The 257,338-nt window shown below is 46.7% G+C and overlaps 10 protein-coding genes and 2 long non-coding RNA genes across 26 annotated transcripts; 7 read left to right on the forward strand and 5 right to left on the reverse strand.

The window, feature by feature from the left end:
• Positions 1-824: 824 nt before the first annotated feature.
• Positions 825-56,160, reverse strand: MSI1 (musashi RNA binding protein 1). Of its 5 annotated transcripts, none has more exons than XM_081892507.1 (15): positions 55,914-56,160; positions 54,821-54,861; positions 54,189-54,270; positions 53,988-54,072; positions 32,466-32,507; positions 29,649-29,741; positions 12,188-12,236; positions 10,186-10,268; positions 9,252-9,369; positions 8,340-8,420; positions 7,160-7,216; positions 4,357-4,425; positions 4,060-4,232; positions 2,746-2,811; positions 825-1,572 (listed from the first exon to the last, which is right to left on the reverse strand). In XM_081892507.1, exons 1-14 carry the CDS (start codon positions 55,955-55,957, stop codon positions 2,770-2,772), a joined length of 1,059 nt encoding a protein of 352 aa, XP_081748633.1. In that variant the 5' UTR covers positions 55,958-56,160; the 3' UTR covers positions 825-1,572; positions 2,746-2,769. The 5 variants fall into 5 exon arrangements, with proteins under 5 accessions (XP_081748633.1, XP_081748632.1, XP_081748634.1 ...); XM_081892506.1 differs by lacking the exon at positions 55,914-56,160 and adding an exon at positions 55,406-55,599; XM_081892508.1 differs by lacking the exon at positions 55,914-56,160 and adding an exon at positions 55,406-55,598 and having other exon boundaries at positions 4,060-4,214.
• Positions 56,161-69,859: 13,699 nt separating this feature from the next.
• On the forward strand, positions 69,860-79,564 carry LOC309359166. The gene is made up of 3 exons (XR_014163755.1): positions 69,860-69,991; positions 73,435-73,603; positions 79,481-79,564. It is a non-coding gene; the product is annotated as an uncharacterized lncRNA (long non-coding RNA).
• A 15,404-nt stretch (positions 79,565-94,968) lies between these two features.
• On the forward strand, positions 94,969-99,333 carry COX6A1 (cytochrome c oxidase subunit 6A1). Its single transcript, XM_081891275.1, has 3 exons — positions 94,969-95,161; positions 97,283-97,422; positions 99,074-99,333. The coding sequence occupies exons 1-3, from the start codon at positions 95,035-95,037 to the stop codon at positions 99,158-99,160; spliced, it is 354 nt and encodes a 117-aa protein (XP_081747401.1). The 5' UTR covers positions 94,969-95,034; the 3' UTR covers positions 99,161-99,333.
• On the forward strand, positions 96,132-97,127 carry LOC309358345. The gene is made up of 2 exons (XR_014163462.1): positions 96,132-96,831; positions 96,866-97,127. It is a non-coding gene; the product is annotated as an uncharacterized lncRNA (long non-coding RNA).
• A 1,574-nt stretch (positions 99,334-100,907) lies between the features above and the next one.
• Positions 100,908-105,224, reverse strand: TRIAP1 (TP53 regulated inhibitor of apoptosis 1; the record flags this gene model as incomplete). The annotated part of the gene is made up of 2 exons (XM_081892625.1): positions 100,908-101,733; positions 105,069-105,224. 2 exons carry the CDS (start codon positions 105,222-105,224, stop codon positions 101,650-101,652), a joined length of 240 nt encoding a protein of 79 aa, XP_081748751.1. The 3' UTR covers positions 100,908-101,649.
• GATC (glutamyl-tRNA amidotransferase subunit C) lies at positions 105,201-110,105 on the forward strand. Its single transcript, XM_081892609.1, has 4 exons — positions 105,201-105,451; positions 106,688-106,857; positions 107,241-107,344; positions 108,091-110,105. Exons 1-4 carry the CDS (start codon positions 105,344-105,346, stop codon positions 108,147-108,149), a joined length of 441 nt encoding a protein of 146 aa, XP_081748735.1. The 5' UTR covers positions 105,201-105,343; the 3' UTR covers positions 108,150-110,105.
• A 1,917-nt stretch (positions 110,106-112,022) lies between these two features.
• SRSF9 (serine and arginine rich splicing factor 9) lies at positions 112,023-119,571 on the reverse strand. Its single transcript, XM_081892554.1, has 4 exons — positions 118,998-119,571; positions 115,392-115,561; positions 113,676-113,848; positions 112,023-112,547 (listed from the first exon to the last, which is right to left on the reverse strand). The coding sequence occupies exons 1-4, from the start codon at positions 119,243-119,245 to the stop codon at positions 112,404-112,406; spliced, it is 735 nt and encodes a 244-aa protein (XP_081748680.1). The 5' UTR covers positions 119,246-119,571; the 3' UTR covers positions 112,023-112,403.
• A 5,099-nt stretch (positions 119,572-124,670) lies between these two features.
• DYNLL1 (dynein light chain LC8-type 1) lies at positions 124,671-130,574 on the forward strand. The gene is made up of 3 exons (XM_081892621.1): positions 124,671-124,874; positions 127,435-127,572; positions 130,161-130,574. The coding sequence occupies exons 2-3, from the start codon at positions 127,441-127,443 to the stop codon at positions 130,296-130,298; spliced, it is 270 nt and encodes an 89-aa protein (XP_081748747.1). The 5' UTR covers positions 124,671-124,874; positions 127,435-127,440; the 3' UTR covers positions 130,299-130,574.
• Positions 130,575-132,550: 1,976 nt separating this feature from the next.
• COQ5 (coenzyme Q5, methyltransferase) lies at positions 132,551-140,862 on the reverse strand. Its single transcript, XM_081892527.1, has 7 exons — positions 140,660-140,862; positions 139,397-139,546; positions 136,767-136,991; positions 135,638-135,744; positions 134,167-134,255; positions 133,301-133,412; positions 132,551-133,137 (listed from the first exon to the last, which is right to left on the reverse strand). Exons 1-7 carry the CDS (start codon positions 140,829-140,831, stop codon positions 133,036-133,038), a joined length of 957 nt encoding a protein of 318 aa, XP_081748653.1. The 5' UTR covers positions 140,832-140,862; the 3' UTR covers positions 132,551-133,035.
• Positions 140,863-142,094: 1,232 nt separating this feature from the next.
• RNF10 (ring finger protein 10) lies at positions 142,095-158,544 on the forward strand. The gene is made up of 17 exons (XM_081892297.1): positions 142,095-142,742; positions 146,178-146,383; positions 147,450-147,646; positions 148,924-149,014; positions 149,173-149,357; positions 149,443-149,579; positions 150,734-150,894; positions 151,595-151,732; positions 151,964-152,219; positions 153,348-153,481; positions 153,981-154,098; positions 154,579-154,680; positions 155,047-155,184; positions 155,504-155,604; positions 156,048-156,108; positions 156,518-156,679; positions 157,479-158,544. The coding sequence occupies exons 1-17, from the start codon at positions 142,562-142,564 to the stop codon at positions 157,550-157,552; spliced, it is 2,442 nt and encodes an 813-aa protein (XP_081748423.1). The 5' UTR covers positions 142,095-142,561; the 3' UTR covers positions 157,553-158,544.
• A 1,349-nt stretch (positions 158,545-159,893) lies between these two features.
• Positions 159,894-166,465, reverse strand: POP5 (POP5 homolog, ribonuclease P/MRP subunit). Of its 2 annotated transcripts, none has more exons than XM_081892600.1 (5): positions 166,309-166,465; positions 165,010-165,152; positions 163,922-164,071; positions 160,819-160,902; positions 159,894-160,135 (listed from the first exon to the last, which is right to left on the reverse strand). In XM_081892600.1, exons 1-5 carry the CDS (start codon positions 166,326-166,328, stop codon positions 160,032-160,034), a joined length of 501 nt encoding a protein of 166 aa, XP_081748726.1. In that variant the 5' UTR covers positions 166,329-166,465; the 3' UTR covers positions 159,894-160,031. The 2 variants fall into 2 exon arrangements, with proteins under 2 accessions (XP_081748726.1, XP_081748725.1); XM_081892599.1 differs by having other exon boundaries at positions 159,894-160,138.
• A 1,644-nt stretch (positions 166,466-168,109) lies between these two features.
• Positions 168,110-242,384, forward strand: CABP1 (calcium binding protein 1). 10 transcript variants are annotated; one of them, XM_081892482.1, is made up of 8 exons: positions 168,110-168,584; positions 195,226-195,347; positions 229,815-229,991; positions 233,111-233,141; positions 236,390-236,533; positions 237,695-237,804; positions 238,916-239,063; positions 241,798-242,384. In XM_081892482.1, the coding sequence occupies exons 3-8, from the start codon at positions 229,899-229,901 to the stop codon at positions 241,821-241,823; spliced, it is 552 nt and encodes a 183-aa protein (XP_081748608.1). In that variant the 5' UTR covers positions 168,110-168,584; positions 195,226-195,347; positions 229,815-229,898; the 3' UTR covers positions 241,824-242,384. The 10 variants fall into 10 exon arrangements, with proteins under 10 accessions (XP_081748608.1, XP_081748609.1, XP_081748605.1 ...); XM_081892479.1 differs by lacking the exons at positions 168,110-168,584; positions 195,226-195,347 and adding exons at positions 201,680-201,771; positions 223,692-223,810; XM_081892480.1 differs by lacking the exons at positions 168,110-168,584; positions 195,226-195,347 and adding exons at positions 202,977-203,029; positions 223,692-223,810.
• The last annotated feature ends 14,954 nt before the right edge of the window (positions 242,385-257,338 follow it).

Below are 257,338 nucleotides of genomic sequence, written 5' to 3' on the forward strand. Positions count from 1 at the left end.
GGGGGGGGCCAACAGATGCCCTCGACACCCCCGCCCTCCCGGCAAGCTATTGCCCACCCTCTTGGCAGGAAGCAGTAAATATTGGGAGAGTTACATCCACCCAAAGCGTCAACAGAGACCAGCAGTGGTGGCTGAAGAAGCCCTTTTCTAAAGCGGGCGCTGGCACCGTCACTGGGGGGGGGGCACGACGCCCGCATGCTGAGCCTGGCGCAAGCCACTCAGCAACACAGCAGCCCCCCCTCCGCACCAGATGATGCAAGTAGCTCTCACCCAACTCTTTCCAAACCCGCCCTCCCCCCGTCCCCCCCAACACCCCCAAGCGCCCTCCTCCTCCTCCTGCTCCCTACCCAACCAGACTCCCAGAGGTCTTAAAATCTTATACAGTAAAAGGTATAAAAAAGGGGGAGGGAAAAGAGGTTCGTCACGGTCCAACTGGAGAGAGTATTGCTCACGTTTTCGGCATCAAGAGGCCCAGAATGAGAAGAGGAAAAAGAAAGGAAGCTTAATAAACCCAGAGTTTGCTTGGTGCACAACAAGGCCGAAGACCGCCCTGCAATATTTACATATGATACAGGAAAGATCGAAGGGAAGGGGGCGGAGAACAAAATAACAATAATAAAAACCCACAGAAACCTAAAATCTAGGGGAGGGGAAAGGAGGGGAGGGGGGAATTCAGTCATCAGGAATAGTGTTTTCTTCTTCTTCTTAGTCCACTTAGCAAAATATACAGTTCATTATTCGTTCCATAGCAATTGCCTTCTGCTAATTCGGCACGTTTCTCAAAGCCTCACCTCGATAGAAAGAAAAGGTTTCTTTTTTTACACACAAAAAAAGAGAGAGATCGAGAGAAAGAGAATCTGCCCGATGCATCTCCCTGCTCTCTGCCTACCCTTCGGAACTGCCTTCACTTGACATCGCAATGCGTCCTTTCCAATATAACCTTTTGCTTTCTCATGACCGAGTCCTGTCCCTTCCTCCTGCCCTGCCCGCCCCCCCAAATATATATTTATATAATATATATCTAAAAACAAAACAAAACAAAAAGATTTCAAAGCCAAATAAAAATATTCCTCAATAAAAGCTACCCCCTACTCACAATCACAAAAAATAAAATAAAATCCAAATTCATAAAACGGTTCTTCTGAGAGGCTCTGCAAAAGAGCAAAAAGAACCACAACAACGAAAAAACAATGACAATGAGAGGACTGACTTCACACCTCCTCTGTCCTCCTTCCCCAGCACCCCTCTCTCCCTCCCCTCCCCCCCCCAAAAAGATTAAAAAATAAAAGCTAACAAGCTAACAAAATAAATAAAAGAAGAATTGTCGGGGTGGAGGGTTTGGGGAGAAGTGTAAACGGTCAGCGGTTATTAGTAAGAAGAGGAGACAAGATCTCCTTGCGTTCAAATCCAGTGCTCAAGATCTGGTCAATGGAGAGATCAGGGCAGGCCGGGAGAAGCCCAGAAAACAGCCCGAGTGTGCAGTTTTATTTACTAAAAATGAAATCTTGGCTCATCCCTCAAGTGTTGCCGGATCCTCCAGGTCGCTTGTCCTTGGTTTGCTCACTGGGGAATCTGCAAGAACAAAGGGTGTGGGGAGATGGAAATTATGGAATGATCATGCAAGGTTAGCCTCCCCAGAATTTTGCATTCACAGCTGTCTCAAGAGTGTGTAGGCACACCTTCTTGTAGAATCGTACAAGGGTAAAAAGGTAAAGGTAAAGGATCCCTGGACAGTTAAATCCAATCAAAGGCGACTCTGAGGTTGCGGCGCTCATCTCGCTTTCAGGCCAAGGGAGCTGGTGTTTGTCCACAGACAGCTTTCCAGGTCATGTGGCCAGCATGACTAAACCGCATCTGGCGCAACGGGACACTGTGACGTAAGCCAGAGTGCACGGAAACGCCATTTACCTTCCCGCCACAGGAGTACCTATTTATCTACTTGCACTGGTGTGCTTTCAAACTGCTAGGTTGGCAGCAGCTGGGACAGAGCAACGAGAGCTCACTCTGTTGCGGGGATTTGAACCGCCAATCTTCCGGTTGGCAAGCCCAAGAGACTCAGTGGTTTAGACCACAGCGCCACTCGCGTAGAGCTGAAAGGCACTCCCAAAGCTAATCTGGTCCAACCCCCTGCAATGCAGGAATCACAGCTAAAGAATTGATGCCCAACATAATAGTAGACTCCACAATGGGAACATCCCACAAGAGACAAATGGATGGACTTTTTCTCATGCACCCAAGCAACTGTGTCAAGAAAATGGGCGTGCCTTTCCCCTCATGTAGAAAAGAGGAAACAGGCTCTGAACATAAGAAGAGTCTGCCAATGGCTCATGCAGTCCAACCTCCTGTTTTCATAGTGGCCAACCAGATGGCTGTGAGAGCCCCACAAGGAGGACACAAGTGCTAAAGCATCTCTCTCTCACACACACAGTAGTTTCCAGCAACTGGGATTCAGGAGCATTGCTGCCTCAAACTACGGAGGCAGAGCACAGCCATCACAGCTATTAGCTGCTGAAAGCATGAATTTGCCCAATCCTCTGTTAAAGCCAGAAGATGCAGAGAACCATCCCAGGTCTTACCACTTGACTTCGAAGCACAGATAGGTATCTATGGGAGGAGGCATCCCCTCTAATATCTTGGACTATGGCCACTTCACCCTACACTTCAACTAAGAGTTCTAAAACTGTCTTCAAGGACAGACCTATGAACAGCACACTGTGGAAGCCAAGTCCCCATCGGCCATCTTACCTCCTCCTTCCTTGGTCCTCAGCTTCAGTGGTAACCATTAGTAAACGCTGTTGCAATCAAAGGTCCCTTCAAAACAATGACATGACATTGATTGGACATTATCTGCAGAGCTTTAAACACTCACAATGTACCATATTTTGTGGGTGGGTGTGGGTGTGTACTATATCAGGTTAACCTGCAAGATGTGCTGTCTTGACTGCTTCAATCTGCAGAACTGGAACTGTTAGAGGTGCCACAAAATTCTCGTTCCACATTTGTAAGTAATGGAACTTTCAGTGTGCCAGCACTTTGGAACTCCCTGCCTATTGACATCCAGCAGGCAGGTGCCTCATTTTGTACTCTTTTTGGTGCTTGCTAAAAATGTTTTTGCTAAGGAAAGGCCTATCCAGATACATAGAATGTTGATGAAAATTTTAATCTGGGGCTGTTGTTTTTTAAATTAAAAAATGATTTATTTTTATTGTACACACATAATTCATAACACGACTGACAAAAAATGGCTCCTTAAGGGGGTAAAATACTGAAAAAAAAAAAGAGTTCTTTTTTGTAAACCGCCTTGAGTGTGGTTTTTTCAGGGTTTTTTGTTTTGCAATCATGCAGCATATAAATTTTATAAATACATCAAATGACCCAACTGAGTTATCTGGTGCTGCAGAATTGAAGCGCAGAGCACTCTAGCCTTTGTCATCAGAAAGCGCCACTGGCAGGGCTGCACATACTGCCTCCTAAGAAGATAATCATAGCAATGGGGAGACCAACTTGGCCCCATCCACCGGCCAGTGAAAAAGCAGCTGTTCTAACGCTTGCTTTCCTCTTCCCTCTGCATTCCTATTTCCTTACATGCTGTACCTATTAAATTGCGAGCCTGGAAGGCAGGGACAGTCTCATAATTTAATATATGCACAGTGCTTTTTTAAAAAAGAATGCTACATGCTTTAGCAGTATTCAATAATTATGATTGTTACAGAAGCATATATGACTTTAGGCAAAGCTAAAGAAGTCCCGACATTTCTTTAAAAAACAAACATAAATGAATGTTATGCTACTAAGTCACTAGCCTGCCTTTCCTGTCTGGCAGTGGCTCTGTTGGGTCTTGCTTAGCCCTTCACATCCTTTAATTCAGCCATCCCCAAACTGGTGCCCTCCAGATATTCTGGACTACAGCTACAACAGGAGCTTCAGTCCAAAATGGCTGTGTTGGCTGGAGCTGATGGGAGTTGTAGTCCAAAAATCCATAGGGCACCAGGCTGGGGGAGGCTGCTTTTTAGAGAGCTCCGTGCTCCACCCCATGGGACCCTCCTGCTGATCACTCACCCCTAGGCTGTGGCCAAAGCCAGTGCTCGGGGCGGGACTTGCTGCGCTGATGTAGCTGCTGACTCCTGAATCCTGATTGGCTGCTCCGTAAAGCTCCGCCATTGGCCCGGGGCTGGTGGTGCCCAGGAATCCACCGGTGCGGCTCGGGGTGGACCCTACAGGAGGAAGCAGGACTAGCCAGTGAAGATGCCAAAATGAAGGCCCCCATGTCCCCCCGCCCCACCCCTCACCCAGAACAAATAGAGAGCTTCCCCAAAGCCAGCAAGGTGGCCACCCCCCAGGGAGCACGGCAGTTACCTGTCCCTCGCACTACAGCCGCCGCCGCTGCCGCTGCCGCCATGGGTCCATACGCAGTGAGAGGGATGGCTGGAAGGAAAGGGAGAGACATCAGAGCAGGCCTGGGCTTCCCCGCAGGGGTGGTGAAGGCGTGGGTGGCTGATGAATCTGAAGAACACCCAGTGCCCATGAGCCAGGGATGGGGGAGGCGGTGACCCTCGCCTGCTGATGGGAGTTGGAGTCACTGGTATTCCCTGCTCTCTGAGAAGTAGAATTTCCTTCCATTCAGGGAATAATGCCTCTTCTTAGATCTCAGGGATGGTGGAGGACAAGCTGCCTTCTGCTGGCTTCAGAAGCTTTCATAGGTTTCCTCCCACTTCACTGTTTAATTACATCAGAGATAGTCAACATGGTGCAATGTTGGTCAAGGGATGATGGGAGTTGTAGTCCATTGGGTCATATTGGCTGGGGCTGGCAAGAGGCAGAGTTCCAACCACGCTGGCTCTCCCTGCACCAGGCAGACAGCAGTTCCAAGGTCCCAGCCACAGCATATATTTAAAGAACTCTAAGCAGGCATGGCTTCCCCCAAAGAATTCTGGGAGCTGTGGTTCGTTAAGGGTGCTGAGAGTGGTTAGGAGTAGTGTTTTCCCAGGAGCTACTCAGGGGCAGGCAGTACCGGCACTTCTTTTGTTGTAATTTTAAAAATGTGGCACTTACTGTAACAGCTTCGTGGCTTCTATTTTTCTAGGGAAAAAGCACTGGTCAGTAGACCCCCCAGCCCCCTCACAGAGCTGCCGTTCCCAGAGTTCCCTGGGAAAAGGGATTGATTGTTAAACCACTTAGGGGGTAGCGGCTCTGGGAGGGGAATGGGTGTGGTCTTCTAACCACTCTCAGCACTCTTAACGAACCATGGCTCCCAGAATTCTTTGCAGGAGGGAGGCCATGGTATCATAGCTCTTTATGGTGTGGATGTGACCTTGAACTGTGGTCTACCTGGGATAGCCAGCGTGGTTGGATTCAGCATCCTGTCAGCTCCAGACTGTGGCCGTCGTCTGAAGGCACAGGAGGCCACCAACTTGACGAAGCTAAGTAGGTCTGGCTCAGGTCAGGCTGGACTGTACGGATGACCACCTGAGAACCACACAGACACCACCTCGGGGAGGGTTCCACAATGGAATAAAGCTTTTTGATACCCACGTTAAGAAAATAAAATAGGTCAGAAGCAGCAAGATTTTAAGCCCGGGGAAAGGCTTTATTATTATTATTATTATTATTATTATTATTATTATTATTATTATTACAGTGGTACCTCTGGTTGGGAACGGGATCCGTTCCGGAGCCCGGTTCGCAACATGAGCAGAACGCAACCCATGTCTGTGTGCGTCACAATTCGCCGCTTCTGCACATGTGCGTGACGCCATTTTGAGCGTCTGCGCATGTGCGAGTGCCGAAACCCGGAATTAACCCTTTCCGGTACTTCTGGGTCGCCGCGGGACACAACCTGAAAAGACGTAACCTGAAGCGAACGTAACAAGAGGTATGACTGTATTATTATTATTACCTATGGTATCCAAATGCCTGTGCTGCAGGGTCTTTGGGTGCTTATAACAAGTTACCTTGGAAAGCTGTGGCCTGAAGCAGGCTAAGGTCTCCCCCACCCCTGAAGCTCCAAACCTCAGAAGAAAGAGAGGGAAGTGTGGCGAGTGAGGGGATGTTACGGAGGATGAGACGGGCCTGTCAGTCCATTAGCTCAGGAAGAGAGAGGAACAGCAGAGCGCTGCCCGGGCAGGAGACACACGTGGCAGCTTCTACAAAGCTTTGGGGAAATGGCAGCGGGGGGCAGGGGGTGCGCCCTGAAATGCAAGTGCGAGGCCAGGCCAAAGGGCGGAAGGGCCATGGGAAGGAAGCGGCGGGAGGCATTAGACTCAGAGAGGAGGAAGAGGAGGGAGAGGAGGAGGAGGAGGGTGGGGAGAAGGTGCCCTCTGCTCCCTTGTGAACAGTGGGTGCAGGGGAGGAGCACCCCAAAAAAAATCCACCCCATTCCATCTCCAGAAAAATAGGGGGAAACAGTGCTGTGCCGTTCCAGCATTGGCATGGCTGTTTTCTCAGCGGGGCAAAGAGTAAGGAACAATGCAGCAGAATCAGCTGGAAGGGACCCGAGGGTCATCTAGTCCAACCCCCTGCAATGCAGGAAGTGTAGCTAAGTAGTTCACAGTTCTAGGAGGAGGAACCAGAATTTGGAGCAGAACAGGGATTTCCAAACTGCCCACGAACATGTGAAGTTGCCTTGGTAGAAGACAGAGGAAGGGGAAATTCCGGGCCTACAGCTCCCTTTGGCCATGCTGACTGCTGGGGTTGATGGGAGTCAGAGTCCTCAGCCAACACAGGGAGGGCTGAAGGCCCCCACACTTGGTAAAAGGCGACCCCTTTTCTCCTCGGTCCACGCAGACCAGCAACATTCATTCTGACCAGCGGTGTCTCTCTTATGCTTTGCAGAGTGAGGCTTGGTGAAAAAGCGCCGAGAGAAAGAGCAAAAGGGTTGTGTGGGTGGGTGCCTTATCGGTGGTGTTAAATGGCTGAGCCCTTCAAGTAAGGATGTAACATCAAACGCATTTCCCTGAACGTGGAGCTGTTGCAGAACAACGCAAGAGCCTGAATTTTCACGCAGATGGAAAAGGAAACAAGGGTCATTACCAACCTCCCGCCCGGCCGCTCCCCCAAAACAAGCTGCAAGGCGGTAACTGGGCTGGAGCCACCCAAATCTCTGTGCCCCCACCCCACCCTTCCAGCTTTTTGCAAGGTTTAGGAAATCAGTGGGACTGACCTGTCAGCTCAGGGAGGACTGGGGCACTCGGGAGGGGGGTCCTCTCTACCCGGAATTCTAAAAACGAAAGGCAAGACAACTTAGGAAATGCGGTCAGTTCCGTCCCCGAAAGAGAGGATCCAGCAAACAGAGCGGAAGGGGTGGGGGAGAGAAGAGGCGCAACAGCAGAAAGCACAAATATTCTGGGTGAGGCCAATCCTCAGAGTTGCTGCCTGGACTTGATAGAGTAGGGAGCAGGTGAGAAAAGACCCATCGCTGCTTTAAAAACTGGCACCAGATGCCCTGGCTCAGTATGACCGCCTAAACAAAGGATTTTCCCTCTATGCAAACAGCAGCAGTGACCTGCCTCGCAGGCTTCTTGTGATCCGCCCCCCCAAACTGAAGTAACAAATTATTTTTCATTCCTTTAGGTTTGGAGCCCATTAGATTTTTGATTGAGAGTCTCAATTAATATCCAGCTTTTAGATGGTGCGGTTGAGGGCTCTGTGTTCCAGTTTTCAGGAAGGCGGCAACTCTGGGAGGGGGTTTGAGGCAGGTGTTGAGGATCAGAAGCGGGGAGGGAAGGAGGGGCTTAGAAAAACAGATTAAGAGAGAGAGAGAGAGAGGCTTGCAAGCTGCCCTTTCTAGGACTAACAAGTTTCCAGGGAGAAGGGGACCAAGGAGGGAACCACAACATCAGCGTCCTGCTCCTATTAAAACCTCAAAGGTTTCTCTCACTTCCTTCTTGAGTAGAGACAATTGACAAAAGTTTAGAGAAGTGGCGGCGAATCCCCTTTTCAGCCCAAGGGCCACATTCCCAGCTGGGCAACCTGCCGGGGGGGGGGGGTGGCCACATGTTGCTGGTGGGTGGGGCCAGAGGCAAAAGTGGGCGAGGCAACAAGTGTGAATTTTATCTTTGTGCCGTAGGCTAGTTTCTACACACACTCGCATGGATCCCCTCTATCTCCATCCAGACGAGAATGAAGCCTTATCAGAGTCTCAAGGACTAGGGAGAGGGTGTGTGGCTAGGGTAGAGTTCCAAGGGCTGAAGGTCCTCATGGGCTGCAACAGGACTCTGGGACTGTGGTCTGTCATCCATCCTCCACCACCCGCCGGGATTGTAGGGATGAATTTTGGGGTCACTGGGGAGCCCACCCTTAGCCCAAAGGCACAACAACTGAGAAAAGGGAGAGAGACGTACCAGGGAACTGGTAAGTGTAGCCAGGCGCAATGCCCGTGTAACTTCGGCTGGTGTAGGTGGCAGCCTGAAAACCTGGGTAACCTGTTCTCAGAGACAAAAGCATTGAGAAAAGTTAGATTATTTCACAGCAAGGCACACACACACACCAGATTCACCCTCCGGAATCCCTCATTCATGAGAGGCAACAGAAGGGATCTTCTAAATGTCCAAATCTCGCTCTCCTCAATCTTTTTATGGGAGACAATATTCACTTACAGTTCAAACCTTTAGTAAGTTGTCCTCTACTAGCAGCCAGGCTCACAATAATGAGACACTGGAAGAACTTAAGTGACTGCTTCTCTGACAAGTCGGCACAACATAATTATGGCAAAACAGCACTTGTGAAAAAATTAAGACAAGAAGAACAGAATATTTTGGCACATGTTTACTTAGTCCAGTCATTAAAGGATCCTGTGCTGTGTTCGAAACACCTTCAAGTGGAGCGAATCTCCGTGCTGCACCTCTGCATGATTTAAGTGCTCTGGCAGCACCTCACCTCCTTTAAACAGGAAACAGTGTGTGCAGTTCTGACTTTTGCACCATGCAGAAGGAATGCTCTTCATGTGCAAGAGCAATGTGTGTGTCAAATTTTAATCTGTAGGAGAAGGTGTACCTCCTTCATGGGGAAACTCTGCTCTAGCACTGGAATTATCGGCAGTGGGCCCATTCTGCCAGAAGAGGGCAGTGTAGGATGACAAATGCCCGCCCGCCCAAATGTATTACCCCCATCACAAGACCTCTGACATCAGAGAGCTGATCCTTACACAGCTCGGCACAGGTCTTAACACAGGCTGTCTGCTGCAGAGCAATAAGGGCAGAGAGAAAGAGTAAGGGGGCGCAGGCAGTTGAAGAGAGCTCCTTTGCCGTCCTTACCCAACATGCCAATCCCGAGCATGAAGGCGTCCATTCCGTAAGGCATCACCCGGGACCGCCCTCTTGCAGAGCCAGTGGGGGACATCACTTCCTTTGGCTGAGCTTTTTTACATTCCACCTGGCATGGGACACAGAAAGGAGACAGCTTGTTTGGCAGCCCCCCTAACCATGTAGGATATGTCAGCTTGCAGAGCAAGCCCTCACTTCACAACCCCGGTGTCAGATTTGCAAGCAGAAGAGCTTTCTTCAAGCCCAGCCCTGTAAAAATTGCTGCATCCCCCCTCCCTTCCATAACCATGCCCGCAAAACCATTCCCCAACTTTGTGGCCGATTTGAATTGCCGTCCAAAACTTTTAAAGGGCAAAGACGGCTCCATTATTTTCTTTTTATGTCTCCTTTCTAAGCCACAAAAGGCTGGTTTCCCATCACGACAACTTTAAAAAAAGTTTGCCCTAAACTAGTTTAGATCCAACAGTTCTTTGCACGCAGCATTTCCTGCTTGGATTCTTCCTGCTCATTTCCACCTCGTCCCCTATTAAATGTGGAACCCCATTGCCACTTCCTCCTCCTCCTTCCTCCTTACAAGGCTCCTGTGGCTCTTCAAAAGTGGTGCAACTGACAGAAACACAATGGGTGGAGTGTTCCCCTTCATTGCATCCCCATATTTGGGTGGTGGGGGCTGCACCTGTTGAATTACCACCTGTCATGCAACTTTTAAAGGCATGTAAATCCTGCCAGAATAAAATAATAAAAAACTCAGCAACTCCAATCTAGTCAAGATTTCCCAGTGCATGTATAGTTGACAACACTAGGAATCACTGGCCACATAGATCACAGACAGGTGGCTGTGCTGTGCAATAGGAAGGGAGACCCATCTAACACTTCGTATACACACACATTGCAGAATCCACAACCCAAACTGCCTCCTCCTAACCATTTTGTTGTTGATCTCATGGAAGTGGATCTCGCAGACTTTCTCCACAATGTCTTCACTTTCGAATGTGACAAATCCAAAACCTGAAAGAGAAATAAAGCAGTTGTGGCCTGGTCGAGATGCTGCAGAATCACATTCTATGGCAGAATGAAGGCCAGGCCAGGATCCTACCCTGCTCAGGTCCTGTCAGAATGTCAAGACACAAACACAACATACAAAGAAACCTGCTGGATCAGGCCAGTAGCCCATCCAGTCCAATTCTCACGGTGGCCACCCAGATGCCTTAATGGGGAAGCTCTCTAGCAGGACTCAAGAGCACTCTCAACCACCTGCTGTTTCCAGCGGCTGGTATTCAGGAGTACTACTACTGCTTTGGACTTGGGCTATAACTCCCATCAGCTGTCAGGAACTGATGGGAGGTGTATTCTAAAGCCTCTGGAGGGCACCAGGTTTTCAAAAGCTACCCCACCAGATTTCACCACATGTGTGAATGCAAGGCAGGCAGGTTGGGGGGAAAGGAATTAATTTGCTTCCTGTGCAAAACATAGCTTTCAACCTTGCCACATGCAGAAAGCCAAAGTATTTCTACAGGTAGGCTTAATGTTGTCACTTGACTGAGGAACTGCGGGGCAATGGGGGACTTGCTTAAGTCTGCACTTGGGTCTCCATAAGCAGTTTGATCTGCTGAAGCCAGCAGGCAAAAAAAGCCTTTACAGCACTAAGAGGGAAGGACCACATCGCACGGTAACGTGTTTAAAAAGTCACAGGCACTGGAAGTGACTGGGAAGTTGGCAACCCCTTCAGGTAGGGTGAATATGAGGCAGTGTGTGTGTGTGTGTGTGTGTGTGTGTGTGCACATGTGTTTTTAAATAAACAAGCAACTCCCCTTTATCTCTCTGCTGAGGCAGCGTGAAAACACCAACAAAAACTTATTATTTTAAATCATTTTGTAGCGGAGTCCCACATCAGGGAAAGCAAGCAGCATTCTAGACCAGTGGTTCCCAATGGGGGCAGTGGATTACCCAGAGGAGTGCCAAGCAGGCAAGAGGGTGGCATGGGATGTAAATGACCATCGGACTTTGAAAACTTAGTATCACTGGCTCAAGTCCACCCATTTTCCTGAATTCATTAAACTAAATGGTTTTTATTGTATTCTGAATAAATGTGCAATCAACTGTTTCTGTTTTGAATTTCATTGTGCTGTTATATTCCTTAGTGAGTTGTGCAAACAGTTATTCTGAACAACGCTCTTTGCAGGGTAAGGGAAGGGGCAATGGAGATGAGTTTATGGAACCAAGAGGCTGGTTGGTTGAAACAGTTTGGGAACAAAATGTGAAAGATGAAAGCAGGGATGGCCTATTCTTGATTCCCAAAGGAGTCAGGCATCTAGGGGCTGCGGGGCGGGCTGGGTAACATCAGTCGTCTTCAACCCAGAGGACGAGCCTTGCCTTGGACAGCACAACACCCACCCACCACCACGCAGGAGAGTGGTGGTCTGCCAGCAGCCTGCAGAAGGCTCCCCGCTCTGTAACCAAACTCCCCAAGGGAGGCTCTGGGAAAAGGTGACCTAGGAGTGGGAGCAGCCGCCGCCGCAGCCCCAACCCCCCCGTGCTGCGGCAAAGGAGGAGAGGCAGCCTCCTGGCTTTCGTGTCAGCTTCCCCGGGGGCTCAAATTACTCAGGACAAGGTAAGACACACAGACAGATGGAGCCACGTAGGTGACCAGGGAGGGGAAGGGGAAGAGGCTGCCCCCGCCGGCAAAGAGTTACACGGCACAGGAAGCAGGCAGACAAAAAGCCCTCTGTGCTGAGAGGGGACGCGTCGGGTAAAAGGACACGGCTGACGAAGGAAAGTGGATCTGGAAGGAAGAGGCTGGAGGGAAGGGGGTGGGAAGGAGCTGCAAGCAGGGTGGGGCAGGGCAGGAGGGCGGAGGCAGTCGCAAGTGGTGCCTGGGTTCCCATCAAACACCCCAGAGCATGGCTCCTCAAAATACAGGGCCTCACCTCGGTGCCTGTTCGTGGTCTTGTCAAACATGAGCATTGCGTCGTCCACCTGCAAGAGAGAAAGATTGGGTGGGGGGGGAGTGGAATTGAGTTTGGGCTCGGAAGGGAACAGTTTCCAGCCTTAATCCCCCAAAGCCTTAGGTCTTCTCTGCCTATCGTCAGGCAAAGCAAGGTAGCTGGATCCAGGTACAGTCATACGTCCTGTTACGTTTGCTTCTTGTTACGTTCTTTCAGGTTACATCCCGTGGCGACCCGGAAGTACCGGAAAGGGTTACTTCCGGGTTTCGCCACTCGCGCTGCGCACCTCCGCAGATACGGTGCTTCAGGTTGCGCTCTTTTCATGTTGCGAACAGGCCTCCGGAACAGATCCCGTTCACAACCAGAGGTACCACTGTATCTAGGTTTGGGGTGCTACGAAAGGGCAGCCAAGTGCCAAAGCTGTTTCACTGTCTCTTTAAAGGGAGAGAGGCACCTGTAGGATTCCCACCACAAGTGCCCAGGTGTCTTGAGATGGGTCCTGGGACAGCCTGTGCTGCCCATGCCTTTCGCCCCCATCCTGCCCGAATCTTAGGCAGACCAGCCCCTTTGCTGGGCACTTCTGGATATTGACATTGGTCACCCAAATCCCAAAGAAGTGGAACTGCCCTAAATGGCCATCAATCATTCAACAAACAAACAAATAAAACCATAGTAACCTAGAAAGCTCCTTTAGGCAGAAATCAGACCATTTGTCTGTCTAGTTCAGTATTGTTTACATACACTGGCAGCAGTTCTCCAGGGGTTCAGGCAGTGATTGAAATTAGCCAGGTGCCAGACGCATTTTGCACCTGGCTATTGACCACTTGCAACCAAGGGAAGATGCCTGGGCACCAGGATGATGCCTGACATCTCCACCATCTGGAGGTGCATGCCTGGGAGATCATTGGATCTGGACTGTTTTCACATCCTCAGACCCCATCCTGTAGAATTCTATCAATTATATTTTATCTGCACAGTCGGAACGAGTTTCTGGAACCAAAATGCTTCTTCTGTGCAGCCTGAGCAGGAGCAGACACCATTAAGAACAAGAGGTTGGAATAGGCCAATATATACGTAGACTGTCCCTGGATCAAGCGACTTTTCTTCTTTAAGTTTTCAAAGCTCTTAACCTAGCTCAAGATTGTCATCTGAACGAGCCAGATGTTTAACCAAGAATCAATCACTGTCAGTTCATCATTTGAAAAATAAGACATTAGAGCAGTCTTGCCCCCAGAATGGCAACTGGACATTCTGTTTTGGCAACCGTAGCTGTGGTTTAAGAAGCCATTTGGCGCCTAGCATATATATTTGAGTTTCCAATACTGGTTTTCGGAAGGGATGTCTCTCCTGGCCCTACCTAGAGATTAAACTTGAGACCTTCTGCATGCAAATCGGATGCTCTGCCACTGAGCCTATAGACTGCTAACATTATGACTGCATCCAGAAAAATCCTCCAGGCCAGAGACTCTGGTTATACACGGATGATGGTTTATCAAGTGCTAACATGCCACTTGGAAATGTAATCACTTAGTAAGCTGCTCATCTGTAATGCCATTCCAAAGAGGCAAGGAGAATTCTAACACAATTTGGATTAAAAATCCAGGAAAGCAAGTGGTTCCCTACTTGGCTGGAGAGGATGGAAGCCCAGCATGTCTATGCTGTTACAAGTACACTGTAGTAAGCAGACTGTAGAGGATCTTTTCGTCAGGTAACAAAGAAACCAGAGCTATGAGTTAGGGTGGCCTCAGTTCAGAGCTCAAGCAGAGGTGGCCTCCAGATGTTGTTGGATTCCAACTCCCATCAGCCACAACAACCAAAGGTCAAGGATGATGGCAGTTGTAGTCCAGGCAGTTGTAGTCCAGTCCATGATCACACCACTAACTTAGACAAGTAACTGTCCCCCTCAGACTCTACATCAATGTGAGATGTGAGGATTATTCCCAAATGACGCCTATGGAAGACGCTTCTGTTGAATAAGGCTTTCTCCCAGATGTGATCCAGCCATTTATGGAATATTAATTGCACACGTGTATAAATGGTTTTATTGTATTATTTAAAATTTGTAGAGGTGGCCACTGAGCTACAGGGCTAAATTCAAGATGTTAATATCAGCATATAAAAACCTTAAAGAGTGCATTCCCCAGTACCAACCATCTCAGATCCTACTGCCAGCAGGCAAGGCCTTACTGGTGGTTGGCGCTGACCCATGACGGGGCCTTTTCTATGGTGGCTCCCCAATTGTGGAATGCCCTCCCAGTGTGGTGACCCTTTCTCCTTCATTATCATCTTTAACTGTTTTCAGAATGCTTAAACAAATTATTATGCATGCCACCCTGGGCTCCTTTGGGAGGAAAGACACAATATCAATTGAATAACTGAATTGCTTTTAGATGGATTTAATTGCAATTGTTTCTAGAGTGTAAGGAAGGGTGAGAGACACAGTAAATTCAATAAATAATAACAAATAATTGTTTTGTAACTTTTTTCCTTCTATTTTTATTTTGTACCTCAATTGTTCATACATTCATTATTATTAATAATGCCACCCCAAACCCCTAAGATATTTGCTTCCTGCATTTTTTACTGACCATTTCTATCACACATTCAAGGCAGGTATCTACACAGCCAGGAAGGTTCTGCAGTGTGAGAAAAGGGAAAATATACATATTCCCCTTGTCTTTCTTCCTGAAACAGCCCTGTACAGCACAGGGGAGGATGAGGTTTGCTTGTTTGTTTGTTTTTAAAAAAATATGTATTATTAACCTCACAGCACACATCTCTCACCACCCTAATCCCTCCCACCCCTCCCCAATCCAGGATGCTTACTATAATCTGTTAGGATCTTGAGAAGGCTAATTCCTTCTTCCAACCCTTCCCCCCCCCACTTCCGCTTATTCCCTCCCACCCAAGCTGACACTTGCAAGTAACCCTTACATTCCATTTATTTCCTGAAAGCTCACAGGTTCTTGCTGGGCCATTTTGGGTGGTTGTCATTTGCTTTTTAAATCTCTCTTTAAAAAAAAAAAAAAATTAAAGCCGATATCCCTTCTGCAAGCCAAAGCAGCCCTCTACATTTATGTAGAAACCATTGACCTTATTTTAAGCAGAAACATAGGACCTTTTAATAAGTCAGGTCATCCATCCATTCTAGCTCAATATTCTCTACACTGGCCAGCAGTGGCATGGCAGGTTTTCAGGTCTCTCCTAGCCCTTACCTGGAGATGCTGGGAATCGAAACCAGGACGTTCTGCATGAAAAGCAGGTGCTCTACTGCTGGAAGTTACCTTATACCGAGTCAGACCATTGGTCTATCTAGCCCAGTGTTGTCTACAGCAGGAGTAGCCTATGTGGTGACCTCCAGATGTTCTGGCCAAGCTGGCTGGGACTAATGGGAGTTATAGTACAACCACATCTGGAGACCACCACAGCTGGCTACCCCTGGTCTACACCGACCAGCAGTGGCTCTCCAGGGTTTCAAGTCAGGGACATTTCCCAGCCCTACCTGGAGGTCCAATTGAAGTTATCTGGAAATGGATAGCCCAGTTCTGTTTCCAAACTGACATGCACTGACCCACTCAAGTTTGCTATCCAAGCAAGTAACTATTAATGAATTATCCCTCGGCAATAATCACCATATCTGCCCTATTTTCAGAGTGTTCGGTGGCCAAACGGTCCACATGCTTCTTCTGAAATGTGCCATGATTCTGCAAAAGAGCAGGTCTGTCGCGGAGGCGAAAGCCTGGAATCAGGAACCAAGGCACCAGAGTGTGGCAGTTGTATAGTCGGCACCCTTGGGCCTATTCCTGAAAACTAGCTTGCTGGCCCCTTCAGTTGGCCTGAGACCAGAAGCCTGACTCCATCCCTGTGGGAGGAGGCTAAGGAAGTTGAGGAGGGTCTCGCTGGGATTGCTAACTGTGCCCCGCTTCCTTGTCTACCTTGTGTCACAGGAGGACACAGAAACTGCCCTTCCATAACGTCAGCAGGCCAGGATGAAGGAGGTGGGGGGGTGGAGAGAGGGAGAAGGTGCTCACAATGGGCTTTCTGTGTTCAGGGTCAGGGCCGCTGTCAATTGGCAAGCCTGGCAGTCAACGTTGCAAGGGTTTCAAGATTGACGTGCGCTGGGCAAAGAAAGCAGGGCAAGAGAGAAAAGGAGATTATCCACTTTACCAGCGGGCGTCTCGAGTAGAAGCGTCTGGCAGAGGGATAGAGCACAGGGCACTTGCTGTTCCGGCCTGATTAACCCCGAGGTAGCAGGCATGAACATGTGCTGAGGACAGGGGCAAAACCCTCCCGGTTCCAGTGCCACCGGGGCATTCTGCCAAGGCTGGGGGGGCCCTCTCCAGAAGAGTTCAAGGTGGCATACCGGGCTCTCCCTCCATGCCCCCAATATTTTGTCCTCACAACAACCCTGTGAGGTAGGTCAGCCAGAAAGTGTGTGGGTGGCCCAGGGTCACCCAGTGAACTTCATAGCTGAGTGGGAGGATATGAACCCTGGTCTAGCCAGACACTCTAACCACTACACAACACTGTGCACATTTAGTCACCCAACAGCTTTGTGGTCTCAGTCCTGTTCTGGAGGAAGAGGTTCTCCTTCACATATGGTGGTATCATCATCATCATCATCATCATCATCACTATCACCTATTTGATTTCCTGGGGACTCATTAAAATTCTTCTTTGCTCAGGTGGCAAAATGACACCCTAAAAGAACAAGCCCAAGACAAGAGGCAAGAACACTGTAGAAAGGAAACTCTGCCTTTGAAAAAGGCATCCTCCTTAGGACCAAACTAAAAAACCACTGTCTTCCTGTATTAAAAAACATGATCTGGAGGCTGGGAAGACCACATAAAACAGCAGAGAAGGAACAATTCAACCCCTAAAGGAGAAAGACTCTGCAGAACCAAAGGACCCTGAATTAAGGACATAAAATTTGTTAGTTCTTGATAATGATGAGAAAAGGGCCCTGTGTTCCAGTGCAAAGGCTGAGGAACTGAACCGCCACAGAAATACACTTCTCTGGTTTTTTATTCACAGGAAGGCTAGTTTTAAGAAAACCCCAAATCTTCCACAAAGTGGTCAGCGAGCACACTAAGCCCCGGAGAAATGGAGGCAGGCTTCAAGGTTGCATAAGAACATAAAACCTAAGAAGAGCCCTGCTGGATCCAGCATCCTGTTCTCACTGGGGCCAACCAGATGCCCATTACGGGGAAAACACACAAGCAGGACCCAGGCACAAGAGCACTCTCCCTTCCCGTGGCTTCCAGCAACTGGTATTCAGAAGCATTGCTCTCTCAGACTGTGGAGCACAACCATCACAGCTAGAAGGCATCAATGGCCCTCTCCTCTACTGCATCAAAGAAGCCTGGGATGAAAAGCCAGGAGGGAAGAAGATGGTGGACAGGAGCATCCCTGGGAACGGCCAGCTAGCCAGCCGGTCTCCCCCTCTCCCCCCCCCTCGAGCTCTCCAAGCACGTCCCCATTGACGAGGGAGGCCTTCCCTGACACCGGGTGGGCATTCAATTTCACAGGCGGAAAATGTGTGTCCTCAATAGGCTCCGGTGTCCATGGAAACCCAGGGCAGGGGAGAGGCGGGATTATGGCGGAGCCGCCAAGTTCAGGCGGGCAAGCGCTAAGTGTGAGTGGCAGCCCCCGGCGGGCGGCTATTGTAGCGGCTGCCCGTTGGGTGCCTCTTTGGGCAGATCCCTCTGCTGGGGGGGGGGAGACCCCCCGCTGCTCCCCTGGGCCCCTTTCTCCAGTGCCCTTTTCTTCTCTGGAGGGAGGCCGCCGCCACCGCAGTGGCTGGCTTTGCCAACGCCCCGGAACAAAAGAGGCTGGCTGGGGATGGCTTCTCTTGGGGCCTGGTTGCTGTGGCAACCCTGGTCCCTCCAATCCGAGCTGCTGGATCAGATTAGCGCCAGCTCTAATGCTCTCTCTTTCTCTCTCCCAGGGAAAAAAAAGCGCTTCTCAACAGCCACACAAAAGGCATCCCTGCTGGGGACAGACCCTCCTCATGGAGGAGATGGTCCTTGTGGGCCTCCTGAGGGAGAGCCAGGGCCATTCGTTCCCTCCTCCTCCTCCAGGCACACAATAGCCTCCTACGAGGGAGGCCCTGTCAGCCCTCGCACACACTGTGCAAAGCTCTCGGCTCAGTCACAAGTCCGTTCCACCAGACTACGGGTCAGCGCCACAGCTTAGGAACACAGGAAGCTTAGGAACTGTTGACCCATCTAGCACAATACTTTCTACACTGGCCAGCAGCAGATCTTTAGGCTGGAGTCTATCCCAGCCCTGCTTTAGATTGAACCTTCTGCATTCACAGCAGATGCCCTACCCCTGAGCTCCATCCCTCCCCAAGTTGCCTTATACTGAAGTGGACCGTCAGTCCACCCAGCTCCTTACTGTCCACGCTGACTGGCAGCAGCAGCAGCTTCCCAGAGTTTCAAACAAAGAACCAGTTTTGCAGTACAGTGGTACCTCGGGTTACATATGCTTCAGGTTCAGAACTTTGCTTCAGGATGAGAACATGCGGCGTGGCCACAGTGGGAGGCCCCATTAGCTAAAGTGGTGCACCTGGTTAAGATCAGTTTCAGGTGAACGGACCTCCAGAACGAATTAAGTTCTTAGACCGAGGTACCACTGTAGTCTAGTTATAGAGAAGTGACCATCATGGTGATCTAGGCTCTCTTCTTCTGGACATTCAAAGTCCCCCCTTTTGGACTACGGCTCCCAGCAACTGGGACTGATTGGAGTTGTAGTCCAAGAGCAGCTGGGAGGGACCAGCTTGGGGGAAGGCTGAGCCGCAGAGCACAGTGTAGTGATTAGATGCTTTAACATCCACGAGCCAGTGGCAGGAGGATGTTTACTAGCTGTGTCTCGTCTCTCCCAAATAAAATCCACCCCGCCACTCCTTGCCGTAGGCGTCGCAAGCCAGCCAAAAGCTTTTCTGGAAGAAAGCGCCGCTGAGGAGTGCAGGCAGAGAGCATATTCAGAAAGAGAGGCCTTCGCTTATAGAGACAGAGGGTATAAATAGCAGAACGCCCCCTCAGCCTCACTTCCGTTCCACCTTCACATCCTATCTGGAGGTGGAACTCTGAGTCAGGTGGGGGGGAGAGGAAGTGCACTGCATTTTATTTTTAGAACGTGTGTGTGTGTGTGTGTGTGTGTGGGAGGGAGGGAGGGAGGGATCTCTAATCTAGTGCAGAGGCCTAGTGCCCACTGAGGCGGATGAAACCTGCATCCGAGCCGGGCCACTTCAAAACAAGAGGGGACATAAACGATGGAATGATCCTTTGCAGAAAACGCAGACTGCACTCATTGAGGTAGCATGTCAGTGAAAGGACTATGATAGCCTTCTGCACGGAGGAGCTTTCCAAACGGAGGCGCATGCCATGGTGCAAAGCCCCAGCTGCAAGATTTATTTATCACAGAGAAAACTAGGCCAGAATCACTTATCTTGCGGGGAGGAGGAAACCTCCTTTCACGGCTACTATGTTTTGTTTTTTATTTGCATCCAATGGAGTTGAACGTTTAAAATTCAGGATAGAAGGAAGAACAGGACGGCTTCATGCCGCTATGGAACTCAGTCCCACAGGAGGCAGTTATGGCCACCAACCTAGATGGCTTTAAAAAAGGATTAGACAAACTCATGGTGGAGAGGGCTATTGATGGCTACAGCGGTACCTCGGGTTACATACGCTTCATGTTACATACTCCGCTAACCCAGAAATATTACCTCGGGTTAAGAACTTTGCATCAGGATGAGAACAGAAATTGTGCTCCGGCGGCGCAGCAGCAGCAGCAGCAGGAGGCCCCATTAGCTAAAGTGCTGCTTCAGGTTAAGAACGGACCTCCGGAATGAATTAAGTACTTAACCTGAGGTACCACTGTACTAGTCATGACACCTCCACAGCTGGAGGCTTGTGAATACCAATTGCTAGAAACCGAAGGAGAGGGAGAGTGCTCTTGTTGCTCAATTCCTGTTTGCAGGTTTCCCAATGGAGCATCTGGCTTGCCACTGTGACGCTGGACCAGACGAGCCATTGGCCTGATCTAGCAGGTTATCCGTATGTTCTTATGTACCTGTCATCCCCAAGCTGGTGCCCCCTCCAGCTGTTTTGGACTGCAGCTTCTATCAGCCCCAGCCCAAATGGCCATACGATGCTGAGGCTGATGGGAGCTGTAGTCCAATGGAAGGACAGCAGATTTACATGTTCAAGCCTGGAGGGTGGAGGCATCGCAGGAGAGCCGAACAGACCCAGAAGCATGCAGGGATCTAGGTGCAGGGGTGTGGCACTTCAATGTGAGGAAGTATCTCATGGGGCAAGGTAAGTAGCAGCAGGCGTGAACGATAATTTCCTTGCAACCAAGTCTCTCACCTAGTTATAGCTGCAGGCTCAACACACCACCCAGAGGGAGCGACCCCACCTCTTAATCCCTGGAGGACAGGTGTTCACAAACAACAGGCAAGGAAGGAAAACTTTGCCTCAGCTGTGCCACTGCAGACTTAGTATAGACTGTATGGGTGAAATAGATATACCTGCGGAGGTATACGGAATCTATTTAATGTATAGATTTAGCATAGCTGAGAAAGACATTTACTTCCTTGCCTGTTTGTGCAGATCAGGGATAGGGAACATGTGGCCCTCCAGATGTTTTTTGGACTACAGTTCCCATCAACCCCAGCCTCAATGGCCCAATATTCAGGGATGACAGGAGTTGTGATCCAAAAAACATCTGGAAGACCACAAGTTTCCCCACTATACAGAACCAGTTTACCTGTGAGCTCACCTTACTCCATATACGTCTACTCAACTACTCCAATCTGCAGGTTTGGCAGGTATAGGTGCTATATAACACCTGTTCTGCATTTGTAAAAACTTAGTATTATACTATGGCAACACCTACACTTTCTAACTCCCTGCCTATTAACATCAGGCTGTATTCTTCTCAGTGTTTACTAAGAATATTTTGTTTAGGGAAGCCTATTTGCACATGCATAATAATGTTGATATTATTATGTCAACATTTATTTATGTTTATTAAAAGCTTTAATCAGCTTTTTAGCTTATTGTTGATTTTAATTTTTTTAATGTTTTAAATAGTTGTTTTTAACTGTGTTTTTTTAAAACCCCAAATAATTTCATTGTTTTATTCTTTTTGTAAACCGCTTTGCGGTTTTCTTTTGTTTTACAATCAAGCAATATATAAATTTATATGCATGCACACACACACACACACACACACACACACACAGCCTTCCCTATCCTGATGCTCTCTGTATATTTAGGACTACAACTCCCATCAGCCCCCAGCCCACACTGCCAATGGTTAGGGAGCATGAGAGCTTTAGCCTAAAATATCTGGAGACGATGAGGTTAGGAATATATTATAGAAAACTAGAAGGAGAAGGGTTCTAACCCTTGAAAGTTCTCTATGCGCAAAAAGTATTTATGTTTGGAGGGAATATTCAGTTATAGAAGTGAATGCTTCCCTGCCATTAGAAATGGTCCCATCTAGAGGCAGGCATTTATAGATGTAAAATTGCAGTCAGTTCTTGTACTGCAAACCACTGCTGACCAAGAACCAAGCCGTCCTTTTCCAGTTTCCAGAGTGTGTGGCTGAGTGGGATTATTAAAAACCCAGCAAAACTGGAGGCGAGAAGGAAGGTGCATCACCCTCTGTGAATTTTCTCTCCTTTCCAGAGTTTCAGCAAAATCTGTCAATACTTCTATGAGATAACTGAGCAGCGTTTTCTTCCAGGGAGGAGGGAAAGCAGGCAAATAAAGACCCTTCTGTAAACCTGACCTTAAAACAAAGGCCAATGACTTTTCCCTTGTGAGCTGGTTGTCAGGGAGAGTGTCCTTAAAAATGCCAAAAAGAGAAACATCTGCTTTAGGATGGCTGAGCAGCCTGCAAGGCGGCATCCAATTCACCATGTCAACCATGCTCTCTCATATTAAGGGTGGGAGAGAGAAAGACACATCAAAATCCAGCCCAACCAATCAGATTTCAGTTGGCAACTGGATCGCAACTGGATCTGTGCTGTTGACCAGGTGAAGAGGGGGGAAAGCCAAGATTCTCACAGTCTTTATACCTGGACCAGCCAATCCAGGTGGGTCATACTGCCGGCCAATCACAGGAGCTGGTGGTGCACTTGACTACTTCCTTTCATGGCTGCGGGGGACCCTTCAGTCCTGCATGCCTACATACCTTCCAAAGTACTTAAGCCCCATCCCAGACACCTGACAACCCACATAAGCTGCTGCAATTTGATGCTCCCTGGAAGGAAAGCTGGTGGTCCCTCTCTCTCCAGTTAAGTTTCTGCTGACTAGCACAGAATTTGTCTCCTTCTCCCCCATACCCACCCAGACTTCTCTATTTTTTTCCCTGATGCACATGCTGGATTTTACATGTGCTTAGGAACTGGAGGGGTCAGGGCAGAGTGAGGTGTGTGTGTTTAAATTCCCTTGCAGTGACTTGGCTCACTTACTCGAGTAATCTGAAGCCGTTCATTAGTTGGCACCTTTCTCCAGCATGCCCGCTTCTTAGTCCCAGTCACATGTGGATTTTGTAGGCCGATGACAGGTCGTTGTCAGAAACTGGCTCCCGGGGTTTGCTGCTTTGATCGGTCTCACCGGAGCTCTGGACAGTCCACTATATATATATTTAGTTTGACTGCTCTACCCTGATTTTCCCTCAAGGAGCTCAGAGCAGCTTGCTTATAGCTCCTAGCCAAGCAGCTTAGAGGGCCGGCCTGCTCATCTTCAGCAGCAGAATTGGAAGGCAGGCCCTGGGACCATCCTCTGAGCCATCTGCCCGCCCCCCCCCCCAAACAGAAGGAAGCAGAGTTGGAGCAAGGTTTACAGGCTAAGCAGTGGATTGCTCTCCTGCAAGAACTGCCAGGAGCTGACACTTCTTATTCACGGAAATAGAGATGGAAAGATCTGTCAATCTCGGTTCCCTCAGTCTCTTATTCTTCTTCATCTTCATTTCAGCTCTCCACATTTTGCAGCAATTTGCTCCTTTCTTCCTTTCTTTTAAATTCATCAGTATTTTAGTGTGCATTTCTTCTAACAAACACCTTTATAATGCAGTTTTGACTATTGTACACATTTTTGCAAGATTTCCCTAATGCAATGCATTTCTGTATGTTATTTTCACTAACTCCTTCATCTTTATGCACACCTTCCCCTATATATGCATTCTTTATAAAAGCTCTTTGGTTGCAAAACTGCTTCACAAAATTCAGGTAAGTGTTGGTTTCCAAGGGAAGTTGTGCTTTGCATACTGCAAATTTGGAAGATTTGGCTTCAATTGCAAACTGCTTCAAATTTCTCCTCTTATACAGGAGATGGAGGATTTGGAGTGACTCATCCCCAAATAAAGGACTGGGCAGAGCCTCAATTTATCCAATTTGTTCCTCTAGTTTTAAGGGGAGAAACTGCGACTGAGCCAGCCCTTAGCTTCTTGGCCTAGGGGTCCTTCCAGGCATCCTTTTTTCTTGTGCATCCATTACGATCTGAGCTCATAATGGTATCAGGGTGGTTCTAAGTAATTCTGGTTTCAATGCTCTAATCTTTACTATTTAGCCAACAGCCATCAATCCACTTTCAATACTCTTTGCACCTGCAGACCTCCAGGGAGGTCGTACTGCTTGCTTTACAATCAGTGGATGTCCTGCAACTTCCTGCTGAAATCACGCAACTTTTTAATATTGCGAATGTTCTAGGGTTGTTGCTTTTTTGTTGTTGTTCAGTTCCACTATAGAGCACACACACAGCCAGACAGCAATAACGCTGGGGATGCATCACAGGTCAGCTGATAAAGCAGAACGATGTGTGATCAGTCCTGCATAAATCCACCTCTAATGCACTGTTATTGTGTCAATGGAATGTTGTAGAATTACACCCACTAAAAAATAAACACTGGTCTGGAGGGGTCTTCTATCCTGGTCTTTGGACTTGAGATGTATATTTTCAGGATCCACCTTATTTTCATGACTGCATTTCTTTTTATAGGTACAAGTTTTAAAAACTGTTTTTTAAGCTGTCTTTTAAATTGTTGGCACGTGTCCTGGGACCTTAAGAGCTAAGAATGGGTAATAAATTAAAATAATCATTGTGGAGTGATATAACTTCAAGGTTTCATGTGGGGTTTCCATTGCACTTGATTGGCTGTGGTAGATTGCCAATTTGCTACCAGGCCAAGTTCAAGGTGTTAGTATATAAAGCCCTTAACATCTTGGGACCAGTTTACCTGTGAGATCTCATTACCCCAAATATGCTCACACAACCGCTTCGATTTGCGGAACTGGCACTGCTACACGTGCCACGTAATACCCATTCCGCATTTGTAAGAAATAAGTATTGTAGTGTGGCAGCACCAACACTGTGGAACTCCCTGCCTATTGACATCAGACAGGCACCTTCACTGTACAGTACTGCTAGAAACATTTTTATTTATAGATAAGCCTACCCAGTCATGTAGAATGCTGGTGTATGTTTAAATCTTGTTTTTTCTTAATTGCCGATTTTATCTTTTGAATGTTTTAAAGAGTTGTTTTTACTGAGTTTTATTGTTTTACTCTCTTTGCAGACCACTTTGAGGTTTTTTAAACAGTCTAGAGGTGTATGAATTTCATGAAATAAATAAATACATACTTGGGTCTCAGAGGCTGGACGAGGCCACATACCTTTGTGCCACCTTAGCAGGGTCTAACCTGATACCAAATCAGCATGAACCAGAAGTTTGGGCAAGGGATGGGCTTCTGATTCCAGCTCTCCGCTAAACCCTGACCCACCTGTTCCATGTGTTCATACATTACTTAGGCCAAGAAAGAGATCCATGCAGAAAAGTCCTGTAGAATCCTTTCACTACCAAGCTGCTGCTGGCAGAGGCAAATTCTGAAATCAATTTGCTGCAGGGGAGATATATACACACGGCCACTTCTCCCCCCCCCCCCAAAAAAAGAACCTGTTTTCAAGTTCTACATTCATTGTCTAAGCATATGATTTGGAGGTGGATATGAAAATGGAGTGTCGCTAACACACATGTGCTACCGCGGTCATCTACACTATGCGACCTTCAAAGCTACGTACAAAAAATTAAAACACAACAACAGTGGGAAAGAAAAAGGTAAAAAAGAAAAAAAATCACTATAAACAGCTGAAATGTATTATTATTATTATTATTGTTTTTCCTACATCTAAGTCTAACTATACAGATAATGATAAAACTATCTATAAAAGTCTTTGGGCAAGACTAGGCGAGCAACAGAGACAAAAAGGGTGAAGCTGGTTTTGTGATTCTTTGAGCCAGAAGACGGGGGGGGGGGAGTGAAAGGAAGGGGGGGGACTACACATTTGTATATCTGTACCTTTGATCTATGCTGGGACACGAAGGTGCCCCCTTCACTGCCAACTACTGATCAAAGAGCATCCATGGCCACATAAGGGAGGGCTCTGTGGAAGCAACGTCATAGAAGAGAGCTTAGGATCCACACAGGGTGCAGAGTCATGTGCAACAGCGGCTGGCTGGCTGGCTGGCTCTCCTGGCCAGGAGGGAAGGCCGACAGCAGCTGCCAAGTATCAAATGCCATCCAAACGCCGGAGCCGCCTGCCCCAGGAAGTAATTTTGTAAGGAGTTCAGCAGGATGTGTAGCAGGGGCAAAGGAAGGAAAGCAAAAGGGCTGTGGGCTCTCTCTCAAACCCACAGTGGGGAAGATTCGTCTCCTGCACAGACAACTACGCTGTAATTCCTGCACCTTTGGGTACCCCTTCCAACTCTACTTTTCTGTGGTTACAGATTCTTGAAATGGGGCAGCAGTTGGGCAAACAGCAAGATCCCGGGCAAAGGTGTGGTTCCGCTCCTCCTGGATCATGCCAATTTGAGTATTATTAATTCCCGCCCTTCACACCCTGGGGCCCCAGGGCAGGTTACAGCATTGAAACACAATATTCAAAAACAATTTCGAACAGGTTACGATCATAAACATAAGGTGGGTCTTAAAAACATGCACCCCAAAGTGTCAAAAGCCAGGATGAAGAGGTCTGACTTCAGCATTCCCCAGAAGGTGCTCTGTGGGGAAGGAGTTTCACAGCTTAGGGGCCACCACAAGAAGGCCCTGGTCCAAGCCACCACCATTACCCCGAGCATCTGAGGGCAAAGGAACTACCAAGATGACCCCCTCTGCTGATCTCAGCACCCAAGAGGGCCTGTGGGGAACAAGGCGGTCTCTCTCACCATGAGCCTCTCCCTCCCCAAGAGATAAGGCATCACCCCCAGTTAAGAACGTTAGAAAGAGCCCGGAAGCTGGATCAGAACAATGGCCCACCTAGTTCAGCATCCTGTTCTCCCAGTGGCCAACCAGATACAACAAATCAACAAATCAGTAAAAGTTTAAAATAAAAAAATGGGGGTCCTGAGAAAGAGAACAGACAGTGGTATTTAATCTCTGCTAGAATCTTTCTTTTTTAAAAAAAATAAATCCTGAAGAACTTTTAAAAAACTTGCTCAGAAGGAAGTTCCACAGATTGAACGGTATTCACTTCCAAGGAGGCACCCCACCCCATAGCCTGTGAGTGGGGTTGGACAGACAATGGTGGGGATTTCACAAACCTCACAAAATTGCCATCGGTTGTGTGATTCCTGCATTGGGGCCCCTCCAACTGCACAATTATATGATTTTTTCCTTAAAACCCTTCGAAGGTTCCCACTTAGCTCTTCTGCATTCAGCTAAGAATCACCAGGCAGCAGTTAGCAAGCATTCACAAGCTTGGGTCTATCCCCCACCCCCAAAAGACCCTGGTGGGTATAGAAAGGCACATGGTTACTTGCTAGAATTAGCCCATCTGAGCCCTTTTAAAGTGCCCCCCCCATAATCCTTCACACTGGGACAAGCTATTAAGAGACCATAACAGGCAAACAGATATGCCAAATGTTTGTGGGGCTGCCCTTGAAGACTGTACAGAAGAGAGTACCTGAAAACACATCCGCTTTGGGCAGCTAACTGGGACCAGCTGTTAGGACCACATCACTATGCCAGTGTTGACAGAGCTCACCATCTGGTTTCGAGCAGAATTCAGAGTGTTGGCAGATCGCCTTTAAAGCACTACATACCACTTGGGACTTGTGCCACAAGGACAACCTGCTCATGGACTCAGGTCGTTTTTGGAGGCCCATTACTGGAGCCAACCCACTCTCTGAATAGAGGAGCGTGACTAATGGTGGGCCAGAGCTCTGTGACAGAGCATCTGCCTTGCACACAGAAGGTCCCGGGTTCAATCCCCAGCGTCTCCAGGTATAGTCTGCCTGAAACCCTGGAAAGACGCTGCCAGTCAGTGCAGACAATACTGAGCTAGCTGGACCAATGACCTAACTCAGTATAAGATAGCTTCCTATGTTCCTCCTGTGTTCCTATGACACCCTGCCTGGGCAACTATCTCTCGAGGGAGGCTCACTCACAGCATACCAGACAAAGACCTTTCTACTTTTCCAACCATTTTTTGTTTCAGCACTGTATTTTTGACCTGCTCTTTCCACCACTTCTTATTACAGTCGTACCTTGGAAGTCGAACAGAATCTGTTCTGGAAGTCTGTTTGACTTCCAAAATGTTCAGAAACCAAGGCGCGGCTTCCTGCAGCCAATCAGAACCCGCAGAACCCACGTCGGATGTTCAGGTTCCAAAGAACGTTCGCAAACTGGAACACTCACTTCCGGGTTTGCGGCATTCAGGAGCCAAAACGTTTGACTCGCAAGGCGTTCGACTTCCGAGGTACGAGTGTATTTTGATGACTATATTGTTTTTATACCAGTCTTCCCCAACCAGGTGCCCTTCAGATCATCAGTCAGCATGGCACATAACGCTAACAGTTGGTGGGAGTTGCCAAATCCAAAGTATCTGGTGGGTACCAGGTTGAGGGATAAGGCTGAGCCACGCTCTGGAAGTTATGTTTATAAAATGTTTATAGGTTTATAAAATAAAAAAGTAAAATAGGATGGCTATGCACTAACAAAAAAAGTTCACACAGCATCAGTGTTCTGGGCTCAGATTCAGCTCCTAACAACCAAAAGCAGGCAATTGGGCTAGTTGCTGAAGACTAAAAACTAAAAAAAAAAAAAAAAAGGCACCAAGAATTGGGGAGCAACTTAGATGAAACTGAAATCTGGATAAGGTGGCATCACAGGTCCCTGAAAGAAAAGGGGGCAGGAGACGCTCAGAAAGGGAAGATGGCCACCACAGGTATCAGACTATGGTGGTAGTGTGGGAGGCGAACAGGTCTGATCCCTGGAACTTAATTCACCGGGGGATCTGTGCAAGCTCACGGAAGAGCTTCTTGGATGATTGAGCCCCGCACTGGGGTCTCTTAATTAACAGCCTTTCAGCGCCAGGTTAAAAACTTACAACTTCTCTCAGGCACTGGGAGGATTATCGTGACTTTGCTCCCTAGTGATGGAATGATTCTGGTGCTGTTCGGCTGGATTACTGTACGGCTTTTCTTGAATGCATTGTTCTTTTTTTCTGATGTCATGTCATGCTTTATGCTTTTAACATTTTCTGAGTTGTTTGGAGAATTCTTATGTGTCCAGTAACCAATAAGCTGAATTTATTATCATCATCAAGTAACAGGGAGGGCCATTTTCCATTTCAGGCACCAAAATGACTTAATTGTTTGGGGAAGGGAAAAGAGAGAGAGAGAGAGAGAGAGAGAGAGAGAGAGAGAGAGAGAGAGAGAGAGAGACTATTTGAAGAGTGTGGATGGGGTTCAGTCAACTATAAGGCTTAGGAGTGGATGACTCTTAGGGTCAGAACTTCAAACTTAGTTGAGGATCACGTGGTTTGGGGCTCTAATGAAAATACAAATCACCTAGAACTATGAACTGGCCATGCCACTAGTCCTCAGCCTCATCTGAGAATTTGGGTTGGAGAGGGAGCATGGACTTGTTGGGTTACTTGGCAAAACACCTTTAAAATAAACCTCCCGTGAAGCTGGAATCGCCAACTTTACAAGCAGTCCTTGTAGCTCTGCCTTTAGCAGCTCTGGTGATTAGCAGGAAGTGGTACCACTGATCACCTGCTGATTTCTGCACTTTAGACTGGTCTTAAAGGCAGAAGAACAGGCCAGGCAGCTTTTTCCCAGGTCAGCTGACAGAACACCAAGCTATCTGTGGATGTCTTAGCAAGGAAAACATTGAATTTCCTAATCCTTTCCTTCAGCAAACCCCAAAAGGTGTAATATTGGTTTTATACAATCACAGCTTCCCTGCAAAGTATCCTGGGAATTGCAAGTTTGGCAAGAGTACTGAAAATTCTGCTTCCTAACACCTCCCTGCCTCCACTGACTGAACTACATTTCCCAGATTGCTAACCAGGTTATGGCTGCAGTTTAGATATACCCAGAGGAGGGGTGCAGTTGGCTGCTTAACTGGACCCAAAGCACTTACCTTCCCAAATTGTTCAAAATACTGTTTCACATCCTCCACGGTGGTGTTCACGGAGAGGCCGCCCACAAATATCTTCTTGGTCCGTGTCACCATCTAGAAGACAGAAGGACAAGAAGGCAGCAGGACAGCAAAAAGGGCCACTCCTTCAAAACTACAAAAACTTCATTTCACTTTGCCAGCTAAAGAAAATATGCTATCACCATCCCGTGATTTATGTGCAGGTTTAAAGGAAGATATTTCCATGTGCCACTATCCCATGCATATTAAGAATCCTGCTTCCTGAGAAAAGAACATCACCAAATATTGTTTTCCCCTTAAAAAACACACCAAGAAGCCAAGTTCCAGTCCTTAAGGTTCCGATGGTTTGCTGCCTTGTGCAATTATAAGTGCTGGACGTGATGAACAACCTTTACAGCAGTTACAGGTGGTGCTTTGGTGACCTCTGCTTAGCTCTTTGCCCCTCCCAATAATTAAATTATGCAGAATAACTTAGCTTTAGTTAAGATTTCTGCATTGCAGGAAGCTGTGCAGCCTAGAAACTTAATCTGCATAACTTATACAATTTGCAGAATTCAGCTTCGCTTCATCCAGAATTTTCACTGTGACACTTCCTGCATGAAATTTGGTCTGCTTGCAAACTACTTATTCCCCTGCCGCTTTGCTTCTTTTGCCTACCCATTAAATTCTTTTTTCAACAGCTTTTAAACAGGGTGTTTTTGAACAGCTCATCCCATTCACTTCAGCAGGACCTGCATAGGAGAACTGCTGGACTGTGGCGCTGTGTGTGTGTGTGTTTTCTCTCTTCCACCTGAGACTCGCAACAAAGCCCTGCATCTGATGCAGGAGTGCTGGTAAGTCACCGCAAGAGAGACAGGCAGACACACATACACACACCCCAAGCATGGCTGGCAGAACATTCACTCTGAGATGCTCAGAAAGGGCAAGTGCATTTGTGGAAAGAGACTTCTCTGTACATCTTCCTGGTCCCTTCAAGCCCTGCAGAACTCCCTGATCTCAGAAGGGGCCCGGGATGCTCTTTTCAAATAGGCTCTCTCTTCACACTGCTGCCCTCCCCCCCCACCCCGGGATGGCTGTGTCCCCGCTCTGCAAGAAACACATGCTCCTAATTACCCCAAGGAGTGCACAGAGCTAATCCGCAGCAATTCCAAGCCTTAGAGAACAGCCCGCCCAAACAGCAAAGCGCCTTCTGTCACCAAAACTGCTTAATGGAATTAACCCAATTCCAACCATGTGCTCGTGGTGCTGGTTACTTGGGATACCTGAGCGCTCGCTGCCCTGATCCCCGCTTTGCTGGCTGGCACACATCACGTTCCCTCTCCTTGGGTTCCCCCATCCACCCAACCCTCTTCATTTGCGGATCAAGCCCAAGGGCAAAGGGCAGAAAAGGTGCCTTTATTTTACTTCCTACATTTCTGTGGCCACTCAACGGCGTATGTTGTCTGGGTAGCTCACAAGCTTTAAATGCAATATTTTAACATTTTGATTAAAAGCAGTTAAGAGCAGCATGAAAACTGGGAGAGACTTGGGTAGAAGAGGAGATGTCAGCAGGTAAAGCGTCTGCAGCAAGGGAAAGAAAAGTGAGAACCCAACAAAATAAAACTCAAGCTAACTGCATATTCTTTCCTCGTTTCGCTCCTGCCTCAGTTCTCCCTCCCCTCCCCCAATGTCAAATTTTAGATGATTAGTCCCCTGGAGCAAGGACTTGTCCCTTTGAACTTTCGCAAACCACCGTGCAAGCCAATGTATTGCTAAATGAGGCTCGCTCTCTGGAGGGCCACAGGTTCCTGAACTCATTCAGGTCAGCCCAGTATATGAAACACAGGTTGCTGTACGGGGCTGTCTTACACCCCACACCCCTGCTGAAGCCACCGTTTTGCATCCAAATGGTTAAATCAAGGGGTCGGCAAGGTTTACCTTGCCTGGGCTGGTTCACTCCAGTGGAGATCCCTCTGTGGGCTGGATCGTGCATTCTCATGCACATGCACCCATGATTTTTGGCGTCTGCGCATGCACAGATGCAATTTTTGGCACTGCAGAAGCGAGTCCCCGCACTGCACTGTGTTGGTTTAGTGCAGCGCGCAGGGACTCGCCAAGTGGGCGGCTCGGGGGCCAGTTAAATGACCCCCGTGGGCCACTTGTGGCCCATGGGCCTTAGGTTGTCAAACCCTGGATCAAACTTTTGGTTTCCAGTAAAAAGTAAAATATAGACCATTCAAGCTTGTAGCGGGTCACAGTTCAAGCAGTTGCCTCTAAGCTTCTCTTTGGGTCACTTATAAAACTGTTTCCTTCCATCAGGAGCCAAGGACAAAGGTCTTACTTAAGAAGAGGGCAGCCAGGCTTCTAGTGCATGCAAGTCGACATCTTAACCCCAAAAAGAAGCAAGACCAACACAAACTGGAGCCACGGGGAGGTTTAGAAAAACGAAGTGTGGACACTCAAAAGAAAGCCACATTTGACAGAGGGAAACACTGCAAGGTAGACTCAGGTGAGGAGTCCAGCTTTGAAAGGTGCTTCTTGAGCAGTTTCCTTCACTGTTCCATCATCAGGGAACACCACCGGTGGTTGAAACAACAGGCATAAACCCGATAACCAGCAGGCGCTAAAAATGTTGAGGTTTCGGCTGCAAGGAGCTGGAAAGGTCCAGGGCTCATCTGTATATCAACCCAAGAGGAAAAGCTCCAGCACCCAGCATCTGCCTGGTGGCCAAGGAAGCGGTTCCAAAGTTTGATGACCCCAAAGCACCTGTATGATTCGTTGGGGGGAGGTCACTCTCAAAAGTTGTAAACAAGTACCTACCTTGGGCTGTGCTCTGCGGGGAAATGCAACCTTTGGGTCAATCTGAAAGACAAGGAGAGGCAGGTAAAAAAAAATAAAACTACACAAAACTTTCCTTTAAGAAATAATAGAGCACACACATGTGGAGGCAACATCTCTTGGCACAATGGAAGCTTTCTAGTGTGGTAGGAGATCTTACGGGAGAATAGAACAAAGCAACAAGAAACATGTCAATCCAAAGGGCATTTTTGGGATGCCACACTCCTTGTGCACAAGCTACTACAGTGAAATTATGTTGAGCTAGCCAAAGACAGGATTTTGCAAGGTTCCCATTCAAATTGTTGGGGCTATCAGCTGAACCATTCCTGGAGATGGTACCCATTTTCCTATTCAGTTTTTACATTTTATTTCATTTTTTCACTTTTAATCTGCATATTGCCTTTCTATATTGCTATACACAAGCTGGTTGACAGCAACAAAACATACAACAAAGAACACACAGCTTATAATAATCTGATTCAACACAAAAAGTCATAATAAATCATAACTTTAAAATGGAATGACTTATATCAAATAAAGTAATATTCAATAATCTATTAGCATGTAACAGCACAGAGTAAAATTAACTCTGGAAACATCAGCAAATGATAATTAAACAGAAATTCACTCTTAACAATTATGAAAAATAATTGATCAATAAAATAACTGCAAGGCACAATTCATAAAATGCCACAATACATACAAAACCATGTAAAAGGAACAAATTGAGAAACAAACACAACCCAAGAAAAGAGACCGTGCATGTACTTTCGTAAACTAAGAAAATCTTTAATAAAAATTATTTTTTTAAAAGAAACAAAGACACACAACTTATAAAACTCCACACCCCCAGCTGCGTATAGAGAAGGCAGGAGGAAGAAAAACATTGCTGTCAATCACTTCATCCTTGTTTTATTCTTCAAAATTTGACTCGGTGAAAATTTATAAATACCAGTTGCTGGAAACCACAGTTGCTTTCTGGGTTCACTTTGGGGCACCTGGGTGGTCACTGTGAGAAGAGAAACTAGATGGGCCATTGGCCTGATCCACTAGGCTCAACCTATGGTCCCATCATCCGCACAACAAGCATGTCCAGACCTGCAATACAGCTGGAAGGCATCAGGCTAGGGAAGGCTGCTCATTTACAAGGATGGGAAATCTTTGTCCCTCCACGTGCTGTGGGACTCCTCCTCCCATTAACTCTGACCAGCACAATTAGTGGTCAGGGATGCTGGGAGCAATAGTCCAGAAACAGCTGGCAGGCCACAGTTTCGCCATCCCTGTTCCACAAGACGAAGGCTATCTTGACTGCTTGAGCAAAGGCACATCTACGCTAGAAATCCAAATCTGTTTCGAAACAGTTAAGCCTCTATGACTCCACATAATTAAAGCCTGCTGGATCAGGCCAACAGCCTGTTCTCACAATGGCCAACCAGATGCCCCAAAGGGAAACCTGCAAGCAGGATTCAAGCACAAGAGTATTCTCCCCTCCTGTGATTTCCAGCTACTGGCATTCAGAAGCATTATTGCCTCTGACCGTGGAGGCAGAGCACAGCCATCTTGGCTAGTAACCATTGATGACCCATGAATTGCTCTTATCCTCTTTTAAAGACATCCAAGTTGGTGGCCATTGCTGGCTCCTGTGGAAGCGAGTTCCATAGTTTCACTATGTGCTACATGAAGAAGCCCTTTCTTTTATCTGCCCTGTATCTTCCAACATGTAGCTTCCTCCACCACCCAAAGATCCCAGGGGAATCTATTTATTAAGTATATTTTTAGCACTCCGTTCATCACATAATCTCAGGGGGGAGTAACAACATCATCAATTCTGGAGAATTAAGAGCAGGCAACAGAGAAAGACCATAGCGCTAAAATTTCAATGTTAAAAATACACATACAGCCTCCCGCCGGTTCCAAAATTGCAGCTAACATCCTACAGATACCCAGGCAAGCAGATAGGTCTTTCAACTAAACTGGGTTTTCCCAGACCCCTGAGTTCATTGACTCCTTGATGAGCTTACAAAGTTACCATCAACTCCAGCCCAGATTCTTAGGGGTGTAAACAAAATAAAACAAGAAATATCAATGTTTACATCAATATTTACAAATCATAGATCACTATCATACTAGGAATAATGAAAAGTAAAAAAATAGGGAAGTAAAGCAAGTAAAAATAATAACAATATCACTCTGACAGTGCCCACACCCCTTATTTCAGAAGCTCTTAATTCCTAATTAAAATTTTCCAAACAAAACCTTATAGGCCCTTGTTGACCCGTAGGTCTTTATCCACCCCCTGTACAATCCCATCGACCCCAGGGGGTCGATATTGACTATTACAGGATAGCCAAACTAAACTGAAGATTCTGAAAGGTTTTAGAGGCATTAATGGAAAATAACAGGAGCCAAGAGGGTTCTTGTGCTTGGGTCCTTCTTGCAGGCATCTGGTTGGTTATTATGGGAACAGGATGCTAGACTAGAAGGGGGATTGGCCCAATCCAGCAGGATCTTCTGATGTTCTTATTCTTGCTAACAGCACCATAGTCCTTCATTGGAGAATGACACAGCGCATAGCTCAGCTATGGAATTCACTCCCACAAGAGAGAAAGTGATGGACACTGATTCGGATGCTTTAAAAAGAGGATTAGACAATACAGGTCTTGTTCAGGGACAACCTGCTCACCTCACTCCTTGGGCATCTCTTCTGATGATCCATTCCATTTAGCTGCATACCTTAGGAATCTGCATGTTGTTGAATGTTGAAGAGCCTTTATTCTGGTCAGATTTAATGTTTTTCTACCCCAAATACCTTGGGGCAGGTATGCGGGGCATCCCTCTTTCCTTAAGAATAGGGCCTCTGTAAGAACCAGGAGGCATAGAACATGTCCTTCTGTTCTGTAACTTTGCTAGTTTACAACCTGCCTCGCTGTCCATCAATCACCCTGCCTGAACTGAAAGAACTGGTCTCAGAGGGGGTGTTGCAGACTCCCAGACTGCTGGTTTGGGGGGCACATCAACATCCATGCCAAGGCGACAGGCTCTGGGGTAGTTCAGGACTTCATGGCTGCCATGACGACCATGGGGCTGTGCCAACCTGCCACCAGCCCAACACACATGGCAGGCCACACTCTGGACCTTGTTTTCTCAACTGGGCAGGAAGAGGGTGATCTGAAAGTAGGGGATATTGACACTAGTCACTTGTCATGGTCAGATCACTTCCTGCTGAGATTTAGGTTTTCAGTATCAGGTCAGGGACTTTATTTGGATGGTCCATCCTTTGAGGTTGATGGATCCAATGGATTTCCAGATGGCTCTAGGGTATTTCTGGCAGATGTGATTGGTGCTCTGGCCAATCTCTGGAAGATCCAAGTGGCTTGGGCCAATGACCCTCTCCCACTTCATGGAGCCTGCTTGGTTCCTTAGTATATTCCAGAGCTTACGGCGAGGAAACAAAGCTGGGAGATGACTTGAATGCAAATGGAGGAAAACTCCAGTCGAAGGTAAGCCAACACTGGTGAAAGCTCTTCGAGCCAGAAAAGAAGGCATACATTGCTGTGTCCTTTGCATTCTCACTGTCCTGTCCAGCAGAGCTTTTGCAGGTAGTGTGGGGCCTTTGACATTCCGGCTCATAGAAGGTGGCAGAACCAATGGTAGCTCACTGAGTTTGTTTGCAGAGCATTTTGAAGATAAATTTGTTTGCATCCTCCAAGGATCATGACTCCACTGTTACAGCAAATGAATCTTGAGGAGTCTAGAGCACTGTCTAGTCCTGTTATGCTAGATGACTTTCAGTTAGTAGGGCTCAAGGATGTGGACATGGTGCTTGTAATCAGTCAGGGCAACCACTTGCACTCTGGACCCTTGCCCCACTTGACTGATAAAAACTAGAAGGGAAGACGACTCTAACTCAGACAGAGACAGTTGTTCCAGAAGGATGGGAGCTTGTCTGATCTTGATGGGGTTAAACTTCCTCTGAAGGAGTAGCAGACGCAGCTTAGGGGTACTTTTGGATCGGTTGTCCACACTAAGAGAGCCAGTGTGGTGTGGTGGTTAAGAGCGGTAGTCTCGTAATCTGGGGAACCGGGTTCGCGTCTCCGCTCCTCCACCTGCAGCTGCTGGGTGACCTTGGGCCAGTCGCACTTCTCTGAAGTCTCTCAGCCCCACTCACCTCACAGAGTGTTTGTTGTGGGGGAGGAAGGGAAAGGAGAATGTTAGCCGCTTTGAGACTCCTTAAAAGGGAGTGAAAGGCGGGATATCAAATCCAAACTCTTCTTCTTCTTCTTCTAAGTTCAGCATCACTTCCTTCCAATCGCGGAACTGTTAGCCAATCATGATAAGAACTGCTGTTTAAGAATTGGTGCCCAAGTTTGCTTATTTTTTCCTCTCTTCCCTCTGTGTCCCTTTCCCTTCGGGTGTTGTGCCTTGTAGACTGTAAGCCGGCGAGCAAGAACTGTCTTGTTTTTAATTGATTGTATGTGAGCCACTCTGGGAGCCTTTTTGGCTAAAGAGCAGGGTAAAAATGGTTTAAACAAACAAACAAACAAACAAACAGAGGCTGGTGCTTGTAAACAACAGGTTCAGCTCAGTGTGAAGCTGGAACCATCCTGCGGGTTCCTTCACTCCCTTCGGACCACCAGTTCGGCAAACTCCAAAGGATTAAAGGGAGGGAGGACTGTCTGGCTGTAGACGTCCTGCTTCCCACTCCCCCTCATTTATTTTCCTGTCTCTTTTTCATTCGCTTATGGTGCAGAATTCAGGCCCCTCAGAGCCATTCCAAATTGCTGCAAAGTCTTGCCATGCTCCCCCTCCCAAATTTTGTTCTGATTTGCATCACGGGGCACAGATAGGAGCTGGATTTTCCAAGTTCACTCTCACTGGTAGTTTAAGGTAGTCAAAGTGGTGCCCTCCAGGTGTTGCTGGACTGCAATTCCCATCATCCTTAGCCACTGCCCATGCTTGCTGCTGGGGCTGCTGGGAGTCCAAAACATCTGGATGGCATCAAACATCTGGTGAAGGCTGCCATGCATCCTTGTCTGTGAGGAAGTGCTACAGACATCAGTGGTGCTTATGCTGCAATAGTGTTTTAACTGATTACAGAGTAATCCTATATCAGGAAGGAGAAGCTGTGCATCAGAAATACTACCTTCCCTAGTGTTGTGGGGTTTCCTGGAAAATTTTAAAAACTTGCCAGAATCAGAAACTGTTCCGTTTTGGCATATTCACTGGGCTTAATCAAACTCAGAAAGTATGCCGCATTAATTTATCCACCATATAAAAGTATCGTATTCTTCAAAAAAAACTTTTCAAAGAACCATAAGTATTTGAACAGGGCTATTTGATTAGGGGAGAGAGAAAAAACACTTGATATGCCACACTAGCAGATGCTGGATGAAGGGCTATAAGATCTGGTGGAATACAAGGCCTGCTGCCACCATGACAGATGCACCAATGGGACTGCCCAGGAATGCCAGCAGGACATTCCACAGGTGCAGACCTTCTACCAAAGATCCACCTGGGGGGTGCCTAAAATAGTGTGGAGTCATGGATATAACAGGGGGACGCAGGTGGCGCTGTGGATTAAACCACAGAGCCTAGGACTGGCAGTTCGAATCCCCGTGACGGGGTGGGCTCCCGTTGCTGGGTCCTAGCTCCTGCCAACCTAGCAGTTCGAAAGCACGTCAAAAGTGCAAGTAGATAAATAGGTACCGCTCCGGCAGGAAGGTAAACGGCATTTCCATGTGCTGCTCTGGTTCGCCAGAAGTGGCTTAGTCATGCTGGCCACATGATGCAGAAGCTGTACGCCGGCTCCCTCGGCCAATAAAGCGAGATGAGCACCACAAGTCGGTCCCCACTGGAACTAATGGTCAGGGGTCCCTTTACCTTTACCATGGATATGATGGGACATCAAATTTATGCTGTAGCTGATGCTACACCAACCTGGCACCCTCCAGATGTTTTGGACTAGAACTCTCATCAGACCCCGCTAGCATGTTCTCCAAAACATCTGGAGGGCACCAGGTTGATGAAGGCTGCTACACCATACCCTCAACATCATCATAGGGTATCTTTACAAGAAACCAGGACATGGCACAAGTAGAGGCTTACCGAGGCTGCCTTGCACCCTTGGCAAGGAGCTGTATCAGTCCCAGCCCCCCCCCCACCTCCATCACTTGTGACCAGATTCCTCTACCAAGGCACCCAGAGGAGGCTGTGTGCCTTCCCGGCCACCCAGAACAGCCGAGGAGCAGCCCAGGGAGCACATGGGCAGGCTCCTAGGCACTCTTGAGCCAGAATGGAGAGGCATAATTTTTTTCACACACTCCTGGGCCTGAGCCATTAGCAGGTCCAACCTAACCAACCCCTAGGTACACCCCTGAATGCAAGACATATATTTCCCACTGGCTTAAGGAGAGGGGATAAGAATAGCCACCCCCACAATGATGTAAGGACCCTGACCCAGGGATGACCCTGCCCACATCTCCGAATGCACAATAGGCTATGATGCAATTCAAGACCCAATTGCAATACAGCATTCATAGCACCAATATATAAAAAGCCCACAAAGAGTGATGTCCTGTATGCTCTTGCTCTCTCCCTCGTGTCACACACAGAGCACACAAGGAGGAACTCTGGTGATGGACACCAGAGGAAAGAGAACACTTAGCACCAAGCCACCTGGCTCCAGACCAGGAATTGAGCACATTGCAAGTGCTTCTCTCCCTACAACACTTGCTGGGTAACTCCAGGCGTAAGACACTCATCAGGAACTCCAGTATTAAAGCTGGGGGTGCCAGGACAGAGCACCCAGCCCCACTGTTTAGTAAGGGAAGGGGGCAGCCACATTGCAAAGTCTGGCAGCACTCCCACTTTGTACCATAGTCTCCACGATCACACTCCAAAAAAACCACCTTTGCCATATGAGAGTGTTGTGACTTGCTCCAAGACTCTTCCCCCTGCCATGACAGGCAGACAGTGTATACCTTACCCACAGGGCAGGTATCCCACATATGCAAGTGAACTCTCAGTCGGCAAAGACCACACAGTTTGCTACAACCATTGCTACTCCCGGTTGGACTTTTGCGCGTGCACTTTTCACAGAACTGTAGTACTGGAAGGGATTGCCAGGGTCATTCTAGTCCAACCCCCTGCAAAGCAGGAGTCGCAGCTAAAGAATCCCTGACAGATGGCCATCCAGCCTGTTTAAAAACCTCCAACAAAGGAGAGTCCACTACCTTCCAAGGGTATCCTTTGCACTGTGAAACAGCTCTGGCCATCAGAAAGTTCTTCCTAATGTTTAATTGGAATCTTTGTCATTTGAATCTATCATTTCGGGTCCTACCCTCTGGAGCAGCAGAAAACAAACTTGCTCCATTTTCCACGTGACAGCCCTTGAGATATTTTAAGATGGCTATTATATCACCCCATTGCCTTCTTCAGGCTAAGCATACCCGGTTCCCTCAACCATTCCTCATAAGGCTTGGTTTCCAAACCCTTGATCGTCTTTGTCACCGTCCTCTGCACGTGTTCCAGCTTTCAGTATCTTAAACTGTGGTACCCAAGACTCCACGTGGGGTCTGACCAAGGAAGAATTCTTTTGCCCACGAAAATCACAGCCTCAAACCAGGGAATAGAAGAGGCAGCCAGAACAGTGGCTATCACTCATATCTGTTCACACACCTGCCCGTCTTATTGCAATCTTGTTCGGCGTTTCCGTGTGCTGCTCTGGTTTGCCAGAAGTGGCTTAGTCATACTGGCCACATGACCTGTATGCCGGCTCCCTCGGCCAATAAAGCGAGATGAGTGCCGCAACCCCAGAGTCGGTCACAACTGGACCTAACGATCAGGGGTCCCTTTACCTTTTTTTAAAGGCACCTTTTACACCAATTCCTAATGTCGCTGTGGCCATAAATTTCAACAGGTCTGAGTATGACTAACTCTGGATATCACCCAGACTTGGCATGTAAAGGCAGGGATGTGTAAACATCTTCAGCCAGAGGGCCGCATTCCTCAGCTGGCAACCTTCCAAGGGCCACATGCCAACAAAGGCACAGCAACAGATGCGACGCTGAAAGTACCTGCTACCAACAGTGCCCAACTAGTCAGAGTTGAAAGATCTGCAGTGGCTTCTCACCCATATTCAAGGTTCTTGTACTAGTGTACAAACCCCCTGAGCAGCTTTGGATACACCTTAAGGGAGGGGTTTTCAACCAGTGTGCCATGGCACCTTGAATGATGGTCAGGGGAGCCACGGACAACACTGGCCTCTGTTCCTCTTTCCTTCCCTCCCTCCTCTGATGTCCTCTTGTGTCTCTGCCTCCCAAAGACTTGTGTGGCTGTTTGTGCAACAGCCCTGGCTACAAGCTCCCCAGGCAAATGGTACCTCTGGGGCTGGTCAGGGTGTGCTGGTTGCCAGGAGCTGAGGCGGCTTTAGGGTAAGCAAGCAAGCAAGCAAGCAAGCAGGCAGGTGAGGGATCCCAGCCAGCCAATCCTCCAGCCCTTGCTGCTGGGAATGACAGACAAATCCCAGGCCCCTGTGGGGCAGCGTGAGAAGGCACCTCTCTTTGGGGTGGGGTGGGGCAGCTCAGAGACCAGGGGCAGCAGCAGCGGCTGCCCAGAGGACTCCCAAGAAGAAGGGAGGGGAGGGGAGAGGAGAGGAGAGGAGAGGAGAGGAGAGGAGAGGAGAGGAGAGGAGAGGAGAGGGAAAGATCACCACCTGAAACCAGGGAGAATCCCTGTCGGTCAAGGTAGACAATGCTGAGTTAGAGGACCAGTAGTCAGACTTGGAATAAAGCAGCTTTATTCTAAAACCTTTATTTTCAGGGGCAAGACCATAAGTTAGCGGTAGAGCATCTGCTTTACCAGCAGAAGGTCTCAGATGAGATCTCTGGCAGCATCTCCAGGTGAGGCTGGAAACAGTCCCATCTGAAACACTGGATAGCCTCTGCTAATCAGTGTCATATTGAGCTACATGGACCAGCTGCAATAGGCAGCTTCCTATGTTTCCTTCTACTATGAATATTGCTCTAACGTCCTACTTCCTATTTTAAATTTTGTAGGTTTTGTACGCAAATAGCTGCCTCTGGATGTTCACAGGTAGGGAAGCAGCCTTGCCCTGCGTCTTCATCCCTATCATCAGGTCCATCAGAGCTGCAGTGCTCCTGTCGACAGGGGATTGGTCCATTTAGCTACTGTGGCCAGGAGCCGTTAAATTACGCCTATCCCCCACGGATTTGCCTAATCCTTTGTTTAAAACCAGCATCCAGGCGTACCGCCAAAAACACATAGCTTGGCAAGGAGACCCCATCAGTCAATTGTGTGCGGAGGGGAAGAAGTAGGTTGCTCTGTGCCCCTTTCCTCAATAAGTTTTCACAAGTGGCCAGCTACTGTGAGAGGAGAAACGGAGTCGCCTTCCACTCGCCACACCACTGAGTTTAGACACCTTTTCCCCACCCCAAAATTATCATTTCCCTGCCCCTAAACTAAAGAACTCCACACTTGCTGCCCTCGAAGTGTTTTGCGTTCATTACAGTTCCCATCAACCGCAGCCTACAGGCCATATGCTGCTGAGGGTGATGGAAGTTGTAGCCCAAAACACCTGGAGGCTGCCAGGTTGGCAAAAGGCTGCTGCACCACCTCTCCTTGTACAGAAGACGCTCCAATGCTCTTCAATCATTTCTGTGTTTCACCAGGGCCACCTCTGCTCCCGATCATCCCTGAACGCTTATAATCACACAAGCACGCCCTTGTTCAGGGAGGGCTGGCAGGGAGGGAGAATAGGTAGGAGACAAGATTCTAAAACACATAACAAACAAAAACACACTCAATCCCTTTGCATTGTGGCGTTAGCGAAAGCCCACAGTGAGTTTCCAAGGCCTCGCGGGACAGCAGGAGGCTGATGGAAGATACCAAGCACAAACAATTGTCCCCTGTCTTGTTCAGTTCCCAGCCAGAGACATTCAGCTCCTGCCAAGAAGATACTCCCCTATTTCAACAAAAGTTAACCCAGGGCTTCCTTTTCCCAGCACAATTTACTAGGCAGAAAAGAGAGCCTGCTTGCTGTAAGCTGGGTGAGGCCGGCTGTTATTCAAATTATGCAGCTAGACTGTCTGGCTAGCAAGTGTTGGAGGAAAACTGAGGCTGGAAGGGTTTTTCTTCTCCTTTTTTTTAAAAAAAAAGGGGGCTAGAGAAGGTGTAACTAGAAGTGAGCAAATTATTTAAGAAGTGGGAACGATACAGGGTGCGTTTGGAGTCAGAACCCGTAAAAACAGAAGCAAAGAATATAAAGAACCCCAAGAGAGAAAAGAGGAAGGTTGTGTTTGATGCTCCCGAGAAGCAAACAGCATTTTTTTTGTAAAAACTGTACAGGAAACGGCTGTCAGGTTGGACAGCCTGCTGCAGCCTGGCAAAGCGTTACTCAACTCTTTCGCGCCTGATCATTTATCATATTATCTTACAGAGCTCATGTATCACCTGCATTGGTTACCTTATTTGATCCTGGGTTCAACTTAAAAGCACCAATATTCAGCTACAATATTCATCCCCACTAGGGCATGATGTTCACTATGTGTGACCTTGCAGAGGGGGTAGTTGATGCCTCTCAGCCTAGCCTACCCCACAGGGTTGTTGTGGGAATTAAATGAGGAGTGGGGGAACAATGTATACTGGCCTGTGCTCCATGGAGAAAAAAGTGGGGTGTAAACACAATAAAATAAAAAAGTAAATTCAAACGCCCTTGGGCCTATCCAGACATCCTTTTCACTGGACGCTCCTGACGACACCTGCTCATGAGTTATTAGGTTATTTACCATACTTGCATCCCACCTTCTTCTCCAAGGAGCTCAAGGTGGTGTACATAGCTATCCTCACAACAACCCTGTGAAGTGGGCACAGGCTGGGAGTGGGTGACTGGCCCCCAAGGTCACACCCTGTGAGCTTCACGGCTGCGTGGGAATTTGAACCCTGGTCTCTTCCAATTCCTAGTCCAACACTCTTAACCACACAACGGCACGGGAAAATTTATACACAATCCCACATTTGACACTGTTTGTGTCTGCAAAAGCTTCTGTTTTGTTTCCAGTTGGTGCATCTCCTGTTAAAGGCCCATAGAAGATGTAGTCCCAAGAAACATCTGGGAGGCTAAAGGTTTTACACACAGCTGCAAGATCACCTTACACACACATCCATATGCCTAGTCAACTGGCTTTAATCTGCGGAACTGGTACTGTTAACAGGTCACATAATATTCTGTTTTTAAACTATCAAGCAGTATATAATTTTTTATGAAACAAGTATGTTTCATAAACACAGGGATTCTAATTAGCTGACCCTGCTAACAACTGTTCACAAAACTTGCCCTCCATGAATCTGTCTGGCTCAAGGACTGCCAGCACAGTTCCCTCCTGTCATGAGTCCGCTGCAAAAGATGCCTTGGAGAGGGCAGTCGGATGCGGAAGACGAATGGGGAGAGACTGGGGATCTGGATGACTCACTGTGAGGCTCCTAGCAAACTTGTGGAGGATAGATAGGGACCTCAGTCGGTGACTGACCCTGAGGAGGAGCCCAGTGGGCTGAGAGAGAGTTTGGGCCCAAGCTGGTTGACGGAAGACCCTTCTTCCTCCAAGACGCTAGATATCCCAAGCCCAAAACAACCTGCAATGAAGACATCCCTGGTGCTGCCTCTTGTCATTGAACAGCCCCTCCCACCTGGAGAGGCAACTTAAAGATCAATGCAAAGCCAGTCCTGATGTCACTCCCATTTCCAAGGATATGCTGGAGTCAGCACCAGTGAGAAGATGCCTTGCAAAGCCAACCTGCTCATAGGAGTGCCCATTTGTTTGCCCAGACCCGGGACTTGGGATGTTTGCTGTGCATACAGTATTAGAAATTCAGATATACAGTGGCACCTCGGGTTAAGTACTTAATCAGTTCTGGAGGTCCGTTCTTAACCTGAAACTGTTCTTAACCTGAAGCATCACTTTAGCTAATGGGGCCTCCCGCTACTGCCACGCCGCCACTGCGTGATTTCTGTTCTCATCCTGAAGCAAAGTTCTTAACCCGAGGTACTATTTCTGGGTTAGCCGAGTCTGTAACCTGAACCTACGTAACCCGAAGTACCACTGTATAAGCTAGGAATCAAATGGCTCCTTAAGCCAGGTTACAGTCGCCAAAACAGAATGCCTAGCTGCAATTTTGGGGCCAGATGGCTCAAAAGTCGTACTTTTCAATATGACTTTTTAGTTCCTGAAATTCATTCTGATTGTGCAGATAAAATGTAATAGATAGAATTCTACAGGATATATTGCTGTCATATGAAAACAGGCAAGATCCAAGGATCCCCAGGCACGCACCACCAGATGGTGGAGACATCGGGTGACATCCTGGCGCCTGGGCATCTCCACTTGGTTGCAAGTGGCCAAGAGCCAGGTGCAAAATGTGCCTGGAGTCTGGTGAATTTCAAACGCTGCTGTGCAGATAGCCTTTTGAAGCCCCATGCCTCTGATGTACCTGGTGTACCTGTTGAACCTGACTTTTCGCATTAAAGCCTTTGGCAGAAACAGTGCTGAGAGTTCCTAGTCTTCATCCCGCGGTGAGAGCCAACACTTCCAGACATTGTTGGACTACAGTTACTCCCGCAAGCCCCAGTCAGGATGGCCAAAGGTCAGGAATAATGGGAGGTTTAGAGCCAGCAACATCTGGAGGGGGAACCATATTGGCTACTACTGGCTCAGCTCTTTCTCAGGGTCACCTGATCCGATTGCAGCAAAGTCTAGAAATTTAAGTTGGGCATTTAGTTGCAAACAGATTATGAAAAGTGAAGGCCAGATTTAAAACATAATCAGGTTAAGCACCAAGTTGGTAGCCACAGGCAACAAGGAATTGCATGCAGGTGAGTGAATGATGTCCTGTGCAGATGTGTGGGCAGGCCAGCATAGAAACCAATGAGGTTCAGGACGGGGGGAGTGGAGCCCCTCCTCCACAAGCCCAGCCTGGTTACTGTTTTTTTGCAGGCTAGTAACTTTCATAACTTATTTGCAAGGCTGGCCAAACTTCCCTCCCTCTCCTTCCTTTCTCCAAAAAATACCTCCATGCAAACCAGGGCCGAGGGAGAAGTTATTCACCTCCCAGCTAAGAGCAACCCTAATCATCGTCATAATTGCTGTTAATATGTATGCAGCAGCGTTCCAGCATGCCTGGAGTTCTTTTGGACACATTATCTCAGGCGGCCTTACAACCAACCCCATAAACCTCCTATGACAGGCCAGCCAGTGCATTGCTTTAGCTGGGAACTGAAAGCAGAGGCTGGCTGCCCACAGTTCCTGAAATAAATGCATTGAAGCAGCTCAACCCAGCCAAGTGGACACTCAGCAGAGACCCACAGGGCAGGAGGAAGGCACTTCTGCCCTCTCCCCTTGCATCTGACGGGGCACCCAAAACTGTGCATAAAAAGGGGAGATGTGAGCCAGGAAGCCACTGGTGCGAGTCATGCCTCCACCACTAGGTGGCATCAGAGAGGAATGACATCACACCCAAGCGTCCTTCAGCCTGGTGCAGTGGTTAAGAGTGCCGGTCTAGGACCTGGGAGACCAGGGTTCAAATCCACTTGCCATGTGAAGCTCACTGGGTGACCTTGGGCCAATCACAGCCTTTCAGCCTAACCTACCTCACAGGGTTGTTATGGCGACTCAAATGACATGGGGGAGAATAGTTTATGCCACCTTGACCTCCTTGGAGAAAAAGATGGGATACAAATGTAATAATAAAAATAAAGCTACTAATATTTGGGGGGTGGGGTTCCTGCTTGCAGGAAAGGACTGGAGGGCAGGATGAGGTCCTTAACTCTTCGTCCTCTGACCAATCCTCCCTGCAAAACACCCCACAGTACGCATTTTTGGTCTGGCTTTTCCCTCGGGGTGGGGGATAAGACTCTCCAACCTGACAAGGCTATTGTAAGGGCAACTGAGTGAAGCACTCTCAATACCCCCAGAACCCTATATGTATGCACGGTTTTTAAAAAGGCACTTTATTGAACCAATACCCTTTGCTCTCACTCCTAATCATGAGGACTAGTGACCTTACAGGCGGGAGCCAAGGGCACAATCCGCTTCCTCGCAATCCTACTACCGCTCCAAACACTGTGTAATTACCGTTAAAGCCCGTGTAACCACATTTAACTTGCTGGAATCATCCTCTGAGGTTATCTATTGCCAAAGTGATACCGTAGCCAAGCGGAGCCACAGAAGACACGTCGGCAGGACCTGTGGTGCCAGCTATGCTGCAAATTGCTTCACCCTGAATCCAAAATGCCCCACTTTCCTCCTGCCCCCTCAGCAATGGTTATCTTCCAGCCTAGCAAAGGTACCTATTAAGACTTAGCATTTGCGTAAACAAACCTCAGCGTGCTTCTAGTTGCTTACAAATAAAGGCCATTGAGGAAACACTGCACTTAAGTTTCTTCCACCTCAGAATCACTCCAGGCTCCTAGGGAGCAGGGGGAAATGCAGAGGCCAGCAGCCATCAGGGCTGGTTCACACAGGCTCATTCATCACTTCACAGCCACACTGAAAACTGAATGGGCTTGCTGAATGGTGAAACCGCACTTGGAATACTGTGTACAGTTGCGGCTCCCTCAACTCCAAAATGAGATTATAGAGTTGGACAAAGTTCAGAAAGTAGCAAGAAAAATCGATCAAGGGGATAGAGTCACACACACACACACACCATTGAGGAAAGGTTGCAGGGTTTGGGACTTTTTAGTTTAGAGAAAGAGGGGACATGATTTAAGTTTACAATATGATACATGGCACAAAGAAAAGGTTTTTCTCCCTCTCTCATAACCTCAGAACTTATGGACAACCAATGAAGCTGGACGTTGGAAGACTCGGGACAAGGAAAAAACCAAAGGACTTCCTCATGCATAGTGGAACTATGGAACTCCCTCCCACAGGAGTCAGTGGTGGCCACCAACCTAGATGGCTTTATAAGAGGATTGGACAAATGGATAAAGCTATCAACGGCTACTAGCCATGATGGCTGTAATCTGCCTTCACAGTCAGAGGCAGCAATGCTTCCGAATACCCGTTGCTGGAAACTGCTGGAGGGGAGACGGCTCTTGTGCTTGAATCCTGCTTGCAGGTTTCCCATAAGCACCTGGTTGGCCACTGTGAGAACAGGATGCTGGACCAGATGAGCCACTGGCCTGATCCAGCAGCCTCTTCTTACGTTCTTATGAGCCAGAACAGATTCATCACCAGAGAGGAACGCCTACTTCGCCTACTTGAGTTCAATTCTGCCTTTCAACAGGATCCCATTTGTACATGGGAAGCTGCCAACAAGTCAACTGGAGAGTAATCAAGTCACATGGGAAGCGTATGTGGACCTCAGGAGACACCTCCCAGACTAGGATCTCCAAAGTGGTCAATGGGACTGTGCAGTGGGTGATTAAAGACCCAGGGGTCAAAAGGGGGTCAGCAAGGGTCTAGCGGTGAAAAATAAGTTCACAGGGTATAGTGCAAAAAAGTTAATCAGGAACTATGAGCCTCAGAAATCAAGGGCATGTGCATGTACAGAGTGCACTCCCTTGCCAACGAGAAACCTCTATGATTAATAAGATGATTACACAATACAACACTACCGTCAGACCATGCTGCTAAAAAAAACCTGTATTGCTATTTCTTGACGTTATTTCACTTCCATTTCTAATAATATGGGTTGGGGGATAAGCAGTGTTCGAAACTAGCCAAGCGCCAGGTACGTTTTGCGACTGGCTCGCGTCCAACTGTGATCAAATGGCAATCTCTGGGCGCCAGGTTGGCCACTGACATCTCCATCTGGTTGGCCCCTCCAGCTTTCATAAGTAGGTAACCAGAATAGCTTATTTATTGCCTTTATATCCCACCTTTTTCTCCAAGGACTACATGGTTCACCCTCCCTCCTCAATTAATCCCTACAATGGCCCTGTGAGGTAGGTTAAGATGCTATGACTGGACCAAAGTCACACTGTGAGCTTCATGACTACACCACACTAGCTCCCTAGAGTACTTCTGCTATGGGGCAGCTATATAAATTAAGTAGGTAAATAAATATGGGGAAAGCCAAATGTCACTTAGAGAAGGATCTGAAATATTTTCCTTGAAGCTTGAGTTTGTTTTATTTGATGTTTTAATGTGTCGTAAACTGCTGTAAGATTTTTTACTTTAAAATACAAAGCGTTACAGAAATTAAAATAATAATAATAATAATGATAAATGCCACTGCAAAAAAGGTGACTAGACATTCCATTGTGGCTATTGCAACCTAGGTTTAAGATGCCATTTGCCAGATAGCTTCTATATCTCAGTTTCTAACACTGGGACAAGGACAGCTTAATAAGCTCATGAAAGCGGTTAATGAACTCAGATGTTTAGATCTGGACCAGGGTTTCCCAAAGAGGGTTCAGAACTTGGTAGAAAAACCCAGGGCACTTCCAGTTTAAAAAGGAGCAGGTAGGAGGTAAATGGGAATAGCTCTGGCTGAGACCCTAGAAAGCCACTATCAAGTCACAGAAGACCAGCCTTGGCCAACCTGATGCCCTTGGGATACAGGAAGTGGCCTTATACCAAGTCAGACCATTTGGGGTCCGTGTACCTCAGTTCTGTCTACACTGGCTGGCAGGGGCTCTCCAGGGCTTCAGGCAGGGTTCTCTCCCAGCTCTACCTGGAGGTGTTGAGGGTTGAATCTGGGACCTTCTGTGTGCAAAACAAATGCTCCACTGCTGAGCTACATCCCTACTCCAATGTTTCCTAAATACCAGGATTAGGATGGGTTAGATAACACAATATACACTTAACAAATAAATAGCACTGGAAACTTGCACCAACCTAAGACTGTGCACATGTTTTGAACAATGTTTTCAAACAGACTTTTTATTTTAAAAAGGAGGGGAGTTTGATTGCTCTTATCTTTGTCTAATATCAGAAAAAGTGCTTTGTTGGTTGTTTTTTTTAAAAAAGAGGAAGGAAGGAGCAGAGCTGTACTTGCGATAAAACAAGGCAAGGTGGCAGTTTCAGGGCACCATTAAAGTATGGGAGAGCCCATGTGGCCTAGTGGTTAAGAGTATTGGACTAGGACCTGGGAGACAAGGGTTTAAATCCCCACTCAGCTATGAAGCTCGCTGGGTGACCTTGGGGCAGTCACATTCTCTCAGCCCATCCTACCTCACAGGGTCGCTGTGGGAATTAAATGAGGAGGGGAAAGAGCCATGTACAACACTTTAGCTCTTTGGAGAAAAAGGTGGGATATAAATGCAAAATTAAATAAATACTGTGAAATTATTCTGCACACGCCTTGTTAGGAAAGATTTGATGGGGGGGGGGGAATCTGTGCTCTCCTGCAACTCCCATTCATTCCAATGGGGTGTGAGCAGGAGAATGTCCCAGAAGATGTTAAGTGTGTGTGTGTGTGTGTGTGTGTGTGTGTGTGTGTGTGTGTGTGTAATGCCATTTAGATTTTCCATCTCAGGACCTGAAACACTGGCTGACCCAGGTGGGGTGGAAGGGCAGAGAAAGAGGATAGATAGCTTAGAAGGGTTTGAGCTCCAAACAAAAGAGGGTGAGTATTTTTTTAAAAAGAGGGCTATCCTCTACTGAAATTGCTCCCCACAATTCCCGCCCTCCTCCCCTTCAACCCAGCAAAGCAGACGCATCAGGAGATTTCAATAGCCGGCCAACCCCCCCCCCAATCCGTACAGCATGAGACCCCTTCTGTTCTCTCCCTCGGCTCACTTAACCCCTCCCCCCAACCGCTCCACCTCGAAGGGGAGGCCCCACAGCAAGGTTGTAAGAGACAAGAGGGAGAGGGAGAGACAGAGCACACTGTTCGGAGGAGGCAGAGAAAAGAATAGGGATCAGCGACCACAGCTTTCATCTCACTTTGTATCCCCAGGAAACTGTTCCCAAGGATTAGGCCAGCCGCCATGGATATTCATTCATCACTCACTCCTTTCTTTCAGGGGTGGGGTGACCTTGCTGCTCCCACAGAGATCCAGGATGGGCTTAGCTGATTAGGCACCATAGCAAAGTTCAGAGGCAGGCTTTTCCTCAACCGAGTGCCCTCCAGCTGTTTTGGAATACAAATCCCATCAGCCCCAACCAGTCAGCTAAGGCTGATGGGAGTTGTAGTTCCAAACAGCTGGAGGGCACCCAGTGGGAGGCTGGTTTAGAGGGAGAGGAGATGGCCTGCCCCCCCTCCCAGAAATACCCTACTCTGCATACATACCCCAATAGGACTAGCTTTATTACAACCCAATCCTACAGCAACCTCAGTGATTTAGGTGAGGATTACTTCCAAGTAGTAGACCATCATATCCTCTTCCCAAACTAACAGAGACTTTTGAAAGACTAACCTATTTAGCACAGCACAACTTGCGTGGCCCGCTTCATTGTATCAAGTCTTTTTAACGGGTTAAAAAGAAAGAAAAAATAATGAAAACTTGTGCCGAACTTTCAGGATGAACTTTCGTTACACTTTTAAGGAACACAGGGCACATGCATTCGGGAGACAGAGGAGATTCCTGGACATGGTAAAGGGAAGGATCCCCAGAAGAAAGGAGGGCAGTGATCAACTTTCCTGCAACTCCCCCAGGCAGCCTCAAGGAAAGGTCTCCCTTTGGAATGCCTTCTGTTCACCTTGGATACTGAACTCTACCAGAAATTGGATTAAAACGGCACGCACTGTGACATTAGCCGCTGGCAAAGTTCTCTTTCGTAAGCCCCTCGCCCCAAAATGAAGGGGGACTGAATAGGTTCCCCTTTGTTTCTGTGGGTTTTGAGCAGAATTGTTCCTTTAAAAGTCATGCCCTGCAAGGGGGGGGGGGACGTTGTTTCCTCTAGGCAGAGTTCTAACCTTGAGCCCCATATCTCAGATTTCAACCACAGGAAAAATGACTTAAAAGTATCCTCAAGAAAAGACTCCCAGCCACTGCAATCCAACACCAAAATGTGTATCCACATTCACAAACACCACCACCCCCCGCCCTGAAAAACTAAGAGTGGAAAACCAACGGTTTTGGGTTCAAGCCCGACACTGGACAAAAGACGCATGCAATGCAGGGGGTTGGACTAGATGATGCTAGGGGTCCCCTTTTAACTCTACATTTCTATGATGCTATACTAAGATGCACTACAGGTCTCACAAACTGTTCAAAAGAGCACTCAACCCAGTTCTGGGTGACAACGGTTCAAATCAAAGATAAAGAACTACGCAACTTTTAGAAGTATTCCGAAGGCAGCCCGTATCAGGAAGTTTTCAGTGCTTGCCATTTTATTATGTTTTTATATGTGCTAGAAGCTGCCCAGAGTGGCTGGGGAAACCAGCCAGATGGGTAGGATATAAATAGTAATAAAATTATTATTATTATTATTATTATTATTATTATTATTATTATTATTATTATTAACCAACTTGAACAAAGACCTTTAGCTGAGCAAGCATTTTAAGTCCCTATCTAGGCCCCCACAATTGGGGGGGGGGAATCCAACTATTTGGGGTCCAGCCATTTTAAGGCCTATAGGTAGAAAACCCAATCTGAACATCCAAATTTGGAAAGTAGGGAGGGAATTTGATTTGGGTATTCTCATTTGGATTGTCCACCTCAGGGCCCCAAATCTACTTGGGCTAAGACACTAGTTGGATCCGGACTCAGCTCTCTGTTATTAGACAACCAAAGAGCCACCATATGTTGGGAATAGGAATGGAACAGCTGCGCTGGCTGTTGATCACTTCTATAGCCCACCCCCCTCCCCGCCTTCCTTCCTAGTTCTTTGCTTCCAGACCTGCTACTTTCCTCTGCACACACCCCAGGGCAAGTCTTCTTGCTTGCTGAACATGCAAATAGGCTTGAGGGGAGGGTGGCAATTGGTGAAATATGTCAGAAAGTCATTTATGTAGTTCCTAGGAGGAGGGGATTTGCCAAGGGGGTAGGGTGACTCCCAGGTGAAAGGTTGCAGATTCCCCAAACATACTCTTCCCACCTCAGTTTTCTGGTGGTACCGCTCCCAACCAAACGGCAAAGGGCAAGAGATAACTTTTAAACATTTAGGTAAATTAAGTGTACAAGATCCCCAATTTCACAAGAGAGAGAGAGAGAAGTCTCCAAAACACCTGTTGGTCATCAAAAAGACCCCCACTTTAAAACAGATACTTATCAAAGTTCACCACTGAACTTTGGGACTTGGCAATCACGGAGAAACTAACGTGCCTCCTTAAGCTGCTCAGAAACACGAAGGCAACAGACTAATGCTCAACAACTTTGGAATGACTTTATTTCTTACGTTAAATCAGGAAAATGGTGAGAGACAAGTCCCAGCCCAGACAGACACAGATGCACATGAAAGGTTCATTCTGATTTGTAACAGGAGTTAGGAGATGCTACTTTTAAAAATAGTCCCCAAGGTGACCTAAATGTTAGAGAAACGCAAAAGAGATATATACTCTAGAAATCCTTCTCCTCACCTGCACCTGGGATTTGAAATTATCATGCATCGCTATATATAGCTATGCTGTTTAGATGTATTCATTGCTGCATATGTTATTTTGGAAAATTACTGGTTTCTTATAATAAAAAAAGCCTTCACTACTGCAAAGAACATTGTGTAGTAAAGCCATGTCTCCATTTGAGACCCAGAACATGAGCCCCAGGGCCACATCCATTGAATGTTTGAAAACTGTGTCTCTGACCATACGCAGAGTGACTCTCCCTCTTGAACAGACACACTGTCGATCTTCTTCCAATACCCAGAATTAATGGGGAGGGAGCCCTGAGACATCATAGCTGGCATTCCACACAACCTCGGACCAAAAGAGCTTAATTTTATTTTTATTTTGCAAGTGAGAAGGGGATCTGCCAGTCAACCGCTCAGGCCCCAGATATTGGGGGAAGAAGATCCAGCTTGAAAGGGTTAGGCCAAGGTGGAAAATCCAAGATCCAAATAAAATAGCCCCTCTCAAAAAAACAAAAACAAAAAAACCCAGTCACTTTCTGATGCCTAACCAAGATCCAAACGAATAGGCCTAATCTGCAGGGAGAAATCAAGCATCCTTCAGGATATCTCAGGTTCAGCAAAAGCTCCAGCAGCACCCCATGGGCCAAGCCAGACAAAAGGCCTAGGGTCTGCCCTCACCCCACCACTGAAGCACTGGACTTTCCTCCAAAATATCCAACCAGCATCACACAGGCATTCAGCCTGCCCCAGTACAATACTTTTCAATTCATTACCTCCCTAGAACTGTTCTGCAAAGAGAACTTTGCTGAGTTAAAAAGTTTTGAAAAACACAACCTCTAAGCCAAGAAACACATCAGGTCCTTGCACAAATTAGAGAAGTCATTGGTTTCACTGCCTGCTTCAAAACCCAATAGCCAGACAGGATCAATATAGCTCTAATCAATAGTTGATAAGTCGCTGGCTATTGCACACACACACACACACACACACACACAGAGCGCTCTGGAGATGGGAGAAGGAGACTCACCGTCTTGGAGTCCAGTTCGTGTCTAGATTGGGCCAGTACCTTGTCCACACCAGCTTGGTCCATGAAAGTGACAAACCCGAATCCTCTGGACCAGGGAGAGGAGGTGGGAAGGAGAAAGAGACCGAAAGGAAGTTGGTTAGAAAGAATGGATCTGGTACAGGAGGGATCACGGGTGGGGGGGGCGAGGTGGGGGCATCTCACCTGGATCGCTTTGTCAGTGGGTCCCTCATGACCAGGCACTCTTTCACCTCGCCAAACTGGCTAAAATACTCCCGCAAGCCTTCTGCAAAGCACAAGAGAAGGACACAAATGGGTCCCCTAGGCAGGTGGCGGCACTGTGGGGGGGGTGTCCCCGGGTGATGCCTCTTTCCTCCCCACCCCAAAGCTTACAGAAAAGAGGGAGGGGGCTATTCGACCTCTGCTGGCAAAGAGTGGGGTAGATCCTACAACACTTGGAGGTGGAGAGAGAGAAGAGGGAGAGGGGCATGCTCGAGGGGAAGCTTCCTCCCCCCAACAGAGAAGGAGAGAGGGAGTGGGGGGATCCCTTGCAAACGAGTCCGAACAGCGCCCCTTACCCAAAGCTATTCACAAAGACCCACATGGGAGAAGCCCGCTCCCCCCCACCCCCGCCATGAAAAGGCGCATCTAAGTTCTGTACATCGCAGAGAAGATTTGGGGAGGGGCAGGAGTTGGGAAAGTTTGGGTTGCAGGTGCGGCTCGGCCAGAACCGAACCCAGAAGACCCCCTGCCCCCGGCCCAGTAACTCCCTCTCTACCCCCCCCATCCGCCCCAATACTCCCCACGCCGGGCCGCTACCGCCGCCTTGCTCTCACCTTGCGTGGTTTGCCAGCTCAATCCCCCGATGAACATTTTGCTAACGAGAGAGGGAAGAAAACACAAAAAGAGAGAGAGAGACACGGGGTTTTAAATCAGCACGCGAGAGCAAGAAGACGGCCATAAAAGTTAAGCGTTTCGTATTCGGAGGGAAAGCCCCCCGATCAAGGGAGGCGCGGGCGCATGGGGAGAGGACGGGAGGCTGCCTGGGGGACCCCCGGAACTCCTCCGTCCATGGCGGGCGGCGAGCGTGGCGTTGGGGAAAGGGGGGGGCGTGTGTGCGCCGCCTCCAGAGCGCTCGGGATGGTGGATCGGGGCGGCGGCAGCGGCGCCAGGGCGCCCCGGGGATGCGGCGGGCGCGAGTGGGCTGCCCGGCTCGGCGGAGGCGTGGATGGAGGAGGCGAGCGCGCGGGGGAATCGGCCATGTTGGCGGCTCCCCGCAGCCAGGCAGAGGAGAGAGCCTGCCCCGGCCGCCGCCGCCGCCGCCAGCAATCGGGCATGGCGGGGAGGCTGCCGGCCGGCCGAGAGCGTCGGAGCAGGAGGAGGAGGCAGCGTCGGAGGCGAGGGTGGGCCGGGCCGAGTACCAGGGGTCGTGGGGGGAGTCCGGGGAGGCGAGGCCGGGCTGGCTGGCTTCTGTCTCCATTCGGACCTCTTCTCCCTGCGAGGCGCAGCGCCACACTCCCGGGGCAGCTGAGCGTTGGAAAAGGGGCCGGACGGCCAGGCCATGCTGCCCCCTCCCCCGACCCCTCTCAGCCGGGCGGGGAGGAGGAGGAGGAGGAGGTGGAGATGATGATGGGGAAGGAGGAGGAGGCCGGGCAACGGCAGCAGCAGCAGCAGCGCCGGGGACAACCTGCCCGGCTCCTCCCACCCGCGGCAGCCGGCGTGAGCATAAAAGCCGGCCCGCCGCCGGGCAGCGCGCTCAGGGCGGCGGCAAAGGCGGCGCGCAGCACGGCCGTGCGCTCAGGGCGCCCGGGGCCGGCGAGGGAGAAGGCCTCGCCGGGGAACAAAGGCGGGCGGGGGGCCGGCGCCGGGTCCAGCTTGGCCTCTCAGGCGGGTCCGGGGGATGCCGGCGGGGCTTTTGTCCTGCTCTACCTGCTGAAGGCGGCCACGGAGGAGGCGGCGGCGGCGGCGTCCATGGTCAAGGGCGCCGGGCGGAGGACGGGGCCGCCCTCCTCCCTCCGCTGCCTGGGCCCACCTGGCGCCTCATGCCTCGCTCGCCCCGCCGCTGGAGCCCAGCTTGGCGGCAGGAGCGGGGGAGCCCACGCAGGAAAGGGTTAAAGCCCATCTAGCCGGCAACAATAAACAGCATGTGACATGGCGGGGGACCGGCGCGCTTGAGGGAAGAGGAGGAGGAGGAGGAGGGTGGCCGGCCGGCCGGCCCGCTCGCTGGTGGGGCAGCCGCGGGGCTCGCCCGCTAGGCTAGCTTACTGGCCGCCTCAGCGCCCTGGCGACCCTCAGCGCCCAAGTTGCCCCCTCAGGCGCGGCCTTTTCGCGCGCTCGGCCCGCCTCAGAGAGGCGCGCAGGATGGAGTTTCTCTCGCGCGAGGGCCTCGGGAAGGACGGGAACGTGGTGCCTTTGGGGGGGGGTGAGAGGGAGAAGATGCCATTTTGGTTTGGGGAGCCGCGAATGAGCGGGCAGTGCATCCCCCCCTCCCCGGAAAGTGGTCCTGTCCGGAACCTCGTTGGACCAAGCGGGCCGGACCTTGAGAGGGGAAAAGTGGGGGAGTTCCTTTTGCCACTTTTAACCATCTCGATCCAGGACACAAGTCACCTCTGGGTGGGTGATCACATGGCGCTGGGCTCCCAACTCCACAACCTTCAGAACCCCACAGGATGGCCACCTCGACTGGGCCTGCTCGGAGTTTGGGTCCCACAGCATTTGGGGGTCTCAGCCCCCCCCCCATTGCTGGGATTTATACACCAGGTGCAGAGAAGTTTTGCCCCTGCACCAGCTCCCATCATCCCTGGCCATTGGGACATGCTTGCTCCAGCTGATGGAGTTGTAGTCCTGCAACATCTTCAGGGGCCCACAGATCCCCACATGCCTGATTTACATGCAGGGCTCGAGGTTGTGCGGCTTCAGGCCAAGTAAGAGATGTCAGCATGGTGTGAAACTAGAACCTGGGAGACCAGGATCTGAATCGCTACTCCTCTATGAAGCTCATTGGGTGTGACCTTGGGGGCCAGTCACTGACTCCTCACAGGGTGGTTGTGAGGAGGGGGAGCTCCATGTACGCCACCTTGAACTCCTTGGAGGAAAAGGTTGGATATAAATGCAATAAATATAAGTTCCCCACCTGGGAATCTATACCATCAGAAAAAAAGGAAGAACTTTCCCGTACTCCCATAATCACTTGCCCAGCTAACAATGGAGTGCTTGGATCTTTCAGCCCTACCACCTTGCAGTCTGAAATGGTGCAGTTTATAGGACCCTCCACCTTTGTGTGTAGCTCAGTGTGGAAGTAGGTAATTAAATTGGTGTGCATGAGGATTCTGGCAAAAGTATCTGCCTCTTATTTTAAAAAAACCACTTAAGTTTCTACTGAGCCATGTGCATTGCTTGTGCTATATACATGATAAAAAAAAGAGTCCTTGTTTCTTATTCTGCTTGGAATTGTTCCTTTGGTCAGTTGCCTCCTGGACAACTTATCCAGGTGGGCAGGTAAACATGCTTTCTTTGAGTTCAGTCCACATCTGTGCTGTCAATGATATCAATAGCATAATACTATTAAGTAGTATTCAAGCATTTCTATATTGTATTCACAGAAAATCTTTTGGGGTGATGCACAATAGTTTTAAAATACATTGAAAGCAAATAAAATAAAATTCAACTGGTAAATCAGGGTGTGTATCCTAGTTACCCGATGGAATGAAGAGCTAGTAAAATCCAGGGAGCCAATTGCAAAAGGCGCTGGAATGTCCTGCATTGGCACATGCCTATGTTCATAAGGGAGGGGATTCCACAGCAAAGCACCACTGCAGGAAAGACTCATGTCCCTTACAAAGAGTAAAACGAGCCTCTTGGCAGATCTGTGTTATCTCCAGACTCCCCTAATGATGCACAAATCTTCCATGTTGGTGTGTTTGCATCCTAAAACACGGATGAGAAGGTCCAGGTTGCTGAATGCGGCCCTCTGAAGATTTCTATCTGGCCCTCAGAACTCTTCCCTGAGCCACACTCTTTACTGGCCCTGCTTTGCACCTTGCAGTGTTTTACCCTGTCTGGGATATGTCCTTGAATCCTGATGGTGTTGCATGTTTGCCTGAGTGGAGGGACAGAGAAGGGTTGTGATGTACGAAACTAGCCTACTGTACAAAGGTAACATTTGCATTTATTGCTCCGTCCTCTTTTGCATCTGGCTCCACCCACCACTGGCATGCAGCCCCTGGGAGGTTGCCCAGAAGTCTGGAACACAGCTCTAGCAAGAAACTCCTATGGGAATTGAACCTGCAACCTTGACATTATCGGCACCAAGCTCTAACCAGTGAACTACCCACTTTAGGATACCATTTTCCTCCACAAAAGAGTAGTATACACTGTGTTTGAACACAAGAAGATCCCTAATGGATCATACCAGAGTCTCACCTAGTCCAGCGGCCAGCTAGATGCCTGGGGGAGGTCCAAAAGGAGGGCCCAAGTACGAAAGCACTCTACTTACTGTTTCTAGGAACTGGTATCCTCCCTCCATTTTCCTTTTGTGTCATGTCTTTTTTATTTAGATTGTAGGCCTCAGGACAGGGACAGCTTTTGTATATTTGTCTTAGCGATTTATAATTGCTTCAATACTTTTTTGGTTTTTTAAAAAAAGAAATTCTCCAAATAAATGGCTGCCTTTTTACAGTAGCCCCAAACAAATTGCCGCCTAAGGCAAGCTCATCATGCCTAATGGCAGAGCCAGCCCGGCTTCTAGTTCCCGTCCTGCAGGAAGCAGTCTGCAGAAACAGAAACAGAGCAGGCTAACAGGCTAAGACCCAATCCAGATGCTTAGACAGAAATACATGCCCCAAATCCCTCTCTAAGCAGCTCAGGGTGACAGCCTTGCTTCCCCGTGGCTTTGCAAAGGTATTTTATTTGCACCAACCACCTGACAGGTCAATCTGCATCTCCTAATTGAGATGGACACCTTCCTGAGGAAAGATAACCCTGAGAGGAGAGAAGGGACTCAGAGAGTCTTTGTTTCAGGAGAACCTTATTCCGCCCAAGGGCTGCAAGCCCGTTGAGGGCAATCTTTTGGGGAACACACACTGGTGGGGTGCAGGGCCTGGGGCAACACTGAGTAGTACCATTATTGTACATTTTTTCCTTTGTACAGTATAGTAGTCGCTACACACAAAAACATAAGAAAAGCCTGCTGGATCAGGCCAAAGGGGACTTGTCTAGCCCAACAACCTGTTCTCACAGTGGCCGACCAGCAAGCGGAACCTGAGCACAAGAGCAATCTCCCCTCCTGCAGTTTCCAACGACCGGTATTCGGAAGAATTGCTGCCTCTGACCATGGAGGCAGAGCATAGCAACCATAATAGAATCACAGAATGGCAGAGTTGGAAGGGACCCTGAGAATCATCTCTAGTCCAACCCCCTGCAATGCAGGAATATGCAACGGCCCAAACGGGGATCAAACCTGCAACCTTGGCGTTAATCGCCGCCATGCTCTGAGCTATCTAAGTTCATTGATTCGTCCAATCTCCTTTTTTTTTTAAGGTAAAGGGACCCCTGACCATTAGGTCCAGTCATAACCGACTCTGGGGTCGCGGGGCTCATCTTGCTTTATTGGCCGAGGAAGCCGGCATACAGGACTAAGCCGCTTCTGGCGAACCAGAGCAGCGCACGGAAACGTTGTTTACCTTCCTGCCGGAGCGGTACCTATTTGTCTACTTGCACTTTGATGTGCTTTCAAACTGCTAGGTGGGCAGGAGCAGGGACCGAGCAACAGGAGCTCACCCCGTCGCGGGGATTCGAACCGCCAACCTTCTGGTTGGCAAGTCCTAGGCTCTGTAGTTTAACGCACAGCACCACCCACGTCACACGTCCAATCTTTTGAAGCCATCAAGGTTAGTGGCTATCTCTGCCCCCAAGTTCCATACTTCTAACTATGCTGCATGAAGATAGATAAATTAATAAATTGATCAATCTGCCCAGCACAAAAAATCGGCCTCTGCTCACATCCAAACCCATATCTTTAAACCACTTTAGCAGTCATGACTCCCACTCCAAAGAATCATGGTAACTGTAGTTTAAGGGTGCTGACCTCGCAGACCAATAGCAATCTCAACAACCTACAGTTCCCAGAATTCTCCAGGATGGTTAAAGCACATTTAAATGTATGGTATGGTTGTGACACTTGTTTTCCGGATATTGTAGGAGGTGTGAAATAAATTCTATTTGTTCATTTTTTTAAAAAAGAACTCATAAACTCATGAAAATAACAGGAATCAAAAACAAATGTGTAATACCTTCATTAGGACCAACTGAACCTTCATAGCATCACAAGGAAGTTTTCAGTTTTATCAGAAATCTTCAGCTTAGAAGATATTAGTTCTGGTGAACTCAAAAGCTTGCTCATTTTTTTATGATGTTCCTTTTTGCTCCTAATTAAGGCATTACGTGACTGCCACTCTTTCTTAGGAAACAAAGGCTCTTTTCAGCATGTTTTTTGTGTTTGGAGCCCCTCATCGAACACACTAGAACCAATACAGCTTTGAAGAATAAACACACCGGAACCAATATAGCTCTGAAAAATAAACAAGTGTGCACTTAACTCTCAGCCTTGCTAATTTTAATTGCACTCCTGTCCCCCTGCCCCAATTAGTTCAACTTTTCCTCATGGCCCGGTAATCATTACTGGATGGCAGAGGATGCCTTAGATGTTCACCTTCAGGCACCAGAATGTCAGTAGCATTAACCCTGATTCAGCATCTACAGCCTGATGACTAGTAAACCACTTACTTGTACTGTAATTGCCCCCTAGAAATCCGTTCTGGAAGGGGACATGTTTTATCAAAGGAAAAAGGATGAACCCTTGGAGGGGAAGGCATTATGCCTATGAATGCCAGTTGCTGGAAATCAAAAGTTGAGAGAGCGCTGTTGCTCTCAGGTTCTGCTTGCAAGCTTCCTCTAAGCATCTTGTTGGCCATTTTGAGAATGGGATGCTAGACTAAAATTAGACCCCTTTGGCCTGATCCAAAAGGACTCTGCTTATGTTCTTATGGAACCTCCAAGTCCAGAGGCATTCTATCTAGGTTCCTATGTTCTTAGGGGCATTTTGGCCAATGTGGGAACAGAATGCCTTTGGGCCTGATTCAGCAGCCCGTTTCTTCTGTTAACCCCTTCCTTCCTGTTCGGTCCAGGTCTTTCTGTCTCCGAAGCCAGGAATGCCGTCGGGTGATTTGGTTTTTTTATTTATTTACCAAAATCGGCTTACAAGCATTAAAAACAACAACACACCAACTGTGCAAGCATGAAAATTACAACCATCCATAATTAAAACGCACAATAAAGCAATCCCATTAAAACGTTAACATTTAAACATCCATAATTAAAATATGCAATAAAACAGTCCCATTAAAACAACACGGTAATTAAAACAAGGAGACTCGTCTGACATGGTCGTCGGCTAACTAGGGAGCAAAGTTCCAGATTCGAGGAACCGTCAGGGAGGGGGGCCTCCTTGGCACCTGGGGGTCGGTGTGGTCCCAGATGTAATTTTCCCTGAGGTCAGACCCGGAACTCTCCTCTTAAGGACTGGCATTTGTGTAGGGATGGAGGCCCTTTTCCCCACACGGAAGGGATTGGGGGCATCAATTTCGTCGCACTGATGAGAAACATAACACACCAATGAGCACACACACACACACTCAAGGAAGCACATAGGAGGCAAAGGTCAATGTGTTCCACAAGGGGCTGCTACGCTTTGGATAGCGGAAATGCCCAAGTACAGAGTTTACTTCTGTTCCCTTCAAACCAAGGACTTATCCAGGGAGCCCTCAGGTGCAGGAGAGTGTCAGCTCAGCCCTCCTGAAGCACATGAGAATGGCCACTGCCAATCAGCTCAAGATCTGCAACTCCCCTCAAAGGGAAGGTTGCCGCCTCTGGGACTTTTTAGTTCAGAGAGAAGGAGAGCAACAGGCAGCATGGTGGAATATTGTGAATTTGTGAATGGCATAAGGAAAGCAGATAGAGAAAGGTTTGTCTCCCTCTTTCATAAATCAAACCCTCCAAGTGCCCCTATTTCCCAGGGACAACCCCAGATTTACAGAAGCTGTCCTGCTTTCTGATTTGATTCTGTAATGTCCTGCTTTTCCTTAGGACGTTCCTATTTTCATCAGAGAAATGTTGAAGGGTATGCAGTTATCCAACCCCACTAAGCCACCAGAAGGCAGCCACATATAGCGAAGTTTTTTTAAAAAAAAATTAATATTCTGTTATGTTTTGATATATGTTGGAAGCTGCCCAAAGTGGCTGGGGCAACTCAATCAGATGGGCGGGATATAAATAGTATAATAATTGAATACGACGTTCCTATTTTCATCGGAGAAATGTTGAAGGATATGGAGCATGTGGACATCCAAGGAAGCTGAATGTTGGAAGACTTAGAACAGGTAAAAAGAAGGACTCCTTAACACAGCACATAGCTAAACTAGGTAGCTGGCTCCCATAGAAGCCAGTGATGGCCACTCACCTGGATGGCTGTAGTCAGTTAAGGATGCTGGGAGTTGTAGCACTGTGCGGGGAGAACTACAGTTCCCAGATTCTACGGGGATGGGGAGTCACGTGTTTTAAATGTGCGTCAGATGCGCTTTAAATGTAAATGTGTGGCTTGGATCTGCCAAATGTTACAGGATTTCAGCAGGAAGTTACGGAACGTGAACCAACTGGAAACAAACCTGTGTGTCTGCCCTGAACACATGGAGGATGGTCATGCAGAATAGTCAAGGGTTATTGGGGAATTGTTGTTGTTGTTGATAATGATGTTGTTGTTGTTGTTGTTAATACCCTGCCCATCTGGCTGGGTTTCCCCAGCCACTCTGGGCGGCTCTCAACAGAATATTAAAAACACGATCAAACATCCTACATTAAAAACTTCCCTAAACAGGGCTGCCTTCAGATGTCTTCTGAAAGTCAGAGAGTTGTTTATTTCCTTGACATCTGATGGGAGCACGTTCCACAGGGCAGGTGCCACTACTGAGAAGGCCCTCTGTCTGGTTCCCTGTAACCTCACTTCTTGCAGGGAGGGAACTGCCAGAAGGCCTCGGATCTGGACCCCGGGCTGAGCGATGGGGGTGGAGACATTGAACGATGGAAGACTGGACAGTTTTAAGAAGGATAAATCTACATTGGCTTGGCTCAGCCTCTGCTTCTGAATACCAGGTGCTGGTCTGATCCAGCTGTTCTCCTTATGGGCACCTTGTGTGGCCAGAACCAGCCGCCTTTAAGTTTTGCAAGGCAGCTTCCAGCTCAGCCTCTGGGGCTCCTGCCACTGCTGGCCATCCCCCAAGCTTGCATATGGCCACTTGGGATGGGGAGGGAGAAACTCAGCACAGGGGATGGTGGCAGGGTTTTTTTTTTGGAGGGGGGGTCCATTCGGGCAGGGAGCCCGGCCTGGGAACTCAGAGGAGAGCAAGCGAGAAAAGGAGAGTGGAGTGGAAGTGATTTGAATGGGAACAAACCCCCAGCTTGCTGAATAACAGCTTTCATCCCTGCCTGGAGAAGTCTTTTGTCAGGCCAGCCCCTGCCAAGGACAAAAGCCCCCCACTTGAATTCATGGAGTTTTAATTGGTTCTCAGGTGGGGGAGGAGAGGGGGCACAGCCAAGTCGGATTCCTTAAAGGCACACACACACCAACCCCCAAAGAGATGGGCCTCCTTGAACTCTCGCCCCAGAAGATTAAGAATCACACACTGCACCGTGGCGAACTTTTGGAAACAGTTCCTGAAACCGTGGCTTTCTCAACAAGCTCTGCCTGCAGACTTTTTCTGGGCGATCCTGTTTGTCTATCTATCTGTGCTGTGAAAAAAACAACAAATAGCCCCCTCCTATCGTCTTCAGATCAAGCTGTTTTGCCTCCCTTGAGCCAGCCTGCAAGGGCTGCCAACGTTTCTTGGTAACTGGTGCTGCATTAGCCACTCAGAACATGAATACTGGGTACACTGGCTTAAAACACAGCAAAGTCTTTCTTTTTCTCAATTGGGATTGAAGCTGGTTTGGGGGGGAGAGAAAACACATCAAAAAGAAGCATTTTGTAAGAGAAAGCAGGGAAGATAAGGATCTATCCACATTTTTCCTTTAAGTGTTTTCAATGTGCTTTTATTGCTTTATGTGATAGGAATTTTGTTTACAACATTAAACATAAGAAAGTAAGAGAAGGCGGCTGGATCAGGCCCATCTAGCCCAGCACCCTGTGGGGAACCTGCAAGCAGCACCCAAGCACCCTATTAATGTCCCCTGCTGTGGCTTCCCGCAACTTGTGTTCAGAAGCATTGCTTCCTCCATAGCAGAGCTGAGCTATTGTGGCCAGTAGCCATCGGCAGCCCTCTCCTCCATTAAATGACCATCACCTCTTGTGGAAGGGAGTTCCATAGGTTAACTCACTCTGCACCGTGTCAATAAATCCTCTGCGTTATCGGTCCTGAATCCTCCAACATTCAGCTTCAGCGGACATCCACGATTTCTAGGGTGTTACATTTGCCTCCCTGGGCTCTTTGGGGAGGAAGGGCGGGATATAAATTTAATAAATAAATAAATAAAATTGTGGCAAAGGTTGCCCACACAACGTGTCCCAAATCAGTGTCGGGAGCGCCCTGGTTGCAGAGTTAAACGGGAGTGTGAACATGCATGAAGTTCCAGTTATGGGGGATAGCACAGTGGCGTAGCGTGGGGGGTGCAGGGGGGGCCGGCCGCACCGGCCGCAACATCTGGGGGTTAGGGTTAGGGGGCGCAAATCCACAGGTTAGGGGGCACACATCCACGTGTTAGGGGGCGCAAATTACTTGCCTTGCCCCGGGTGCTGACAACCCACGCTACGCCACTGGGATAGCATCTCAACTGTTAAATCTCTGCACCTCCTGCTGTTGTTTAAAAGGCAAAAACTCTCTCTGTGTGTGGAGCGGAATTGGTAACCCCAGTTAGCACACTCCAAAGGCCTGGGAGTCCAGGCCAAAACAAGCAAACAAGCAAACAAAAACAGAAACAAGCCTTGCTAGCTGAGAGAGGAAGTAAAAGGAAAGGCACAAAACTTGGAGAGTCGAAAGTTTACCTTGCTTGAACTGTTGGCTTTCAAGACATCATACCTCGTCACTTAACACTTTCTTTGCAAACAGTACTTTCTCTGCCCCCACCCCCCCAAAGCAAAGACTTGCTTATCCTAAGACTCCCCAACCAACCCAGTATTGCTGGGCTCTGTGTAGCCCATGATCTCTGGGCAACATGGCCCACATGGAGCTCAAGGAGAGTTAGGAATGTCAGAAGAAGCTGCTGGACCGGGCCACTGAGTGGTCCATGTAGTCCAGCATCCCGTTCTCGCAGTAGCCAATCAGAAGCCTCTTCTGGGTTATAGATGGTACACAACACCAGTGCAGTTAGGGAAAATGTACAAAACTAGTTCAAATATATGCTGGAAGTGTAAGGAAAAGGAAGGGACATTTTATCATATGTGGTGGGATTGTAATGTAATTTTTAAAAATTGGGAAATGATATACAATGAATTGAAGAAAATGTTCCATTTAACATTTGTTTAAAAACCCGAGGCATTTTTGTTGGGGATTGTAGGGAAAGACCTGCCCAAAAAGCTGAAAAACATCTTCATGCATGCAACAACGGCCGCGAGAGTTCTGGTAGCACAAGGATAGAAGACTGAAGAAACCCCAACTAAAGAATCATGGCAAGAAAAATTGACGGACCATGCAGAACTGGCAAAACTGACATATAAGTTATGGGACAAGGATAACTGTGACTTTAAGGATGAATGGGAACCCTTTACAAAGTATCTGAAGACGCAGCAAAGCGAACTGGACTCCCTGGCAGGTTTTGAATAAACATTCACAAACTTTTTATTGATAATAATCAGCTAAATAGTTTGAGGATCTATACAACTTTGTAACATGCAGAAAACAGCAGTCTTAGAGAAATCAAAGACTGGAACTGAGGAAAGTCAGGGTGGGAGCGGGGGTTTGTGTGGAAGGGTGAGGGGAGGGAGGAAAAATGGAGTGGGGGGAAGCAAGGATGATATGTTTTTGGGTAATATGTCTTCTTTTAATTTTGAATAAAAAAATTAGAAAAAAGAAGAAGTCTCTTCTGGGAAATCGGCTAGCAGAGACTGAGCGCAACACCACTCTCCCCTCCTGCAACTTCCAGCAACCAGTATCCAGAAGCATCACTGCTTCCAGCCAAGGAGGCACAGTATACAAAATAATAGAATTGTAGAGTTGGAAGGGACCCCAAGGGTCATCTAGTCCAGTGTTTCCCAACCTTGGGCCTCCAGCTGTTTTTGAACTACAATTCCCATCATCCCTGACCACTGGTCTTGCTAGCTAGGGATGATGGGAGTTGTAGGCCAAAAACATCTGGAGGCACAAGGTTGGGAAACACTGATCTAGTCCAACCCCCTGCAATGCAGGAATCTTTTGCCCAACATGGGGCTCGAACCCACAACCCTGAGATTAAGAGGTCCATGCTCTACCCACTGAGCTACCCAAAGCTGTTAATAATGGCTACTAGCCATTGGTAGCCTTTTCCTCCCTGAATTGGTGCAATCCTCTTTTAATGAGTTAGTTTGATGATGTCATGCTCACCTTCTTCCTTGGGGAATGAATGGGCCCTCCAGATGGTGCTGAACTACATATCTCATCATCCATCACCATTTTCCATATTTGCTGGGGCTGATGGAAACTGGAGTCCTAAAAGCAAAGGGCACCGTACCACGTTATCTACCCTGTAAGGAATGCTGAGATTATGTAGGATATGAAGTGCATAGGGGAAGGGCTGTGTCATGTGTATTAATTTACCACCATAGTGGAAGATATATTAAATAATGAACCCCACAACAATTATAATATTTAAGATTTGTGGGGTTAGGGTAAGCTACGTTATCCAATAGTTAAGCAGATCCACACCGTACGTTGAAAGAACATCCACACACATTGAAAACACATGAATCCCCCCCCCAAGAGTCCTGGGAACTGTAGTTCACAGCGCTACAATTCCCAGCACCCTTAACAAACTAGAGACGATGGTGATGATATCACTGATTTGTGACTCGGCTTCTAAACCACTGTCTCAAGTAAAATTACATACAGTCCCTGCGATTTCTTGGTGGAGGTTGTGTGCTTGAAATGTGCGTTGGATGTGTTTTAAAGGTATGGTGTGCCTGACACAACTATTATTTCTGGAAAGCGGCAGGTGTTTGTTGTGAGCAAGGCGGGAGGAGAGAGAAGGTGCCTGTCTCTTTAAGAAGGTCCTTTTTTCTTTTTTTAAAAAAACCATCCTGGTGGCAGGAATTAGGCTTCTAAAGAAAGAGCAGGGACTGGAAATTGGATTGAGCAAGCCCTGGGCTCAGGACCAAGCTGGATCTGTAAGGATTGTTATGCTAATCACCTGAGTGCTGGACTTTCATCACGCTTTGAGTTCAGAGTGGAGAGCAAATGGGATCCTTCCTGGGCCCTCTCCTGGTTTGTTTGTTTTCCACTGGACCAGAACATCATCACCTCTTCCTTGTTTTTCAGCTTCAGTTCCTCAGCTGCCTGCTGTTTTGCAACACTGTGGTTGACTCAAATAAAGGTATACAGTATTCCCCAATTGTGCATTTTCACCCCACTCCCCAGTGGACCAAACTAACAGAGGGGAGAACTGGCTTCAGTCTTGTGTGATCTACTGGATCCCACGGCTCCTCCTTTGCACATTCCAGTAGAGTTTAGTGGTTAGAGTGTTTGGCCTAGGAGACCAGGATTCAAATCCTCAGTCTGCAGGGAATCTCAATGGGTGACCTTTGGCTTGTCACTGTCTCTCAGTCTAGCCTACCTTACAGGGCTGTTGTACAGATAAAACAGGGACAGCCATGTAAGCTACCTTGATCTTCTTGGAGGAAAGCTGGGATATAAATATCAATAAGATCTTTCTGCAGTTAAGATTGCAACCCTAACTTCCCTTACCTGAGGCAGTACAAATTCAGGGGCGCTTAGAGGAAATTGTGGGTGGGTAGTTCCAGCACTGCTATTTTTGCTTTAAAAAAATAAATAAAATTATGCAATAGCGAGCCAACTTTTTAAATGTTTTAATATAATTTTTATTAAAGTATGACAACAGTTGAACATTAAATAAACAACGATTTAGGAAAAGGTAAAAATTACAACCATATATTTGTGGTGCATTTATACATTAAATGCTGAAACACAAGGCACATCATGTTTCTTATGGTTTTCCGGATGGGAAAGTTGAATTTAGAATGTTCAGAAAGACCCTGTGTGAGAAGCAGGGAAGGTAAGATCTCTCCAGGTAAAAGGCTGGGGAAAGAGAGGGATGCTCTCAGGTGAGAGCTAGGAAGACACATATTTTTCTGCCTGGGACAAAAGTTAAGATATATTTGTGAGAGAGGATACAGTATTGTATTCTCCTATCTTCTCTTCTTTTCTTTTCTTTTCTTTTTCTTTTTTCTTTTTCTTTTTTTCTTTTTCTTTTCTTTTCTTTTCTTTTTATTATTCCTTGTATAGATTTAGCTTGTCTTTTATTGCCTTGTGAAAAGTGTTAATAAAACTTCATTAAAAAAAAAAAGAATGTTCAGATAGTAAACAATGATGACTTTCTCTTTTTTTCATAAGCATAAGGCCCATGCGAAGGGGGTCAAAGACCTGGTCATAGCCATACCAGCCAAGACTGTACTATATTTCAGCAGCGGCACATATCACAACTTATGACTCAGCCAGTAGAGCACGAGACTCTTAACCTCAGGGTTGTGGATTGGGCAAAAGATTTCTGCAGTGTAGAGGGGTTGGAATAGTAAAGGTAAAGGTAAAGGTACCCCTGCCCGTACGGGCCAGTCTTGACAGACTCTGGGGTTGTGCGCCCATCTCACTTAAGAGGCCAGGGGCCAGCGCTGTCCGGAGACACTTCCGGGTCACGTGGCCAGCGTGACATCGCTACTCTGGCGAGCCAGAGCCGCACACGGAAACGCCGTTTACCTTCCCGCTGGTAAGCGGTCCCTATTTATCTACTTGCACCCGGAGGTGCTTTCGAACTGCTAGGTTGGCAGGCGCTGGGACCGAGCAGCGGGAGCGCACCCCGCCGCAGGGATTCGAACCGCCGACCTTTCGATCGGCAAGTCCTAGGCGCTGAGGCTTTAACCCACAGCGCCACCTGCGTCCCTACAATTCTATGATTCTATATACATTATAAGGGAACGCGGGTGGCGCTGTGGTCTAAACCACTGAGCCTAGGGCTTGCCGATCAGAAGGTTGGCGGTTCAAATCCCTGCGATGGGGTGAGCTCCTGTTGTTCGGTCCCAGCTTCTGCCCACCTAGCAGTTTGAAAGCACGTCAAAGTGCAAGTAGATAAATAGGTACCGCTCCGACGGGAAGGTAAACGGTGTTTCCGTGCGATGCTGTGGTTCCCCAGAAGCGGCTTAGTCATGCTGGCCACATGACCCAGAAGCTGTCTGTGGACAGATGCCGGCCCCTTGGCCTATAGAGCGAGATGAGCGCCACAACCCCAGAGACATTCGCGACTGGACCTAATGGTCAGGGGTACCTTTACCTTTACCTTTATATACATTCTAAAGTCAAGTGGGGGTTGGCCACTGCGAGAAATGGATGCTGGACTAGGTGGGCCATGGGCCTGATCCAGTTAGCTCCTCTTACATTCCCATGTGTGACCCAGACCAGCAAGGGATTGTGGAGAGGCCTGATGTCACTGCTCGCCTGCCTCCTTGCTCCTCCGCCTTCCAGCTGGACTCAGGGGTGTCCCACGCCATCTCTGCCTGGAAGAAGGGAGGGGGAAGGAGGGCCGGCTCTGTCTGCCCCCTACACCGCCCCCGCCTCCTGTACCCAGAGCACCGGATGGCCAGGGTTTTTGGAGAAGCCGGGCTTAGTGGAACTATTCAAGCCAGCCGCAGCCTGGCAACCGGGTGTCGACAATGGGCGCCCAGGAGGGGGAATGTTTCTGCATGCCTGATCAATGGGAGCAGGGTGAGACAGGCAGGCAAACAGGAGCTGGGAAAGAGACCCAGAAGAGAAAGGGACCCTTCCCACCCCTCCTCTCTGCCCTGACTCAGTTCCTTTCATTTATCACGGGCGCTTTGTGGAGCTGGTGACACAACAGAGGCCTTTCGGAGGGAAGGCTCCTTGCGGAGAGTTGGGACAAGGGGTGTGCGTGTGTGTTTTCCCACCTACCTCCCCCCCCAACCCAAATTAAATATCAGGCTCTGCCCTTTTACTTCTTTGTCACCTCCTGGAAAGGCGGGGGCGGGTGAGGAAAGGGGTTTTTTTCCCTCTCCACACTCCCTTCCCCAAGTCCCATCTGTGCTCAAGTCAGGCCTCCCAGAGTTACAGACCCTAAGGAATGTCCGTTTCCCTGGGCAGACAAAGGAACAGCCATTCCCACCCCCCAAAAAAGCACCCACACCTCAGACCCTGGTTTGTTGACCCAAGGGAGAGCAGAACGCCTGGGTTTAAAATGGCAACCGTGCCCAGCAGCAGTTGCCGGGGCAAAAACGAGGAGGCTCTGGCAACAGGGGCAAAATATGCCAATGGAGGCATCTGAGGCAGGCTTTGGGGAAGAGGGTGAGGCTGCTGGAGGTGGTTATCGATGGCTACCACCAACCACAGTAAAAGGTAAAGGTAAATAATAATAATAATTTATTATTTATACCCCACCCATCTGGCTGAGTTTCCCCAGCCACTCTGGGCGGCTTCCAATCGAGTGTTAAAAACAATACAGCATTAAATATTTAAAAACTTCCCTAAACAGGGCTGCCTTCAGATGTCTTTTAAAGAGAGGCTAGCTGCTTATTTCCTTCACATCTGAAGGGAGGGCGTTCCACAGGGTGGGTGCCATTACCGAGAAGGCCCTCTGTCTGGTTCCCTGTAACCTCACTTCTCGCAATGAGGGAACCACCAGAAGGCCCTTAGTGCTGGATCTCAGTGTTCGGGGCTGAACGATGCGGGTGGAGATGCTCCTTCAGGTATACAGGACCCCTGGATGGTTAAGTCCAGTCAAAGGAGACTATGGGTTCTGGCACTCATCTCGCTTGCAGGCCGAGGGAGCCGGCGTTTGTCCACAGACAGTTTTCTGGGTGGGTCACGTGTCCAGCATGACTAAACCACTTCTGGCGCTACGGAACACCCTGACGGAAACCAGAGCGCAGCGGTACCTATTTATCTACTTGCACTGGTGTGCTTTCAAATTGATTGGTTGGCAGGAGCTGGGACAGAACAACAGGAGCTCCCCGTCTCTGGGATTCAAACTGCCAACCTTCTGATCGGCAAGCCCAAGAGGCTCAGTGGTTTAGACCACAGCACCACCTGTGTCCCTACCAGCCATGATAACTGTGCTCTGTCCCCACAGTCGGAGGCAGTGATGCTTCTGAGTACAGTGGTACCTCGGGTTAAGAACTTAATTCGTTCTGGAGGTCCGTTCTTAACCTGAAACTGTTCTTACCTGAGGTACCACTTTAGCTAATGGGGCCTCCTGCTGCCGCCGCACGATTTCTGTTCTCATCCTGAGGTAAAGTTCTTAACCTGAAGTACTATTTCTGGGTTAGCAGAGTCTGTAACCTGAAGCGTCTGTAACTTGAAGCGTCTGTAACTTGAAGCGTCTGTAACCTGAAGCGTCTGTAACCTGAAGCGTCTGTAACCTGAGGTACCACTGTACCAGTTGCTGGAAACCGCAGGAGGGGAGAGGCCTCTTGTGCTCGGGTCCTGCTTCTTGCCGGCTTCCCAAAAGAGGCATTTGGTTGGTCACTGTGAGAACAGGAAGCTGGACTAGATGGGCCACTGAAGCAGCCTCCTCTGGCAGTGGGTTTTGGTTGCCACCAAGAGTGGACATGAAGGGAGTCATATTTGGACGCACAATGGGGTGGGCTCCCAGCAAATGGGTGGCATAGGGCTTCCGTCTAAGACAGGCAAGAGTTGTTAGGTTCCCCCCTTCAAACAGGGTTGTTGAAGGTACCTTGAAAGATGGAAAGTGTGGCCCATGGCATATTTGCACACCCTACTTTTTGCGCTGGCTCAACAGGTTCAGGAGGCTTTTTGTATTCTTGGAAAAATCTGTGGCTCCTGAAGGTTCTTTGTGGTGGTCTTGTACTAAGGTTAAAGCTTACTGGGAAATGATATACAGTGGTATCTTGGGTTACATACGCTTCAGGTTACAGACTCCGCTGACCCAGAAATATTACCTCGGGTTAAGAACTTTGCTTCAGGATGAGAACAAAATCGAGCTCTGGCGGCGCGGCGACAGCAGGAGGCCCCATTAGCTAAAGTGATGCTTCAAGTTAAGAACAGTTTCAGGTTAAGAACAGACCTCCGGAACGAATTAAGTACTTAACTGGAGGTACCACTGTATAATGAAAAGGATGTTTAAAATAACCTTTGTAAAACAACACAAAGACACACACACAAAAACCCAGCAGCCTTTCTTTTGGGAATTATAGGGACAGAACTACCTAAGCCGTATACAAACTTATTCATGTAATGTAAGAACGTTACCTGCCCCCAAATGGAAAAAAGCAGAAGTCCCAGCAAAGGAAGAATGGATACAAAAACTTACGGAATATGCAGAAATGGCAAAACTAACCAGAAGAATAAGAAATCAATATAACAATTTTTTTTATAAAAGAATGGAAATGGTTTACTGAATATTTACAGATAAATTGTAAACAGATAAGAACATTGGCAGGATTATTGTAATAACCTGCAGTTTCATAAGAGTATATATTTTAAAAAGATGAATAAATGAGCAAGTTAAGTTAATCTGGATATGCAGAAGATATTAAAAATAAATTTAAGGAACCGCAGAAAGAGGGAGAAGGAAGTCATGTTTTGAAATGTTAAGATGATTGTAATAATTAGTGAAATGTATAAATCTGAAAGGGACGCGGGTGGCACTGTGGGTTAAACCACAGAGCCTAGGACTTGCCGATCAGAAGGTTGGCGGTTCAAATCCCCGCGATGGGGTGAGCTCCCGTTGCTCGGTCCCTGCTCCTACCAACCTAGCGGTTCAAAAGCATGTCAAAGTGCAAGTAGATAAATAGGTACCACTCCAGCAGGAAGGCGCTGCTCTGGTTCGCCAGAAGCGGCTTAGTCATGCTGGCCACATGACCCGGAAGCTGTACACCGGCTCCCTTGGCCAGTAAAGTGAGCACCACAACCCCAAAGTCGGCCATGACTGGACCTAATGGTCAGGGGTCCCTTTACCTTTACCTATAAATCTGCAAAGTAAAAAAAAAAATTAAAAAACCACTGAAGCTCCTATTTGACCAAAAGCTGCAACAGTTGGGCAGCAGAAGGGCGTGTGTTGAAACCAGTATGGAACTGGTTCAAAACTGGTTCCGGATTTGATGAGGGTCCAGCATGCAATGCTATATGGATCTAATGTCAGATGTATGTTCCTATTTTCCACTGCAAACCTGCAGCACACGGCCAGGTTGGGGGGACGGATGGACAGGAAAGGCCATGTGGCAACAGAAGAGAATGGCAGGGGGCTCAGAAGAAAGATGATGTTCCTGAACATCTGTTGCCCAAGGGGAATCTCAGCTCCAATTAAAGACAGAGCTGGAACTACTAGCATTTTTGGTGCAGGAGGTAAGGCAGAAGATTCCGACTTCTGGAAGTTGCATTTCAATATGTTTACACCCAACTGCCTTACCTGCAGCTTGCTTCCTAGAAGTAGAGGCTGCTCCTTTTTAATTTAATTTTATTTATTTAATTTTTTATTTCATAAAATTTCTGCACCACTTAACTGTAGAAAAACAAACAAACCTCAAAAAGCGGTTTACAAAATAGATAAAACAATAAAATTATCAATAAGAAAAATTAACAGCAATAATATAAAACTTTCAGCAAGTTAAAATAACCACAGACTAAAAAGAGATTAAAAGCCACGCCAACTTTTTAAACATCTGGGTGGGCTTGTCGAAAGAAGGATGTTTTCAGTGGGCACCAAAAAGAGTGAAGGCGCCTTGACTGACATCAATAGGCAGGGAGTTCCAATGTGTAACGCTGCCAAATGTCAAGTTTCTACAAATGTAGAACAGGTATTCTGTGGCACCTGTAACAGGGGCAGTTCTGCCAACTGAAGCGGTCTAGTAGGCGCATATGATCTCGTAGATTATCCATGAGGGCAAATGAGGCACTGATTGCACCAATCTGAGCCAGCTGCCACCAGCCTGCCTTCCTACTTACATGCAACCCAGAGGGTGGCCCTGCCAGTCAGCATCCTCCTTTAGGTATCAGTGTTGCCCCTGAAGAACTCAGCTGGGGTGATACTAGAATGAACTCTCTCCCTTGTCATTGGCTCTCTGGCGCCACCTACTGTCAGGCTCCCTGCTCTCCTGCCTACCAGCTTGTGGGCAAAGGTTATATTTAAACACAGGTCTTTTCCAGTTTAAACTCAGGTCTTTTCCAGGTTGCATTTGGAAGCCCATTTTGCTCCACCAGTCCTGCTTCGAGATCAGCACAAACCTGATCTGGGAAGAGGCACAGAAGGACTGGATGGTCTTCAGGTGCATTTTAACGTGTCTGTGTTTCTAAATTTATTCCTCCCAACGCTACAGCCTGCCACAAGATGTAGCATTAACACACTGAATTGTTGCTGGAAAATCTCGCCAAATATGCAAAGGAGGTATCTCAGAGCCGGCTTGGAATAAAAGCTTCCCGAGTGATAATTTCGTTCTTTTATCTGCGGGAGCGTTAAATGCAGGTCCCAAACAATGCGAGCTCTGAGCGCCACGTCAAAAACCCTGAAAAGTTCTAATTGATAATAAATAATTCAGCTTCTCGCCCAGGCCCCAAATTTGTTGAAATCTTCGGCAGCAATCCAAGCAAACGACTTAAAGGAGATGAAGCCCAAGCCTTTCACAGTGGGGGGTGGGAATTGGCCAGATGAAAATTACAGCACCCTTTGAGCTCCCCAAGGCTCCAGAACAGGGGTTGGCAAGGTTTACCAGCCATGGGACGGATCATTCCTACGGAGATTGTCCGTGGGCTGGACTGACACAGCGCGATGCCAGAAACCGCGTCTGTGCATGTCTGTGGCACCAACAATCGCTTCTGCACATGCCCAGAGGCCAAAAATCGTGCCTGAGCAGAAGCAATTTTCAGCGTCTGGACATGCGCAGGCGTGATTTCTGGCGCCGCTTGGTGAGTCCCCGTGCTGCGCTGCGCTGGTTTAGTGCAGTGCGTGGGGGACTTGCCAAGCGGGCAGCTCGGTTTGAGGGTGGCTCCTGGGCTGGTAAAATGGTCTTCATGGGCCACTTCCGGCCAATGGGCTGCACGTTGCCGACCCTTGCTCTAAAATCTTCACCTTATGACTGTGGAGACCAGTGTTTGCCAGCTTGGTGCCCTCCAGATTTTGAAACTATAATTCCCCTCAGTCCCCTAGGTGATGTGATGCACAAGGTGATGGGAGCAGAACTGTAGCTCAGGGGCAGAGCACCAACCTTGCATGCAGAAGGTCGCAGGTTCAGTCCCCAATGGCATGCTGGCTTCCAACACATATAAAAACATAATAAAACATTTAACATTTAAAAACTTCCCTATGCAGGGCTGCCTTCAGATGTCTTCTAAAGGTTGTACAGTCATACCTTGGATCCTGAACGCCTTGCGAGTCAAATGTTTTGGCTCCCAAATGCCACAAACCCAGCAGTGAGTGTTCCGGTTTGCGAATGTTCTTTGGAACCCGAACTTCCGACATGGCTTCCGATTGGCTGCAGGAGCTTCCTGCAGCCAATCGGAAGCCGTGCATTGGTTTCCGAATGTTTTGGAAGGTGAACGGCCTTCCTGAATGGATTCCGTTAGACTTCCGAGGTACCACTCCATACCCTCCAACATTTCTCTGAAAAAAATAGGGACGTCCTATGGAAAAGCGGGACATTCCAGGATCAAATCAGAAACCGGGACTGTCCCTGGAAAATAGGGACACTTGGAGAGTCTGGGATTGAACCTGCGGCCTTCTGCACTCATAGCAGATACTATACCAGAGATTGTATCTGGGACCTTCGCCTGCATGCAAAGCAGACGCCCCGCTAAGCTGCATTCCTTCACAAATGGGATCGTAGGAAACAGCTTTACACCAAGCCAGATCACTGGTCCATATATCTCAGTGTCCTCTGCTCTGAGTGGCAGCAGGCCTCCAGCCCATGGGTAGGCAACCTAAGGCCCGGGGGTCGGATCTGGCTCAATCGCCTTCTAAATCCGGCCCACGGATGGTGCGGGAATCAGCATGTTTTTACATGAGCAGAATGTGTCTTTTTATTTAAAATGCACCTCTGGGTTATTTGTGGGGCCTGCCTGGCGTTTTGACATGAATAGAATGTGTGCTTTTATTTAAAATGCATCTCTGGATTAGTTGTGGGGCATAGGAATTCGTTCATCCCCCCCCTCCAAAATATAGTCCGCCCCCCCACAAGGTCTGAGGGACCCTGCTGAAAAAGTTTGCTGACCCCTGCTCCAGCATTTCAGACAGGGGTCTCTTGCAGCTCCACCGGGAGATGAGGTTAGGGATAGAATTTGGGACTTTCTGTATGGAAGGCATACAGGCATATGAAGGTCGCTCTTCCTCTGAACTGCACCTGTTCCCCAGCGTAGCTTGGTTGCCAGCACCACCACCCCTTTCCTGGCTCTCCAGCCTCTGGGAGTTGCTAGCGCCACCCAAGCTATGATCGCTGGATGCAGAGAGATGGCTATGGGCTGCCTGGCAAACCTGGGCGTGTGAGAAGCAGATTACTGCATGGGCTCAGCAAAGAGGCTACGCAGCAGCCAGGGAGGAGTTGCCAAGGTGAAAGCAGTTTAATAGGTTGCTGCTTACAGGCTTAGAGTGCTTTACAGGTGCCTTGTCTGGAAATATGACCAGCAGCTGCTAATTGCTTCTCTAACTGGCCAACCTCATCTGACATCTTCCTATTTTGGGAGCAGGGACCTGCCCTCCCCACGCAGCGAGAGGCAGACTCTCCCTCCTTGCATCCCTTCCATTTCCCCATCTGAACACACTGCGGACGAGCAAAAAGTCAGTTTTTAAGGCAATGGCTTGTTTGAGACAAGAGAAACTCAACTTGCGGGTTGCGAAGTAGGCTTGTTTCAACAGGCAGTAGTTACGACAAGCCACAGTTTAGGGTTGAACATGAGTCACTATGGTTTCTCTTCAAAGCACGGGATATAGGTCTCAATGTTTTGCTTAAATGCTTTATAGGTTTCTTCTCGTTTGCTAATGCTATGTACGGACTTTTCACTTGTGGTTTCGCGGTTGTACCTTGCATGCCCCGCTTAGAGATTTTATTTATTGTACTTCATAAAATACACACACCGCTTGTTTTTTAAAAAAACCTCCAAGCGGTTTACAAAAAAAATCAATAAGAAAAAATAACAACAATAATAATTTATGGTTTGAGAAAGTTAAAACAGCAATAGACTAAAAAAAGATCAAAACTCACAGCCACTTTCTAAATGCCTGGGTGGTCTTAATAGCTCATTTGGTTAGAGTGTGGTGCTGATAACAGCAGGGTTGCAGGTTCGATCCCTGTATGGGACAGCTGAATATTGCTGCATTGCAGAGGGGTGGACTAGATGATTCTCAGGGTCCCTTCCAACAATTCTATGATTCTATATTTTTAGCAGGTGCCCAAAAGAGTACAGTGGTACCTCTGGTTACGTTCTTAATTCGTTCCGGAGGTCCGTTCTTAACCTGAAACTGTTCTTAACCTGAAGCACCACTTTAGCTAATGGGGCCTCCTGCTGCCGCCGTGCTGCCGGAGCATGATTTCTGTTCTCATCCTGAAGCAAAGTTCTTAACCTGAAGCACTATTTCTGGGTTAGCGGAGTCTGTAACCTGAAGCGTATGTAACCTGAAGCTTATGTAACCCGAGGTAGCACTGTACAGTGAAGAAACCAGCCTGACGTCAATGGTTCCAAAGTTTAAGCGCTGTCACTCTAACATGTATTTATTTCTTGCAAATGCCGAATAGGTATTACAGTATGTGGCATCTGTAACAGGGCCAGTTTCGCAGATCAGTGCCCTTTTCTGAGCTTTCCGCAGCTCTGCAATATCCTTTGCTTTGCTATAACCCTTAGTCAATCATGTCTCTCCCCACTGTGGCTTCTCTCTTGGCTTTCCCCAGGTTCCCAGACTGGCCCCATAGTGCAGTCACCTGCTTTTTCTTCTGCTACACTGAAAATCCGGTGCAGCTTGTTTCAGACACACACACACACAAATGGGAAACCAAATAGCCCTCCCTTATTCTTCCCAGCTGAAATGTTGCACCTGATTAATTCGGGTTGTATAAATAGCCATCTCTGCGGCCCAGCAGCCGGCATCAAGGCCCCTGCTGTCTGGCGGAGAAGCCTCCCTGAGCTGTAATTAAAAACTTTACCCCTGAAAGGCTGTCGGGCTGAAGAAAGGAAGGAAACAGAGAGAAAGAGGAGAGGAACTGGTTCTCGGACGGACCTAACAATTATGCTCTTGATGAATTATTCAGGGTGGTTGCGGAGAGGGAGCGGGACTGTAGAGATGGATTTCCCTCTGCCAGCATTAAGCATGTGAGAAGAGGCTCAGATTTTAGCTGTCCAGGGAAAGGGTGCTTGCTGGGAGTTCAGCGGATCCAAAATCAGGTGCATGGCTTTTGTGAGATTACATGATGAGCACCAAAATCTGGATGGTGGGAGGCGATTTGGCCCAGGCCCAGTCCAGAGCACCAGAGAACAGCCCATAGCACAGCTTGCTACAAGCTCCTGCCCTCCAAAAGTTTTGGACTACAACTCCCATCAGCCAGGGTAGGGTATATTTAGCCTGGAGAAGAGGAGACGGATGGTCACTGCCTCCTGTGGGAGTGAGTTCCATAGGTTAACTTTGAAGAACGATTTCCCCCTTTATCTGTCCTGAGCAGCTTCACTGTACAGTGGTACAATGGTACCTCAGGTTAAGTACTTAATTCATTCCGGAGGTCCGTACTTAACCTGAAACTGTTCTTAACCTGAAGCACCACTTTAGCTAATGGGGCCTCCTGCTGCTGCCGCACCGCCGGAGCCCGATTTCTGTTCTCATCCTGAAGCAAAGTTCTTAACCCGAGGTACTATTTCTGGGTTAGCGGAGTCTGTAACCTGAAGCGTATGTACCCCAAGGTACCACTGTACTTCGGATTAAGAACTTAATTTGTTCTGGAGGTCCATTCTTAACCTGAAACTGTTCTTAACCTGAGGTACCACTTTAGCTAATGGGGCCTCCCGCTGTCGCTGTGCCGCCACCACACAATTTCTATTCTCATCCTGAAGTAAAGTTCTTAACCTGAGGTACTATTTCTGGGTTAGCGGAGTCTGTAACCTGAAGCGTCTGTAACCTGAAGCGTATGTAACCCGAGGTACCACTGTATGTCGACCAGTTCTAGCGCAATGAGGGGGTTTTCTCCCCATCTATCGACATTCCCCACACAGCACATCATTTTATAAACCTTGGTTTTACATCCTCTCCAGCACCCTCATTTCTGAACTGGGGAGCAAACAACGTTTCAGCTTTTCCTCCCAGAGAACAGGTACCCTTTCCTCACACCTTCCACAGTATCCTTGTTGTTGAGATGCAGCAAATGGGACTTGGGGGAGTCTTCCAAGAGGAATCTGGTTGGGCATTAACACAAGAAGGGGGTTTACGGGAAGGTCAGGCCTTTCTCAGTGTAAGCCTGGGACATGGTTAGCACTTGGCCAGAGCCTGCACTAATTACTGCCCCTAACGAGGACACCAATTAGGAACAGCACTTGAACCAGCTTAGCTCGTTTCCCTCTTCTAAAGAGGAGAGCTGCTTCCAGGAGCAGCGGCAACCCAAGACTGAAAAAGGAGGCATTGTGAGGCTTGCAACCTCACCCCTGTCCGCGGAACAGTGTGGCAGAGTGGTTAGAGGGTCAGACTAGAACCTGAGAGGTAAAGGTAAAGGGACCCCTGACCATTAGGTCCAGTCGTGACTGACTCTGGGATTGTGGCACTCATCTCGCTTTATTGGTCGAGGGAGCCGGCGTACAGCTTCCGGGTCATGTGGCCAGCATGACTAAGCTGCTTCTGGCGAACCAGAGCAGCGCACAGAAACGCTGTTTACCTTCCTGCCAGAGCGGTACCTATTTATCTACTTGCACTTTGACATGCTTTCAAACTGCTAGGTTGGCAGGATCAGGGACCGAGGAACAGGAGGTCACCCCATTGTGCGATTTGAACCGCCAACCTTCTGATCGGCAAGTCCTAGGCTCTGTGGTTTAACCCACAGCACCACCTGCGTCCCAGAGACCTGAGAGACCAGGGTTCAAATCCCCACTGAGCCATGAATCTCACCTTGGGCCTCTCAGCCTAACCTACCTCACAGGGCTCTGGTGAGGATGAAATACAGAGGAGAACCATTTCTTGAGGTCCTCGGAGGAAAAGTGGGATATAAATGGAACAATTAACAAATTATTTCGAAGACATTTCATCTTCGAGCCCTTCCAGACGCGGTGAGGGGAGCGGCTGGCGGATGTATTCTGGAACATTTTTGTTATTTCTATCATTTATTACATTCCTATCCTGTCTGTCCTCCAAGGTGGGTTAAAGACTTCTCATTTTATCCTTACAACCACCTTGCGAGGTAGGTTAGGCTGTGAGTGACTGGCCCCTGAGGTCACACCCAATAAGCTTCATGGCTGAGTGGAGATTTGAACCCTGGTCTCCTAGTCCAACGCTCTAACCACTGCACCACAGTGACTCTTTGTTGCGGGGGTGGAGGCGTGAATCTCAGAGACCTTGAATTAAAATAAATATTGTTTAACTGAAGGTAGAAAAGGTGGATGTTAGCATGGACTGAATTTTTAAATTAACCATTTCTTCCTTTTTTTATGTAATCTGCAGATGGAAAATCAGAAGTTTTCCCCTTTTTTGGTATCTTTTCCTAATGTTTCTTTTTCTTTCGTATTTTATCTTCTCTCTCTCCTTTTTTTCTTCTTTCTATTTTCCCTTTCTTTCTTCTGTTGCTCTCCTTTGTTCTTCTTCTTTTTCTTCTTTCTTTGGAGTCCTATGCCTGGGGCCTTTATGTTAAGGTCTAGAATATGTACAGTATACTCATCATGGGGGGTGATGATCAATGGAGGACCCTGGGAAATGTGGGTCTCCCAGGGTGAGAGGCTGGGAGGGGAAAGGAAAATTCCCAGGTGAGAGCTGGAAGGAGCTATTGTCCTTTGTGGGTTATAAGAGCGAAGAATTACTTTTAAAAGAGGACACCGTATTCTGCTCACTCAATTTGCATTCTTGTAGTTACCGTATTTTTCGCTCTATAGGACGCACTTTTTCCCCTCCAAAAATTAAGGGGAAATGTGTGTGCGTCCTATACAGCGAATGCAGGCTGTGCGGCTAAGCCCAAAGCCAGAACAGGAAGATGGAGCACTGTGCAGCGCTCCGTCTCACTGTTCTAGCTTGTGGACGGCTACGCAAAGCCTCCGCAGGACAGCGGGATGCCTTCACCCCGCTGCCCTGCGGAGGCTACGAAGGCTGTACGAAGGTGGGGCCAAGGCTGCAACGCTTTCCCCCCCCCCAGCCCCACAAGCTCAGGGGGCAGCGGGAAGGTGGCGCGCCACCTTTGTGCTGCTCCCTGACCTGGTCTTTGGGGCTGGCGGTGGGGGAAAGCAGGGCTTCCCCCCACTAGCCCCAAAGAGCAGGTCGAAAGGAATCCAAAGCCTCCAGAGCCCAGTAGGAACTCCCGCTGGGCTCCGGAGGCTTCGGGTGAACGCACCTTGAACACACAAAATGCACCTGGTTTTAGAGGGGGAGAACAAGGAAAAAAAATTTTTTTTTTCCTATTCTCCCCCTCCTATGGTCCGGTGCGTCCTATAGAGCGAAAAATACGGTATAATATTACTGTATTAAAAAAATTTAATCTTAGCTCAAATACAACAACAGTGGCTCTCAGCTGCAACGTATCAGTGACAAAACAACACAGCATTGGTGCTGGATTTAAACTGGACTGTCCACACAACTTTATTAGTTGCTATGCAATGTTTCCCCAACATTATTGCATCATTGCCACCTGCAGGGTCAATTCTTGCACTGCAGCACCGGAAATGGGCCCAAAAAGCAACAACCCAGGACATTTGTGGTATAAAAAGTGACAGGATTTCAGCAGGGAACTGCAAGAGACGCATCTGCTGCCAACAAAGCGGTTTGTCCGCCCCAAAACATTTGCAAACTGCATTAAAAGCAGGACCGCGTATAACCACCCTGACACCATTGCAGGTGCAAGTCATTGCGAAAGCGCGATTAAAAAAAGAGAGAGGATTGGTTTGGTGGATTTTGATTTGACGTTCCGTAGGGGGTCCTTAGAGACACCAAGTCTCAAGCCGCGTGCCACGACAGAGCAGCTGGCCACGTGAAGAGAAAAAAATCAAGCCGGGGTGAAGAGAAAGCAGAACTGGAAGAATGGGTACATCTCCTGAGTGATTTGCTGTAGGTCGGAGGGCATTTCTGAAACTGCTACCGTGGCATAGCTGTCAGCTTATAGATTTGAAAATAAGGGAGCAGCAGCCTTGAAAATAAGGGATCAGCATCCAAAATAAGGGATTTTTTGGGGCACAGGTATGTTCAACTTCTGAGCCCCTCCAAGCCAAAGGCAGAAAGCCCAGCCAGCAGCCAAACAAAGCCTCAAGCGGTGGTTCCCACAGCACAGCAACCCGGCAAAGGGGATGCAGCAAGGAAAACCACCGTCACCTCTCCGCTGGGAAGCGCTGAGCAAAGGTGAGTCCCCAGGCAACGCGGCCGATTTGATCGGCACAAGGCATGCAAGCTCCACCTCCCAGTCGTTCTTAGACTTCTTATTAGGTGAGCAACGCAGCCAAGCAACACAGTTGGAGCCTCCCTGGCCGGCAGGGAGGGAGGCAGAGAAGCTGCTTCCTTTGAAACCCAGGAAATTTAAGGGACATCATCAATAAGGGACAGCAGTGGGACACGGTGCTGGGATAAGGGACTTTCCTGCCGAATAAGGGACGGTTGACAGCTATGCATAGTGGTTTAGCAGCAACAGCAACAACACAAGAGCCTGCTGGATCAGGTCAATGGGCCATCTAGCCTACCATCCTTTTCTCACAGTGGCCGACTCCTCCTGCCTTAATTATATTGCTGAAACGAAGAGAGTTTGGATTGAGCATTAAGCAAGCTCCATTCAGTTTTGGCACTCCAAACCAGTTCCTGATCTCAGAATTCCTGTGTCCTTTGCACCAGCCTCTAGGAGGCCCTGGTTAAAAAACAAAGTAGGCCACACAAGCCTGAAACACACAATCAAATGTTCCTGTGAGCCTAATCCACCTACCCAGAGAGTAAGGTGCTCGTTGCGTCTCTGGATGAGTCACTGCTCAAGCCTGGCCTCCTTCCTTCCTTCCTTCCTTCCTTCCTTCCTTCCTTCCTTCCTTCCTTCCTTCCTTCCTGCCAACCTCAACTGAGCAGAGGTAACTAGCCTCTGTGGTTGTTCTGGGAGGTGTCTTCCATTGCTTCCTCAAAGGAGTATTCCTGCTGCCTCCCTGCATGATATGGGTTCCTCTGTAGATGGGGGCACCTTATATTTTTGCCTTTTTGGGTGGGAAACTGCCTCCACTTTTAATGGGGGGGGGAGTGTGTTTCAGCTCTCAGATGTTTAGAGGATATTTTGCTGGCCCGTCTCCATCTGCCATGTCTCTGGTAGAAGAGAGTTCAGAAGAATACCCCGCAGGGATCCCGATTCTTGACACAAAAGGAGGACAGGAGAAGTGCCTGCCTCGCCCATCCACAAAAAGCCAGAGTCCCGCTTAGCCTGAGAAAGAATCCTGCCTGCTTCTTTCTCTGGGAGTAATTGAGTTGAGCCCTTCTCCTCTGACCCTGGTGGGGCTAGCTAGACTCTCCAATTTCCACATGAAAGGAGCCCTCAGGGAAGAGGGGCTGTTGGGATGAGGGAGGAAGAGGCCCTTCCTCCTTTTCACATTCACAAGGAGGCCAGGAGGACTATAAATAAACTCTGCTCTGGAAACAAGAGCTTTTCCGTGGCTGCACCCAGGTGCGTGAAAGAGAATTGGTTGTTCTGTGCACGAAAAAGCCATTGGCACACGTGTGTGTGTGTGTGTGTGTGTGTGTGTGTGTTTGAGAAAAAAGTTACCATACACTCCTGCAAGTGCAGAAATTTACCAGATATGCAATTGCAACTTAAATCATGATATGTATATTTCTTTCTATATATATGTGTGTGTGTGTTACATTTTATGATATAATTTTTTAAACTGAAAAATATGTGTATGTATGTTTGTGTGTGTATGTTTTGTTTTTCTTTTATAATTTATTAAAAGCATTTGCTGTTGATTATTTTAAAAAATATTTGTATGCTGCTATATCATATATCTATATATGTGTATATATATATATATCAAAGCAGATTAAAGCCATATAAGGAAATCATTAAAGATGTAAAAACTTGGTGTACTTTGCTTTTTAGCTTAAAAAGACTTCCAAGGAACAGATTTAAAAGTCAGTTCCTGCTTGTAATCTGAACGGCACAGCATAAAAGGAAAGGGCTACTGGGAGGGAGAAAACAAACACAGGCACTGGTTTTCTGTGACCAAGTTTTTATAATGACTAACCGGGATGGAAACAGTTTGAGGAGAACATAAAGTTACTGGCATGTTAGTAGAACCTTGCTGTGGGAAAAAAAAGATGTATAAAATCATGTGATACGCACACCTCTTTATCTGTGGCGATTTACAAACAATTAAAAAGCATAAGGCAGGCTTTTCCAACCTGGAACCCTCCAGGTGTTTTGGACTACAACTCCCATCATGCTATATATAAGAGCCAGTGTGGTGTAGTGGTTAAGAGCAGTGGACTCGTAATCTGGTGAACCAGGTTCGATTCCCCACTCCTCCACATGCAGCTGCTGGGTGACCTTGGGCCAGTCACACTTCTCTGAAGTCCCTCAGCCCCACTCACCTCACAGGGTGTTTGTTGTGGGGGAGGAAGGGAAAGGAGAATATTAGCTGCTTTGAGACTCCTTAGGGTAGTGATAAAGCAGGATATCAAATTTTAAAAAATCCTAAAAACTAAACTATACTAGCTGAAGCTGGTGGTAGTTATAGTATCAGCTTCAAATACAAGCAGTCTGTTCAAGGTCTTCTTCAGTCTTCCCAGTTCCTCTTCATTCCCAAACAATCGCACCCAGCCACAACCTCTTCTTTCTCGTTGGCGCTTTAGGGACTCGGACGGCTACCGCTGCTGCAGATATAAGTGTCAAGCCAACATTGCTTATCTTGGCACAGCCGACAGCAAGTGCCCCTGTACAGTCTTCTTCTTTGGCGATCACTCGTAGCCGAGTAAGACTGTCTTCTATAAACACAGTTTTAACAATGAATCTGTAAATGACTGTGGAGGCCAATTCTGGATCCACACATCCTTCCTCAGTGGGGACAATGGTTTCCGGGCGGGAGTAGATCACGATGTGGATTTGCCAAGCGTGCCTTCCTCTTAGCACGTTTCTCCCTTGCGTCCTGAGTTCAAGCATCTTCAAAGTCCATCACACCTTTGGTAAAGGCTGTTCTCCAATTGGAGCACTCACAAGCCAGTGTTTCCCAGCTGTCAATGTTTAAACTACATTTTTAAAGATTTGCCTTGAGAGAGTCTTTAAACCTCTTTTGTTGACCCACCAGCATTATGCTTACCATTTTCAAGTTTGGAATAGAGTAGTTGCTTTGGAAGACGATAAGGTGGGCCCTAAACTTTAAACCAGTATTCAAGTCTGGGGCACTTGAACCACTTGTTAGATCTCGCTGGGAAATCGTGCAAGAGTTTCTCTCTCGCACACCTCTGCCCTCAAGAGTTCATGTGCGCACTGCTCGCTTTGGCCGCCGTTCCTGAAGCAGAGAGAAATGTACGGCAAGAAACGGGAGAGAGAAGGGAAGGAATTGTTTTCTGTTGAGCAGACAAGGCCGCGTGATGTTACCTTTCCGCAAAAGGCGAAGAGGAAAAGAACAGCTTGTTCTCCTTATCTGTCAGAGGGGTAATCAGAGGAGAGAGAAGAAAACCCTGGAACGCGATTTGGATGGCCGCATGTCAACAGCGCCTTTGTATGAGAGCTGGCAATAGCATCCGAGGGACTGTCCGTATTTCGCAGGAGGGAATCCAGTGCATACCAGAACTTTGGGGTTGCGCATTTAAAGTGGGTTGAAGCGCTTTGTCTCACCCTAGCGCAACAAAACACTTTTTTTGTTTTTTAATTGCGGTTTGGAAAGCAGTGGGGAAAAGCATTGAAAAGTGTGGGATGAATGAATGATGAAGAGGATGACATGTAAACACTCTGCAAGCAAATCTGGAGGAATGCAGATAAGTGATCATTGTCATAAGAACGTAAATGTAAAAACAGCAGAAGAGCCCAGTCAATCAGGCCAAAGGGTACCCATCTAGTTCAGCAGCCCTGTTCTCAAAGTGGTTACTCAAATGCTTGTGGGAAACCGGCAAACAGGACCCAAACATGAGGGCACCCTCCTCTCCTGTGGCTACTAGCAGCTGGTACTAAAAAGCTTTTCTGCCTCCGACCATGGAAGCAGAGTATAGTCAATTGCGGCTAGTAGCCATTGATAAGGGACGTGGGTGGCGTTGAGAGTTAAACCACAGAGCCTAGGATTTGCTGATCAGAAGGTCAGCGGTTCGAATCTCCGCAACAGGGTGAGCTCCTGTTGCTCGGTCCCAGCTCCTGCCCACCTAGCAGTTCGAAAGCACGTCAAAGTGCAAGTAGATAAATAGGTACCGCTCCGGCGGGAAGGTAAATGGCGTTTCCGTGCACTGCTCTGGTTCGCCAGAAGCGGCTTAGTCATGCTGGCCACATGACCCGGAAGCTGACTGCAGACAAACACTGGCTCCCTCGGCCTATAGAGCAAGATGAGCGCACAACTCCAGAGTCGGTCATGACTGGACCTAATGGTCAGGGGTCCCTTTACCTTAGCCATTGATAGCCCTATTCTCCATTCATTTGTTGACTCTATTTTAAAGTCGCCGTAAGAAAAACTGCTCCTTTTCACTTATCGGGTATTCTGGAGCCTATATAGAGTCCTTAAGTGGGTTCCCTATCAGTAGGAGAAAACAGAGGCGAACCAGAGAATATTGAGAAGCAAAGCAACTAGTAAGTCTGATCTTTATTAAAGGAACTGTTGCAATAGGGTCCCCACTCATCACACGCAAGAGGGAGAACCTTGAACAATGGTGCACAAGCCCTTATATAGACTTTTGAAACTGCCCACCGTGTTGCCCAAGACCACCCGCCTAAAACAGCACACATACATCACAAAAGGAGGCCGTCTACAGCAGAGGAGGTGTCTGCCAGGATACCTGATAACGGTCACTGATTGCATTACCTGGACAGTCTGGCCATTCTTTTGTGATGAACTTTAGTTCGTGAATCCAGGTCACAGGCTCACCCTATTCATACACAAATACCCACTTAAGACAGGATTTGCAAGCAAAAAGGCAATGGGAAGGCTTTCTCCATTTGTGCTCCCTTACTGCAGAGGAATATTTGAGGTCATTGGGAGAGTCAAAATGGCTTCATGGTTCATATATTTAGATATGTGTACATTTATTAATATTTATTCTATATGTGAGACCTTAAAATTCTTATAACAAAGTCATTGAGGTTGGTGATCATCACTGCCTTCCGTGCATTGTTCAAAATCAGCCAGGCACATTTTGCACTTGCCTTGCCACGGGCCCTGACAACCCACGCTATGCCACCGCTTCATCTTGAGTTATGTGCCTGACTACCCATGGCTATCAAACTGCAGGTACTCTAGAAAAACATTGGAATGACCTCAGTAACTGCAGGCCAGCTTACCTGTTAAGACAGCTTGTAAACCACTTAACCTGCAAGACGCAGCCTGAGGATAACATTGGTTTCTTAATCCCCGTGGAGCAGCAGGAGCAGCAGTGCAGCCTAAAAGACCAGATGTTTTTGGACTGCAACTCCCATCAACCCCAGCCAGTACATCTGGATGCTGGGGCTGATGGGAGTTGTGGTCCAACAACATCTGGAGGGTGCCACATTGGGAAAGACTGTAACAGACCCTGCTCTGCATGGACATATATGAGTTCCCAAGATTCTTTGCAACCCAGAGGGGCAACATGGCCAGCAAGGCAGTTCAGAAAGGACTCTCTGGAAGCGGAAGGTGCACAAGCTGCTGCTTTTACACCACAAAATTCAGGATAATGTGATCTATAAAGGGAGAGAAGGGACGCGGGTGGCGCTGTGGGTTAAACCACAGAGCCTAGGACTTGCCTATCAGAAGGTCAGCGGTTCAAATCCATGCGACAGGGTGAGCTCCCGTTGCTCGGTCCCTGCTCCTGCCAACCTAGCAGTTTGAAAGCACGTCAAAGTGCAAGTAGATAAATAGGTACTGCTCTGGCGGGAAGGTAAACGGCGTTTCCGTGTGCTGCTCTGGTTCGCCAGAAGCGGCTTAGTCATGCTGGCCACATGACCCGGAAGCTGTACTCCAGCTCCCTCGGCCAATAAAGCAAGATGAGCGCCGCAACCCCAGAGTCGGTCACGACTGGACCTAACGGTCAGGGGTCTCTTTACCTTTACCTTAATGGAGAGAAAAGGCATCTGGGTAGTTACTCTCATCAGACCAACCAAATGAACATCCCAGATGCTCAGATGTCATGGCAGCTATACATGTCGGAGGATGCACACACAACATATGGTATCATGCTGTCCTTCCTTCCAAGGAAACAAGAGGAAGGAGAAGGAATTCCCTGCCTACTGAAGTGATACTGCACTGGGCTGCTAAGAGATCGCCAAACATCTCCCCCTCCCCCAGACCCCATAGCTAAACCCATCCCCCAGAGGCCCAGTTCCCAGGGTCTTCAACTGAAGATTTGCATAGTGCTTCCAGATCATTCCTAGAAGACAGGACAATGGCATTCCTCCCCACCCCCTGCCCTCCGCCTGTAGATGGATGGGGGTCCCTGTAAAAAGAAGGGGAGGGGCAGGGCAAGATCTGAAGGGATGGAGGAGGCTGGAGACAGGCGAGAAAAGAATGGGGCAAATCTTCTCTTTTGTCCCATCATTGTCTCTGCTGCTGCTCTGCCAGTACTGGCCAGTGAACGTCTATGGACAGGAGGCAAGCAGGGGTTTTTTCAGTGTTGAAAGTGATGCAAGAGTTTGCAGTATCCAACGGTGGACTGAACGGCCCAGAATTTGTCCCATTTCGCATGGGCACCAAGGCATAGGTCCCTTCCGCCTCACCTTCTGGGTAGATACTTAAAAAGAAGGAAAAAAAGAATTGCGCACCGATAAAATCCACATTCTACGCAATTAAAACGCACCCTCTAAAACATGAAAAACATGCACTTCTCAATGCATTCATCTGCATAATACATGTTTCATAGGCATCTTCTTATATAAGACAGGACTTTTCAGAAACCATAAAAGGCCTCATTCCAAGTGAGAGCTGTGTTCAGATTCGCAAGCAAGTTCAGAAACAGAGGAACGTCAGACCACAAGAAGAGCCCTTCAGCTGGATCAGGCCAGAGACCCATCTAGTCCAGCATCCTGTTCTCACAGGAGCCAACCTGATGCCTATCAGGGCATGCAGTGGGTGGAACTGGGTCTATACCCTCTTAGGTGTGAGTTCTGGAGGTGGAGCTCTGACTGACTCCAACTACAAAAGCTGGGGCTGCTGAAGAGGCCAGAGACCAACTTGTCTCTTAGTGCAGACTCAAGTCATTGAGCCTGAGCTTCTACAGACACAGCCCTCCCAGCAGAAGCATGTACCTGTATGTTCTATGCTTATGATATGTTATTCGCTTGATAATTATGCTGCTTTACATGTGCATTTTATATTTAACTTTGTTTAGTAATGTTTCCCATATGTGGGTTAAGTTTGCTGCTTTAAAATGTGCATTCTGTAGCTGACCTCCTTTGTAATGCTATATCCTGAAAACTTTAAGATCATGTTTTAGTTTCCCATTGCTTTGAATGTATAATTTATATTTTACTTTCTTCAATAATGTTTTATTCTGGGTTGTCTTATTTGATGTTTTAATGTAAACTGCTTTGAGATCACCCTCCTTAAAAATATAATGTGATATAGAAAAGGAATGAATAATAATAATTTAAAGGTATAATGTGTACACACACACACACATATCTGTCTGTCTGTCTGTCTATCTATCTGTAATGGTTATAGGGGTTGCTCGTGCGTAAGTTGCCGCCACTCCTGGCTAGGTTGCCTGGTTAAACCTTTTCTGTCTGGACAGCCCTTCACTTCGTGGCTGTTTCAGTCGCTAGCAGAATCCGTCAGTGGGCGTTTCTTGAACCTCTTCCAGCAAAGAAGTTCTTTGACGCCAAGTCTCAGCCTACTCTCCCTGCGCGGAAGTCTTCTGCGCAGGGTGGGTGTGGGCAGCGGAGGACCAGTGCTCTCCCCGCTGGTCTCCGGCGAGGAGTCCTGGAGCCCCCTCGCCGATTCCCCCATCTGCCCCCCTTTATCCCTGGTGTTACGCTGATTTCCTTCCCCAGCCGATGAGCTGCCTCTCTCCCTGCTGGGCCCTTCTCCAGCATCGCTTGGGAGCCTTGCCTCCGCCTCTGGCTCTGATGGCAGTTCCCTGACACTATCTATCTATCTATCTATCTATCTATCTATCTATATCTATCTATCATCTATCTATCATCTATCTATCTATCTATCTATCTATCTATCTATCTATCATCTATCTATCATCTATCTATCTATCATCTATCATCTCCTCTCCTGGAGGGGCCACCTTCAAATAGTTGAAGGACTGTCACATGGAAGATGGAGCAAGCTTGTTTTCACTGCTGTTCCAGAGAACAGAACCAGTGGATTCAAGTGACAACAAAGAAGATTCCAACTAAAGACTAGGAAGAACTTTCTAAGAGCTGTTGGACAGCAGAATGGACCACCTTGGAAGGTGGTGGAATCTCCTTCATTGGAGGTTTTTAAACAGAGGCAGGATGACCAGAGGCAGGATGATCAAGGAATCTTGAGCTGTGATTCCTGCATTGCAGGGGGTTGGACTAGATGACCCTAGGGGCCCCTTCTAACTCTTACCATTCTCTGTTTCCACCCGCTATGAAATGCATTCAGAGCCACATTCTTTCCCTCAAAGATTCTGCATGCTGTAGTTTTATATCTCACCACTGGGAGCCCAACAGTAGGTGGCGCCAGAGCCCACTCAGTTCTGGTTTTCTCCCCATCCCTGCTGAGTTCTGCAAGGGCAACACAGAGACTAAGAAGGAGAAAGCTGGTCGCTAGTGGCACCTGCTTCATCAGTAAGAAGGCAGACAAGTAAAAGGCTGAGGTTGGTGGGGGCAGTGCCTCACGAAACCAGCCTCCACTTCTTCTCAGTTCCCAGCAAGCCTTAAGGAACTACAGTTCCCAGAATTATTGGCTGGAAAGGAATGTGCTTTAAAAGGTATAGTGTGTTTGCAAAACATCTTAATTAATAAAATGCGTCTGAAGTCCTTTGGGGTCCCAGGACCTAATTTGTGGTGGATTTGCAGGGAAGGGATTTTATTTATTCCTTTTATGACATTGGCATGTCTCCAAGGAGATCAGGGTGGTATTCACGGGGTCTATCCCATTTTATCCGCACAATGACCCTGTAAATTACATGATTAGAGCGGATCTACATTCCCGCCTAGAAAATGCATGTTTTGAGATGTGAAACAGTCGCCTGGACATCCCATCTCCAGGGTCAGCCACCGGTAGAAAGCTCAGCCTGCCGCCCCGTGGAACTATCAAGTACTACCAATGATTTATCCACCTTTCAGGACTTGATGGCGGTTTCTCCAGAGCTGTTCCCCTAAAATGTTAGCAATGCCTTGTTTGTTATGTTTGGCCAGTGCAGAGAAGCCATTGAGCATGGAATGTGGCCCCGTGCCTCTCTGTCTTGCCTGTTGCACTATCCCCAGCCAAACCCCTCTCTAACCCTGCCCTACACCTTCCTCGAGTGATGTTATCTCCCTCGTTTGCCTGGTGGACAGATGAGGTGGAAGAAAACCCCGGCTTTTGTGTGGATGGAATATGAGATTCTTGTAAAAGCCACCTCTGTGGTTCTACCCACCTTTGAGCATAAGATCTCTGCTGGATCAGACCAGAGGATCAGACCCACACCATTTTTTAATTTGAAGAATACAGCACCAAGCCCAGCAGTGCAAGACACTATGATGGGGAGGTTTGGCCGCTGGACAACAGGGTGGGAGGCCAGATCATTTAAAGGAAAGCCTGGCCAAACTGGGATGCGTCTGTTTGTATGTGGACGTGCAAGAAACTGCTTTTTCCTGAATCACACCAATGGATCATCTAGCTCCGTAAAGGTAAAGGGACCCCTGACCATTAGGTCCAATCGTGACTGACTCTGGGATTGCGGTGTTCATCTCACTTTATTGGCCGAGGGAGCCGGCGTACAGCTTCCAGGTCATGTGGCCAGCATGACTAAGCCACTTCTGGCGAACCAGAGCAGCGCACAGAAACGCCGTTTACCTTCCTGCCGGTGTGGTACCTATTTATCTACTTGCACATCTAGCTCAGTACTGTCTGGCAAATACTGTCTGGCAGTGGTTCTTCAGAGTTTCAGATGAGAGTCTCTCCCAGTCCTACCAGGAGATGCATTTGGGGATCAAACATGGAGTCTTCTGCAGGCAGGGCAGATGCTCTACCACCAAACTGTAGCCCCTCCCTTACAGGAATTTGTCTAACCCCCTTTTAAAATTAACCAAATTGGTGGCCATCATACCACTGTTGTCGAGTGGAAACTGCCAGCCCCAAGAGAGGAGAAAACAAGAGATGTACACAGATGGGCATCTTGGTCCTCAGAAATAAGTGGTCCTCCTGCTTAATCCAATGTGGTTTATATACCTAGGTAAGCATGGCTAGAAAGTGTTACTTACTACATTCAGTCTAACAGACAAGCCTCCACTGCTGAAATGGTTTTCAGAGCCCAGTGTATATTTCCTTTTCCACAAGCTAGTTTTTCCTCTTCTACTCACAAGCCATGCTCCAGGTCTGTATTGAGGATCCGCTTTAATCTTTCCAGGCTCTCAAAACCCAGGATCTATTACTGCTATAAGCTAGGAGGCGCTCTTCTCTGTATTCTTTGGTCAGGGGTCACACCAGCAGTAAATATCCAGGAAACTAGGTTTACACAGCAGCTCCACACCTAAAGCACATGACTTCCTCTCCCCAAGAATCCTGGGAATTGTAGTCTTACAGAGCTGCAATCCTCAGCAACTTTACCAAACTACAGTTCCCAGGATCATAAAATTAATATATTCAGCGACCTCAATAGCACCTCCAGCAAGCTTTTGGGGTAATTTGGTTTTCTTTTTAAAAATAATTTTTATTAAGTTTTCCGTTTTACAATTTCAAATACTTATTTTACATCCTTGAAGTATCAGTGACTTCCCTTCTTCTCTTTCCATGGTTCATTTTACATATCTTAAACCCCTGCATATTTTACAAAAACAATACTAATCAGCTTTCCATTATTGCATCCTTCAAAATTTACTTATTTTACACTGTTGAATTTATCTTAATGCTGCCAACGTTTTCAGCTGTGCACAATTATTTTCCATATAGTCAATAAACGTTTTCCAATCTTCTTTAAACAGATGTTCTTCTTGTTCTCTTATTCTATATGTTAAGTCTGCAAGGTGCACATATTCTGTCAACTTAAGTTGCCATACTTCTTTGGTTGGGACCTTGCTCATTTTCAATTATTCGGCTAACAAAACACGGGCCGCAGTTGTTGCATACATAAATAACCTTATCTCATTTGAGATTCAGGTAGGTAGCCGTGTTGGTCTGAGACAGTCAAAATAAAATTAAAAAAATTGTCCAGTAGCACCTTAGAGACCAACTAAGTTTGTTCTGGGTATAAGCTTTTGTGTGCATAACAGAACAATCCTAACTCTAGAAAGTTGGCAGAATTTATGATGACATAGATCACACCAGCTTAAATTGTCCCTATTCCAGACTCTGCTCAGGATCAAGTTAGAGGACTTCAACTTTCACCACCCTTTCTGCTGGCTGTGTTCCACTGGGTTGCTAGATCATGATAAGCACACGAAAGTTTATACCCAGAACAAACTTAGTTGGTCTCTAAGGGACGCGGGTGGCACTGTGGGTTAAACCACAGAGCCTAGGACTTGTCGATCAGAAGGTTGGCGGTAAACAGCATTTACGTGCGCTGCTCTGGTTCACCAGAAGCGGCTTAGTCATACTGGCCACATGACCCAGAACCTGTACGCCGGCTCCCTCGGCCAATAAAGCGAGATGAGCGTCGCAACCCCAGAGTCGGCCACGACTGGACCTAATGGTCAGGGGTCCCTTTACCTTAAGGTGCTACTGGACAATTTTTTTACTTATCTCATCTGGTAATTTGGTTTTCCATTTGGTAATATCCTAGATGGTCATTAAGCTGTATGGATAATTCTGAACAGAACTAATTGCAAATTGTTCACCTTATCCTCAGGAATATCAGTGTGCCACCCACAAATCCCCCATTCAAAAGTACCCCTGGGGCTGAAGCAAGGCCACCAGGTCAGATCTGTCTAGCTCCCAATGGCAATCTGAAGCCTGCTTTTGCCCAGTTCGCACTTTTAAAAGTTAAAATCTCCAAACCAAACAACAAAACTCTCCCCCCCCCACATTAGATAACAACTGAATCAGAAACAACAAGCAGCAAAGACAACCCTAAACAATCTATTAAATTAAATGGGGAATTCAAGCGGATTTAGGACGGCAGCCTAAAATTCTAGATTCCTTCATTGCTGTAAACCAGCAGCTCCCATGTCTGCCCCAAGCAGGCCGGAAGTGAGTCCTGTGTGCGTGAGTCTACCCCTTACAAGTCTATGTTGGGGGCACGCCCTCCGCGCTGTGTCTCCCATCGCTCCCCTTGGTGCTGACGTCATTAGCAAGCGCCCGCTCTCCGTCTTCTTACATCCGCTTCCGGCACCGAGCGAGCGACTGAAGCCTTCCAGTGTAGAAGCGGCGGCGACATGGCTACAGCGGCAGCGGTCGTGCTCGGGAAGGCCTCCCGGCAGCTGGTGGCTCCAACTCCGCGGGCCGGGCTGAAGCGGCTCTTCTCGGCGGCAGCGGCGTCGGGCCACGGCGAGGCCGGGTCCAGTAAGTGGGGCCTGTGACCGGGTGACCTTGCGGGGAAGAGGGCGGTCCCGCCGACGCCGCCAAGGAGCAGAGCGGGCGGGGGTGGGGGGTGGACAGGCCGCCTCTGGGCACCGAACTAAGGAAGCTGCCTTATGCGGAGCCAGGTCCCTGGTCCATTTGGCTTGGTACTGTCTACACGTACAGGCAGCAGCTCTCCAGGCTGGGAGTCTGTTCCCAACCTTACGCAGAGAGCTAGTTACAAAGCAGAGACATCACCTTGCCAACAAAGGCCCGTATAGTTAAAGCTATGGTTTTCCCGGTAGTGATGTATGGAAGTGAGAGCTGGACCATAAAGAAGGCTGATCACCGAATAATTGATGCTTTTGAATTATGGTGCTGGAGGAGACTCTTGAGAGTCCCATGGACTGCAAGAAGATCAAACCTCTCCATTCTGAAGCCCTGAGTGCTCACTGGAAGGACAGATCCTGAAGTTGAGGCTCCAATACTTTGGCCACCTCATGAGAAGAGAAGACTCCCTGGAAAAGACTCTGATGTTGGGAAAGATGGAGGGGACAAGGAGAAGGGGACGACAGAGGACAAGATGGTGGGACAGTGTTCTCGAAGCTACCAACATGAGTTTGACCAAACTGCAGGAGGCAGTGGAAGACAAGAGTGCTTGGCGTTATCTGGTCCATGGGGTCACGAAGAGTCGGACACGACTAAACGACTAAACAACAACAAAGCCGTGTTGGTCTGCCATAGTCGAAACAAAACAAAACAAAATAAATTCCTTTTAGTGGCACCATAGAGACCAGCTAAGTTAGTTATTGCTTCCAGTAGCACCTTAGAGACCAGCTAAGTTAGTTATTCCTTCCAGTAGCACCTTAGCAGGCACACAGAAGCTCATACCAATAACTAACTTAGTTGGTCTCTAAGGTGCTACTTGAAGGAATTTTTTATTTTATTTTATTTTATTTCAACTTATGCAGAGATGTCATTGGGGATGGAACCTGGAGCTTTCTGCATGCAAAGCAAGTGCTCGACCACTGAGTGACAGCACCTCCCCAAAAGGATCATAGGAAGCTGCCTTATACCGAGTCGGACCATTGGTCCATCTAGCCAAGCATTGCCTGCACGGACTGGCAGCATCTCTCCAGGGTTTCAAGAAGGGAGTCTTTCCCAGCCATATCTGGAGATAGGATTCAATCCTTACCTGGGATGGAACCTAGGACCTTTTCTATGTAAAGCTGTTGCCCTGCCACTGGCCTATGTTCTTTCTGGTGGCCACTAAATAGGGCCTCCATGGTCCGAAGCAGTCTACCAGTTGCTTAGTGCCGGCAATGGAGAAGGACTGCTCTTGTGATTCGCTGCTCCCTGTAGGAGGCAGGGGAGAGCTGAGTTGGCAGAGTTAATGGACTGCAGGAATCAAGAGCATTGGCTGGCTTCACGGTTTTTCCCAGAAATGTGATTTTTGCATAGTGGACACACACACACACACACACACACACACTGATTTGCGATATTTTGCCAGGTCAGAAATTATGAAACCGATATCACAATATGGACTTCAAAACAGTTTTGGATTATATATTGATATATAGCTGCCAGTCCTAGCTGCTAGATCAGACCAAAGGCCCACCCTGCCCAGCAACATCTAGCAGGCACAAGGTTGAGGAGCCTGGTTTAGGCAAGTCAGTGAAGGATAAGGCTATTAATGACTACCAGCTCTGGTTGCTATTCTCCAGTATTGGAGGCAATATAGCTCTGAATAATGATTGCTGGGGGTGAGCATTGTACTCTGGTCCTGCTTTCGGGCTTCCCAGCGAAATCTAGTTGGTTACTTTGAGAACACAATGCCTGTGGTCTAATTCAGCTAGGTTCTTCTTACATTCATACTCTAGAAAGAGCGCAACTTAAGCTGACGTTCTTTTATATTTCCTTACTCCCCACCCCTGCCAACCATAAGTGCCTGCAAACTGTTCTGAAACACACTGAAGTTATTGGCCAGTTGAGAGGAGGGATCCCACTATAAAGAAGCTGATATTCAGGGATTAATTTTATCAGTCCTGTGCTTCCCCCCCCCTTTGCAAAAAAACAGGACAACCAATCAGTTTCTGCTTGTGTGTGAATTCTTTCCATTAGCTCGCATGTGGAAGATCCTGTCCTTCGTGGTTGCTTTGCCTGGAGTTGCTGTGTGTATGCTGAACTGCTACCTGAAGTCTCAGCAGGAACATGAAAGGCCAGAGTTCATTCCTTATGCCCATCTGCGCCTCCGGACCAAGGTATTGGACTCAAACCTGTCCACAAGCAAGTCTTGTTCCTTATTTATTTGGACCACTTAACAAGGAGATGGCACCAAACTGGATGATGCCTTAAGGTTTTCAAATCATTGCAGTTTGGAAAGGTTCAGCCCTCCCTCTGGATGCAAAGCTGCATCCCATGGTATCTAAACATGCTATTCCCCCACCTCGGGATCCATCATGCCAGATAGGTTGATGATGAGATCTCAAGAGGTATCCAAATGCATAAAGAACAATCCACTTTCCAAAATTATATAGTAGGGAAAGGTAGTAAATGTTAGTGCAAAAGCTGTATTTCATTAAAAAAAAGTAGCTGAAAAAACGGTAATGTTAAAGATCAACTTAAAAAGCAAATAGTCTGTCTGCCCCCCCCCCAAAAAAACCCCTGCATTGTTTGATTCTGTCTGCTAGGTCTTCTTGCACCCAGCTCTGGCCAGTTGACGTTGGGGTGCCCAATGAAAAATGAATTGGATCCCACCAGCTTGAGGTGTGCCCAGCCCTTCACCCTGCCCTTCACCCCATAGCCAGTGCCATTTTAGTCCCACTTTATTTTGTTATCTATTTTTTATTTTACACTAAAACATTTTTAACCTGCATTTGAAATATATGTGCGTTTTGTTTTTTTCTAAATGTCCCAATAGCTACTAAAATGGCCCAGTTGGGTCATTGCCTGTGGCCCACCCACGTGACTTTGTCCCAGCCACTGGTCTGAACGAAATAGGGTTTGGTGTACATACCTAAAGATAAAGAGCTCTAATTTCCACCATGGCTGCTTTAGTTGAGATTCCTGCATTGCAGGAGGTTGGGCTAGAAAGATGACCCTGAGACTCTTCCAGCTCCATGATTCTATGAATCTACAATTCTATACAGTTGTCATTTTAAGCCTTTAGTTTAACTCAGTTGTCCCGAACCTGATGCCCTCCAGATGGTCTAATGACCACGGCTAAGAGGAATCTTCTAGGAGTGGCTCCCAAGCTCTGGGATAGGCTACCAGGTTCAGTGTGGCCAATTCAGGGAGTGGTGTTGACTGAAAGAACCGTTCTCTTTTATAATTTAGTGTCAGCTCTGTCTTTTGTCTCTTGGTTTTGCTGGTAGTTTGTATTTAATTGTAATCTGCTTTGAGTCACCAGTAACTCTGAAACTACTGTTTTCAAGTTGTCCCTGCTCTGTAGCAGTGACTTCTGATCTAGCCTGCTGTTTGGTGCTACAGTGGTGCCCCGCAAGACGAATGCCTCGCAAGGCGAAAAACCCGCTAGACGAAGGGGTTTTCCGTTTTTCGATGCGCTTCGCAAGACGAATTTCGCTATGGGCTTGCTTCACAAGACGAAAACGTCTTGTGAGTCTTGCAATTTTTTTTGCTCCCCCCCCTTTTTTCTAAGCCGCTAATAGCCTTTTAGCCGCTAATCCGCTAAGTTGCTAATAGGGTTGCTTCGCAAGACGAAAAAACTGCTAGACAAAGAGACTCGCGGAACAGATTATTTTCGTCTTGCGAGGCACCACTGTAATTAGTGCTTTCAAGCATCGTTTTCAGAATAAGTGCTTTTTAAAATAATCTACTGCGCCTTTTTCATTTATAAGTAGTTGAATTCCTGCTTTGTAGCTTGCTAAAAACTTCAATCTCTTCTTTCTACAGCCCTTCCCATGGGGTGATGGAAACCATAGTTTCTTCCACAACCCCCATGTTAACGCTCTGCCAACTGGCTATGAAGATGACCATTAAGCAACTGCATCATGCCAGCCATGTGGACCATTTAAGGTAGCTGGACCAAGACCCACGTTGGGACCAGCAATGCTCTCCATTCCTTATTCTATGAAATGATGAAGTTCTGACCTCTAGCAGAATGTATTGTTTCTTCCAGAGGTCACATTAAAAAGAAAAACACTTTCAACCAAGTTTTTCTGTGATTTTTCTTAACTATCCTGGGGAAGCTACAATTTTGGTTCAAGACAACTTAAACAGCAGTGTCTGTACAGGAAAATACAGTGATTAAAGGTTCTTTGGGGAAGGGAGGGAAAATGGGAACATGAGCCACTGTATGGTTTCCTTATATTCTTTCATGTTTGAGCAGATTATGTTCTGAAATGAAGTGATAAATTTTCTCTGTAGTGTGCAAAGGGATGACAAAAGCAGAGAACAGCCTCCCCCAATCTGGTGCAATCGCAACTTTTGGCTACAGTGGTCAGCCAGCGCTGAACTAGTCAACCAGTGATTTTAAAACAAATGAATTGCAGTAGCAGCTTCATTTTTTCAACTCTATCAAAGACATCTGTTGCTTGCATTCTGATTCTTAACCACTGTATTTATTATGCGTTAGTTTAGATTAAAATTTTCATAGAAGTAAACCTTTTTTATTTTTGCAAACCAAAACACATTCTTATCCACCTTATATCTACATATGTTTTGCACGTGTGGTGTTAAGGGAGGGCTAGTCCCTCCGGTGAAGGAGCCCAGGGTTCTCCGAGATGGTGGGTTTATGCACTAATCACTACCTCCAATACTGAGGAGGGCTAAATACTTAAAAGATTATTTAACAAAATGAATTGGTTATTAGTGGAATTTTACAGTGCTCTATATACATACCTATTAAGACAGACCAGTAGCTCTGTTGCTGCTGCGTTGACTGAAATGGAGATTTGTCTGAGGCCACTGAACTGAATGGATGGCAGAGGCAGGCAAGACTTGAGCTCTGACATTCACAGCTATTATCTTAGCTACTTATACAGCAAGTATCTTCCCTAGTTCAGGGAAGAGCACCAGTGGTGTAAGCGGTCCACAAGCTGTCCACCTATGATACTCCGAAGCAGTGCTACACAAAGTAAAAGGCCACTACAGTCTTATTTTTTTTTTCTTGTTTAATTCTGTTATTGCACACAGCAGAATGCATACAGCTGATTCATCATATCAGAAGGCACTTTCTGTTGCAAGAACATTTCCCACACTGACAACAGGGCTGCAAGAAGCTGGTTGTAGAATTCTCTGTGGGGTTGTGCAGGTGACCCAATTATTGAATTCAGTCCTTTTAATATGAAACAAACTACATTTTTCTTTTTTAAAATGCTGCTGGTTTAGGAAAAATTAAAATATTGCAGATTTAATAGATGGGGTTGAGAAGAAGCCCCCCATTTGCTATGCCCCTAAAGTCCATTAACAATGTGAATGTTGGGGGGGGGGTCTACACTTCTTATTAATGTTATACTGAAATCCTTTTGCTTAAGAAACTAGACTTGTCAAGGTTGTAAGAGATGGGTGTCAGGCCAGCCTCTCACATAACAAATTTAAAAAAGCTTCACATACAGAGCTGTCCGTTTCCTAGTTTTGAGGAGTTTCGATCCAGCTGCCTCTGAACAAACACAAATGCATTTTAGCTACTATAGTAAGATTGTATGACTAGATGCTTGTTGATATCAGCTACCAACTTGTTTCAATTCTAGATTTCCTCCTACAGGTTTATAAACCAGGCAACAACTTAAAACAATGCTGGCTCATTTTAATAATCTGACTTTGGCCGAGTGAAATGGAGACCCACATCCATCTTATGCTGTAGACAAATTTCAAGTTTTTGAGGTCAAGCCCAACAACACTGTGCTGAAGTTGAAACCTTTCCTCCCTTTGGTAAATAGAAAGCATTGTACCCCTGAAACTTCTACATCTGGCCTGGGCTTCTTGGAATAGCTGAACAGACTGACATAGAACGAGACCAACTTCCTTAGAGGCACAGTATTTCTCCAGCACTATTTCACTGAATATGGAATCCTTTAACATTAGGTTAACTTACAGCCCAAGTGGAATTCTCTGCTACCACTAGAAGTGGAATTGACAAACAGAAAGTAAAATCCCAACAGAACACATTGATTAATGTATGAGATTGACCTTGACATTCATTTTAACAGTTGCAGTTAAGGTTTACATAAATAAAAACAACTGGTTGATTGAAAACCAGGCATGAATTTCTCCCCAACTCCTTTGTTAGAAATACATTCAGTTGTAAATTGGAAGAATCCCACTGTGCACATGATAAAACTCACAATACGTCAGTAGATATGAAGCTTGCTACTAGATTAATGAGGCAGATGTTACTGCTCATGGGCTGAACAATCCTTGAATTTCTCCATCCCCATGGACAACGTAGCTAGAGTCCTTGGCCAGCAGCCAACTAGATTTAGCACGCCGGTGTATGTTCAGAATATTTTTTTCTGTGACCATCATGGTCAAGAAGAGTTTTCCGACTTCCCTTTGCTGGGGCCCATGAATTCCAGTCCTTCAATGGGGATGTCTTTCTCCTTAATAGCTTTCTGGAAGAAGCAAAAAGGCAAGCATATTTTAATATTTACAAATATGATCTCAAAAAGTAACCAAATTATAAAAAACACAAAGGGCTGAATTCAGCATTCTCTGCCCACTAGTGCAAGGGTGAGAATTAATGCTCCACAAGAGAGAAATTCAGTGCAACAGCTGTGCTAGCCAAAACTTCTTGCATGGCAGATACATTACCAACCACCTAATTTTGCATTCTCACGTTCAACAATGATCCACTGCTGCAAAACATTTCACCAGTGAAACTAGTATACTTGTAAGTGACCTTAACTTAGAACTACATCTGATAAAGCCCCCAAATTCCGTAGTATGCTTAGGACAGTGGTTTCCCTATTTGTACAGAGAAAATTGCAAAATTTGGGGGTAGAGGCACAATTGTTCCCCATGTCTGAAGCTCCTTCCTAAAATTGTGTACACGTTCCTAAAATGTCCCCGGATACATTCTGAGGGCACATGCAGGTGTGGGTCTGATCAGTGTGCCCGGAGGAGAGAATGTCTAGCACCTAAATGTGCACCACCGTGGGAGACATGGAGGAAAAAAGTGGAATATAAAGAAATTTGCAAAGTATTTGCAAACGTATTCCTCATGCCTGGCTATTGTCTATGCTGGATTGTAAGCTTCTAGAGGTCAGGGATCCACCCACAGAACATTAAGAGCAAAAATATGGTAATAGCACTGTATAAACAGCAACAACTAAACAAACAGCATTAAAGTGAGGACATATACTACAATTATAGCAATTGCTGCATTGGCTATTACTTCCTCTTTCCCTTGCAAGACCCCCACACAAACACATTATTGCGGGGATTACCTATTACATTATTGCTTGTGTAAAAGCAAAACACAAAATGGCACTCAGAGAAATAACAAAAGTTGTTCTCTACAGTTCAACCTCTTTCCCTGCCAAAAAACCATAGGCTGCCACCCCTGTCATAAACTATGCTACCCGGATGGTGTGGGCAGAGACTTGTGATTCCTACATTGCAGGGGTTTGGAGTAGATGACCCTCGGGGCTCCTTCCAACTCTACAATTCTATGATTGTGACTTCCAGAGTTTTGTGTGATGTATGCATGTTGATCAGTTCTGCCTCCACCAACCAGTTGTTCACTTAGGGTCTGGAGGAGGGGGTAAGTGTACAATTATTGCAGCCTGAGCCTCTCACTAGAAGTTCCAGGGACTGATTTTGAGACTTGGTGAATATGTTGCCCTTTACTCAACCCTTCCTCTAAGGATCACAAAGCAGTGTACCCAACTCGCCTCCTCCCCCATTCCCCCACAATATTCCTGAGGGTGAGAGGTAGCAACTGGCCCAAGGTCTCTCAAGGAGCTTAATGACCAAATAGGGATTTTTGAACTTGGATCAACCCAGCCCTCGTCCAACTTAGACTGCGCTACTCTAGTGCTCTCCAGATGTTTTGGACTACAATTTTCATAAGCCCCATTCACTTTATTTAATTTTCTCTCTCTGCAACCCATGCAAAGTACCGTATTTTTCCGTGTATAAGATTAGGGTTTTTAACCAAAAGGTTAGGTGCGTCTTATACTTATACCGACCTGGCCACAGTGATCCATGCGACGGTCATCTCCAGGCTTGACTACTGTAATTCGCTCTACGCGGGGCTGCCCTTGAAGCTGTCCCAGAAACTCCAGCGGGTGCAGAATGCTGCAGCGAGGCTCCTCACGGGGTCTCTGCCATGGGAGCATATTCACCCAGTGCTTTTCAAGCTACACTGGCTCCCGGTGGAGTACAGGATCAGATTTAAGGTGCGGCTTTTAACCTTTAAAGCCCTTCACGCCCTAGGACCCTCGTACCTACGGGACCGCCTCTCCCAGTATGCTCCACGGAGAGCCTCAAGTTCCATAAATAGCAACACCCTAGTGGTCCCGAGCCCTAAGGAAGTTAGATTGGCTTCAATCCAGGGCCTTTTCAACTCTGGCTCCGGTCTGGCGGAACGCTCTGCCTCATGAGACCAGGGCCCTGCAGGATCTGATTTCTTTCCGCAGGTCCTGTAAGACAGAGTTGTTCCGCCTAGCCTTTGGCTTGGAGCCAATTTGATTCCCTCCCTCTCTTTCTTTTTTCTTTTCCTTCTCCTGCGATGAGGCTACATTTTAATATTTTAATGTTTCAATATTTTAATGTATTTTTAATTTTGTTTTTAAGTTGTAATCATTTAACTTGTTTTTATTATTGCTTGTAAGCCACTCTGAGCCCGGCCTTGGCTGGGGAGGGCGGGGTATAAAAAAAAATATATATTATTATTATTATACTTCTTATACACAGAAAAATATGGTCAGGTCTTGTGTGACTTCACTTAAAGGAAGACCTGCATGCCCTCCCCCACTGACCACCACCAAGCACACCCTGCCTGAGGTCCCCTAACAGAGATGAGAGCCACATCTTGCATTTAAAGAAGCATCATACCACTTTAGAGGAGACCATAACTTCCCCCAAATAATCCTCGGAACTGTAGTTTGTCAAGGGTGCTGGGTTTTTTATTTTAAAATTTGCATTTCTACTCCACCTATTTCTCGAAGGAGTTCAAAGTGGTGCGCGGAATTCTCCCCTTCCTCATTTGATCCACACAACAACCCTATGAGATATGTTAGGCTGAGAGGGAGTGACTGGCCTCAAGGTACATCCAATGACCTTCCTGACCCAGTGGGGATTTGAACCTTGTTCTCCCAGGTCCTGGTAGTCTGATTTGCCAACCACTAAACCACACTGACTCTCAGATTTGTTAAGAGACCACCGAATTCCCTTTCTGGAACGACAATTCCCAAAATGGCTTCACCATCACAGGGGACTCTGGGGACTCACAGCTACATGAGGCAAGCGGAAGCATCTCCTAACAGCCCACAGCACCCTGAAAATACTGAGGTTTCTAGAGTTCTGAGCTGTGACCATCAGAGTGTTATTGTAGCTTTTAAGCAGTTATGTTCTGAGAGCTGGCTAGGCATTATGTTCAAGAGTGTTGGACTCATAGCTGACAACTTTCCCCCGTTTTTAAGGGAAATTTCCCTATTCCGAATAAGATTCCTCGCGAGAAAAGGGGAAAGTTGACAGCTATGGCTGGACTGGACCATCGAGCTTACTTGGGTGACCCTGAGTCAGTCCCAGCCTCGCAACCTCACCAAGAGGATTAAATGAGATTGGGGGGAGGCGACTATGTTCCAGCTCCTTAGGAAATAAAGCGAGACAGAAAGGCAAGAAATAGCGCTTTAAACGTGAGGTGCAGATGCAGCCGAAGCCTGAATCGCAAGCCCCGCCGCCCCGACCTCTGCATGCGCTCAGAGGCATTTTTTCCCCTTGCCTGGACGCAGAGCTGGTAGCGCTTGAAGAGTTGGGCGCAGGGGTCTCCGCTGCCGTCGCCGCCCTCTCCCTTCAGGAACTTCTCGGCGAACCAGCGGTTGAAGCACTGGTCGTACTCCCGCTTCATCTCCGTACAGGCCTCGCCGACGCTGTTCATGGCGACCGCAGCACCGACCCTGCAAGCGCGAACCCGGAAGTAAGAGGACTTCCGCCTTTGGCGCACGGAATCGGGGTTACGTGCCGACGCGCTTCCGGAGCGCCGGGCCGGAGGAAGGCATGTGGGCTCGGCAGCTCGCCCGTGTCTTCCGTGCGGGGTTTTGCTCTCGGGCTGGCGTTCCTGAAGGGGGTCTCCCCGCGCCGCCTAGGGAAGCAGGGGCTCCCCGGGTGAGTAAAAGGCCCGGCGGCGCCTAAGCAGAGCTTGTCCCCAGAAATACGAGGTGACAGGAGCGTGTGTAGAGGTCTTTTAATTTAAACAATAACAAAAACCAGCAGTCACTGGTGGGTTCTTGGACATCTAGCCTAAGGGCTTTCAAATTGTAGTGATGACAGTGATGCATTAATTGCATTTGTTGGCCACCTTTCCTCCAAGGAGCTCAAGGTGATTTACGAGGTTCTTCCTATTTCATATAATTATCATGCAGCCATGGCTCAGTGACTATAGCAGCTGCATTACATGCAGAAGGTCGCAGGTTCGACCACCAATGGTATCTCCAGGTAGGGCTGGGTGAGTCTCCTTGTCTGAAACCCTGGAGAGTCATTGCCTGTCAGTGTAAGCAATACTGTACTGATCTAGATGGACCAAGGGTGTGTAAAGCCGCTTCCTATGTTCCACGTACACCAGAGGGTGGAATACCTCAGGCCCTGGGGCTGGTTGCAGGCATCTGGATCTACCAGGTCCACAAGATTCTGCCCGTGTCATGCCTCTCACAGGCTCTGCTCAAGTGCCTTTTCTGGATGGAATATGCCATTGAACTGTGATCATGCCTCTTCCTTACCTGGGTGGAGGATCAGATCAGAAGAATCAGCATCAAACATTAGCCATAGCAATAAAATAAAATGTACTGAAGGTAGAGATAAAAACTTAACTATACAAAATACATTTTGGAGGTTTACATCAATAATCAAATAATAGATCTTATTCTAATTGCCCCTGCCCCTTGCAGTTTTTGCTGTCAGCAGAACCTGGGTGGAGGGTGTGTGTATATATCAAAACCTATGGCTTGTGCATGGTTGCAATATACCCTACTGTCCTTCCAGTAGAATCTATGTTCTCTCGTATTCACTGTTTATATAAGTTAAGTGCTATCCTCTGTTCCAACTATTACTGAATTCAGGAAAGTTTGGCTTCTTTGTATTTCAGCTCTGTGGGTTTTTAACAAGTTTATGAAATCGACACTGGAGTTCCAAACATGTATACGTACTTGGAAGCAACAGAAAGAGCAACAAGTATATAAAGCCAAGAGAAACTGCAATACAAATTTCCTTCTAAATGTTCTTTTTACAGGAAAAAAAAAAGGATTTTCAGAAAGAAGCAGATGTGATTCTGTACAAGTTGCTTTATGTTATCATTTACTGAGGATCTCTTTGCAGGATCTAATTGCATTACTTTTCCTCTTCCAGAATAAAAAAGTAACTTTGGAATTGCTTGATCACCTGGAGCGCCTGGCACTTGTTGATTTCCGCAATCAGGAAGGTGTGGAGCGTTTGGAGAAAGCCATTGAATTTGCTGAAAAACTCCATGCAGTTAATACAGATGGAGTAGAGCCGATGGATTCAGTACTGGAAGACAGGTAAGTATCAGGATCACTTGAATATCAGCTGTTAACATTTTCCCTATTGGTCCAGCAGGGAAAGTCTTGAATTCTTCTGAAATTGGTACAGGATATTCCTGTGCTGTTTTTGTAACAGTCTGTGAACACTTATTACTCATCATCATAACCAGAGAGTAAATAAACATCAGGGAAAGCATGTGTAGAAGATAGCCCATAAAGCTTGTTGCCACAAATCATGTTGATTGCTTTTGAAGTAAAGAATAACACACTTGAATCCTTGGGGGGGGGGGGTCAGGTGGTGTAGCCTGATCCTTAGGTGACAAGCACTGTGGTAAGCTGCTTCAATTCTGTATTTATCCCAACTACCTCCACAATGTTGAATAATTATTTGTTCTCCTCAGGTATCTGTACCTCAGGGAAGATGAAGTCACAGAAGGCAACTGTGCAGAGGAGCTACTGGAGAAAGCCAAGGAGACCATTGAAGACTATTTTGTAGCTCCACCAGGTATCAGATATGCAGTCAAGGCTTTGCTGTAGTTTTGACATTTCTAGACCTCTTCCAAGTTTAAGAGCATGTGTTAGACAGAGTTTATTAACAATCACCTCCTAACTAACTTCAGTAAAATAATGACAATCTCCAATTCAGCTAATGTACAAGAGAGATTAAGAGCAAGTCTGTGTTTTAAGGTGGGGTCCTCCAAGCAACCCTGAATTATGCAAATAAACAGTTGAACTTGCACAGCTTCTGATGTTCTGCACAATAATTTTGCTAGTCGTTGATTTGGATAAGCATCTGTGCAGGGTAGTATAGTGTCCCCTAGCCACTGTGGAAAACCTACTCAGAAACCCTTCTACCTTTTATAGATTTACAATGCCTTGCTTACATCCCACGCAGTTTTGCCAACACAAGGACTAGATTTTATAGCTGAGAGTCCCAAGGAAGCAGAACTCTGCCTGCAGTATCTTATTGCTCTGTCTCCACCACCATCCCAGGCATGCATACTGTACACACCTAATTGTGGAATTACCAAGAAACAGAGTTGCTCTGATAACCCCTAAAGAAGCATTAGTCAGTGCGTTTTGCTTAACCATCAGTAACTGAGGCATACATGTTTTATACCATTGCTAGTTTTACTATGTATTAGATGGTACAAATGTTTACTCTGGGTGTAAGAGAGAATGGCTTACGCTGTCAAAGCAAACCTATACTAACAAGCATTTAATTCCAGCCAATTTTATTCTTTGTGTTAGGTAACATCCCTTTACCAGAGCTTGAAGACAGGAGTTTCCTGTGGAAAGAAGAGTCCTAGGCTCTACATCAGATGCCACAATAGACTTCTTCAGCAGCCAGCATCTACTCCATGAAGCTGCATCCAGGATAAACCTTCACCACATCCCTTGTGCAACTTGACCTTTCTCTCTGAAATGACTGCTGTTTCTGTACTGCTTAGGACTAAGTTATTATTGACTCTGGCATTTTTAAATTGTGTATACAATTCAACAATGAGGGCAACAATCCAACCCAGAGTTAAGTGTCCTTAAACCTTAAATTGGCTTCAGATGTACCCAACACCATTTTTAGTTATGGCCAAAAGATTTTCACAACCATAACAATTTCGCCTGTTCAAAAACAAAACACCCAAAACCAAACTTTCTACTTCTGAAGGGGAAATGGTTTTAGAAAAATGACCGAGAAACCAGATAGCAGAATGTAGCAAGATTTCTGAGCTCTGTATATTGAAAGGAGAGTGATCACGGCAAGGACCGATGTGTCACTGTCCAGTGTTCTGTGTCTGGATAAGCAGACAGGCATATTTGGGGAGCAGAATCTCAAGGCTATCCAGCTGTGAAAGGTGCCCAAGGATGGAGTGGCTGTCTGTGATGTGCAGAATGATACGAGATGAAAGAGGGGAGACACAGACTTCTGGCAGTTTCTTCCTATCCAGCCCAAGAGAGATTCTGGGCTAGCCCACACCTCTCAAAACATGGGAGAAGTATAGGTGTGATGTTTAATGTTACCATAGATTCAGGGAACAAGTTTTATCAACAGTGTTTCACAGATAGGTATAAAGGAAACACTATTTTTAAAAACCACACACATAAAAACTTGTGAGAAGTAGACAACAGGCAACAGTAGACAATAGGATCTCTGTTTTCCTGGGAAACATATGGCAGACCTTTGGAACAAGCATGTTTCTCAGTGGTATTTGCGATACTATTCTAACAGAATGTTGCTGTAGAGTTAATTCATGAGATGGGCTCATGGTTGGGTACTTACAAAACCTATGAGAGCAGACTAGTAATATTTGGCTCAGAAGGGGAATCAAAAGGCATTGAAGCACATTATCCTCAACTATGCAGTATTTGTCATATGAATTTCTGCTTCAGAAAACTAGTTTTCAAGATACTGTTGAGATGTATGTAATAAATAATTTGCTGATCTGAAGTGCATTTCCTCATTTATTTGACCTGTTTATGTATAACATATGCAGCCTGACCTTTTATTTATATAGAAATCCCATGGACACCGGTAAAGGTAAAGGGACCCCTGACCATTTGGTCCAGTCGTGAGCGACTCTGGGGTTGCGGCGCTCATCTCACTTTATTGGCCGAGGGAGCCGGCGTACTGGCTGTTGTTGCATACATAAATAACCTTATCTCATTTGAGATTCAGGTAGGTAGCCGTGTTGGTCTGACACAGTCAAAATAAATAAAAATGTCCAGCAGCACCTTAGGTAAACGGACCCCTGACCATTAAGACCAGTTGTGGGTGACTCTGGGGTTGCGGTGCTCATCTTGCTTTACTGGCCGAGGGAGCCAGCGTACAGCTTCCGGGTCTTGTGGCCAGCATGACTAAGCTGCTTCTGGAGAAACCAGAGCAGCGCACAGAAACGCCGTTTACCTTCCCAACGGAGCGGTACCTATTTATCTACTTGCACTTTGACGTGCTTTTGAACTGCTAGGTGAGCAGGAGCTGGGACCGAGCAACGGGAGCTCACCCCGTCGTGGGGATTCAAACCACCAACCTTCTGATCGGCAAGTCCTAGGCCCTGTGGTTTAACCCACAGCGCCACCCGCATCCCATGGACACCGGTAGCAAAACTCTATTGTATGCATGGATTGGATTGCAGCCTTAACATGATACAGCACACTTAATAGTTTAACTTCGCTCCAAAGCTAAGGTTATGCCTTCTTTACAGCTGTTACAAGGCTTAACAAATATTATCCAGGCCAGCACTTAAATAAACTATCACATAATCGGAGAATGCTTTCTCTGTGGTTGCAGGCAAGACAGAAAAGTGAGCCTCTAAGCATGCAATAGTGTCTTTGCCAGGAAGCCCTCTAGGCTTGAGGCAAATACAACTTCATAGGTATGAAATGGAACATCTCTTGTTTTACATGTCAACTACAATAAAACATTAATTTCAAAGGCTTACAAGTCAAGTAGCCATGGGGCTTTAATACAGCTTTATTAACTGAATTTATATTCCACCCTTCCTCTCAAAGGAGCAAATGCTTGCATTTTGATTTTATGTATTTTGTATGTATTTTATATTTCATGTGAACTGCCCTGAGACCTTTGGGTATAGGGTGGTAGAGAAATGAAATTAATAATTGGGCAGGTTTAGCAGTTAGGAAATACCCCTGTGTTTGTCAAGTCTTTGGCCAGAGAAGGAACCTATCCCATCAGTTGTGCTCTAGTGCTGTGCTTCCTATTCCAGCAGTCCCTTCACTAATTCTGCTGCTTCGCCTGTTATCTTTCTTTGACGTTGCCTCATAATAATTTTATTCTTTATATCCTGCCATCTGGTTTCCCCAGCGACTCTTGGTGGCTTGCAACACATATAAAAACATAGTAAAACATCATACATTAAAAACTTCCCAATACAGAGCTGCCTTTAGAAGTCTTCTAAAAGCTGTGTTGTTCTTCATCTCAACATCTGATGGGAGGGTGTTCCACAGGGAGGGCACCACTGCTGAGAAGGCCCTCTACCCAATTCCCTGTAACTTCGCTTCTCAGTGAGGGCTCCTTCAGGTATATGGAGCCAAGGCTGCTTAGGGCTTTGTAGGTCAGCACCTTGTGCTCAGAAATGTACTGGGGGTCATGAAGTTACAGGGGCCTCCAGAAAAGGCCCTTAAAACACCTGGGACTTCATAACCAATTTATGTCATGTGCATTTGGCATGTGAAGTGCTACAAGGTCTGTTCTTCCAGTTGTGGACAGTCACTGCTATTCCATCATCCGTACTGGAGCTTGACTGAATGCACCTGTGCTGTATTTTTCTGCTCCAACCATCTCCCCAATTTTTCTAATCTGGCAGGTGCACAAGTACTTCTGTAGCTTTTTTTTGTGGGGGGAGGGAGAGAAAACCCAGGATGTGCACGAGAGCAAATGTTACCAGCTTTAGTTATGTTTAACAAAGGGCAAAACAGAAGATTGTGGGTTTTTCATAGGGACAATTGTAGTTTTTAAAATTTTAATTAATACTCTGGTGTTTTGCAAGTGATATTTACTTGACATGTAACAGAGTAGTATAAGAGGTGTTCTGCTATAGAGTGCTATTGGTTTTATTTAAAAGTCCAATGTGTGCAATTGCAATTTGGGTCTCCAAGATAGTTCCACATGTGTCCTCTGCTGAAATGGTTTCAGACATGCCTACTGCATGTGGCAGTCAGTGGAAATAGGCAGGCTCATGTCATTTTTGCTGCCAGAAATGAAACAGCTAGGCTACGTTCAGGTGAGGAGCAAATGGAAGTAGGGGTGTGACAATTCACTAGAAAATCACGGATGTGACAAACTCCCCCCACATGCCACAAGCAAGTTTCCACTCGTGGTCACTGTGGATTATTAATGGGTTATTTTCACTTATCGGTTTTTATCCAGATTGTTTTTGAACACATATGGGCTGGCATTTTTAATGAAAACAATGTGTAGATGCTGCAAAAAAAAATGTGTAAGCAACACCAATTCCACAATGCACTCCCATCTGAAAGCACTCAGGGTTGTTATATCTGAGCAAGTTTTAAATTATATTACTGTAGTGTAAATATTCTGTTGATTTTCCCCCCACTACAATACCCAGCTTGACCAGTAGGCTTTGATAAACCCAGGAACAGAAAGGAATTTAAAAGCTGTATTTTACACCAGCTTCCCACCTGCACAAAAGACAGTCACCCACTGATGAGTTACAGAAACATTTAAGTATATTTCAAAACAACACAACAGGCTGAGCCATACAGGTTGCTCTACTGCTTTACAGCACCTTCCTGCAGACAACCATTAATGCATACTAGTTCTCAAGCTCATATCCCTTCGTTCAGGAGAAACAAAAACAATGTACATTTTCCAAACAAAAGAAGTTCAAGTGGCAATGTTTTATAGTATTTCATTACCGACACTTCCCTAGTAAAAACTGTAAGTCATAAAAAAAGATTTTATTGAATAAGAAAGGGGGGGAAACAAGGCTTCCTACGAAAGACTATATCCATCCATTTTGGAATGTAAACTCTGAGCAGAAATAAAGAGCTCAGTTCACATTTTTAGAAGTCCCTGTTGGGTGCAATCAGTATGGCCTGAAGGGAGAAGAGTAGCGTGGCGATCCCCTGCTTTGGTATGGAGAATCGCGACTCCTTGAACCAGAACGGGAGCGCGAGTAGCCATAGCTGATGCTTCTTTCAGGACAAACTCTGATATAGGATGTTTCACCCTGGAATTTAAAACAGAGAAAACCCAAACATTGGCATAACATCCTGTGGTCAACGTTATGAATGAATGAATGCCAAAAATGAAGATCAGGAACCAATGCACAAGTGGCTCGAGGCTGGAGATAGCTTTTTTTCCATATATACGCAAGTAGGAGTCCATCTACTGCTGCCTTGGGCCAGCTCTGATCTGGCCCTTGAGGGTCTACAGACGAAGGGCATGTGTTACATAACAGCTAGTACAGTGCAGGTATTAGGTAAGGCAAACACAGCCATGTTCTGTCCTCATCTAACTAAGAGAAGGGCGAAGATGTCGATAGTTTCCAACTTTTAACTGCCAGAGGGAAATAGATGCAATCTAGTGGAGTCCTTCAGCATAGTTGGGAGATGCCTTGGTGAACTGTCTCACCAGCTCATCTTAATTTAATTGTATCTCAGCAGCTCAGGTTCTGAAGGGAAATCCCACAGCAAGCAGCCTCCAGCTGTGACAGAGGGGGTGGTTGCAGCAGATGGAAGAAGGTGGTTGCAAGAGAGGTAGCAATGCCCCAAGACTGGGAAAAAAAAACTGGTTTATGGCAGAGACATCATGAGACCACCATAGGAAGAGGTTCCATGCATAGGTGGGAATGACTGCTATTGTAACCACTATGGTTACTCATCAGCATCTCTGGGGAGAAGCACTGCAGTTTGTGGATGCAAGCTCTGGCTGCCAAGGCAAAGGTGAGCTAAGCTTATTCAACAGCCAACCACTAGCAATCTCTGTTCAACTCTTGGTCTGTTAAAGGGAGAATGGCAAAGCAAGTCAACTCGACTTACCTAAAAGAAGACAGAGGCAAGTAAATCCAAATGCTCATTTTTTTTCCATGTAACTTAGGAATGAACCCCAGAGAACCTGGCCTTGGCTGTCAGGGCTCACACCACGCCATCATGGGGCAGGTTTCACAAGGCCTTGACCACTCTTTTAAGCTGGATTCCTAACATGCTACAAGGGTTACTATTAGCCACCAATTCCGAGACTATTGCTAGACTGTGCCCCCGGAGCCTCTTGAGAGCATCACAACAGGACACGTTAACGCATGTTCCTCCATGACTGGCACAACGCACATGCTCTTCACCCACAGGCAGGGACCCACCTCATGAGATCGGAATTTGGTGTCATCCAGTTTACGCAGTGCGTATTCCATGTCTTCCTTGCGGAGAAACTCAACCACCCCCATTCCATCTTTCTGTACATCTGCATAACATACATCACCAGCTTCACGCATATGATCCTTCAGGTCCTGCCAGCTGCCTGATGGAGGAAGCCCTGAGCAGTGAGAACACAAAACATAAGAGACTACGTAAAGAGATGGCACTTGCGGCTTAGGCTGGGCCGGGAAATGCTGCACACCCTGGAATGGTCCCTCCAGTGGGTCTGAGACTCCATCCACCACTTCCATAGACTTCCTGCTTATTAAGGATCCAAAGAACAGCAGTTAAGTTCCATTCCTGGGTGGGTGAGCCTTTCATTGTCAGCAAGGTGGTCCCCTAGGTAGGATTCAGAGTTCTGGGCATTGAAAGGAATCCTCCTCCTGTTGGTCCAAGGTAAACTTAACATCACCCCTAACTCTGCCTGGACAGCTTGTACTCCACATACGGCTTAAGTTACTCAGGATCAGATTCCCATCCAAGAATGATAGTCCCCTTCTAACAGTATGAGTTTGGATTCCAATTTGTGTCCTTGGGCAGCGAAGCAAGGATACCTGTGTTTAACTATCAGCATGATCATTAAGTAAAGGCAAAGGTAAGTGGCTCCCCTGTTCCACATCGCATTCTGGAGACACTAGAACACTGCTGCTCCTAGCAGTTTTCAAGAACGCTTCACAATACTCTCTAGCAATGCATGTCCTCCCATTCATGCCAAACGTCAAAGAGATTCCTCCAGATATCCTCCCTGCCCTCCCAGGCTTCTGTGGTTCTGGGGTTCAACACTTTTGTTTTCAGGTCCTGATGCAAAGCTGAGGAGATTGCAATTCAGTAGTTTCCTCACAGGGAGCAATCACATTTTTTAGCCAGGATGCCACAGTACTATGCAGAGAAGCACCAAGATAGGTCACTGTACTTTATTTAAGCAGTACATGGGAATAAACATGTTTTTTTTTTAAAAAATGAGCTTTGTTTTAAGTGGACCATTCCATAAAACTGGTCAGGGAGTGCTGAGTTTTCTCCAGAGATTTGGTCGCCATGGCAAAACCTCCAAAATACATCCACTTCTCTCCAGTAAGAGGTATTTTCCACCTGTCTCTCCCAACTCACTAAACAAGACACCTACTTCAGATATGGCAAGGTTCCTCTGAGGGATCCACAAGGTTATTAACTGAGGGATCTAATTCAGGTTATTTTCTCTCATAATAAGCAGAAATACTGCATAGTAGCAGCAGCTCAGGCAGCTCTTTAATGCTCATTTTTTTGTCTCAGAGAATCATTTGCTTTTATGAGACCCAGTCCTCCTGGCCCTGCACACTACAAGGATCTTCTTCTTTCCCTTCACCCTCCCAGTTGCCCATTTCCAAGTCCATTGAGTTCATGCCTGCCTACAGGTGGAGATGAGATTTTATCTTTTGCTCACCATTCATTCACGAAGTTGAACTCCAAAAGCAAATTAAAATAGGCTTCCTCCGTTACTTGAACCAGAAAGCTGTCTTCTCCTCTCGCAGCTCTGAAAAAACTCCTTCATAGGAACAGTTTTCTTACTAAAGAAGAAACCCTGTATTATGGAAGCAAGGGGCTCCTTCTCCCCAATATAACAAAACATGTGGCATGGCATCAGGATGGCTCCCAGCCAGTATGAAGTATGGAAGGCAACATACCTGAAACAAGGACTCGGAATTCAGAGCGCCGTGAAGGAGGGCCATTCCTCCCACGAGGCCCCCCACCAAAGCCTCCACCCCGTCCTCTGGAAGGTTTGGGAAACTCAACGCGTAGGCGACAGTGACCATAATCATAGCCATTCCTCCCATAAACTGCATCTTCTGCATCTCTGTGAACAAATAATATATGCATGAATTTAGCATTGCCCAGACAGCACAAGAAAAGTACGAAAACAAGAGAAGAGTCTTTTGGCACCTTACAGACTAACACATAAGGTGCAAAGAGATACTTTGCTGTGTTTGTTGCAATAGATTAACCCTCTGGAAAATGAGTAGTCCTAGGAACTACTGTACTTTGAAACTTAAATATAGAAATATTTAAATATAGTATGCTGTAAAAAGTGGAGAGGTTCCCAGTTTCTAAGCTGGAAGATGTTAGCACCTGACATTTATGAGTGATAAAGTTGTTTCTAGCTTTGTACAAAAGTCACAGGATGAAACATACTGACTGAACACAGTATTCACCATCAGGATGCAAAATGTTGAACAATAAAAAGAATTCAGAACATTCATGCCTTACACTTACAACAACAGTTAGCATATCATAGCACCAGGGAGTTCCTATTTATTTTCCGAACGCCAATTACTCTGTTGACTTGCTAGTCTCCCTGGAGTAAAATCAAGAAGGTGGCAATCAGGTTAAAAAACATTAGTGCCCAAGGCACCTTTGCTCCAGCTGTTTCAAAAAGCCATTGTCAGTTACGCAAAGAAGGCTACTTTCAAGAGATACAACAAAATGAAGAAGCTTCTCTGTATGCTTATGATCAACAAGAATTCCATCAGCAGACTACTTTCTACAGATCAATTAGCAATGTGCCAAACACTACTTTGGGAACCCCTGCAGCCTGCTTCTTTATGCCAGCATATTTTTTGTAGTTAATCTTCTTCCCTGATGTAGTAACCCAAAAAAGCCCTTCACTACACCATTTAAGGGGTTGTGACTTTTGTGTAACTGGACTAATTTCTGGTGCAGTCCAATCCTCTGTTCCTCATATTAAGGATTAATGGTCTGTTGTCAGTGTTGCTGTGGTGTTGAGCTACGCATTGCATAAACTTCTATATCTGAAGAAAATGACTAAGACGTACTAACAAGAATTTGCCAGAATCAGAAGAGTACATATTTGTAAAGCAGATTTAATATATACATGATCAACAGTTCTGCAAAAATGAAGGAAACACCCCTTTCCATAGGATTTACTGATGTTTTAAAATATTATATATTGCATTTTGTTGTTATATTTAGTGAGAACCACATTGTGAAGATATTGATTCTTGAAAAGCAGCACAAAAATTAATGAATTAAAAATTAATTCATAAACATAAAGACTCCATTCCAGGATTTGTCAAGAAAGGAAGGAAGGAAGGAGACTGGCAACCTACTAAAGATGCAGTGGTCTTTACATCATCTAGATCTCTGACTATAATATTAACAGCAGATGAGCCATTCCACAGTCCATTTTACTACTCCCCCTCCCGAATAATCATTTATGAATTGGGAAAAGGCATCATCTTATCCTCCATCTTGTTTCTGTGCATTTTTAAAATATAATTGCTTTTTTAGAAAAACAACAACACGTCACCTTGAATTAGGCAGGATTTGTATCCTGAAAGGCAGAATATAAATAAACTGAACCCAAGGTGTGGTTTGAAGCAAAGGTGGGAAAACTGTCGCTCCTCCACTGCTGTTTGTTATTGGACAGTCCCAGTTGCAAGCCCCAGCAGGCAAGGATAGTGGGAGTTGTAGTCCAACAATGTCTGGAGAGCCACAGTTCCCCACCCCTGAACTAGTGGCTGGTATTTTTGCAAAGAATATTGGTCTAGGTGCATCTGATCCACCTATGTTTGGGAAGGGTCATACCTCAGAGGCAGAACACCCGATTTGTACGCAGAGGATCCCTAGTTCAATCCTTGACATATCCAGTACTGTATGTCCTGTCTGAATCCCTGGAGAGCTGCTGCCAATCTATACAGGCCAGGGCTGAGAAACCTTTTTCACATCAAGAGCCACATACCCTGCTGAACAACTTTTCATGCGTCAGATGCAAAAGTAGACACGCAGCAAGTTACCTTCCAACAGTTGGCCATCTCTACACAAACTAGTCCAACAACGTGTGGTTTGGTGAAGACTGTAGGCTGCATTGGATACAATGCAGGGTCTGCTCATTGCCTAGATGGGAGGCTGCCTGAGAAAACACTGCCAGGTGTATAAGGTGCTATATAAATCCCAATAATAATAGGAATAATAATGTATGCCACCTTGGCTTCCATTAAGGAAGCAAGGGTGGGAAATAAACATAATACATTTCAAATAGATTATTTTAGGATTGTAGGCAACTGAGTTCTACTTAGGGAAAGCCCATCGAAACTGATGGACCCAATGCTAATCGCAGCCTATCAATTTTAATGGATTGTATCCATTGTCAAACTCAATAGCAGACCCACTGAAACTGATGGACCCCATACAAGTTATGTCTGTTAATTTTAATGGGTCGCATCTTATCTTAGTGCTACCCAAGAATAGCAGACCCATTGAAATCAATGGACTGTAGGGCAGTCTTATTTTTCTAACTAAGTTGTTTTAAGCTGTTTTTAATACTGTTTCAATTGCTGGAACCTTAGGGGGAAGGGTGGGTAATGACAATGTGATTCGGTATTTGAACGATTGGTATTAGTAATTGTGTTATAAATTGCTATTGTTATTATGAGGCTATTATTGGATTGTAATTGAAAACTAATAAAAATTATTATCATAAAAAATATAATATGACACTGTAAGGCAATGTTTATTTTTATTTGTGTAGCCGAAACCATTCCAAAACAAAACATCTATCAATTTCAGCAGATCATATCCAATGTCAATCCTACTCAACAGTACTCGAGACCTGCTGAAATTAACGCAATCTTGGGCTCATCCATTTTAATGGGTCTACTCTCTGGAGCATGGGCGAATGCTGGATAGCAACCCCCCTATATCATTAATATAAATAATAATAATCTGAAAACTGTCTGGGTGGGTGGGTGGATGCAGGTGGGTTTGATTCCCTCCCCCTCTTTCTTTTTCCCTTCTCCTCCTGTGAAGAGGCTGCATCCTAATGTTTTAATGCTGTATCTTAATCTTTTAAATTGCATTTTAATCAACTTGTTTTCATTATTGGTTGTTAGCCGCCCTGAGCCCGGTCTTGGCTGGGGAGGGCAGGGTATAAATAAAAATTATTATTATTATTACTATTATTATAGCAGAAAGCCAACATGTGATGTGCCAAAACGAACCAAATAAAAATAAATTTAAAAAAGGCGGGAAAGGAGGAGGAGAAGGGGGTGAGGCGGGGCTTGCACCTCACCCTGCCAGCAAGATGGAGAGCCCCACATTCACAAAATGCCAAAAATTGGGGTTGGGGGGCTCCTCTTCCTCCTCCCCCCACCCTCCAGGCATGCTTGGGAACCCCCCCATTCCCAAATATGAGAGATTATTGGGGGGGGGGTCTCTACATCTCCCGCCTGAGGGAACCCGGGAACCCACCCGCCCCGCTCCCCCCCGTCACCCACCGGGGGTCCTCGAAGCGGACGAAGGCGAAGGGGGCGAGCCCGCGCTTGCTCTTCAGCTCGATGTCGCGGATGCGGCCGTACTTGTAGAAAAGCTCCTCCAGGTCCTTCTCGCGCACGTCGGCCGGCAGGTTCCCCACGTAGATGCGGCCGTCGCCGCCGCCGCTCCCGCCTCCCCGGCCGCCCCCTCCGGACATGCCGGCCCCGCCGCCTCCGTAGTCCATCATATCCCGGCCCCAGCCCCCAGACATCCTTCCGAGTCCCTCACAGGCCGCTGCAAACGCCTCCGGGGCCTAGAGCCAGCCAGCCAAGTCAGTCAGGCGATTCGGCCTCGGCCGCCGCCCCCTCAGGCCTTCACGCGCCGCAAGGAGCAACGTGACGGAGGACAAAAAATGAGGAGCGGGGGGGAGGGGGGAAACCGCAGCTTAAAGGGGAGGAGGAGAGAGAGGCGACGCGCCACCGAGAAGAGATGGGGAAGTGGGGTGGGGGGGGAAGGAACGGCTCCTATGCAAACCCTCACTCCGAGGGAGGGAGGGGGGAGCACGAAAGAGCCACCGGATGCGCATGCGGCGGCGGCTGCAGTCTGCGCATGCTCAGGTTTCTGTGGGCCAAGGGTGCCTCCAGCGGGGCGGGCGGGGATATTTGAGCGGATGCGCGCAGTTCAATAGCGTGATGCCACTTGTCAGGGCTTCAGGCCCCAAAGGATCCTGGGAAGTGTAGTTTGTTAAAGGTGCTGGAAGCTGTTAAGAAATAACCATCGATGCCAGACTAGCTGCAACTCTTGAGAGTTCCCTGGAAAGAGAAGGATTGGCCGTTAAACCTCTCTGAAATTGTAGCTTCAGGAAAGGGAATATAGGGAAACAGTGGTACCTCGGGTTACAGATGCTTCAGGTTACGTACGCTTCAGGTTACAGACTCCGCTAACCCAGAAATAGTACCTCAGGCTGAGAACTTTGCTTCAGGATGAGAACAGAAATCGCGCGGCGGCAGCGGGAGGTCCCATTAGCTAAAGTGGTACCTCAGGTTAAGAACAGTTTCAGATTAAGAACGGACCTCCAGAACGAATTTAATAATAATAATAATAATAATAATAATAATAATAATAATAATAATTTATTTATATCCCGGCCATCTGGCTGGGTTTCCCCAGCCACTCTGGGCGGCTTCCAATAAAACACTAAAATACAATAACCTATTAAACATTAAAAGCTTCCCTAAACAGGGCTGCCTTAACCCGAGGTACCACTGTATTGTGGGCATCCTCTGTCTCGAGAGTGTGCCTCTGGGGATAGCAGCACCAAAGTGACCTCCAGGCACAACCTTGGGCAGTCTGTATGGGGGTACTGGATGCCCAGACAAGACCCACCCCTCTCCCGCCTCGCTGATGTGGTCGAAAGGAAGTCAGAGCAATATATTTCAGCACCTTTAACAAACTACACTTCCCAGGATTCTTTGGGGGAAGCCATGACTTCTTAAAAGCGGTATCACAGTACCTTCCTGTGCATGGAAAGCGAGCTTAGCTATCACACTTGGTGTCTGCATTGTCCATCACTGATTTTGTTATGTACTGAAGTTCTCACCCTGGGCCAGCGGGGCGATACTGTAGATAGTTTTCACTCAGGTCCACATATGCAAATAAGGAATTGAAAGTGACGTTCAGTGATTGGTTACAGAAAGTTGTTACTGTTGCCTTGTAGTTGAGCTCTATATAAGCAAATTGGCTGAACCCTTCAGTTCAGTTCAGTTCAGTTCAGGCCTGTGAATAAACAAGAGCTGCTTGAAGAATCGTTGTGTCGTCTGATATGTTCAACCACAACTTAACAGATTACTGGACTTTTGCCTTCCTTTCTGCCCACCCATCAACAAAACCACATTAAGGAAAAGGCTGTTTCAGTGGGAGACATAGGAACAGCAGTCCAAACATTGGGGCCTGAGTTTTTTTTTTCCTCTTCCCTCCTTGCTCTTTTTCTTGTGTGCTGTATTTTTGTTTGTTTATTAGAATGTAAACCTGCAGGTAGATAGTGTCTTGTCTTTATTTAATGTAAGCCATTCTGGGATCCTTTTTGGGCTGAAAAGTGGGGTACAAATGCTCTAAATAACAAAATAAAAAGGCAAGCCTGTAGTGCATACATGCACGCACACGCTCCTTTGGGGCCTAGTGTATTGCACATTCCAAGAAGGATGCCTGCTAACGAGCTGCCCTTAAGTGACATAATTTAAATCTCAAGACAGAGTAAAACATCCATGATCAAAGCTAAAAATTTCCAGCAACACTTGCTTCAGGCCCTGTTGGGGATGCTTTCTGATATCCTGTTTATCCAGCAAATCTGGTTGAAGCCTCGGTAGACAGCATTTACTCAAGGCAGGTAAGATCAAAGTGGCCCCCATAAGCAACCTTTTAAATATGTTCCAACTTGATTTTAGCTTTTATTGCTGATTGCCTGCCTTGTTATTTTTTAATGTTATATGTTTTGTTTGGACTCAAATTTTATGAATGTGAAGCTTTGCCTCTATAGGCATCATTTTAAAATTACTTTCGCTGAACCACATTTGCCGCTTTAACAATTCCTTGTGCTGCAGCTGGGGATGGGCAGTAGATCAAGCATCTGCTTTGCATGCATGACTGCTGGGAGGAATGCAGCAATAAGAAATGCTATGGTGCATCTGTCCCAGCAAAACCAGACGCCTTCATCTCTTCCAGCTGCAACAAAGCATGTCTCTCCTGTATCCATCTCTACAGCCACAGCAGGCACTGTAAATCTCTAATGGTTTGACTTCAGTCCCGAAGATGCACTCTTCCATTGTTTCCTGAGACAGATGGATGCCCACCAGCTGACCCTTGACTTCAGAGCATCGAACAGCATTAATCTGTTACCAACAGAGATTGTTGGTATTTGCTTGATCGCACAGTTAAACTATTGAACTTGCTCCAGCAGGAGACAGTGATGACCACTTTGATGGCTTTAAGAGAGGATTAGACAAATTCATGGTTACGTTCTGCTTCCAAAGCTGGAGACAGTAATGCTTCTGAATACCACTTGCTGGAAACTGCAGACAGAGAGAGTGCTCATGTGCTCAGGTCTTGCTTGCCAGTTTCCCATAATGGGCATGTTATGAGAAAAAAAATGCTCCTTTTCCATTATGGGGTACCCAAGAGCTCATAGAGTCCTTTTGTAGGTTCTCTATCGGTAGGAGAAAATAACAGAGAACAACCAGAGAATATTGAGAAGCAAAGCAGCTAGTAAGCCTGATCTTTATTAAAGCTGTTGCAACAGGGTGCTCCCCAACACACACAAGGGGGGGGGAGGGACCCTAAGTCATGCGTGCAAGTTCTTATATAGACATTTTAAATTGCCTGCCCTGGAGTTCAAGACCACCCCCAGAAGCATCATACATACATCACAGCAGGGGCGGACTACAACAGAAATCTGAGTGCGTTGTTTTTTCCTCTTGTCTGCTAGGTTGCTTGACTGAATTACCTGGACATCCTGGCCACTCTTTTGTTACTCAATTCCTGAAACCAGGTCACAGGTCACAGGCTCACACTCTATTCATATCTTAAATGTGACCTTAAGACAGGATTTGTGAGAGAGACAATGGGGAGATTTCCCATTTCCTTCGACCTTGCAGAGAAATATTTGAGGTCATTTTGGGAGAGAGAAAATGGTTTCAGGCCTTTTCTGTGGGTTTCAGACATGTGGTTTACGTATTTGTATGTGTTTGCTTGGTACATTTATGAACATCTATTTTATATATATAGCACCTTAACATTCTTATAACTGGCATCCGGTGGACCACTGTGAGAACAGGATGCTGGATTAGATGGGCCATTGGCTTGATCCAGCAGAGCTCTTCTTATGCGTAATTCCCAGACAGTGTGAGAATTGTCAGTTCACTCCTACCTTCTGCTTTCCATTCTTGAGTCAATTGCTGGTACAGTATATAAAATTTTTTTCACTCAAGCCATTTTTGATGTGTATGTTATTTGCAGTCATACCACACTTATGTGTCACACGGGGGTGTGGCTGTGCTGTAATGCACATTGCAGAGCCACATGATGTTCTGGACTAGAAAAGATTATCTCAGAGAGGAGCTGAGAACAATTTTACAGCAAAGGCAGGGAAACATTTTTCAGTAAGACAGCTGCATTCAATTTGGGGTAAGCTTCCAGGGGCCTTTGTTGGGTAGGGCCGGAGGCAAAGGTGGGTGTGATCAGAAGCAAACATTTGGCTGAGCAAGAAATGGGAATTTTACTTTTGTACTCTAGGCTAGCTTCTTCACAACCATGCACCCTCTGTTCTCCATTAAGGCAAGCAAGAAGTATGATAATTGATCAAGGTCATATTCTAGCTGGGCAATTTTTTTTGAGGTGAGTGTGATGCTGGGCCAGGGAGGGTTTTGTGACCTGGAGAAAGTGTCCCAATGGGCCAGGCAGATAAGTTTTTCCAGCTGGCCTGCTAGTCCTACAGCCCAGGGGTAGGGGCCAAGCCTCATCTGCTCATGATAATAATAATAATAATAATTAATAATAATAATAATAATAATTTATTTATACCCCACCCATCTGGCTGGGTTTCCCCAGCCACTCTGGGCGGCTTCCAATAAAACACTAAAATACAATAACCTATTAAACATAAAACGCTTCCCTAAACAGGGCTGCTTTCAGATGTCTTCTAAAATTTTGGTAGTTATTTTTCTCTTTGACATCTGGTGGGAGGGTTTCCACAGGGCGGGTGCCACTACCGAGAAGGCCCTCTGTCTGGTTCCCTGTAACTTGGCTTCTCTCAGTGAGGGAACTGCCAGAAGGCCCTTGGAGCTGGACCTCAGTGTCCAGGCAGAGCACTGGAGGTGGAGACACTCCTTCAGATATATTGGACCGAGGCCGTTTAGGGCTATAAAGGTTAGCACCAACACTTTGAATTGGGAATCGGAAACATACTGGGAACCAGTGTAGGTCTTTCAAGACCGGTGTTATATGGTCTCGGCAGCCGCTCCCAGTCACCAGTCTAGCTGCCGCTCATGAGGCAACCACCTGTGATCTCCTCTCAGGTAAGAGAGGGCACTACCTAACTCCACAAGGCAGGGAGCCTCTGAACACTTTACTTACTATCTATTAAAACATTTCTATGCCTCCTACCATATTAGACTGCATGCAATACAAGAAAAAAAGAGAGATAAAAACAGTATCCAAAAGCAGCAACGTACAGCTAACAGTTGAAGGAGCACTCCGAATCACAAAGTAATTACATTCTGCACATGCTCAGGAACACTGTTCTCTCTGGTTTTGTACATGCATATGCTCAGAAGCATTCAGCTTGCAGAAGTGCCATCCAGTCCGTCTCTCTCCCAGTTCTTCAGAGGAATATTGCTGTTGGCTGACGCACCCGCCGAGCTGCGGCTTGCCTTGTCCTGCAAGGGCGCCCCCAGCAGAACCTCCTCCTTGCCCTCCGCCTCGCGGCCCGTCTGGCTGACCAGGCCCCGTCGCCACGGCAACGGACGCCGGCGCGGTGCATGCCGGCCCGCAACAAAATGCAACAATAAAACTCTACGGGAGGCTCAGGAGAGGCGGCCAATAGTCTCAGAGGAGTATTGTTGTCGTGGCCAATGGCAGCTGCCGGCGAGCTGGGCTGGGCGTGGCCGCTGCCGGCGGGCGGAGGGCGTGGCCGGAGCATCCAGGCGGCACTCGAGGCTTGTTCGCGGGCGAAGGCAGAGGCGAGGCGCGCGCGGGTTTCCTCAGCTCGTTACGCGACGGGGGCAGCCTCCGGAGGAGCGCCGAGGTGACAACTTGCTCGTCCGCTCCACCAACGTCCCTGCCCGCCGCCGTCGTCGTTCTCGGAGGAGGAAGCAGCCGCAGGAGCCGCCGCCAACCAGAAGCACACGGTGAGGGGCGGCGGCGAGGTTTTTAGGCGCGGAAATTATAATGGCGTCGGCAGAGATGATGGGAGGGGGCGGTTGGGGACATTATTAATATGAGGAGAGTTATAGCGTGATTCCGGCCATGTGTCGGTTGGGTTCTGAGGGACCGTCCAGAGGCCGTTAGAAAATGTTATATAAAGTGACATTACGGTTACTTGAACTGTCGAGGTGTGAGGGAGAGACATTATTATTATCATTAGTAGTAATACAATAGTAGTTTGGTATCTAATTCTGGCCTGTAAAAAGTTGGGTTCTGCGAGCTGCCCAGAGGCCGTTTGAAAATACAGATTAATATTAGTGCGCTACAAGGATTGCTGAGGTGGAGGAGGCGATGGGAGTGTGAGGGGCGTGTGTGGGGTTGGGGGGGGAAGAAACTGTATTATTAGTATAGCTTGCAATTCTGATCCTATAAAAGCTGGGTTCTCTGGAATGTTCACAGGCCGTTTGAATAATTCTAATACGGTACAAAATTTAAATGGCGTTTTAAAAACCCATTAAAGCAGGTCATGATTAATGTGAGATTATCATCAGCTGGTTATGTGCTTTATTGAACACGTTTGTGTTCTGCTTATATATAAGTTGGGCTCTCAGAATATGTAAAATGTAAACTTATATTTTTTTTGGGGGGAGAGAAACCCCTTGGGAGGAGTTATAAATAAATCTGCGCAACTGAATCGGAATCATGGGTAATCATTGTTCCTCCATTTCATTTATTATAGATTTTGTTTTCTCGTAAAGTTAGGTTCTCTGGGCAGTTTTACAGACCATTAAAGACATAATAATGCTAAACTTTTTTAAAAGTTTTAAAATAAATGAATTCCTTAAGTTTGTGCAATCTAAATTAGAGGGGGAGGGGTGGAATTAGAAAGTGGTATAGAAATGACTTTTAAGCACCGTACATAGTGTTGGCATCATGAAGGGTTCTGGAGAACTTAGATGCTTGCAAGCTTATTTTGCAACCTTTTAAATAAGTGTTTTGGCCAACTGCATTTTGAACAGTTATCTTCTCTTCCCCACCTAGTGTGAACCCGTACAGTTGGCTGATTTTGCTGCTCCTGATTTTCTTACATTATTTTGAATGAAGACTCAAACTGGGGAGACCTGTAGTGCGTTTGTGGGTCACCTGATGGAGGAGGATTTTGCTGTTGCACCTTTTTTTTGCTTTGAGTTGCAGCCTAATTTTTAGATTCTACAGAGAGAATTTTTAAAACAAATAAAAAGAAAAGTATTCTTAAATAGTTTTGTGCCATGTGGGGACCAACTATTGAGATAAAAGAGTAACCACAGCCAGCTCCTATTTGGTTTGCAATGACTAACTAGGGAAGGGAATAAATAGGAGGGGGAGGTAACAGGAGTATGTTTTCTGAATAAGTTGTTGGGCGTATATTTTTCAGGAGGGGTAGGATTTGTGGTGGATTGCACTGTACTGCTGTATTACCTAGTTTGCTAGGTATTGTGTAATTCCTACTCTCTCAAGACACTGTCACTTAAGTCTGTAGTGTGTGTATGGGAGAGACAAGGTTTACTTAAAAGGCATAGTATGATTGTGTGGGTGTGGCAAGGAATCTCTGAAGCCTTGTGGGTAAAATGGGCAAATGAGGGAGGGTGTCTAATGATGTGCAAATGCTGTTGGGAGGGGTGATGGTGGGAAAGTTTCTGATGAAGACATTATCAAATTGTTTGTAACTCTGCAAAGCATTGTACAACTTTTTTAAACTAGTCCCCGTGTCCAACCCTGTAATTTTTAAAAATAGAACAATAAAGTCCCTTAACTGCATCATTTAATTTCTGAAATAACCTTAAAATAATGTGCTAGATGTTGTGTGACTTGAAGCAATACAGAAAAAGAGTTTGGAGAAGAAAGGAATCAAAATAATGTAGGAGGGATTGGGAATCCTGTTCGATGGGAGGGAGTCCTCTTGCAAGCTGTACAAAGGGTATCTTGTGGGCAAATAGTTCTAGGATGTAAGAAAACGTGGAATTCCTGCTTAAGGGTGAAGACAGTTAAGTCTGTGGGTATAGTGATGAGATAACCTTGGTCTGCATTCCCGGAGGTGGGTGGGGCAACTCAGACCTCTGTGGCCAATTAGGTCCTATAAGCAGCTAAGCTCAGTAAAAGGTGTCTGCAACACACTGCATTTGTTCTGTCTAATTTAAGTAGTGTGTAGGTTGTTCAGCTCAACCCCCAAGGTGGGGTCTGTGTTTTACTGAAGTACATCTGGCACACAAAGTGTTGAGCATATTGGTCTCTTCTTGCATAAATAATTTATATGTTTGATCTTACATGCTTGATTTGTTAAAACAGTGGGAGGAGATAAACTGCGTGTATATTCATTAGCTAATCAGAAATACGAACAGATGGTTCAACTTTGTGTCTCCAGAACAAATTCTGGGGTGTGTTAAGAGAGTGATTGGATGGTTCTAGAAATTGAGCCATTATACAGTAAAGACTTTTAGCTGATGTAGTGTATGGATCTACCAGCACCAGTTAACATTTTGAATTCTTGTCCATTGTGCTTTGTAGGTAACCATGAGTGATCGAAAGGCCGTGATAAAGAATGCAGATATGTCTGAGGAGATGCAGCAGGACTCCGTGGAGTGTGCTACACAGGCCTTGGAAAAATACAACATTGAGAAAGATATTGCTGCCCACATAAAGAAGGTAAAGCTTGATAATTGTTGCATGCTGCTAGTTTAGAATTCTTAGAGGAAGAGGAAAATTCAGACTTGAGGGAGGGAACGGTTAAAATTATTTCTAACTAAACATGTGTCCACAGATTTCTTAACTGGCAAAGCTGATTTTGTATGTGTAGGAGTGTTCTGGCCTGCCAGGGAATAGTTGGACATTTTCCTGCATTTCCTTCACAGCCTAGTCTATGTGGGTGGTCTAACTGCATGTCTGTGTTCCTAGAGGGTTGTCAAGCATCTGTGATCTTCTGACTTTGGCAGAGCTTGCAAGAAGCTTGCCAGATCTGCTGTGACAGTAGGCAAGCTTATATCTGCATAAGTAAGACAGTGTGGAGCATACACATTTGTTCCTTGAAGATGAGAAAAATACAAAACCTTAAAACATTCCTTAGCATAGCTCTTAACAAGTTGTAGCAAGATACACCCTGTATTTGCAACAGTGCTATTCAACAATTCAGCACTACGAAGGCAGGCCACAGCAAGCCTCATGGTTGCTACCATCTTCAGCATGACTTTGAAGAGTTTGGTAGCCCTTGCTACCAAATTTTAACATAGCCTCAATTTGGTATGATGGTCACTTGGAAATACTGTTTAGTTTTAGCTATAATTATGATTAGTGGAAACAAGTTGGTTTCAAATCAAAGCAGGCTTTTTTCATTAACCAGTTAAGATTAACCACAATTCATGGTTTGAGTGCAACAGTAAATTGTAGTTAATTGAATCAGCTTGTGGTCACACTGGAAGAGGCGCTAACTTACAGTTTAATAGTGTGCAAACCTGGCCACTCAGACTGTTTTGCTTATGGGCTGAGGGGGAAGAATGTGGTAAACACTCAAGATTTGCTGCATTAGCCACTATATGTTTATGATTGGTCTGATTCAGGGGTTGGCAGCCTAAGGCCCATGGGCCACAAGCAGCCCATGGGGGTAGTTTAACTGGTCCAGAGACCCCTGCTGCCTGCTCTCCTCCTGCTCTGCGCCAGAAGGAGCCCCGGAAATAGTGTTTGCAGTGCGTGTGCACACACTCCAGCCCACTGCAGCGTGTGCGGGACCGTGAACCAGCCCAAGCCACAAAAACTTTGCCGACCCCTGGATTGATTCCTACTCCAGTACAGGGACACAAGTGATTTAATATTAGCTGACATAATAGTGTATTAAATGCATAGTCTGGTACAAGGATGGGATTAAAACATATAAAAATCAGTACTCTGAAATTTGCTAAGCAATATATTGATATAAATTGGCTGAATATCAACTGCTCCAAGCCTCTGTAAAAGAGAATTCATGTTTCCAAGATTTAGTAAAACATTACCATAATAAACCCTCAATTTATTTCACAACATTATTTTTCAGAATAAATACAGATGAGAAATTACAGTGCTAACAATGCATAACTGTCCCTTTTTAAGCACACCATATCCTAGTTGCACCGTCCCCCAAAAACTTTAGGATTGGCTGATACTGTCATAGTTGCTTTGGATGAGGTTTTCTGTACTGCATCTTCGTTGCAAGCCATTACTTAAATGCCATTACTTAAATAATTTCCAAAATGACTTAAGTTATCATGAATAAAATGCTTACCAAATCTTGTGAGGTACAAAGTGAAGTACAGTAGATTCTTTATTGTTCCATAGACATTGCTCTCTTAAGTCAGTTGAATTAAGAATCCACACTTTAAAATAGATAGCACAGAGGAGCATTATACTACTAATTACTAGTTGTATACATGCAGGTCCAGCTATCCGCATGCTTGCGATGCGAAAATTCACTTATCCTTCTGCCCAAATCTTGCTATGAACACCATAGACTCAGATATCCAAAGAACTGACTTCCTTGCTGGTTTGTGCTTTGCTAGTTGTCAACAGCCATTTTTGGGAAGAAACCAGAGAGAGAGGAAGTGGGGAGCCAAGCACAAAGGAATTGGGGCAGGGGAGATAAGACATGGGTTTCCCAAACGTGGGTCTTCAGATGGTTTTGGACTGCAACTCTCATCAATCCTACATAGTAGGACCACTGGTCAGGGATGATGGGAACTGTAGTCCAAGAACAGCTGGAGATTTAAGTTTGGGAAACCCTGGGTTAGGCAAATCTGTTTTTTCCTCTGTTCTCTTGCGGATTAGCTGCATACATTTCAGGAACTTTTTTTTGGGGGGGGGGGGAGGTTGGACAAATCCCGAATTAGAAATATTTCCATAGGAAATGATGAAATGGTGGACTTCATTACAAAAGTAGGACCTGTGCGTAACTTCTCTTCCTAAACCCAGACAGCCTGAACGTCTGTATGGGTTGCATAGAATATCCCTACAGCACTTCTCAAGCTACTTGCTCCAAAATAGTCCAGTTAATGTCGGTATGTTACTATGGTTTCAATGTAATTTGTGGACGGCAGTCTTCCATTGTCTCATACATAGCAAGAACAAAAGTTAAGTCACTGGGCTATGTTGTTGCATGTTTCTTGTATGTATAGCTCAAGAGGTTAGAAGACTGCATTGCATATTCTTTCCAAACACATGAGTGAAGCTGTTCACTTGAGAAGCTAAGCTATTAAGTTATTCTCTTTCAGGAGTTTGACAAGAAATACAATCCTACTTGGCACTGCATTGTGGGAAGAAATTTTGGCAGCTATGTGACTCATGAGACCAAACACTTCATCTACTTCTACCTGGGTCAAGTTGCCATTCTCCTCTTCAAATCCGGTTAGAACATGGGACTGTTCCACCCCAAACATGCATTTGGTTACAGGACTGCACGCTAATTCCAAATAGACTGAAGTCTTCAGCCTTCCCCAGGGAACATACCTTGATCTTCAAGCCTTTTGTTGTTTTAATGGACAGGTACTCCTCTGTACCATTTTGTGTTTTTGTTGTGGCCATAAAAAAATAGCAAAAAAGTAATCTTGTATGTATTTTCTTTACAAAAAGCAACCCACAAGTCCTAATTTTCTAATAAAACCTTTGGGCATACACTCAGTCTTTAAGAGCTTGTTCTAATACTTCCATATTTGGCCAACTCTCCTATGACTACCAGCTTTGCACTGCAGACTTGAAATAGCAAATTATTTGCCAAAATCAGGGGTGACTGACTTGTGGCCTTCTGGATGTTTCAGATTACAACCCCCATTAGCCATGTTGCTTGAGATTGGTGTGAGTTTGAATCCAAAAACATCTGGAGACCATAGTTTTCTGTCTACTGAATGAACTGGATTTGCCTTTGGCAAAACAGCGCTAGCATTGGAGCCAATAGGACCTGTAAACTATTCCCTGTGTTGCATCTGATTCTTAAACATATTTACTTGTAAAATGACATAACTGACTCATCCAGTGGGACTCTCAAGCAAGTATGTACGAGGTTGCACAAGCTTATGCATAAATTGGAAGGGATCCCAGTGTGTTCATTGTCTTTACAAGTAATTTTGCATGAGACTGCAATCTAGGGTGTATCTAATGCCTGCAAAGATGATCTTTACTCACCAGTATGCATGCTTTGATGATTAATGCAGTGTACAAAAGGAACAACTGAATTTAAATCACATTCTGGTCAGTGTGATTCTTTAGTTAGATATATGTGCCAGACTTATTGTCGCCTCTAAAAATGTTCAGTGATTCCTGATTATTTAAATTCCAATATGGAATATTTTAATACATAACATTCTAACCTAATGTAATCAAAAGCATTTACAATACTTGTTCCCAGTAGCATACTTGCACTGTTTTTTTGGCATCATAGTACTTATGGCAGGGCATCTTGATGTAAGGAACAGTGCTAGAATGCCTGTCTAAAGCCCAAGGATTAAAACATACCACTGCTTGGAAAAAGAAGTATCACCTAGCTTAGCAGGATGTGCAACTCCTGCTTGTTTCACTGACATGTCAGATCTCCTTTTCCCACAATCCAAATCAAGCATTTTACGAAGACCTGTTGTTTTGTACATTGGAGTGCATGCTCAACTTTTCCAATTGAAAATGTTCGCAACTTTGGAGAATGCAACATTAATTTGTAATGAGTTGGTAGCTCTTTGGTAGTTAAGATTTTTTTTTTTGCAAAGGCTGCTACTACTTTTCATTGCAAATATATCACTTGATGGTAGTCGTGCAAGTTCATCTCCTGCTCTTTTCAGGGGGGAGGTCAATAGCATCCAGACAGGAAAATTATTTGCATCTTCTGGTGTTGAAGTAAAGGCCAGCCCAGAAAATCATAGAATTGCAGAGTTAGAAGGGACACGGAGAATCATCTAGACCAACCCTTGCAATACAGGACTGTGCAGCTGTCCTATATGGGGATTGAACCTGCAGCCTTGGTTTTATCAGCACCATGCTCTAACCAACTGAGCTATCCAGCTTTCACTGTAGGTGTAAGTACAGAGACCCAATGTGCACCTTTATCAAACTTTAAATACTGTATGTAGTTTGTGCAAATACTTGCTCCTCTGTGCTAGTTACTCCTTTTTCTAATGTAGATATTCAATCCTGCCAAAAGTAGTGATGGAGGGCAGGCAGTTCATGAAGACTTACTGCCACTCAACAGTATCCAGGGGCTTCGGTTCAGGAGATGAACCACTACACCAAGAATGGCAGTGCCCAAGCTTTCTTCACATACAGGAACAATATTTAACTCCTCACACGTTGAATCTATTGTAATCACGCAGTAACACATACATGATGCTACTATTTAAAGGATGGGGGGGGCAGCTCCTTAACCTCATGGTAGAGTTTAAGAGAAGAAATAACATAGTAGTTACTGTAGTTACACATGCTTACATTATAGCAGATGAGGATTATGAGTGTGTTGCCATAGAGCTGGGTATAGGGCAGCATATAAATTCAATAAATAATAATTGTAGATGAGGACCTCCATCTTGGTAATTAGAGTATGTACCTGTGGTTGTCCTCTACACAGAGGCTATATCCGTTTTGAGGTTCAAACAAATTACAAGTCTTATTTCAATGAAACAAATTTGAAAATTAATATATATTTTTAATAAATACAGCAAGAAATTTGGTGCTTCAGTGACTTTTACCCAGTAAGTGCAGACCTCTTTTGTTTTTAAGGCTAGTTGGTGCCACGCATGGCTACACAAAAGGTGGTTGACATGATTGAGATAGGAAATTACTTGAGTCTTAAAATGCAGCTGCCCTCATGAACAGAACTGCCTAAACCCATCAGATTTTTTAAAAATTCTCACTGAAATAAAAGTCCCATCTTCCAGTGGTTCAACGTGTTGTTCTCTAGCAAGATGAGGCAGATGCTTACCCAGCTGTCACATGACTATAGCAGCAGAATACAGCAGCTGACTGATAACTGAAATTTAATTCCCCAAGGGATTAGTGTGCTTTGATGGCATGATGCCGAGAGTGTTGCAAGGCCATAACTATTTGAATTTGGCCATCAGAGTTCAGTCCAGCCTTTCATTTTAAAACTTGTACGCTGTAAGATGAAAGTCATAACTTGAAGCCGGAGTGAATAGCCACAATGCCGGAACCCAGGTTCTGATAGTCCACCTTCAGAAAGCCTGCATCTTCAATCATCTCCTTGAATTCTACCTGAAATGCAACAATGGTGATACTATCAATAAGTGATGAAACACTGCGGGATTCCTGAACGTTTCACAGTGCACCTCACCCTGGGACACTTGCTGTGTACAATTCTAGGAAGTACAATTGCAGCCTCAATGTTTTTAGACTTAAAAGGGTATTGTTTTTTTACCTGGGACGGAAAGCGCCTGATGCTTTCTACGAGATACTGGTAGGATTTCCAGTCACCAGCAATAACCTCGCCCAGCACAGGGATAACCTGGAAGCTATATAGATCATACAGACTGCAAAGGGGAAAAAAATACCAGTAGGTTAATACAGATATTGCAGATCAATCTTCTTTCTTGCCATTTGAAACCTTTGATTCGAGTCCTACCCTCTGAAGCACCATAAAGCAAGCTAGCTCCATCTTCCATGTGACAACCCTTTAGATATTTGAAGATGGCTATCATATCGCCTCTCAATCTTCTCCAGGCTAAACATACCCAGCTCCCTCAAACCTTCCCCACAAGGCTTGGTTTCCAGACCCTTTATCTTATTGGTTGCCTTCTGCACATCTTCCAATATGGCAATATCCATTTTAAACTCTGCTGCCCAGAACTGTACAAAATACTCCAGGTGGGGTCTGACCAAGGCAGAACAGAGTGGTACTTCAAGGCTGGCCAGCCCTTCAAGGGCCACATGCCACCAAACGCACACATGCACATAGACCACACCACACTCATCCCCGTTACAGTGCTGGAGTAAGAAGGTTTAAACCTCTCTTCCCAGCCCAGTGCTGCAATGGAGAGTGCACAGGAGAAAAGACAGCAACTGTCTTCTCCAGTGCTATAATAAGAGGAAGATGGGGGCTGGGGGGGCCCCTCATCTGCCAATCCTAACTCCCATCAGCCCCTGCCTGCACAGCCACCCTCCTACAAGCCCCAGAATCCTATGTCCACACCAACTGGGGATGATGGGAGTTGTAATTCAAAACATCTAGAGGTAAACAACATTTGCTTAAGGGGATGGAAAAGAGAAGAGAATCCATAACCCAACCTGGAAATGAAGGAGTTGTTGACATGACTGAATTCTAGGCAGAGGAATCTCCCTCCTGGTTTCAGGACTCTATAAGCCTCCTGAAGAGCCTGGAAGAAAAAGTGGATTGAAGAAGACATTAAGCATATTTATGATGCTTCACACAGTGCTATTCTGAGATCCAGAACATGGATTTGGCAAGGCAAGTTGTGTTCATGTTAATAAACACACTAAATATAATTTAAAAACCATTGCAAACTCTCAATATATACCAGCTGCCTTTAGAGACAGTGACTGCCAGTTTTGAGCAATTTAGAAGCAAGCTGCTGTGTGAGGGGTGACACCAGCTGAATCCTACTAGGCTGCTATTCCTTTTGCCAGTCCGTTTTCCAGGCCTCCACTGCCTTCCCTCTCAATTTAAACCTAAAAGCTTTATTTTTGCAGCAAGTGAAATAAAATCAAGAGAAATGAATATAGTTAAATGGATTCTCCAGGTAGCAGCTGCTAGAAGCTAGCCGGGAATGTAAAAATAGGGTAAGCTATGGTGGAAGCTAAATCTATGAGAAAGGGAGGAGGGAGCCCCACCTGACAAAGAATCAAGGTACCGAGCAAGTTAGGCACCTGTGCAAGTTTGGTAACAGGACAAGGAGACCCAGGGTAGACTACTCTCTCCTTTTGCCTTTTTTTCCTCCTGAAGCTGATCATAATCTCAGCATTATATTGACTCGTTCTTGTAAATCCCAAATTATCAAGTAAAGAAGCTCAATGAATAACAGCTAGGATGATTTTAGAAGCTGACTAGGCAAATACATGGGCAGATAATGACCAAGTACTACTTCCAGCATTAGAGAGAGTATGCCTCTTTATACCAGTTGCTGGAGAGCACATGTGCTGTTGTGCTCAGGTTGTGCTTGCCGAATTCCCATAAGTATGTGGTTGGACACTATGAGGCCAGGACAGTAGGCTAGATTGTCTGATCCAGTAGGGCTCTTGTGCTATTACCCCTCTCAATAATAATAAACACAGGAAAGCCATACCCTTCTCTCCCAGAGGCAAATGACTAGCTAGCATTGGAAACAGAATGGTTGACTAGACAGGGGTCAGCAAACTTTTTCAGCAGGAGGCCGATCCACTGTCCCTCAGACCCTGGGGGGGGCAACTATATTTTTTGGGGGGGAAATGAACGAATTCCTATGCCCCACAAATAACCCAGAGATGCATTTTAAATAAAAGCACACATTCTACTCGTAAAAACACCAGGCAGGCCCCACAAATAACCCATAATAACACATTCTATTCATGTAAAAACACGCTGATTCCCAGACCATCCTTGGGCCGGATTTAGAAGGCGACTAGGCTGTATCCAGCTCCCGGGCCTTAGTTTGCCTACCCATGGACTACATGGACCTCGCTCTGATCCAGCAGAGCAAGCTGTTGGGTTCTTCAAAGAGTAAAATCCAGCAAGATCTGACCAATGCCCCCCCATGCTCACCTGGTCTATATGAGTGACATTCCGGATACCAAAGGCAATTGTGTATATGTCAAAACTGTCATTGTTGAAGGGCAACTCTTCAGCATCTCCAAGCACCCAGGATAATCCTTTGAAAGAATGTAAAGGGAAACTGCTCAGTGGCACACCCTAAGCAACTTTCAGGAAGGCTGTGTCATTAAAGGAAACCAGACTGCTAGGAGAGTATCAAACCTCATTTACAGGCAAAAGTCAACTTAAAGCAAACCAGCACAAGATGGCACACGTGTATGCAGTAAAGCTTAAAAAGACACTGCTGTAGCTGTAGTATTCCATATGAACATATTAAGAACCGGCTGGATCTGGTCAACCAGATGCCTGTGGAAAACCAGCAAGCAGGATTCAAGCACACAAGCACTCTCCCCTTTTGTGGTTTCCAGGAACTGGTACTCAGAAGCATTGCTGCCTTCAACCTTAGAGCTGAGCACAGCCTTCATGGCTAGTTTCTCCTCTGTGAATTTGTCTAATTATTTTTTAAAGCCATCTGGTAGGTGGCTATCACTGCCTCCTACGAGTGAGTTCCACAGTTCAACTATGTGCTGTGTGAATAAGTCCTTTATCTGCCCTGAATCTTCCAATATACAGCTTCATTGGGCGCCCATTAAGTTCTAGTAACAAAATCATAGAGTTGGAAGCGACCCCAAGGGCCATCTACTCCCTGCAATGCAGGAATCTCGACTAAATGTGAAAGAGGGAGAAAACTATTTCTCAATCCACTTCCTTTATGCCATGCATAATTTTATAAACTATCATGTCGCCAGTCACTCACCTCTTCTCCATACCTTCAAACAATGAGTTGAAGGTATGGAGTTGCTAACAATGAGTCATTGCTGCTAATTATAGATAGACATGATTCAATATGCTGAGTGCTTATGGGCAGGATGCTTAAGAGCAGCATTTGCTGGCTGTGGCTGATGGGAATTGTAGTCCAACGTAACTGAAGTGTTCCAGGTTGACATATACTGTACAAGTAAAGGGGTAATCTGAGTAATGTAAGTTAAACTTTTTTCTAGTCGAAAGGGTGGGGCTTAGATGTTGAACTAGGCTATCCATACACATTTTCCATCCCTTTGCTGAAGTGCCAGTCTATTACCTTTAGAATAACCAAGGCGTTGTGATTTCTTCTTCCCAACCTTCAGCATCTCCTTGTTAATGTCACAAACCACCACATGGGATCCTCCCAGGGACTGATGATCCTCTTCATGGTAAAGCTTGGTAATCTCCTGCCACGATAAATTCTGATGGGATCTCAGCTGCTGCTGGATTCGTCGCTCCCGCTGGGAACGAACGTAATTGATAAACCGAAAGGCGATGTCTCCTGCATTAGTTTTGAAAGGAAGACTCACAATGTGGGATTCTTCCCTAAAATTCAATGCTTAAGCATTGTAAGGGCACTAACGTACTACACTAGGAGTTTCTGTAGTCATTCATTCTCAAGCTGCATTCATTTATTCAACCTAGGAAGAACATTCAGCTCCAAATGCCAACTGTCCTGAGACTGTCCAGAGGAAAGCACAGTCCAATTTCAGCAGCACTCAGGAAAGGTTGTGCATAGGAAGCTGCCTTATGCTGAATCAGCCCATTGGCCCATCTAGTTCAATGCTCCCTACACTGTTTTGGCAATGCCTCTCCAGAGTTTTAAGCAGCGAGTCTCTCCTAGTCCTACCTGGAACGTTTGAATGCAAAGAAGATGCTGGAGCACTGAGTCAAGGCCCTTTCCCAAACAACCAGAGGACTAAACGTTGCAGGGTAAAGCATGTGTGTGTTCAGTATCTTGTATTATTGCAACCTTGTGCAAAACCAAGTTGAGAACCACTTGATGGAAAGTATTATAAATAATAAAAAAGCACCATGTCCACCCACTTTCCCGAAGGTCATTCCCTCTGAGATTGTGTGACTTGGTGCCAAATAGATCTGCAGAGGATTGTACTACCATTAATTACTTGTTTCAGTCATTAACACCCCTTCATCACAAGCTCCCAGGAATGTATACAGAAGTGTGAATAAACCAGCTTTCCCAACCTGGTGCTCTTCAAGTGATTTGGACCACAGCTACTGTCATCCTTGATCATTGGTCATGCTGGCTATGGCTAATAGGTGTTGTAGTCCAATGAAATCTGGAGGCCAGCAGATTTTGGAAGGCTAGAATAACCCTGATTCACACACAACATATATACAATTTAGAAACCAACACATAAGCTTAACAAAACACAAAAACAAATACAGTGGTGCCCCGCAAGACGAATGCCTCGCAAGACGAAAAACCCACAAGACGAAAGGGTTTTTCGGTTTCTGCGATGCTTCGCTAGACGATTTTCCCTATGGGCTTGCTTCGCAAGACGAAAGCCCATAGGGAAATCTCCGGGGACCTCTTTTAAATGCTGGCGGTGGGGAGCAAAGCCTTTTCCCCCCCTCCGGACTTCAGAAGAGGTCCAGGAAGGCCGGCGGGGGCGAAAGGCTTTGCTCCCCACCGCCAGCATTTAAAAAGCGGTCCGGGATAGCAGGGAAGCGCTTCCCGCTATCCCGGACGGCTTTTGAAGGCAGGCGAGGGGGGGGGGAGCAGCGCTGCCTTTTCCACTCTCCCAGGAAGGCAGGCAGGGGGAGCAAAGACTTTTGCCCCCCGCCAGCCTTCAGAAGAGGTCCTGGACCTCTTCTGAAGGCTGGCGGGGGGCAAAAGTCTTTGCTCCCCCCCGCCTGCCTTCAAAAGCCGTCCGGGGGCTTTTAAATCGTCCCGGACAGTCCCGGGGCGATTTAAAAGCCCCCGGTTAGACAGGCAGGGGGGACAAAGACTTTTGCCCCCCGCCCGCCTTCGGAAGAGGTCCTGGACCTCTTCTGAAGGCTGGCGGGGGGCAAAAGTCTTTGCTCCCCCCCCCCCGCCTGCCTTCAAAAGCCGTCTGGGGGCTTTTAAATCGCCCCGGACAGTCCCGGGGTGATTTAAAAGCCCCCGGTTAGGCAGGCAGGGGGGACGAAGACTTTTGCCCCCCGCCCGCCTTCGGAAGAGGTCCAGGACAAGCAGCGGAAGGCAGCGCTGCGTTTTCCGCTCTCCCGGGAAGGCAGGCAGGGGGGAGCAAAGACTTTTGCCCCCCGCCAGCCTTCAGAAGAGGTCGGGGGACAGACTGTCCCCGGACCTGGTCTGAAGGCGGTTTCCATAGGAACGCATTAATTGATTTTTAATGCATTCCTATGGGAAACTGTGCTTCGCAAGACGAAAAACTCGCAAGACGAAAAGACTTGCGGAACGAATTAATTTCGTCTTGCGAGGCACCACTGTAACCTGCAAAACTAAAAAGTGAACAGGAAGGGTTGTAGCTCAGTGGTAGAACATCTCTTTTTAATGCTGACAGTCCCAATTTCAATCCCTGACATCTCCTGGTAGGGCTGGGAAAGACAATACTTGAAACCCCGGAGAGCCATTGCTGTTGGTCAGCACAGACTAGTGGTCTGACCCAGCAAAAGGCAGCTTCCTATATCCTAATTCACTGCTCACCCCCAACTCCAGAGCAATAAATTGAATAGCATTAATCTCTTCACAATACAGATTGTTGGGGATTGCTCACTTCCCAGAGGCTGCTACCAGTCAGGGTTGACAAATCTGAGCTAGATGGACCAAGGCTCTGTATAAGGCAGCTTCTGAAGTTCCTAAAAAATAAATGACTATACACATGGTCTCAAACATGGAGCTAAAGCTCCTTAAAAGATGCCTATGAACAACATGAGTCTCACCTGTCCCTCCAGCAACATCAAGCAACTGGCTTCCAGGGTAAGGGTTCATTTGATGCAGCAGGTTGTCCTTCCAAAGACGATGGATTCCCAGACTCATTGAATCATTCATTAAATCATACTTCTTAGCCACATTTTCAAAAACTTGGTAAACTGAAAAAGATAGCTGCATCACTGATCATGATCAAATAATGTGTTGATTACATTGGCACATATTGCAAGATACTTTTTTTTCTTTCAGGGAAGGGCTGTAGCTCAATGGTAGAGTATCTGCTCTGGCAGATGCTGTTTTCTCTTCTAGAAAGATTCCTGTCACTGCTCTGTTATACATTATCTATATGGGGCTGCCCTTGAAAATGGGCTGGAAACTGTGGTTGCTTCCAAATGCTACTGTGAGAACGCTCAAGTAAGCTCACACAATTTCTGAAAGCTTTTCCCAGTTACCTTTCCTGCCCCAATTTAAGGTGTTGACTTTTAACATATAAAGTCCTAAATGACTTGAGACCTGGATCTTTGAAAGAGCACCTCTCCCAATATAAGTCTGCCTGTGCCCTTCTCATGGACCCACTTATAGGTGAGGTACACTGTGTGATGATATAGGACAAGACCTTTTCTGTGTTGACACTCAAACTACAACATTCCCTCCCTCCTGTCAACTGGAGCCATCATTGGCTATCCTCCTGGAAAACTCAGTTCCTGCATGGTGTAAAACCAGTTTGTTAGCCTTTAGTTTGCCACAAGACTCTGTTGCATCACTGCATATTCAGTTTATGTTAAATCCTGATTAATTTTATACGTTTTGTTGTATGTCACTGAATGTTCAGGTAACTTTAATTTTTTATGCATTTTATGCATTTGTTCTTCTAATCCTCCCAGGGTCACAAATGTGATAAAGGGCAAAATAAAATCATAGTGTTAATAGTTATAGTGTTAAACTAGGGTCTGGAATACCCATTCAGCACTGGGTGACCCTTGGACCTCTCACAGTCTTGTATCCAACTATATTTTACTCAGAGTATGCCCACTGATTTTAGTGTAGTATAAATGTTATAATAAATAAAAACAAAACAAAAGGATACTTATTCTATTGTAGTTTCGTGCTACCTTTAATATATGTGTTATTTATTTACTGCTGTAAGTCATTTTGAGTTACTTTTGTAAAAAAAAAAAGCCAAAAAACCGACTGACAATTTTAAACATAACAAATAAATTAACCCTCCGCCTCCGCTCAGCCGAGGCCTGGCTACTCCCTTCCGCCTAGCTCACCCTTCTCGCTTTTCTCCGACTCAGACACGGTCTGGAACCCGAAATGCGTCTCTCCGTCGGTGGCCGGGCGCTGTCCCCCGCTGCACAGGCCCCGAAGGAGGCGAAGCACCCTTTGCCCGCGGCGGCAGCCGTCCCAAACCCTGCGGGAGCCAACAACCATGGAGGCCGCCATCTTGCTAGGTGTCGCAATGGTTCTACGTCACCTTTCATTGTAGCTCCGCCCATTCTCAAAGGGAGGCGGAGAGGGCGTGAACCACGCGCACGGACTCGTTCCTCCTTAGACACCGACGTCATGGGCATCGGAGGGAATTGTTGGGGCGTTTTCAAGACTGGTTTAACCACCGCTGTGAATTGCCATAGCTGTATAATAATGATAGCCACTGTTCAGACGTAATTAAGGCGTGGATGTAAAATTAGGTATCTCCTCTTATGCAAACGACATGTGATTTTGCTTAAGGCCAAAATTCTGTGTGCAGTTTTTTTGGGCTAAATTCTGTGGCTGTCAGAGGAACTTACTTGCAAGTGTAAAGAATGGGGGGTAAAATATAGAAAAGGCTGAATTCATTTGGGCTTGTTTCTGAATAGATACATATACGGTCACACTAAAAATGCTAAATTATGCCTACTTCGGACGATGCAAATGCATCGTGATCGTCTTAGCAACTTCTCATGATGAGACACAGTTTAATGTGGTACCTAGCTATACCACATCATGGAGGACTCTTCAGCCCAACTGCGGGGTGAAATGAAAGTTTGTGCATGACGATCATAAGGACCGCAATGCAATCTAAAACAACTCTCCCTGTACTGCAAGAACAGAAGAGCTCTATGGCGTATTAAAGACTAACAAATCTACTGTGGCACAAGCGTTTATGGGCCAGCGCTCACTGATAATTCTGTTTGTAAGAGAGAGACGGCTTCACTGTTCCCCATAAAACACCATATGTATCAGATTTATAGCAGTTTATAAATGCTTTTAAATGCATTTAAATATCTACCTGTAATTTAGTATAACAGTTCATTTATCTGATGAGCTGTCTTAACAGTCCACGAAAGGTTATGCCACAATAGTGTAAATTTGTTGCTTTTCAAGACTCCACAATACTATTGTGCTGGGTATCCTATCGCAGCTTTGGCACCAAGAGACATTAAGGGACCCCTGACAGTTAAGTCCCGTCGCTACTACAAATCCCATGAGGCGATGCGGCAAGGTCCAGCTGCAAACCAGAAGCGTTGCTCTTATTTTTGTCCTCCTTGGTCTTCTCAATAAAAGGCGAGGCCCGACGCAGGGACGAAGAGAGCATGCCGGGAGCTGTAGTTTAACCGCGTCCCCTTTCTGTTCCGTCAGTAGAGGGAGAAACGACAAAGCCCAGCGTGCCTTGCGACGGGCCGAGGCTGGCCCCTCCCACCTCTCCCAAACAGCCTCATCCGGGCCCTTGGCCGTCACTGTGGTCGGCGATTCGTCGCCATTACAGGGCAGCGGCGGCAACGGTCGTGCGGAGAGAGAGAGAGGCTGAGGCGGCCCGGGGGGCTTCCCTTGGGCGGCGACAGTGCGGCCTTCCCGACGCCCTCGAGCCAAGGCCGGGCCGGGCCTCGCGGGGCTCCGTCCCTCCTCGCCGCCTCCTCTCTCTCGGCCGCCGCCGCCGCTCCGTCCGCGGGGCCCCGCAGGCCCGGCCGGCTCCCCCGCCTCCCCCTCCGCCTCTGACTCGGCTCTTGAGGCCTACCTGTCTCCGTTTCCCTCTTCAGGGCGAAGCCGTGAGGAAAATGTCGCCATGAAGGTGGCCGAGACGACTGCGCTGCGCCGACCCCGCCGCCGGGCCATGAGCCTGGGCCTCGGCCCCAGCCGCCGCCGCCGCCTCCTCCTTCGCAGTCTCCGAAAGAGCGCCTCCGCGGCGCCCGTGAATGCTCCAGAGCGCGCCCGTCGCAGCAACAGCAGCTCCGGCCCACGACGTGATGGACAAGAGCAACCCCTGCGGCTCCGGCCTCGGCGCCGGCTCCTCTTCCTCGGCGTCGGCAGGCAAAGGGCAGCAGCCCCGCTCTAACTCGGCCGGCCCGGCCGGGGGAGAGTCCAAGCCCAAAGGCGGTAAGGGAGTTAGTTGGACAGGCTTCCAGTTTGTGTGGAGAGCCGGTGGTTAGACTGCCGGGCTAGGACCTAGGAGACCAGGGTTCGAATCCCCACTCGGGTCAGGAAGCTCGCCCTGGGACCAGGCACAACCTGAACAAGCTAGCCGGGTTGTTGCAGGTATTGAAGGAAGAGAGCCCATGTGTGTTATCCTTAGCTTCTTAGAGGAAAAGGTGGGCTATAATGCAAGCCATCGTTAAAATACAGAGTAGCACACAAGTGTAGCTCTTCGGTACCCTATAGGAACTTTCTGCCACAAGAAGGTGGAGGGGCTGGGGGAAAGTTCTCTTCTTTCAGTGTTCCTGGTGTGTGACCGAATCCCACAGGTGCTTCATGTCCTGAAAGTGGCTTTTTGGGCAGGTATGAATTATTTTAAGTTCCACAACATCTTGCAGATTTCCCCGGTCTTGGCGTATATAGGACTGCAGCCATAAACGTAAGTTCAGGACAGATAAAATGCCAGGTATTCAGGACAGACAGAAGAAAGTACTTGTTCGTGCAGCCCTTATTTAAACTGTGGACCTCACTTCCATAGGGGGGTAGGGATGGCCACAAACTTGGATGGCTTTAGAAGAAGCATAGATAAATTCACAGAGGAGAAAGCTATTAGTGGCTACTAGCCATAGTGGCTGTGCTCAACCTCCACTTTTAAGAGGCATTATTTCTCTGAATACCAGTTACTGGGAATTGCAGAGGGGAGAGTGCTCTTGTGTTCCACTCTTCTTGGGGGTTTCTCTTTGGAGCATCTGGATGGCTATTAGAGAACAGGATGTTGGACAACATGGGTCATTGGCCTGATCCGACAGGGCTTTTCTTATGTTCTCAATCTTAGGTTCAGATTATGTGGTCAGGATGCTAATCTAAAGCTGAATTCATCCAAGGATTCTTTTAATTCATCTGCAGCTGCTCTTTGGCTCCTGCCTGTGTCTCTCATCGTATTCTGCATTTTCCATTAGTTCCCTCTCTGCAGGAATATGGTCTTTGAAGTCCAAAGGGTATTTGTTATGAAGTCTGGGTTCTTGTTTACACTGTATTTATAACCAAAATTGGAAGCAGTGCTGGGTTTGGACTGATGATACACTGAATTAATGGTTGGTTGCTGCTGCTAAAGAATGTAGTGTGGAGATAGAAGGTTTGGGTGGAGCAAGTGCTACTTCTGACTTTCACAGACCATGTGTCCTGGCACTGATTATATTCTAATCTACATAGCTAGTTGTGCAAGTGGCTGATTCTGAGTATGTAATCCTCAAATACTGCTAAGGTCAGTGTAACAAGCAGTTGCACTATTATTGTGACCTTTTACTTGGCTGGCAGTTAGCAAATGTCTTTCATAAAAAACACCCTTCTTCCATACGTGATTCAAGCTGCAAAAGTCACCTGTATTGCTTGTAAAGGAATCTAATTACTCCCTCCCTACTTGTAGTTAGCTGTTTAGCTATTTGAGTCTTAAGGTTGTAATTAGCAAACTATGATTATCCATTATTATTGTAGGCTAAGAGGCAACTTTTGACATTTGTTGGGCTCCAAGTCCTATTAACATAAATCAGCATAGCCAGATGTCTGGGAGCTCCAGAGGTTCCCCATCCCTCATATCATATATCTAGACCCCTGAGTCTCACTTGTCAGTGGTATGGAAATAATGAAGATATCACAACAGCTGGATGTTGGTAAAGGTCTTGATTATTAGTCTGGGATATGTTTATTGGGTGTATCTCCATTGCCTAGTTGAAATAATAAGAAAAAAGAAGGACGAGTTGCAGTAAGCTTTAGGTTTTTACGCTACCCACTCCTCTCTGCATAGCCAGGAGAAAGTATGGAAGGTTTTTTTCTGTTTCCTATTGAATACAGGTTGCTGTGCTTCTGGACTCAGAACTGTAGTTAATCTTCACTATAGTTGGTTTAAACAAGCTGCAGTTTGAAGTTGGCTTGTTGAACCTAAACCATAGTTAATGTAAGTGCAGTTTATTGTTGCAGAAAGTATGGCTGCTGTGGTTAACCCATTGCAAAAGCTTTCAACCTTTTTCTCCTAGTTGCACAGAGGAGTGTATAAGCCCAGTGTACTGCTGAGGTTCCTTCAGTTTGTTTACATCACAGGAAACTAACCATTTAGCATGATGTGCATATACAGCCAATTAATAGAGAGGTCTGACCTAAAATCTCATTCATAATGGCCAGCACTCCATCAAATAACAAGCAATATAACAAAATACAATGGCATGGTAAAATTTCTGCATGCTGAAAAATATCTATATGGAGATAACAGTAATACTGAAGTTCAATATGTGCATATGGGGTAGCCAGCATGGTACTCTCCAGATGTTGTGAGCTAAAATTCCCATCTTCCTTGACTATTAGCCATGCTGTCTGGAGCTGATGCATGCTGTAGTCCATAACATCTGGACAGCATCACAGTAGCTACCCCTGACGTAAGCTGTATTTGCTGAGGTGTGACTAGCTGAAAATATATGACTGACTAAAGTGCTCTTGGCACAGGTAGGAGCATGAGGATATCAGACTTTTTTGCCCTATCTTGATAGTGTGTATCAGCCATGTGGGCTCCTGGATCAAGTGATCCTTGCGAGGGAAATGCAAACACTATCCTCTTTCCTAGCTGTAATTTCTTCTTTCGGATTATTCTGCATGAGTCACTACAGAACTAGTGGCAGTAGAGGCAAAGGTTTATCTTCCTGGAACAAGTTTTTAACATGATACTGCAATATATACAAGAGATATGATTTTGTTCAACAAATGTCCACTATATGTTCAACTGGCTGCTCTTGAAGGGGAGATAGCTTCAGCATACAAATAAACAATTCACATTTAAAAAGACAAACGTTGCTCCTACGGAACTGTTTACAAACAGATCTATTTACTATAGACAGGCTCAATCACATGGTCTAATGCCAACTATATGTTCACTAGCAGTTTTCTCTTGGCACAATTTAAAACAATGAATAATACAAACCACTGAGACTGCAGTCTTTTGCCAAGTTAATTGGTAGTAAACCCCACTGAATTCAATGGGACTTGCTTTTCAGTGGACGTGTATAGAATAGCACTGTTAAAATAGCAGACAAATATTCAAGTAGCTTTTTCTGGGGATGAGTAGTAACAAAGCCCATAAAACAATGTGGATGCATCCTTGCAATAACTAAACATGTTTTTTGTTGCTTCTGTGAATTTTCGGGTTGCATGTGGTGGTCTGCTTCTTGATAAAGCTTCTCCTGGGTTATCCTGCTGACTTTTTGTTGCTTTAACATGGTATATGCTGCATGTTGCAGTAGGGGTTACTTGAAGGTGATTAGCTTAGTTGTTGTCAAGATTCCATTTTCCAGCCCTGAGACTCTGAACTTGGGTTGCTTTTTTAAAAAGCCACTGCTTTATCTCTTTTTCTAGATGGAAAAAACGCAAGTGGATCCAAACAGCGTTATAATCGTAAACGAGAAACTTCGTATCCTAAAAATGATAACTTCGCCAGCCAATCCCGTCGCTCCTCTTCACAGAAAAGCAAAGCTTTTAATAAGATGCCCCCTCAGAGGGGTGGGCATGGCAGTGGCAGCAAACCTTTTAGCTCTTCTTCTAATGGTGGAAGACGAGATGAGGTGAGAATCTGTCTCGCTGGATCAGCCATATTTCTTGGGATGGGATGATTGCATGGTGATGCTACATATCTTGTGTAGAATGTGCTTGTGCTCTTTTGCTGTGTTCTGAAAAATGGGAAAGGATCCTGTATAGTGATTTTTACCTCATCTTCAAATCTAAATTGGTGCCAACAGCTGTGGAGGAAGCTAGAACAGCAACTAGAAAGTGTTGTGCCATAAGTTCTTTCCTTTACCTGTTAGGAAGCTTATCTTCAATTGCTGCCCCTTATCCAGGGGTGGCTAACATCTGGCCCTTTAGATGTTGTCCTTCAGTTGGCATAGCCAGTGATCAGGGGTGATGGGAATTGTAGTCCAGCAGCATCTGCAAGGTCACGGGATGTCTATCCTTGTTCTTATCCCTAGTGCTATAGCTCAGGTAGAAATTCCATTTTTAAAAACATCAAAACCCTTCTTTTATGCAGACACAATGGGACATGACATGCCTAAAGTACCACGAATAGTGTTTTGCTTTTGATGACTCTGTAGTGTGTTAAGTTTTGCTTGTACAACTAGCAGAAAGATATGTAAGGAATGGATGAAACTGTTGAAAGATCTACATTTGTGTCTCCATATCTGACCCGGCCTCTTCTGCAGCTGGAATTTATCTGACAGACCGAGTAATCTGTTTATTTGAAATACCAATTGGTATTTCATGCTGTAAAGTGTGCTCATTATAGGCCTTACAAGTAAGTTAGCAATTGTGTGGGAAGTAATCTCAGATGTTTGGCTTGTAGTTTATCGAATTTGATGTAAAATTAATTTTTCCGTGTGTTGATACTTGTGGAATAAGAGTTGTTTGAAACTGACTGACTGTCTGAATTGAATTGCTGTCTGAATTGAGCCTCCAAACCACTGAAGGTGTTACTTCTATTTGTGTACTAAATCTTACAGTGCAGCAGTCTTTTATAGTAAATGCTCTTTGGACATGTGTTGCCTACACTACACACCAGTGCAAAATATGTTTATGTGGCACAGCTTTTAAAAATTGTTTTATTGGTGCATTCTAAGTGACTCATTGTCTTTTCAGGTAGCAGAGGCCCAGCGGGCAGAGTTCAGCCCTGCCCAGTTCTCTGGACCCAAGAAAATTAGCCTGAACCACTTGCTGAACTTCACCTTTGAACCTCGTGGCCAAGCAAGCTATGTTGGGAATGGCCGCGGCAGTTGGGGCAAGAGGAACAGATGGGAGAACAAACCTTTCAGCAAGGAGCTTTTCCTACAGGCCAAGTGAGTGGGTTGCTTTTCATATGCCCAAGCTTGTGGTTGCTTTTCATATGCCCAAGGGAGAACGAGGCCAGCAAAAATCAAAGCAAAGAAAAATGGAAAATGTATTCATTTTCTTACATTGCTATGATTTTGGTGAAACTTCTGTGATTATATTGTTTTGCTGTTTTCCCAGTTTAATGTAGCAGTCTCCACTTGGAAGGTTTTGTGGGCAGAAAGAGCTAGGAATGATTCATTGTGCACTTTTAAATTTTATGCTCTGGTTTCTATAGAAACTTTAGAAGCCTTTTGCAGTAGTAATTCCGAGAGTAAGTTGAGAAGTAAGCCTTGAAAGGTAACAATTTAAGGAAATGAAGGCATTTTCAATATTTCTTCTTTGATACCATGTTATTCTTTATTAAATCTGTAAGTGTTGGATTGGCTTCCTGCATTAAGTTGATCCACATACCGGTAATACTGTAATAAGGCAGAGGTGACTAACCTGTTTTCTTTCAGATGTTGCCAGGCTACAATTGCTACCATTTCTGACCATTGGCCATGATTCCTGGGGCTGATGGGAGATGGGAGTCAAACATCTGTAGGGCCATAAGCTACCCACCCCTCTACTAATGCGATTCTGCTATTATTTTTTATGTTGTCCTATCTCGTGATGTGAGAATATTCTCTGCTAGAAAATTCTCCCGAGAATATTCTCCACAAACTGTAAATTCTAATGTAAGAACCAGTTTTACAGCACGCATTATTTTTTTTTAGTAAATAATAAGTCAAGCTGTGATACTGTCAGTGTAAGTAATGAATAATTGTTTTTTTAATCCATTATACATACACAATTAGAATTCAAAGTTGATGGTAAATATACGGTTAGTGGCAGGCTTAGTGATTAACGTGAGTCATTCAGGTTGAATTTTCAATTTCAGGTTTGGTGCAAAAAAATCAAAGAATGTGAATTCACTGCATTGCCCCATTGAATAAAGTATCTGTATGGTTTTTGATTGCCATCTGAACAAGTTTACCCATGAATAAACATGTATATTACCTAATTATATCATTTTCAATGCATTAAAATGAATATTCTCCTATTTTAAATGAAAATTCTCTAATATTTTCATTAATCAAGAATATTCTCGAGAATATTCTCCAAAAGATTATTCTTGAGAATTTGACATCACTAGTCTTATATAATTGTGATCCTGAATACCTGTATTTCTGGATTCTTTTCAGATAGCTTAGCATCAGATAAGTATTCAATATTTTCTGTTTTTTCTGTGTTTGCTTTCCAGCTGCCAGTTTGTGGTGTGTGATGACCAGGACTACACAGTTCATTTCACTGACCCAGACACCTTGGTCAACTGGGACTTTGTGGAACAAGTGGTTAGTAGCAATGCACTTGCCTTGAAAGCTTTATTACACAAACTTAGACAGGTTGGCCACTTGCCACTTGAGTTTGGGCTCAGTTCTCCAATCTATTATGGTCATATTTTAGAGTGAAACGATAGCATAGTAAATTGTACTCTGTTGCACTTTCCCAGCGGATTTGCAGCCATGAAGTCCCCTCTTGCCCGATATGCTTATACCCGCCTACTGCTGCCAAGATCACTCGCTGTGGGCACATCTTCTGCTGGGCATGCATCCTGCATTATCTCTCTCTGAGTGAGAAGACTTGGAGTAAGTGCCCCATCTGCTATGGCTCGATTCACAAGAAAGACCTGAAAAGGTAAAAGAGGTTCTCTGAGCAATGCCTTATTTCTTATTTGCTCACAAGTCACCTATCGCTCATCACTTCCCTTTTGTTTTTGCAGCGTTGTTGCTTTGGAAACCCGTCAATATGCAATTGGCGACACAATTACGATGCAACTGATGCGACGGGGGAAAGGTGTCTTGATAGCGCAGCCCAAGTCAAAGCTGGTGAATGTGGAACAGCCTATTCATCTAGGAGGTGAGCGGCAAAGAGGGAAGTTGGGTAGACCTTGCTGCCATTTGTGCAGTATCCTGGGCATTATCTACTACAAATTTTTCTGGCTTGAGCTGCCTTGAAATGAATAGGAGCAGCACGAAAATCAGTCTTGGCCATGGCTCCTTGAAGGTGGCAGAACTGTTACTCTGCTGTTGCTCCCTGTATGTAAACTGCCTAGATTCCCTGCTTCAAAAAGCATGTAGCAATTCCCAGCAGTAAGTATGACCAATGGTTTGGATGATGGGCATTGTAGTTCTGCAAAATCTAGAGGGCCACAGGTGTTCCCTACACCCAACTAGTGCTTTCTTAAATGCAAGGTGGGACTAAGCACAATTCTGTGATCGACAAATGATTAAAGTGATCCATTTGACCCCTTCCATTATTTACTGTTACGTCCAGTATTTCACCTCTGTGCTTTAAGTCTCTGTTTTGCTTCCCCTTCTGTTTTCTCCACCAGGGCTTCGTGATAGCCCAGTGAGGAAGATTACCTAATTGATCGGTTGCACCTTTTCCACAGTCACATGTCCAAAACTTTGCTTGTCCTTAACAAATCAAGCAAGATAACTTCAGCACTAGTAACTTAATTGCTTGGCACCTTCCAATGTTGTGGGGTCCAGTGTATCTCATTAGTTTCCATGTTAGACTACATTTTTAGAGTATGGTATAAGTCATGTCTGTTTCTTATGTTAAGTGGAGCTATATCTTTCCAGCTGGGACTTCAAAGGGGACCCTAGTAGCAGATAGAGAATGAACAAAAGTTTTCAGGTGGTAAAGCAGGGTGTGCTGACTTTTTTGCATCCATGGGTGTCCTTGCAACCCAGAGAGACTGTTACAGGCACCACACATCCCAGGCAGGCAGCCAATCACTCACTGCAGCCCAGTATATGGGCTGCAAGTGAAGGCTTCTTTCAAGCCTAATTTAATGGAGGGGAGCAACCCCTGTGGTTGCTAGGGAAGGCCTCTGCAGGCATATGTAGGTCCAGCCCCTAAACAGCTGGGAAAGCATTGCTGCACCTCTGGCATCAATGCTATAAAGAGAGCAAGCAGATCACAAGAGTGTTAACTTGTAGGATGTCTTCCAACTGGATGGCTACGTTCATCCCAGTGTACCATTAACTTGGCATGTCTTTGTGCAGATGAGCAACATGGACAGTACTCCAAGCTGCTTCTGGCCTCCAAGGCTCAGGTGCTGCAGGAGGTTATCCTGGAAGAGAAGGTGGCACTCTTGCGCCAGTACGAGGAGGACAAGCACACACCTGAAGCATGTTTCATTGAGGCTGCCATTCAGGAGCTGAAGGTGAGGCATCGCCGGGTTTTGAGTAATGTGATGTAGGGAAATCTGTGGGTTTTACTAGTTGCTCATGGCACCTGTTCAATGTGAGTGACTCTGAGCATTTTTATTGTGTATTTCCCTATTTTGGCAGGTGGCCAAAGGGTGGGAGTTTTTTTGGGGGGAGGGGTGTTGACAAGCACAAATACTGCTGAAGTTGTAGCTTGAGCAAATAGGAATATTTATCTATTTTGTAAAAATTTATGCACCACTTGATTGTAAAAACCCTCAAAGCAGTTTACAAAAAGGTCATGCCATAAAATCAGGGGAAATGTGCAATACATTAAAAGATGCAAGAAATTAATATACTAAAAGAGATTAAAAACCACATCAGCATTTCTAAGTATCTGGGTAGGCTTGTCTTTCTTTCTTTCTTTCTTTCGGAATAATGGTTTTTAAGGGTTTTTTCCAGTTTACATGATGCTTCCAGTTTTTTCTTTCGTCTTCACAATAACCTTGCAAGATGGGTTTGACCTTAAGTCACATAGAACCCAGATAGTTTGTTGCCACTGTCGCTAGTGCCTGTTTCTTGTTCTCTGGTAGGGCGTAAGTGATGGTTAAACATCAAGAGGTGCAGTCCAAAACATCTGAAGAGCGTCAGGCTGGCAAAGCCTGGTGTATATGTTGATGTGATGCTGAGATTAACAATGTTTGGCTTGGCTTTTAGGATCGAGAGGGAAACTTGATGTCCGACAAAAACAGAGAGAGTGACGTTGCAGGTACCACGGCAGCTGTGGAGGCTCTCATTGTGACGGAGTCATCTGACAAAGAAGCAGCAGCAGTAGTAGCAACCCAGGAGAGGAAGGTGAGAGCTTGAGTGCTGTTGAAATATTGTTATCTCACTCTATTCAATAACTATTTTAAGGTCATTAGAATCGGGTGAACCTAGCTTCAGTCCTTGTGCCCCAGAGACCATTAAGCTAGACACTCCAGGGTGACTTCAGGAAAGAGATGGCAGAGATAACTTGAGGGGTTTTGAGGGCTTGCTTGAATGGGTTGAGAAAGAAGGATGTGAACTACTCTCTCTTCTTAACAGCCTATTCTGGAGTATCTCTCTGCTTTTGAAGAAGAAATCCTGGAGCCACCTTCTGTAGAGTCTGCGGCTGCTGTCCTGCCCCCTTTTGAGGTGGAAGAGGCAGTGGGAGTGGATGATGCCGAGGAATCTGGCAGGGACCTACCGGGCACAAGTGAGATGGAAGGAGCCAGTCTGCCTGAACCTGCCTGCGAGAAACCTGAAACAGCATTCAGCAGTGGGCACCCAAGCACCACCCCTTTCTACTACTTCTATCAAGGTTAGCTCAACAATGTCACGGCAAGGGTAGGGAAGCCTCTTGCAGTTCAAGGTCTGCATTTCCTCGTGGGGAACCTTCTGGGGGGCAGGATGTCAGTGGTGGACAGGGCCAAAGGCAAAAAGTACATAGAGTGATGGATATGGCTACATGTTTGTGCAGTGGACACACAATGTCTCTACCTTTCATCCAGATGAGCAAGAGATACTATCATAATTCAAGGATCCATTCCAGCTAGGCAAATCTGCTCACAGAGGGTATAGAGGAGAGAGGCTGGCCTAGGGGAGGGTCCGGAGGGGCCAAACAGAGAAGTTTGGGGGGCTGCATTTGGACCCCAGGCCTGAGGTACCCCACCCCTGATGTAAGGCTTCAGAAGATCACTGTGTAACATGCTTCACCAACAATAACTTTCTTCAAGGGAAGCCAGCCTTTTGGGGGCGGGGAAAAGGCCCAGTGACCGTTAATTACTTCATGGCCTTAAGAGCTTTGGTTGAGGCAGAGACACATAGCAGAACAAAAAGTGAGGGATTCCCAATGCCCTGTGGAGCGATGCTCTCTCTGTTTTGTGCTGCACACAAAGGGGGCTCTTAGGTTATTGGTTCCCAAGGATGGATTGAGAGCTACTTCCCTGAAGAATACAGGAGATTCTTTGGTACTCTACTCTCAGAAATAAGGAGAATCTGCTATGTTGTTCTGGTTTTGGAGGCAGTGGTAGTGATGCTGAGAAAGCAAAACATCAATATGGACTCTCAGAAGTGCAAATAAAGGCTTAACAACACACAGCATTTCCGGGGATGCCATAATTAAGCTTAACACTATTGAACAGCAGTCCCTGCTAGAGTCTCAAAGGTGCTGTGCAATTGACGTTTTGGAACTGGAGTGAGGTGGCTATTCAAGGCAGAATCAAATACCTTACTGGATTATTCCCATTATTATTTATTATTAATTTATATGCTGCTTAAGTGGCATTTGGCAATTAAAAACCTGTGTGCAGCAGCCCCAGGTGCATGCAGAGGAGCACTGCAGACTTGGGGCTGCTGTGTCTCGTAAGTGGGTCAAGAGAGTAGGGCGCGTTGTCCCATTTCCCCTGCTTTCCATAACTGTCCTGCAACTTCTCTTCCCGTGCTGCAGCTGAGGACGGGCAGTGCCTGTACCTTCACCCAGTGAATGTCCGTTGTCTTGTGCACGAGTACGGCAGCCTGGAGAAGAGCCCAGAGAAGATCACAGCCACTGTGGTGGAGATATCTGGCCACTCCATGACGGAGGTAACGACACCCAGGATTGCCCTCAGTGTGTAGTTTGACTGTGGCTGAGCTACTGTCTGAGGTATAGGTACCTTCATAGATTTTGCCTTTGCAAGGATTTATTATCTCCTGGAATGATTTTCTGGGAGGTGGGTTTAGGTGCACTTGAGTGTTTCTCGCACTTGGAAATACTCATAACTGCCACTGGCTTGGCTTTATTTGGTAAAAATAAGGCATTTTTATTGACATTGACCAGCATTCTCTTTACACAACATGACTTCAGGGAATGGGTATGGGGTAGGGTTACCGTATTTCAAAAAGCGAAAATCCAGACACAAAAGTTTAGCTTTTTCTTTCAAAATCTCCCCCCAAAATCTTCATTTTTTGAGCTCATTCTAAGTAAATTCTCCTAAAAAAATAAACATTTCCATTATGGGTTGCCATACGCCCAGGCAGAAAGGTGTGTTTGAAGGTTGCACAACCAGCTCTCTTCTTTCTAAACCCCCAACCCCACCTGCAGGACGTGCGGCAGCGTCATCGTTACCTGTGTCATTTGCCACTCACCTGTGAGTTCAGTATCTGTGAGCTAGCTTTGAAGCCTCCTATCATTTCGAAGGAAACACTGCAGATGTTTTCAGGTGAGCATTGGGAAGTTCTGTTTTTCTGTTGCAATTCCCAGTTGTAGCTGAAGAGTTGCTTTCCACGTAACTCAAAATGGGAGTAGCCGGTATGGTGTCCTCCCAGTGTTGTTGTTGGACTCCCAAATCCCATCAATCCCATGCCAGCTTGGCCAGTTGGCAGGAATGATGGGAGTTGCAGTCCAACAGTATCTAGAGGGCACCATGTTAGCCACCCTGATTTAAGGTTCAGTGCTGAGAAGAGAGGGGGGCAGGTAATGGATCTGGGTTTGCTTGGGTTTGGAAACAAATATTGGAAAACCGTGAAGTCCAATCATGCAACAGAAAATGGAAACTGAAACCCCATCATTGTTGGGCTTCTAAAGGAGGTGCCACTGGGGACTACTACCAAAGGGGGACCGGGAAGGAACAGGTAAGGTGCTTTTTCTTTGCTGTTTTGAGCAGTCTGTCTCACCTGGGAACTCTCCCAATTGCTCTTAGATGACATTGAGAAAAGGAAGCGCCTGAGACAGAAGAAAGCTCGTGATGAGCGACGTCGGGAGCGCAGGATTGAGATAGAGGAGAACAAGAAGCAAGGCAGATGTAAGTGGCAACCTTGCCCCCCTCATCTATAAAAAAGTGCTTGGTCTGACGATTGGTGTATATGGAAGCACCTTCGTAAGTGGGAGGAGAGGGGGGCGGTTGTGACTCACGTTGGCCTTTTGTGACCGGGGTGGTGGTGGTATAATTTGAAACAGCCCAGTGAGTATGTAGAAATGACAGGTGGTGGGAATGCCGTATTTTAAGCAGTGAAGCTAAGGAATTTCTCAATGGCAATATGGCTTTAACACCCCTCTGAAAAGGAAGAAGATGCATGAGGGAGTAGATGTCACTTGAATTGATCTGAATCGTTGGCATAGGAGTGAATAACTTTTGTCACAGAGATAAAACTTTTGGTTTTCTGTCTAGATCCAGAGGTTCATATTGCTTTGGAGAACTTGCAGCAGTTCCCTGCCTTCAGTGCATGCTCTGGAGAGTATGCAGGCACTGAGAACCAGAGTGATGCTCTGCTCTCTCCTGTTGGTTCAAGTCCCATTTCTCAATCAGGTGAGCAGCTGAAAGAGACCTGGGTACCCAGCCGGTGCTCACTCTCTAAAGGTTTACTTCCACTTCCTTAGCAGAATCATCCATGGGTGGGGTAATGCAGACAAAAGACAGGGGAACTCCTGAACAGCAGCTACTGGAAGGAATGTGAGTCCCCAGCTGAATTTAAAATAGCATCAAACATGAAACTAATGAGGCTTGGAAGACCAGTGCCTGAGAAAGAAGGATGCACAGGTGCATGAGAGCCTATACCTGCTATCATGCCTCCTTAATAACACAACTCTTAGTTTGTATAGTAAATGTATGATTTTTCTTCTTGCAGAGTCCATGTATACTCCACTGTCTCCTGCAGGCAGTCTTGGCAGCCCTTCACTCTTTGTTGGAAATCTGGAGGAGGAATCTACCCTCCCCTCCTTTGCCCAGGTGTGTGCTTTGTGCAGGACTTTCCGCTGCACCCAATCAGTTCTTCATTACAAGAATTGTTTAAGGAATCTGCTTGTGATTCAAGCATAAATGAAGCCTGAACCCAGAACTACAAAATTGTCCACACTGCTTTATCACTTCTGAGTAAACCATGAAAAGGTGTTTGCTACCATTAACTGTCATGGGCTGGTTGGATGCAGAGTGGTGGGCGGCACCAGCTGTGACCACTAGGACTGAGCTGTTCTGGTTTCTTTGAATAATGAGTTAACTTCACTGATATCAGGTGCTTTATTACTGACCTATTCCTTACTCCAGCTCCTGACGTTAACCTTTAAAGTAGCTTTAGCTGTCCTGTTGAAATGCCCTCCATTGATCTCAAGCCACCCTTTAGTCACAGATTGGTAGCGTATGGCTGATCTGACTCTTGTACTTGTTTTTGGTAGATGCTGAGGGCTGGAAAAGCTAAACCAGAAACATGGAATAGTTTTCAGCCAAAGAAGAAAGGTAAGCAAAGTGATTCTTAGCTTAGTGTCTCCAAGAGGCAGCACCTTTGTAGAGTTGAGTCTATCTCAATATATAGCCAACCTTTCTATATATGGCACCCAAGATGGTTAACACCAATCATAAAAAATTACGATAAAATGGTTAAAGATGTTTGTCACATTTTGAAATAAAAAATCAAGTCGCTAGCAATGAAACACCAAATAGTGACTACATTAGAGCAAGTTAAAAGGAGCCATAAATAAAGTCAGCCAAGCCAAAGGCCTGTCTAAATTTATAAAAGCTTTTGTCTTACAATGGAAGGATATCAGAGGGATCTATGTGTGTTTCTTTTCAATGGTGCCTCAGAGCACTTATGACAGAGGCCTGTTCAGACTCCCCAATGATTTAAAAACAGCCACTTTTATTTCAGAGGAAAACTCCACCCTGGCTCCTCCCGCTCCAGGAGACAGTGATGGGGAGAGCGATAACTCGGACCGTGTACCTGTGCCTAGTTTCCAGAACTCCTTCAGCCAAGCTATCGAGGCAGCCTTCCTAAAACTGGACAAGCCGTCCACTTCTGACCATCTCTTGGGTAAGAAAAGAGACGGGAAATAGCCCAGTAGTGTGGGGGGGGGGGCGCTCAGTTGTGCAGCCCCTTAACACTGATGTAGGGGGAGACTTGCACAACCGCTTGTCTATGGTACATTTACAATGTCCCTCTTGGGTGATGCCTCTCATGGCCATCTCCAATTCAGGTGCTTCTGATAGTCGTACGTAATATTGGAGTACAGTGCAGGGCAAACCTAGCTAGATATGTTGAACAATGCTTATACAGTCTCACAGTCATCTTTGTTCTGATGCTGTGGGAGTTTACTGGCCCAGCTTGATTCTCTGAGATGTGGAGGGTTCGTCATGGGACCTGCTGCCACTAACTTATGTCCCCACCCTTGCTCTGGCCAGTGACCAGTCAGGCATCCGCGTTTCGAAGGCTTGAATGGAAAGCTGAAAGTTTTTGATCCAAAGGCTAGGGGACTTGAGAATGAAAGAGCTTGCCAGCGGACGCCTTCCCGCAGGAAGCCTGCCCTGGTTCTATATTTCCAGGGATGAGTTTTTATTTAGCCCAGGGACAATGAACCTGTGGCCCTGCAGAGGTTGCTGGACTATATATTTCCCATCATCTTGGGCCATGCAAGCTGCTGTGGCTGATGGGAACTGGAGTCCATCAACGTGTCAAAGGCCTAAATGGGCTCCTGTAGCTGCAGGATGATCCCTTAATGCAGGGGGGGTGTATATATAAAAGGAAATTGCTTCTTTGGATTAAGTCATTAGTTTAGCATCTCTGATAGGGAACATGTTGCTTCTGGTGACTCAGGCTGTTGTTTCTTTTACAGAGGAAAAAAGAGGCAAGAAAAAGAAGCAGAAGCAAAAATTGCTGTTCAGCACTTCAGTGGTTCATACCAAGTGATCATACTAACGGACAGATTTCTTCACCTGGTTCTCTTTTGTTTGCTTTTGTGTTTTTGCTGCTATAGAAAAAAAAGTATTTAAGTTTGAGCAGAATAAGTCTGTTTCTGGGACTTGGGAAGGTGCATAGGAATTAAAAAGGAGTACTTGTCCAGTTAATACCAAAACAAAGTATTGCATCGCAGAAGCCAAAGTGCCAGGGCTGTGCCAAGTATAACTCCTTTGACCTGGGAATAATAGTGTGGTCAGGGTGGCACACTTGCTTGTCACTTGAGGCAAGCAGGGAGCTCCTGATGCTTCCGGCCTGTGTGAAAAGGAGTCTACTGAGTGCAGTGGGCTGGGTGATAACATCTGCTCCTGGCAAATTGGTAACTAAAGGAACCTGGCTATAGAGCATACACTGATTGTTGTGTCGTTTTGATTAGCGCTGCTTATAAAGAATTGAGGGGGGGGGGTAGTGGAGGAGGAAATAATTCAACTTATACCTGCTATTTTTAATCTTTTCCCCAAAGGGCAAAAGCTGGGGAAAGGTACTTTGGAAAGGCTTTCCTGAGTAATCTGATGGGTTCTGGAGATTGGTTCTCAGCTAGGCAAGAGGGAGTAATGCCCTTTCTGCTGCTCTTGGGTGTTAATGGTGCTAAGGTTACTTGGAGAGAAATTAGAATGCCCCCCCTTTGCGCAGAACTGGTAGCTTGTATGCACATGCAGGTCAAACCCCTAAGGATCTGGAGGTCATGGTCTTCCGTTTGCTTGGTTCTGGGATTCAGTTTGGGTTTGTATAATGTACATTTTAGCCTTCCATTCTTTTTCTCTCCTCACTCTTCCAGCCCCTAATTTGTTTTGAGAAGTGGTCTCATTCTGCACTGCTTGTGGCTTGATCTGAAACTAATTACTACTAAAAATAAAAGTGTCAGTTCCGTTGAATACAATGAACTTCAGTGTACCATACCAGCAAGGGTGAAATTAGTTGCAATAAACCATATGCACAAGGTGTTTCCCTGAGCTGTACCTTACTCTCTCTTTAACAGACTATTCTGCATCAAGCCCTTTTCATTTAAGTCCTGGTAACAGTGTTTTCTGTGACCAGGAAACAAATGTCCTCCAACCAAACCTGGCTTCCCGTTTATTTAAGGGAAGACACCAAAGACAGTTTTAGTATCTGAGGGTCCTATAAAAGCTGTAATGTACAAAAGCAGACCTTGGTGCCAGTTTTTATTTTGGCTGAATTAGCTTAGACTTAATGTGGTTTTAGCAGCTGAGCCTTTACAATTTTTGTACTTTGGACAAAAGCCTAAAGCAGGCTTTGCCAACCTGGAACCATGCAAATGCTTTGGACTACAGCTCTCATCTAGTGAGTCATAGGTAGTCATAAGAACATAAGATCCTGTATTAGGCCAGCGGCCAATCTAGTCTAGGATCCTGTTCTCGCTGTGGCCAACCAGATGCCTATGAGAGACCAGCAAGCAAGACCCAAGCCCAAGAGCACTCTCTTCCTGTGGCTTCCAGCACCTAGTATTCAGCAGCATTGTTGCCTCTAGCTGTGAAGTCAGAGCATATAGCATCTATCATGGCCAGTAGCAATCAATAGCACTCTCCTCCAAATCATGGAAGGGGCACCACATTAGCACAAAGCCTGGCCCAGACTAAAAACAACAAAGCAGAGGATATTTTCCTTCCCGCTTGACTGCAGGTTCTATTGACTCAGCAATTGTTTCACTGGAGAAGGCCAAGCTGTTACCACCAAACATATTTTTAGAAGGTGGCAGGGAACACACTTCACATGATGCCTCTTCCTCCCCATTGCAGTTGCATTATTCTCGGTTGTTTGGCAAATTGTGCCTCATCCTTCTCAGTGCCAATACCCATCTCTACCCATCAAACCATGCAGTCAATTAGCTCTTCCCAGTGCCAAGGGGTATGTGCCAAGATTCACCGGGGGGGCATGTGTAGCCCTCCACAAATGTGGCCTTCAAGGATTTAGAGCAGCCTTCCCCAGCCTGAGAAATGTTGGACTACAACTGCTGGCTGATGGGAGTCCAAAACCTCTCTGGGGCACCAGGTTGGGAAAGACTGCTTTAGAGGAAGAACTGGATGAAAATGGAATGTCTGACTGCTCTGTTTCAGCTAGCTTGTGATAGAGGGGGTTATCAAACTTAAAACGCACTCTGCTTGCAAGCAACAGGTGGGCTGCTCTCCCAAGAAAGTATTAAGCTCAGCAGGGAGACAGTTGCAGATGTATAGTTCTGTGGATACTAGCAGTAGCATCCTATTTTGACACAGCTATCCACAAGCCTTCACTATGAACAGGCTGCAAACTAGGTGACAGTACATGGACATAACTATTTGCTTTTATCTATTTTATTACCATATACATTAACTGCTGTAAAAGGAACTGGGGGAGAGAAATATTGATCCTTGCCAGCAAGAATCCCTCATATAAATGGCCTTGTCCCACAAGAGTCCCCAGACTGCTGCTTTGTTCAGGCCATCTCTGTGCTAACATCGCTGTCTTCATCGTGACTCTGAAACTGCTGCTCTCCGACAAGTGCACAGCTCTGCATCGACTTCTGGATGGCTTGTCTGTCTGCTGTGTAAAAAAAAAGAAAAGTTAAACTCAAAAGACATTGTGATACACAAGGCAGGCTAGGGTGGTGCTTTTCTACCTTTGCGTTAGCCCTCTTCTACTGTTGCAAAGGATTCTGGGCAGCCTACCAGCTGTAAAGGCTAGAAACTTTTTTTAAAAAACAGAGATTGCCTGGAAGCAATCTGCACTGCTACCCTATCCAGTAGGTATGGGTGGAGAACTGGTTATGGCCTCACCCTACATGGGTCACTTTTGAGAAAAATGGCTAGTCTCCCTGCGCTATCAGCCACCAGGTATCATATTCAAAAGGAGAATTAAGGGCACACTGTGTAGGCTGCCGATTCTTCATTTGCAGGCGTTTCTTCAATTCGAAGCAGCAGGCTACAAAAGTCCCTGCCAAAAGCAAGACTTGCACTTGAGCTCCCAAATGCAGCCAGTTCTGGCAAGGGTTGCAATTGGTGCTGAATGCCCCACCTGTCTGAGAAATAATCTGGAGTGCACTGTAAGGCTTCTAGATGTCCCTTTACAGCTGTGGCTTGGCCCACAACCCTGCTGCTGTTATTTCATGCTCCCACAAAACTATTAACAGGCAGCCCTTCACTAGGTAAATACTCACGTGGCGGCAGCATGCTACCCACCACAACCAGATCAATGGAAACTCAGTGGATCCCACAGTTTGTTACCTTCATTGGAGCAATTGCGTAGCAGCAGGAGCAGCTGGTCCTTGTTGTACTGGATTAGGAATTTCTGACACCTCCGTATTGTAGCTGATGGAGCAAAAGGAGAGCATATGCATCAACAACGCCAGAAGCAAAGGCAACTGTGCTTACATGCTACAGCAGTGGTGTCCAAACTGTATACCTGAAGGAGCGTCTCCACCCCCACTGTTCAGCCCTGAGATCCAGTGCCGAGGGCCTTCTGAAGGTTCCCTCATTGTGAGAAGTGAGGTTACAGGGAACCAGACAGGGCCTTCTTGGTAGTGGCACCCGCCCTGTGGAACGCCCTCCCTTCAGATGTGAAATAAGCAGCTATCTTATCTTTAAAAGACATCTGAAGGCAGCCCTGCTTAGGGAAGTTTTTAATATTTAATGCTGTATTGTTTTTAACACTGGATTGGAAGCCACCCAGAGTGGCTGGGGAAACCCAGCCAGATGGGCAGGGTATAAATAATAAATTAATAAATTTATTATTATTATTATTATTATTATTATTATTATTATTATTATTATTATTATTATTATTTCAAAGAGTGCCGACCAAAGGGCTAACTAAAGTTATTGAGGGTTTTTTTAGGATTGAAGTTGTTGAGGTTTTTTTTAAGGATTTTACCCCAGGAAATAAACTGCCACAGGGGCCAGATTAAACCGACCGGTGGGCTGGATTAGGCCCCTGAAACGGACTTTGGAAACGCCTATCCTACAGTAATCCTCTTGAAATCCTCTAGCGCAGTGGATTTTAACTAGTGTGCCATGGCACCCTGGGGTGCCTTGAAGGATAGTCAGGGATGCCTCTTTCCTTCCCTCCCTCTTCTGATGCCGTCTCATGTCTCTGCCTCCCAAAGGCTTACATGGCTGTTAGTTGCAGCAGCCCTGGCTACAAGCTCCCCAAATGGTGCCTCTGCGGTGGCCAGGAGGTGCTGGTTGCCAGGAGCTGAGGTGGCCTCAGAATAAGCAACCAAGCAGACAAGGGAGACTGACCAGCCAGTCCACTAGCCCTTGCTGTTGCGAATGGACAGACAAGTGGGAGGCCAGGCAGGCAGGTGTTGCACTGGCCTTTTTTGTGCTTGCTGTGTGCAAGGCCTGCCTGGGAGCTGAGTGCCTGGTGCTGAAGTGCCCATGCAGGCCCAGCAGCTGCCACTGCTGCCTTTCAAGGTAAGGTGCTGGCCTCACCTTCACCTTTGGCCAGTCTTCATTGGGCCACTAAGGCTGGAGGCATCCTCTTCCCAGGCCCTTGTGGGGCAGTGGGCAGCAGGGTTTGGAGTTCAGAGTCCAGGGGCGGCAACAGGGGCTACCTGGAGGACGGAACACCACAAGGGTGAAAAAGGGTGAGAGGCTGCCAGCTCTGCAGGCAAGGGGTGACATAGCTAGGCTCCTGAGCCCCACAGGGGTGCTGCAGAAATAATGCAATTGGTCAAGGGAACCATTGACTCCAAAAGGTTGACAACCTCTACTCTAGCAGGAAACCCAGAAGAGGAGTGAACTAATGGGTAAGAACGTAAGAGCCCTAATGAATCAGGCCAATGGCCCATCTAGTCCAGCTTCCTGATCTCAAAGCAGCCACAGAGATGCCTGTAGGAAACCAGCAAACAGTATTCAGAAGCACTGTTGCCTTCGACTTTGGAGACAGAGCATAGCCCCCTCCCCCATGACTTTGTCCAATCCCCTTTTTAAAAAGTCATTTAGGTTGGTGGCCATCACAAACAAGAATTCTTTCGAAGCGTTAATTCTATCACTCTACTTTGGAACACATTTTAAAAAGAAAAGCTTGACTAGCTTTTCAGATACCTGTTAAGTGAATAACTTTCTAAGGAAATGCCTGAAGTAACTGATACTATAGTTTGAAGCCTTTCTGTTATATTTTACTCCAATAAGACCAATTTATCCTAAATAGAACCCAATAAGGCAGGCATATACGTACAAAATATTTTTTGGTACTGTGATCCCATTTAGATCCCAATATGAAATTTTGCAGGTAGCTCTTAGAAATATTAAATAATCAATACATTTTTGGGGGAAATTTTAATTGTATTTTTTAAAATCATTTTTTAAAATTTAACTTAATTTTTTCAAGTAAGCCCATCATGTGACATATACTAAGGCCCATAAAGTTCTGAAGAGATCAGTATTTTTAGTTTTGAAGTATCTCAATTCTGGGCTGAGCTTTTAAGGTTTTTGTGTAGCCTGACAAGGCCAAAATTGTCAATTTTTTGAAATCTAAAACCCTCGTAACTCAATAAATGGGATGAGTTTAAAAAATATAATTTTAAATTTAAACTCAGTTTTGATCATTCAACATGTGTAGAAAATATTAAGAAAATTTGAGGCACAAAGTAAAAAAATTGAATCACCTGCTTTGGAATGACCCAAAAATATTTTTTTATATTTAGTTATTATAAGCTGCTTTGAACAAACATCTTCTGGCATCATTACATTTGTGATATTGTTGGTGCCCAGTATATTCAATATTAGGTAAGGCTGAATGACCCTGACATTGTTCACTTTCAGCAAATAATTGCCACAAAAATAAAAAGTCTAGGTGTCAGGGAACTGCCATCACAGCCAGCAGAGGAGGCGAGACTCAGCAGCGATGCTGGAGAGGGGCCAAGCAAGGAGAGAGGCAGGTCACCGACTGGGGAAGATAATCAGCGCTACACCAGGGATAGAGGGGGGCCGATGGGGGAAGCAGAGAGGAGGCTCCAGGACTCTTCGCAGGAGACCAGCGAGGAGAGCACAAGTCCTCCGCTGCCTACGCCCACCCTGCACAGAAGACTTTCGCGCAGGGAAAGTAGGCGGCGACTTGGCGTCAAAGAGCTTCTTTGCTGGAAGAGGTTCAAGAAACGCCCACTGACGGATTCTGCCAGCGACTGAACAGCCACGGAGTGGAGGGCTGTCCAGAGGGAAATGGCTTAACCAGGCAGACTAGCCCGGAGAGGCGGTAACTTATGCACAAGCAACCCTTAAAGCCATTACACTAGGCATCCCCATTTAAGAGACTTCAGCACACAAGAGGAGACCACTGAGCAAATTAAACTGCTGAAAAATAAGAATCCTAAAGAACTGAGCTCACCTCCAACATATAGTGTGTTAAAAGAACAGGGATAACACTGATTCTTGTTCTCCAAGTGACTGATGAAGGGAAGAGATGAACCAAGTAGCCGATAAAAGTCCTTCCGGCAACACAACAGAACAACTCCTGTGTAAGCGTTGAGGTACTTTACTGGAACAACACAGAGAAGAGACCCTTCAAAGTTCAGCACAGGCTTTCAACAGGGCAGGAGCAAAATGTAATTGTACCCCCACCCCAAAAAGAAACCCATGTTTCCTTAGCTGCTTTTAGCAGCAAGTTCGGAAATACGATGGCAAAGATATGGAAGCAGCCTATCTGTGCAGTGACTAATCATATTTAAATCCCAGTCTCAGACATGAAACTCAGTGACCGGTCTAAAGCCACCCAATATCTTTAAGCAGCCCAACAACCCAGCTTGTGAGAATAAAATAAACCTCAAACACCTAACTTTTGGTACCTGCAAAGAATGAAGTCATAGGAAAAACTGCTTTTTGATTGTCTCATAGGAATTTGTTTTCAATGTTCACCAAACTTAAATCTCAAGAGCAAGTGTGCTGTTGAAGTGCAACTGATATTTTCAACTTGTGTAGTAGCCTGTTCAACTTCAGAGTAGTTTCTGCTCAGGGATATTCTGCCTCATCCATGCCTGACAAATTACAACTGTTATCAGGCCCTCCCTATACAGATTTTGTACAAAGTGCCCTCTGATTTTTTGCAATTTGCATCTTAAGACTGCTATACAAAATAATGGAGCCAAGTTAGCACTTAAGATACCAACACACCTCTGACACCAGGTATGCATAAACTGGGTCCCAACACGCTAAATATATCCTGAATCTGCAGCCTTCCTGTGACTGCAGAATTGCCAGGTATTTGGGGGACCATAATATGCGGCTGGTGTGCTAGCAGGTCTGAAGTTACTAGAATGGTCAATAGTTCTCATTTTAGAATAAAAATTTGCATATTTTCCAAAGCACAGGACAGACAGAGAGCTAAAGGGAGATTGTAGAGGAACCCAAACTGCACAGATTTCCTTAAAGAGGGGAGGTTGGCACATTGGGCTGCAAAGAAAGCTCCAGAAGCCAGACCTGAAAAAGCGATGGAGCAGCAGGCTAGTCCAAAGTCTCCGTGAATTCGTGCAACAGCATTTTTCACTGCGTTGTGCACAGTGCGCTCCTCAATAAGCTGCAGACAATGCGGGTCCTCGGAGATGATCTCGCAAACGAAGTATCTGCAGAGACAGAGAGAAATGGGCATTACGGCAGAGCAAAAGGTGATGAGGTGGCTGAGCTACGAAGGGCCCATGAAACATTCACTCTGTCAGGCTCCTCTCCCAACTATCACCTGCAGTAGCCATTCCAGTCAGGCTTACAGGAGAGGAAGAGATGGGGATTAAGGGCCTCTCAATTACAGTGGTACCTCGGGTTAAGTACTTAATTTGTTCCAGAGGTCTGTTCTTAATCTGAAGCACCATTTTAGCTAATGGGGCCTCCTGCTGCTGCCGCACCGCTGGAGCACGATTTCTGTTCTCATCGTGAAGCAAAGTTCTTAACCCGAGGTAATATTTCTGGGTTAGTGGAGTCTGTAACCTGAAGCGTCTGTAACCTGAAGCGTCTGTAACCCGAGGCACCACTGTAGTTCTGCTAAAACACCAGCAACCTTGGGGGATCCTTCTCCTCGAAATCATTTCATTCCAGCTGGTCATTGCTGGAATTCTGTAACCACGAAAATGTGACTGAGCTTGTTTTCCCTCCTCCCCCTCCCCATTCCCCTCCGTGCCTGTAATGTTTATTATGGGATCGCCTCTCCTGGTATGTCCCACGGAGGACCTTACGGTCTTCAAACAAAAACATCCTGGAGGTCCCGGGCCACAGAAATGTTAGGCTGGCCTCAACCAGAGCCAGGGCTTTTTCGGCTGTGGTCCCGATCTGGTGGAACGCTCTGTCACAAGAGACTAGGGCCCTGCAGGACTTGACATCTTTCCGCAGGGCCTGCAAGACAGAGCTGTTCCACCAGGCCTTTGGCCAAGGCACAGCCTGACCCCCTCCTTTGGCAATTCTTCACTGAACTCTAGCCCAATGGTTGCCATTAATCTGATCTGACTTTATAATGAAATGATTTTAGAATGTTGTATCATTTTACTGTTGTTAGCCGCTCTGAGCCCGGCTTCGGCTGGGGAGGGCGGAATATAAATTAATTATTATTATTATTATTGACATTTGTAAACCACTTTGGGAGCCTTTTTAGGCGAAGAAATTTTTTTGAAAGCAGGCTTCAACTAACTAATAAAGCAGGCAAGGCAGGGAGTAGCTAACCACAGAAGTGAATCGACCATTAGCCCCCTCAGAAAAGCGATAAGAGGTTTTTTTAAAAGGAAAGAGCCTCACCTGTTCTTAAACCTCACCATCTCTACAGCGAAAACCCAGCTATTGTTGGACTTCCGGCGACAGTGCGGTCATAGAGTGGCAAAAGGCCCAAACTTCCGGCACCAGTTGAGAGCACCTATTGGCTATGTATGGGCTTCCTAGGTGGCTTCGCTCTAGCCCTTGTAATCTCTATGGCGGAAGCCCTTAACACCACAGATATAGGAAAAGGAAGAGCGACAATATCGTTAGGCGAATCCGGGAGCTTCTTCGTTGGTTTCTCTCAGCAGTTAAACTCTGTATCAACCGCCCGATACAAGGGGAGCTTCTGTTCATATCAGCCAATAATAGTTCAGAAGAGGCGGGCTTAATAGGGAAGGAAAAAAATCACATTCCCATTGGACACGCCTCCTCCCCCCCACTATTAGCGTACTAACCGTCATTACTTTTCAAAGTTCCCTCCCTCGGAGTTCAGCTGTCAGCCGACCAATCAGCGCTCATGCACTCCCTCTTTCGCCCGCCTTTTTTCAAGTTTAAATGAGATTGGTTCCCTCCGAGAGGGAAGGAGCCACGGAGGAGTTTGTTAACTTTTTCGCCGCTTGGTGGCGTGCGAGCGCTTTGCTAGGCTTTTTCCCGCCTAAAGTGCAGAGCGCTGAGGTGGGCAAAGCCGTTTCTTGTTTCTCACCTCATGAAATACAGTACTCGTGAATGGGTCACATAAAATAATCAGAATTTTACCTTTTAAAAAATAAGGGTGGAGGGGAAGAAGACAGACCACTAGTATAGCGTTTCACAAATATATATATATATTTCAATTTAGCAGAATTCCATATACCACTTCTTTTTTAAAAACAACAACTACCTCATAGCAGTTAACAAAAAACATTTTAAAATAGTTTAAAAACAACTATGTCAAGCCTTCAACGAATAATTAAAATAAATAATAAGCTAACACTGGGACTAAAATAACTATTGTAAACAAAACAAAAAAGAAAAAGTTAAAATCGACAGTAAACTAAAAACCACATGAAAACATGACAACATGTCTGGAAAGGTTTTGTGTAAACATAAATGGACCATAAAGAAGGCTGATCGCCGAAGAATTGATGCTTTTGAATTCTGGTGCTGGAGGAGACTCTTGAGAGTCCCATGGACTGCAAGAAGATCAAACCTCTCCATTCTGAAGGAAATCAGCCCTGAGTGCTCACTGGAAGGACAGATCCTGAAGCTGAGGCTCCAATACTTTGGCCACCTCATGAGAAGAGAAGACTCCCTGGAAAAGACCCTGATGTTGGGAAAGATGGAGGGCACAAGAAGAAGGGGACGACAGAGGATGAGATGTCTGGACAGTGTCCTCGAAGCTACCAGCATGTTTGACTAAACTGCGGGAGGCAGTGGAAGACAGGTGTGTCTGGCGTGCTCTGGTCCAGGGGGTCACGAAGAGTCAGACACGACTAATTGACTAAACAACAACAAAACATAAATGTCTTTAGCAGGCATGGAAAAGAGTACAGTGAATGTCCGTACATGATTTTGGGAGGCAGCTCCAAAGTATGGAAGCTGCTAAACTGAAATATTGATTTATTACAAATGCAGACGGTATTAATTACGCGGTGCCTTTAACAGCACCAGTTCCTCAGACCAAAGCAGTCATATATGGGGGTAAGCAGTGTTTTTTTCTGGCGGGATGCAGAGGTACGCATACCTCTAAACATTTTGTGAATCTTTGTACTTTTGTCCATTTACTGTATCCCGCCCCCCCCAATTTGAACTATAAAATGATTTTATTGAGTCAAAATCAGCATACCCCTAAACATTTTTTTAGAAAAAAAGCGCTGGGGGTAAGGCAATCCGGCAGGTCAACGTCATGTGAAACATACACATATACATAGAGACATGTACGTGTAGATATTCAACATGGTGCTTTTCTATTGTTCAAAGAACTGCAGATAATGTCCAATTAATGTCTTGTTCTTTTGAAGGGAGCTTTGTGTTAAGTTGTGGGTGAACATATCAGACGACACAGCGATTCTTCAAACAGCTTTTGTTTATTCACAGGCCAGAACAGACGTGAACTGAAGAGTTCAGCCAGCCTGCTTATATAGAGCTCCAGTACAATGTAACTGTAACAACTTTCTGAAACTATCCAATCACTGATCGTCACTTTCAATCCCTTATTTGCATATTGGACCTGAGTGAAAACTATCTACAGTATCCCCCTGCTGGCCCAGGGTGAGAACTTCAGTACATAACACTTTGATTGCAACAGTGATCACTGAAGCTGTGGACCAAAGAAGGAGGTAAGAGAGCTCACATATTGCTTCACTCACTTTTTGCCTCTGCTCCACACAATAGTGTCATGCTGGAAAGGTCTCCCTGGCTTTGGTGAGAAGGAAGGGAGCGGAAAATGGTGCTGGAATGTCAAGTCACTGGGTATCACATGGGGAGAGTTCTGCAGCACCCATGTCCTGCTTATGGGCTTCCCTTTAGGGCAGCTATTCTGCCACTGAGAGGATGCTGGGCTAGATCAGTCTGCTTTGGCCTGAATCAGCCACTGGGCTCTTTTTATGGTCTTAATGCTTGGCTATTTTTCCCCTCTACATCCATAAACTTACCATTTGAGGATCCCACCTCATGCACCTGACAAACTGGACTCTGGTGGATCAAAAGGAGTCTTTTGATTCCTGCTTTGCCCCCGGAACTACTTTGTTTTGGGGGTGCCTTTTCAATAATTTCCAAATGCAGATTCTCAGGTCACTGTTCTTCATCTTTCATCCTGCTTCTCCAGGTCACTGGAAGTTAAAACTCAGCGCAGGGTGGCAAAATTTATCTTGCATTCATTGTACATACATGTAACAGCAGACACATTTGCAGTTAGGAACCCCTGTATCATCTGTAAATTCATATGCTGTAGCATAGGTGGTGATAACCTATTAAATACCAATTCTGATTCTCCCATGCTCTCCAAATTGATCTCATGCAGCAGGGATTAATGTCTACTCTAGCATGGCTCTGCTGGCTGGGGCTGATGGGAATTGTAGTCCAAAACATTTCATGGACTGCAAATTGAGGAAGGCTAACCTATTACTTCAAATAATGCATCTCCCTCTAATCCAGTGCTTCCCATGGTGGGTGGTACCAACTTCTGGGAGGCTGTGGGATTATCTAGGGTGGCGCTAAGAGCCAAGGGGGCAGCAGTGGGATGCTGGAGGTGTAAATGATTAACAGGCTTTGAAAACCTGATATCATTGGATCAAGTTCATAAGTTTTGTTGGATTGATTCAACTAAATAGTTTTAGCTGACTTTTATATAAATGTGAAATTAATTGTTACAGCTTTGAATTGTATTGTGTTATTTTCTTCCTTAGTGGGTTGTATAAAGTGTTAATATGAATGATGTTTTATAGGGTATGGGGCACTGGGGATGAGTTTATGGAACCAAGAGAATGATGGCTTAAAAGGGATTGGGAACCACTGCTCTAATTCATTGGTCTTCAGATGGTGGGTGGGCCTAACCAAAGATTAGCAATGCTTCTGCTTTGAAAACTGAAATCGCAAAGTAATTTCATGCTCTTTATTCAGCTCATAGTGGTGAGGAGGAATGGAAGTCCTCTCAAAGTATCTGCTTTATATACAGTACATTATTTACACAATGGGCTGCATGTGATTGGCTAATTCCGGACTTCTCCTGTAGGCCAATCAGGTTGTGGATTCACTTCTATCTGGAGCTGGATTGGGTGACTCCTGCCGACCAATCATACTGCTGCATTGTTCTAGGACCAATCAGACTGCTGCATTCTGAATCCTATTGTTCTAGAACCAATCAGACTGCTGCATTTTGGATCCTATTGTTCTAGGACCAATCAGACTGCTGCAGTTTGGATCCTATTCAACTCAGTACATAACAAAAACATATATTGGAAAATGAATAATCGGTTCCTTGAATGCATGCTTAGGCTAAAGGGTGGCTCCTTGGTCTCAAAAGGGTGAGGACTATTGCTCTTTTCAATGCAGGCCAGGTCACAAATCCAAAATACAGTACTGCAGGCAAAAAAGGGTGGGTTGCTCTTTTCAGTGTTGCTCTATAGTATTTATTAACATAAGGTTTAAATTGGTTTGATGCTATTTAGTTTCTTATTGTCAGGCAGACTGAGGAGGGCAAACATGTTATATAAATAAATAAGAACCCTCTTGCTGTTCATTAAGTGCAATTGCATCTCCCTAGTTAACGACTCGTTTTTCCTTCTTGTATTCCTCCACAGTCCTCTGGGGCTTTTCAGTTTGAAATGCTCTGCCTTATGTATATAAATGAAGGCCACCAACACAGCAGTAGGTGCAAGAATTCTTCCTTGTTGCAAACCACAGCCAGCCTGAATTTATTCAAATCATTAAAAAAATTAACATTTTATCCCCAGTAAAGCTGAGTATGTGTGTGGTGGCAGCAGGGGGTGGGGGATATTTCCACTCTGAGCCCCTGCTGGTTTGCCTGCTGGGTGCTCTGGTGGCCCCCTCATGATGTTGTGCAAGATGTTTACGGCATCCTTGAGAAAATTGGACATTATAGGAATGGGATGAGAGTGGCATCCTGTAGCTTCAAATGTTCCCTTTCTGCTCCCATCTGCCTCATTTGCACTTCAAACCTTGGCCTGCCTGGGCTTGAAGCAGGAAGCGGCAGACAGCCACAAAATTATATCCCCTTGGTTTTCACCCCCACTCGACTCCTCTGCTGTTGCAGTCCAGCTGGGCTTGCATAAATGCTCTTGATGAGTTCACAAAGGACTCTATGGAACATTTATCCACCTCCCTGCCCACACTGCCTGCCTAGTGATGGGGTGGATGTGCCTGTGACAGACAACCCAAATTTCACCCCTGCTCCCCCTGCACAAATATGTCACAAATATACCCCAATTCAATTCTGTTTACTTCTCTTTCCAGAAAATTGCTTCAAGCATCACAGAACAGGGAGATCAGATGACGAGGTGGCAGGTTTCACTCTTCTCTGCTGCACACTCCCTTAGCAGACTGATATTGCCAACACAGTGCCCAGGGGCACTAAAGTCCCCACCCATGCCTCTCTATGGTTCCCGCAAAAAGTCTCTGTATACATTCCCTGTAAAATGCACAAAGGACTATTTGCTACTCCTCTTCAGTGGCCACCAACCCTGATGGCCATGTACCACCTCCACTGTTGGAGGCAGTGTGCTTCAGAATACCAGAAAACCACAGGAGGGGGAGAACGTTGTTGCACTCAAGCCTGACTGCCTGAACTATTCATAGCCTTGCACCACTATGGTTAAATCAGCATGCATCATAGAATCATACCTGAAAGCCACCTCAAAAGCTAACTCTGTGCCAGCACTGGATGTTTTATTTTGGGGCGGGGTTTTTTTTTTATTATTTGTATTTTTTTATTCAAAACAAAAAAATTCCTTCCAGTAGCACCTTATTTTTTTATTGTTATTGCTGCTGCTTCTCCTGTTACCTCACCTTTCCTGCAAGGAGCTCAAGGTGACACATGGCTCTCCCCATCCCCATTTCATTACAACATGACAGAAGTTTATAAAACCATGCATGGCCTAGAGAAAGTGGATAGAAATTGATGTAGGTACCACCTTTTGGTGTCCTTCCTTTTCTTTCATTCAGATAGGACAGCCCTTTAGTGTTAAACCACACCCTTATGGCAACCATTTTGTGACTGACAGCTGTAGGACTTTTTCAGAATTTGCTATGTGATCATCCACTGGTTGGTGACACCTAGAGTAGATCCTACATCCCTATTTAGATGTGAACAGGGCAAAAACATGTCCAAGAGACACATGGTTAGCCTGCCTGGGGTCACTAGCCTTACAAGAAGGAAATGCATGGCTGTGTACATACCATCCTTTTAAAGCACATTTGAATCACATTCTTTCCCTTGAAGAATTATGGGCACTGTAGTTTACCGCTCACAGAGTTACAATTCCCAGCAGCAACCCTTAACAAACTGCAGTGTCTAGAATTCTTGGAAGGAAAGTATGTGCTTTGAATGTGCTTTAAAGGCATAGTCTGTATACAGCCCTAGTTATCCATTCCCTCCCACACTGCAACCCGAAAACCCGATTCCACCCTCTCATATAAAGGGTTTGTTTTGGGACTGTTGCCTTGTATGGTCTTTATAAGCTTCTCTGATTTTCCTGGCATTTATTATTTCTGATGCATATCCCTCTTTAAATTGAGCAGCCTGTACATCTTTTCATTGCACTATCAGTACAATGTTCCCTGCCTGAATCTGGAGAGCCATTCCTGCCAGCCAGTGTGGACAATACTGAGCTGGATGGGCTACTGGTTTGATTCAATAACTAGGCAGATTCCTGTGATCCTAACATCACAACATTTGGGGGTCTGGAAAAACTTCTCTGTGTGGTGACTTAGACAGAAATGTGGAAACGTAAAAAGCTGCCTTATGCTGAATTGTGACTTTTGGTCCATTTAGCCTCTGTATTGTCTACCCTGATAGGCAGCCACTTTCCAGAGCCTGCCCTTGATCCTAGAGGCATCCTTCCTACTCCCTAACCATAGGTCACCTGGGCTGCTTACACAAAGCCCTAGTGGGCACTCCTTGGAAAGGGCTCCAGGAACACCCCCTAGTGACACCTTCTGTCCTCTAACTGTATGGGCTCAGGTTGCTGCCACCCAGGCCCCCTAATTCCCCTTCCCCATTGAACAAAGGCGCAGCTGGGTCTCCAGCAAAGCGGGCCGCGTGAGTGCGGTCTCCCCTGTAATCTGATAGGACGTGTGCACAGTGCGTGGCGGTGAGCTGGGCTCTGTGCGCAGCAAAAGGAATCTATTTTCAGCCCAAGAGCCTGATTAGGAGAGACACAGAAGCCAAAGCAATGGAATCTTCAGTGAGAGAGAGAGAGAGAAATCCTTCTTCCTTCATTTCCCCCAAGATACCACTGTAGCTACCATTATATGATTTATAGCGAGACAATTATTGCCCATGACAGTAAGAGTTGGATAGATGCCAATATGATGTAGAAAAAGGAAGCTTGCGGCATTAGATAACAAGTAATTAAGGTTGTTGTTTATCAGACTTCTTCAACTAACAAGCACTTACCTCAAAGAATCCTCAGAATCGTTCAGGGTAATGGGAATTGCAGTTCTGCGAGGGGGTAAACGACAGTTCCTGGGGGATGTATTTTACATTTATTATGCATATGCACTCTTAATCCACTTTTCTCCCAACCCCTAATAGTGTGACTACTGTTTATTTAGAAACCCCATCATGAGTGGGCTAATGATGTGACTAACATACCATTCTGGTTTGGCCCTGGGAGGTCCGTGAGCCAGGTGAGATGGAAACAGGCGACGCTGAAGTTGGTTCCTTCTCTGTGTGCATGTTCAAAATGCAGCTCCATCAGCCAGCGGTTTGCTTCAGCAGTCATTCTTCAGAGCGGGCGAGGGACTTGGACCCACTCCCGTTTCTGCTGGACTACAACTCCCAGAATCCTTGACCATGCTGCAAAAAGTTCCTTACTACAAAAAGTCTGGGTTTGGAAACTTCTACAAAGAGAAGACAAAAGGGTATAGAAAAGAGCCTTTGTACCATAAGTATACCTGGGCAATTCCTGCTTGAGACACAAAGGGCGTCCCTTTGTGACCTGGCACAGAGTTGCAGGTGCCACATAACTCTTCTTCTGGACTTGTAAGTAAAAAATATTTTATTGTGGCAGCACCCAGCCTTTGAGACTCCCTGTGTCTTGACATCAGGCAGGCACCTTCTCTGTTTTCTTTTCAGCACCTATTTAAAATATATTTGCATAGGCACCCCTGTCCAAAACATATTTGCAAAGACACCCCTATCCAGATATGCAGAATGCTGAAATGTGTGTTAATCTATTTTTGCTTACTGTTGATTTCAATAATCTCTTGAATATTTATCAATACCCATTTTAAAATGTTGTCTACTGAGAATTTTAATGTGTTGGTTTTTTTGTAAACCACTTTGAGGGTTTTTTCTCCCTATCAAGTGGTGTATATACATTGCCATGAATTTTCTAAAATATACAATTCTTAGCTCCCGTGGAGAACTCCCATCCACCTTAATTCCCTAAAACCTGGAAAGGAGTGGGGAGGTGGTCAACTGAGAAGGGATTTTGCTTACTTTCCTGTGAAGTGTTCAGTCATCACCACCACTCAGTGAGGCACAGGCAGAGGCAGAATGCCAAACATCTCAGGCCTCCCAAAGTACTTAACACCACTTAACTCCTGGGATAAGAGCAGAAAAAATGGGGAGGGGGAGGGAAAGAGGAACTGGCACGTAGCTCCCACCTAGCAGGTGGTGAAGCAGGAAAGCAGATCTGCTGCCAACAAGTAGGCTAGTTAGGAACACATCTCACAAGATGGAAGAAAAAGGGATTGAGGCAATATATGCCAGGGTGACAGATTCCCAATTCACACACAGGATGGATCTGTGATAGTTCCTACACTGTCCAAGCAAGTGGCAATCTTGAAATGAAACTTAAGTCCTCAAAATACAGGAAGTTGTCTTGTACTGAGTCAGACCCTTGGTCTATCTAGCTCAGTATTGTCCACGTGGACTGGCAGCAGCTTTCCAGCATTTCAGGCAGGGAATATTCCCTGGCCCTACTTGGAGATGCTGCTGAGTATTAAACCTGGGACCTTCTGTATGCAAAGCAGCTACTTTTCTACTAAGCTATTACTCTTCCTCAGACTGTTAAAGATGCAGCTGTTTTCATCGCATTTCCCTCCTAAACAAATACGTTTAATACTTTCCCCCTGAAAGCCTTCATCCTCTTGTGGTGGTGAGTTCCATCAGTTAATTAAGCATTCTATGAAGAAACTTTTCTCAGCCCTGCATGACACATTGCACCTGCCCAAATTCCTTCTTCTACACAACTGTTCAGGTGCCCTCTTACCATCCGTCACAATCAGTCGCCTTGCCTTGCACAGGATTTGCTTTAACTGGAGTGGAAGGGAGCGATTGAGGCTGCATCACAAATAATGCACAGATTATTGTCATTTCTACCAGACTCCCAGTAAATGGCAGCAGTCTGTTGTATTAAACATATGAATCTCCCTTCCTACAAGTCTCAAGGGAATTTACACTCATACAATGAAAACAATTAAAAACGGGTTTAAAACAATAGAAAAAGACAACTAAGGATTTTAAAAGCTAATAAAAACCAAAGCAAAGACCCCAAAAAGAAAAAATAAAGCATAAAACTGGAAAAGCTTATTGGAACAAAAATGTCTTCAATTCTTTCTGGAAAAACAGGTGAAAAAAGTACTAAGGAAGGGGTAAAAAATGTCTGGAGAGACCATCCTGAGTCGGTTGTACTTCAGTTGGCCTTCATAGAACAGAAGGGAAACCTAGCTGCTGAATCGGGCCAAAGGGGACCCATCTAGTCCAGCAATTCCCTCGGCCCAATTTATTTTCAAGCCCTCCAAGTTGGTGGACATTGCTTCATCTTATGGGAGTGAAGCCCACAGTTTTAGCTATGTGCCGTGTAATAGAATCATAGAGCTTTCTTTTGTTCATCTGGAATCTTCCAACATTCAGATTCATTGGATGACCCCATTAGGTTCTAGGGAGAGAAAAAGCTCTCTGTAGAAATTCATAAGGGAAGCAAGACCATCTCAGAACAGTTCTCCTTCAGCCAGATTAAGACCGAGTCTTATCCACGGAGCAGAGTGTTGTAACTACCGGTACTCTCCTGGGACCCTTTGAAAGCCTTTCTTTCTGTCTGCGACCATCTATATTCTGCCCTGCGGGGATTTTCTCAGTGCTCCTGTTAGCACTGCTAGATGTGACCTTTTCATGCAGCATATATCACAAATCATAACATCCACACTTTGTTCCATGTTTTCACAAAGCCTGTGGCCCTTTTAGCAAATGCCAACAGTACCGCAGTTATTTGGTTGAGGACGCTGTTGGGAGAATGAGATTGGGACAAAATCTGCTAGGTGCATAAGGCATGCCCCTGGGAGGAAGGCAGTGCAAACATGCCCAGAGGGTCTACAAGAATACAAACGGAGGAGCATCCTTCTGGCAACACCTGCACATGATACCATCACCTGGTCAGCCAAAGTGTGGTCAAATTGGCTGTTGTTGTTGCTGGCGTTTACATAAGTCTTTGTGATTATGGGAAGGCAACCAACATCCTTTCTGCATGGCTGTTCCACCAAAAGCATATTTTTTCATCCTAAAATAACCTCGACTGAACACACAAAACAATCTGGCTAAAATTAAAACAGCCATTTGAAGCCTCCGTCTGCTGTTGCCTGAAGCTTTTTTGTCATCCTCCCCACCACCCCCTTTCCTCATTCTCCAAGGTCACTGAAACAGAAATGAACATCCGCATTTGGGCACATTGTCCTGGAGCCTAATGGACTAAGAAGGATTCCATGTGAGCCCCTGCGGCCCTGTCACCCCACACACTTGCTTTGTCTCAGACCCATGGCCTCAAACAAACCCCATCTCTGACCCTTGTCGCTAAAGATAAAAGCCTTTTTCTAGAGTTCTTATTCAACCTCTAGCCTTACAAGCCAGGTGCTAATTAGATAATTCAAAAATCTGCATTTTTCAAAGCCATTTTGTACACGCACACACACACGCACGCACGAACATCCCAGCCCTCTGGATTCCCCTTCTGAAAGAGCATCTGTTCCTTCTGCTCAGTGGACCGGTGGGTGGGTGGGGGCACACACACGATAAGCCCGTCATCCCATCTGCTTAAAAAGGTCCACAGATGTAACTGAACTCTCCAATGCTTTCAGTCACATGGGTAGCATTCAGAGCCTGAGGTCACAGGACGAAATTCCACTTGGGTCCTGTTCTGTGTTCTTAGCATGGTTGATGTTTAGTTGAGTCACTTGCATGCAGCAGCTGGCCTGGCCTAGCTGGGACTCAGTCATGCTTTGTGCAAAAAAAGAGGAACGTATTTGCACAAAAGAAATGGCATGTGTACATTTATATGTGCAGGTGGAAATTTAGAAACAATTGCTATAATTTAAAAGTGAAAACTAAAAAGTTCCATAGAAAGTTCCTTTGAGACAGAAAGGTGCCATAGACTGAGTCAAACCATTGGTCCACCTAGCTCAGTACTGCCTACACTGACTGGCAGAGACTCTTCAGAGTTTCAGAGAGGAGCCATTCCCAGCCCTACCTGGAGGTGCCCTTGGGGATTGAACCTGGGACCTTCTGCACACAAGACGGATGCTCTACTAATGAGCTACGGCCCTTTCCTATCCTTCTCAAAGCCATTGGTCCATAAATCTATTATTCACACAGCTCAGAGGGATATGGCAGGAAGACAGGCAGCCTGGCATGACCTTATCTAATCCATTCCTCCCAACATGGGCTTCCAGCAGGGCAGAAGTAACCTTTGGAGAGATGAAGCACAGTAGCCGCGGATTGGCTCCATACTGGGCTGAGGCTCTGATTGGTAGCCAGAGGGCCCTCAGCTTGTGCTGGTGTCAGCTTAGTGCCCAAAAGATGCCAATCACTGACAAGCCAGGGTGCACAAATCTAAAATGTGTGTTTGAGCAACCTCGACAAAGACCTAGCCATCTGTCTCTTCGAGCCTCAATCAAATCCCAGCCATTACATACCACCAACAAACTAGAGGGTTTTTTTTTGGGGGGGGGGGGTTAGACTGCAAAGGGGATGCAGCTAACAAGTATTGGGTGAAAGGGGGGGAACCCACCCACCCACCCACCCACCCACCTTTTCATTCTGCCTCTGAGTCGATTTGGCAGTTCAGGATTTGCACATTAGAACCCATTGGGAATCTGGTTCAGAGGGAGGAAATGTATTGAAGGAGCATCCTCTAAAATTAGGCCAAAGAAGACATTGAGCCTCAGAGGCACCCAATCCACTTTGGGGGGGGGGGGTGGGAGGTTTGCTTTAAAAAATATGTTTAATATTCTCAGCTCTTTCAAGACATGTTTGCACTTGAGTCAAAGGAGCTGGAAAGAGCTGTCACTTTTTCTAAGTCAGCTCTTCATCCAGGAAAAAGCAATGGCATCGGACAAAGAAATATATATTTTATTTTTTAAAATCCCAAATCTATCTTGTAGCCTTCGGTTGATGGACTCCACCAGCAGCCCTAGAGGGATGGGAGCTTGCAATGGCATCAAGGATGATTTGTGCTTGCTACCGGCAGGTCACACGCTAAGGCTGCTGGGCCCCTTGAGCTGGATGTAGTTCATCACTCTAGTACTTAAATCAGGCACTGGACTGGAGGTGCCGACCTGCTGCCCCTTGGATGGCACCCTCTAGAATAGCTGGCTCTGCATCCAAGCAGTTGATGTTATATCGCATGAACTCCTGATACCCAACCAATGGGGATGCCCTAGAAGCGAGCACTGTGTTCCTTCTTGGAATGAACCCGGCTATTTTAATGGGAGATGATTTGGGCCCTGCGTTCTCCAACATCTCCTAGGTTGCCTGAAGCACAAGTTCTGTCTTCTGCTTCCGACACTATCTGTACTGTCTGGGTTTACCTTCCATCCGTCGCAAAACAACCCCCTTTCCTGCTGTATTTTCCCCTCTGCCCATCATGTGGTGATAACTAGAGATGTCATTCTGGCATTAGAGAAGCCAAAGAATCATTTTCTTTGTTCACCTTAAATCAGTTGTATGTCCCAGCACTCCCAAACCCAGTGCCTTTCAGAGGTTTTAGACCAGAACTAAGGATGGGGAGAACACCTTGGCTCAATTCACATTTAGATGTGACTCGATCAAATTTACACTTAAATCCACATTTCTCCGAATTTTGAGAGGCAGTTCTCCAACCAAATTCCTACACCTGCAATTCCTGCGGTGATCCCTGCATTGCAGGGGACTCGACTAGATGGCCCTTTGGATTCTTCCAGCTCTACAATTCCTTGATTCTGTGATTCGATTAATGTATACAAAAATGTGTATATCAGAGAGGAAGTGTGCAAGAGAGAGAGCATATAGGTTGTAGACTTATAAGAAAGGGCATGTAAGTTGCTTTAAATTGTTTTTAATATTGTGTTTTAATGTTGCAGCCTGCCTTGGGACCTTCGGGTGAATGGTGGGTGATAAGAATAAAAATAAAAAATGTATTGGTGAAAATAGCATACACAAAAATGTGTGTATTAGGAGAAACTTGCACTAAAATGCTGTTGAATCATTGTGAAGACTTTTAAAAAATAATAATTGCAAACTGATGTAGAAATGTTGAAAACTAAACTTGAAAATGAGAAATTGGAGTGAAAATGACAATTTCGCCTACCCCTAACTATAATTCCCATCAGCCCAAGACAACATAGACTGCTCCCATAGCACACTGTATCATTTCTGGGATGCTATTGCCCTCCTGCCTCTGATGTGGGGCAGGGTATGGCCTCCATCTAGATGGGTTGCAGAGAAGAGCAAAGGGAGTCACACCAGAGTCCTTGCAGCATCCTGGTGCTCTCTCCATTCCCCCCACTTGGTAAAGTTGGCCATTTTACAAGTAAATAAGGTAAAGGTAAAGATAAAAGTGAATATCAAGCAGAGGCAGGGAATCTCTCTTATGAGCAGCCTTGCAGGGGTCGCATGCCAGAGATAGGTGTGACCAGAAGCAAAAGTGGGAGGGGTAAGGGATGTGATTATTACCTTCTGTACAAATAGGAAAAAGTAAAGGACCCCTGACAGTTAAGTCAAGTAGCAGTCGACTCTGGGTTGCGGTGCTCATCTCACTTTACAGGCCAAGGGAGCTGGCGCTTGTCCACAGACAGTTTTTCCAGGTCATGTGGCCAGCATAACTAAGCTGCTTCTGGCGCAATGGAAAACTGAAACCAGAGCAGCGCATGGAAACACTGTTTACCTTCCTGCTGGAGCGGTCCCACCAGAGCAGTACCTATTTATCTACTTGCACCTTTTGGCGTGCTTTTGAACTGCTAAGTTGGCAGGAGCTGGGACAGAGCAACGGGAGTTCACCCAGTCACGGGGATTCGAACCGCTGCCCTTCTGATTGGCAAGCCCAAGAGGCTCAGTGCTTTAGACCACAGCGCCACCCTTATCCCTGGCCACCCGCGCCCCTGATATGTTCCCAATAAAGTCAGTTTTCTATACCTCCCACCCTCATCTCTCCATTTTCCATCCAGACAAGCAGGAGGCATATCAGAGTTCAAGGATGCACTCCAATGACAAAAGCACTCGAGAATGCCAGAGCAGGGCCAGTGAGAAGTGTTGCTTGGAGAGACGTCAAGGGTCAGATAGAAAGGCCTGGAGGGGCACATTAGGTCCATGGGGCTAAGGTTCCCCACCCCAGGCCCAGATGTAAATGTTGGAATAAGCATTGCTCTGGATATCTAATAACAACTTGCACTCTTTCCCCTGGCTGATGATGTTATAACACCATTACTTCCCAAATCCAGTCTGATGTGCTCTTTCCTATGACTCATAAGCTTCTCTTCTTAATAGCAATCAACCTCTTCACGCTTTTTCATCGGGGGGGGGGGGGGAGAGGATTATCAAACTTTTTAAGTAGCTGAAGTAATTTTGCCTTGAGCCTTTGGTCTCCAGAAAAGCACTTGTGCCTAATTACCCCAAAATGGGACACCTTGTCTGTCATGTCTTCTAGTCAGCTCAAGGATGTAAGGCTGCCCTGTCAGAAGCTTCTGCGCCTCTCAGGACACACTAATCCTTCTCCTCTTCCTGGCGCATTAAGGTTCCTGCATAAGTAACGGCAAGAGTGCCTTTCAGCCTTGCTTTTGCATAATTCCCACAATGCAAAGCAGATTTGTTTCCCAAAACCATTAATAAGCAATAAGGAAGGGACATTATATAAGCTGTGCACTTGCTTTTCCCCCCTTGCTTTTTTTATTAAAAAAAAGGAACCTCAATTCAAGTCCCTGCACAGCTAAGATGAAAGAAAATGCTGTCCAGGGAGGGACAGAGAAGAAGCAGATGAAGGATTAAGCTAAATGCCACCATGGCTGAATTTGCATGCGATGCTTGGATAATACAACAAAGGGCACATCAAAATTCCCAGCAGGGAGGCCGGTAGGAAGGAGCCTGCATGGTGGTGGTGCAGACAGACTTGTGCCAATTAGGCTATAGAGCAGGGCTAGCCACCAGGGTGACCTCCACATGTTGGTGGACAGCAGCTATGTACACTTTACTGACTTAAACCACAGCTAGGCTGTTCTTTGCTGCTCGTTTGCTGGGAAAATGCATCAAAACACAGTATTCCATAAGAAATGTCAAGATGGATTTATATTGTTGCTAATGTGGTGCCTATACCATTTCCCAAAACAATGGTGGGAGTTCACTAGATGCAGCGTAAATGTGAGTCTGTATACAGCCTAATGCTCCCACCAGCATGGTCATGCTGGAGTAGAAATAACACTGGTCTGGTGGGAGCTATACATCTGTCCAACACATCTGGAGGGCACCAGGTTGGCAAAGGCTCAGTTAGAGAGTGATGTGCCGCCACCAATTCCTGTTGCCACATTCCCCTGCGTTGCCTTTTGGTGTGGTGGCCAATGTAATAATGTAGCACCACATTGTTGTGATACAGTGTGCCTCTGACCAGAGCAGCTGTCTTTTAAACACCGCCACCACCAACAAAAATATTACAGTTGCTGGTACAGTGACTGAAAGGATTGCAGCATCATGCATGTGCTGCCATTTCATACCATTGCCAGCTGAAACCCTTTTTGGACAGACAGAGGTAATCAGAGTTGCCTGTGATATGGCAACCTGCCCAGGCTAGATTGCTGTAATGTCTGTCCTTGATGACTGCCCAGAAACTGTCACAATTGCTGAACTGGGACAGGTCTTTGGGACCACCATGCCACTTACAGAGCTCCGTTGGTGACTCCTGGTCAGTTTCTAAGCACATTTTGAACTATCGGTGCTTACTTTTGAAGACCTTTCCAGTTTGTTTGTTTGTTTGTTTGTTTGTTTGTGTACCACTTACACGCCCAACTGCCATCTAAGTTAGACCACTGTAGCTCAGTATTCTCAAACAATGCCTGGCAGCAGGGTTTCAGGACACTCCCAGCCCAACCTGGGTTTCAGTAGGAAAAGCCTAATTGCTTCCCATTTCAATCTCACCAGCACTCGATGGTAGCTCCTTGTTTAGTTCAGAGTTTTTGAAAGGTTGCAGAAATATTCTGCATTTAAATTGTACATACCTTGTCCATGCCCCTAACATAAAAGATGCACTTTTAAAAATATTAAATGCACAATTTGCAGTGCTTTTCAGCATATCCATCATTAAAGTAAATGTTTGCATGCATCTCTTATGTAATCTGTTTTTGTGCACCAGAATGTCTCCAGGATTTCAGGCAAGGTGCATTCCCAGCCTTACCTGAAGATACCACTGGGGATTGAACCTGGGACCTTCTGCATGCAGAGCAGATGCTCAGCCACTGAGCTATGGTCCTTCCCTTAAAAACAAAGTAAGATTCTAGCACTCAAGCTTCTGAGTAAAGGGATGATTTAAATAGGAAGCTGTCTTATACACAGAGCAGAAGTGATTCTCCAGGATTTCAGGCCTGGAGTCTCTCCCAGACATTCCTGAAGGTGCTGGGGATTGAACATGGGACCTTCTGCATGTAAAGCAGAAGCTCCACCACCAAGCTATGGCCCTTTCCCCATAGATGTTGGAGAGATAGGGCGATCCCTTCCTGTGGGTCAGCAACTGGGTGCAAAGGAGCAAGACCTGCTAGTGTTCTGAATGAATGACAGCCGTGGCAAGTAGTATTAATGGGCCGCTGGCTTGTTCCTAAATGGAAGATATGGGGGAAGGGAGTCACCTGTCAAGACTAATTTCCCTCCTAGTTTGCAGCAGCCCAGTGGGATGAGCATTTCCTTGCTATTTTGCTCTCCCTCACATGCCTGAGCATGAGGAGGCCGCTGGGGAGGAGGAGGAGGAGCAGGCAGCAGCAGCATAGAGGCTCTGGGGGCCATCAGGAATAGGAGGGCAATTTAGCAAAATGATTAAATTACTGCAAACATTTATTAATAGTACCACCACTGCCACCCCCAGCTTCAGTTTCTCCTGGCTGCTCTTTGTCAGGGAAGGGGCAGCTCACACATGAGAGCATAATAGGAGCTTGTTGAATCAGGCCAATGATCCATCTGGTTCGGTATCCTGTTCTCACAGTGGCCAACCAGATGCCTGCAGGAAACCCGCAAACGGGACCTGAGCACAAGAACTCCCTCCCTTCCTGTGGTTTCCAGCAACTGGTATTCAGGAGATTCACTGCATCTGACTAGGCATGCTAGCAGAATGCTATTCACTCTGGAAACTGGAAGTTCCATTTAAAATGGGGTGGGATCGTCATGCAAAGTAAGAGATCCAATCACAGGGAGCACAAACTCCCATCAAATCCTGCCAACTCCAAAGCCTGGGGGAGTTGTGTATAGGTCTCAATTCCTTGGTTGAAAAATAGGGGAGTCAGTCTCAAAACCCCAAATTCAGACAGATTCCAGGTCCTTTGCAACCTCCTATAGGTGGTAAGTGGACCTCATTCCAGAGCTCACTTTGGAACTGAGTATTTTCTTGGGAGAAGGGCAATGACAGGCCTAGACAGCATCTTGAGAAGTAGAGACATCACCTTGCCAACAAAGGTTCGTATAGTTAAAGCTATGGTTTTCCCAGTAGTGATGTATGGAAGTGAGAGCTGGACCATAAAGAAGGCTGATCGCCGAAGAATTGATGCTTTTGAATTATGGTGCTGGAGGAGACTGTTGAGAGTCCCATGGACTGCAAGAAGATCAAACCTCTCCATACTGAAGGAAATCAACCCTGAGTGCTCACTGGAAGGACAGATTGTGAAGCTGAGGCTCCAGTACTTTGGCCACCTCATGAGAAGAGAAGACTCCCTGGAGAAGACCCTGATGTTGGAAAGATGGAGGGCACAAGGAGAAGGGGGCGACAGAGGACGAGATGGTTGGATAATGTTTTCGAGGTTACCAGCATGAGTTTGACCAAACTGCGAGAGGCAGTGGAGGACAGAGGTGCCTGGCGTTCTCTGGTCCATGGGGTCACGAAAAGTCGGACACGGCTAAACAACAACAACATTTTCTACACTAACTCCAAGGCAGGGGGCATTCCCAGTTCTATCTGAAGATGCTACCAGGGATCGAACCTGGGACCTTATATGTGCAAAGTGGATGCTCTTCTGAGCTGCAGCCCTTTCAGTAATTTGGGTTCCCTCCGGCCCCTTTAGTTGTTTACACACTTTAGCACTGGGGCATTGCTTTGCCACAATAGCTGGAAATGGAATTGCAACAGAAATTCAAAAGACACAGAAGTTTAATGTCATGCCATAATGCAGCAGCAGCAGCAGCAATGCCTTTCCCTGTGGCCACATCCTCTTATAGCGTTTACTTATAGATAAAACCTGTTTAGCAAAGGTCCAGGGCAACTTTAATTAAAAGCTTGTTGTTTGCAGGTTCGGTCTGCTTTATTTCTCCCTATTTACTCCTGCTAGGGGATTAGTGATTATTTGCCCCCCTGGAACAGCCTCTCTCTCAGAATTGTCCCCAATGTCAGTTTGCGTTCCTGCATGTGAGGAGGTTTTAATGAAATAGGCACTTTTCATATTGAAATTGTGCTATTAAAAAGAAAAGAAAACAAATGGGAGGAAATAAATAATTAAAGCCTGCTTACACACAGGAAGAGAAACTGAAGCTAAGGCAATTCAGAGAGAGGTAGTTCCAGCAGGCAATTCATAAGCTGTTTACTTGCAATCACACTGATGTTCTCAATAAGAAGCAAGTAGGATAATTTTCTTTGAAGGCCCTGAAAAGCCTCAAAAACGTTTTGTGCAGCTGGAACGTTTTTGCCAGTTTGGACTGTGTGGAATGTGATAATGCCTCTTGCTTGCATGGATGAAGAACAAAGGTGTGTGAGAGTGTCTTTAGAATTTTTCATTCTGTAAAAAGGTAAGAATTGTATCCATTGCTCCACCCACATTTGCCCCACCACTGGCATGTGGCCCCCAGAAGGTTGCCCAGAAAGCAATGTGGCCCTCAGGCTGAAAAAAGTTCTGTACCCTGACCTAAAACCTTCTGCAACCAATGTCATGAATATATTTTGAATCCATTTTTGGTTTCACCCCAAGAATTTGTGGATAGAGGGTGTCTTATTAATGGAGCCCCCCCCCACTTGTTGGACCAGGTCACTGCTGTTGGGAGAAGAGCCGCATTTTTGGCCCAGTGGTTTGGGGAGCGCCACGGAATTGGCAAAACTGACTCATTCTATCTCAGTGGCTCATTTGGGAGCTGCAGGAAGAATCTATTTATAATCAGGTCTTTCAGGTTCGATGCTTAAAAAGAAGAAGGGCAGCTTCCGGTCCCACCTGCCCCACGACAGCGGGGGATTTTTGGTGAACAAAAATGAGGACGACAGAAGGTAAATCATCCTTGCAAATTCCCTCCAGGGACAGGAGGAATGGGTTTCACTCACAGTTCGTCTCGATACCTGGCTCTCACTATGGCATGGAATGTGGGATGCAGGGAGACGCTGAGTGCAAAAGCACTTTGCCTGGTGAAAACCCTCCCATGCCACCATTAAGAAGCAGAGGTTCTCCATTTAACTGGATCTTTAATTGGTTTTAAAGTACCAGCATATGATGGGAAAGGGTTGCAACAACATGCTACTGAATATATTAGCTACATGTATCAAAGTTTTGAATTGAGATAAGATTTTCTTCAGCATGAGAGTCAGTTGGGGAGAGGGAAGCTCACAGTTTGTTTATTCTAGGCTTCTTTTTTATATTTATGATTCGGCAACCCTTTCCGGAATATAAGATAAAAAGATATTTACAAGTGAGGAAGGAACGTTGGAGTAATATTGATATTAACAAGCAAAAATGAAAACTGTGTGATCTGAAATGTATAAAGGAGGGGGACGGGAAGCTCAAGTATGACTGTGTTGGAAAGACAGAGTAATTCCCCTCAACTGCGTTTAAAAACAACAGACAAGGAAAAATAGATTGAGAGTTGTGGCAGAATGTAATCTAAGAAATTGGGCCATAAATCTCTTGCTGGAAGGAAAACAATTTTGGGGCTGTGATAAGTACGCTGCAGAGATTCTGGGAGTTGGAAAGGAGTATTAAATCTTCAGTGCATTCGAAAACTGCCCACCTTTTTCTAGGATGAGGGAAGATTTGCAACATGTTTTACTAGTGAGACAGAATGGTTTCTAGCAGACTGTCACCTGTTCCAAAACACCAAAGCAAGGGACAGAGAGATAAGATCTCTGAGAAACTTTGAGATTCATTTCCGCCCCAAGCCATGATGGGAGAAAACAGCAGCTGGGAAGTGAAAGAGACAACACCATATATGGACAGTAGGAATCTCCATGGATATAACAGTTTTCACATACAGGGCAGAATAAAGATAATAGTTTGAGTTCCTCACTTAAAGTTTTATAAATTTATATATGGTAACATCACGAATGGAAATCATTAATTATGTAGCTGTTGACTAAGGGATTATTATTATAACTGAAATGTAAGTGACATTAATTAAGATTATGGAATGCAGTGATATAAGATCAGAAATGCACCCAAACCATCGTGTGGGGAGCCACGTTAACGAAAATGTATTAATTGGAAGTTGATTGGCACTTTGATAATTGTATAATTTGGGAATTAATTGTTATTGTTATAATTTGGCTATTATTGGGGGTATATTGGAAAACGAAATTATAAAGAAGAACAAGGAGTGCCTTCAACTCCAAAAGAGTTGCTTTGCATCCAAAAATAATAAGAAGGTGGAATATTCAGCCCCTTCACCATACTGGATGGGCAAACATACAGCCAACTCAGTGTCAGTTCCCACCCATTCCACCCTGGCAATATGAGAAAAATTCTGGCTTAATTTACTGGGGCGTGAGTAGCCTTTGGGCCTCTATATGTTGCTACACTGCAACTCCCATCATCCCTGACCATTGGCTGCACTGGCTGGGGCTGATGGGAGTTGAAGTCCAAAAAAATTCTTGGAGGGCCACCCCTCTTGTTAAGGAGCACAGCCAGATAACACATGTGAAGTCCTTTGAACATTTGAAAGCCCTGTACAAATGCTAAGTAATGTTAGTTTGTTTTCGATCAAAGATCAAACAAAAGAGCAAGGCATCTGCATGTATTCTTGTAACAGGAACTTCTGTCCTTGAATCCTTTGCACATAAAATGATTGTCTATTTGAGGAAGCAACTATTTAGCTATGATCTCACAGTGCTTGTGTTCCTCTGGGCAATCTGCTCCCTTGTCCCCTCCATCCTTCTTCTCTAATACCTCCTAGATTCAGAAGCAAGGACAGGAGGAGGCTATCTCAGCATCTGGCCATCAGCACACTTTATGACAGCAGATTCCTTAAATTAATTAAGCATTGTGTGAAGGAGGGCTCCCTTTTGTTACTTGGGAACATCTTGCCAGTCAGCTGGATGACTCATCCGAGCAGGACCCACTAAAGGTTTTTATTTTCTTTTTTAGATGCCCTGAGCAAATTATAATCTTTCCTCCCTCCTATCTTATCCTATGCTAATGAGCAGGATGATAGCAGCTGATCAAGAGTTGCCTGCGATGTGATTGTCACAATTCCATTTATGATATCCCTTGCTTCTTCACCTCCTCTTTGAATTGCATCAGTGTGCCCGGTGGCAAGTGGAGATGAGGCCAGGAAAACTCTTCTCAGTCCAGTCCCCTGGAATTCTGGGTTTCACCCACAAGCTGTCATCATGATGCCCCAGGGTACCACCTCTAAAAGTACAGGCAGTGCTTGTCTGCAGGGTATTTTCCAGACAGCAGAGTCAGGCCCCAGAAATCTTGGCACACAGGCAGCTCCCTTATTTACTTGAGTGCTATGTAATGTTCATAGGAATATATTGCCTACTGAAGGAATGCAGGAGGAGATCCTGATTGGTTTTCTCTTCACTCTTCACACCAGCAACTCTAAGAGCACTTCCAGGCTTGTTTATTGGGCACTCATCCTGATTGGTTTGCAGGTAAAATAAGCTAGCCTGAGCATTCATTCTGATTTGTTTGCAGAGGGATTAGGGGGTCACATCCACCCCCTAGATTTTATGCACAAGGCTTCCCTAAAATAATATTGGGAACTGTAGTTTACTCTTCCTGGAGTCGCAATTACCAGCACCCTTGACAAACTACAGTTTCCATGATTCTTTGGTGGGGGGAGCCATGCGTTTTACATGTATGGTGTGTGATTGCATCAAAAAAAGTGTTACTCCATACTTTCCAGGGTATTTTCTCATCACTCTCTTTGGCACAAAAAGGGACGTTTTTACTAAGAAAGCAGGTTTGTTGTGCAAGGGCTCCCAACAAACTGATTTGTCCAGTATGGTGGCAGTCTGGGAGCACCCTGAGCTAGTTGAACCATGCTCTGATTTTGTGTAAGGCAGCCGCCTGTGGCATCACTATGATGCTCCTTTCATTCCTCTTTGGTTGGCAGGTGCAGGAAAAAAATCCCCAAAGATGGTGTCTTGTCTATTTGCCCCACTCAGTTATCCAAACTCCACTGTCTCACTTTGCCTCGTGATATGACAACCTCAGAAAATGCCTCAATATGAAACCCATAAGCAGGACCTGAGTGCAATAGCAGCATTCTCTCTCCCTGTGATTCCCAGAATCAGATATTCACTGATGGTGGAAGTAGAACCTAGCCATTGATAGCCTTCTCCTCCTCCATGAGTTTGTCTAATCCTTAAAGCCAGTCATGCTGGTGGCCATCACTACATTTGCTTTTTCATTCCTCTCTTTGGGGGTGTAGAGGTGGGGGGAGGATTTGCAGCCTACCCAATTTGCGCTTCTTAAACCCATACAAGAACCGAAATGTACTTCTCATTCCGGTTCTGCAACCCCCCCAAAATAATGATGCATACCAAACTGCAGGTGTCTGGGGCAAATGGAGATAAAACTGCATCTACCCATGAAAACAACTTTCAAATGCATTAAGTGAGAGAGAATGGACAGATTTGTCCATTCCTCTCGTGGATGCGTTGAGGTTCATGCCAACAGTTCCTCTGCGTTGAGCAAACAAGACTCTTGTGTTGAGCGACCTGCACATTTCGGCTGAGGATTGAATCCCCAGTCAGGGCCACCACCATAACCTGGAGCCTGAAGGAGCTTCTGAACCCTATCAGAGACTCAGGAAGGATTTGCTTCCTGCCATTCCAGCCTTGCTCCTTTTTTCCCTCTGTCACTGGGGGGAAATCCCTTTTGACAGCCCAGGCAGAGAACTTCTAATTCCTGTCTACAGCTCAGTTTTTCACTTGAATCCCTCAGCTAAAGGATTTTAATGCTTGATGGATTCAACCTAAATTATTTCCGTTCCATGGCTTTGCAAAAGCCGTGTGTGCGTGTGTGTGCATGCATGCAAGGGTCAGGCAGCCGGGAGGAGGGAGGTCTTGTTTGCATGACATTCTCTGATAATCTCCCCTCTCCAAGGGAATTGCACTCTGTGCCTTGTCTCCAGAGCTCCTTGTTGATGACAGTCCCCCTTTCTTTCTCCTGCCTTGGGGTCCCAGGACTTCTCAGGAGCTCTCCCTCAGCTTGGACAGCTTTAAAAGAGGATTCGACTAATTCATGGAAGAGGAGACTATCAACAGCTAGTAGCCACAGTGACTATGTTCTGCCTCTGCTATCAGAGCCAGTAAATGGCTCTGAAAGCCAGTTGATGGAAGTGGAAGCCACAGGACTGGAGGGGGGATGTTGTGCACAAATTCTGCTTGCCAGGTTCCCACAGGCATCTGGTTGACCACTGGACTAGATGGGCCTGATCCAGCAAGCTTATATTTTGTTCTCATTTTGAACACAGAGGCTACCTGTGCTGCTCTCTGCATGTCAGGTGTTGCACTTTGGATGGTTTGCCCCAGAAAATGGCTAGGAAGCCAGATATTTCAATGCCCTGAGCATTGGTGGCTGGTGTTTATAAGGACTGGTGGTGAGGAAGGCAGGGAGACCAACAGTAGGGAGAGCCATAACCGTTGGCAGGCAAAGACAACTAATTCTGGTGTTGCCCCATCCTAGCCCTCTTCCCTACTGAGTTCAACAAGGGCAACACTAATAAAAAGAAGGAAGCTGTACCCCCTGGACTGGTTGTTAGAAGGCAGGCAGGTCTAGGCTAGTTGAGGGCAGTCTGAGGCTGGTGTGGAGCAGTGCTGCTTTAACCCTAATGGAGCAGCCTGCACCAGCTGAGCTAGGCCTGGACCTAGGTGACGCATGAAGCTGAGTGTGCCTCCCAGCAGTCATGTATGGTGACTTTCTTTAAAGGTTGATTAGCCACATTTGTGGGGCATGCTGGCACAACCTTCTTTACCAATCTGGTGCCCTCCAGGTATGTTGGACTACAATTCCCACTAGCTCTAGCCTCCTAACTGGGGTTAATGAGAGTTGTGGTTCAACACATCTAGAGAGTACCAGGCTGGGGAGAATTGGTCCAGGAACAGCTCTTTGTCATTAGATCCCAATGGAGCCTTCAGGTTCAGAGGAGTGGATCTGGGAAGCAGATGTGTACCTAGGCTCCCTTGCGCCCTTAGCAAAGAACTGTGTCAGCACCTCCGAAGCAGGACCAGAAAATCAAAAAGTTTGCTTTTTGTTTCCTTTCGCTCTCTGCCAGTGACTTTCTTCGCAGCCATCAGGGTTGGGTCTGCTTTGTTCTGCCTCCCCTCCTCCTCCTCCATTGGTGCATCTTTCTGCTCTTTTGCCTTTTTCCTTCCCTCCCTCCACTGCAGAGTTAGTGTGTCAGCTGCAGTATGTAGATGTGTTGTGCAAATGCTCCCTGCGCTCCTCCCGGGGCCGGAAAGGGGTTAATTTAACCTCCGGTTTGCTAGTAAAACTGAATTACTGTGTCGTGAAATGATGCATGTCTAAAAAGTGTGTTACTAACAAGAAAAGTTTGGAAACCTCTGCTCCACTGGCTGTTTTCCCTTCTGCCTCCTTCCTCCCTCCCTTCCATTTTCTTCTTCCATCAACTCTCATGCTACCTCTAAACCCCACTTTTTCTAGAAAAAGAGGTGCAGGAACTTCTTGACCTTTTCTTTGGGGAGCACCTAGCCTAAGTTCTTGAGCTTCTCTTCTGGTGCTGCTGCCCTCCACCACACCAATCATGCCAGCAATCAGATTCTTCCACTGAGGCAACCATAGGAGCCTGTGTCTCACCCAGCTGCCCAGAGGAGCAGCCCAGGGAGCATGCAGGTGGGCTTCTAGCCACTCCAAGCCAGAGTGGAGAGACACAATTGTTGTGGCACCCCCCCCCACCCGGGCCTATGCTCTTGGTGAGGGCCAACCTGGACAATCCCTAGATATGCCCCTGCTGGGGAGTCTCACTATTGTGGATGAACAAAGACACAGATGCTCTGCTTGCAAGTTTCCCCAGATTGTTACCTCCACTGCTAAGAAGTGCTGACTTAGGGCTCATCCACACTTCCCTTTGTCACATGATTTCTAGGTGTGGATCCAAGAGGTTTTTCTTTTGTCCTGCCACTTTCCCCTGGAAAACCCACAATTTACTGCTGAAACAGAACAAACATCAATGCACAAAAAACTGATTGATGAGTCCCCAGATGAACTCTTGGTCTGACCTAGCAGAGCTTTCCTTATGTTCCTGTCCTGGGGGGGGGGGCATCTATGATGTCACAAGCACCCTTAAAAACCTGTTGGGTTCCTCACACTCTCGAGGCTAGTCGCAGGATCACATACCTCATCTTTAGTCAGATAATATTGGCTGTGTCTTCCTGCTTTTGCTCAGAAACAGGAAAACAATTCTGACACTCAGCCTCAAACCCTGCCACCGATGCCAAAGTTTAATCCATTTAATAGCTGGAAGGATTTCTCTCCCTCTCATGCGTAAGACATTTATTAACATTCTGTTTTAATTGTCTTAGATTTCAGTGATATCCGGAAAGGGGTGTCTTATATAACCTCCTTATGCACACTCAGCTTGTCAGATCTGAAGTGCCTAGGAATGGTTTTTGAGTTTGTGCATCCTGGCTTGCTCTTTCGCATAAAGCCATGAAAAGTGTGCAAGTGTTAAGTGCTTGAGCCTGTTTCAATTTGTATTTAAAGGCCAAATCCCTTCCTCTGATGCAGAGTCTGATTTTGGTCATCTCATTTGCATTGCAAATGCAACCATAGCTCACTGAGGAACAGAAGATTGCCCCAGTTTCCATGCTGTCTAGTGGTTTTGCATACCATCCCCAAGGGTGCCTCTGGCTGTGACTAAGCATAGAGGGACCATCAGTCCATGCAGCAGAATCAGAGCCCAATGAAATGTGGAGTTTTGTGAACTGGAGCCCATCCACAGCAAAGGGGGGATTATTTTTTTGGAATATGGTAAAGGTAAAGGGACCCCTGACTATTAGGTCCAGTTGTGGCCGACTCTGGGGTTGCGGCACTCATCTCGCTTTATTGGCCGAGGGAGCCGGCGTACAGCTTCTGGGTCATGTGGCCAGCATGACTAAGCCGCTTTTGGCAAACCAGAGCAGTGCACGGGAATGCCGTTTACCTTCCCGCCAGAGCAGTACCTATTTATCTACTTGCACTGACGGGCGTGCTTTCGAACTGCTAGGTTGGCAGGAGCAGGGGCTGAGCAACAGGAGCTCACCCTGTCGCGGGGATTCGAACCACCGGCCTTCTGATCAGCAAGTCCTAGGCTCTGTGGTTTAACTCATAGCGCCACCCACGTACTCCTTTATAAAATACTCAAATAAATACTCTGATGACTGGCACCACAGGCTTAAGGCAAAATATGATGTATTAATATTCTGCTCTGGGGAGGGGGAGATGGGTAGAACTGGGCGAAACTTAATGTTTTGTTTGTATTTTGTTGGAAAACAATAAAATGTTTTATTTAAAAAATACAGCCCAGGGGCAGCTAACATAGTGCTCTCCAGATGTTAAGAAAATCAGAAGAGCCTGCTGGATCAGGCCAAGAGGGCCCATCTAGTCCAGGATCCTGTTCTCACAGTAGCTACCCAGATGCTTGCAAGCATGACCCAAACACAAGAGCATTTTCTCTTCCAGCAACTGGTATTCAGAAGCATTTACTGCCTACGATGGTAGAGGCAGAGCATAGCCATTGTGGCTAGTAGCCCTTGAGAGCCTTCTCCTCCGTGAATTCTTCCAATCCTCTTTTAAAGCCATCCAAGCTGTTACCTGTCACTGCCCCCCCCATAGGAGCGAGTTGCTAGACTTCATATCCCATCAGCCTCAGCCAGCAATGCTCGCAGACTGAGACAACGGGAGTTGTAATCCAACAGCATCAGGAGGGCACCATGTTGCTTACCTCTGAGACAGCAGAGCAGCACCTGGTCATCAGGCTGAGCAGGCACACAAGTCACTCACCTGGTTTCTTCCCCGCTATGTTGAAATGTGTCGTATTTCTATTTAAATAGAGCAACTGGGTTGTATCCAAATGTTAGTCGTACTCAGAGTAGACCCCTTGGAATGAATCGACCTGAGTAGGTCTAGCCCACAACACAACCCTTTATTTCTCAATGTGCCACAGGCACTTTTTATGCAAACTGGTCTCTTTTTTTCTGCAATGCATAACAGGCCTTACTAATTACTAATGCTGTCACTGGCTCTTGGCCATAGACCAAGATGATATCCCTTCTTTTAAACCGCATGGCTTCGTCCAGAAGGATCCTGTGAATTGTGGTTTATTAAAGGTGCTGGGAACAGTAGCTCCATGAAAGGTAAACTACAGTTCCTAGGATTCTTTGGGGGGAAGTCATGTAATTAAAAGTATGTTGTGGGGAGTCCGGTTTCATTGTCTCTCGAGACGGGTGTGCTTTGCGGAGGCTCCATGGTAAATGCAGCTGCTTGGGGGGGTTCTGGAGGGGACGCAGTGGCTACGCGACCCCCTCAAAGGTTCTGGGGGTGACCCAGGGCTGAAAGGTATCTGGCAGCGTCAGTAGCAGACCTATAATTTGGGGAGCTCTGAAACTTGAACTGATGTGGGGGCCCTTTCGCAACCAGCAATCCTATGCCTTTAGGGAAATATACATGCCCGGTGCCTTTTTTAAAGCAATTTTTAAAAAAGCAATGTGGACTAAAGTCTCTTCTGGGTCCCTCCCGGATTAGGAGCCCTGAAGCTTAAACTTCATTAGTTTCATGGTAGATCTGCCCCAGATCAGAATTGTAGAATTGGAAGGGACCCTCTAGTCCAACCACCTGCAATGCAGGAATCACAGCGAAAAAATCCCTGACAGATGGCTATGCAGGGGAAAATCTCCAGGGAGGGAAGGAGAGTCAACCACCTTCCAAGGGAGTCCATTCCATTGTTCAACAGCTATTGCTGTCAAAAAGCTCTTCCTAAGGTTTAGTCAGAATTGCCTTTCTTCTAACTCAAATCCATTGGTTCAGGTAGACTGCCCTAAGCTCTGATCCTCACAATGTCTCCAGCCAACCTTCCCCACTGGCTGGGTACAGTGAGCCCTTGGCTGCTCTCAGGCACTCTACCAGTGTAAATCACAATTTGTGCAGGGATTAAAGCCAGCACACACACAAAAGCCCCCAAGTCTTCTTTGCTGTTGGGATTATTCTCCTGTGAAGGAAGCCTGATGTGCTGGGCAGCAGCAAATAACTCTCCAGCTGTAAATGGGCTGCACTGCAGCCTCCTCCCTGCCCCTCATTATCGCTCAGTGGGAGAGCATTTCTGTGCAGGCAGAAGGTTTGGGGTTCAATCCTGGGCATCTCCAATGAAAAGGATTTCAGGTGGAGTGCGAAGGGGAGTTAAGAAAGACCTCAGAATTTGCTTCAGAGAGCATCTGCCAGAATGAAAAATAAATATATACGTACTGAACTAGTTGAGCAGATCCAACCTGGTATAAGGCTACATCCAAGGCAGAGCTTGCCCCGCTAAATTCATCTTTGACACCCCTTCTTCCCCCCTGCCAAATATTAATAGGTTCAGTACTGACTGTGTACTTTGTGGCTCCACAGATGCAGCACTGGACACTGGCTGTCATTTCCTCGCAACTCTATTTCCACTTATTTAAGGAGAACAGTTTCTAGCACTTAGATGACAAAGAGTTCCATGATGAAACACTGGCAAAAACGGTCAGGTAAGGTGCCCACTGTATTATTAATACAAACCTGCTCATCTTGCACATCGGTTGATAACAGGTTGCAGTGTCCAGCTTTTCACAGGCACAGAATCCTGTTACTGTTGTTGCTACAGTAAAAGCGTTCTTTCCTAATAGGGCTCTTCTGCATTTAGAAGGGAGAATTTCTGTGAGTGCAGCTTCTGCGATCATTCCATCATTCAGATGCGAAAAGTAGGCCTGATATAAAATGGTATCTCTCATGCTCCACCAATGCAGGATCAAAATGAGGCCTAGAAAATGTTTCAGACTTTACTTAAAAGTACAATGACACAGTGGCACAGCGTGGGGGGTGCAGGGGGGGCCTGCCGCACCGGGCGCAACATCTGGGGGGGCGCGCTCGCCGCCTCCGGAGTCACCGAAGAGCCTCGGGCACAGGCTGTAGCAGAGCCCCATGTCTTGCGGAACCGATGAGCTGTGCGCGCGTCCGGGCTGAAGGCGTCCGGCAGGCAGCGGCTCTCAGCACTCGCCGCGGTCCCTGTGCGTCAGGGTCGCGGAGGGCACGCCAGGCAGCCCCTCCTCACAGCCCCGCCGCCGCTGCTGCTACTGCAGCTGCTGGGCCATGTTGCATTTTCCTCGCCTCTCTGCCCTCCTCCTCCTCCGGGCAAGCGTCGTTGTTTGGGCAGCAGTGCCAGCGGCAACTCACCTCAGATCACCTGACACGGACCCGCCGCCGCCGCCGTGGCTACCTTACCGTAAATACCCCAGCCCAGGCAGCAGCAAGAAGAAGTTGCCAGCGGCGGCAGGTTAGGGGTTAGGGGGCGCAAATTACTTGCCTTGCCTGGGTTAGGGGGTGCAAATTACTTGCCTTGCCCCGGGTGCTGACAACCCATGCTACGCCGCTGCAATGACATATTTAGCAACAAACAAAAAGAAGTAGAAAAATATGAAAGGATTGCATCAACTATTTGGTAGGCATTATAATATAACTATATCACTCTTGAGGTCCTCCTCTGGAGGCTCTGAGCCCTCTCTCACTCTACCTCCATGGTCATGAGTTGATGAATGTAGTCACCTTTTTGTCCCTTGAAATGTACCCACAGCTGAAGGAGGAAGTTAGAAAAGTGACATTCTTTCTCACTTCCTCTTTCATCTCTATGTAATTTTCAAGGTGCTGATTAATTCTACTGGATCTGACTTACCGAGATCCTTTGGAAAACTGAAGTGTGTGAGTGTGTGCCCAAAAGTCTTTCTGTGGGTGGGTTCTCATCTGTGTGTGTGTGTGTGTGTGTGTGTGTGTGTGTGTGTGAGAGAGAGAGAGAGAGAGAGAGAGAGAGAGAGAGAGAGAGAGAGAGAGAAGGGGGTGGCACCCACAACTCTCACTCAAAAATCTAAATCTGCCCATCGGCCCAAAAAGTTTGGCAACCCCTGTATTATATCATCTCAAATAAATATTTTGGATCCTGTGGAGAATGTGCTTGGTTAAAGACAGCATTCGGTAAACACTTTCCAGTTCTGTCTAAACACAGAATTGTAGAGCTGGAAGGGACTTTCCTCAATTGACTCTTAATAGCTTTGCCATAAGTGCTTATTTGTACAATTTCCCTTCCCATTCCGTTAGGACAGGAATTTGAGCTTTCTTCCACTGTTCCAATATCTAGCTAGCATAACACATTCTTCCTGTGACACTCATACAGCATATTCATTGGTTAACCAGCAGAATTTATTCCATAAAGCAAATCTCCCTGTTTTTGAGCACTCTCAAAGCATTTCCAATCCAGTAATGATCTTTAGCACCCTCCAGACAATCTGTTTCAAGGAACATTTTTCTCTGTGGACCTACAGTCAGTCGCAGGGCCCTTTCAAGCACTCAGTACCTAGGAAATTAAAAGTTTGAGAAGGCAGCTAAAAGGGTATTGTGTGCTGAGCTGAATGACATAGCAACACAGGAAGCTGCCTTGGACCAGCTCAGACCATTGGTCCCTCTAGTTCAATTGGTCTACACTGACTGACAGCAGCACTCCAGGGTTTTAGGCTGGGGATGCTCTGCCACTGAGGTTGTTTTCCTCTCTCCCAGCAGCAGCTCAATGCCACCGTTGCAGACAACACAAAGGCAGATTTAACTGTAATTCCTGCATTGCAGGGGGTTGGATTAGACGACCTTTGGGGCCCCTTCTGACTCTGCTGTGATTCTATTCCTTTCCCCCCCACCATCGGTTTTCTCACTGGTTCATTAAGTCAAGAGGTTTGACTTTTTTGCGGTTCAGATGAAAAGGAGGTCATGTGCATGTATCAAGGTGAAATGATCCTTCCTTGGAATCTGCACACAGGATATTTTGGTGCCCACATGAGATGGAAAATTCAAATGGCCCATCCTGCCTCTGGGTAATTAACATGGGCCAAATTGCATGGGAAGTTCGCTGCATTGAAGTAAATGGCTACTGCACCCTTCTGCTTTCATTCAAGTCCCATTCAATTCAATGAGGTTTGTGGTGGAGATTTTACCCTGTGTTAATTAGCCAGGTAGGGAAGGTACTATCTGAATATGAACCATATTGAAGCTGAGAAATTTCCAGCCCCTAGAACTGCCCCTGCCACAATCTTGCACTACACAGGAATATTGGAAGCTGCCTCACAACACAGCATGTCATTGCTCCATGTAGCTGAGTATTGGCCACACTGACTGGCAGCAGCTTTCCAGGATTTCAGACAGGGGTCTCTCCCAGCCCTACCTGGAGATGCCAGGCATACAAAGCAGATGCTCTACAGCCCCTCTTTACATTGCCCTCTGTGTGAGTGATGTAATGCTGTCCTGAGTTGCTGTACCAATGATGCCTTGTCCTGTTTTGCTGCACTAGCATCAGGATGCCATGACTTGCAACCCCACCTTAGCGGCATCACGGGTAGGTCTTGCCTCTGACTTTGTATGACGTTACTTAATGAAATGTTTGTTCCACCTTGGGAAGCAAGCAGCGAATAAGCGTATTATGTAAGATATTAAGTGTCTTGACAATTCTGTCCAGCCAGATGGCAAATAATCCATACTCCCTCTGGAGAGGCGGTTCTTGCAGAGAGCAGTTTAGCAGTGTTAGTTTCTTTTCCTCCTTGGGCTTGTTCCTTGGTCTTGTTCAATCCAGCCAGCCAGCCAGCTCTTTTGCATTCCAAAAGTATAATGTCCTTCTCCTGTTATGTGCTGATCTGAAATTAAACACGGTCTTCAGGAGGAGAGAAGCTGAGAACATAAAAAGTAAATGAGCCAACATGGGAAGTTTGACTCCCATTTATGACCTGTTTTGGACCAGGTTACAGCAGGCCCATTAAAATCCCTCCCACTGAAGTCATTGCAGGAGACATTCCTTGTGCCCGAGCTGGACCTGGGCCTTGTGCTGTCAAAGAGACTGTGATCATAACCTGGAGTATAATAGAACACAGCAGCTGTCCCCAAACTGATGGTTGTGCTCTGCCTCCATGGTCAGAGGCAAAAACACTTCTGAATATCAGTTGCTGGAGATCACGGTAAGCGAGGGTTGCTGTTGTGCTCAGATCCTGTTTGTAGTCTTCCTAGAAGAGGCATCTGGTTGCCCATTGTGATAGCTCAGTTAGTAGAGCATGAGACTCTTAATCTCAGAATTGTGGGTCTGAGCCCCATGTTGAACAAAAGATTCCTGCATTGCAGGGGGTTGGACTAGATGGTCCCTATGGTTAGACCCTTGTGGTCCCTTCCAGCTCTATGGTTCTATGATTCTATGGACTTAATGAACCTTTGCCCTGATCCAGTAGGGCTCTTCTTACGTTCTAATGGCAGAGCATGTGCTTTGTATGCCATTAGCCCAGCCAACATGACCAATAGTCAGGGTCACAGGAGGAGTTCAGCAACATGTGCAGGGTAGCAGGTGTCCCAGCCCTGTGATAAAGTATCAGTGGGTTGGTTAATCTACCAAGGCCTCCTTGATGTAGCCTTCCTCCTGGGAAGGAGTGTTGCCCATCTGCTGCCGATGGAAGTTTTTGCTGTATTGATCCCCGGAGCGCTTTCCAAAGCCAATGTCTCGTTCCTATTTCTGCCTCAGTGATTTCCTCTCTATTAATAAGGCAACTGCTTTCAACCCTGATGAGGTTTCCAGCTGGAAAGTAAAGCTTCTTTGAAGCAATTACTGCTTGGAATCTGAAACATTGCTAGATCTAGCTTGGCACTGACTGCATCAGCCTTCCCCAACTTGGTGTCCTCCACGTACCTTGGACGACAACTCCCATCAGTCCTAGCCTGCATGGATCTATGATGCTGGGGCTGATGGGAATTGTAGTTTAAAACCTATGGAGGGCCCCAGGTTAGGGGAGGCCAGACTATGTTATATCGCTGGGCCTCACCTACCATGTAAGATGTGGGAATAGCCCCCAGCTTTGATGATAACTTCAACAGCAAAATGGAACCTCTCTCTTCAGAGGCAGTCTGTGTTTCTGAAGTCTGGGCATCAGAAGCAAAAGCCTGGAAAGGAGGTCATTTTCATATCATGCTGGAGGGCTTCCTGGTGGTGTGGAGTATGGTCCAAAGGATCTACACTCAATTTGAGTCTCAGATAGTTCCCCTGACATAAAAATAGCTGGCAGGGAAGCTAACTCCACCAGGGAGAGATTATCTGCCTGGATGTTTGTCAATAAGGTACATGAGAATGACAAGGGTGGAAAAGGGTGTGACCTTTGGCTGCTGATATTGGGTATCTACCTGGACAGTTTCCTCATTTACTTTTGCACAGGAGAATCCAATTACATGTCAATAGCCTTTCCCCAACCCCCTGAGGGATAGTTAACCCAAGATTGATTACACTACAGAACTTGAGAACTTGATGAGATGTTCCCAGTCAGGCATCTTGGGCTTCACAATGGATCTGAGCCAGACCACCTGACCTAATGAATTTACAAGTAGAGACTGTTGCAGAATAGCTGCAGGAAGGGTGGGGAACATCCAGCCCATGGGCCAAATATGACCCTCCAGTCTCCTCTAGCTGGCTCTCAGGATTCCCTCCAAACGACATCCCCTCCCCCTGGGTTACACTCTGTCCCTGTTCTGCACCCTCCTAGAATGCCTTTCCTTGATGGGGATGTGGCCTCCGTGAAGTGCAATAATGCCTTCCGCTTGCGTGGTTGTTGTTAATTATTTTTACTATTAATTTCATATTTCACCCACCCTTCATTCTTAGATCCCAGGGCAGTTTACAATAATTTAAAGAATTTAGATCAGGTAAAAGAAGTTACAAGCACAGAAACAGAGGCTGTCCTGAAAACACACCTGTCAGGTGTCAAAGGCTAGAGTAAATAGGTGCCTCTTCAGCACCCCCAAAAAGCTGTAAAGTGAAGGTGCCAGATGCACCTCTGTGGGGAGAAGGGAGTTTTACAACTTAGGGGCTGCCACAGAGAATGTCCTCTCCCGGGCCAACACCCTCTTAACTTCTGAGGATGGTTGAACTACCAAGAAGGCTTTCTCTGTTGATCTTAACTTCTAAGAGAATTTCTCCAGAAGGAGGCGGTCTCTCAGATATTTGTTGCCAAAGTTATTTAGAGCATAAAGCACTAATGTGAACACTTTGAATAGGGCCCAGAACTCAGGGGATTGCATAACCAGTTGGAGGATGGAGAGATGTGTGTGAAGGGGAGGGGATGGATGTTAAGAACTTTTGACTTTTGCTTGACTGCAATGTGGCCAAGTGTGCAAAGATAACAGCCGTTTCTGTTGCTCTGCCTGATTTTGTTGCTAGCTCAGATCACCACTGGTTGTCTAGGCTGTCCTTATCAGTCACCAGGAGGTTCTCAGCTATTTCCAGGCTAGGACTGGACTTGAAAACCTATACTTGCCAACCTGGTCCCCTCTAGATGGTTTGGACTACAACTCCCATGGGGGGGGGGGACCAGGTTGGCAAAACCTCCTGTGCCTCACCTTGAGCTCCATGATGACTGTCATAAATGAATGTCAGTGCAGGCCCCCTTCGGACTGAATGTGGGGGGTGCTCACAGAACAGGGTGGCAGTCACACCGGTGGGACTTGTGCCTGAGTATGTCCCACTCAGTTTTGACCCAGGGCTCTGAGGCCTCCCACCCTGATGCCCTCTGTGACATCCACATTCTGTTTCCTGAGCTGACCATAGGGAAACAGGACAGGCAGGCATCAGGATTACACCTCACCCCTGTGGATGCCAAGAGTACTTCATTATCTCTCCGAAGGCAATAGAGTGGTCTTGTGACAAGGGTGCCATTCTTGGGACCCTTTAAATCTGGCTGTGCCAAGCGACAGCCCCCCCTCCATCAGGGCGCTGTTGCTGCTGCCATTCTCCTCCTCCTTCTCCTCCTCCTCTGCTGGAGCTCTCCAAAGTGCCTCTCAGCCTTCATTCCTCATCTACGAGTTCATGCTCTGGTCCAGGGTGAGCCTGGCGTTGAAAGTTGGCTGACTCCACAGGTGAGGGAGCGAGGAGAGGGGGGAGGAGGGAGGGGATCCGGTGTCTGCTAAGGCGGGGAGTGGGAGGGGGGGAAGCTTTGGTGCATCTTTTGGCGAAGGTTCTCCCCACCCTCCGCACTACTCCTGTTTGAGAAGTGAGGGTCGCCTTCCTTCCTCCCTCCCTCCTCGCCTCCTTCCTTCCCAAGGCCAGCGCTGCGCCTTCATCCCACCACCGGCGCGGCGCTTCCCACCCACTGCCGGGGCTCCCGCGGGGTTCGGGGAGCCGATGCGGCGGTCGGAGGGAGGGAGGCTGCGGCTACTGCGGCGGCGGCTCTGCGGGGCGAGGAGCTTCACCTGCGGCTCTGCCTGGCGTAGCCTTTTCTCTCCATTCACGGCTGCTGTTGCTGCTGCTGGCGCTGTCCGCGGGCGGTGGTGCTGAAGTGCGGCGGCGGCAGCTTTGCAGGCGCTTCACCTGCGGCGGCGTTGTGCCTGGCGGCGCCTCTGCTACTATTACTGCTGCTGCTCCGGGCGCTGTCCGAGGGCTGTGGTGCTGAAGTGCGGCGGCGGCAGTCGCCTCCAGCTCAGGAGCTTCCCCAGGCGTGGGGCGGTGGGGGGGGGGAGAAGATATAAAGACGCGTCCCCCCCACCTCCTCCTCCTCTCTACCCCCTCCTTCCCGGCTTCCTCCTCCTCCTGGCGGCTTAAGAGATGCTGGTCCGCTGAGCGGCGGCGGCGCCGACCATGAGTTCCTCCTCGGTGCGCAAGAGCGAGTCCAAGACGTCCTTACTGCGGACGGGCGGCGGCGGGAGCGGCAGGCGGCCGCCCAGCGAACCGCAGCCGCGCAGCTCCGGGGGCCGCGCAGAAGGCAGCCCCGAGCCCAGCGCCAGGAGGCCCCTGTGCCACCCAGGAGCCGGCGCCACAGTCTCCTCCAACGGCAGCTTGAGGAGGCACCAGCAGCAGCAGAATCGCCTGGGGGAGCCCGACGAGGCGGAGGCGGCTCCGCGGAGACGCGGGAGCGGCCGGGCGCGCGGCTCCTCTCGGAGTGCCAGCCAGGAGGCGGAGAGCGAAGGGGCAGCGACGGCGGGTCGGGGGCAGGACTTGGGCGGCAAACGAGCCAGCCGAGAGTCCCTCCAGCTGCCCGACGGAGCGTCCCCCAAAGGCACCTCCGGCGGCAGCGGAGGCGGCGGCAGCAGCAAGAGCTCCGCCGCCTCCAAACCCGGCGCGGAAGTCGACCCACTCTTCCACCAGCTCCACCCCATCCTCAGCTCCGTCTTTGGCCAGGTAAGGGGCCCTTCGTCCCTCCTCTAACTCCGCTGCCCCCTCCTTGCCACTCCTCTCTTTCCTGCGCTTCCTTCTGGGACGGGATGCGGGGCTGGGGAGGAGAGAGCTCGGAAACTTCTGGCTGGAAATGCGCTGCTTCGGGGCTGCCTGGCAGGAAACTCAAGCGGAGCTATGCTGGGAGGGAAGGAGGGGGCGAGAGGGGGCGAAAACAGACGTTGGAGCTGCTTCTCTTCCTCCTCCCTGCAAAGCCCCCACTCCAAATTCTCCTGGAGTCCTCCCTGTGCACCTTACCCCAGGTTCTCAGGAGGAATCAACCGCCGGGTCAAAAGTGTGCGTGCGCGAGAGCACCGTTAAAGTGATGCAAGGCAACCGCCGGGGCAGAGGTTTGCGCGCGAGAGAGCATCGGTAAAGTGAGGCAGGGCTAAGCAGCTAGTCCTCAGGAGTCGCCAGGGAAAGGAAGTGGGTCGGGCAGACATTGGCAGGGACCAACAAGCCACCTAAAGCAATCCCCGTGGAAAAGAAGCTGGTGAAGAGCAAAAGAACGCAGCAAGCGGGAAGGGGTCCTGCTCAGCGGTTTGGTTTGGTGTGTGTATGTGTGCGAATTGTGCCTGAGCGCACCCCTGTGTGTTGGGTATCGGGCGAAGCTTTGGGGTCAAGTGAACTGTCTTTCTGAGTGAGAGGAGAGACACCGCTTCTGCTTCAGTCCTGTGTGTTGCTGAAGGTTGGAGAGACTGTAAGCGCAAAGACGGTGAATTAGTGAAACACTTAAAAATAATACATTTAATAATAATAATAATAATAATAATAATAATAATAATAATAATGCAATAGACACTTTAAGCAAACCTAAGGATGGGTTGCCTATCCCTTTACTTGTCTTTTGAGCTCCTGTAGCTGACCTTCGAATATTGGGTTTGATTTTAACACTGCTTTGTTCACGTCCAATAGTGACCATTTTCACATAGATGCACCTTGAAGGTGAGAAAACCTCCCTTGCTTCTTTTTTCTGGGTGTTCCACTTGTGAAAACTGTTTCAGGACCAAGTCTGGGTTGGGTGCCAGTAGCATAGGATGACACCTATGCATGACCACAAGCTATGCAAGTCTTCGCCAACCTGGTGCTCTTCAGATGTTTTGGATGACAACTCCCATGAGCTCCAGCCAGTATGGACATACTGATGGGAGTTGTAGTCCTAAACATCTGGAGGATGCCCCATTGGCAAAGTAAGAGGAGGCCCAGTTCAGCAGGAAGGTCTCCTGCACAAGTCCCATTGAAATGAACAGGGGATGCTTGTGCAAGAGAACCTCAGCAACTTCCATCTCTACCTCATTCTCTGCCATCTTTTAATAGTGCTGATAATCTTCTCCCTGCAGGTGGCCCCTGTATCTTTCCACCCAGAAAGGTTTGACATTTAAGTTTACGGGAGTGACAAATGCCAATTCCAGCCATTTAACTGACCCTTTTTAAAAATGCATTTTTATTTTGATGCGTCAGCCAAATAAAAGAGCACCAGAATTAGACATGGTGGAGAGAGCGGGACAAGGAGTGGGAGATACCTTGAAGTGTTTGCTTCAGTTGCCAAGTTGTGCTCTGGGTCCAATCCTGCACTGCCACTCGCAAAACATTTGGTTGATAACAGCTCTCTCCGCATGAGCATTTTTTAAAAAGTCCTTTTTATCCAGGTCTGAAATCTTCAGACAGTCAGGCTTTTAAACTGGGCAGGATGCGTAGAATTGTTTGTTTGTTTGTTTGTTTATTGTTAGATTTCTTTCAAGGAGGTCAAGGTGACATACACTGTTCTCCTCCTCTCCATTTTATCCTCCTAACAACCCTGTGAGATAGGTTAGGCTGGCTCTTGATGCTGTTGTGTCAAGTTGATGGTGTCCAAGTTGTGTTTTTTTTTAGAAATAATTTTTAGTAACAGGCCAATCACATCATATTATCCAAATCACATTAATTCCAAATTATACAGCCGAATTTTAAATTTTGTTGGGGGTACCCATACATCAAGCTCCGAACGAGTCCAAACATCACTTATATTGCTGCTTAATTAAACAGTTCGATCCAGTTCAATCCAGATAGTCCTTTATTACTTTCTTCATCTTCTTGTTGTTATCGTATATTCGTTTCTTTGCGATCTCTGATAATTTTCACAAGCAGATTGGCGTCCAAGTGTTCTTGCTGGGAATGAATCCTCCCTATGTGATGGAGAGGCTAAAGAGAGAGGGATTGTCTCTAACCTGTCCCTTTCTGCAGCCTATCTGTAGGGATGGAGCAAGAAGGGGCAGAAAAACCACCCCATAAGATGCTCTCTCCCAGAAGTATTCTAGCAAGCTCTTCACCAACTGGCTGCTCTTCAGATGTTTTGGACAACAACCTCCTTCAGCCCCAGCCAGCACAGCTGGGAGTTGTATTCTGAAACATCTGGAGGTCCTTAGGATGGCAAAGGCAGGTACAAATTAAATTCCTGAAAACTCTGAAAAAGAGGGAGGTGGAAGGAGGAGTTAATTTTTTTCCTTCACAATAAGGAAGAAAATTTATTTTACTGTTTGTTTATTTATCTATCACATTTATATCCCACGTTTTCTCCAAGGAGCTCAAGGGTTCTCTTCCTCCCCAACATATCCTCACAACAACTCCATGAGTTAGGTTAGGCTGAGAGATAGTGACTGGCCCAACGTCACCCTGGGAGTTTGCTGGCTGCGTGGGGATCTGAACCCTGGTCTTCCAGGTCCTAGTTCAACAATGTAACCAGTATGCCACCACTGGCTCCCCTCTGGGGAGAGAGAGAAGCATTAACACCCCCAACTGTTCTGCTCAGGCTTCATGCAACCTCTGCCGCCAACCTATCTCAATCTTGGTGGGGCTACAGTGTGTAACTTTTAACCAACCAGTCCTGACTCGGTGCTCTTCAGACATTTTGGACTACAGCTCCCATCAGCCCCAGACAACACACTGTCCTAGCACAAGCAGTCCATGAAATCAAAATGAGGATCTTGCAAATGCAAGGAGAGAGGGATTTGGCTCTCCAACGATGCATTGTATCACAAGTCCAACCTGTATTTCTCATGCAGCTGGGGACTGGGAAGAGGAGATGACAGACTAGGAGCTGGGGGTGTCTCCAGGGAGATGCAGAGTAAGTGCATCTAAAGCTCTGTGTGACACAGTTTGTCTTCTTTGGGGAAGCGCTTCATACATTAGATTGGCATGTGTGTGCGGTAATGTCTGCAGGAGCAGTTTCCCCAATCTATGTGCTCTCCTTGAAGTGTGCTCTTGGGAGTACCATTTGGTGGAAAGGCAGGACACCATTGTTTCAGACAAACTAGGGGGAACTGTAGCTTGACGGTAGAGCATCTGCTGTGCATGCAGAACGTCCCAGGTTTAATCCCTGGCATATCTAGGTAGGGTTTTAGTGACGAGATTCTGGAGGCAAGCAACTGGGGAGGCTGTTCAGACCTTACTTGTGGACTTCCCAAGAGCATAAGACCACCAGAAGGGCATGCTGGATCAGGCCAGTGGCCCATCTACCCAGTGCCGGATTTAGGGTTGTGTAAGCTGTTCCCCCGCACAGAGCACTGAGCCAAAGAGATACAAAATTGAGAAGATCCATTTGGGGGCACCAAATGTTGGCCTCGCACAGGGCACCGTATTACGAAAGATTACCAAAGTCTGCCCCTAATCTAGTCCAGCATTCTGTTCTACCAGTGGCCAACCAGATGCCCCCAAAGGAAAGCCTAGGAGGGGAACCTGAGCGCAACAGCCCTCTCCCCTCTGTGGTTTTCAGCAACTGGTATTCAGAAGCATTACTGCCTCTGACAGTGAAGGCAGAACATAACCATCAAGGTTTATAGCCATTTGGAGCCTTATCCTCCTTATGTTTATCACTAAGCAAAGTTTAAAAAAAACCAACAGAATCATTTTTTAAAAAACAGAGGGGAAGGTGATCAGGGGCCTAGGAGAAAACACCCAGGGCTCAAGATTTCTGGGCAACCCCCTAGCAACCTTAACACAGGAGGGACCCGCAGGTCATGACAGCAGAACTGGAGCGAGTAGGGTGGTTAACTGTCCATCCGCATGCACTTCCCCCATACACAGAGTTATGGAAATGTGAAATGGTTGCCTGGAGGAGTCTGTGGAGAGGAGTACTGAGCACCTCAGGGGGCGCCTTAATGATCAGGATTGCAGAGTGCCAGTCTCCTCTTATTACATGTGTTATGTCAAGGAGAGAAACCATACCAGCTGGCAAACTGGTCCCCCTCCCTGCGTCAGTCTTGTAGGAAGATAGAAAACTGTCTTATATCAAGAACTGAGTACTGGTTCACTCTGCTCAGTAATGCCTTGTCTACATAAGAGGTGGGGAACCTGTGACCCTCCAGGTATTGCTAGACTCCCATCCGCTCCAGTCAGCATAGCTTTTTTGGTTCGTTTCACTAGATTGAAATACTGCTTGGTTGTAAAAAGTCCTCAAAGCACTTTACAAAGAGAACAAAACAATGAAATTGTTAGTAGAAAAAAAATAATTCAAAACATTCAAAAATAATTAAAATCAGTGATAAGCTAAAAACCAGGTTAAAGCACATGTCAACATTCTACATCTTTTGGATAGGCTTTGACTAAACAAAAAATTGTCTAAACAAAAATGCTTTTAGCAGGCACAGAAAGAGTACAGTGAAGGCACCTGCCTGGTGTCAATAGGCAGGGAGTTCCAAAGGGCAAGCGCTGCCATATGAAATGATGGAGTTCTTACAAATGCAAAATGCATATCATATGGCACCCATAGTAATGCTCATTCTGCTGATTAAAGTGGATGGGAGGGCACATGTGGGGCAAGGTTATCTCATAGGTAAACTGGTCCCAAGGTGTTAATTTGTTGGTAACAAATCAGCAACCAGTGTGGATCTCTGAGCACAGATGTTATATGTTGACAGGGTCTCCTGACAGCAGTCGTGCTGCAGCATTCTGCACTAACTGCAGCTTCCAGATCAAATGCAAAGGAAGTCCCACTTAGAGCACATTGCAGTACAGTAGAACCTCAGGTTACATACTGTCCTCCTTACGAACGCTTCAGGTAACGAGCTCCGCTAACCCGGAAGTAGATGCTCCTGGTTGCGAACTTTGCCCCAGGATGCAAGCAGAAGTCGTGCGCCGATGGCATGGTGGCAGCAGGAGGCCCCATTAGCGAAAGCGTGCCTCATGTTAAAAATGGTTTCGGATTAAGAATGGCCCTCTGGAAAGAATTAAGTTCGTAACTGGAGGTACCACTGTAATCTAATCTTGAAGTAACCAGTACATGAACTACTATGGCCAAGCCTTCCCAGTCCAGGAACAGCTGTAGCTGCCATACCAGTTGCAGCTGGTAAAAGGCACTTCTAGCCACTGAGGCTACCTGGGCCTTCAATAACAAAGATAGGTCCAGAATCACCCCCAGACTCTGAACCTTCTCCTTCAGAGATAGGCAATTGACCAATTTCTCAGACACAGGAACCACACATCCACAGTGTCCCCATCTCGACAAGATTCAAGCTCATCTTGTTTTTCCTCATCCATCTAACCACTGCATCCAGGCACTGGTCCAGAGGGCTGCACACCCTCTCCCAGTTCAGATGTTATGGAGAAATAGAGCCGAGTGTCATCAGCATACTGATGGCACCTTGCCCCAAGATGCCTAATGACCACTCCCAGTGGCTTCACATAGATATTAAATAGCATTGGAGATAAGATAGTGCTATGTGGACAGGCTGCTTGGACGAGTGAAACCGACCACCTGTCTCCTTGATCCTTGCCCATCCTGGCTGATAAAAGCGAGCCGGGAAGCGCTGGGCGATGGGCTCTGCGGGGTGGTGAATGCTTCCCTCTGTGAGGGAGCCTTCCCAGACCCGCTGAAAGAGGCGGTCATTAAACCGCTTCTTAAAAAAACATCTTTAGACCCGGCCAATTTGGCCAACTATCGCCCAGTCTCAAATCTGCCATTCTTGGGCAAGGTGATTGAGCGGGTGGTTGCTGAACAACTCCAAGCACGCCTGGAGGAAACGGACCATTTGGATCCCTTCCAATCGGGATTCAGGCCTCACCATGGGACTGAAACTGCCTTGGTCGCGCTGGTTGAAGATCTCCGGCGGGCTAGGGACAAAGGTGAGAGCTGTTTCCTAGTTCTGCTGGATCTCTCAGCGGCCTTTGACACCATCGACCATAACATCCTTCTGGACCGTCTAGAGGGGCTGGGAGCTGGGGGCACTGTCATACAGTGGTTCCGCTCCTTCCTCCTGGGCCGTGTCCAGAAAGTGGTGGTGGGGGGTGAGTGTTCAGACCCCTGGGCTCTCACTTGTGGGGTGCCTCAGGGTTCTGTCCTCTCCCCCATGCTTTTTAATATCTATATGAAGCCGCTGGGAGAGATCATCAGGGGGTTTGGACTGGGTGTTCATCAGTATGCAGATGACACCCAGCTCTACCTCTCCTTTAAATCAGAACCAGTGAAGGCGGTGAAGGTCCTGTGTGAGTGCCTGGAGGCGGTTGGAGGTTGGATGGCGGCTAACAGATTGAGGTTGAATCCTGACAAGACAGAAGTACTGTTTTTGGGGGACAGGAGGCGGGCAGGTGTGGAGGATTCCCTGGTCCTGAATGGGGTAACTGTGCCCCTGAAGGACCAGGTGCGCAGCCTGGGAGTCATTTTGGACTCACAGCTGTCCATGGAGGCGCAGGTTAACTCTGTGTCCAGGGCAGCTGTCTACCAGCTCCACCTGGTACGCAGGCTAAGACCCTACCTCCCCGCGGACTGTCTCGCCAGAGTGGTGCATGCTCTAGTTATCTCACGCTTGGACTACTGCAACGCGCTCTACGTGGGGCTACCTTTGAAGGTGACCCGGAAACTGCAATTAATCCAGAATGCGGCAGCTAGACTGGTGACTGGGAGTGGCCGCCGGGACCACATAACACCGGTTCTGAGAGATCTGCACTGGCTCCCAGTACGTTTCCGAGCACGATTCAAAGTGTTGGTGCTGACCTTTAAAGCCCTAAACGGCCTCGGTCCTGTATACCTGAAGGAGCGTCTCCACCCCCATCGTTCAGCCCGGACACTGAGATCCAGTGCCGAGGGCCTTCTGGCGGTTCCGTCATGGCGAGAAGTGAGGCTACAGGGAACCAGACAGAGGGCCTTCTCGGTAGTGGCGCCCGCCCTGTGGAACACCCTCCCATCAGATGTCAAAGAGATAAAGAATTACCTGACATTCAGAAAACATCTTAAGGCAGCCCTGTTCAGGGAAGTTTTTAATATGTAATGCTGTACTGTTTTTAACACTGATTGGGAGCCGCCCAGAGTGGCTGGGGAAACTCAGCCAGATGGGCGGGGTATAAATAATAAATTAGTATTAGTATTAGTATGTGGCACCCCATTAACGTAACTACCCAGGGGCTGAGACGCACTCACCTAATGCTACTCTCTTGATTTGGTCCTGGAGTTAGGATTGGAACCACTGTAACTCTGATTTCCTCCACATGGATATTGAGGTCACTCGGGACAATCATCCTGAAAACCAACAATACCCCAGAGACTACCTTGGACAGCCCAATCAGGGATGCTGGTGGGCGACAGGGCAATCAATAGACCAGGAGCATACCCAAGCAGTCTCTCTAAGACCCTCTAAGTCAGCCTTTCTAAACCTGTGGGTCCCCAAATGTTGTTGAACTACAACTCCCATCACCCCTAGCTAGCAAGGCCAAAGCTCAGGGATGTTGGGAGTTGTAGTCCAACAACATCTGGGGACCCACAGGTTGAGAACCGCTGCTCTAAGTCCAAGATCAAGAAGTTTTCTGGCAAAGGAGTTGGTGGTTATATGGACAATAGCAAGCCACACCCTCACCTTTGAACCCCTAGTCTAGACTGGTGGATGAACATGGTGTTAATTATGGACCCATCCATCAGAGATGATCAGGGATGAGGGGATCTGTAGTCTAGCAACATCGGGATGGCTACAGGTTCCTAACATTTGTACTATAGTGACCAGCAGCCCTTCAGATAGGGCGTGTCTCCAACCTTACATGAGGATTGAACCTGGGGTCTTCTGTATGCAGAGCAGATGCTGTGCTCCTGATCATGCAGATGACTCTTAGTGAGCAAAATGGGTGGTTTCTTCTTTTCTATAAAAGCTCTGCAGAAAAGAACTCCTTGAAGCACACATAAGTCCTGCTACTCTTACCATCAAAATACATCACAGCCCGATAGTGTACCTCTCCTCATCTGAGGAGAGGAGGGAGCCCAGCTTGTCCTGTTAGTTCTGCAGCAGTATGTACAGACATCAAGCAGAACACCCCAAGCTGGAGGGGTGACTTCACACAGTGTGCTATTGGAGCAGGAGGAAGTGTCCCTGAGCTGGAGAAGAGGGCGTCCCAAGGAGAAAAGAAGAGGCTCACAGTGCAGGCAACAGGAGACAGAGCGAGGCATCTCATCAGTGCTGCAGTGGTTGACTCAATAATGGGCTTTCTGAGACGCTTGGCCAAGCTGACAGTCCTGGCACAGCGCTCTCTCTCTCTCTCTCTCTCTCTCTCTCTCTCTCTCTCTCTCTCTCTCTCTTTGCAGTGGAGCAATACCAGGGGGGAGGTGTGTGGGGGAAACAGATGCTCTGTCATTGTGCCTGAGCACCAGCCGCAGTGTCGCATTAGGCTAATGACAGGTTAGGATGTGGGTGTGGTGGAGCATAATTGCTTAATATTAGCAAAGGGCCTTGGTGGAGGTGGACCCAGATGCTGGCATTATGATATGTGAGACGTGCACAGCAAGCTGAAGTGGCCCTCACAGGAGCTAAAGTGAAGCTGCTGGTTCCCAGGTTTGGGGTGTATCAGGAGATGGGCCAATCTGACTGATGGGGTGGGTGCAATCCACTGGGAAATGTCTGTCACAGGCTCCGCTTTGGAGGCCTAGGCAGCAATGTTCTGAATACCAGTTTGCTGGAATCTGCAGGAGGGGAGAATGCTCTTGTCCATGAGTCCTGCTAGGGGGCTTTTGAATAGGGGCATCTGGTTGGCCACCATAAGAACAAGATTCTGGACTAGATGAGCCATTTGCTTGATCCTAATTTGTACTTTCTGAAATACCGTAATACACAAATCGAAACATAGCCACCCTTTAAAACCTTCACTTTTCCACATTTCACAGTGCAGTTCTCCAGCCAAGTGATGTGCACAAAAATGCATATACTGGCATAAAGTATGCATATAATTGCATATATTAGGGTAAATTATGTTAAAAAATGCATTATATCCCGGGAAGCTACTTTGAAAATGTGTATATTAGGAGAAATTGAAACTAAAATGCTGGTGAATTTTCATGAGCAACTTAAAAAATAAATAAATCTCAAGCTGATGTGGATATGTGGAGAACTGAATCTAAGATTTAAAAATAAGCACGTTGGAGACACCAAAATTGACAAATTTGTTGATTCCCAGCACCAAGGTCCAAAGGGGGCACTTCCTGTGGACAGCTGAATTGCCAGCTATTGTGGTGATTTTGTTTTATAGAAATTTGTTTGTTTGTTTGTTTATAAAATATATGATATGATAAAATATATGATAAGATAGTATATGAAATCTGTTTACAGCACTAAAAACATAAAACCATAGAGTTAAAAACATACACCAATTAATTATTATGGAAGGCTATATTCTTAATTTTAATTTAAAATTGGCCAAGGAGGTGGGGGCCTGACTACTTTTTATCACTTGATTTAGGAGGGGAAGTGTTGATAGAAGATTTTGGAATTCAAAATAACTATCTTTTGTCAGTAGAAATCAAAATTGAATTAGGAGTATTTCTTTTCTGTATAAATAAATATCTACCTCCCTCCTACTAATAGTATGTCACTGACCACCAATGTTTAGTCAGGTTGAATATCCCTACTAGAGCAGATCAACCATAAATTCCATAAAAGTACAAACCAAAAATTTGTACTTTTTTGTGGAGATTTTAATGCCTCAGTTGGAGCAACTGCAGAGAGTCTCTTGGTACCTTTCCGCTTAGAAGATATTTTCCTAACCTCACATTGTTCTTTGGACAAGATGATGCACGCACAGAGCCTGAAACTGTTGCAATTTGTATTCCAACATAATTTATATGTTCTTCACGGGAGTCCTCTAGACATATCTAAGGGTCAATATACTTATTTGAACAAGCATGCTGGAAGTGCTTCCAGTCACATTATAGTCTCTCCTTCATTATTCACTTTTGTAGGGGATGGGGGTGGCGCTGTGGTCTAAACCACTGAGCCTCTTGGGCTTGCCAATTGGAAGGTTGACGGTTCGAATCCCCGTGATGGAGTGAGCTCCCATTGCTCTGTCCCAGCTCCTGTCAACTTAGCAGTTCAAAAGCATGCCAATGCAAGTAGATAAATAGGTACCACTGCAGTGGGAAGGTAAATGGCGTTTCCGTGCACTTTGGCACTTGTCATGGTCCTCCGTGCACCAGAAGCAGTGTAGTCCTGCTGGCCACATGACCTGGAAATCTGTCTGTGGACAAACGCCGGCTCCCTCGGCCTGAAAGCGAGATGAGCACCGCAACCCCATAGTTGCCTTTGACTGGACTTAACCCTCCAGGGGTCCTTTACCTTTACCTTTTTATTCACTTTTGTGAACACTTTTGAAGTGCTAGAACAAACAGAAAGCAACTACTTTCCAATATCAGTGATCCTATGTCCTTTAACAGAAAACATACTAACTACCAAACCCTCAAGAGGGTGTTGAGAAATACAGGACATGACAAACTTGAGCCAATTTTTTGTGAGCAAATCTCCAAATCTTGTTGATGTCTTCCAGCAAATTGTCACAGAACCCAGGCCCTATTTGATAGCTTATACAATTAATAACAACACAGAGACAACACTTCTTGACTGGTTTGATGGTCAATGCAAAACGGCTAAGAAAGTTCTGGCTAAAGCAATTAGGGATTCGCATAAGAATTCATCAGAGGCTTCCACAGAAAATGTGATCAAACGTAGATCAAAAGAAAGGAAGCTGAATATACGAAAACCCAGTGGCAGGAACTGGGACTAGCAGTAATGGAAAATAAGGAAGACAAATTCTGGGAACTGGTGGCCCAGAGTTTAAATGAATTGAGATCATCACAAGAAGTGTCAATTCCTGCCTTTGATTGTGTTAAATGTTTCTCCAACATATTTGGTGGCCAATATTTGACCACCTCATAAGAAGAGAAGACTCCCTGGAAAAGACCCTGATGTTGGGAAAGATTGAGGGCATAAGGAGAAGGAGACGACAGAGAACGAGATGGTTGGACAGTGTTCTGGAAGCTACAAACATGAGTTTGACTAAGCTGGAAGACAGGAGTACCTGGTGTGCTCTGGTCCATGGAGTCACGAAGAGTTGGACACAACTAAGCAACAACAACAAAATCTAGGCAAACATATGTACCAGCAGTTTTTAAGGATTTCTCAGACCTACCTGATTGGCAACCAGTCTCCTGTAATGAGATAAAGGCCATTTTCAAATAATGCTCCTGGAGAAGATATTCTTCCACCTGAGCTCTATAAAGAATACATGGAATCATGAAAGTCTATCCTGGCTGGTTTCTTTACCACCATAAACAACACGGGCCAAATGCCCTCTGGGAGGAAATTGAGTATTATTTTTCTGATTTATAAGAAAGGAGATAGGAAGAATCCAGAAAACTATCAGCCAACTAGCTGGTTAGACACCTCCTCAAAGCTATAGGCATGGTATCTCCTTCAAAATTATCAGACTAGTTGCAAAATAACAACATTGTTCGTGAAGAACAAGTGGGATTCAGAGGAGGGCACAGCATCAATGATCGATGTTTTACTCTTAACCATAAGGAAATATACTAAGAACATTAAGAATTATCCTTATGTAGCCTTTATTGAGTTTTCTGCAGCATTCAACTACTAATTGAAACAGACAGGGAGAAATTTCGAATTGCTAACATTGACCGCAGAACTCTGCTATTCACCCACAAACTCTACAGCAAAACAAAAAAGAGGTTTAAATGATAGTATGACTGATCCTTTTAAAATGTCATAAGGAGTGAAGCAAGGTTGCATTCTGGCTCCCACTCTTTTTAACTTTTATAGCAATGATTTGGTGTAATATTTAGCCAATGCAAGCTCCACCTCTCCAGTAATTAGGAACAGAAAGGTCTCCTTATTGATGTATGCAGATGAATTAGTGCTCCTCTCTCTTTCTTGATTGGACCTCAAAAATCTCTTGAGGAGTGTTTAGCACATTCTGTAAACAGGAGAGCCTATCTATAAATTACTCTTAAGACCAAGATTATGATTTTTGGCAAAGACAGTCCTAGGTATAAATGATGTTTTAGATCAGCGAGCTATTGAACAAACTTACTCATTTAGATACCTGGGTATACACTTTAGTGAAAGCTTTTCTTGGAAGTGTCATATGGAAGCAGTGAAAGTTAAAGCACAGAAAACCATGGGGCATTGATTAAATTCTTTTACAATAAAGGAGGGCAGCTGATTGAACCTCCCCTAAAGATATTTGATAGGAAAGAGCTTATTCAAATGCTCTAAGGTTTTGCAGTCTGGGGCTCTGATTTGAACTCCAGTAAAGTTTTGGAAACTGTACAGAATACAGTGGTACCTTGGGATAGCGGCGTATGTAACCTGAAGCGTATGTAACCCGAGGTACCACGTACTATTTTGCCTTTTTAAAATGCAATTTGCCAACATCCATGGTGTAAGAGAGAGAAGTTACCAGAGATACCAACAAACTCAAATCCAGCTTGATGTCAAATTAAATCTCTGAATCACCACATCAACGTATTTTTTTTCATCTAACTCCTTTTGCCATGGTAGTTTTGTTTTGCCTGCATTTTTGTTTTGTTTTTTTGCAGCCAATGCATAGAGGGCCACTCTTGTGTGTTACAAAGCTATTGTTGCCACTCAAAAGAAATTGAACCATTTCTTCCGGGCTGTGCCTGCTTGCTTGTGTGCGCAAAGGTTTCAGAAAGCAATCTCTGGGGTCTCTATTTAAGGCTAACAGATAATGAGTGAAGTCTTCCACCTGCGGTTGACCACAAATACAAAGGCTGCCTGCTTATGGGACCTTGCTGTAGCAGCCTTCCAAGAATGCAGTGGTCATCACTTGGAAACGCTGTGCAATAAATGCAGTTCTTAAGGAAACTGGTCAGAGTTTGGTCATATAACAAGCTCTAAAATGCTCTCTTCTCAAAAGTGGATACCAAGGGGGAAATCTGGTGTTTCCAGTTTAGTTGTAGGTCCCTCCAGGATTCTGTCCAGAAAAGCCAATTCCTTAATTGACACTTATTCAATGTCAAAGCAGAGCTCATTTCTAAAACACCTTGACAAGCTGCTTTCCAGAGCTGGTTATCACCCAAGTTCATACAGCACAGGAAAACTCTCAATAGGCAAAGTAGCAATTTTTAAAATATACTTTAAAGGAGCACTGTCTGCTCTTGCGTTAATTGTTGGCCACGAGGATGATGTATGAAGAAAGCTTCTGATATTCCTGATGGAAGAGTATAGTTAGTTAGATATAATATACAGTGGTACCTCGGGTTACATACGCTTCAGGTTACATAGGCTGCAGGTTACACTCCGCTAACCCAGAAATAGTGCTTCAGGTTAAGAACTTTGCTTCAGGATAAAAACAGAAATCGTGCTCCAGCGGTGCGGCAGCAGCAGGAGGCCCCATTAGCTAAAGTGGTGCTTCAGATTAAGTACAGTTTCAGGTTAAGAATGGACCTCCGGAACGAATTAAGTACAGAGGTACCACTGTATTGGAGCTGTCAGAGATGCACAAGGGAAACTGTGTTTTAATGCTCAGAATCTTAGCAAAGTATTTTTTTATATTTTGCCTGTATGTTCTGAATTATTTATTATTTATTATTATTTATAAATATTATTTATTTATTATTTTATTAAGTATTGCTTAATACAAGTTTGTCATGGCCTTTGTCTCTAGAACAATAAACTTATGAACTGAACTTAGTATTCATAATTGCTTGCCCAGGCCTGGCAGAATAGAAAAGTTTTAATTGCTATCTAAACCAGGATGTGGCTTCAATAATTGGCAAAGATGGTTAAATGGTAGAAGCCATGCCTATGAAGATGACTTTGCTTGCTACATTTCCGACATCCCTCATCAGGATCACAGAACTTCATAAAAATGCCAGATGCCGAGAGCGCTTGACGTCTCTGGGAAAAGGGGATGTGTGTGTGTCCGTGTGTGTGTAAATAATTAATTCCTTTGCAAATGAGGAATTCCAGTGTGGTTTGAGCAGACTGCTTTATGTCTCCCCAAAATCTCTTTGAAGCCAGGGACCTTTTAAAAACACACACACACACAATGCACAGCGTGATGTGAAGCCGGCCTGTTGGTCATAACATCAACAGCTGCTCCAGATGGACTGGAAGTGCTATTGGCTGCTGACGCCAGACCCTTGCAGAAAGTGCTCCAGTGTTCTGCAAAGAATCAAATGTGCTTCAATCTGCCTTTGGGGTCAGATTGCACTGCCCAGCAGCAGCAGTGTGGGGGATCTTTTCTATGCCATTGACCTAACATTGAGAAGAAGAAAAACTCTGTCATGACTCTCAGATTTGGCCCCTTTGCGGAAGATTCATGCGGCAATGAAACAAGGCTGCTGTATTCAGAGGATAATCCTCAGTGCTTCCCCCTTGGTTCCCCTGACCTGAGGAGGGAGCTATTCTGCCTTTCTCAGACTTGGAGATATTTCCACACCCGCTATGGTGCAGAGGTCAGCCCACAGTTGAACTATGGAACTCGCTCACACAGGAGGTAATGATGGCCACCAACGTAGGTAGCCTTAAAAGAGGATTAGACAAATTCATGGTGGACAAGGCTATCAGTGGCTACTAGCCCCAATGGCTATGCTCTGCCTCCACAGTTGGAGGCAGTAATGTTTCTGAATATCAGTCGCTAAAAACCACAGGAGAGGAGGGGACTCTTGTGTCCAGGTCCTGCTTGCAGAGTTCCCTTTAGCTTATCTGCTTGGCCAGTGAGAGAACAGGATACCTGAACTAGATGGATCATCGGCTGGATCTAGAAGGCTCTTCTTAAGTCTGCAGAAACAGATAAGGTCTGCACAAACAGCTCCCCAAGGAAGTGGGTCATAGGAATGTAAACCTTGCACAATGTTGAAGGCTTACTCCATCCAGTTCAAATTGCCTACAACGACTAGCAGCAGCGATCAAGGATTTCAGGCTGGGTGTCTCCTAGCCCGACCTAGAGCCGATGGGCACTGAACCTGAGGCCTTCATGTAAAACAGGTGCTGTGCTATAGGAATCTGCCTTAAACTGAGTCAGACCTTTAGTCCATCTAGCTCAGGATTGCCTACAGTGATTAGCAGGGGGCATTCCCAGCCCTACCAAAGCAGACGACATACCACTGATCAATGAGCCTTCTTCTTGAGGTCAGATGCGGCACAGGGCTTGCTAGCCTACTAAGTCATCTGATGGAATGTTTCCTTGAATTCTATTTATTTATTTAGAAACATTTACAAACCACTTAATATTTAAAAAGCACAACACAAAAAGTATAAACATAGAATAAAAATACAGTATAAAACCACTAGAACATGTGTAAAAGCATATAAATGGGGGTTTTTTGTCTGCCTGGATGGAGGAAAGGGAGGTGCTCTGTGTGTGTGTGTGTGAGAGAGAGAGAGAGAGAGAGAGAGAGAGAGAGAGAGAGAACTAGCTTACTGTACAAAGGTAAAATTTGCATCAGTTACTCCACCCACTTTTGCCTCTGACCCCCCCCACTGGCATGTGGCCCCCTGGGAGGTTGCCTAGGAGTGAATGTGGCCCTTGGGCTGAAAAAGGTTCCTCAGCCCTGTTCTACACTGACTGGCATCAGCTCTCCAGGGTTTCAAGCAAACACCCTTTCACAACCCTACTTGGAGATGCAGAGGACAGAGAGATGGAGCCTGAGACCTTTTGCATGCAAACAAGATGTTCTTCTACCGAGCTGGGACCCTTCCCCAAAAGGCTTGTTTTAAAGACTAGCAAGTTTATTACGGCATCAGCTTTTTGTGGACCAGAGCCCACTTTGTCAGAGGCATGACGTAGGGAGTACAGATGTTCAGATTCTTTGATAAGGGAGGTGGACCGATCAGACAGCCTCGGAAGGCAAGGAATGGTGGCCAATGAGTCACATTCTCCAGGCAGAGCTCAGACAAGATTGGAAAGAACGGAGTGACCCAGCCCAAGTAGCAGCGGCTGGGTCGCACTAAATCAGCAGAGCGAGGAAACACAAAACAACGGGAGCATTAAAACCCAAAGTAGGACAGCAATTTCCTCTAGTGAGCCATGAAATATGGATTCCATAGTAGCAAATGTCCTGATACGATACGATACGATACGATACAATACAATACAATACAATACAATACAATAATCTTTATTGTCATTGTCTCCATAGAACCCTCATCACCCTGAATTACAGCTCCCATAATTATTTGGGGGGAGCCATGCCTATCTAAAGTGGTATCATAGTGCTTTAAGTATATGGTGTGTATGTGGCTTTAGCTGGTTCCACCAATCATTGACTCTGCCTCTGTCTGCCATTGGCTTTGGCTCCATCTACTGTTGGACTCCATGCCTTCTGCTCTACCAGGGCACTGGCCACTACAGGCTGACGCACTGAAGTCCCAGAATAAACTAGCAGAGAGGCATCCTCAGAGGCACTGGTCCTTAATAGATCTCCCAAGCCTTCTTGTCCTCCTGGACTGCACTGCCTCCCTCTCTGATTGCTTATTCACAACCTTACCAAGATGCACTGAATCTACGAGAAATCACTGGTGGCTATGTGGCTCATTGGCAGAGCACATGTTATGCGTGCAGAAGGGTCCAGGTTTTATTCCCAGTTACTCCAGTTAGCAGGGCTGGGAAATACCTGCCTGCATGAACTCCGGGAAGCCAGTCAGATCAGACAGTCCTGAGGTAGACATAGGCAGTTTCCTATGTTTATGGGAAGCCTGAGTGTCTCGGTGAGTGTCTGCCGGCCACAACAGATGCAACTGGCCTCATGGCTTGGAAATTTGATTTTATCACTCCACTTCTACATAATTTGCAGAAGGCTAGAGATCTGGGTACCTTGGGAGCTGCCTTTTCCTTGCACCCTCTGATTGACATCTGAGGCCTGGCTTCAAATCCCTCAGCAGGCAAGAGTGGTGTCAACTATGGGCAGAGCTTTTTCTGCTGCAGCTCCTACCCTATGGGATGCTTTCCCAGGTGAGGTCTGTCAGGTCCCATTGCCATTGAGAAACTTTCAGTTAATTGTGTCATTTTTTTCTGGTTCAGTTCAGTGTTATTTTCGTGCTGCTGCAATTTGTTAAACAGGTTGGATAATGTTAACTTAAATAGGAGCCTTGGAGCTGCAATGTGTTGACATCTCAGTGCATATCTTGTCCTCATATTCTCTCTCTCTCTTTTTTGGCAAAGAAATGAAAAGGAAGCAATTGCTTTCTTCTGTAAAGCTTCTGATTTCTGTAAATAAATTAAAAGGGAGCAATTGCTATCTTCTGTAAAGCTTCTGATTTTGTTTTAAAACATCTATGTTTTTATTATGTATAATATGATGAGTGAAAAAGAAAATTAAAGCCTAAAGGTAAAGGTAAAGGTACCCCTGCCCGTACGGGCCAGTCTTGCCAGACTCTGGGGTTGTGCGCCCATCTCACTTAAGAGGCCAGGGGCCAGCGCTGTCCGGAGACACTTCCGGGTCACGTGGCCAGCGTGACATCGCTGCTCTGGCGAGCCAGAGCCGCACACGGGAACGCCGTTTACCTTCCCGCTGGTAAGCGGTCCCTATTTATCTACTTGCACCCGGAGGTGCTTTCGAACTGCTAGGTTGGCAGGCGCTGGGACCGAGCAGCGGGAGCGCACCCCGCCGCAGGGATTCGAACCGCCGACCTTTCGATCGGCAAGTCCTAGGCACTGAGGCTTTAACCCACAGCGCCACCTGCGTCCCAAAAAGCCTAGGTGGAGCTTAAAAACATTTTTAAGGGGTTATGTTTGTTTTGCTTGGTTTATTATTATGAGTGTCTCTTAGCTGCCATGAGTCTCTTTGGGAAAATAGGGTAGAAAAACTGAAATAAAATAACCAAAGGCACACTGTTACGGAAGAGAGTGTGTGGTGGCGGCGGCGGCTGAATTTGGCTTCTGCAAGCCTGTTACAAGATACACACAGAGGTTTCTTCTGCTACATGATCTCCAGACCTGAGAAGGTAGCCAAACTGAGACCCGGAGCAAACCCCTTTGTAATTAGTTCAGATTCTCAGCTACTGCTTAAAATGACTCATACGGCTAGAGGCCTTGCTGCTGCTCCTCCTCATGTTCTGTGCACACATTTCTACAAGTCAGGATCTGAGCATTTGCTTCCGTCAGCCACCATCCATTTCTCTCATCCTTATGGGCACCAGTTCAGAGGAAGCACTCGCACCAGCAATGCCATGGTGGCACTGACCATTCCAGATCTGCCTTCAGGAACTCATGTGCCCCAGAGGTCTGAGGGTCTGCTATCTCTCCCTCTTTCTCTTTTGCCCTTCTCTCTTCTCCCAGGCCCATTTTCTCGTCGGTGCTGTGATAAGATAGGAAACCACTTATGTGAAGTAGAAAAGGAAACGCCATCTCAGGCTGGCAGATGCTGTGGGTGGATGTGGCTCCATTGTAGAGCACGTGGCCTGCAGCTCCAGTTACAAATGTTGGGAGATGTAGGAGAGGCAAGAGGAAGGACTTCTTGAGACGGTGCATATTTCAGTTGTGGAATTTGCTTAAAGAGGAGGCAGTGATGGCCACAAACTTGGATGGCTTTAAAAGAGGGTTAGACAAATTCATCTTGATAGCTACTAGCCATGGGGGCTAGTGTTCTACCTCTACTGTGAGAGCCACTAAATGCCTCCGAAGCCACAGGAGGGGAGAGTGCTGGTGAGCGCAGGTCCTGCTTATAGGCTTCCTATTGAGGTGTTTAGTTTGCCACTGTGAGAAAACGATGCTGGATTAGATGGGCCATTAGCCTGATCTGGCAGGCTCTTCTCATGTTCTTATACAAGGTTCTCAGGCTCTAGGAACTTGGACTCAAACTTTTTTGGCAGTCCCATATATATTCAGCCACTTAGTTCTGGCTTCATGGTGTATGCATGGCTTTGGGTTCTAGGGTCAATTACAGATGGCTCTCAATTTCAAGTATAGAGCTGGGAGAAAGCAAGGGGAAGAGCCATAGCTCAGTGGTAGAGCATCTGTTCTGTGTGCAGAAGGTCCCTGGTTCAGTCCCTGGTGTCTCCAGATAGGACTGGGAAAGACACCTGTCTGAAACCCTGGATAGCTGCTGCCAGTCAGTGTAGAGAAAATGGACCTCAGTGTTCTTACTTGGTATAAGGCAGCTTTGTAGGTTTCTGTGATACAGAAAGAATCCCCAAAGATAGAAAGTCTAATTTTGTTGAGTAATCCTCAGCTTTTCAGCAGATTCATGAACTGATTAAATTCACATCAATTTGCACATTTAAACACCCATATAGGCTCTGTTTTCAACTACTAGAGGATTTGTGAGATAAAAGATGATGTTGTATAAGCAAAAGCTGCCGTGTATTACTGGAGGGGAAGGGCATCCTTCATACTGGCATATTCTATTCCCTTTCACCAAAACCCAAAGAGCCCCCAAATGCAAACCCTTAGCTTACGTCACCCTCAGCCACTACCAATTAATCAACAAAAAAATTAAGTTGATTAACCTGCTGGTGAAACTGTTCAAAGCCTAGTGTGAAATGTTGGTTTTGTGTCCCCCCCCCTTACAGTGTGTGTGTGTGAGAGAGAGAGAGAGAGAGAGAGAGAGAGAGAGAGAGAGAGAGAGGTGGTGGGTGGTGGGGAATGAATCCCCCAAATGTTGGAGGGGTAGGGTCATTCCGCACCTGTCCATATCTGTGTGATGCAGGCCCTGATCAAGGAGAGAATTTTTGCCAAACCTCTCAAGAAGCCCTGCACTGGTGGTGGATGTGTTCTGTTCATTTGTTTTCTTGCACTCAATTTGCTCAGGCCCTTCTTAGCGCCTCTAAGTGGATTGCGCTCCTCCCAGCTGTCTTCTCTGGGCATCGAAATGCTCAGTGTTTGAGGGGATAGAACGGAGCACTGTGGCAGTCTCTGAGCACTGAGGGCAAAGGTAGAAACTGACTTCTTGTGGGGGCTTCTTTGTTCTTCATCCTCCCTCCAATGAGTCAAACCAGATTCCTCCTCCTCCTCCTCCTCCTCTTCCTATCCTGAGTGGTGGGAGGGATCAGAACTTTAATCTGATGTAGATTATATCCATCCACCCACTCCCTCCTTCTCTTCCTCTTTCTTTCCGTTCCTCCCTCCTTCCCTCTCTGCTGCTGCTCCCCTCCTTTCCTTTCCCTTCCCTTCCTGCTTCATCTCTTCAAAGAAGTGAGCAGAAAGTTAACAAGCAGAAAGAAAGATAGAGAGGGAGGGAGGGATGGAAGGAAGGAAGGAAGGAAGGAAGGAAGGAAGGAAGGAAGGAAGGAAGGAAGGAAGGAAGGAGATGAATGAGTGAAGGAAGGGAAGAAGAAGAGAGCTCTCAGAAGAGAGGCGCCCTGCCACTTGTGCCCAGTGGAGCTCTAGATTTGACTGCTGCCGCCTCTCTCCCTTTGCTCCTAAGGACTGCCTTTCATGGAACCAATTGCCCGCTTCCCTTTCTAAGCCTGTCTCCCGGAAAGGCAGCTTCAGCATATTATGGGCAACTGTGTGAAGTCTCCACTGAGAAACCTCTCAAAAAAGGTACGTTTCCCCCCACTGCTTAGATGTGCGCTGCTTGGGTCGCCATCCCAGCATCTTTGGGACAGGTTGACCACTTGGTGTCTCTTAAACAGGTAGGGAGGGTTGGTGGGAAGCAGGTGGAGATGTGTCTCCCAAACTCCCCACCTAAACTTGGTCATCGGTCGGGCAGCGCAGAGGCTGAGAACAGTCACTTGTGGGTGTTTGTGTGCATGAAAGCATGATCCCGTCCATGTGCAGTTGTGTGTCGACACAGAGGTATGTGCAGTTGTGGGCACATGTTTGCAAAACATGGGGCATGAGGCACTAGGAAGCACTCCAGCACAAGCTGCATATAAATGATCAGGAGATGCTCCTCTTGGTATAGGTGCCATTAATTGCCTTGAGAATTGTGCAGGAGATCCTCTCGGGATTGTTGTGCCCAGTGCCTTTTTTCTGGGGGGACGCATACCCCTAAACGTTTTGTGAATCTAAGTTTGGCCTCATTGAGGAACAGTATTTCAATATTAGTAGGAAAATGAGAGTATCCCTGAACATTTTTTTAGAAAAAAGCACTGGTTGTACCCCTTGTTGGTTGATTACAAGTGTGTTCACGTTTCTGTACCTAAACATACTAGCACACATGTTTTGTACAAAGCTACCAACTGAAGCATCTTTCTATGGGTGTAGGTGCACTTGTGGCTTTGTGCATAGATGTGCAGAGCACAAATCCATTACCGCATATTAGGGACACAACTAAATGGTGTCTAGTTTGCGGTGCATTTTGTGTTATCGCAATCAGGCTGTTTGAGCCACAAGCGCATATCCTGGCTAGGTTGTCCCCCGCGCTTCCATGAGGGTCAGTGATCTGTCATCCCTGTTGAAACAAAGATTTTAGTGTATTGCTAGCAGCTACTGCACTCTGGGACAGGGGAAGATGTGACTTCCTTCCCAAATCCCCCTCTGCCCTTCCCCAATTTTCTGTTGGGGGGTGGGTCGAGCCGCTGTTTCTTCAGCCCCACCTTCTGCATTAATGTAGGTCAGCCCTTCCGGCAGTTATGTGCCAGTCCTCATTTACCCTGGAAGAATCAGTTCCATGGTAAACAACAATGACCTTTAAAGCATGAAATGGACTGGATTTTGCATCGTTTAGGGTGCACATTTTTCTATGTGCTGCTTCACATCCCCTTTTCTCTGAGGCCTTGTCCTTTCTCCTCCATCCATGAGGGTAAGTTGCTGGGCCTTTTCTGGGATAGCTTGTACCCTTTGGAATTATTTGTTGGTGAAAAGCCACAACGTTGATTTCAGCACACTGCTGATGCTTTTTTAAAAACACATTTTTGAGTAGTTAATCTTAACTGGCTGTTGATTCTGCTGTTAAGTTCTGTGTTTATAACTCGGCTGAGGGTTTCAGTGGGTGTTTTCGTCTATAGCGAAGTGTTTGGATTTTAGCTGCGTGATCAGTTGTGCTCAAGGTTCTTCCCCCCCCCCCCCCATACATTCTTATTGAATCTTCCTGTGATTTTCTGCTGTAATCACTTCAAGTAACTTTTGGCAGAGAATGCTACAGATAGGCTTTATAAATAAAACTAGCAATACATCAGAGCACCCACATAGCATTTACTGATTCCCTGCTTCCCCTTCCATTTCTATGCTCTGTCAAAAAGGTATATTCGTGGAAATAATTAACACACACACCCCGCGACTGAACTGTGAGTGGAGTTCAACCTGAAAGGTGTGCACACATTTGCCTAATAACACAACCAGGCACTTCCAACTTGTTGTTGCATCAGTGGCAGTGCAGGAACAGTAGCCATCTGTTAGTAATTGGATGGTGCTGGTGATACAGAGAAGGGCCGTAGCTCTATGGCAGAGCACCCACTTTGCATGCAGAAAGTCCCAGGTTCAATCGCTGGCAGCATCTCTAGGTAGGGCCAGGAAAGGTTCCCTGCCTAAAAACCCTAGAGAGCCATTGCTGCCACCCAGTGAGGACAATACTGATCTCTGTATAAAGCAGCTTCCTGTGTTCTTAATGACAAGTGGAGCAAGGGATTATTGAAACAGAAGGAATAAGTGAAGTGAGCCCACCCTGTAAGCAGATGCAGATATTTGCGCAGGTTCAAAAGGGTGTGAGTTTGTGGGGTTGTGCAGATGGTGCTTGGGATGAACGTCTGTGCTCCTCTGCATGTATCTGTGCGCACATTGATCCAGTTATGCACAGTGACGTAGCCACACATCTCACATCTATGCCCCACACCTATCTCTGTGGGATGGCCTTCTCCTCTATGAACACATGTCTGCCCTGGCATGTGTTTAAGTTTCCCCCACATATGTGCTCCTGGTATGTAAATGTCTGTGTTTCAGATCCCTCCCTCTCCCTGGTGGTTTGTGTGAGTGCTGGCATTCAGCCAGTGGACTGCTTTATGTTGAAGTGCTCAGAATAGTTTGTGGACACAGCAGCAGCAGCAGTAGCAGTGTAGCGGTAACATGCGTGACTGTTGAGCTGGCAATGGAGCTGATTCTCCACCATTGCAAACTTCAAAATAAACTTCTGGGTAAAATGCTTCCTAAATTTGCTTGCTGAGAGTCCTAGCAAATGGATATTGAACAGACTCACAAGGCTTAATTGATAGATTAATCAAAGTAAAGTTTTAGTTGACTGACTGGTTGATGGAGCCAATTTTTACTAATGGTTGAAATGTTTTTGTTCAGGGCAGGCATGTCTTCCTAGTTAACAAAAAAAGAAGCAAACTACCCCATGTTCCAATGAACAGAGCCTTTGTTTTGACATGCCGTGTGCTGTCTTGTGCTTCCTTTAGTATCTCCAAAAGGCACCCCTGGTACTAACCAAATGTATTTAACCCATTAATTATTTGTGGGGCAGGTCAGATGTAAACTGCTGACATCCTACTGGCCAGATACATCTTACTAATAGTTTTCCGAACCTCTGACATAAGATTCTAAGGTCAGGGCTGATGAAATTCTCTTTCCAGAAGTTTCAAGCCAATGAAAGGAGGAAGTGCTCTCTTAATGGTAGGGCCAGCCCTCTGCCTAATGGTAGGGTCAACTGACACTCAAGTTTATCCCACCAATGCCTATGATGAAATAACTTTTGCATTGTTTCGAGAGCCTGTTTTGGGTTTCAACATATAAACACACACACACCTGTCTGTTCGGCATGGAGCACAATGCCATCCATGCTTCCCTCTCTGGAAAACGTTGTTCTCTGTCCCATGTAGCAAACAGAGGGACATCCCTTCTGCTGTGTGGTCTTCATGAGGACACTTCTATACCGAGCCGTGTACTTTGCTTTCTGTCACATATGTGTTGTTGTTGTGGATTCTGGCCTTGATGCTATTCCTGCGCCGTGATGCCAATAGCATCATACCTTGGCAGATTGACTCAGGGCTGTGTGTTTTTGTTTAAAAAAAGAAAAATGCCAGCTCCCATCAAGCTGGATATGTGTGTCGTGCAACAAACACACGTGGCCTCTAAACACAGCCGTGCATGCAAATCTGTGAGCATCTGTGTCCGTGTTCTCAGCCCTGCCAAAAGGAGGGTGCAATGCTTTGCAGCACTGCCTTTTTTTAATTTTTGGAAGGGGATTGCCCAAAGCTGCCAGCAGCACCATGAAGAAACAAGCTCCCTTTCTCTGTCTCCCATGAAAACAACGATGGGGTTGTTAAAGTTTACTGCGTACGATCCAAAGGTCCCTGTGAAGGGAAGACGGCTAGCTTTTTATAGCTGCATGAGAATGTCAGGATGAAACGTTTCTGCCAGAGCCCAGGCCGATGCATTGCTATATAAGGCAGCCGTTGCTTCTCCAGTGGGGCCAGGAACTCTCAAGACCAGATTCCACTCCGGGCCCCCAGAATGCTGCTGGGAGGTGCCTCTTGTGAAAGCAAAACAAGACAGCACCCCACGTAATGTGGAACAGAGGAGGGTGACGGAGGCTGAGCGGGATTTCTGATGGTGAGGGAGCCGAACAGGCCTGCATTAGGTTTGAGTGAATGACCAAAGGCCCACTGTGCCCTTTGCTACTGATTCAGTAATACTTGATATTTTGCTAAAAAGAAATACGCTCGGCATTGAAGCCCTGCTCTTTGAAATCCTGATCACATAAATGCACAGACAGTCACTTCTGGAATTTCAACAGGCACTGCCCTTCTGCTATCTTCCTTTACATTATTATTATTATTAATTTATTTATTTCACTATTTTCAAAAATGAAACACAAAGCATTTTTTTAAAAATGAACATTAAAAACAAGGATAGAACAACCTGAAATGCGCAAATAACATGTAGGTAACTTTAAGGACTAGAAACTTACTTTTTAAAAAACCTGAGTTGCAGGACACTTACTTCTGTGGCCATTGCCCATTTTGTGCCTGTTCCCATATGACCAGACCCAACTCCTGATCAAATGACCAAATAGTGTATATTGAATGCATGGAGATAGAGGTGGGATTGTGGCCCCACTAGAACACCAATTCATTCATTGGCTCTTCTGAACAGACCACTTAAGTCTGTCCTTATGTCTCCTGCATACAGACAGCTGTTGAAATGGAGTAGGGAAATCCAGCTGTGATGCTGGTGTTCCACACAATATCTTTTCCTAGGTGTCACTGAGGGTAGACACAGATTGGAGAGACGCAGGTGGGTGGCACCTGCCCCTGCAATGCCAAATTTGGGCCTGAGGCCTCTCCAGCATCCTGCTCTTTCTCAGGCTTCATAGAGACTAGCAACTTTGGAAATCTTTCCCTTTTTAAAAAATGCCCACCGACGTTCTCAGGGAACTCAGTTCTCTATGCAGTTCCGACATTCCAGCGGTGTCACCTTGGGAATACCAGGCTGCCCTGGGTATTGTAAGCAAACTTATATTAATACACATGGGAAGCACTGTGGTTACTAATATGCAGCTGCTGCAAGTGTCTTGCCAGGATGTACGGGCCGCCCAATTCATGTTCAGCAGGAGCCCCAAGAGACACTTCTGTCATCAGCCTCCTCTTGAACTCACAAAGAGCTATGCCTGTGCCTTGCAGGCTAGGCATGATTTCACCTCCAATTGTTTTGGTCCAGGCAGCAGACGAGATCAGAGAAACCCTTTCTTCTTCTCTGCCCCCTTTCTAGTCTGTTGCTGGAAGGACGTCCGCAGTGCACAGAGGGCTTTTGATGTCATTTCCAAAGTGGGGGGTGGGGGTGCGACGACCTTTGATGGCCACTGGAAGTGAATTCTAGTCCCTGGCTGCTCAGAGCTGTAACAAACAGAAGGGGTGTGTATGTGTGAAGTGGTATGTATTGAAAGATGAGGGGTAGGGGTGGGGGAGACAGACGTAACTTACTAAGCAAGGTGGAAATGGTTTATACACATATTTGCTGTCCTGTACACACATATACCTCTCTGGGGAGGGGAGAAAGGTTCTGCAACTTCTTAGCAAGTCCTTGCAGGGGAGGAGACAGGGGTAGGTGCTGAGCACCTACTGGCTAGTATCCAAATGTCACCAGCATATTTCCCCTTGCACAAATCCCTGTGGTACATTTTCAACAGCTTTACAGTTTTCAATAGTTTTAGAGTGTTATTTAGGGGTGGGTGGAGGTGGGGTGGTGAAGGTGGGGGGGGGGAAATGTGATACTTAAAACATTTAGATATTCCTTAAAAGCACAAGGGAAGCTCAAAGAGTCAGTCCACAGTTTCTGCTTGCGCTGCAAATGGTGACACCAGGTTCCTGTGGCAGGAAAAGAGCCTCTGTTCAGATGGTTACGTCTGTCTTCCCCTTAAGTCTGGACTAGCCTTCGCCAACCATGTGCCCTCCAAGGTATTTTGGATCATAACTCCCATCAGCCCCGGCCTGGCCATGCTGGCTGGGGCTGATGGGAGTTGTGGTCCAAAACACCTTGATGGGCCAAAGGTTAGCCGAGGGCTAGGCTGGCCTCTCTGCCCACTGAAAGCATTGGAGCAGACCTGGGAGGAACCGGGAGGTAACTTCCTCTATTGTATCATTTGCTTGCTGCTGGTTTGGCGGAGAAGATCCACCATGAGGACAAGACATGCTATACAGCTGTCCAGACGAGCGAGGAGGGGTCAACAGCCGGGGAGTACCAAGGCCCGCTCATGGTGCTGGCCCAGAACTGCGCTGTGATGCACAACATCCTGGGGCCGGCGTGTATCTTCCTCAGGAAGGGATTCGCAGAGAACAGGCAGCCAGTACGTAAGTTGCACCCGGACGGGCAAGGCAAACACTGCAGAGCCCAGAGGGTGTGTGGAATCATGTGCCCTTGCCCTCCTGTGGATTGAAAGCAAAAAAAAAAAAGCATGTCACCACCTGGGTCTCAAGAGATCCCCATCACCTCCTTCCCAGCCCAGAATGGTTGGGGTGTGGGGAATGGGGGGAGAAATGGTCAGCACTACATCCAACAATCGCTTCTCCTCTCGTACCCGTGGTTCAATAAAACACAATGCTAATAAAGCAAACGTGCAGCCCTTTCACGACACCCCAAATCAGCTGCTCGAGGTAATTGCCTCATTCTGGCTCGTGGTAGGGCCAGTCCTAATGGTAGGGCCGGCTAAGTAGCATCCAAAACCTGTCACTTCACTTTGCCACGTCAGCAGGGCCAACTTTGAATCATTACATCGGTCAATCTGTCATGGGTGCTTTAGCTGAGATACCTGCGTTGCAGGGGGTTGGACGAGATGACCCGGGGGTCCCTTCCAACTCTACAGATCTAGGATTCCTGAGACACCTTACAGCAGAGGAACCTCAACCCCAAGGGTTAAATGTGTCCCCCAGCATCTCTAGCTGTCTCTCAGAACTCTCCCCAGGCAACACCCCTCATTGCCCGTCTCCAATGTGTTTTTGGCTGGCTGGAATGTGTCATTGATCTCTGCTCATGGCTCTTGCTTCCCTGGAAGGAGGGTACATAGGAGGGCAGTGAGTGTAGAAGCTGGCTGACTGTACAAAGGTAAAATTTACAAGTGTTGCTCCACCCACTGTTGTCTCTGGCCCTGCCCACCACTGGTATGTGGTCCTCTGAAGCTTTCCCAGTAGGGAATGTGGCCCTCAGGCTGAAAGAGTCCCCAACCCTGTTTTATGGGGTAAAGTTGGACATCTGTTACTCCATGTTTGTCTATGAGAATAACCCTTACTTTGGCCCTTCCTATGTCATGGGGAGGGGAATCCTTAGAGAGAGAGAACCAGGCAAACTGCCACTAAGGTTTACTGCTGCCACCCCTTCCGATCAGTCTAAATAAAAGCAGCAGGAGAAATTGGATAATGGCACACTTTGAAATTGCTGGCTTGGTGAGGGAGATTTTCAGCTCAAGAGATCCTCCTCCAACAAGGAGAGAGGAATCTTTGCTTTGGCTAGGGAGCGGGCAGGAATGTGATTAATTTCTCCTTGAAGAGTGAATCCTACCTAATTTGCACATTCCCAAACAACATACAAACCAAAACATGGCTGTCCTTTGAAAAATCCAATCTCTCTTAATTTTGCAATGCAGTTCTCCAGCTAAGCAACACGTGAAAAATGCTTATGCGGGTCCAGAAAAATGCACATATTGTAACATTAAAAAATGCATTATGTAAGGGGAATACTGAATTGCAAAAATGTGCTACGTTAGGCAAAACTGCATACAATAATGAGTTGATTAGGAGAAATTTACATTAAATTGCTGATGAATTTTCATTAGGGCTTTTGTTTTCTTAAATAACAATCACAAACTGATGTGGAAATGCAGGGAACTGAACTTCAGAATGCACAGATGAGCAACCGAAACGGAGGGATTTCCCCAGCCCTATTTCTGGCCCACCCCTCTGCAACCCAGTGGGTTTGCCCCACTGGAAGGAGACTCTGAGCACCTGCTGTTCTTTCACAAGCACAGGAGTCGGTGGGGAACTAGCTTTGTGGGCTTGAGACCCAGGAAATGGAGGACACCCTTTTGTGGGAACCTGCTGTGGGCCTAGAGCAGCTTGATGGGGGCAAGGAGGTAGAGGCTGAGAACTGGGAGTGGTCTGCCCACCTTCCTCTGCACTCAATTACCTGGGGATCTGGAGATGTTGCCCCTTCTTCCTGGGCAGCCAGCAGTGCATTTCCAGCCTGGGCTTTCCTTTCTCTTGCTGCAGCTTTCTCTACCCATCCCATCCATCCTTGAAAACAAAATGTTGGGTGTTTGCAAGTACTTCCTGCCTGGGCTGAATCATTGTCTCATGTTACCTTTGTCTGCAGATGCTCCAGTCTCTCTCAGGAGCTGCCTTTCTGCCCTAGGCATATGAGGAATGGATGGGGCCATAGCTTAGTGGTAGAGCATCTGTTTTGCATGCAGATGGTCCCAGGTCCAATCCCCAGCAGCATCTCCAGGTAGGCCTGGGGGAGACCTCTGAGTCTGAAACCCTGGAGAGCCATTACTGCCACTCAGGGTAGATAACAGCGAACTAGATGGACCCAATGGTCTGACTCAGTAGAAGGCAGCTGCCTAGGTTTCCTGAAATGGTGCCTACAGCTTCCAGAGCCCCAGTTTTTTCCTACTAGCCAGGGTTGGTTTTTTTTTGAGATCTCAGGGCAACATGGGAGGGGCTCAACTGGCATGAGATGTTTCCACCAGTTTAGCCGGCTGCAGGGAGGGAGGTACCAGCAGCTCCCAGCTCTTTCAGGCAGAGCTCACCATGGCCACCAGCCTAACTCTGCTTTCCACTTTCTGTTCCTGGAAACAAGGCAATCTTGGCTCTCTGGCGTGAGCATCTCTAATGAGCTGGTGTAAATCTGAGATGTGGAAGGACATGGCTAGTGGGATAGGCTTCAAAAAGGCAGCTCTTTCTCAGGTTCACTTGCTGGGAAGGATAATGTCATGGGGTTTTAAATTCTTCCATGTGCCTTTTTGCCTTGGAAGAGAGACAGTAGGCCAATGGCAGAGCACCTGCTTTGCACGCAGAAGGTCCCAGGGTGAATTCCTGGCAACATCTCCACTCAACATGCTCTCTCTGGAACCAGGGCCAGAAAAGAACCTTATGCCCCTGCCTGGGACCTTGAAGATTTGCTGCTGGTCAGAGTAGACCAACTTGGCCAACCTGATGCCTTCCAGATATTTTGGACTAATTCCCATCAGCCCCTGCCAGCATGGCTGTGCTGGAGGAGAAAATATGGCTGTAGCCAAGAGGAGTCCAAAGCCTCTGGAGGGCACCAAGTTGGTGAAGTCTGCAGGAGACAATACTCTGGCTTTGATGGACCAATGGGATGACATTGGCCTCTACATATGCTCAGAGGCTCCTGCTTTAACCCTGCTTTCGTCTAAAGGAGCTGGCTTTAATCCCTGATGTTGTTCCCTTGCAGGACAGAGAGCTACGGCCAGAAGAAATAGATGGTAAGGTTCTTGATTGTCTTCTTTATACCTATAAAAATGGAGTAGATAAATTCATAGTGGATTAAGACTGTGACAGCTAGGCATGCTGGCTATATGATACCTCCAGATGAGAGGCAGCAGGCCAGCTGAATGCCAGCTACAAGGCTACAAGAGTGGGAGCAGGGCAGCTGCAAGTGGCATCTAGTAGTCCCTGTGAGAGGCTGGACTACATGCACCTTCAGAATCACAGAACTTCAGAGTTGGAAGGGGGATCCAAAGGATCATTTAGTCCAACCCCCTGCAGCGCTTTTGCTGAAACAGCACTGCTGGCCTTCTGGGGTTTCCAACAATGAAATGCCAGCCACCCTCACTTCCTGGTTTTGTACCGACTTGAATGATAATTCACAAATTATTTAAGAACATAAGAAGAGCCTGTTATATCAGGTCAGTGGCTCATCTAGTCCGGCATCCTGTTCTCACAGTGGCCAACCAGATGCCTGTGGGAAACATGCAAGCAGGACCTGAGCATGAGAGCCCTCTCCTCTCCTGCGATTCCTAGAAACACTTGTACCTTGAATCCCGAACGCCTTGGCTCCCAAACAAATTGGCTCCCAAACAATTGAAACCCAGAACTGAGTGTTAAAGTTTTCGAATGTTCTTTGGGAAGCCAAATGTCCGACGGGGTTTCCATGGCTTCTGATTGGCTGCAGGAGCTTCCTGCAGCCAATCAGAAGCTGTGCTTTGGTTTCTGAACATTTTGGAAGTCGAACGGACTTCTGGAACGGATTCCGTTCAACTTCCAAGGTACGATTGTATTTGGAATCATTACTACCTCTGACTGTGGAGGCAGAGCATAGCTATCCTGCCTAGTAGCCACTGATAGTCCTATCCTCCTTGAAATTGAGGAAGTGTAAGAAGTTGCATTGTCTTCACTATCCATCTGAAGGTGCATGTTTTTATTTAAACTAGGGTAGCCATGTATCCTACTGCACCAGAGGTCGGGAACCTTCTTCAGACTAAAGTTCACATTTCCTTATGGGGAACAAACAAAACACCTCTCTCCTCCATCCAGACTAGCAAGAGTTCCAGGGTGCATTGTCAGAGACTGGCAGGGGTCTGAAGAGTATGTGGTAAAGGCCAGGGGCTAGGAGTGCAACTCAGAAGAGGGGACCAGCAATTAATGGGGTCAGGTGCCACCCACAAGGCAGGAGCCAGGCCCATAGCAGGAGGAAGAGTCTGGGCAGTCTGAGACAGAGGAAGGCATGCAGGAGGTGGTAGAGGAAGAGGAAACTATTCAGACAAGGGAACAGCTGGTCGACTCCCCACCTAGAACCAAGAGAGGTTTGAAGAGGGAAGAGCAGCAATGACTTCCATGTAGGAGAAGCCTCAGTTTGCAGGCACACAACCCATCAGAGGAGGGCATATAAGCCAAAGGAGGGGAGTGGACCTACTATGTCTGCAACTGCTTCGCAGGCTAAAAATATGGGTGCATGTGTATATCTGGAGCTGCTGTAAGTGCTTCACTTGTCAATAAAGAGACAGCTGTCAGATGTGTGCCTTCCTTAGCTGGGGCAGCAGGCCATGAAATGCATCCCAGCGAGGTGAAAACACTCTCAGAGACTGTGAACTGGAGACATTGAGAGGTGTGGCTAGTGAGGGTGTGTGGTTTAGGGAGAGAGTCCCAGGAGCTGGATAGAAAGGTTTAGAGGGCCATATTTAGCTCCTGGGCCTGAAGTTCCCCACTCCTGTACTATGAGAAGGGCAGCCTTGGTATTTGAAGGCATTCTTTCTGTTTCAAGGACTGTCCAGTTTACTTCCAGTTCAAAGAACCATAAGAAGAGAGGCGGGGCCAAGGATTGGTCTAAAGCAGGCGTCCTCAAACTTGGCCCTCCAGATGTTTTTGGCCTACAACTCCCATGATCCCTAGCTAGCAGGACCAGTGGTCAGGGAACTGTAGTCTCAAAACATCTGGAGGGCCAAGTTTGAGGAAGCCTGGTCTAAAGTCTCCTCTAGCATCAGGAGAGCCCTGAGAAGATATCCCACAGCTTGAAACCCCAGGACCTAGAAACGGAAAGTAGTAGCCCTTTTACTGGTCAGATGCAGAATTCAGGGAGTAAGGCTTATGGCCAATGAATACCTAGCACAGGCTATAAAGATATCCTAGTTGCTCCAGGGCGCTGCTGAAGCAACTTGTGTGTTATGCCTCAACTGTAGGATTACTGACCATGTTCCTGAAACTCACCTCTATGTCCCTCTCCAAGGTGCTGATCTTGGTGCCTCACCTTCCTGTCTGCTTGGGACTCCTGACCTCCCCTTTCCTTCCATGTGGATCGGACGCATGGTAGCACTGGGTTGGGGCTGTTGAGAGCTGGAGTACAAAACACATGGAAGGCACCAGCTGGGGAAGGCAATGCTAAAATACTCTGTTGCCACAGACCTTTCACACACTGCTTTCTGTCTCCATGCCAGCAACAGGTCAGATCATACGGCGTGGTCCATTTTGTGGACACCTCACACAGCTTAGCCTCAATAGCAGGAGGACCTAGACAACATGATGAGGACCAGGGCCTGTGGCAGAAAATCCACAGGGTATGTCCCTCCTAGTCATTAATTTGAGGCACTGTCAACCCCAGCGGTAAGGAAAATAGCTCAGTGGTACAGCATCTGCTTGGCGTGCAGAAGGCCACAGGTTAAATCCCTGGCACTTCCAGGTCAGCCTGGGGGAGATTCCACTCTTGAAACCCTTGAGAGCTGCTGCCAATCAGTGTAGAGGATACAGTGGTACCTCGGGTTACGAACTTAATTCGTTCCAGAGGTCTATTCTTAACCTGAGGCTTGCTTTCACTAATGGGGCCTCCTGCTGCCAGCGTACCGCCTGCGCACGATTTCCGTTCTCATCCCGGGGCAAAGTTCGCAACCCAGAGCAACTACTTCCGGGTTAGCGGAGTTCGTAACCTGAAGCGTTTGTAACCTGAGGTACCACTGTACTGAACTAGATGGACCAAAGGTCTGATTCAGTATAAGGTAGCATCCTATTTAAATCACCCCTTAATTTAAAACATTGAGAACACTGTCAACACTGACTCCAGCGTTTCAGACCAAGGAGAAATTTCTAGCCCTAACTAGAGATGCCTGGGCCTCTCTGCATGCCAAGCAGCTGCTCTGCCACGGATGACCTGTGGCCCTTCTTTTCTAAAGTGGGTCCATTCCAGGCCATGTTTGTAGCCACCACTGACAGCCACGTTCTCTGATTGGATTCACCTCAACAGAACTGAGAGAAGCCTTCAAGGAGTTTGATAAGGACAGGGATGGCTACATCAACTGCCGAGACCTGGGCAACTGCATGCGCACCATGGGCTACATGCCAACGGAAATGGAACTTATCGAGCTCTCCCAGCAGATCAACATGAACCGTGAGTGCCAGTCACCTGCCAAGGGGGCATCCCTCCTCCCTCCACAGTGCCACTCTCACTCCTGATTAGGCTTTTCCAGTCTTCAGTGTGGTGTAGTGGTTAAGAGCAGTGGACTCGTAATGTGGTGAACTGGGTTTGATTCCCCGCTCCTCCACATGCAGCTGCTGGGTGACCTTGGGCTAGTCACACTTCTCTGAAGTCTCTTAGCCTCACTCACCTCACAGAGTGTTTGTTGTGGGGAAGGAAGGGAAAAGGAGATTGTTAGCCACTTTGAGACTCCTTCAGGTAGTGATAAAGCGGGATATCAAATCCAAACTCTTCTTCTTCTTCATCGTCTCCCTTTGGGCTGCCTTTCTGCACAAGCACAACTCCCCAGGCCACTTCTAGACTAGGCTTATGCTTGGCTGCTATACTCCATGCTCTGGCAAACTTCTGGACTGGATTATTCCAACTAGGGGTGTCAAAGAAATGTGTAGAAAATTGACCTGGGATTGTATCAAACTAAGTTCTGCTAGTAACAACAACAAGTTATTATTTATATGCTGCCCATCTGACTAGGTTGCACCAGCTACTCTTGGCAGCTTCTAACAATTTAAAACAGGCATCCCCAAACTCAGCACTCCAGCTGTTTTGGGACTACAGTTCCCATCATCCCTGACCACTGGTCCTGTTAGCTAGGGATGCTGGGAGTTACAGTGGGCCAAGTTTGAGGATGCCTGATTTAAAACATCAAACCCACAAACAGGTCCTGAGCATAAGAGCATTCTCCCCTCCTATTTGAAGCAACTGGTATTCAGAAGCATTACTGTCTCTGGCCATGGAGGCACAGCATAGCCAAGTAAGTCACATCCATCCATTTCAATGGGTCTACTCTAAGTAGGACTCAGTTAGGCGCAAGCCGTGGATGCAATATTCCCTTTTTTCACAGTCAGGAATGGGACCCCTTCCTGTGGATGCTGGCAGTATTTGAAAACATGTTCCCCCTGAGTCCTCTCCAGGGTGAACATAACTGGCTCTTTCTCCTTGCCCTGACAGGACTTGTTTTCCATACAGCTGACCATCTTCATTGCCCTTCCTCTGAACCCATTGCAATTTGTCTGTATTCTTCTTAAAATGGTGGTCAGTATCTTACTGTACTCCCTCCTCGCTCTGTGTTCCTAGAGGGCGGCCATGTAGATTTCGATGACTTTGTGGAGCTGATGGGACCAAAGCTTCTGGCAGAAACGGCAGACATGATTGGGGTCAAGGAGCTACGCGATGCCTTCAGGGAGGTGAGAGCCAGATTGTGCAGCCCCTTCAGTGTGTTGCAAACTATCTACCAGTTCAAGGTGCTATACAGCTTCGGATCAGGATACCTGAAAGATCATCTAGCTCCTTATATGCACAACCCATCTCTGTACCCTGCAAATGGATCAGGCATCCTGCTTCCCACACTAGCCAATCAGATGCCTTGTGAAAGCTCACAGGCAGGGAATAAAGGTAAATCCCTGAGGTGGGATGAGGCCAAAGGGGGCTCATCTAGTCCAGCATTCTGTTATCACAGTGGCCAACTAGATGCCCTGACTGGAAGTCCAGAAGCAGGACCTGAGCATAGCAGGAACTCTTGTCATTCCTAGTCACTTGTAATTCCCAGTATTCAGACGCACACTGCCTCCAATACACGTAGCCATCATGGCTCATGGCCATGGAGAGCCATGGATTTCTCCAAGGACCCCTCCAGACACTCCTTTTTTTGTGTGCATTCATGATTTGTGCTCCTGGTGACATCAGGGCAGTTATGTGTGATCCCACTCTCAATCCTTTTGCAAAATTTTCAGGATGCACATATAGCTTTGCTTTCTATCAGTGCATGTCCTATAACTTCCTGCTGGAAGCCTGTAACTTTCCTTACCACAAATGTTTGGGGAGCATTTGTCCCACATTTGTTGTGCTATGCTGCAAGGGAACATCCCAGATGGCAAAAGTGCAGTAATGGGGAAGCATCTCAGAACAACTAATAAAGCAGAATTGCATGTGGGCAGTCTAATATAAATCAAAACGTGAGTTTTATTCTTCCTCTGTGCCCTCCTCCAGATATTGCTAGACTTCTCACCATCCAGAACATTTAGCAGAGCTTGGTGGGAGCTGGGGGAGGGTGGGGGTGGACAGGTTCCTCCCTACCTTTGCAATGCACCTTTAAAGTGTTTTTCACAAAAGGCAGGATATAAATAACTTAAAGCAAAATCACAGATACCAGTCTGGTTTCAATCAGGTGATGTTCTTGCCAGAGTGGCTCAAGATGTGAGAAAGGACACTGGCAACTGTGTAGATGAGAGGGGTGGGTCCTGAGAATTCTGACCAGTTCCATCCTAACAGTCCCTGACATCTGTTGCTTCCTTGCAGTTCGACACAAACGGTGATGGAGAGATCAGCACCAATGAACTACGAGAAGCAATGAAGAAGCTGCTTGGGCAGCAAGTGGGGCACCGGGACATAGAAGATATAATAAGGGACGTCGACCTGAATGGAGACGGACGAGTGGATTTTGAAGGTGAGAGAGAGAGAGAGTGAGGGGTTTCCCACTGGACAAGCAGCAGATCTGCTCCCGGTTCCAATGAAGGGCATGCCCAATGTGAGCCATGGACTAGCTGGATGCAGAGGAGTGGTAGCTGGATAATCCTCAAGGGAATGCCCTCCTACTGCAACCAGCCGCCCTCCCCCCTGGTTTCCAAGGATCAGAAGAGGCATGAAGAGGGTGGAGCAGAGACAGACCTGTTGACTGAGTCTCAAATTGCTTGAGAAGAACCCAGGGGAGGAGGAGGCTGAGGCATCTATGGGAAGGCAGCGGCCTTCAGTCCTCACAACTGCTTTTGTGCTGGTCCTGAGGGTTAACCATGAGGCAAGGTCCGAGTCCAGTCCAAGGTCGAGGGTGCAGTAGGGAGGCAGTCCGTCAAAGCTGAAGCGGGGTCCAAGGCAGGAAGTCAGGTGAGGTCAGGAGCTCTGGCAGAGAAGCAGGACAGGGTGCAGGCAGGAACAGGCTACCAACAACGTTGCTCCCGCAACTTGGGACTGGGGCTGGCTGGCTTTTATCTGCCCCGAGGTATAGGGCGGCCCCAGTCCACAGGTGACTCGCCTCTCCTGGCCTGGAGGCGAGCATTCCTCCTGCAGGAACTTAGTTCCCTCCGCCTCTCTGCCCTGAGCCTCTGCAGCTCAGGAGAGGCTGGAGGATTATCGGACCCAGAGGCAACCTCAGCTTCCCCTGAAGGGGCTGAGAGTGGAGCACCTGCAGGCAATGGGTCCTCCATCACCTCAGGAGCCAGAGCAGACTCAGTTGGTGCCTGCACCTGAGGATCCAGCACAGGTGAGGACCCTTCAGGCACAAGCCCCAGCCCCGGCTCAGCTGGTTCTGGAGCTGGGGAATCCTGTGCAGGCTGGGATTCCTCAGGTTCAGCCTCCAAGTCCGAATCCCAGGCCATCACAGCCTTATTGGGGCAAGACCTACCAGGAAGAGTTGCTGTGCTCTTTAAGTCTGGCCTCCTGAGCTATTTGTTTCTTTGAATAAAGAGTCAGCTTCACTGACACTGTGAGTTATTACTGACCTGCTCCTGGCACTTACCCATCCCGTCAGGAATTCTCCTTGCAGGAAACACTGGAGGAAGGCAAAAAGCACTCAATAATGGTGTGGAGAGTCCTGAGGGCCAGAAAGAGAGGCTTGGAGGACCATATCCTGGATATTTGTGGCCAGGCTACCTTTGCCCATTGAGGATCTCCTAAACTTATGAAAAGTGTTTCATGCCATGGACATTTGGACCTCCAACAGGAAGCCTGGATCTAACAATAAAACACACATACAGTGTAAACCTGATCCTTAAGGGGGCATGCAACCCCCTTCAGAGAGGGCCAAATCCACTCCCTGGTTAGGCAAACCGTTCTTCCACAGAACCTCCTTTAGCTTTTTGGCTCTCATCCATCTGTGACCAATCTCAACTGAGTCAGTTCATAATGTCAGCATTTCTAAGAAGCTGTTATCTGGAAGCTGGTGAAGACCAAAGGAACACACACACACACACACACACATATATATATATATATATATATATTTAAATGTCCTGAATAATATTCAGTGCTTGGAGCAGCAGGTGATTGATTATTCATTATCACTATTCCTGCACAGCCCTTGGATCATCTAGTGCTTTACAGCTGCCTTCTCCAACCTGATGCCCTCCAGATGTCTTGAACTGCAACTCCTATCAGACCCTAGTATGGCCATTTGATACTGGGGTTGGTAAAAGCACACACTGTGCTGACTGGGGCTGACGGGAGCTGTAGCCAGAAATAAATGGAGAGTATCAAGTTGGCAGAGGCTGGTGTAGGCAGTGGTGGTTGGTGCCCATTGGGACTGGTAGGGCCAACAATAGGTGGCACCAGAGCCTATGATAGTTAAGTAATTCTAGTTTTGTCCCCCTGCTGAGTTCTACAAGGGGCAACACTGAGACTAAGGAGGAGGAGGAAGCTGACAAACAGGGCCACCACCTGGTTAGTTGCAAGAAGGCAGGCAGCTGGAAGAATGGCTGAGGTCGGCAGACTGAGACTAGCAGAGCAGTTCCTTACTTGCCCTAATCGACCAGCATCCTGACTCAGTATAAGGCCACTTCCTACGCACCTTCCTTCTCTATTGTCACATCCGTACCATAAGTTTAAAGCAAATGACACCCCCAGAGAATCCTGGGAACTGTAGTTTGTTAGGAGTGCTGGAAATTGCAGCACTGTGAAGGATAGGGCTGGGCAAAAACTGGTTTTCAACACTGATTTATCACCAGCTAAACATCGCGATATATCAATATATCATGATGTCTGAAATAAAGATGGAGATATATAGAGGCATTGGCAGGCTTCATGGTTTTTCCTGCATTGTGATTTTTGCTCTTGTGATTCGCTGCCTGCTGCGGGAAGCAGGGGAGAACTGAGCCAGCAGAATTAACAGGGGCTGCAGGAATCGAGAGAAGCATTGGCTGGCTTCAGAGTTTCCCCCACACTGTGATTTTTGCATAGCATGCACGCACATCATGATTTGCGATATATTGCCAGGTCAAAAATTATGAAACTGATATCAAAATATGGACTTCAAACCAGTTTTGGATGACATATCTCGTCATCCTAGTGAGGGGTGCACTACAGTTCCCAGTATTACTGGGGAAAGCTAGGACTGTTGAAGTGCTACATTAATGTATTTTAAACGTATGATGTGGATTCTTTTCCTTTTTCTCTTTCCTTCTTGCCTGCAGAGTTTGTCAGGATGATGTCCCGCTGAGTATGGTTCTTGGGCTGAAAATGAATCAGCAGCTGAGGGAAGACGAGGACCTGAATGGAGCGCCCAGCCCCAATGTTCCTATGCAAAGGCTGACGCACTGGCTGCGCTCGAGACAGTGCGAGACGCCAACCTGCCTCTCTGACCCAAAGTGGCCCTGATGCTCCTTCACCCTTCCACACTGTGAAAAAAGACGATCTCCAGCAACTGGAAGCGTTCCTGGGTGACGCTGGGCTCCAGGACCAGACACGTTTGCAAGCGAAGGTGACAACTCTTTCCCTGCCTTGACTCTTCCGGCAAGCACTGCAAAGGTGAAAGAGAAGGAAGGGGTTCTCTCAAACTGGTGGCTTATGGCAAAAAGCCACCTGGGATTGGTGCCTGCCACGGATTGCACTCTTTTCCTTGGTGAACTGACTGTGTATTGGCCTCATGCCTCCTTGTGTTGTTAATCATCTGTGTTGAGTTATTTATAGCCTCCCCGGAATGTTCTTGTGTCTCCCTGCGGTTATGTTAATGAGAGCAAATATACCTTTGAAATGCAAAACATAAATAACAAGAGCAAGACTTTGGTAGGCCTGGCTCTTCTGTGGGAGGAGGAGAGGAGGCTTGAGGCAGTGGGGATGACGACAGCGATGGAGCCGGCCCTACCATTAGACAACTGCTTGAGACAGCAGGTGCAAGGAGGAGGAGGAAAGCCTCAGTGGCTCTGTCCTACCTCCATTGTCAGAGCTGTAAAATCCCCCAAATGCCAATCCTAGGAATCCCAGGTGGAAGAGGGCTGCTTTGCTCAGTTCCATTTGCAAGACATCTGGCTGGCCACTCCGAGAACAGGAGGCTGGACTCCATGGACCACTGACCAGATCCATCAGGGCTCCTCTGATGAGGAAAAGGCAGCCCCTCCCCATCTGTTCCTCTTTATCCCTCTGTTGAAACACAGAGCTGTGTGTGCCGCACAAACTGACCAATAGCCCTTAGGTGCCATGGGGGATGCTCGCTTTGCTAGTGTTGAAGAGAGAATCAGCTGCCAGTCCACTTGGCTTCTGTACATCAAAATGGGGGGAAAGGGTACTAACATGTCCTTTGCCTCACTGGCTGCATCCACACCATATATTTAAAGCACACACACACACAAAATCATGGGAACTGTAGTTTCCTTCTCACAGAGCTACAATTCCAAGCACCCTTAAACTACAGTTTCTGGGATTCTTTTGAATTATTTCCACTCCAGTTTCTGAGTAATGGGTGGGGCAGAAGTTCTGTCTGAAACCAGCAAGCTTGATGCCAGGGGTCACATTTCCAAGGCAGCCTTAGAGCCTGGCATAATCAAAGTAAATTCCAGCAGTCACAGCTATCACTTGCCTGATGCCACAGATAGCAGAGGAAGAATGTTAGCACATGTTGATCTGTTGCCCATTCTAGTGGCAGTCACAACACACCAAGCAGCACAATCTCCTTAGAAGAACTCTCTATTGCAGGGATAGCTAACCAGCAGACAGGGGGCCTGATCCAGCCCCCTAAGTAAACCTCAAGACCCCATAGGGTTTGGTGGCAGCAGAACAAAGGAGGGGGAGGGAAGCAGACACAGAGCTACAGTGTATAAACTACAGTCCCCAGGATTTATTGCAGAGGCACACGGGGAGATGTGCTTTACGTCTTTCCCACCTGACGCTGTAAGGTACATCTTGGGTTTCAAGTAGGGGGGAAACCAATCACTGAGTAGATCTAACAAGCATGAGGTCTGCCCATGCTTGCCCTGGGCCAATGATCTTTTCAGCTGGTGGATCAGAACCCACAGACTGGTCTCAACTTAACCTAAGCTCAGTCACAGCAGCAGCACTGCCCCCACATGGAACTATATGGTTTTTTAAAAGAAAGTAATTAAGAAGCAAGTCCTCAAATGAACATTTGGACTAAAAGTGGGTCCCAGGTATGAAGAAGCTGAGGCACTTCAGGTTCCAGAGGGCCTGTCAGCAAGATACCATCCATGGACCCCTTTGCTAAGTGAGCCTAACCGCTCCTCAGGGTGTTGTAATCACCAGTTGTTGTTGCTGCTTCTCCTCCTGATCATCATTGGTACTACTTGCTTGCTTGCCAGGCAGAGCCCAGTGAGTCAGCAAGCAGACCAGGGGCATCTTCTGACCCTCCTTCTTTCACCACTGCTACAGCCTGGGTCAGAGTAAGAAATGGATGAACCAAGCAAGCAGGCTGCAAGGGGTGGAGGGGAGAAGCAGGATCTTGTTGACAGGTCCTGTTGCTGGGGTGTAAGCCCTCCTGGCAGGTGCTGGACCATGCTGAGCCTTGATGCCAGCCCAACCATTGGGCAAAAAAGATGACAGCCCTCTACCTCCAGCGTGGTTCAAGGAGCTCCTGGGCCTTTTCTTTCTAAATTAGAAATCCCTGGTTATGCAGGTAAGAGGCTCCAACTCCTGGCTGATATTTCTTACCCTTTTCTAACAAACTGTGGTTAAGGCGGAGCTACCAGAACAGTTTGCAATATTCTAAATGCAGCAGATTCCCACCCCACATTCTTTCTGAAAGGGGGGGGGCATAACTTTGAGCTGATTGAAGATATGCCCCACAGCTTTTACATGTGTCATGAAACTGTCTTCTTGTGGAGCTGATCATCGGCCCAGCTAACCTTGTATTGTCTGCTCGCGAGAACAGTGGTTTGCAAGCTTTTTCAAGCCGCTGCCCCCTTGGTTCCATAAGCTCATCCCCACTGCCCTCTATTCAGTGCTCTTCTTGCGGGAGGGGGAAGCGCAATTTGCGGGAGGGGGAAGCGCAATTTCACTCACCATGAAATTGTTAAAGTAAGTGCCACGCTTTGAACATTGGGGGGGGGGGTGATGTGCCAGTGCTGTGTACCCTTGAGTACCCCCAGAAAAAAGCACTGCCTCTACCCTACCCTATGAAAAATATTATCCAGAACAACAGTTTGCACGACCCACTAAGGAAGATAATTGCACCATAACATTTAAAACGGCAACAATTTATTCAAAATCCAGTAAGTGTTATCAATTCAACAAAACTGACAAACTTCACCCAGTGATTTTCAAAGTCTTAAAGCCATTTACACCTCCAGAACTCTGCTGCCACCTGCTTGACTCTGATCACCTCCTTAGGTAACCCCACCACTCCCTGGGAATGCAAATACTGCCCACTTTGGAAACCCCCACTCTAGATGTATTTATTATTATTACTTTGATTTATTACGCACCCATCACGCTGAGGTCCCGCGACAGGTCGCAACAAATCAAAATGCAATATTAAAAAACAGTTTGAAACAAATCAGAATTACAATAACAGGGTGGGTCTTAAAAATACACCTCTCTAGTGGCAAAGGCCAGCAGAAAGATACACCTCTCTGGTGGGAAAGGCCAACAGCTGTTTTCAGCTGTTGACAAAAGCTGTACTTTGAAGGCACCTGATGCACCTCTGGGGGGAGAGCATTGCACAACTAACAGGGTGACACAGAGGATGTCCTCATGGGCCACCAGCCCTTGAGATTCTGAGGACAGTGGAACGACCAAGAGGCCGCCTCCCTAGCAAGCACATCCCTGACTGTTGCTGGCGAGGGATGATGGGAGTTGTAGTCCAAAACATCTGGAAGGCACTAAGCTAGCGAAGGCTGGTTTACTCAGAGCAGCAGCAACTCTCCTTGGACTCAGCCAGGTATCTGCAACCCTTTTAGATGCTGATACCACTGGGCCTGCTGGCCTTCAAGGATGCACTCTACTTGCAACATACATTATAATGCACAGTTCACATCCACTTGCGGTGCAGCCACCCAGCCCTCCTATACCTGCCCAAGTATTATTGGCCCAGCCTTAGCCAAAATGGGAATAAGCCAGAGTGTGAGAGTTGCCCTACCATTTTGCAGACCAAAGGATGGCTTCCTTCTCTGTAAAACTCAGTCTCCGGAAGCCAGATTCAGCAGGAGAGAGGCTGTTTTCTTGTACAGGCAGGTTCAGGGATTAAACCTTCAATCTAATAATCTCATTGCAGGGATTATTCCTCTGCTTTCATCTCCCGGCCAGCACTGGGAGAGATTCCAAGCTGCCCTGCAGACAATACACAAGCGGAGCAAGGATCCGCCCAGCTAGGCTGCTCAGCATGCAAGCGCAGTGTCTCCATACTAGTGTGATTTGCCCCCATGGTTCTGCCTTTAGCTATGTGCTGCAGCTAGGAGTGCAGCCAGGAAAGTTTGGACCCTGGTCTTAATAACCTGATGGTGGCCTCCTTCAGACAGCTGCGTGTATTAGTTGTGAAGCACGTAAGAAACACTTCTCTTGCCACCCTAATAGAATCATTCTGAACTTTACGCCTGCTTTTACTTTCCTGATAGGTTAGAGCAGGAGTGGGGAACCTTTTTTTAGCTCAAGGGCCACATTGTGCTCTAAACAACCTTCTGGGAGGCCATATACCAGTGGCAGGTGGGGCCAGCGGTAAAAGCGGGTGGAGTAACGGATGTAAATTTTACCTTTGTGGAGAACGCTGAGTCCTACACAGATTTTCACTCCCTCCATTCAGGCAAACAAGAGGTATTAGCAGAGCTCAATGACACAGTCTACCTAGTTAGGCAAAACCACTCAGGGCCAGTGAGGGGTTTGGTTATGGCTGTGGAGAGTGCTGAAGTCCTATAGAGAAGCCGGGAGGGCCAGATTTGGTCCTCAGGCCTGTGGTTCCCCTTCTCTCTCTCTCTCTCTCTCTCTCACTCACTCACTCACTCACTCACACACACACACACACACAGAGAGAGAGGGGGAGAGAGAGAGAGAGAGAGAGAGAGAGAGAGAGAGAGAGAGAGAGAGAGAGAGAGAGAGAGAGAGAGATGCCTCCCAAAGCAGTTTGCCAACCCTGATGAAAATAAAAAGAAATACTCTTGGAGCATGTGCAATATTGCATTTTAAACTCATTCACCATCATGACTGCAGGAATAAGACAGTGTTTGGTTCTGCTGCCCTGATGTTAAACCCATTTATTTGGGGATTTGCACCATTTTGTTATAGAAAAGGCTAATATATTTTTAAAGATAAAAATCATGGTTTGCACCCAATGTTAGTCAAACTCAGAGTAGACCCACTGAATGGACATGGTTAACTTAGACCCATTACTTTCAATCTGACTTCTGTTGCCGCAGCTCTTCGTGGTACCCACAGCCCTTGTCTTTCAGCGGAACTCTTTCTACCGGTGTTAACACAAAGCAGTGGACCTTTTCTAAAGGGCATGCTGGCTGGGCTGATGGGTGTTGTAGTCGAAAGCATCTGGAAAGCAGCAGGTTGGCCAAGGCTAGTCTGGTGGAACAAGCTGCTTGGGAACCTGGTGGACCCTCTTCCATTAGAAGGGGTTTTTTGGGGGGTTGGCTGGCCACTTATTTGATGCTGTTGCAGTGTAAACCAGTATGGTGCAGTGGTTCGGGTGCTGGTTGAGGGCTTGGCAGAACAGAGTTCAAATCCCCACTCAGCCATGAATCTCACTAGGTAGGTGACCTTCTCTCAGCCTCACGTATCTCAAAGAATAAACCAGCATCCTCTTCTCCCAGTGGCCAACCAGATGCCGCAAAGGAAAACCAGAAAACAGGACCCAAGCATAACTGACCGCTTGCGTATACCACAAACCCACAATAATAGAATCATAGAACTGTAGAGTTGGAAGGTTCCCTGAGGATCATTTGGCCCAACCACCTTTGATGCAGGAATACGTAACTGTCCCATGCAGAGACTGAACCTGCGACCTTGGCATTATCAGCACCACACTCTAAGCGGCTGGGTATATGAGGCTGCCAACATAGTTTGAGCCAATACTGCTTACCAGGTTCCTAGAGCCTGAGAACCTTGTATAAGAACACGAGAAGAGCCTGCCAGATCAGGCTAGTGGCCCATCTAATCCAGCATCCACATGTTCTCACAGTGGCCAACTGGATGGGTCAATGGGAGGCCCATAAGAAGGAACTGAGCTCATCAGCACTCCCCCCCCCCCTGTGGCTTCCCACTACTGGTTTTCAGAACTGTTATGGTCTCCAACAATGGAGTCAGATCATAACCATAGTGACTACTAACCATTGATAGCCGATAGACTTTTCCTCCATGACTCTGTCCTCTTTTAAAGGCATCCATGTGGGTGGTCCTTACTGCCTCCTGTGGGAGCAAATTTCATAGCTTAACTCTGTGAAGAACTTTATCATCTGTCCTGGATCTCACATCATTCATCTTCACTGCACGCCTGTGAGTTCTAACGTTGAGAGGGAGAAAAACTTTTCTCTAGCCTCTTTCTGCATGCCACGTGTGATTTTATCAACTTCTATCAAGTTGTAAAGAAATGGGCAGAGAGCTGTTTGTCACCTTGAGCTGCTTGCAGGAAAGATGAAATATAAAGATAACAAAAACAGCAGCAGCAGCTATAACACCAACAATAGATTAAAAAATACAAATAAAATTTAAAAAATCAAAATAAAATGTCCAGTTCTGGCAGAGGGCTAACTTTTGAGATGGCTTTCAGCTATGATTCTATGACTCACGCTGATTTAACCACAGTGGTGCAAGATCAGGAACAGAGGCCTCTGAGCCTTTCACTTGTAGGTCACTAGCACAAATCCAGAGGAGCTAAGGCGATGCTGTGGCTAAGCATGTTAGCAATAAACAGGATGCAGAGGTGCTGTGGAGTGTGCAGTGCTGATAGTTCAACATTCAGAGTGACTGGCAGCATTTGAAGAAGAAGAAGAGTTTGGATTTGATATCCCGCTTTATCACCACCCGAAGGAGTCTCAAAGCGGCTAACCATCTCCTTTCCCTTCCTCCCCCACAACAAACACTCTGTGAGGTGAGTGAGGCTGAGAGACTTCAGAGAAGTGTGACTAGCCCAAGGTCACCCAGCAGTTGCATGTGGAGGAGCGGGGAAGCGAACCTGGTTCACCAGATTACGAGTTTACTGCTCTTAACCACTACACCACACTGGCTCACTCACTGTGACCTTGCAGGTTTGGTTGCTGTACCCCGAATCCCCAGCCGCCTGCATGGCCAATGGTCAGGGATCATGACCGTTGTATTCCAGCAGCATGCACAGGAACACATTGTCTAGTAGTCTATGCAGGAGGCTACACTGCTGACAAGCTCTGTTGCAGACTTGGTCGCTCTCCTGGTGAATCCCAGCATCAGTTCCACCGCCTCTTCCTTAAATTGATAGGCTGTGATGGGCTTGGTTCCCATTCACAGGGACACAGACAATTTAGGCATTGAAAAACAATGGAAACACCATCACTTATTACTGATGCCCACATATTAAGCTGCTGTTCAAAGCACAACTGCAGTGACCCACTGAAAAGGTGGCAACCCGTTTAGAGCTCCCAAGTTGCTGGCAGGTAATTTGGCTACTTAAGACCTCACAGGAAGCTGCCTTATACAGCTGGTCCATTCAGCTCAGTACTTTCTATGCTGATTGGCAGTGGTTCTTTGGGATTTTGGGCAAAGCCATTGGGAATTGGGACCTTCTGCAGTGCAGTGCTCTACCACTGAGCTATGGCACTTCTCTAAGAGAGTATATTATGTCAAAATGTGGACCATTATTGAGAGGGCAATGAAAGAGCTTTGTTTCAGCTGCAAAGTTGTTCCTGCTGCTGTTATTATTATTATATTAATTTTATTTACGCATCGCCCTTAAAGAGCCCTGGGTATTGCAAAGGATGAACAACAGAATCACATCACTGATTTAACACAAATACAGCACGGAAATATTCATCAAGTAACAGGCCTTCATAACACACGTTGAGCTGCTCCTTCACCCTGGGGGACCGCTGGGGCTTAATTTCCCTTTCTCAGCTAATAACTTGTTCCACTGACCTGTCACCCCAGCCGCGTTTAAGTGCTTCAAAGCCCCGTGGCCGACCTGGACTAGTCACAGCTTAAACTGAGAAATCTTCAGGGATTAGTGAGGATTGGCTGTAATCAGTGCAAATGAGCCCTAACAAGGCCTGTCTCTGGCCAGCCGGCCTGAGATTTTTTGCTGCCTAAGATGGTGCCACCTTCATTCCACGCGGAGAAACTGGTGAAATGGGGAGCTGAGCCTTATTTCAACACTGGCAAAGGGGCAGCAGAAGATAGGAAGAGTCTGCTGGATCAGACCAATGGCCCATCTAGTCCAGCATCCTGTTCTCACAGTGCCCAATCAGATGCCTCTGGTAAACCAGCAACCAGAATCCAAGCACAAAAGCAATGTCCCTTCCTGTGGTTTCCAGCAACTGGAAATCAGAAACATAACTGATTCTGACCATGGAGATAACACATAGGCACCAGGGCTAGTAGCCATGGATAGCCTTCTCCTCCATAAATGTGTCCAATCCTCTTTTTTAAAGTCATCCAAGTTGGTAGCCATCACTGCCTTCTGTAGGGTGAAGCAGTCCTTTCTTTTGTCAATCTTCCAACATTCAGCATAATTGGATGTCCACAAGTTCTAGCCCTAGGAGAGAGGAAGAGTCACTGCCTGTTATTGTAGACAAAACTGTTATAGATTATTTTGGGGGTGGGATCCCACTAAACCCTATAAATTAATAAATGTGGAATTTGGAATGTGAAGGGAGAAATAGAAGCTGCCTGTGCAAAATGACCTAGTCAAGCCAGGGTCATTAAGAAACAATACAAAGCAACTGAGAGCCATTGGAAATGCAAGGAAATGCAGGGCACCCCCTTGCCCTGATGTGTGAACAGAGACGGGGAGTTTGTAAGTAACTGAGTGTGAGGTGACAGGAAAAGAGAGTTCCTTAGCAGGGTGTTCTGGGAAGAAGAAGGAAGAAGAAAGACTGGAATCCATCTTGGGCAGGCTGGCTGAAGGCTGGCTGCACTGTTGTAGGGGACAAGCCCCTCTTGAAAGGACCATGCTGTAAGATCTGGACTCCCTCCATGCAGAATGAAGGTGTAAATAGGTGAATAAACCATATTTCTTAAAGCTATGACAGTCTCCGCTGTGTCTGTTCTCCAAAGGAACACAGACCCTGGGTGAATGTCTGAAACCCCCTATGGCCTCTTGCTACCGCTTAGCAGAGAGGGGGAGGCACCCAACTTTTGTAACAATACTGAGCTAGGTGTACAAAAGGTCTGATTCAGTAAAAAGCAGCCTCCTGTGCTCCTGCATACATGCTCGGTTGCTTTAATAATTTTAAAATATGTCAGAAAAGATGTTCTAGTGACCAGTAGTAGCTCCTGAGTGTCTATGTCAGAATAGGTGCTGGTTGCCAGGTCTGTCTGCTGCTCTCCCCATAAAATGCTGTTATTTGGGCTGTCATTTGTGTAGGGGCTAGACTGTGGGGCCATGGACTACAAATGGATACCCGATACCTGGAAGATCATTTTTTAAAAAGCCTGCAACTCTGCCATCTTCACCGGGGTCCTCAATCTGACTCGCTGTAGGTCTCCCTCCTTCTGGGGATGAGTGTGCTTTGACTAACTTTGTACCAGGATCTGAGCAAACCTCAGGGACTTGCTTCTGCAAACTTGAGCCATTTCCCACATCCCAATATGACATGGGGTTTGCCGCACATACTAGGCTATGCAAGACTGCTTCTTTGGAGGTTGCTCGCTTGCATGATTAAAAACAACAACATGCCTTGAACAAGTGATTGCGAAAGCCTTTCTTCCGAAATCTGCAGAGGGCATGGAGCGATTGAGTGGGATTTATAACTCCACAGCGCCACCAAGCACCCAATCTGTGCATTTCGAATATCGGCTGCCCAAATTGAATGAAAAGGTACATTAGGGAACGCTCTCCTGCATTCATTACAAATGCTTTGGCTCTTGTGGAGGCTTCCTTTCACTAAAGCGACTCAGCTTTTAGGGCATTCCCTGCAGACTTTGGAAATGCTGCTGAATAATTTACTGGAGAGTCTGAAAAGTCAAAGATCAAACACCTATTTGAAACCAGATTGTCACAGAAGGAAGCATTAAATGCACTGCTTCACTTTCCACTCTCACCTCCCAACTTCCCTTTCTTCTTAATTGGCTGCCCCCCACCACCGAAAGAACAGAATAAGTTCACCGGAAGAAGGGCCTGATTGGGCTTGAGTTAGCCTATGGATCACCTTGTCTGTTGAAGCAGGGAGAGAAGTGCATTGTTTGAAAGTACCTGCCGCAACAACACCTTCGCTGATGCTAAGCAGGTCTGGGTCTGATCAGTGCCTGGATGGAGACCTGTCTGGGGACCCTGTGTGAGGCTGCCTTGAATTCCGCTGCAGAAAGATGGGGTGCAAATAAATAAAAAGACACCACAATGCACCATTTCCCTAATGTGGAACTCCCTCCTCATGGAGGTGCATCTGACACCTTTGTTATGCAGCTTCCAGTGGATTCCAGTGCTTTTGGCACTTGAGGTGCATATTTTTAGAACCCACCTTAGTTTTGTTATTGTGAGTTGTTTTAAACTTTTTTGAAATTGTGTTTTAATGTTCTAACCAGTCCTAGGACCTTAGGGTGAAGGGTGGTTAACTGATCATAATCCTCTTGATGTACAATATATTTTATCCTGATCTTTTCCCAGTGGCAGGAACATAGAGGGGTGGGCCTTATCACTGAGTAGATATGTATAGGATTGCAGTATCATTCCACTGCTATACACTGTTTAGTAGCTGTAAAAATAGAGGCTCCATCCAGGGCTGTCTTAAGCATATGTGGTGCCAGGATGTAAAGATCTACCTCCCCCCCCCCCCCCGATTGCCCAGTCCTTGGTGCGCAGGAGGGCGGAGCCAGCCAGCTGCCTCAGTGTCTCGTGGGGTGGTTACCCCTCAGCTCGCAGCACAAAAGGAATAACCCAAACATCATGAACCTTCTGCTTGTTTCTTTCTCAGAGAAGCTTCCAGAACCCCCTTGAATTAATCAGAACAGGAAATATCTCTACACATCACATCAATACTTTCTGCACTAAGTCTGCAAACTGGCGTCTTACTTTAACAAGAGTTTGCAGACTGCAAAGTGGCTGTAGAGCTTTCAAGAAAGGCAGGAGAGAAATCACCTTGATGTGAATCAGTTGGGGGCTTTTCCAGTCCCCCTACAGGGTTTCGGGTTTCCGGCAATTTAATTTTTTATGAAATTTATGTCAGAAGCTACAGTAGCAAATACTTTTTCCTTTGGCTAGTAATTAGTGACGCACAAACCAAAAACACCCAAACTGAAACACAGGGGAAATCTATACCCAGCCTGTCAATTTGTTATACGGCTTTTCTGCTTATTCAGAGATGGTGGAAAGAAATGATTTTGTCGCCTGAGAAAAATACTATCATAAATGGGGGCTTATGTTTTCCTCTGAGCTTGCTTAAATCTGTGTTTGAACTATAATAATAACTATTGGAATATATTTATTTATATCCTGCATTTTACTGATAAAATAAGAACAACTAAAACATACTGAGGGGGGCAACAATCATTGAAAAACAATTATTAATAAAATTAAAACTGTATAAGATCTATTTAAAACATACAGAAATCACAAAAACAGCACCAGCCTCCTCATTAAAAGCAGAAGGAAACAAGTAGGGAGCCAGACTAACATCTCTAGGGATTTGCCAAGTCTGGAAGCAGCCACAGAGAAGACTCTCTCCCGCATCCCTACCAAATGTGCATCTGAGAAGGGACTCCCCACCCAAAATCTCCGAGTCTCGGCATGTTTTTATGAAGGAATATGGTGATTCAGATAGCTTGGACCAAAGTCATACAGGGCTTTATAGGTCATAACCAGCATTTTGAATTGTACCAGAAAACAGACCAGTAGGCAGTGGAGCTGCTGTAACCAGTGCCAGTCAATAATCTGTTTACAGCTCTCTGAGCTAATTTGAAGTTTCTAAGCACTTTTTAAAGGCATCCCCACATTACAGCAATTCAAATGGGATGGAACTAAGGTGTGTGTCACTGTGGCCAAATCAGGCATCTGGAGAAACAGGCGCAGCTGGCGCACTAGCTTCAACTGTGCAAATGCACTCCTGGCCAACACAGCGACCTGGGCATCCAGGTCCAGACACCCAAACTGCTACCCCATCTAGCACAGGCTGAATCCCTATTCCCTGGTCTGCCTTCCAAACGACCAATAGCACCTCTGTCTTGTTTGGATTAAGTTTAAATTTGTTTACTCCCATCCAGGCCATTATTGATAGCAGACACTGGTTTAGAACTGAGACAGCTTCCTTGGATTTAGAGCACCAGGGTGTCATCAACACACTGGTGATACCGAACCCCGAAACTCCAGGGTGTCATCAACACACTGGTGACACTGAACCCCGAAACTCCAGACCACCTCTCCCAGTGGTTTCATGTGGATGTTAAATAGCTTGGGGGACTGAACACAACCCTGAGGGACCATGCAGGCAAGCTACCAAGATGTCAAACAGGAGTCCCCCAGCACCATTTTCTGGGTTCAGCCCTCCAAGAAGGAATGGAGCCACTGTAAAACAGTGCCTCCAAGTGCCATTCCAGCAAGGTGGCCCAGAAGGACACAATGCTCAATGGAATTGAAGGCCACTGAGAGATCCAGCAGAACCAACAGGGTCATCCTCTGTCCAATTCCCAGCAGAAGTCATTCACCAAGGTGACGAAAGCAGTCTCATCTCATAACAAAGCCTGAAATCAGATTGAAGTGAATCTAGATAATCTGTCCCTTGAGAAACCCCTAAAGCTGAGATGCCACCGCACCTGGCCCCAAAATGGGATGTTGGAAATTGATTATCTAATATGGTTGGATTCAAGGCAAATCACAGGGATGTAATATCATGGAGCTCAGTCTAGTTGTGAAAATGTGCATGTGTAAGGCTATCACTGTTTCCGCCCTCAGATTTCTGTTGTTGTTGCTCTGGGGCAAATTGAAATTGGTGTCTCTCCACCCCACTGAGTCCTACTGACCTGCATACTGAAAGATCTAGAGTTGCCTCGGATATGATCCTTGCAATTCCATTCTTGATGTCCCATGCCACTTCATGTCACCCCCTTTGAATTGCATCAGTGGATCCATGTGGTTAATGGAGATCAGAACAGGCAGGCTCTTCTCAGCTTTGAATTTGGAGTTCCACCTAGCCTACAAGCTGTCACAGTACCTCCTCCTCCCTCCTCCAAAAATACTGGCAGTGCTTGTCCCTAGCCTAGGGCATTCACACACAGCTGAGGCATAATCTTGGCATTTTTGCACTCCCAGCATCTCCTCAATTTACTTCCACCTGCCCTGCAGCTCTGCTTTCCAGTATGCACAGCCCATTTACCAAACTATTGTGACATTCCTGCTTGTTGCCAGTGACCAGCCATTCCTGTTCAGCTGCTCCATTCCCGAAAGTTCTCCTCTGAGTACACTGCTGCATACAAATTGCTTGGAATTGCAAGTGGGGAGAGGGCAGTTGCATTTTATTATGTATTTTAATTATGTATGGAATATATTTATTAATAATGGATTTTATACTTCTAAACTGCATAGAAACCATTTTGGCATGCAAGAGGTACATAATAATTCAGGTGCTGCTTGTGGGCTTCTCTTTGGTGAATCTGGTTGGCCACTATAAGAGCAGGGTGCTGGACTAGCCCCCCATCCCCTTCCTGCTTTGGCCTCATTTAGCAGGGCCTTTCTTGTTCTCCTGAAGCTGTTCTGGACCTGCCGTTATAAAAAGTTAGCGGCAAGGTCTTTTCCATGGAGACATCTATGCTGTAAAATACCTCCCTTGGGACATGCAAATGGCCTTCAGACAAGCCACCAGCTCAGTTCCTGTCTTTCTGGAGGCCTAACCCCATATCGCAGTAGCGCTGTGGTTTAAACTACAGAGCCTAGGGCTTGCTGATCAGAAGGTCGGCGGTTCGAATCCCCGCAACAGGGTGAGCTCCCGTTGCTCGGTCCCAGCTCCTGCCAACCTAGCAGTTCGAAAGCACGTCAAAGTACAAGTAGATAAATAGGTACCGCTCTGGCGGGAAGGTAAACGGCGTTTCCGTACACTGACTCCCTCGGCCAATAAAGCGAGATGAGCGCCACAACCCCAGAGTCGGTCATGACTGTACCTAATGGTCAAGGGTCCCTTTACCTTTTTAACCCCATATCTGCATTATTTGGCTAGGGGATGTGGGTGGTGCTGTGGTCTAAACCACTGAGCCTCTTGGGCTTGCCGATCAGAAGGTAAGTGATTCGGATTCCCACGACGGGGTTAGCTCCCATTGGTCTGTCCCAGCTCCTGCCAACCTAGCAGTTCGAATGTACACCAGTGCAAGTAGATAAATAGGTACCGCTGCGATGGGAAGGTAAACAGCTTTTCCGTGCCCTCTGGTTTCTGTCACGGTGTCCCGTTGCAACAGAAGCGGTTTAGTCCTGCTGGTCACATGACCCAGAAAGCTGTGGACAAACACCGGCACCCTCGGCCTGAAAGTGAGATGAGCACCACATCCCAGTCACTTTTGACTGGACTTAACAGTCCAGGGGTCCTTTACCTTTACTTATTTGGCTATTTTGTACACTGATCCCACATGAAGCCTCAACGGGCTTTACTCCTGTTCTAAAAGTGCAATTTTGTGCATGGATACTTGGAAGTCCCACTGAGTTCAATGAAACTTCCTCCTATAAACTTCTACAGGGAACCAGGCAGAGGGCCTTCTCGGTAGTGGCGCCCGCCCTGTGGAACGCCCTTCCAGCAGATGTCAAAGCGATAAACAACTACCTGACATTCAGAAGACATCTTAAGGCAGCCCTGTTCAGGGAAGTTTTAAACGTGTGATATTTTACTGTATTTTTGGTTTCTATAGAAGCCGCCCAGAGTGGCTGGGGAGGCCCAGCCAGATGGGCGGGGTATAAATAATAAATTATTATTATTATTATTATTATTATTATTATTATTATTATTATTATTATTATTATTACCATCATTGCTCAGAAGTCCCATTGAATTCAATCGGGTTTATTCCCAGGTATATTGAGTTAGGGGCTGCAGCTGGTTTAGTCTGTATACTTTTAAAAATAGTTCTAAGATATAATCGTTCTAACAATTTTTCTCTCAACTTTCTGAGATCAGTTCCAAGAGTCCTGTCATCTGTTGTTGTTTGGTCGTTTAGCCGTGTCCGACTCTTCACGACCCCCTGGACCAGAGCACGCCAGGCACTCCTGTCTTCCACTGCCTCCCGCAGTTTGGTCAGACTCATGTCAGTCAAGAGTCTAACACTCAAGAGTCTACAGGACTATAAAAACTGGCTGGTGGAGGAGTGGAGTCGGTTGCCATGACTACAACTAGGCCTCCGAGGGCCCAAGCGCCGGCTTCCGGCTTCCTTCTGGCGCTAAATCCCCATCATTACCTGCGCTCATCAGCCGCGCTGTAGCTTTCTGATTGGTCGATCTCGGAGCTTACCAACACGTTCAGAGGAAGGGGGGGGGTGAATTCCTAAGGGACCGTTCAAGCCAAATGGGTTGCCAGGAAAAAGGCAACGCCGTTTCCGCTCCCCCCTATTATGGTTTATTTTTATACAAATTTTATACAAACAGTTTAGGCATTCCGAAGTAGAAAGCGAATTGTTTCCACCGCGTTAATAAAA

The sequence above is a fragment of the Podarcis melisellensis genome, assembly GCF_964234715.1.
Source record: "Podarcis melisellensis genome assembly, chromosome: 16".
NCBI classification, from domain to species: Eukaryota; Metazoa; Chordata; class Lepidosauria; order Squamata; family Lacertidae; genus Podarcis; species Podarcis melisellensis.

Excerpts from the sequence above, each read along its gene's own strand:
- MSI1 (XM_081892506.1), bottom strand. The coding sequence starts at position 55,464 with ATGGAGACAGAAGCCAGCCAGCCCGGCCTCGCCTCCCCGGACTCCCCC. Across the intron at positions 29,742-32,465 it reads CCCGCAGAGCACAGCCCAAG|ATGGTGACACGGACCAAGAA; the intron begins GTAGGTACTTGT and ends TCTGTCTTCTAG. Across the intron at positions 8,421-9,251 it reads GCTCGGGATTGGCATGTTGG|GTTACCCAGGTTTTCAGGCT; the intron begins GTAAGGACGGCA and ends CTCTGAGAACAG.
- COX6A1 (XM_081891275.1), top strand. The coding sequence starts at position 95,035 with ATGGCTACAGCGGCAGCGGTCGTGCTCGGGAAGGCCTCCCGGCAGCTG. Across the intron at positions 95,162-97,282 it reads CCACGGCGAGGCCGGGTCCA|CTCGCATGTGGAAGATCCTG; the intron begins GTAAGTGGGGCC and ends TCTTTCCATTAG. Across the intron at positions 97,423-99,073 it reads ATCTGCGCCTCCGGACCAAG|CCCTTCCCATGGGGTGATGG; the intron begins GTATTGGACTCA and ends TTCTTTCTACAG.
- GATC (XM_081892609.1), top strand. The coding sequence starts at position 105,344 with ATGTGGGCTCGGCAGCTCGCCCGTGTCTTCCGTGCGGGGTTTTGCTCT. Across the intron at positions 105,452-106,687 it reads GGGAAGCAGGGGCTCCCCGG|AATAAAAAAGTAACTTTGGA; the intron begins GTGAGTAAAAGG and ends TTCCTCTTCCAG. Across the intron at positions 106,858-107,240 it reads GATTCAGTACTGGAAGACAG|GTATCTGTACCTCAGGGAAG; the intron begins GTAAGTATCAGG and ends TGTTCTCCTCAG.
- SRSF9 (XM_081892554.1), bottom strand. The coding sequence starts at position 119,245 with ATGTCTGGGGGCTGGGGCCGGGATATGATGGACTACGGAGGCGGCGGG. Across the intron at positions 115,562-118,997 it reads GTCCGCTTCGAGGACCCCCG|AGATGCAGAAGATGCAGTTT; the intron begins GTGGGTGACGGG and ends ATTTGTTCACAG. Across the intron at positions 112,548-113,675 it reads CCAAATTCCGATCTCATGAG|GGTGAAACATCCTATATCAG; the intron begins GTGGGTCCCTGC and ends TTTAAATTCCAG.
- DYNLL1 (XM_081892621.1), top strand. The coding sequence starts at position 127,441 with ATGAGTGATCGAAAGGCCGTGATAAAGAATGCAGATATGTCTGAGGAG. Across the intron at positions 127,573-130,160 it reads TTGCTGCCCACATAAAGAAG|GAGTTTGACAAGAAATACAA; the intron begins GTAAAGCTTGAT and ends ATTCTCTTTCAG.
- COQ5 (XM_081892527.1), bottom strand. The coding sequence starts at position 140,831 with ATGGCGGCCTCCATGGTTGTTGGCTCCCGCAGGGTTTGGGACGGCTGC. Across the intron at positions 136,992-139,396 it reads TGATGTTGCTGGAGGGACAG|GAGACATCGCCTTTCGGTTT; the intron begins GTGAGACTCATG and ends AAACTAATGCAG. Across the intron at positions 135,745-136,766 it reads ACGCCTTGGTTATTCTAAAG|GATTATCCTGGGTGCTTGGA; the intron begins GTAATAGACTGG and ends ATTCTTTCAAAG.
- RNF10 (XM_081892297.1), top strand. The coding sequence starts at position 142,562 with ATGCTCCAGAGCGCGCCCGTCGCAGCAACAGCAGCTCCGGCCCACGAC. Across the intron at positions 142,743-146,177 it reads AGAGTCCAAGCCCAAAGGCG|ATGGAAAAAACGCAAGTGGA; the intron begins GTAAGGGAGTTA and ends CTCTTTTTCTAG. Across the intron at positions 156,680-157,478 it reads CACTTCTGACCATCTCTTGG|AGGAAAAAAGAGGCAAGAAA; the intron begins GTAAGAAAAGAG and ends TTTCTTTTACAG.
- POP5 (XM_081892599.1), bottom strand. The coding sequence starts at position 166,328 with ATGGTGAGGTTTAAGAACAG. Across the intron at positions 164,072-165,009 it reads CTGCTCCATCGCTTTTTCAG|TAAAGTACCTCAACGCTTAC; the intron begins GTCTGGCTTCTG and ends GTGTTGTTCCAG. Across the intron at positions 160,139-160,818 it reads ACGCAATTGCTCCAATGAAG|CAGACAGACAAGCCATCCAG; the intron begins GTAACAAACTGT and ends TTTTTTACACAG.
- CABP1 (XM_081892474.1), top strand. The coding sequence starts at position 202,490 with ATGAGTTCCTCCTCGGTGCGCAAGAGCGAGTCCAAGACGTCCTTACTG. Across the intron at positions 203,030-229,814 it reads TCAGCTCCGTCTTTGGCCAG|ATCCACCATGAGGACAAGAC; the intron begins GTAAGGGGCCCT and ends TTGGCGGAGAAG. Across the intron at positions 236,534-237,694 it reads CCAGCAGATCAACATGAACC|AGGGCGGCCATGTAGATTTC; the intron begins GTGAGTGCCAGT and ends CTGTGTTCCTAG.